This window comes from Gorilla gorilla, chromosome 15 (assembly GCF_029281585.2).
Source record: "Gorilla gorilla gorilla isolate KB3781 chromosome 15, NHGRI_mGorGor1-v2.1_pri, whole genome shotgun sequence".
Taxonomy (NCBI): domain Eukaryota; kingdom Metazoa; phylum Chordata; class Mammalia; order Primates; family Hominidae; genus Gorilla; species Gorilla gorilla.
In genome coordinates, this window is record NC_073239.2 from 85,731,189 (window position 1) to 85,952,051 (window position 220,863).

Genomic DNA, 220,863 nt, shown 5'->3' on the forward strand with positions numbered 1-220,863 from the left:
TAGGAGTGATGTGGCTGCTTCTAACAGTCTAAATCAGATGCAGGAGAAAAGGAATGACTTAAAGTTGGAGCTTATATTTAAAAGGGAAGCAGAGCATGGAAGTTTGGAAAATTTGCAAACTGGCCCTGTGGCAGATAAATAAAAATCATTTTCAGGCAAGAAATATAAGCAGGCTGCAGAGCAACCACTTGCTAAACAGATTGGCACAACTAAAAGGGAGCCAAGTGCTAATATCTAAAACAATGGGGAAAAGGCCTTCAAGGTATTTCAGAAATCTTGGAGAAACCCTCTCCTATTATAGACCCAGAAGCCTAGGAGGAAAGAATGGTTTTAGGGGGCAGGCCCAGAATGCAGCTGCTCTGCTCTGCCTCAGGAGGCTGCTCCCCGCATTCCAGTTACTTCAGCTCCATCCTCAACTCACAGGAGCCCAGGTACAGCTTGGGCTACCACTCCAGAGGGTGCAAGCTATAAACGTTGGTGCTTCCACATGGTGTTAAGCCTGCAGGCTCACAGAGTGCAAAAGTAAAGGAGGCTGCCAGCTTCCTGCTGGATTTCAAAGGATGTTCCAGAAAGACTGAGTGTCCAGGCAAAAGCCTCCTGCAGGGGCAGAGCCCTTATGGAGAACCTCTACTAGGGCAGCACCAAGGGGAAAGGTGGGGTTGGAGCACCACACAGAGTCCCTACCAGGGCACTGGCTAGTGGAGCTGTGAGAAGGGGTCTGCTGCCCTCCAGACCGCAGGATGGTAGAGACATGGGCAGCTTGCATCCTGAGTCTGGAAAAGCCACAGGTGCTCAACCTCAATCTGTGAGAGCAGACACGGAGGCTGCACTCTGTAAAGCCACAGAGGCAAGGATGCTTGAGGCCTTGGGAGCCCTCCCCTTGCACCAATGTGTTCTGGATACAAGACATGGAGTCAAAGATCATTTGGGAACTTTGAGGTTTAATGTCTTCCCTGTTGAGTTTCACACATGCATGGAGCTTTCAGCCTCTTTCTTTTAGCCAATTTCTCCCTTTTGGAATGACAATGTTTACCCAACGCCTGTACTGCCATTTTATCTTGGGAGTAAATAACTTGATTTGATTGTACAGCCAAAGAGATGGAAGGAGATGAGAGTCAGATGAGACAGGACTTTGGACTTGATGCTGTAATGAGTTAAGACTTTTGAAGACTACTGGCAGGGAATGATTGTATTTTGCAATGTGAGAAGAACGTGATATTTAGGGGGCCAGGATGGAATAATATGGTTTGGATGTCTGTTTCCTCCAAATCTCATGTCAAAATGTAATCCTCAGTGTTGGAGGTGGGGCCTGGTGGGAGTCCCTACCACTGTGTGGGGGTGGATCCCTCATAAGTGGCTTAGTGCCGTCTCCTTGGTGATTAGTGAGTTCTCCCTCTGAGTTCCTATGAGATCTGGTTGTTTGAAAGTGTGTGATACCTCCACCCTCTCTCTCTTGCTCCACTTTCACCATGGAATATGCCTGCTCCCCCTTTACATTCCACCATGGTTGAAAGCTTCCTGAGGCCTCACTAGAAGCTGAGCAGATGCCAGTGCCATGCTTCCTGTACAGCCTGCAGAACAGTGAGCCAACTCAACCTCTTTCCTTTATAAATTGCCCAGGCTCAGGTATTTCTTTATAGCAATGCAATAATGGATGAACACACTAATTAGGGACATACAAATCAAAACTATAATGAGATACCACTCACATACATTAGGATGGTCACTATTAAAAAAACAAAACAAAACAAAAAAACAGAAAATAACAAGTGTTGCTGAAAATGTGGAGAAATTGGAACCTTTGTTCAATGTTGTTGGGAATGCAAAATGATGCATTTACTGTTTCTCAAAAAATTAAAAATAGAATTACTATATGATCCAGTAATTTCATTTCTGGGTACATACCCAAAAGAATTGAAAGATGGGTCTCAGATATTTGTACACTGTGTTTATAGCATCATTATTTGCAATAGCTAAAATGTGGAGGTAACCCAAATGTCCATCACTGGATGAATGGATAAGCATAATGTGGTATATACATGTAACAGAATATTATTTAGCCTTGGCCAGGCGCAGCAGCTCACGCCTGTAATTCCAGCACTTCGGGAGGCCAAGGCAGGTGGATCATTTGAGGTCAGGAGTTTGAGACCAGCCTGACCAACATGGAGAAACCCCACTTCTACTAAAAATGCAAAGTTAGCCAGGCGTGGTGGCTCATGCCTGTAATCCCAGATACTCGGGAGCTGAGGCAGGAGAATCTCTTGAACCTGGGAAGTAGAGGTTGCAGTGAGCCAAGATTGTGCCATTGCACTCCAGCCTGAGCAACAAGAGCAAAACTCCATCTCAAAAGAAAAGAAAAGAAAAGAAAAGAAAAGAAACAGAATATTATTTAGCCTTGAAAATTAAAAAAAAAATCCCTCTGACATGCCACAACATGAATGAGCCTTGAGGACATTTTGCTACATGAAATAGGCCAGTCACAGAAGGACAAATAATGTGTGAGTCTGTGAAGTACCTAGAGTAGTCAAAACCATGGAAACAGAAAGTAGAATGTTGGTTTCCAGGGCCAGGACATGGAGGTATGGGGAATTATTGGTTAGTGAGTATAGAGTTTCAGTTTTACAAGATAAAAAGTGTTCTAGAGACAGATGGTGGTGATTGGTTGCACAACATTATGAATGCACTTAATACCACTAAACTGTGCACTTAAAAAATGATGAAGATGAGGCGGGCATGGTGGCCTCATCTTAACCTGTGATCCCAACAGTTTGAGAGGCTGAGGCAAGAGGATCAGTTGAGCTGGGAGTTCAAGACCAGCCTGGGCAACATAGGGAGACCCTGCCTCTACAAAAATAAAAATAAAGATAATTAGCCAGGTGTGGTGGTGCATACCTGTGTCCCAGCTGCTCAGCTACTTGGGAGGCTGGGCAGGAGGACTGCTTGAGCCCTAGAGGTCAAGGCTGCAGTGAGCCATGATCGTACCACTGCACTCCAGCCTGGGCAACAGAGTGTGATCCTGTTTCAAAAAAAAAAAAAAAGAAAAAAAAGAAAATGGTTAAGTTGGTACATTTTATGTTATGTGTATATTACTGCAATTTTTAAAATGGAAAAAATAAGATCATCAGCATCATTAGTCATCAGGGAAATAAAACCACAATGAAATATCCTGTACACCCACAGGAATGGCTAAAATTAAAATACCTGACAAAACTGGAACTTTCACACATTGTTGGTGTTACAGACTGATTGTGTCCCTCCAAAATTCTTATCTTGAAACCTCCCGTGTGACAGTATTTGGTGATAGGACCATTAAAGTTAAGATTAAGGTTAAATAAAGTAATAAAGCCTGGGCCCTGATTCAATAGGATTAATGTCCTTATAAGAAAAGACACTAAAGAGCACTCTCTCTCTCTCTTTCTCTCTCTGTCTCCACTCACACACTTAAAAAAAAGGTCATGTAAGCACACGGCAAGATGGCAGGGGCCTTCTTGGCTAGAAGAAAGCCCTCACTCTGGCACCCTGACCTCGGGCTTCCTGCCTCCAGAACTGTGAGAAAATAAATGTCTGTTGTTTAAGCCATTCTGCCTATGGTATTTTGTTATGGCAGCTTGAGCTGATTAATACAGTTGGTAAAAGCATAAAACAGTACAGCCACTCTGGAATAGGGCTAGTGGTTTCTTATAAAACTAAACATAACCTACCCTATGACCTAGCACTCCCACTTCTAGGTATTTATCCAAGAGAAATATAAATGTATGTTCACAAAAAGACATACAGAAATTTTCCTAGCAGCCTAATTACAATAACCAAAAATCAGAAACAGCATAGTGGATTAAGAAACTGTGACATACCTATACAACGGAATAGCACACAGCAATAAAAAGGGACAGATGACTGATACAGTGACACAGATGTGTCTAAAAACATTATGCTGCATAAATGAAGGGTTACACAGCAGTACCTATCATACAATTCCATGGGTACGGAGTTCTAAAACTGGCAAAGTAATTTATATTGCAGAAAATAAGTCAAAACAACTGCTGCCTCTAGGGACTGGAGCAGGGATCGACTAGGAAGAGGTATGAGGGAACTTTCTGGGTGGCTGGTCAGGTTTTATATCTTGACTAGAGTCCAAGTTTACATTGGTAGATGGGCACTTGTTAAAACTTAGAGGTACAGTTCATGTATATATTTCATTGTATATAGGTTTTACCTCAAAGGGAAAAATTATAACAAATATTGAATCCGGGGCAGTAACTTGCATGTGGAACTATTTCAGGGACATGTACTGATTGGTCCCCATCCCTCTGTAGCCTTCTCTCTGCTGCTCCCACTGTGGCACCAGCATCGTTCACTCCCATGAGTTATGGCTGATAGCTGTGCTTCTCAAACTCCCCCAAGCAAACAAATCACCTGAACAGCTTGAAAAGTTGCAGATTCTGGGTGAGTAGACCTGGGCTGGGGTCCGAGATTCTGCACTTCTAACAAGCACCCAGGAGCAGCTGCTGCTGGTGAGTCTTTGGACCACACTTTGAGTAGTGAGGACTTAGAATCTCACCCTCCTACCTCTTCACCTTTGTTCCCACGAGTTCTTTCTTTTCCAGCTTGAATTGCTTTTCCCATCCCGCGCATTTGTCTTGGCTGTGCCTATCCATATCCCACCTTTTCTTATCCCTCCTTTTCCAGCAGATGACAACTGATATTAATGATCATGATGAATGACAACAACAACAATCACTTGTGAGACCTTACTAGCTGCCAGGGACTATGCTGCATGCTTCAAAAGGATTATTGTGTTTAATCCTCTTAACAGCCCTATGAGGTCAATACTAATATTGCTCCCAGTTTACAGATGAAGAAACTGAGGTATAGGGAGGTTAAGTATTTGCCCAAGGTCATATAGGCTCAGCCATCTGGATGCTTCCCTTGGCTCCAGTTGCTGACAACCTTATGGTAACAGTCTTTATGTGTGTGTGTGTGTGTGTGTGTGTGTGTGCACTTGTACACTGGCACATTTTCACTTTCCACCAAGATTACACTGTCCCTGAGGGTAGAGACAAAATAATTCTCTTTCTCTCTTCCCTTTCTCTTTATCTCCCTGCCTCTTTCTCTCTATCTCTCTCCCTCTCTTCCCAACTACAGCCTTTGCCAAAGCAAGGCCTCTTCTTCAAAATAGGACACACCCCTCCCAGCCTCATCTGTGACCAGGGCACAGGGCGCCACTCTCCCCTCCCACAGGCTCAGGCTGGGCATCCCCCAGCTCGAAGCTCCCTGCTCTTGCCCTGTGACCCCCAGTAGCCACTCTCTTCCCTTGCCCTGGTTCAGCTGATCCCTATTCCCCGATGGCTCCTTCCAGTCTAGTCTCCCCATCCCAGGGAGTCTGGAGTCTGGGCAGTGGCCTGGCCCCCTTGAGAAAGTTGCCCTACTCCCTCCCCAAACACACCTCAACAACCCCCTTAGATCCTGGTCACTGCTATTTCCTGCCCACCCCCCCCCCCCCGCCCCCCGCCCTGCAGGCTCTGTGAGGGCAGGGACCAGGCCTATCCTGTCACGGCTGTGTCACCAGTGCCTGGCATTTAGTCACAGTAGGTGGGTGAAGGAGGGTCTCTCCCAGCCTGGCCTGGGCTGGGCAGAGCATCTTCAGCCCACCCAAGTAATCTTGCACCCATTCGGTCTCTGTTACCCTTCCGCCTAAGCCCAGAAGCCCACAGGCCCGGGACTTGCTGTCCTCAGACCTAGGATACTTCCCACTCCAAGCCCCAAATCCTACCTTGCCGTTCCCAGCCCTTCTCCAGCACCCCTCCCTCTTCCCACAGGCTGCTTGGCGGTTTCTCTCCGCCCTCCCCTAGACTGCTCTTGGGAGGGTATGTTACTTTCCCAGACAAGCTCAGCGATGCAATTTCTCCTCCTAAGAGGTTAGACTAATTGCTCTTCCCAGAAGAAAATCCTCAGAGGTTTTCCTTGTGGTGGACTGGAAGGTTTGAAAATTATATGTTCAGGGCAACATCGGGTTACTATATTAAATCCAGTTTCACGGATCGCGGCCACGGGGAGCACAAGCGCCACCTGCTGGCCCACAGCGAGATTCCAAGAGAGGACGAGACCTGAGCACAACCAGCTCAAGACGCACAGTCCCCGGTCACCGTCAATCAAGTGTCCGGTCCTCCATTTCGCCTTGGTTTTCCTCATTGTTGGAGTTTTTTTTATTGATACATCATAGTTATACATATTTTGGGGGTACATGTGATTTTTTAAATTTAATTTATTTCTTATTCTGTTTCTTCCCCCCACCCCTCTTCTTTTGGGACAGGATCCCCATCTGTGGCCCAAGCTGGTCTCAAACTCCCGGCCTCAAGCTATTCTCCCACCTCAGCCTCCCAAAGTACTGCGGTCACAGGCGTGAGCCCCACGCCCAGCCTCAGGTGATATTTTTATTACATGTATACAACATGTAAAGAGAAAATCAGACACCCATCACCCCAAACATTTATATCTACTTTGTGTCAGGAACATTATAAGTCTTCTAGCTATTTTGAAATATACAATACATTATTGTTAACTATAATTCCCCTGCAGTAGTATCAACTACTAGATCTTATTCCCTCTATCTAGCTGTATGTTTGTACCCATTAGCCAACCTCTCTTCATCTTCCCCAGCCCCCTTCCCAGCCTCTGTTAACTATCATTCAACCCTCTAGCTCCATGAGATCCACTTTTGTTTTTAGCTTCCACATGACTGAAAATATGTGGCATTTGTCTTTCTGTGCCTGGCTTATTTCACATAACATGATAACCTCCATTCCACCCATGTTGCTGCAAATGACAGGATTTTATCATTTTTTATAGCTAAATAATATTCCATTGTGTATATACGTCACATTTTCTTTCTTTATTCATCCATTGATGGACACTTATGTTGATCTGTATCTTGGCCATCAGGAATAGTGCTGCAGTAAACAGGAGGGCAAATATCTCTTCAATATACTTATTTCCTTTCTTTTGGATATACGTGTGTGTGTGTGTGTGTGTGTGTGTATCCAGCAGGTTTTTCTCATTTTAAAAACTCCATAGAAATAGTGATGTCTAATGTACTAACTCTTACATATGTAAATTGTGTGGTTTCCAGGGATACAGAGACTTAACAAATAGCAGACATGGCTGGGCGCAGTGGTTTACACCTGTAATCCCAGAACTTTAGGAAGCCGAGGCAGGTGGATCTACCTGAGATCAGGAGTTCGACACCAGCCTGGCCAACGTGGTGAAACCCTGTCTCTATTAAAAATACAAAAATTAGCTGGGCGTGGTGGCAGGCACCTGTAATCTCAGCAATTCAGGAGGCTGAGGCAGGAGAATCGCTTGAACCCAGGAGGTGGAGGTTGCAGTGAGCTGAGATCACGCCATTGCACTCCAGCCTGTGTGGCAAGGGCGAAACTCCGTCTAAAAGAAAAAAAAAAAAAAACAGACATATACTTTATAAACATTAGGAAAAAAATTTGTGTTTGTATACACACACATACATACATACAAATGCACAAAGATACCTCTACCACTTCTTCTCTTCTTATCATTATTATTCTTTTTTTTTTTTCTTTTAAGACAGTGTCAGGCCGGGTGCCGTGGCTCATGCCTGTAATACCAGCACTTTGGGAGACCAAGGCGGGTGGATCATGAGATCAGGAGATCGAGACCATGGTGAAACTCCGTCTCTACTAAAAATACAAAAAAATTAGCCAGGCGCAGTGGCGGGCGCCTGTAGTCCCAGCTACTCCGGAGGCTGAGGCAGGAGAATGGTGTGAACCCGGGAGGTAGAGCTTGCAGTGAGCCCAGATAGTGCCACTGCACTCCAGCCTGGGTGACAGAGCGAGACTCCATCTCAAAAAAAAAAGACAGTGTCTTATTCTGTCACCCAGGCTGGAATGCAGTGGTACAATCTTGGTTCACTGGTGCCTTCACCTCCTGAGCTCAAGGAATTCTCCTGCCTCAGCCTCTTGAGTAGCTGGAACTACAGGTGTGTGCCATGACATCTGGCTAAGTTTTTAAAAAAATTTTTTTAGGGATGGGGGTCTCACTATGTCACCCAGGCTGGTCTTGAACTCTTGACCTCAAGCAGTCCTCCCACCTTAGCCTCCCAGAGTGGTGGTATTACAGGCATGAGCCACCATGCCTGGCCTCTCTGTCACTTCTTACATCAAATTTGGTTATGCAGTTTTTATCCTATTAGATTGTTTTAAAGTCCTAGTTGAACAAATGGTTTTTTTCAAACACTAATGTAGGAATGTTAATTAGAAGTAATTTTAAGTCTTTTGAATTATAAAAGCACATATTCATTAGTGCAGCAATTCCTTCACTGGTAACGAACCCTACAGATACATTCATGTTCATGGGTGTAAAGATGTATGTACAGGGATTCCTCTGAAGCCCAGTTAATAGTAGCAAAAAAACTGGGACTCACCAGTGGGGCGCTAGTTAGATAAACGATGGTGCATCCATGTGATGGAAAACCAGCAAACCACTGAAAACAATGAGAGAGATCCATACTCACTTATGCGGAACCATCTCCAAGAGGCAGTGTTGAGTGAGAAAGCACCATGGGAGTGTCTGGACTGTGGTGATGGTTGCACAACTGTATAAATTAACCTTGAAAATCACTGAACTGAATTGGGTATGGCGACTCACATCTGTAATCTCAGCACTTTGGGAGGCTGAGGCAGCCAGACTGCTTGAGCCCAGGAGTTCGAGACCAGCCTGGGAAACATAGTGAAACCCCATCTCTACAAAAATTACAAAAGTTAGCCAGGCGTGGTGGTGCATGGCTGTAGTCCCAGGTACTAGGGAGGCTGAGGTGGGAGGATTGCTTGAACCCGGGAGGTCGAGGCTGCAGTGAGCTGAGGTCGTGCCACCACATTTGAGCCTGGGCAACAGAGTGAGACCTCATCTCACACACAAAAAAAGAAAAACAAAAATCACTGAACTATACTCTTTAAATGAGGGGATTTTATAGTATGTGAATTATACATTAATAAAATGTTTTTAAAAGATCATAAAAAAGTATGTAACTTATTCTCTTCTATAAAACTAAATTAAAAATACACATATAGGTTGGTATATGCATGGTAACATTCTGGTGATTATTTCTTGGGGAGGGGAAAGGTTTATTACATACACTGTACAATATATTTTTTTTACCATAGCAGGTACACTTGTTCAATAATTTTTAATAGTTGCATTTATCCTTTCGTAGAATATCCATTACAATAGTTTCCACAGCAGTAATTGACCCAGGGATTTAAGTAGAATAAGAAATGCCTTTAATATTTTAACAACTTGAAGAAACGAGGAATTTTTTCTTCACCAAAAGGCATAGGTTTTACACACAAGGAACTTATGTCTTTATAAATATAATTTAAAGAAAACATTTCTTCCATGATGATAAGACCTGGAATAGACACACAAATGGTGGAGTTTTTTACTGCTGATAAAAATAATAACTGTTTGTTATAGAAATTTTAAAAGAGAAAAATATAAAAAGAAGAAAACAACAATCACCTATACCCCACCCAATTACAGCAACTGCAGACATGTTGGTGTATTTTCAGCCAGTTACCATGTGTACACAATTTTCTGTTTTACACTGTTATGAACCCACTACAAATGATTATGTATTTTCTTTTTTTTCCATCAATTCCCATATCATGCAAATTTTCCCATGTTCTTAAAATATTATTCAAGAACATGATAGTACATCCTATGGTCATTTTACTTATTTATTTATTTATTTATTTATTTATTTATTTATTTATTTATTTTTTGAGACAGAGTCTTACTCTGTCACCCAGGCTAGAGTGCAATGGCGCAATCTTGGCTCACTGCAACCTCTGTCTCCCGGGTTCAAGCTATTCTCCTGCCTCAGCCTCCTGAGTAGCTGGGATTACAGGCACCTGCCACCACACCTGGCTAATTTTTGTATTTTTAGTAAAGATGGAGTTTCGCCACATTGGCCAGGCTAGTCTCGAACTCCTGACCTCAGGTGATCTGCCCACCTCGGCCTCCCAAAGTGCTGGGATTACAGGCGTGAGCCACCGCGCCCGGCCTGTAGTCACGTTTATTGAATGCACTACCTGCTAAGCACAAAGCACTCTACTAGGCACTTTATATATATTATTTCACTTATGTTTCACAATGAGACAGGTATTATCTCCATTTTACCTATAGGAAGCTGAGGCTAGGACCCTTGCTCATCGACTGTCTCCCAGAGAGTTAGTGCCAAAGCAGGAGCTGAAAATCAGGTCTGTCTGATTCCAAAACCCACACTCTTCCATTAACAAGGAGAAAAGAAGGGCTGTGGTACATTTGCCAAAGAAAACCACTTTTCTAGTTGTCCAAGTGCCAAGGGCCACAGTCCACAGTCAGGGTTTCAGAATAAACTGAGAGTCCTTGAATGGATCAATAGGTTTTGAAATGCAAATATAACTTTTTCAATTTTTTATTTTTTAGAGACAGGGCCTCACTCTGTCACTCAGGCTGGAGTGCAGTGGCACAGTTATGGCTCACTGAAGTTTTGACCTCCTAGGTTGAAGGGATACTCTCACCTCAGCCTCCCAAGTAGCTGGGACTGCAGGTGCTGCCACCACACCCAGCTAATTTTTATTTTTAGTAGAGACAAGGTCTCACTATGTTGACCAGGCTGGTCTCAAACTCCTGGCCTCAAACAGTCCTCTCACTCAGCCTCTCAAAGTGCTGAGATTGCAGGCATGAGCCACTGCACCTAATCTGAAATGTAAATATAGCTTCCATACAGAAAAAAAAAAAACCACAACTATCAACCATTTAGCCAGAATATCTCAAAATGACAGCAACAACAAATTTTTGGAAACAGATTTCTGATTCATAGCTATCAGCCTTACTTTAAAAGTGTGGCCAAAAGCAAGCACATACATGTGTTGTATATTGAAGGAAAACACAGCTGGGCATGGTGGCTCATGCCTATAATCCCAGCACTTTGGGAAGCTGAGGTGGGAGGGCCACTTTATGCCAGGAGTTTGAGACCAGCCTGGGAAACATGGCAAGATCCCCATCTCTACAAACTTTTTTTGTAGTGGTGGCCTGCATCTATAGACCCAGCTACTGGAGAGGCTGAGACAGGAGGCTCTCTTGAGCCCAAGAAGTTAAGGCTACAGTGAGCTCTGATCACCACTGCACTCTAGCCTGGGCAACAGAGTGAGACCCTGTCTCAAAACAAAACACAAACAAAATAAAATAAAATAAAGGAAAACACTGGATAGGACAAAACTGATGGGAAAGCCCAAACACAGGCCATAGCTGGGTGGGCAAAAAGCTCAGAGACCCCTACGTGCCTTAACTAGTGCCTAGGGCACACATGGTCAGGACTGCAGCTCAACCATGGTGGAGGGAGCCTGTTTCACTCTATCCTGAACCTCTACAGGCAGTAGCCAGGGAAAGTGAAATAGGCCTGCAGGCCTCTGGAGAGCTTGGAGAGCTGGGAGACCTGGGAGGCCAACAGCCATGGCCCAGAGTTCCCAGAAGCTCTCGGACACCCGAGCCACTGCAGACCCAGACTTTCCCAGAGCCCCACTGTGATAGTGGAAAGCAGCCAACAGGCCATCACTCCGCTATTTAGGGACAGGGAAGTCTCAGAGATTGGGCTGGAGAAAAGCAGGGGATGGGGTGGTGGGGGACACTGTGGGGGCAGAAATATGTATACTGCAAGGCATATATATAATTTGAAATTTTCTAGTAGTAACATCAAACAAGGAAAAAGAAACAGGTGAAATTATTTTTATTTATTTACTTTTTTGAGACAGGGTCTTGCTCTGTCTGGAGTGCAGGTAGAGTGCTGGAGTGCAGAGGTACCATCTCGGCTCACTACAACCTCCACCTCCCAGGTTCAGGTGATTCTCCTGACTCAGCCTCCCGAGTAGCTGGGATTACAGGCATATACCACCATGCCCAGCTAATTTTTGTATTTTTAGTAGAGATGGGGGTTTTGCCATGTTGGCCAGCCTGGTCTCGAACCCCTGACCTCAAGTGATCCACCTGCCTTGGCCTCCCAAAGTGCTGGGATTGCAGACATGAGCCACCACACCCAGCCAGGTGAAATTAAGTTTGAAATATGTTATTTAACCCAATATATAAAATTTTATTTTATTTTTTTCACGAAGTATTTTTAAAATAATTTCCACAAAGTATTTAAATATATACACTAGTGCAGGTCTAGGCTTTCCCAACCTGTCAGCATCCCTAGAACATGCTCAGCACTATGTTCTGGTCCCTGCCTCACCTGCACAGCATCATCGTGTCTTTCTTACACCCAGCGACTGCTCATTAAACAGGAGAAGCAGCCCCTAAGATAGGCCTGGGATCTAGTCAGGCACTTATTAAGCAGACAGTGCTCTCAAATCACTTAGCCTGTCCTAACTCCGTTTCCTCATCTGCAGCACAGGGAGCCCAAGGGTTGCCCTGCTTCCCTCCCAGGTCCTGGGGTGGAGAAAATTCACTGGGAAAGCTGCCAGCATGTAACAGGCCTCGTGGCAAGGTGAGGAATGGGCACATTTGTCCTCATGCATGGCCTGTTCACTTTCACCTCCCACCTTCTAAGAACAGAGGGCTAGTGGCAGACTCTGAGCATCTATTGTAGCTCAGCTCTGCCCCCAGGAATTGCGGAGAGATCAAAAATGGCTTCCCTGGGCCTGGTGCAGTGTCTCAGGCCTGTAATCCCAGCATTTTGGGAGGCCGAGGCAGGCGGATCACTTGAGGTCAGGAGTTCAAGACCAGTCTGGGCAACATGGTGACACCCTGTCACTATTAAAAATACAAAAATTAGCCAGGCATGGTGGTGGGCACCTGTAATCCCAGCTACTCGGGAGGCTGAGGCAGGAGAATTGCTTGAACCTGGGAAGCAGAGGTTGCAGTGAGCCGAGATTGCCACTGCACTCCAGCCTGGGCAACAGAGAGAGACTCTGTCTCAAAAAAAAAAAAAAAAGAAAAAAGAAAAAAAAAAAAGAAAAGAAAATGGCTTCCCTGGCCTCAGAAAGGCTGAGCAGCCTTGTAGACTCAAACGGACCCTGACAGAAGCCAGAAACCACAGGCAAAGCTGAGACCCTCAAGAACAAGCCACCCAGGGGCAGCAGCACAGGCAAAAGGAGCAGGCGGCAGTGCCTGGGCAGAGGCGACTTCTGGAGTGGGGCCGCCTCATCAGTCATTGTACCCTGCTACCTTCCAGAGACAGAAGCCCCAGAAGCACACAAACCACCAATCAGAAGAAAAAGAACTACTGCATTTCATCGATTGTAAGATACACATTTTTTGATATTACATTTTGTTATCTCTGAAATCTGGGTGCATCTTACAACTGATGGCAGGTCAGTTTATTTGGCAGCTGTTTTCCTTTCTTAGAGGAGCTAAAGTAAAGGTGCCTCTTCAAATGAGTGGCATGCCTGATTCAATGAAATATAGGATGACTTATGGAGCCCTAATTATGCTGCAGGCATCATTTTGGCCAGTTAGCACACACCATCATACCCCTCCAAGAGATCTGCATTACAAACCACAAAAGCGGCTCAGAGGGGTTCAGAAAACTTCCCAAAGTCATACAGCCTGTAAACAGCAGAAGCAGCATTCAAACCCAAGTGTGCTGGGGCCCAATGCATCTATCCTTCTCACTGTATTGTCCTCATCTCCTTTCCTTCTAGGTGAAGTGACGGGGGACAAGGCCAAATTCAGTGTGTCATTTTGGTCCTCAGGTCTGTGGGTACTGGATAATTCTCCAGGGTAGGTCACTCCTCTGGCACCTCTATTTGGGCCCTTATTGCAATAGACTGAATATTTGTGTACCCCCAAAACTCATATGTTGAAACCTAACCCCCAGTGTGATGGTATTTGGAGATGGGGCCTTTGGGGGTGATTAAGTGATGGGATTCATGTCCTTTTATTTATTTTTCATTAATTTGCACATATATTTTGGGGGGATAGGATTTCACTCTGTCACCCAGGCTGGAGTGCAGTGGCGTGATCTCGGCTCACTGCAACCTCTGCCTCCCAGGCTCAAGCGATTCTCCCATCTCAGCCTTCTGAGTTGCTGGGGACTACAGGTACATGCCACCACATCCGGCTAATTTTTGTATTTTTTGTAGAGATGGGGTTGGTCTCTGTAGAAAGTAAAAATTTCTCTTCAAAGTTTCCCTTCTTGTTAAAGAATAAATCATAAGTGTTAGAAATAATAGTTTCTTTTAAAAACTAACTTTATGCTAGACATACTAACAGGTATGTAGTACATTCCATATCCTTGTACTTTAACCAGGATATCTGTGCTAGACATGCTCACAGGCATGTCCCTGCTCGCAGCCTATTCCCCTTCCTTATTTGGGAATGTTATTACTTTTCTAAGTCCCTTCATAAGCAACTTCCCCTTTTCCTTTGTCTTTCTATTGCCATTAGCTATTTAGAAAAGTTTTCAACTGTTAGCCAATCAGGTTTTAGTTTAGATTGTGAGGTCTGGCTCCAGCCAATGGAGACAAGACACAGTAGCAGGGACAAACTGCGTAAGGGAGGGATAAACATTGCTTCCCTTCTTTGTTCAGGTGTGCTGTCACCATTGTTCCATCTGCAATGAGCACCCTTTCTGCAGAAAGTAAAAATGGCCTTGCTGAGAGAATTAAATTTATGTTCAAGTGCTATTTCTTTGCAGCACTGGGGAACAAGCATTCTATTTCTTTTTTTTTGAGATAGCCTCTCACTCTGTCACCTAGGCTGGAGTGCAGTGGTGTGATCTCCGCTCACTGCAAGCTCCACCTCCCGGGTTCACGCCATTCTCCTGCCTCAGCCTCCAGAGCAGCTGGGACTACAGGCACCTGACACCACACCTGGCTAATTTTTGTATTTTTAGTAGAGACGGGGTTTCACCATGTTAGCCAGGATGGTCTCAAATCTCCTGACCTCGTGATCCACCCGCCTTGGCCTCCCAAAGTGCTGGGATTACAGGCTTGAGCCACCGCGCCCGGCCCACAGGCATTCTATTTCTAAATAAACATTTTCACATATAACAGTCTTGAACTCCTGGGCTCAAGCCTTCCACCTGTCTTGGCCTCCCCAAATTCTGGGATTACAGGCATGAGCCACTGCGCCCTGCCCAAGTGTCCTTTTAAAAGAGAGCTTAGGCCGGGCACAGTGGCTCACGCCTGTAATCCCAGCACTTTGGGAGGCCGAGGCAGGCGAATCACTTGAGGTCAGGAGTTCGAGACCAGCCTGACCAACATTGAGAAACCCCATCTCTACTAAAAATACAAAAAATTAGCCGGGCATGGTGGTGCATGCCTGTCATCTCAGCTACTTGGGAGGCTGAGGCAGGAGAATCACTTGAACCTGGGAGGCAGAGGTTGCAGTGAGCCGAGATCGCACCATTGCACTCCAGCCTGGGCAACAAGAGCAAAACTCTGTCTTTAAAAAAAAAAAAGAGAGAGAGCTAAGAGAACTCTCTTACCCCTTCTGCCCTGTGAGGGCACAATGAGAAAACAGCCATCTATGTACTAGGAAGTGAGCCTTCATCACACCGCATCTGCCAGTGCCCTGATCTTCAACTTTCCAGCCTCCGGCACTGGGAGAAATAAATTTGTGTTGTTTAAGCCACGTGGTCTACAGTGTTCTGTTGCAGTAGCCTGAACAGTCTAAGGCGCTTATGTTCAGCTCCAAACTGAGAAACTTCCAGGGAGCCCTGGCTCTGTGCTTGCATGTCGCCCGGATCTGGAGCAGCTCTGTAAACCTGGCCTCCCGTGCCTGCCTCCACCCTGCACCCTGCCCAGCTCTAGCTGTGGGTTTCCTGTGACCTTCCCAGGCCCACTGGGCTCCTTACTAGCCAAACCGGCTCCTCCACCCACACCAGGCCCTGGGTAAAGAGGTTGAAATTTCTCCTCCAGGTGGCATCTTTGAGAAGGACACGAATTAATTGCAAGTTCTCCAGTCAGGCTGGAACTGGCAGACTCTGTGGCCAGGCCAGGGCTCCCACTTTCATGTCAGCACTGACGGAAGGGGTCACTGGAAGGTCTGCCTGGGTTCTGGTCTCAGGGGTACCAGGGGACAGCAGGCCAAACCAGGGTCATTTTCCCCCACAGAGGCAGAGGGTCACCTTTCTCTTCCTCTATGCTGCAGCCCTCGCAACCCAGAGTACCCAATATTCTCCAGACACGCCCTCCCTGGCTCCAGCTTTGCCCTTGCAGACCCCTGCATGTTCAGTCTCTCCCTGCCAGGGCTGGAGGACCCCCAAGCTGATGTTTCCAGTCTCAGCTGGGAGGTGGCCTCCATGCAGCCTCTTCACCTCTCCCCTAGCCCAGGACACGCTTCCCTGACAGCAGCTCTCCAACCACCATTGTGGCTTTTACTTATGGCTCCACGAGTATTAGTACCCATGATGAGTGGACACTGCGACAGTGCTAAGGTCTCCTTGTAGAGGGGACACAGAGTACTAGACAGACAATTACATTAGAGGGTGGCAAGGGTTACAGCAGTGACCCAGGCTGCAGCCAGCCCAAACCACTTCGTGAGAGCCAACAGTATGCACTTCTCCTCAACTCTGTGGTCAGTGACGTCAACTTCATAGATGGAAACCAGCCCTGGGGGCAGTATTTACACCACGGAAATCAGCAAACTGCAAACCAGGGCTTTTTTCCCCATTCTGCAAGTTGTTAAATGTTTCCTAGCACCCCACTGCAGAAGCAGCATTACAGGGGACTGTGAGCCCCGAGAAGGCTGCTAGCTTCATTTGTGTTTGCCCTAAAAATGGATCCTGAGACGAGCACTTGAGAGAAAGTATTTTTTTTGGAAGGCGACGTAGGGGAGAAAAAGTCATGTCTTTTGCTCACCCATCACAAGGCCCGTGGGTTGTCAGCCATGAACCCCTACAACAAAAGACAGATTTACAAAAGAAAAGCACACACATTTAATTCATATAAGTTTTACACGACACAGAAGTCTTTAGAAAATGCAGACCCAAAGAAACAGGGAAATTTGTACATTCTTAAGGACAGTCATGAAAAAGTATGTTGGACCAGGGGTGTATAATGTAACGGTAGAAATCTGGGAGAACTTAGCAAACAGAACAACAAACGGAACAAACAAAAGTCCTGTTTGTTCGGATTCTTCTTGGCCTCTCTGTGTCTTCTGAGATAAGAACGTTAATGAAGACGACCTACTTCAGGGTAGACGGGAATGAGGTCAGAAAGTGACCCTCTTGCTTCTGTGGTTTGCTCAGTTGCCTGCATCGTCAAATACTCACTATGTCAAGATGCTTATCCTGGGGTGTCTGAGCCCCATCAGTGATCACAAAGAGCAACAACAGTGAGGCAGGGAAGGGAAGGGGGTTATTTAGACGGGGATTATCAAGCCATTTTGCCAACGTGGCCAGTCAGAACTCCATCCTACCAGGCATGGCAGAGGTAGAGCAGACCTCAGCGGTCACACGGAGCCGTGAGCAAGCCAGTATTTACTCACCAACCCCGTCACCGTTTGGCCCACATTGACTCCCTGGCGCTTCCAGTGGGCTCTGTGCTTGGACCCAGCTTGCTCCCGTTTCCAGGAAAAATGCTGCACCTGAGGCACTCAGTGCAGGCAGCCGCCCTCAAATAGAGGTGACCTGGGCAGGGTACCACCGTGTCTGGTAAGGGAGCCCACCCACGCTGGAGTCTCGGCACCCCCAGACTATACATTTCCTGCCTGCAGAGACTGCTGTTCTGCCCCCAGGCGTCCTTGAGACCTGTCAGGAAAGTCATAAGATTGTTGTGGCTTAGAAATCCTACCCCAAGCCGGCGTGGTGGCTCACACCTGTAATCCCAGCACTTTGGGAGGCCAAAGCAGGTGGATCACCTGCGGTCAGGAGTTCGAGACCAGCCTGGCCAATATGGTGAAACGCCATCTCTACTAAAAATACAAAAATAAAAAAATTAGCCGGGTGTGGTGGTGCGCCATTGTAATCCCAGCTACTTGGGAGGCTGAGGCAGGAGAATCGCTTGAACCCGGGAGGCGGAGGTTGCAATGAGCTGAGATTGCACCATCACACTCCAGCCTGGGCCACAGAACAAGACTCCATCTCGGGAAAAAAAAAAGAAAGAAAGAAAGAAAAAGAAATCCTACCCCAAAATACGGCACTCAGGCATTTGAGAAAACAGCAAAACCTAGAAAGGTCATTCTCTGACCTTCTCCCTCCCTTCTCCCTGAAGACCCTCATGTGAGAGGTGTCCTGCACCATACACAGAGAAAAGAAATGTCACACGGGAATGCCAAGAAGAATCTGAGCAAACAGGCCTTGCTGACTTCCCCCAGTTTTTAAATTTTAGATCCTCCCTCCCTGTGCTCCGATCCTACTCCTGCATGGCTGTCCATAAAAACACAGGTTACCCGAGGTCTGTGAGTCTTCATTTTCCAAAGGCTCCCAAGTCACATAAAACTGATATTGAATACATTTGTTATGCTTTCCTCTTATTAATCTGTCTTTTGTTATAGGGGTGTCAGCCATGAACCTTGCGACAGGTGAGGAAAAGATATTACTTTTTCTCTCCCACAAGATCAAAACTATTTTTATAGCAACACTAAGACATTAGTATTTTGCCCTCTCATTCTCTTGTGTGTACAGAATTTTTCAGAGGCTGCATGACATGTGATATTGCAGTAGATTGAATGCAGAAGCAAATATGAGTGTCCAGCTGGTTTCTATTAAGCCAGACATTAAAAAGATTTGAAAAAAATGTATTAAAAAGACTGATTTGGGGCCAGGTGCTGTGGCTCACGCCTGTAATCCCAGCACTTTGGGAAGCTGAGACGGTGGATCACCTGAGGTCAGGAGTTCGAGACTAGCCTGGCCAACATGGTGAAACCCCGTCTCTATTAAAAATACAAAAATTAGCCAGGTGTGGTCGCACCAAAAAAAAAAAAAAAATACTGATTTGGGATGGTTCCCAGAGGATGGGAAGGGTAGTAAGAGGGTGGGGAGAAGGTGGGGATGGTCAGTGAGTACAAAAAAAAATAGAAAGAATGGGTAAGACCTAGTATTTGACAGCATCACAGGGTGACTATAGTCAATAATAATTTAATTGTATATTTAAAAATAATTAAAAGAGTAGAATTAGATTCTTTGTAAGACAAAGGAAAAATGCTTGAGGGGATGGATGCCCCATTCTATATGATATGATTATTATACATTGCATGTCTTACCAAACAAAACATCTCATGTTCCCCATAAATATATACATGAACTATGTACCCACAAAAATTAAAAATTATTTTTAAAATAATACTGATTTTCTCACTTTTTTGTTTTGGAAGATATAATTTAAAAATTTTTTATTATAAATATCACAATATATACATTCATTATTTTAAATTAATAAATACTACTTTAACTTTTTCTTAATTTTCATTTCTAATGTGGTAAACATTGATAGTGTCGGGGCTCAGAAAACAAAACCCTGAAGTCTGGACCTTGGGCAGGCTGAGTACTTTGAACTAAAGGAGATTAGAAGGCCTCAGAAGCAAAGTCTCTCTCTGACCTTCTCCTGCCCTCATTTCTCCTTTCCCCATTTCTCCCCGAAGCAGGTCATAGAAACTAGAATTTCTCCTCCCCAAGGTGTGTCATAAAAACTAGAACTCCTCTCCCGCAAAGCCAGCCATAAAACCTAGAGACCTCTGACCTACCTTCCCCTCAAGGTGGCCACAGGACCCTCATTGCAAAAGGGTCCCACCCCATATTTGGGGCGAGGACATGCCTCACAGAGAGGCCAGAAAGAATCTGAACAAACAGGCTTTGCCAAGATCCCTCCAGTTCATTACCATTGGGTCATACCCCCGGGTCTTTGTGTCTTCATCATGTAAAACTTACCCTGAATACCCTTGCTATGCCTCTCTCTGGTTAATCTGTCTTTTGCAATAAGGGTATGGGGTAGACCTTGCAACACCTTTTCCTCATTCAGAAGGCTTGCTACAGGTGCCAGGTGCCAGTATTCTACAAAAATGCTTTGCCTTTTTTCCCCCCTCATTCAACCCTCCAAAGAGACTTACAACAGAGGTCATTTTTAACTCCATGAAGAAATCAAGGTTTAGAGAATTAAAGCTGCTTAAGGACACAAAGTTGGCAAGGGATAGAGCTAGGATTTGAGTACAAGCAATCGGACCCTGCGGCCTGAAACTTCAAGCCTACAATTTCCTTTATATCCTACTACTTCAGTTCTCAGCACTCCTCCACACCATCACACAGTCTTATCTGCACCTACCTGGTAATACCTGGGGGCCATGGGGTCGTCTTAGCATCAACTTGACATCCGTATGTGTCGCACGTAAGTGTGTCTCAAATTGGAGCACTTAGACCTGCCCGTGATCAGGAACTAAAATTCTATGAGATTTTTAAGTTTTGTGTTTATTTTAATACATAATCTTAAGGTGTTTTTTTTTTTACAAGTTTTTAAGGATGACATTGTTATATTACTATTTCACAACTGAAAGCCATTTTAACAGAATAAGACCTTAAATTTCCAAGTTAGAATTTTCCAGACTGGGTCCTGAGACGTTTTCTTTGAAATAAAATGATCCCTCTTAACCTTGCCGGGGTTAAGAACACAATACTGCAGGAGTCCAGAACGTGCCGCCCCAAAGTATGAAGGATCCTTGAGCAGATGTGGGAAAGCTCCCTGACCTCCCTCTATTTGCCTAAATGTAGGACATAGACTTACAACAACAAAAGGTGTCCCAACCCCCCTTTTTTTCTGAGACGGAGATTTGCTCTTGTCACCCAGGCTGGAGTGCAGTGGTGCGATCTCAGCTCACTGCCACCTCCGCCTCCCGGGTTCAAGCGATTCTCCTGCGTCCGTCCCCCAAGTAGCTAGGATTACAGGCTCCTGCCACCACGCCCAGCTAATTTTTGTATTTTTAGTAGAGACGGAGTTTCACCATATTGGTCAGGCTGGCCTCGAACTCCTGACCTTAGGTGATCTGCCTGCCTTGGCCTCCCAAAGTGTTGGGATTACAGGCGTGAGCCAATTTGCCCAGCCCCAACCACCTTTCTAACCAGGGAGAACAAAGGTTAACCACTGAAGACAGATTTAGACCCTATCAGCCTGGAGATGGTACCAGAGGAATCTACATTAATAAGCTTTACTAACTAGTCTTTGTCTGCCATTTATTTGCCTTCCCCACAAGCCACTGCCGCCAGAGACTCAACGCCCTTTTCCTTTGTCTTGTCACTGCTCTAAAAATGGACTGTTCTTTGCTCTGTGTTGAAGATACTACACAGCTAGAATTCAAAGCTACCTCTTTGAGAACTATTCATTCTCTGAGTGTCTTCCATGTATACATAAAATATACATGTTAATAAACTTCTGTTTGTTTTTCTCTTGTTAGTCTGTCTTTCATAACAGGGGCGCTTTTCTAACTACAAACCCATGGGGGCTGTTATTTTTCCCCTGCAATACTCCATAGCATGGCGCCTTGGCATCTGAGGTTTTTTCTTTGTTTTGTTTTTGTTTGTTTGTTTGTTTTTGTCTTTTTTGAGACAGAGTTTTGCTCTTGTTGCCCAGGCTGGAGTGCAATGACGTGATCTCTGATCATCGCAACCTCCGCCACCCAGGTTCAAGCAATTCTCCTGCCTCAGCCTCCTGAGTAGCTGGGATTACAGGCATGTGCCACCATGCCTGGCTAATTTTGTATTTTTAGTAGAGATGGGGTTTCTCCACGTTGGCCAGGCTGGTCTCAAACTCCTGACCTCAGGTGATCCTCCCACCTCGGCCTCCCAAAGTGCTGGGATTACAGGCGTGAGCCACCGCACCTGGCCAAAACTGTCCATTGTTCATCAAACCTAAGCATAAAAATACCGTTTTCCCTGGGTCTTTGGGTCTTTATTTCTGAAGGCTCCCATGTGACATAAAACTTTGGTTAAATAAATTTGTTAAGCTTTCCTCTTGTTAATCTGTCTTTTGTTACAGGGCTGTCAGCCATGAACCTCTTGGTGGGTGAAGGAAAGATCTTAGTTTTTCTCCCCTGCACCCTGCTTTCCTGGAGATCATTCCATTTGTAGTTTTCTCCAAATGAAACTTTTTTATATATGATTATAAAAGTGACACTTGATTCATGCAAAAAAAAAAAAAATCAGCTAATACAACATGGTATAAAGAGGAAAGTGTGGCCAGGCACAGTGGCTCACGCCTGTAATCCCAGCACTTTGGGAGGCTGAACCAGGGGGCGGGTCACAAGGTCAAGAGTTCAAAACCGGCCTGGCCAACATGGTGAAATCCCATCTCTACTAAAAACACAAAACACAATTAGCCAGGCGTGGTGGCACATGCCTGTAGTCCCAGCTACTCAGGAGGCTGAGGCAGGAGAATCACTTGAACCCAGGAGGCAGAGGTTGCAGTGAGCCAAGATCGCACCACTCCACTCTAGCCTGGGTAACAGAGCAAGACTCTGTCTCAGAAAAAAAAAAAAAGAAAAAAAAGGGAAAGTGTGAGGGGCAGAATGTAAGGAGAGGAGCATCTTCAGGGGTGGAAGTGAGGGACGCCCTACCGATTCTGGGGAGGAACTGGAAGTGACAGGGCCCAAACTGTGGGATAGCTAGCCTCACCCTGCTCCCAGCCTTCCTCAGAGCTTTCATGCTACCCTGGTTCCTGGGACCCTGTGACAACCCTGGGCTTGCCTTCATGGGATCTTTTTCCTGCGGAGGAAGTGTTCTGATTTGACAGCACTTGGCAGGTTCCCCTGAGAAGCAGCCCCAAGGTGACCAGGACTCGGCTCCCAAATGTCCAGTTATAGCACTTTCTCTCCTCCACAGGACCTTCCCCCAGGGATTAGCGGCTCCAGACACCAGGATTGATGTCACCTTAGTGACACATGGGGCATCTGCTCCATAGGTCCCTCAGTTCCTCATCGCTCAAGCCTGTTCACAGCAGATGGGGCATTTCAGCTCAACAGATACAATCTGTGACCTTCGCCAGACAACACTCAAAGGCCTTCAACAACATCAAGGTGCACAATTTCCATAGGGAGACTCACCATAAGCACATAATGGAATGCCAAATGAAGCAGGTGCAGGGCCCCAAATTAGAAGAAAGGAGGGAGAGATTAATACTCTCTTGAAGGTATCAGAGCCTGGTATCCTCATCTGCAAACTGCAGGCACCTACTCAAAGAGCCACCAAGAGGAGATGAAATTGTGTATATGAAAGCACCGATCCAAATGCTGGCATGCAGCAGTAGTTGGATCAGAATATAGATATGACTATTAGAAAGTTCTCTCTTCTATCCATACAAAATCTCCCTCTTGGTAATAATGAGGTTTTAATCTAGCACTTCTCAAAGGTGGTCCATTAACTTGTTTCCATTACCAGACCCCACCCAGAATGTCCTAGGGACAAATTCCCAGCTGTCTTTACTTCTCTTAGAAATAATCAGAATCTCTGGGGACACAGTCCTACATGCTGCCTCTTTACCAATCTCCCTAAACAATTCTTGGGCATCGCAAAGTTTGAGAACCACTGGTGAAGTGGATAAAATATTGCTCCTGGGGATGAGGGAAACATAGTTTCAAGTCCTAGCTCTGTCACTCACTGGAGATCTCAGGCCGTGGCCTCCTATTTTTGTTTGTTTTTTAAGAAAGGGTCTCTCGGTTGTCTGGGTTTTCAGCGGGCTTCCCAGGGACAAAAATGGTTATGGCTAGCGATTTCTACCTGCGCTACTACGTAGGGCACAAGGGCAAGTTTGGGCATGAGTTTCTGGAGTCCGAATTTCAGCTGGATGGAAAGCTTAGATATGCCAACAATAGCAATTACAAAAATGATGTCATGATCAGAAAAGAGGCTTACATGCACAAGAGTTTAATGGAAGAACTGAAGAGAATTATTGATGACAATGAAATCACAAAAGAAGATGATGGTTTGTGGCCTCCCCCTGACAGGGCTGGCCGACAGGAGCTTGAAATTGTAATTGGAGATGAGCACATATCTTTTTTTTTTTTTTTTTTTTGAGATGGAGTCTTGCCCTGTTGCCCAAGCTGGAGTGCAATGGTGCGATCTCAGCACACCGCATCCTCTGCCTCCCAGGTTCAAGCGATTCTCCTGCCTCAGCCTCCCAAGTAGCTGGGATTACAGGCACACGCCACCACACCTGGCTAATTTTGTATTTTTAGTAGAGACGAGGTTTATCCACGTTGGCCAGGCTGGTCTCAAACTCCTGACCTCATGATCCACCCGCCTTGGCGGTGGTGCTGGGATTACAAAGTGCTGGGATTACAGGTGTGAGCCACCACGCCCGGCCCACATATCTTTTACCACATCAAAAATAGGTTCTCTTATTGATGTAAATCAGTCAAAGGATCCTGAAGGCCTTCGAGTATTTTACTATTTGGTACAAGACTTGAAATGTTTAGTTTTCAGTCTCATTGGATTACACTTCAAGATTAAACCAATTTAAATTGTATGTTTTTCAAGCTGTTTGTATATTTAATTAAGGGATGGGAGGGGTTATTTGTCATTTACAATATTGGTTTTTTTTATTAATGTGAAGCTAACAAAAAAATTGTATGTAAACTGAAAATAAGAAAATACATTAGCAGGCTTAATGGTTACCCTTACTTGAGTCCACATGGGTTGGACAGTCCCCACTGTCCCCACATTAAATTCTGTAAATAAAAGCCACCTTTTGTTAAAAATTTGCTCTAATAAAACATAACAAATCCTGGAAAAAAAAAAAAAAAAAAAAAGACAGGGTCTCTCTCTGTGACCCAGGCAGGAGTACAGTGGTGTGATCATAGCTTACTGCAGCCTCAACCTCCTGGGTTCAAGGGATCTCCCCTCTCAGCCTCCCAAGTAGCAGCTGGGACTACAGACACATGCCACCATGCCTGGCCAATTTTTGTGGTTTTTTGTAGAGACAGGGTCTCACTATGTTCCCTAGGCTGGTCTTGAACTCCTGGCCTCAAGCAATCTGCCCACCTCAGCCTCCCAAAGTGCTAGGATTACAGGCATTAGCCACATAGCTTGGCCTTGTTTTTTTAAGTTGAGATAACAATGGTATGTGTGATGATTAAAGGCATGTCAATCATTTGAGATTTAGGCCAATGCAAAGTAAGTGCTCAGCAAATGTTAGCTATTGTTTTTCTCCTGCTAAATGCACCTTGTTGCTTCTGCTGTCCCTTTGTGGCACAGATCCAAGCCCCTTCAGCACCCCAGGAATACCCCAGCAGTATTCCCATTAGGAGCAGTCTGTGGAGCACTGGGAAGAAGCAGGGGGGAAGGGTTTGATTTTGCTTCCTGGTCCTCTTCTGACATGCTTTAAGGGCACACTTGGCCACTGGAGGGCAGCATCCACTCGCTCGTTTTTAAGGAAGGCCATTCTAAAAAAGCATTTTCCAGCTGCAGAGGTGCAGAAGATGGAAGGAAGCCTTCATGGGGGCTTACTGGACACTGGGTTAGTTCTTTTATCCTAGTAGTTTATTTTATGCATCCTATTCCAGGCAGCCCTTAGTAAACAGATATAACCTATCACAGAATACACAGAATAGGTTCTATAATTTTTTTTTTTTTTTTTTAGACAGAGTGTCGCTCTGTTGCCCAGGCTGGAATGCAACGGCGCAATCTCGGCTCACTACACCCTCCGCCTCCTGGGTTCAAGCAGTTCTCCTTCCTCAGTCTCCTGAGTAGCTGGGACCACAGGCGCATGCAACCACGCCTGGCTAATTTTTGTATTTTTAGTAGAGATGGGGTTTCACCATATTGGTCAGCCTGGTCTCGAACTCCTGACCTCAGGTGACCCACCCACTTCGGCCTCCCACAGTTCTGGGATTACAGGCATGAGCCACCACACCCAGCCTAAGTTCTATAAAATATTAATACAACCTATAAAATATAACCTATATAACCTATAGAGAGATGTTTTCCTTAAAGAACTGTTTTCTCATTGTCTTGAATCATAAAATGAGAATTTTGTTTCTAAACCTGGGGTCCCCTACAGGCACCGAGGTCTCCACAGGTGACCCCTGCTGTGCCACATGCCTGCATGCCTGGACCCCCACTCCTGCAGGCACACAGGAGCTTCCTGTTCTCCCGCCTGGTCCGTGGGGGCTGCCAATGAAGAACAGGGGGGCAGCTGAAGGAGAGGTGGCAGCTCCTTCCCAAGCCCTTGGTGCCCCCTCCTTACCGCAGCAGCAGGAATGGTTTCTTCACCTGTGGGTCTAAGTGTTCCAGTGCTGTTTGAGGACCTGGTGTGGGGCTCCTTCCCAGCCCATCTCAAGGGTCTAGAGCGGGACTTCCAGGTGAAGTCACTGTCCCCAGGTAGGTCCCAGAGAGTGGGCTGTGTCCTAGTTTGGGACACCCCAAAGCACGCACTAGATGAGGGTTCTAGCACCAGTGGTTTACGTGGGAGGTGCAGGGGATGGAAATAAGGAAGAGACTCAGGGAAGGGGGACTTACAGTGAAGTTGTGCTATGAGCTCAGCACCGCATGGGCATCTGCACTGAATCCCATGGGAGAAAGAAGCGCCAAGAAACAGTCTAAAACACGTGCCTCAGAATCATCCTATCCAAGTATGAGGGAGCTGAGGGCCTCAGACACCCACCCTGAGGGCTGAGGGCTGCTCTTGGTGGCTGCTTCTTCAGTAGCCTGCTCCATCCACAGGCAGAGTGGTCTTCTGCAGTTCTGGGAGGAAAGCCCCAGGCACACAGATGCAGGTACACACAGGTGGAAGTTTGCTGGAACAAACTGAAGGGTGGGACAGGCACGGGCGGGGTGGTGACAACTGCTGCTAGAGGCTACCTTCACCTCTGACTCAGGTGCTGGCTGCCTATTGTCCCAACAGCGCTTCTCCTGGATCCGGGCTGGGAGCCCACTCCTCCCCATGCTCATAGATGTCTGTCCTGTCTCTTGACCGGCATCTGCCTCTGGAGAAGCCCACGCCCTATATGAGTTTTGGGGGCAGGCAGAAAGGGTTTCTGTTGCTTGTGATAAGGAGCCCTGACATACTGGCCAGGCCATTCTGAATTCAGGTGGCCTGGGTGGGACTGCACCCTCCACCCTAGGGTGAGCATACAACCCAAGCTAGGCCTCAAACAGTAAGTGTAGAAAGTAAAAATTTCCTCTTCAAAGTTTTCCTTCTTGTTAAAAAATAAATCATGTTAGAAATAATAGTTTATTTTAAAGACTAACTTCCTTCAAGCCTCCTTGCTTTGTGCTATTAACTCTTTGTTAAGCCCTATCCTATGTAGCTGCTAGATATAAAGGAATAAGTGCATTCTATTTCCTTATACTTTAACCAAAATACTTGTGCTAGACATGCTCACAGGCACGTAATACAGTCTATGTCCTTGTACTTTAACCAAGATATTTGTGCCGGACGTGCTCACAGGCATGTCCCAGCTCTTAGCCTATGCCCCTTCCCTATTTGGCATAAGCAACTTCCTCTTTTCCTTTGTTCTCCCTTGCCTTTACCTATTTAGAAAAGTTTTAAATTATTAGCCTGTTGGGTTTTAGTTTAGATTGTGAGATCTGGCTCCAGCCAATGGAGACAGGACACAGTAGCAGGGACAAGCTGCGTAAAGGATAAAAATTGCTTCCCTCCTTTGTTCAGGTGTGCTCCCACCATTGTTCCATCTGCAAGGAGCACCCTTTCTGCAGAAAGTAAAATTGCCTTGCTGAGAAAACTTCTTATCTGAATGCTAATTTTTCCTTGTGGTGCCGAGGAACAAGCATTCTATTTCTGAATAAACATTTTACATATAACAATAAGCAAAACCCACTGTCCTGGCTGGGGCCACTATGTTGCCTGCCTCCAGCTGGGGTCACTCCTTTTTCTCTCTGCCAGACTTGCAATCACAAGGTGGAGAAGCTGGAGCTGCTGGAAGTCATTTTGCTGCCTCAGAGAGAGACACTTTTGAGAATGGGGTCCAGCCAGAGAAGCTAGGCCCTGCTGGCATTTGAGCCTCTGCCTCAGCCACCTGGAAAGTCAGCATTACCTCTGGACACTTCAGTTATTTGAGCCAGTAACTTCTCCTTTTTTTTTTTTTCCAAGACAGAGTCTTACTCTGCTGAGTGCAGTGGTGGGATCTCAGCTCACTGCAACCTCCACCTCCTGGGCTCAAGCAATTCTTATGCCTCAGCCTCCCTGAGTAGCTGGGACTACAGGCATGTGCCAACATGCCCAGCTAATTTTTTGTATTTTAGTAGAGACGAGGTTTCGCCATGTTGCACAGGCTGGTCTCGAACTCCTGAGCTCAGGCAATCCACCCACCTTGGCCTCCCAAAGTGCTGGGATTACAGGCATGAGCCATCACACCCAGCTTATCCTTCTATCTTTACCAGCTTAGATTGAGTTTTAAGTTTCCTGCACCCAGAAGGGTCCTAACCACTACACAATCTAAGGGTTACCGTCACCCACAAATGACAGTGGGTTGGGTACATTGATGACTTATTACATTTATTATCTCATGCCGATTGTACATAAAACCAAATTATTCCCACCTCCACTTCTCTCTCTCCTCCCGACCATCATGGCCCCCAAACTTTGCTGTCCTGTACAGAGCACTGGGCTACAAGTCAGGAGACCTGGGTTCTCACCTTAGCTCTGCCTCAGCCCCTGTGACTTACAGCAAGGCAACCCATGCTCCCAGGCCTTGGTTTTCTCCTACAATGATTGGGAAGGTTGGACTCCATGACTTCAAAGGTGTTTCCAACACTAACATTCTATGGACATTCTTCTCCTTCTTCAACTGCATTTAGCCAGTCACTGAGGACACAGAAGTTCCCTTGGAAATCTCTAACCCATTCCTTCTGCATTCCCCATTTCTATTACCTATATAAGAAGAATGGGTTTCTCTCTTTCTTCTTTAAATGCTGCTTTCACCATGGAGTGCAAATTTGGAACTAAAAAGAATCTTGCAGTGAGTACAGCCCAGGAAGCCCCCTCACTCCCTCACCACCAGAATATTCTGGAAAAGCAAGCAGAGATTTCCATTCATTTTGATCCTCAAAGTCCCAAATGAGCCTCAACCACTTGATCTTACCAAACCACTCAGTGCTAGGGGTCGTGTCCTGCCCATCTCTCACAGTCCTTATAACATTTGCTTTGAGTAGGACTTGGGTTACAAATCCAATCCCAAATCCACCTGCATTAACTCAAATTAGAGAAGGGAAATAAATGCACCTGTAATCCCAGCTATTCAGGAGGTTGAACCAGGAAGATCGCTTGAGCCCAGGAGGTCGAGGCTGCAGTGAGCTATGATTGCACCACTGCACTTCAGCCTGGGTGACAGAGTGAGACCCCATCTCTTAAAAAAAACATTAAGTTTTGCTTAAAAAAAGAAAGAAAGAAAAGGAAAATGCGTCACGAGGTACCACGATACAATTCATGTCACTCACCCACAGGCTCGGGCTGACACGTGGCAGGATCTCTTCTCCACTGTGAGCATTGCTTCATTCTTCTCTTGTCGGAGACCAGCTTTCTGTGCTTCACAGCCACATTGGCAGAAAACCACCAGCTTCTGAGCTCCCAAGCTATCAGTCCAGCCCGAGATTGAAGTAACTCTTTTCAGCTGCTTCACCACACTGCTGACTCACATTTAGAGTCTTCTCGGCCTCTTTTCCATGTGGTCCCACCATATCTTCCCACCTTGGAGACAGGTTTCGGTTTTTTAGACCCAGTTTCAGGGTTTTATGTTTATTACTATGAAATGTAGCCTTGTAAGATTACTCCCATCATGACTGCCTATTAAAGGTCTTTTTGAATCTCAAATCTCCCACTTACTTTATTGGCTTCATAATGGCCATGAGTTTGATGAGTCCACGTCATTAAGAAAAATGACTGGCTGGGAATAATCACTGGTCCTCACAGCATGCAGAAATGTCCCTGCAAGTTGTCAGATGCATAAGCCAGCACATTCTGGCATGTTCGTTTCCACAGCCACTTAGTCCTCTAGTGGGACTCTCCATCCACTCCCCTTTCCCCATCGTTCCCATCAGGATTAGAGGAGACGCTGCTTGTCTGAATTTCAGCAAGGACAGAGACATCTTCATATTGCTCTTCTGTAGAGCCTGTTATCCAACCCCAAAAGAAGAGTTAATCAAGCAGAGCCTCTTCTACCTGGGACTGGGCTGGGCCCAATGATCCCTGTATCTTTTTTTTTTTTTTTTTTGGGTGGGGGGGCGAGGGATGGAATCTCGCTCTGTTGCCCAGGCTGGAGTGCAGTGGCTTGGTCTCGGCTCACTGCAACCTCCGCCTCATGGGTTCAAGTGATTCTCCTGCCTCAGCCTCCTGAGTAGCTAGGGTAACAGCTAGGATTACAGGTGCCTGCCACCACACCTGGCTAATTTTTTGTATTTTTAGTAGAGATGGGGTTTCACCATGTTGGCTAGGCTGGTCTTGAATTCTTGACCTTGTAATCCACCCACCTCAGCCTCCCAAAGCGCTGGGATTACAGGCGTGAGCCACCGCGCCTGGCCCCCCGTATCCTTTTACAAGTGCTCACAAGCCATCTTTTAAATAGCTTGTTTCCAGAAGCCAGCTTCCCCAGCTATTGGAGTTTGCAAAATGTCTCTTGCATTGTTGGTTGGAAAAGTAGGACTTAAGGAGATTTCTAGACAAGAAAGCATGATTAGAAATGGAAGATGCTACAGAGTGCAATTAGAAAGTATATCTTAAGGTAATCTGTGATAAGGGGATTTTTATATTGCCTTTTTTAAGTTGACATTAAAATATATTATTATTTGACCAGGTTTGTCTTTTGAAGACTTCTCTACTGATAGGCACTTCTGCAACAAATTTGCATAATTTGATATAAATATTTTGTAATTATTCTTAAAGGCCAATCAATGGGTATTTATGATGGCTCATAAATATACAATAGTATATATTACATAATATATATTGATGGGTTGCATTTTTTTCTTTGAGCTTATACAATGTTTTAGAAACAGTCTACTTTTTATAAATATCAAATGGATATTCCTGTGTGTTGCATTTGCTAAAGAGTCAACAGTTAAGAATCTGTTTCTTTTATCTATGTCAGATTGTGTCCATTCAGAATACAGAATCCCCTGCATAAAACTAACATGTTTTGCTGAAGTACTTGTTAATTTGGCTCTAAAATATTTATTCTTTTTCTAACTTATAGCATTTATTTTAAAAAGATTAATCCCTTCATTCACTTATCCAAGGCTCTTTTGTAGCTCAAAAAATTACCATAAAGGGAAAGAAAGCCCTCTGGCCTTCTACTACAATTACTTTAGAGCAGGGGTCAGAAAACTTTTTCTGTAATGGATCAAACAGTAAATACTGTAGGCTTTGCAAGCCATACATGCCCTGCTGCATCTACTCAACTCTGCAGCTATAGAGCAAAAACAACCTAGACAATAGTGAATGAATGGGTGTGGCCATATTTGACTCATGGTTGTAGTTTGCCTACCCTTGCTTTAGTGTAACTAAGTAAGATAAATAATAATTTAGTGCTTAAAAGAAAGTTATAGAACCTTTTACTTTTAGAGAGTCCTTTAGGAAAAGCATCATGTATTGCTTGGGAAGTATTCTCTATTTTAAATATTAAATACAGTTTAACACACAAGAATATCCAACTTGATATTTATAAAAAGTAGACTGTTTCTAAAACACTGTATAAGCTCAAAGAAAAAAATGCAACTGTATTTAAATTTTAAATACAGTTTCATTCTTTTATTACCCTGAGATATTTATTAAGAAGGGGTTATCTGGAGTCTAGTACATAAAACATCTTTGGGTATATACACTTTGTAAATAGGAAGTGATATTACTTCTAGCATTCTAAGAACCCCAGCTCCCAAATAATGACTCTCGGGTAATAAGCAAGTACCTGTAGCATGCCTCCAATACATTGACTGTTAAAGGGCAGTAAGTTCTCCCTGGCAGTGACTGCAGGAATTGAAAGTTATATTTTCATATCTAGCCTAGGGATGAAATCATCCAGAATTTTTCTTTGCAGCAAGTAAGGTGGTCGGTGAAAACTCAAAACATGGATTATCAGGTGAGCTCTCTGTATAGGTAGTTGGATCTAAAGTTCATAGAACCGTTTCAGCCATTTTCTCAGCTGGGGTGCTGCAGAATTCAACTGTCGATGGAATTTTTTTTTTGATAGTTAATGCCAACGTTTCCCAGAAGATGAGAATTTGCTGCTTTTGGCAACTTGTGATTTGTTAATGCCAGCTCTGCTGTGCTGTGGGGTTGTACATTAGGGGAGTAAGGTTGCCCTCTTCCCCACTGCAAGGGGACTAACAGCGCCTCCAATAATTTCTGGGTAGCTATCATTTCCTGATGAAACTGTTCCCGTTCACTTAGGAGATCCTGTATGGCCCCACGTGCATCACGTTTTTGACGCTGTACAACTGCTCTTGAGGCTGGGTGCAATGGCTCACGCCTGTCATCCCAGTAATGTGGGAGGCTGAAGCAGAAGGATCACTTGAGGCCAGGAGTTCGAGACCAGCCTGGCCAACATGGCAAAACCCCAACTCTACTAAAAATACAAAAATTAGCCAGACGTGGTGATGGGTGCCTGTAATCCCAGCTACTTGGGAGGCTGAGGCACAAGAATCGCTTGAACCCGGGAGGCAGAGGTTGCAGTGAGCTGAGATTGCACCACTGCACTCCAGCCTGGGCAACAAAGCAAGGCTCCATCTCAAAAAAAAAAAAAAAAGAAAAACAAAACTGCTCTTGATGCTCTTCACTTGGTTAATTCATCTGCCATTACCCTGCTTGCAAGGAATTTACTTTGCCATACATCACACTGTATTGACATACGTTCTAACTGTTTGGAAAATTGAGCTGTATTTCAACCTAGGGCTTCATTTTCTAAAATAAGCTGATTTTTCTCAAGGACTAGACATTCAAAGTGATAACTGAAGATCATCCCCAACAGAAGCCACCAGCAACTTTTTAATCTCATGATTTACCTCCTTCTGTATACGGAGCTGGTTTCAAAGACCTTCTTTGTCCTGTAGTAACCTTCTTTCGTAATTCTTGAGCTTTTTTTTTTTTTTTTTTTGAGACGGAGTCTTGCTCTGTTGCCTAGGCTGGAGTGCAGTGGCACGATCTCGGCTCACTGCAACCTCCGCCTCCCGGGTTCAAGCGGTTCTTCTGCCTCAGCCTCCCAAGTAGCTGGGACTACAGGAGTGCACCACCACACCTGGCTAATTTTTGTATTTTTAGTAGAGACAGGGTTTCATCATATTGGCCAGGCTGGTCTCAAACTCCTGACCTCGTGATCCACCTGCCTCAGCCTCCCAAAGTGCTGGGGTTAAAGGCGTGAGCCAGCCTCCAACACATTCTTTACTCTGAGAGTTCCTTATTAGGTTCTGTAACTCCCTCTAAGGAATTCTCCTTTATGATGTCCCAGAGACATCATAATTTTGTTGGAGCTATCATGTATTATTGTATTTTTATATTTTTGTTGGAGCTATCATAAGTTATAGTAGCTTTGGGACATAATCTTTTTTTTTTTTTCTTTTTTGAGACAGAATTTTGCTCTTGTTGCCCAGGCTGGAGTGTGGTGGCACAATCTCGGCTCACCACAACCTCTGCCTCCCAGGTTCAAGCAATTCTCCTGCCTCAACCTCCCAAGTAGCTGGGATTACAGGCGCCCACCACCACGCCCAGCTAATTTTGTATTTTTAGTAGAGACTAGGTTTCTCCATGTTGGTCAGGCTGGTCTCAAACCCCCAACCTCAGGTGATCTGCCCGCCTCGGCCTCACCAAAGTGCTCGGATTGCAGGCGTGAGCCATCACACCCAGAGGGACCTAATATTCTTACGGCTTCCACTTCTACTGCTTTTCAGTGAGCATTTTCCCTGGCTGAACTCCTGGGCTCTCTGTAATGGAACTGCTTTCTTCCATGGACCCTGAAGGGTATGATGGCTTCTGGATTGGACCCCAGAGGGAACTTCAACAGATTTAGGTGGCTCAGTTTGGGGATGAAGTAAGGGCGACTTTGGTTTCTCAACTTTTAAGAGTAGTCACTTTTTTCCCTTAACCACTGAAAATGCATTCCAAGACTTCTACTGAACAACCTCTAAGATTCTTATTCTCCCCATTTTAGGGGGCTTCACTTGACAGGCTCTTTGAATCGGTATCACCAGGTTAACTTCTCACAGACTTCTTCCATTCCGAAGACCTGCCCAGGCCCTCCAGACATCCCTTACATTGCTTTTGGATTAAGTTTAGGATGTATCTTTCTTTTCCTCTTCCATCAAATAAAGAATCCAGATTTGGGGGATTTGACAGGCAATAGGGCCCAGAGGCCATATTATACTCTTAAGATATGATCAGATTTATAGATGCTCCATTATTTTATGAGCTATAAAGTGTAACCAGTTAAACCATAACACAATGCTTTCTTTAGAATTTTATTATGTTCTTTATGTACTCATATATGTACATTATTATATACTTATTGAAAGAGCTCAGACTTTTTTAGACATGTATCATGGACAATAGGAGGAAACCAAATTTGCTAAAATTCTCTTCTGAATCCCTTGTCAGAGTCTTTTTTTTTTTGAGACAAAGTTTCACACTGTCACCCAAGCTGGAGTGCAGTAGCGTGATCTCGGCTCACCACAACCTCCACCTCCCGGGTTCAAGCAATTCTCCTGCCTCAGCCTCCCGAGTAGCTGAGATTACAGGCACCCACCACCACACCCAGCTAATTTTTTGTATTTTTAGTAGAGACAGGGTTTCACCACGTTGGTCAGGCTAGTCTCGAACTCCTGACCTCATGATTCACCCGCCTCAGCCTCCCAAAGTGCTGGGATTACAGGCATGAGCCACCGTGCCCGGCCCAGAGTCTTTAAGTGCCTGTTTTTCACACACCGTTGCCTGCTGTGCCATCAATAGAACTGAAAATGCAGCATTTCTTTTTCTTTCTCTCTCTCTCGCCTCCCTCCCTCCCTCCCTCCCTTCCTTCCTTCCTTCCTTCCTTCAGCATGATCTCAGCTCACTGCAACCTCCATCTCCCAGGTTCAAGTAATTCGCCTGCCTCAGCCACCCAAGTAGCTGGGATTACAGGCATGTGGCACCACATCCGGCTAATTTTGTATTTTTAGTAGAGACGGAGTTTCATCATGTTGCTCAGGCTGGTCTTGAACTTCTGGGCTCGAGCCATCCGCCCACCTCAGCCTGCCAAAGTGCTGGGATTATAGGCATGAGCCATTGCACCCTGGCTAGCATTTCGTAAGCCAGTACTACACTATGATCATCAGCATTTTCTCTCTGGGTACCCACTATGCAAGTTTTGATATTGGAGCTTGATCTTACCAGGAGGTAAGATTAATGGAAGTTTTTGAGACAAAAGACAGGACTCACATTCCTGTCTCAAACAGGCAGGCAATGACACTAAGTCATGACTGCTATCTGGCCAACAGCAATTGTAAGACACCATTAATCCTAAAGTGAGATCGATTGTATGCTGTATCTCAATATCAGAGATGCTAAAATGTGAAAATTGATGAACTGAGACAGTTCTTATGAGGCCACCTTTTGGGTTATCCTAAAGGTGATACCCAATCTAGCCCATGAGCAATGGCCCCAGCCTCATCCACTGACAGGCATCACTTTATCACACCAGGTCAGACTGGGCCAAGTGTGTCCTGGACATTTGGAATTGGGACTAGTCTCGTGTCAAGAAAATGTCAACACTACGCACTGTGGAATTGACCTCTGCCACCATGGGGAGGTGTGCACCCAAAGCTAGGCTGCAGGGAGAGGAGGGAGGCTGACACACAGAGAGGGGCCAAGATAAGCTATAGAGAAGGCAGGACCGCAGCCTCCCAAAGGCTTTCCAGTTCTGTGGCTGGTGCCTACCTGGAGCTGGGCTGCCCTCTGGCTCCTGCATCTGAGACAACAGGAAGCCTTACATCTCCTGCTGGGCCCAGCTATTCTGGCCTTTTTGGGCTCTCAGAACTTGGAAGCTTCCTTTTCCCCTCTCCATGGATGGCACTTTTAAGGCTTAGGAGATCAAGTCCAGCAGCTAAGGCAGCCTCCCAAAGGCCAATGTTGCACACTCAGGCCATTGAAGCTAGAGCAGTTTCTCCAGCAGGTCATGCCTATGCCACGGGTCACTGACGTCAGGGAGGCAGCCAGCTCCCCAGGGCATGAACGATGGAGCACATATTAGCTTCCTATGGTTGCTGTAACAAATTATCACAAATGAAGTGGCTTAAAACAACACAAACGTATTATCTCACAGTTCTGGAGAACAGAGACCCAAAATGGGTCTGTAGACCTGCATTCTATCTGGAGGCTCTCAGGGAGAATCTGTTTCCCTGGCTTTTCTAGCTTCTAGACCCCGTCCGCATTCATTGGCTTGTGGCCTCACATCACTCCAACCCCTGCTTCTGTTGTCACATTTCCTCTGATGCCAACACGCCTGCTCCCTAAGGACCCACCCAGATAATCCAGAACCAATCTCCCCACCTCAAGATTCTTAATCCCATCTGCAAAGTCTTATTTGTCATATGAATTAACAATCATGGGTTCCAGGGACTCGGAAATGGACATCTTGGGGGACCATTACTCAGAGACTGTAAGAGGGTTCCCCTTAATGGTATTTTTCTGTAATCAGGCCTTTTTCTTTAAGAATATTTTAAACAGCATAACAAAGCACAGCTGACTTTTTTCCCCATTTTACAGACAGGGTCTTGTTATGTTGTTCAGGCTGGACTCAAAACTCCCGGGCTCAAGTGATCCTCACCTCAGCCTCCCAAGCAGCTGCCACTACGGACATGCACCACCACGCCCTGCTAGAGCTGGTTTTTTTATATAACTCTAGGGACAATACCCATTGCCACTTATTAAATGCCTACTGTGTGCCAGGGAGAGAAGGAAAGCAACATTATCGGCCCCATTTAAGGAGGTCACTTGCCCAAGGTAGTCCAAATGGCCGGTGGCAGGCAGACGAGCTCACATCTGCCTCCCTTGACAGGCACTGATGTTGAGGTTGTATTTCTTCCCTTGGCATCCATAACGCAGACCCTAAAGTCTTGTTTGTGTTGGAGAGCTTTGGAGCCTTAAATTTAGAGGCGCTTTACACAGCTCATGCCACCTGCAGAAGTACCAGAGAGCCTGGCATAGGCCAAAGAACTGGCAAAGCCTTCAGTCTCTCCTCACCACCTCGGGAAATTGAATCTGTTCTCCCTCCTAGTAACTCACTTAGCCAAATGACTACACTTGTTGGGCACTAACCCCATGTCCAAGGGACAACTATGAGCTGGTCCAGTGATGGAGGAGGTGGGTGGCAGCTGGGTCACACTCCTGCCACAGATTTGGTACCCAGAACAGTCATTAAGGTTTTGTCAAGGGATGGACAGGCCAGAGAGAGGAGAGATGGGCCTTCATGAGGATATCAACAAAGTCGCTACAAAAAAGTCGGAGGTAGATAAAACTATTAGGCAGGAAAGAGATGTAATGGATTCATCCCACTGACGCATGAACAATTAATTGCCACCTGTCAATTGTCAATGGGGAGAATTCTATCCACCCAATCATTTAAAGCAAGCTGGAACCGGTTACAATGAGAATTAGCCAAGGATGAAATTTAAAGGATGCCCGGGGGCAAGTGATGTAATGGGTTGCAAAACAAACGTCAGATAAAAGGCATGGGCTCAGGGGCCCTGGTGACAGAGCAGACGGCATCCTATAGAGACTATCTTTTACTCTGGAGAAGCTAGAGCAGTACACACAGTATTCGACGTTCATGGATGGGGCCTGAGATTCTCTATTTCCAATGAACTCCCAGGTGATACTGAACAGCTGCCATCTGTGGGTCATCTCGAATAGCAAGGGATGAGATGACTCTTAAGAGATAACTCAAGCTGTTCCCTGCAGCAAAAATAAAACGAGTGGGGGGGAATGCAGATGTCACAGAGCTGTTTGATGCCGTGGAAAAATGAAGGTGGGGCTTATCATCAAGAAGTCCTTTACACATCCATGACTTTCTGTCCAACTCATAGGAGACTGTGAAGAAATTACCTTTTCCTCTTTAAAATGAAGAAACTGAAGTGTAAGAAGATTGAACACAGCAGGGTCAAAAACACTAGGAGTAGATACAGGTGCCCCACACCATCCTTGACCCCACACACACTTCCAGAAAACATCAAGCAAGAAGCAGGCAAAGAGCTGTCATAGGAGTGTGGTTGTTTTAATACCATCTGTGCCAAGCAATATCAAAGTTGTCCATACTCTCCAAGTTTGTCCTATTTTTAATAGACAATATTAAAAATTTTTTAAGTGTGTGCTGATAAAGAGACTAGTCACACCTCTGAGGGGATTTAAAAATGAGAAGCCACATAAATTCTCTTCCTTAAAAAACAGCCATTTCAAAAGATTTTCTTTAATATCATAAAATATTTTCATGGACAAGTAAGTGAGCTAGCAAACACACATGCACCAATGTGCCTTTTGACAAGAGTACCCCCTACCCCGACTCCCACACCAAAGTGGACATGAGATTGGAGAAATGAATACAGCAGATGGAACAGATAGAAGAAAAAAAAATCAGTAAAAAGGATGGAATATAACTTTGTGCTTGGTTATTTTCCTATGTCGCAACAAAACAAGACATTTCGGTGCAAATAGTTAATCTTTCCTCTTTTTTTCCATTTGTCTGGTGGAGAAAAAAATACTTTTTCTATAATAAAATATGTAGTTTTTTGGTTTTTAACGTAACTTTTTTTTCTTTTTTGCAGAAAATAATTTTGTAAACTGTCACTTCGCGGGCAGGGAGGATCGATGCCACGTGGGCCCCAGCTCACCCGGGTGGAGGCTGGGAGCTGAAACCGAACCCAGGCAGGAGATGGGCGACGGCGGAGGTGCAAGGCAGGGCACGGCGCACAAGACGAGGGCGGCCGGGCGGGGTGGATTAGAGGTCACTCTCGCCGTACAGCGCCGTGGAGAAGGACATGTAGTCCAGAGCACCTGGCACGGAGTCGGGGCCGGTGTAGGGGGCCATCCGCGCGATGCAGTACTCAGCCTGGTCGGGCGGCAGCTCGCGGCGCAGCTCGTCCATGGTAATGTAGTTCTGCGAGGAGAGAGTGGTCAGGAAGGCCGCAAAGTCCAGCAGCCGTAAAGCGGCGCGGCCCGACACAGCCGCAAAGCCTGGCGGCGTGAAGGCAGCATGTGCCGTTTGCATTTTGCCTCCCTCCTGTAACTACAGGATGTACGGACATAAATATCCACACATGTACATACCGCATACACAACATGTATTTTTAAAATTCTCTCAGGTTTTCAACTTCAGTACCTACTTTGTAAGCCACTTTCCAATCTAATTCCATGTGCCAATTACACCTATAATCATCTTCTGAATCACACTAGTCTGCAATAATTGCGTGCTGGAGCAGTATCAGCAGATACTCTGGCGGAGCGTATAGGTTCCTGGGGGGACCCCACACGCACTCCACTGAGCTCTCTGGAGGCCTCGGACAGAGAGTCTAATTTTAATGGGCCCTCCAGCAGATTAAGAACACCATCCATGTTTGGGCATCACTGCTTCCCAAATATGGCCAGGCTATGTTAAGCAGCTTTGCAGAAATGTGGGCCTTGCCCCATGCAAGCAGCTCCAGCCTGGGTATCTACCTTCTCCCAGGTTTGCTCATGATAGGTCTACTTGGAAGCTGCTTCTTTTAGGAGCTTCAAGATCCAGGAGAGCTCATTTGGGGGCTCTGATCCACAAGGTAGTCGCCCTGCACCATGCCCTACCTCTGCCAGAGTGCCCTGGGAACCAGTCTGAGGGAGGGTAGAGCTGCCACTGTCAAACCAAAAGTTGGGAGACCAGGCCCCTAGCTGGGCCCCAGTTTTCCTCCTCTACAAAATTAGCCACTGCAACTAAATGGTTTGAGGATCCTTCCAGCTCCAAAGTGCTATGATACAAATAACGTTGTTCTTGTACTTAAATCAGACCTTTAGGGACTTCTTTGTAGGTTCAGCCTTTATTCCCTTATAGACAGACATTCCAGAAATTATATTCCCTCCCTATTGGCTTTTGCTTTCGGTAACTGATTCTTTTCAGTTTTTTTTAAGATGGAGTCTCACTCTGTCACCGAGGCTGGAGTGCAGTGGCGCAATCTTGGCTCACTGCAACCTCCGCCTCCCAGGTTCAAGCGATTCTCAGGCCTCAGCCTCCCAAGTAGCTGGAATGACAGGTGCACGCCACCACACCCGGTTAACTTTTTGTATTTTTAGTAGAGACAAGGTTTTCCCATGTTGGCCAGACTGGTCTTGAACTCCTGACCTGATCCATCCACCTCAGCCTCCCAAAGTACTGGAATTACAGGCGTGAGCCACTGTGCCTGGCCTGAATCTTTTCAGTTTTGAAGGAAGGATGGCATAAGGATTTACTGTGACTTTTACTGAACAGAACACAGACCCTAGGCCCCCACCATTTCTTCTGGCTGCTCTGTGAGTCATTTCTCTAATATTCGAGGGATCTGTGGCTTCTACAGATCCCCTCAGGTCCCTGGGCTGGAGATGGCTGTGGTTCTGGGTAACATCCAGGTCTACCAATGACCATCTCAGAACAGTGGAGACTTGGACTGAGCCTCTGGCATCCATGGAGACAACCCCCTGCATCCATCCACTGCCAGGTGGAGTGTTGCAGGGTACTTGGGAGACTGGGAAACCCAGAGTAGATCACTGCTCAGGGTAGAAAACACGAGAGACATGCTTCCTTCCTGGGTCCCACAGTCCCTCTTCCTGCTCCCATTATAGTCCGTGCCGATGCGCGGGATGAGACCAAGGGTGGAGTCCCAGGGAGTGTCAGATGGACTCCAAGAGTCCAATCACACATCCACACCACTCTATTCCCATCTGCCACCTGTCATTTCATCCCAGCTATGGACTCCCTCACTGGCATGCAGTGATCCTGGAAGGGTCACTTATACTAATCCTGTGTCCTGATACCTTAGCTGAGCTCAAGGCATTACAGAAATGAGTAGAAGTGGCAAACAAAGAGAGGCCAAAGGACCCTGGAAGAAGGGGCGGTTGAGGAGTTCATGTTCCAGCTCTCACCCCTTTAGATCGCAGTCCAGCCAGTGCCTGCCACCCCAGCACAGTGCCCACCCATAGGACACCCACCTTGTCCCCGGCCAGGATCTTGAAGGAAGCCATGACTTGGTCTGCTGTATCTGTGTCGGCTGTCTCGCGGGACATGAAGTCAATGAAGGCCTGGAATGTCACTACCCCCAGGCGGTTGGGGTCCACAATGCTCATGATGCGGGCAAATTCTGCTTCTCCCTGGAGGGAACAGCCAAACCCAGGGCTGTCAGCCCATGGCCTGCTGGGAATATCTCATATGGACTGAAGACCCTGGGGGCTCAGAGCAGCCTGTGGCTGGAAGAGGAGGGCACATCCCCCTGACCTAACCTGGGTTGTCCTAAGGGTATGATGGGGACACAACACCCAAGAGGGGAGACCCAGCTCAGGGTTTCCCACACCCTGCAGATGCCTGAGTTCCTCTTAGAGCAAATAATCATGTTGATAATAACTATAATGACAACAATGATTAACAATGGCTGACACCTATGTAGCATATCAAGTATTAATCTAAAAGCTTTATTTCAATTCATTTAATCCTCACTACAACCATAAAGACAGGTATTTTATTATCTTCTTGTACAGATGAGAAATCTGAAGCCCAGACAGGCTAAGTGACTTGCCCAGGGTCACACAGCCAGGAAGCAGCAGAACTGGGATTTGAACTCAGGCAGTCTGGTTCTAGAATCTGTTCTCTCCCCACCACACTGTATTTTCTACATGCCAGATACATGCACACACTTAAATTCCTTCATTTAATCCTTTTAACAGTCCTGTAGGGTTCCCCCACTTCACCTGAGGTAACACACTAATGACGGCAGGGCTGGGATTTACTCCCAGGTTCACTGCTCCTAGCCCCATGCCCATGCCCGCGCTGGACAGCCTGTGGGCTCTGCATTTGGCACCATGGCTCAGGAGTCACCTGACTGCTCTGCTCAGAATGTCTGTGCAAGGGGGGACAGACTAGGAAGGTTGGGGGGTGGGGGACGGCCTGGGACAATCCAGAGGGGCGGCAGGCCCAACCAGAGTCACCGCCAGGACAGAGGTGGAAGTCTCAGTTTCCATGCTCCATGTGAGGTGATGCATGCCAACCCGAAACCTGGGATGTCCCACACCACCAGTCCTTCCTGCCAGCCTCAGGGTCAGCCCAGCTGTCCACAGTGGGAGTGAGAAGTACCAGAAGATGAAGTGGCACAGAGATTGAGGCGAGGAGGTCAGGCCTCCCGGATACACACACGCCCGTGGCCGGGCCGGCTTTCAGGGAGCCATCTTCCCCAAGGACATGGGCCTTGGGGCTCCTCCAGGGAGGGCAGCCCCTAGCCTGAGGGCCTCCAGCCCGCCACTCCTGGGACTTGGCTGCTCCCGCCAGCTGGCTGCCTTCTCACCAGGGCAGACAGAGGGTGGGGTTTACGTTACCATGTTGTAACCCATGGAGATCAGGCAGGCGCGGAAATCATCCGTGTCCATCATGCCTGTCTTCTTCTGTGGGGGGCAGTGGTACCAAGACACAAGGAGGGTCGGGAAGGCAGGAAGAGGAAGGGCCGGCCCAGGGCCAGGAAGACAGGAACAGATGGCCAGAACGGGGATGAGATTTATGGTTTTGGGGGTCAGGATGGGTAAAGGAACATAGGAGAAGATGCGAACACACGTCGGTGGAAATGTCCAAAGACAGGAGGAAGACAGAGCAGGGAGATGCAAAAATCCACCCATGGGATGAAGAGCAGCGAGGACGGAAGACAGCGGGCACCCAGTAGGTTGCCATGAAAGACAGCAGAGGGCAGAGGGTGGACCAGTGATGGGGCAGACAGAGACAGCAGGAGAGGACGAGCCCCATGGCCCACAGGAGGGGGACAGGAGATCCAGACAGAGAGAAGAGAAAAAGGAAAAACGCGTTATTTCTTGCCCCAGACGCCACCCCTGAGCGTGCTCCATGCAGGAGGCGAGTACCTGGGGGTCGTTGCCAATATCATAACCCAAGCTGATGAGGCAGGCTTTGAACTCCTCGGGACCCAGTGTGCCGGAGTGATCCTGGGGCCGCGGTGCGCCAGGCAGCGAGCCATGCGGTGTCAGGGAGGTGGAGCCGTGAGGGGGGCATGCCCCGGGGGAGGGTGGCGTGTGTGGGGAGACACAGGGACAGGCATGCGGAGGGAGGGTGGGGGGGCGGGGGAGGAGGGGAAATAAAAGTGCACACGGTTAGACACACCAACGAGGCTCCAGGGGGTGCCCTCCCCCCAGCACAAGCGGCCCTGCTCCAGGGAGCAGGACCACAGTGGGGTGTGATGAGCCACAAGGGTGAGAAGCTCCCTCAGAAGTGACCCAGCCCCCCCGCTTCCCCAGGGGCTTCCCCCCAGGTGCCTAGAGAGCCATGAAGCAGGTGGGGTGGTGGGCAGCACCCAAGCCCATGCTCCCACGCCTTGGGACCGCCCGCAAGCCCCAGGGCACTGGGAAGGGGCAGCCCACTAAAACCCAGCCTGACCCAGAGCTGGGATGGGAACCCAGGACCAAGGCCTCTGACATCCCTGGCAGAGTCCCAGAGGCCACTGGAGGTCGGGGTAGGGGTAGGGGCCAGCGAGGGCAGGAGGAGTCTCTTCTGCTCCTCTGTCTCCACAGCCAGGGAGCAGCAAGCCTTCACTGAGGGTGACTCCTCATGGTAGGAGAGCAAGGATCAGGGGTCAAAGGTCCTCTTTCTACCCACAGTCTGAACACTCTCTCCCGGAAAGCAGGGAAGCTTATGGGGCACCAACACAGGTTTTCCAAGGCTGGTTTTGCGGGGTGCATTGAGTCAGGGCAGGCTGACGGCAGTTTCCCCTTTCTCTCCCTCCTCACTTGCATGGCAGCCCACATCCCGGGGAAGTGCCCTCCAGGGCCCTGGGGCAGGGGTTGGGGGCTGCACTAAGAAAGCACAGGATGGGGCTCTCACCCGGTCAAAGTGGTTGAAGGAGGCCCGGAACTCATTCATCTGCTCCTGGCTGATGCCCTTGGCATCCCGGGTCAGGATCTGGTTCTCTACCTCATTGATGGTCCTGGCGATGGTGGTGAGCAGCTGCTCCCAGCCCACACGGATGTGCTGCAGGACGGCAAGGGGCCTGTCAGCAAAGGGGTCCCAGGCCTGGGCTCCTGGCAGCCCCTGCCCACCCTACTCCCCAACCATCAAAATAGCCAAAGCCATCAAACTTGGCCTTCTGTGTGGCTGAGTGTCACCAGAGGAAGGGGAACCAGGACAAGGACAACCTACTAGGACAGGGACCCTAGATGACCAAGGGGCAGGGTGGTAGCCTCTGCCTGGGAGAGCAAAGAAACCAGGACTTGCCAATGGGGGTCAGGTCAGGAAGGAGGGCAGATTTGGGGGTAGGAAAGATTGAGACAAAAAAATGTGTGATTCCCCAAACCTCCAACCCCACAGCCACGCGCGCACACACACACACACACACACACACACACAGACACACTCTCTTGCACAGTTAAAACAAGTAGCCATTTTCAAAGCAGATGCCTGAGCCAGTGTTTGGAGCCCACCAGCACCCAGAACCACCAGAAGTGCTTATTCTGAACTCCACCCCAGAATTAGTGAAGCAAATTCTAGAGATGGGGCCTAGAAATGTGCATTCTCAACACATTCCTTGGGAAAGCAGAAGGTACTAAAAATTGAAGATGTGAGGCTTCAGGGGTGAAGTGAATTTATCCTCCAACTATGACCTGTTCCCTTGGAGACTTCCCCACCCAGGAGAAAGAGCAGAAAGGGCCACGGGCTCCCCAAGAGGAACAAGGCCAGCCCCACCCACCTCCATGGTGTAGTTGGTATGCTTGTTGTCGAAGATGAGCGCCTCCTGGATGAGCTGGTGGTCGCCCTCCAGCTGATCAATCTTTGGCTTGTAGTTGACGATGCTCTTCTCATACTGCCGCAGGTGGCTGAGCTGGTCCTCCAGGGTCCCATGCATCTCAATGGAGATCCTCCCGATCTCCTGCTCACCGGGAAGGAAGCACCTTGTCAGACCACCTCACTCTGCTCCCATAGGGTGGGGACTGGGGCCTCCAAAATCACTTATTAAGTCCTCAAATGATTCTCAGGTCCCATCCCAGCCCTAAGGAGGCCATCACTGGTAATTAGTAAGACACTTTTAGCATGGGTGCTCCTAGGTATGGAAACAGCACCACAGAGGTACGTAACAAGCACTGTTATCATTGGATGAAATACCTACCAACTCTCAGGTACCTGTCAGCCTCAGGAAGGGGATGCAGGGTCAGTTCTAACCTAAATATTCACTCCTCTGCTTGCCATTCAAATGCTCCTTTCCCAAGTCTTGTCCATCTCAGGGACCCACTGAACCAGGATCCTCCTAGCCTCGGCAGACCTCACTCACCTCCTCAGTACCCATGCTCTTGCTCCTGCTGTTCCGCCTCCTGGGATGCCTGCCCTGGCCCACCTGAATCCCATCCATCCCTGCAGGCCAGGCCTAATGCCCATTTCTGTCTGTTATTCATCCATGTAAACAACCCTTGTCTGTGAAAGCACTTTCTGTCCACTCAATTCAATCCAGTAGATATTTCCTGCCTGTCTACTAAGGACAATGTGCTGGCGGGGGTGCGGGGGAGCGACACATACCAATGTGAACTCAACATGGTCTCTGTTCTTAAGGAACTCAGAGGCCATGCTCTAGCCAAGCAGGGCCTCTTTCCTGATCTGCTAAAGCACCCCACTATCTACCCCACACAATTCAGCAAAAAATTCTGTGCTCCACTGGGGTTCAGTTCTCTTTCTGGGAAGATCAATCATTTTCTTTGGCCAGGCTCATTGCTCAGGAGGAGGAGGAGGAGGAAAGGAAGGGGAGGCCTGGTCAACAAGAGACATCAAAGGGATTAAGCTGGATCGGGCGCTCAGGAACTGACCCTCCTATGGGACTTTCATAGGCAGCTTCTTTTTTTTTTTTTTTTTTTTTGAGACAGAGTCTTGCTCTGTTGCCCAAGCTGCAGTGCAATGGCATAATCTCAGCTCACTGCAATCTCCGTCTCCCGGGTTCAAGTGATTCTCCTGCCTCAGGCTCCCAAGTAGCTGGGATTACAGGCACGCATCATCACACCCGGCTGATTTTTGTATTTTTAGTAGAGACGGGGTTTCACCATGTTGGCCAGGCTGGTCTCGAACTCCTGACCTCAGGTGATCCACCTGCCTCGGCCTCCCAAAGTGCTGGGATTACAGGTGTGAGCCCACAGGCAGCTCCTTAGTGGTGTCCTCATATGTCTTTGCTCCCAAATCAGATACTGCCAGCAGGGCTTCCTCACATAGGCCCCCATAGCCTTCCACAGGACAGCAGACCCACGGCAGGCTCTGGGCCTCAGTCCTCCATGGGTCCCACCCAGGGAGACAGGCAGCCTGGCTGGCTAGGATAGTGTTGGGCAGAGGGGTGGGAGCCCCAGCACTGCTTCCCAGCATGGGACCCACCTCCATCTTGGTCTGGATCCAGGGCCCGATGACATTGGCTTGGGCTCCAAACTGCTTGCGTAGCCTCTCATTGTGCTGCTGTCGGGCATGCTCCTCCGTCAGAGCTTGGTCCCTCCGAGGCACCAGCTGCCGCACCTGGGGCAGGAACAACAAGGCGACTTTCAGGATGGGTCAGCCATCTGTCCATGTGCCAGATGAGGAAATGGAGGACCCAGAAGGGGAAGGGCCGGTCAGTAACAGAACAGGAGTAAAGGTGTCAACCTGTTCTGGAAACCCAGTCATTTGACATTTGGACAAACAATGAGTGTTTACTATATGACAATTTTAAATGAAATTGACAAAAATCAATTAAAATGGACAAAAATCCCTGCCTTTATGAAACTTACGATGGCTCGGCCCATGCCCTTCAACTCACGTGGTCCCATTTGCCATTGATCTCCTGAGGCGTGATGGTTGTGTAGGGGTTGGTGCCCGCCATATTGACGTGGTAGGTCTGGACAATCTTGGACACCTCATTGTGGATGCCCAGGATGGCCAGGCGCTCCTTGTCAGCATCAGGGAGGGTGGCCTTGAACTGCTCATGGGCTGTGGTCAGTCCCTGGACAGAGATGGGAATATGTGGGCAAGAGGAACAAAGGGAGGGCTAGAAGTGAGTGGAAGGGCCATGGAGGTTGAGTTCCACACCAGCTGGGAGACCAGGAGGCATCAATTCAAAGATTCTTGTGGCTGAGAACCGGGATGGCAGGTATGGCCACAGGAAGGTGAAGCCACAGCCATCAAAAGCAACAGCTTCATCCTTAGGGCTGGTCAAATTAGCAGCAACCTCTCTGGTGTGTTCACCACCTCACTGGTCAGGGAGAAGGGCTGCTCCAGAGGCTCACTACCCAGATGACCTCCCACAACATGAGCTTCCTTAGCTCCAGGCAAAACCTTTTAAATCCAGTACTCTGCAACTGCATGAAAGATTGAGGAAGCTGCTAATTGATGTGAAATGAGCTCCAAATAAACGTTACATTAAAAATCAACGTTCATGGCTGAGCACAGTGACTCATGCCTGTAATCCCAGCACTTTGGAAGGCTGAAATGGGAGGATCTCTTGAAGCCAGGAGTTCAAAACCAGCCTGAGCAACAAAGAAAAAACCCCACTTCCACAAAAATAAAAATTAAAAAATTAGCCAGGCATGGTGATGTGAGCCTGTAGTCCCAGCTACTAGGGAGGCTGCAGCAGGAGGATTGCTTAAGCCCAGGAGTTGGAGGCTGTAGTGAGCTATGATCCCACCACTGCACTCCAGCCTGGGTGGCAGAGTGAGACCTTGTCTCTAAAAAAATAAAATAAATAAAAATCAAGGTTCAGAATATGGTATATAATAAAAGGTACTTTTTGTTTTATACAAAAAGGGTACAAAGCATGGAAACAAACATATTTGCTTGTGTGCAGAGACCGTAGTCAAATTCTTACCTTTGGGGAGAGAACTAGGGGCTGGAGGATAAGGAGTCAGAGGGAGACCCTATCATAAACCTTTTTAATTTTTTTTAATTTTAGACCATGCACATATATTATCTTGTCAAAATAAGTCAAATGCAAAGGTTCTAGGTCTATAAAATCCTTAGGATGCTCTTCCTCAGGGGCAGTCCCGCAAAAGTGACCCACAGAGCATGGGCCAGGGGCCCCAGGGGAGCCAGCCTCTGGGGAGTGGAGGTGGAGCTCACCTGGATCTCCTCAATGGTGTGCACAATGAAGGTGTCCTGCAGGTCCTCCATGGCCCCCTCCATCCAGTTGTTGAAGGGTGCAGCCCGCTTGGCATACTCCAAGTACAGCTGGTCAATGGTCTCCAGCAGTTTCTCGGTCCGCTGGGAGTGCCAAATAGGGTAAGGGTTAGTACAGTGATGTCCAGAATCATCCCCCACTCCTATCAAGATCCTCCTGGTGAGCCCCAGGTCTAGAAGCACTGACTTAATCAGGTAGAAAGAACAAGCTCTTCCTGCCAGGTGTATGAACCATCTCACATCACAGTCACCTGGCCTGGGTCCCAGAGTCTGGTGTGTAGAATAGGAGGGTTCTCAAATGGCTGGGGTTGGGCTGTAAAGCACACTAAACTGGGAGGATGAGACACGTGAGGGCAAGAGAGGAGGCATCGCCATGAGGGCAAAGTCCAAATCCTGTGCCAAAGTGAATCTTCCACATTTAGGCCAGGGTTGGGGGAGATCTGGGGAACCCATAGAGTCTTTTAGCCCAAAGCAAAGAGAGTCAAGAAGCAGGAAGGGGCACCACAGGGCTGCCAGATATGGGCCTAGATCTCCCTCTGGGACCCCTCACCTCCAGAGCTTCCCTTCGCTTCTGAGTTAGGGCCCCCAGATTGTCCCACTGGTCACAGATCTTTTGGCAACGGGCGTTGACACTGGGTGAGTCATAATAGTCCAGCTCACTGGGGAGGGAAGAGACAAGGGAGTCGGGGGACCCAGGTTAATTTCATGGCCCATCTCCCTCTCCCTGAGGCTGTCAGTGGGGTGGCTGGTGGTGCTGGGAAGAGCCAGGGGCGCTCCCTTCAAGAGACCTTCCAGGTACTCCTTCCACCCCTCCCCTCTTTCAGGAGACTGGCAGAGAGGAGACCAAAGAAGACCCCTTTCCCAGTCATGGCTGGAGGTGACACCAGCCTTCCCCTCAATGGCCAATGGCAGGGAGCCCTCGAGGCCCAACGAGAAAGCTCAGAACCAAGTCTTGGTCACCCTCTGCTCCTGTACTAGCTACAGGAGAGAACTGGTGGCCTTTAACAGGATGGCAGTGGTCCCGGGCTCCTTCCCCACCAGGAGAGATATTTGTCTCCTGCATTGACTCCCTCCCCACCTGGGCACCCACCTGTACCTACCCTCCCCATCTTCCACGGCCACACCCCCACCTCCCCCAGCAGCTGAGAAAGCCCAGCCTCAGCCCCTCACCACAGACTAGGGGTGTCTGGGGCCACCTACTTGAGCTCCTGTGCGATGGCGGCAATCTGCTCCACACGGTCCTGGTGGGCAGCCAGGTCACTCTCGAAGGCCTCATGCTTCTTGAGCAGGGCCTTGATCTCCGAGAGGGTGGCGGTCTCATAGTCCTTCTGTCGCAGCATGGTCTCTTTGCCTGGGTTGAGAGAGGGCCACATGGCTGAGCAGGAGTGAGAAGCATCTCCTTGGTCCCAACCGCCCACCCCTCAGGGCCCCAGGAGCTCCACTTCTGGGGGTGCTTCTCAAGGAGGTGCCCACTGTGCAGGGATCTGCAGGGTGCAAAAGCAGATGTGCAACTAGAACATCCACCAACGGGCGCAACGGGGAAAAGCACTCTCCTCAGAGCACTTCCAAGGCCATGAAAGTGTCTACGTAGGAAGGCTATGCAGGAGTCTGTGGGAATGCATAGGGCATGACGCTATACACACAGCGGGAAACACAGCCATCCACACCCTCTGGTATAACCAGGAAAAAACAACTCAAGCACCTCAGGGGTACCCTGCCTTTAGAATGTCCCCAGTTACCGTCACTGGCTGCCAGCAGCCCTGCAGAGGCCCCTTCCCTCGGTCAGCGTGTCCAGTGCACTCTGCACAGAACCCGACAGTGGCTAGCGCCTTCTCTGACCCTCAGACACGCTGCCCTCTATCTACAGGGCATGAGCAGGTCTTGCGTTTCTTAAATTTGTTTCCACAGGAGGAAAGCAGGAACAAGAAATGACCTCCCAGGGCCATTGTTAGACGACGCTCACCAGCTGCCTTGTGAAGTTGACAGGCACAGGATGGGGGCTGGCCCGGCCTCCCTCACTCACATACCCAACCCTCTGCTGCTGGGATGCTCAGCCCATCTCAATAAATAAGGCTGGGCTGGGAGCCAAGATTGTGGCCCCAGGTGGCATTTCTTTCCTTCCCCCTACTCTTTCTTCTTTAAAACAGAATGGTAATATATAAAGCTTAGGAAAAAAATTACAGGTAAGCCTACTTATCCACTCCTATTCAGTCTTTCCTTATGTGGATATTCTGTGGGCATATATAAATTATGTTTCCTGCTTTTAAAATATTTAGCAGCACATGGGCTGGGCACGGTGGCTCACGCCTGTAATCCCAGCACTTTGGGAGGCCGAGGCGGGCAGACCACGAGGTCATCAGGAGATCGAGACCATCCTGGCCAACATGGTGAAACCCCATGTCTACTAAAAATACAAAAATTAGCTGGGCGTGGTGGCGCATGCCTGTAATCCCAGCTACTTGGGAGGCTGAGGCAGGAGAATCGCTTGAACCAGGGAGTCAGAGGTTGCAGTGAGCCAAGATCATGCCACTGCACTCCAGCCTGGTGACAGAGCGAGACTCCGTTTCAAAAAAAAAAAAAAATTGGCGGCACATTATTGGAATTTCTGCCCTGGCTCCATAGTCTTCTCATGTAGACGTCTGCAGAAAGGCTGCACGTCCACTCCCCTAACCCTTCACTGCCCTACTGTGGGTTGCTGGGCCCTCAGCTTGCCCTAGTGTGGATGTCTCCATGTTCAGGATGGATTTTTTTTTTTTGATATTTTAATAATTGAGATTTTATTGGTTGAAGATCAGTACAGACATTTCAATTTGTACACAATTCTTAACATACGTAATGAAATTCTAAAAAGCCATGTAGTGTAATTCTTTTTTAAAGTTATTCCAGTGACTTTCCAGCTTAAAATCGGGAAGCAAATTTTCCTTAAGAGGCTATCAAGTACCAGTATTTTCACGTTGGTCAGCTGTTACATACAACTGAATAGCACGTACACTACATATTCAAATTTGTAATCTTTCACAGCACAGTGACAAAGTTATTAGGAAAACAGGACTACCACAACCAAAGATGTTACACAGTGCACAATTCTGACAGGGAGAGCCATGATCAAAGAGTGGTTTTCTTTAGGAAACAATTCTACTAAAAAACAACATGGGAACAGAAGTAATTTAAAATGTTCAAGATATTAAATGCAGGACTGACTCCATATTGCCATTTAATATGCTTTGTATTATAGGATATAAAAACTAACCCCCCATCTACGGAATGTTAAGCTGACACCCGAGACAGTCAAAGCCTCCCATAATTCAATATCCCACACTATTTTCTGGTTGTACCAAAAAATAAACAATCAGCAAATGATTTCACCTCTTAAAAAAAAGCATTTACACTTAAAAAATGGGATGAGGTGGGATTCCCTCCTTCTTAAAAATGTTTCTAGAGCTACTAAAAAGCTTGCATTTACAAAATAGTTGATAAAAATATTCCTCTGGATTGTACAAGAAGGGAGACAGGGACCACTGATAAGACATGGTATATGGTATTAATCAGACTTGGCTTCTTTCTCTCCTGCTTCATCAGAGGCTGGACTCTCCTCAGTTTTCATTTCCCCGTTTTCTGCAGGTAAATCTTCTTTAGTTTCTTGGTTAGCCACTTCGGCCTGTTTTCCCTTTGCTCCCTTTTTCCCTTTTGTTTGCACTTTTTTGTCTGAAGATTTATCCTTCACTGCTGCCTTTTTCGGCTTCGCTTCCACTTTTGCAGGAGGTTTAACTGACAACTGCGCCTACCTCCTCTTGGGCTTTTCCTTGGCGGCTCCTTCAGCAGAGCTGACCTTCCCCTTGGGCATCCTGGCGGCAGAGAGGGCACGTGCCGGGTGTCTGTGGGCCGCGGCATGCTGACAGCCTTTGCCAAACTGGGCTGCCTGGCCGCTGCCACTCCTCACGCCCAGGATGGATTCTTTAGACAGTCTCAAGAAATGGAATTCCCAGGTTAGAGTGTAGTAAAATTGGTAGAAGTGAATACATGTGGCCAAACTGCTTTCCCCAGAGGCTGTGCCAGCATGCCAGCACTTCTCATGCCCCTGCTGGTGGCTGGCAAGGCAACGAGGTCAATCTTTGCTCTGTACCTTGGCTGTGAGCTGGACCCGACAGAAGCATGTGATAAATCAGTGCAATCCCCACTATGCCTCCTCCACTCTGCCCGTCACGTCTGGATAAATAACTCCATACACGCACAGTGGATGTGGGGGCAGCAACCTCTTACCATTGTGTGCAAAGCCTAGCATTTGTACTTACAAAGGGGAGCTAGAGCCAATCCCCCTTAGCCAGTCAAGCACACTCCCATCCCCTACACCAGGGGTCCCCACCCCCTGGGCCATAGACTGGTACCGGTCCGTGGCCTGTTAGGAACCGGGCTAAACAGCAGGAGGTGAGCCAGCAGGTGGGTGAGCATTACCACCTGAGCTCCGCCTCCTGTTGTGTCAGGCGCGGCACTGGATTCTCACAGGAGCTCAAATCCTATTGTGAACTGCGCATGCGAGGGATCTAGGTTGTGTGCTCCTTATGAGAATCTAATGCCTGATGATCTGAAGTAGAACAGTCATCCTGAAAGCATCTGCCTCCTCCCCACTCCGTGGAAAAACTGTCTTCCACGAAACTGGTCCCTGGTACCAACAAGGCTGGGGACCGCTGCCCTACACCAAGCCAAGCCACTCCCAAATGGCCTTGGGGTATGGTTCTTCCTTCTCATCTCCAACCTAAGATCTGAGGAGTACAAAACAGGGCTGAATGGGGGAGTCTTAGGGCATTGAGCTCCGCCGGCCAATAAGTCTGTCCCAGACTCCAGCTGAAATGGCCGGAGGGGCCCCAGCAGATAGGCAGCCTGTTCCCCACCTCCAGCCCTGGTCCAGGTTCTGGGGAAAATACTATCCTAGGTATGATCCTCTCTCTTCAGAGTTCACCTTAGCTGCCAATAAGCAGACACCAGACACATCCCCAAGAGCCTCAAGGTTGGAGTAACAGGGACACACATGTGCTAAGACAAAGGCTGGTTCACTGTAATTGGAGGCCAGGAAATAGAGGAAAAAGAACTGAACAGATGAAAACCATAAGCATGCAATGTACTATAATATTTAAGCCTCACAACAACCCATGAGGAGACTGAATTAGGTTGAATGGGGTCCCCCATAAAACTCATGTCAACCCAGAACCTCAAGATAGAACCTTATTTGGAAACAGGCTCTTTGCAGACATAATTCCTTAAGATGACATTATACGGCTGGGCACAGTGGCTCATGCCTGTAATCCCAACACTTCAGGAGGCAGAAGCAGATGGATCACCTGAGATCAGGAGTTCAAAACCAGCCTGACCAACATGGTGAAACTAAAAATACAAAAATTAGCTGGGAATGGTGGCAGGCACCTGTAGTCCCAGCTACTAGGGAGGCTAGGGCAGGAGAATCGCTTGAACCCACGAAGTGGAGGTTGCAGTGAGCTGAGATTTCACCACTGCACTCGATCCTGGCAACAAGAACACAATTCCATCTCAAAAAAACCCCCCATAAAACTAAAACACAAAGTGAACACTCAGGGGGTAGAGGATTTGACTGCAAAGTGAACACTCACACAGCACTGCACTATGCAGGAACTCTCCTCAGAACTTCGTTATGTATTAACTGATTCAATTCTTACAAGCCTGTGAGGTTGGTACTATTATTATTCCCACTTTACAGATGAGGAAGCTGAGGCGACCAGAAGGCTAATGAACTTGCCTAAAGCCATGAAACTAGTAAGAGACCAAATGAAACAAATGAAAAGCAAAGAATAGCATAGTGGCTGCTGGCTGGGCTGAAGAGTAGGAAAGTGAAGCCCTGGGGGGAGGCAGGAGGCTGGGCTGGCCTCACCGTCAGTCCAGGCCTCGTGGATGGAGGCCTTCTGCCGGAACTTCTCTGCCAGGTGGTCCAGTCGCTCCAGCCTCCGGATCTCATTCAGCAACCACTCCTCATAGCCCTTCTCCACCTGCTCCAGGCAGCCCCAGGCATTGTTGATGTCCTGTGGGGATGGGAGGTACAGGGTCAGGGTCTGGCTCGGGCCTAGGCTTCAGGTCCCCTAGCCCCCTAGACCCCTGAAGGTGCCCCATGCCTTCCAGGAAGAGCCTCTTCCCTATCTCTGCCCCATATCCACCCTAGCCAGGCTGCCCCACCATACCTCCCATCTCCCACTGGTATTTTCTGGGCTCCCAGGAGCCAGGCCTCCTGGGCAAGGCATGGGACCTGCATCTACATTGGTCACCCAGCTATGGGACTTTGAGAATAGAGCCCTGTGGGGAAAGGGCCCCAGACTCTCCCTGACTAGGACTGGTTTCCCACAGGACTCTAACCAATCACAGAGGTCACACATGTGCTAAGGCAAAGGGCCCCCCAGGTAAACAGACCAACAATGGGCAATGAGGCAAGCAGGCACTGGAGCTGCCCAGCCTCCCCACTGTCCTGGATCCATGCATGGACTCAGGCCTCTGGGCAATAACCTGGAGCCTACAGAGACCCCGGCCTGGGTGAGCCGGCCAGAATTCTGGGAGGACAGATGCTGAGTGCAAACCCACACGCCCCTTCAGACAGGGCCATGCCTCCAGTTTGTGCAACAGTGCCCAGCTGGACAGTCACTGGGGCTGCACCCTGCAAGCCACCCTCCCCACATGTCCCCAGGCCAAGCTACATCTGTCCCCCAGAAAGGGTACTTTGTCTAATTCTCATAGAGCACCCTTAGGCTAGCAGTGGCTCTGGCCACCTAAAAGCTACTGATTCAGCCTTGGAGCCCCGAAATGACTGCAATTTTCCAAACTGCATACACACTTGCAATGTATTCTCCCTCCACGACCCCCTGGGCTGCTATCTCCCCACAATGCTGTCTGCCTTTCACCCTCCTCTTCTAGACCTGTCATGTGCCCATGACACTCCTGTTACTTTTCACTTAAGGACAAAAAGCTCCGTCATGGCAAATTTCTTACATTTTCTTCTGTGTGTTTCTCTGGCTTATGAAATTTTTCCCTAAGTTGTGGGGACAGGGTCAAGAGGGATGAATAACAAAAATAACCTAAAAGAAGAGTATCTTATGACATGGAAAGCTGGTCAGAATATAATGTAAGATTGGGGGTTTTCTTAAAGCAGCTTATTATATAAAACAGGCTTTAGTTATCTGTCAGTGGACACTTGAGTACAAAAACCGGGAAAAATGTTTAATTTCAAATACATATGCTTTAGGATTCCCTCAAATATTTACATGAAAAAACCAAAAAGATTAAAATCATTTTTTTTAAAGTTGATACTGGGTAGTAAGATTTTCAGTAATTTCCATGTTCTGTATTTTGCTTATTTGTATCTTTGAAATATACTACCCAAAAAAACCCACAAAACTATTACTTCAATAATAATATTTTTTAACTACTTAAGATTCCATGGAAGTAGAAATCAACTTTACTGCGATTCAATTATGCCCTGTTTGGTTCAGGGTGTCAAAAGCATTGTGTTCATAGGGATGATTTTTTGTGAGAGGGAGGTCTGGAGTAGATGCTCAGGGGTCTGGAAGGGCAAGCCTGACCCAGAATGGTCTGGGCAGAGGGGGCTGCCCCACATGGCCGAGTTTGGGATTGAGCCTGGGTGGTAACTGGAAGGGGGAAGTGACTTCTGGAGCAGTGTATGTAGGTAGAAGCAAACACGCCCATCCGCACCCCCATAAAGCTGAATTGGACCACAACTAGGAGCAGCTCAGAGGTGGAGGCAGTCCAGTCTGGGGGCCCAGGCTCACCCCCAGTGCTCACCGAGACCATCCTGCCCTCAGAGGGCATGAAGGCAGGCCGGTTGCTGAGCCGCAGCTTGGTCTGCAGCGTGTTGAAGTTGATCTCCAGCTGGCACTTCTCCTGCACCTTGGGCGGCTTGTGCAGGCGCCGGTAGTCCCGGAAGTCCTCCAGCTTCTGTTGCATGGCATGCATGGTGTTCTCGGGCACCCGGTTCTCCAGCCACGGGATTGTGCGGCGGATCCACTCCAACAGCTGGGGTGGGAAGGCGGTGGGGGCAGGAGGTGAGGAGGCGGGGAGGGAGTGTGCTAGGGCCAGCCTCCCTTTCCTCCCAACAGCCCTCCCACATGGGGAAGGGGTCTCTCCTAATAGCACACTCCTTCCCAACCACCAACATTCCCAGGCCATGAAGTCAGCTTCCAGGGTGTTCCCTCTGAGAACCACAGGCTTCGTGAAGCCTGGCTACTAGGGTACATCGACTCACAGTCACGTCACTCAACCTCCCTGCTTTGCTAAGGGAAGACCCATAGACCTGGTGTGAAGTTAGTGCAACTAAAAGGCAGGAAGGAAACCTGGGTTTTAGTACCAGGTTCTAACTGGCTGGGCCTCAGTTTCCTCATCTATACCATGGAGGGGGTTAACAGCTATTTCCAGAAGTTCTTGCCATCTGACTTCCTAAGAATCTAGAACGTGGGTCTCTGACTTAAAAGGGAAGAGGCTGGCTTCTGGGCAGAGAGCTGGCCTGGAGCACAAGCAGGCACGGCCTGGACTGTTTTCCTTGGGCCAAGGTGATGGTGGTGGAGAAGGTGGAGGGGTGCACATGACAATAGGAATACACTGAACACCTGCAGGGGGCCAGGCACATCACACACATGGACTCATCTGAATCACCACAGGAACACTATGAAGCTAAGGGCTGTGATCACCTGCATGTTACAGAGGAGACAACCGAGGCCCTACCAGGTCCTGTAACTTGCCAAGGTGACCTGGCTGGAATGGCAGAAATTTAAACCCAGGCGCTTGGGCTCCAGAACCTGCGTTCTTACTATGCTGGGCAGCAGATCCACCAAGAGGCTGGGCTGAGCAGCTCAACGGGCTGAATTCTTTCAAGAAGAGGAGGCTTAACCTAAATGTAGCCAATGGCAGAACAGGAAACCCAGCACTGTGCCATCCTGTTCCCTGAATAGTAGGGGACAGCCGCTACTTTTGGTAGCTGTTATGCTAGCCTGAGTCGGCACTAATTTACCAAAAACCCTACCCTCACCCTCTTAGAACCAGATGTGCTCCTTTTCTCACTGAAGCAAAACTCACAGACTAAGAGTACACTAGGCTGGAAAGGCTTTGACATCCCCTGGCTCAACTCTCACTTGACAAGTGAAAAAAACAAGAAGACCCTGAGAGGCAAAGGGATATCCTAGGCTCATGATAACTCAGGGACTGGCCTCTGCCCCCACCTCACTACTTTCTGGGAGAGCCACAACAGAGATCAGGCTGCCCTGGACTAGCAGTATTGGGATCAGAGACTATACAAGCCTGGGACTATGCTCCAAGGAAAGACTTGGAGGTACATGTTCTAGGGGACTGACTCTTGCTAGAGTCAGGCCAGGTGAACCCAGGGGGTACCCACATCACTGGCCAGCTTCTCGTAGTCTTCCATAAGCTGCTCGTTCTCCTGGTTGACGGCCAACACCTTGCAGATGCGATTGGCTGCTGTCTCCGCCTGGCAACAAGACAGAGAGAGTCACGACCAGCCAGCCCCAGCAGCAGGGGCACCTGGTACACGCCTGTGCTGACAAAGCCCCTCCTATCCCTGCAGCTCCCTGTGGTTGGAAGGGAGTTAAGAAGGCTGTGAGGTCACATTCCTCCTCTCTCCTTACCATCCTCCTTGCCAGCCCATGGCCAGGTCCCATGGGTCAAGTGAGCCTGGACAGAGGTCTTGGTGGCTGAACTGGGCCCCTGGAGAACAGCCTGAGTTTAAGGCCCAACCTGCAGGTTGGGAAGAAACTAATCCAATGACTGATATAATCAAAATGCTCAGGTCAGGTGGAGAGGTGAGAAAATTCATGCCCATCCTGGAATTCCAAGTGGAGGCACTGGAACTGCAAGGCTTAGGACCTCTGGCTGGATTTTCCAGGATCTTGGAGATGTGGGAATTCAAATTCGGGAGTCCTGGGATAAAGTGCTGACTGAGAAATCATGGGACCTCTTGGGATCCCTGCAGAATCTCCCAAGGCTCTTGGCCCAAAGCCTGAAGCACTTTAGAGAAAAACTGACGGACATTCTACTGCACCCAAGTCCAGACTTCCGGATCAACCAAGTGTGGGCTCAATGCCCAGCAAACCCAGCACAGGCCTCTTCCAGACAGCTAAGCACACATCATGCGCTGCGTGCTGGGCTAGCAGGGACCCAAGATGGCCTCAGCAGCAAAGGGAAGGAAAGGGGACTGAATGGCAATCCCAGGCAAAGACTAAGAAACCTTAGTGGGAGAGCGCCTTCTGCAGCTGTGGGGGCTACTATACCCCTAACACCAGCAGGGACCCAGCATTCCTGAGTCCACTTCAAATAGGTGGTTTTAAAATTCAGCTGTGTTCTTGCATACATTCCAACCCTACACCAAGGGGGAAGTGAACTCAAAGCCTTTTGGGGGCCAGAGGGTAGAAAGGAAGACAGCCTGGGGGTGGGAGAAGCTGATATCTGTGAGAAGACAGACATGCATCCTGAGACCCTGGAGAAGGGTGCCCTGCAGATGAAAAATGATCCCTGGATTAACAGGTTGAAAGACAGGACCTCACAACTGGTTGATGAACAAGACAAAACAGGTTTCAACTGCAGCAAGATGAACTGAGGCTGGTCGTAAGGAAGAGCTTCCTGAGAATGAACGTGCTTAGAATTGGAAGGAATGACTAAGATGGAAGACGGAAATGTTTTTTCCTTGAAGAACTTCTCGAATCCGCCCACCAAATCATGTGCTTTGTGGATGACTGTGCTGGGGTGTGTGGCACAGGGGGTAAGGGGCAGAATGAGATCATCCTAAAGGCCTTGTCAGAAACACAGTCAAGGAGGTCAAGGGAGGCACGGCCTGCAGAGCAAGGTGTCAGAGTGGGTTGGGGAGAACCAAGAAGGAGAAGGTGGGAATGGCCAGAGGGTGGTCTAAGAGTCCCCTGAGGTGGGGACTTTGAGTCCTGGGCCTCAAGAAACTGAGACAGGGAGTCACATCCTTAGGCCCTCACCTCCTGACCCCAACTCAACCCTGTCCTGGAGATGCCATGACTGCTTCTCACCCACAACTCCTGACTGATCGCCATCTCTCTCGAGAACCAACAAGCACCCACGGGGAATCCCAAGAAGCAACGAAGAGGGAAATGCTTTTCCTGGAGCCTGTCTAGGAGACGTGGAGCCCCAGAAAGCAAGTGGGGCCATGGGAACCAGGCCAGCAGCCTCATGGGGCTGACTGGGGAGCAGCTTGCCGGAAGCCCCAGACTACTTCCCTTCAAGGCTGGGGCAGGGGGCTGCAGAGAGACCCGCGTGTCCTCCTCCAGGCTGATGTTTTTGTGAGGATGTGCCACCCCGGCAGACTATGCCAGAGATGTGCCACTCAAAAAGCTGAAACTCCTTGGCAGCTACTCATAACTGGCACGAAGCAACTGCGGCTGTGATTTTCATGGATAAAGACACCTTCACCTTGTTACTCTCCTGATCTATCGGCTCAATGGTCATAAAATCTGATGTGTGCCAATTTATCAAACTGGTGGACTAAGGTCTGCATTTGTGGGATTTTACATGTGTCCTGTGGGACCTCAAGAGCCTCGCCCATCCCCAAGAGCCTGCTGACTACTCCAGAGTCAGGGTCAAAAGGGCTCCCTTCTGGATGAAGTCTGGGGGAGATTCCGGGTGGGCCTCCTGGGGACTTTCCACAAAGATCCAACCGCGTTCCCAAGCCAGAGTCTCAGCCACCTGCTCCCAGGATGGCCTCTCCAGAAGGAGACTGACTGAGAATACCATTCATTATAACCAGTGAACCAGCCTTCAGAAATAACACTCAAGTACCACGGGAGACACAAGAGCGCTTTCTGTATGGCAGGCCAGCCTGCAGACTCCACCGGGGTTCCCTTGAGAGACAGCCCAGCTCCTACATTACCTTCAGGAAGCAGGTTCCTGAAGTCCAGATTTGATTTTTCTTAAAAAACCACGGCAGAATCCTCAGAACCTCATCCTCTCCCTTTCTCTCGCAGCCTGACTCCCCCTACAGGCAGGATGCACCACAGAGAAGCCCACTGGGTGGTGAGTTGGACCTGCTTCCACAGTGGTCCCTTGATGAAGGCGGCTTCATCACCCACCAGCCTCAGCCTGAGAAGTAAGATGAGGTCAGCTGGGAAAGCCAGGCTTAGGCCCACGGGACATAATCCCGGGAGCAGAAGGAAAGGCCGCTGGGGGTGACAGGCCTTCCCCATCACCGCAAACTCCTGGTTTTCTAGCTTTTTCCTCTCACTGCTATAAGAACCCCATGAACTCTGAGGGATCTAGGAGAGAGGCACCCAGAACCACCAAGTACATAAAGAATCTCAAAGACAACCCTTTAGTACAGAAGTTCAAGGGAGAGATGTGTTCTAGGGAAGGAAAGATTCCTTCCCTGAGAACCTCAGGAACTGAAGCAGCTTCAGAAGCAACTTTAGAAGAGAACCCCGGGAGAGACCTGGCTTCAGGCTATTCCTGAAGAGGAGATGGGCTGCTCTGGCCCCAGCAAGAAGAACCAGGTGCCCTGACATGAGATAATGTAACAGATGCACAGATAATTGATGGCTTCATGAGATAATGTAACAGATGTAACAGATAATTGATGGCTTCAGAAAATATTCTCTGGAAATGAGCAAAATGTTGCTTCCAAGTGCCAAAGGAGAAGACTACTAGAAATCTGTGTTTCCTTTCCCTTAGTTTGTATTTTCATGGTTGTTTTGTTTGTTTTTTTGTTTTCTGAGACAGAATCTTGCTCTGTCACCCAGGCTGGAGTGCAATGGCACAATCTCGGCTCACTGCAACCTCTGCCTCCAAGGTTGAAGCCATCCTCCTGCCTCAGCCTCCCGAGTAGCTGGGATTACAGGTGCACGCGCCACTGTGTCTGGCTAATTTCTGTATTTTCAGTAGAGATGGGGTTTCACGGTGTTGGCCAAGCTGGTCTCAAATTCCTGACCTCAGGTGATCCACCAGCCTCAACTCCCAAAGTGCTGGGATTACAGGTGTGAGCCTCTGCGCCCAACCTGAATTTTCATGTTTTTTTATGACCTACTTTAAGCTGCGCTACTATACAACTTAACATATAATACACTTTGTTGTATATTCAAGAGTTATTTTTTAAAAGATATGAACTGTTATTATCCCTGGAGTACTTAGCTATCCTAAGCCAAACTGCTACCCTAATAATCAGCATCCAATTGCCTGATACAGGCACAGTCTAGAGAGGAACTGTCCTCAAGGTGGCATCAAAACACCCAAACGTGGCCAGATGATGTGCTGTGGCTCCACCACCCACAACCCACAGATTCACATGAATGCCATGAGGATCTCATCTATGTCATCTTTAGCCAAAATGTTCCCAAATCTAGCTGGACCTGTTTTCTTCTTCTTCCCACAGCTGTCCACTGCCCAGTCTTTCCCTCTGTCCTGAGTCAGCCACCAAGCCCAGGGTTCCTGCTAAGAGAGCCCCAGATCAGCAGAGATCTCAGACCAGGCATCCGAGCTTCCTCACGGTGAGTGGGCCAGGGTGGGTGACCAGGCAGAGGGAAACTGGCCCCTTTCCTCAGGCAGCCCACACCTTGCCAGCTTCCTCTCCTACCGCAGGCTCCGCCTGCATACCCCGAAGCTTCTTGCACAAGCTGTGGTCACCTCCCTCCACAACACTGTCTGCCCCTTTCCAAGGCCCTGCTAAGCCTTCCCCCCACAGACCTCATGTTCAAGTTTCTGCTGCTCAAGAAAACCTTGGTGGCCGGCAGTCCTGTGACTGCACCTGCCCTGCTCAGATCTGGGGCAGAGCAGGGCACTGGTCAGACCGCAGCCACTGCCGGCTCCTTTTTTTAGGGTTTTCCCAGATGGCTCATGAATTTCTCTCAGATCGAGTCCAAGCCTTCAAGTGTTCTTTCTCAGAAACAGCAGACCATGAACTCTAAAACACAAGCTACATAAACAAAATCTTAATGCTCTCCATCCATTCTAAGTCCCTGTAAGGGAAGAGGAGGGGAGAGGGAAGCAGAGAAAGAATTAGAACCAAAACCCACCTGTCAAACAGCAGTTGGTCCTCATCTAATGAGGGAAATCAGTACACAGACTTATTACACAGCACGTGCCTGTACAGGCACACGAGCTGTGCACCACACGTGCACACACACATTAGGCGCTGTTGCCTTTTCATTCCACCATACAAGGTTGGGCGACAGAAAGACAGTGGAGAGGATGGAGGGCACTGGGCACGGGTTTTGGAAGATTTTCCTCATCGGTGCCAGCCCAGAGACAGACAAGACAGGAGTGTGTGAGTCAGCAAGAGTCCTTCTCCTCCATCAGCCCCACCACACAAGGCGAGGTAGGGTTCCCCTCCCCTGCCTGCTCAGCTCAAAGCAGTCACCTTAGAAGTGGTGGGGGCAACTCTGGGTCAGACCCCTGACCAGGACATGAGAGGACGACCACCACCACCACCAACCCAGCTGTGACCTTGCCCTCAGGTGTGGACAAAAGCAGCGTGAAATGGTTGCAACAGGGATGAGTGAAAGGGAAGGGGGCATGGGGAGGTGGCATGAGATTTGGGAGGGGGAGCAGGCTGTCACCCACACGCCATCCACATCCCACACACCCCACCCACCCGCCATCCACATCCCACACACCCCACCCACCCCTCACACACGCCACACCCACAGCACTCCCCTTCACTCCACACACACACACCACACACGCCACACCTCACACCACACACACCCTACACCTCACACCCACAGCACACCACACACACCACACACCTCACACACCACACACACACCTCACACCCACAGCACACCATACCCCTCCACACCACACACCACACCCCACACATACCCACAGCACTCCCCTTCACACACACACACCAAACATGCCACACCTCACACCACACACACCTCACACACCACACACACACCTCACACCCACAGCACACCATACCCCTCCACACCACACCACACCCCACACATACCCACAGCACTCCCCTTCACACACACACACCAAACATGCCACACCTCACACCCACAGCACACCACACACACCTCACACCCACAGCACACCACACACACCTCACACCCACAGCACACCACACACACACCACATACCTCATACCACACACACACCACACACATACCTCACACCCTACACCTCACACCCACAGTGCACCACACCCCTCACACCTCCTACACACCACACACACCAGTCCCCACACCCCATACACCCCTCATACACACACACCTCACACACTACACCCTTCCACACCACATTCCCCACACCCCCCCGACACACACCTTCCACACCACACCCCCCATACACACACCACACTCCACACCCCCCATACACACCTCACACCCACCACATCCATACCATACACAGACACCTCACACACACCCCGTATCTCACCCATCACATCCCCCACACCACACATACCTCAAACCACACACTCCTCAGAACCCCCCATACCCATACACACCACACACCCACTTCATACCCACTACACCCACACGCATCTCACACTCCCTTCCAAGCTTTGTCACCAGCCAGGACACAGAGAAGGCTTCAGAGACAGGGAAGGCCAGCACCAATGGGCATGAAGCCCGGGACAGACCCCTGAAGGAGAAGGGGAGAGACTGGAAGAGGAGGAAGGAGCTTTGGGAAGAGGGGAAAAGACCATAGCAGAGAGCTCAGCCTGACCACGGACACGGGCAGGTGCACACCCGTGGCTATTGGGCCAGGAGGCCAACCAAGGCAAGGGAGAGAAGCTGCTCATACCCTGGCCGCGAGGGGCCAGGGGAGGGGCACAGGAACAGCAGCAGGAGATGTGGGAAGGACAAAGAGGAAGCAGAAGGAAGGCCAGAGGAGGGGCTGAGAGGGGCTGGGCAGGCTGGGGGGATACCTATGAGAAACAGCCTCCAGACGGGGCTGGTCTCCTGTCTCTGGCCCGCACCAATGAGCCCTGGAAGGAAGTTCCGGAGGGTCTTGGGTGCCCAACCAGGCAGGGAACAGGGCTGCTGCCAGCCCATATGGTGTCTCTGGATCATTTTTTACCTCTTCCCCAAGGGCACTTCTACTGGGAAAATGTCCAACTGATTTTGTTAGAAGACATTTTCACTGCCATCTGCAGGATCACTTTAGTAATCAATATTCAAATCTCCATTGTCCACTGCACACACATGGCACTTGTGAGTAGTCTGCAACCTGCACAACTGTCCATGGCAGCCTGGTTGAGAAGCCTCAGGCAGGGCTCTGGTCTGGACTCCCTGGAGAAGGCAGGAAGAGTTCTCCCTGCTCTGGCTGCTGGCTACATTTGCGAGGGTGGCCTTGCTCAAGCAGGAAGGAGGGAGAGAGAGAGGGAAGAGGTCCTGGATGTTTAAGGAAATAGAAAGCACTGCCAAGAGCTGTGCTGCCTGGGATAAGGGCTCTTGATGCGGGGTGCAGGGAAGAAGCTGAGACCACAAGCTTCTTTCTCGCTTGTGGTATCCGCTATGCCCAGGGCATAGGGACAGAGACACAGGAGGTCATTCAGAGGCTGCGGTTCTCTGGCATCTTCAAGTGTCCTGGCCAAAGTTCAGAGTCCTGTCCCCCTGCAGGAGGAGGGGCTTCTCTAGTCCCTCCTTCCATCCCAGGGCCTGCTGCTGGAGTGTCCAGGGAGGACGGAAGAGATGGGCAAGAGGGGAGAGTGGAGGAGGCCGAGGGAGAGCTCACCTTCTGCACACCCGAGAAGGCGTGGCCGTGACATGAAACATTAGGTCACACGGCCTTCCCATCCAGCCTTAGCGTGCCTACACATCTGCACAGAGAAGGAGAAGAGGTTGAGAGGAGAAAGTAGGCAGCGGCAGCAGCACAGAATAAACCCAAACAGCCATGGTGGACAGAAAGAGGACACAAGACAGATGGACAGACAGAAAAGGAGGGAATGAGCAGAAAGAGAAAAAATGAAACAGCAAGGGGAGGGAGTGGGTGGGAGGTGAGCAGAGTCTGAGGCAGGGACGGCACAGGAGAGGTGGGAGAGGGCGGGGGCTCCCATCATGCATTTTTTTGTTTTGTGGGGTTTTTTTTGGTTTTTTTTTTTTTTTGAGACAGAGTCTGACTCTGTCACCCAGGCTGGAGTGCAGTGGCACAATCTTGGCTCACTGTAACCTCCACCTCTCGGGTTCAAGTGATTCTCTGGCCTCAGCCTCCTGAATAGCTGGGATTACAGGAGGGCACTATCACACCCGGCTAATTTTTGTATTTTTAGTAGAGACGGGGTTTCACCATGTTGGCCAGGCTGGTCTCGAACTCCTGGCCTCAAGTGATCCGCCTGCCTTGGCCTCCCAAAGTGCTGGGATTACAGGCGTGAGCCACCAGCCCAGCCTCATCATGCATTTTAAAACGGTCACTCAGATGCCATGTGGAGGGCGGGAGATCTGCATGAGACGTGAAGGTTCTGTGGTCATGGTGATGCTGTGCTTCTTCTGGTGTCCTGCCTACCAGGGAGGTCTGGGGGAGGGGTGTATGCTGCCTAAGCCTGGTGATGAAAATGTTCAAATCTTCAATGTCCACAGCATGGACAGTGCCCTTTAGTCGTGGTACCCCTGTGTGGTGCAGAACCTGCACGACTGAACTTTAATCTCAGGCCTCCCGGAGCAAAACTGCGCCAGGACACTTGAAGGGGCTCACAGCTGCCCACCCCCTCTCCCTTCCTCCCAGATGTTCTGCTTATGTCTGAGAACACAGAGTGCAGCACGGCCGCATGGGAGTCCCAGGCAGGATACAGGAGAAGGCACTAGAGCCCAAGGGGGCTGAGGACAGATCTGCTAAGTCATGCCCATGAGCAGGACAAAGGTGGGGCTTGATGATGCCTTTGCCAAGTGGGTAAGTGAAGACTGGAGGTGTCTCTCAGCATTGCCCTTCTAAGGGAGCTCCAGCTGCTCTATCGAGCCAGTGGCTTCAACAGACGTGGGCATGGAAGGGCTGCTCCTGTTCACCTTTCAGTAGCCTTCCAGAACCACCCCGGCTGCCTCATGCACACAGCCCTTCCTGCTTAAGTCAGTCATCTGGGTCCCAGAAAGTGAGCTGCTGCCCGATTTTCTTGTTAACAGTAGAAGATGAGAGAGAGAGGTGTGGGGTGGGACAGGAGCCAGGTAAGAACAACACGCCACTTCAGAACTAGGGGCTGCCTCTGTCCGAGAGACCAGACCATCCAGATACCTGTCACCAGGAGAGGTGGAGGCGGGCAGGAGGACATGGTTTGGGGTCCAGCAGGAGGTGTGCTGGGTATGGAAGGAGCACGGGGCCCCGGGTACCTTCTGGGCTCCAGAGAAGGCGTGGTAGAAGCTAGACACGTAAGTCATGATGGCTTTCTCATCCGGTCGGGCAGTTCCAACGATGTCTGTCAAGAAAAATCTGGAGTTAAAGCCAGCTGGTTCCGAGAACACCATACACCCCCGACGTGAGGCAGAAAGAAGCTCGCAGCACCACCAAGTCTTCTTGCCAAAATGTGGAGCCCGAATCTAACCAGCCTCTGGCGTCAACTTGCGCTTATGGGAATGTAAGTAGAGGAACACGTGAAATGGAGCCCCAAAGGAGGCGGACAAACCCAGGATAAGGAACTTGCTACAGGACAGCGGCCCCATTTCTGCAGCAAGTTCAATGGCAGGAATAAAAGGGGCCAAAGGGAGGAGAGAAGTACTAGAGATGGGAAAAGCTGTCAGAAACACAACCGAATGCCAGTATGGACCTTGTTTGGATTCTGATTAAAACAAACCAACCCTCAAAGAAATGTCATAGGTAGTTAGGGAAATTTCATTATGAACTGGGTATCACATGGAATTATCAGTTTGCTAAATGTGATAACTTCATCATTGACTAAGAAAATAACTCTATTTTTAAGGATGTATTCGGAAGTATGCAGTGGTAAAATGATGTGATATCTCAGAATTGCTTTAAGATACTTCAACAAAGAAAACAAGAAAAACACAAAGTGTGGCAAGACCTCAGTAGCCATTCTATCTGGATGATGGAAATAGGAAAGGTCATCGTGCTATTCTTTCTGCTTTTGCCTGGGTTTTTATGTGTTTGAAAATTTTCCTCATGACATTTTGAAATTTTAAAAGCTACTGGTGGCTTTGGGAGGCCAAGGCAGGTGGATCACTTGAGGCCAGGAGTTCGAGACCAGCCTTGCCAACTTGGTGAAACCCCGTCTCTACTAAAAATATAAAAATCAGCCGATGGTGGGTGCCTGTAATCCCAGCTACTCGGGAGGCTGAGGCAAGAGAATCGCTTGAACCCAGGAGGCAGAGGTTGCAGTGAGCTAAGATCGCACCACAGCACTCCAGCCTGGGTGACACAGGGAGACCCCGTCTCAAAAAAAAAAAGCCACTGGGAGGGCAGAGGGGCAGGGAACAGTCTGGACCCCACCGTGGTCTTTTCCTGTCTCCATAACCCCTTTCTAGCCCTTCAGCACTGAGCAGTCGGGGCCAAGGAGAGCACACAGGTAAGGGGCTGTGGTGAGTCAGGCTCCTCCCAAGGGGCAAGCGCAGAGGTGGGACAAGACCCAGCCTGACCCCAGCCTAGAGCTGCCAGCCCTGGCTTCATAAGCCCACAGACCCCTATGCTCCCAGATGCTTCCCTTCCCCCCACAGCCCCTGCTCACCCCATCCGAGACGCTCTACACAGGGAGAGGGGCAACGGTAAGGTCAGCAGCCAGGAAGAGCTGGGTTTCCAGCCCCAGGCCCAATCTTTGGTAAGGATGTTCTAGTGTCAAACCCTGAACCTGTCCCCATCCAGGCATCCTGGCTAGCAGCATCTGGGACACCGAGGCCTTGGTGAGGAACAGAAAAGTCAACACTCAACTTGGGCCCCCTCCTTCCTTCCCTACCCAACATGGAGCCACTGCCTCTGGCTGGGATCTGCCCAGCCAGGTCAGAACTGGACACTTCCACCACTGAGAAAGTCCAAGCCATAGTTCTCTAGCACCCTCCTCAGAAGATGCTAGAAGGAAGCCAGGGTTACAGATGAGAAAAACACCATGCCCAGCCAGCCCCAGTCAGAGCTGGGGCATAGAGGAGATGCTAAGCTCAGCTGTCCAGAGACCACCCAGGGCTCAGAGGGTGAGGACAGTGCACCTCTCAGCAAGGGAAACTTCCCATCCCAAACTGTGCCGGACAACAAGGGCACATTTCCCCACACCCCAGCACCCGCTATCCTGACTCCAAGGCAAAGACAAGAACCATCCTCAGGCAGTCGATGCAAGAACAGCCCCTAAGACCTTTGCGGAATCAACTAACACCTCTCTCTCCAAAGCTCAAGGAACGATGGAAGAATCCCCAAGAGGGTGTGATCCCCATGCTCCTCAAATGCTGTGCCAGAAGACCAGGCCTCCTCCCGTCCAGCCCGGGACTGCTGGGGTCCACCCCTTCTTAGCCGCTGAGTGGCAGGTGGGGGATGGTCAAGAGACACAGAAGGAAAGCGCCTTTCACCTTCGGCATCCAGCATCTTGGGGATGTCCAGGTACTTCTCTGCCACGTCAAAAGCCGTATTCAGATTTGTGAGTGGATCATCCTAGAGGGAGAAAAGGAGGAAGGGATGATAAAGTGAGAGCCACCACAAGTCACTGGCTACTCCCAATTGGGTGGCCACCCAAACTGGGGAGCAGAGCGACTTTCTCCCAGCCCCAGCTCGATCCTCAGGGGACAGCTCCAGATGTGGAAGGCTGGTCTCACCACTGGGGCTCACTGGTTGGAGGTTTAAAGCATTCTCTTTCCCCCTTCAAGCTTCAGATTGTCAGGAAAATGGGGCGAAGTAGTCTGCAGCCTGAGTCGGGGGTAGGAAGGAGTTCCTAAGAAACGCCTGCCAAGGGTAGGGCACTGGCCTAGTCACCATCCATCCTGGCTTCTGGTTTCAGCTCTGCCCTCAACCAGTGGGACTCGTGGGTAGGTAACCTGACCTCAGCTTCTCCATCCATAACTCAAGAGTTGGGGTAGGGAGCTCTAAACTCTAGACTAGTCAAGATTCGGAGCAGGAGCCCCTCTGGTGCTCACATTTCATGAAATTTGGGGGCTCCTTTAAATAGCCACAGCTTTGGACTATTCTGGCTTCTGCTACCGTCGCAAGAACACTTAGCGGGGCTTGGCAAGGATGTTGAGAAGCTGTAATCCTTGTGCGATGAATGCAACATAAACGTAGGTGGAATGTCAAATGCTGTGAGAATAGGATGGTGGTTCCTCAAAAAATTCAACATGGGATTACATGGTCCTGCAATTCCACTTGCGGGGAGATACTCAAAAGAATTGAAAGCAGGTTCTCAAAGAGATCTTTATACCTCCATTGTTCATAGCAGCATTATTCACAGTAGCCAAGAGGTGGAAGCAACCCAAATACCCATTGATGGATGAACGGATGAGCAAAACGCGGTGATACATACAATGGAATATTATTCAGCCTCAACAAGAGGGAATTTCTGACACAGGCTGCAACATGGATGAACTCTTAGAATGTTATGCTAAGTGAAATAAGCCAGACACAAAAGGACACAGGCCAGGTGCAGTGGCTCACGCGTGTAATCCCAGTACTTTGGGAGGCCGAGGTGGATGGATTGTTTGAGGTCAGGAGTTCATGACTAGCCTGGCCAACATGGTGACACCCCGTGTCTGCTAAAAATACAAAAATTAGCTGGGTGCGGTGGCACGTCCCAGCTACTCGGGAGGCTGGGACAGGAGAATTGCTTGAACCCAGGAGGCAGAGGTTGCAGTGAGCCAAGATCACGCTGCTGCACTCCAGCCTGGGCAACAGAGCAAGACCTCGTCTCCAAAAAAAAAAAAAAAAAAAAAGGCAAACACCATATGGCTTCACTGTTAGGAGGTTCCCAGACAGAAAGCAGAATGGTAGCAGCCAGAGGCCGGTGGGGCAGGAAAGAATGGGGAACTACCGTTTAATGGGTACAGACTTTCAGTTTTGCAAGAAAAGTGTTCTGAAGATGGATGGTAGGAACAGTTGTACAATAATGCGAGTGTACGGAATATCCCTGAACAGTAAGTGTATTTAAAAATGGTTAAAGTGGTAAATTTTGTTTTGTATATTGTACCACAGTTATTTTATAAGTTTTTAATGCAGAGGATAAAAAACCTTAGTGGAAGAGTTTCTGGCTGGGCCCTTCTCTATTCTTGGTTCCCCAGACTAACCTAAAGCAAGCTGGTTGTGTCGGCCCAGGACTCAGTTTCCCTGTTTGCTAAAGGGAGAAGTATAGGGTAACAAAAAGATAAATACATCATCCAGGATGTTTTCAGGAGGAAATTGCTCTAAACAGAGAAGGTGGGGTCCCCTCTGGGAAAGTCTCCAACAGCAGCCAGGAGGATGAACACTGCCGAGTAGTCAAGGTCATTCTCATCCAGGGCCTGGAGCAGCAGCTGCCAGTGCTCAGGTCCAGGTATACACACACCCACCCCACGTGAGTCCCAGGGACCCCAGGGCCCCATGCCCACCCATGGCTGCTGCAGGAAGGAAGAACTTCCCAGTCGGAGCCCCTCAGCCCTCTGTCCCTATTCTTCGGCACCAGTTGGTCTCACAACCTCCTTGTTCTCTGGAAGGGTGTTCCTGGTTCACTGGGCTCAGGTGTGTGCTAGGATTTGGGCTGGATTTTACTGATGATGATACTGAATTAAAAGGAGTGGAAGCCAGGTGTGGTGGCTGTTCCTGTAATCCCAGCTACTTGGGAGGCTGAGGCGGGAGGGTCACACTGAGGCCAGAAGTTCGAGACCAGCCTGGGCAATATAGTGAGACTTCATCTCTACAAAAAAATTACAATTAAAAAACAGAAGGGGGGCTGGGCACGGTGGCTCATGCCTGTAATCCCAGCACTTTGGGAGGCCAAGGTGGGCGAATCACCTGAGGTCAGGAGTTCCAGACCAGCCTGGCCAACATGGTGAAATCCTGTCTCTACTAAAAATACAAAAATTAGCCTGGGTGCCTGTAATCCCAGCTACTCAGGAGGCTGAGGCAGGAGAATCGCTTGAACCTGGGAGGCGGAGGTTGCAGTGAGCCAAGATCACGCCACTGCACTCCAGCCTGGGCGACAAAGCAAGACTCTCTTTAAAAAAAAAAAAAAAAAAAAAGCTGGGCATGGTGGGTCACGCCTGTAATCCCAGCACTTTGGGAGGCCAAGGCGGGTGGATCACCTGAGGTCAGCAGTTCAAGACCAGCCTGACCAACATGGTGAAATCCCGTCTCCACTAAAAATACAAAAATTAGCCAGGCGTGCTGGCGTGCGCCTGTAATCCCAGCTACTGAGGAGGCTGAGGCAGGAGAATTGCCTGAACCCAGGAGGCAGAGGTTGCAGTGAGTGGAGATCACGCCATTGCACTCCAGCCTGGGCAACAATAGTGAAACTCTGTCTCAAAAAACAAACAAAAAAAAAAAACACAGAAGGAAAGGCAGAGACAGCAAAACAGGGAGAAACTGGCAGAGATAAATAAAAAGACAGAGAGGGATAGTGCGTGGGAGCGCGCTAACTGGGTATCAGAAAGAACCCCTGGACTTTCACCTCCCAAATGGCTGGTGCTTCCAAATCCTCCAGAATAAGGGAGGGGGCTCTAGAGCCACAGTCGGCACAGACCCCTTTAGTGGGGATGTCCAACAGCTGTGGATGAACTGGTCACTGACACCCCAGCATACCCAAGCAGGGACAGAGATAGGTGCACACCTGTCACCAAAGCCCATCAGCTGAATAGGAAGTAGTGATGCCTTCAAAAGAAAAAACTGCCACCTGTAGAATATTCCCCCTTGGCCACGTTTGATTTGGCCACACAACTTTCCAGCAGGACAGGAAGGTTCTCTCTTTTTTTTTTTTCCTTGCAAAGCAGCTGACGAGGTGGGCCAAGGATCCTCTTCTCCCAGGAGGTTAGCTGGGGAAGGGCTGGCCCCTGCTGTGGCTCCTCTCCTTCAGCAGATGGGCCCTTCCAGTGGGCAGAGGCCTCAGCCTCAAGCTTCAGGTGACAGGGCAGTGTGTGTGGGGTGGGGGTGGGGTGGGGGTGGGGTGGGGCACGGTGCAGGGAAGCGGGTAGGCATCTGCTCCTTTCCTCCCCCAAGATCCTTTTTGGCAGCTTGCTATCCACCCACCCGAAACAAAGGGCCTGCCACCACCATGAGTTGCACAGCAGCTCCTGCCCCAGCGATATTAAACCTCTCCTGGCCACTGAGAAGCAAGACGCCCTTCCTGGAGGCCCAGGCAAGGCAAGAGCTACACTGAACACTGTGTTCTCCAGCATCAAGGTGAAGTAGAGACACACAAGTCCAGCTGCTCCTTGAAGCCTCCCTTGCCAAGAGATCTGAGCACAGATAGGCGACATTCCAACCCCAACTCCAGGTCACCAACTCGGGGCGTGGGAAGGGTCTTTCCTTGGATGGCCATGCCATGTGGCCTCTTGGCACCAAGATGGACCAAGAGGGAACCTGGAAAGTGTGGTCAGAGGGTCCAGGAGGGAACCTGGAGAGTGTGGTCAGAGGGTCCAGGACAGGCTTCTCCAAGGTCCAGGGCAGTGTCGTCCAACCAGCTCAGACACTGAGAACCACCATGAGGCTAGAAACACAGCTCCCACTCCTGCATCTGTCCCCACTCCACACACCCACTCAAGAAAAATCACTGCAGCTTCATGCTGAAGGCGGGAGTGAAACCAAAAGAATATCCCCCAGCCAAACTTGAGCAATAAATGAAACCAAATCCATGGGTAGGATAAGCTGCCCAGGACCACACAGCAGGTCAAAGGACAAGGCGGGGATGAACTGTCTCTTAGAATATGCAATGTTTTCAATGATGAAAATAGTGTCTCCTCTTTACAAATCCCGGAAAAACAGAAGGGAGAAACACCATGTATCATTCCATCCCTCTGACAAAGCTGCTGTCACAGCTGTGATATTTTCCTGATGGGCTGTGTATGTGTGCAAGTACACACACACCACGCACAAGGGTAATGAAGTTGCCCTAACAGGGAAGGTGTTTTCTCTTCACTTTCAGTTGGGGCTCTGTCTGGCTATTCTAAGAGGCCAACACTGCTCAGACTGGACCATGGACTGTCACAACAAGGGTCCTAGTCCTGCTCTTTTCCCACCCCACCTGCCAGGGACCCAAAGCGGGTGGTCAGGTGGGCACACATACCTTCCGCAGCTTCCCGTAGTCAATCAGCTCGGGCCGGTGTCGGTGGATCAAGGCACAGAAGCCGAGGCCATCCTTCCAGCTGCCCGGGGAGAGAGAAGAAGGGGCAGGCTGGTAAATGAGGCTGAACAAACGGGCAACCAGGGCAAAGCAGTGGCCTCCTGGACACCAGAGAGATGAACACATAGAGCTTTCTGGGGCAGGAGTTAGAAGACAGGATGGGAAGGGACATTTCTTCCTGCCACAAATCCCAGGCACTAGGGTCAAGACTTTGTGGGGGGGTGACAAGTTGAGATAAACCCGCCATATCCAGCCCTACCCCCGACCAAGGCCTATGGCCCTAGTCTGCTGTTCCAGAGCCCTGGGCTGGGACTTCCTGGACAATTTCCTTGGGGGTGCTCCCAGTAGCAGAAGCATCAACCAAAGTTATATCAGGCAGCAGCCCCGTCTAAGACACTGCAGGGAGAGAGACGGGGGGATTCAGAGCGATGGCGACATCCCCTTCCCAAGGAAAGCTACTTCTTCCCCCAGAGGTCTCCACTTTGTTCTAAAGCTGAGACTGACCCAGCCAAGGGGGTCTGGGAGCTCCCGGGGGAGGCAGCCTGGTTCTGTGAGAGCCCCTCAGCCCCCAGCACTCACCTTATGTGGAAGTTCTGGATGTTGACATTTTTGTAAGGGGCTGTCTTTCTCTGACACCACAGGAGCAGCCCTTCCTTGGCTGAAGTCTCTGTGGGGAAGGGGACGGGCAGCGAGGTCAGAGGGCTGACTCGGTGGAGGGAGGGATGCTGGCTCACAGGAGGCCCCACTGTGACCCCTTGATGCCAACCCTGTAGCTACTGAACGAGGAGCCCTGGCCATCAAGTCTATTCCCTTGACAGAGTTTGAGAAGTTATCTGAGAAACAGAAAAAGCAAGCTGGGAAGCTTTTCAGAGCTAGTCGTGTTACACGTGTAAATTTTGAGACAACAGTTTTTCAAACTTCAAGAATTAGCTCCCCCTACTCTCTTTTATTCCAAGAAATGGTAATGATACAAAATAAGTCGGAAACCTCTATCAGGTTGGGGAGGAAGGTTTGATCGGGGAAATCTACACATCTAGGGGTCTCCAGACAGGGGAATCCCACAGCCTGAGGGGTGCACACAGCTGAGTGAGAAGAAAGCATTAGGACTCCTAGACAGATTTTGTTTTTAATCTAAAAAATAAGGTTTCCTTATATTTACTGCACGGATCAATACTGCTGCCCTGTGTGTGTGAAGCAGCCATGTGTCTATGAGGTTAGGCAGGCAACTGAGGGGGCTCACGGAGCTCCCAGCACAGAAGAAAGACTGCAAACCACACTACCCCCCTGCTAGGCTTGTGCTGTGTCCCCGCCCAAATCTCATCTTGAATTGTAGCTCCCATAATTCCCACGTGTTGTGGGAGAGAGCCGGTGGGAGATGATTGAGTCGTGGGCGTGGTTTCCCCCATACTGTTCTCGTGGTAGTGAATAAGTCTCACGAGGTCTGATGGTTTTCTAAGGGGAAACCCCTTTCACTTGGCTCTCATTCTCTGCCTGCTGCCATGTAAGAGGTCCCTTTGCTCTCCCTTGCTCTTCTGCAATGACTGTGAGGCCTCCCCAGCCATGTGGAACTGTGAGTCCATTAAACCTCTTTTTATTTATAAATTACCCAGTCTCAGGTATGTCCTTACCAGCAGTGTGAAAACGGACTAATACACCCTGTGTTTGTGCCTGTGAATTGGAGGTTAAGGTACTCAGTGGACTGTGTTCATGAACGATCTCATTTATTTTCAACACACAAAATGGACTTTAAAATGACATTCAAGGGTTCCTACAAAGACCATAACCACCTAAGCAAAAGCAGACAATTTAAAAATTGGAAAAGCTAATGCTTCTACTTAGCTTAAGCTCTTCGTCAGCTAAATCACAAGAGTAACACAATGATGACTGCAGAGCTGACAAGAAGTCCACCCAAAAGAATCAAAATCATCAAGAAGGCTATTTGAGAAATGGATTTACATCCACGATCATTAACAAGAACCACACCCCAGGTGACTACTATGACCCTATTTCCAACCACTTCAACCCTAAATACCAAGTACCCATAAACCGAACTTGGACCTCTACATTGCTGCATCACAGAGTGTCACACCTAGATCTCCATCACAAAGCAATTGAATTGAATCCATGTTGTTTTCATCAAGAAATTCCTTTGATTAAAAATGTTTATGATGTCTATGCCATTAAAACAAATATTTTAAAAATATTATCTCCATCTCATCTTGTGAAAGTTTGTTTCAGTATGTGTGCTTTATCACAGGCACAACAATACACAAATATTATTATGCAAGATAAATACAGGCATAGCAGACATAAAGCTCAAAAACTGCCCGAGTGTGGAATCAAGCGTAGAGATCACGTCTCCAGACCATGGCGGCCCTTGCAGATCTGTGAAATGGCCACTAGAGGGTGCTAGGGGAGCAAAGTGGAGGACGGGGTTAGCGCCCCTCCTGGTACTTCCTCCCAGCCGCTATTTCCCCACCCTTTCAGATTAACAACCCAAGAGCCAGGTGGGTTTTCCAATATACTTCCCCATGGCAGCCTTGGACTTTCCCAAAGTGGGGAGTTTCCCTGAGGCCAACATGCCTATGAGAATCAGAATGGCAAATAGTTCTTTTTTCTACATTGACTGGAGGAGAGGTCTGATGCCCAATAAATGAGCAAGAAGCCCAGGACATGGCCCCTGATCAACGTCCATTGCCCTGGGTATGGGAGTTCTCCAGGCTAAGCCCAGGGAGGGAGACGAGATGGTGATGGCAGGATGGAACAAAGCGGAAACCCACCTTCCACGGAGATGTCCTGGATGGCAAAGCGCAGGATGATGGTCCAGATCATGCCCAGGGTCATCTTCACATTCCCATCCACGATTTCTACAGAAACAGCAGGAGCACACATCAGAAAGGGCCTCAGTGGGGACAGAATTAACACTCTCTCAGCACCCACAGCACTCCATGCCCCACGCTAGGAATCAAAGACTCCAGAGCTCTACTTCTAGAGGGAAACAGTATTTTTGCTTGTTTTTGAGACAGGGTTTTCCCTCTGTCACCCAAGCTAGTGTGCAGTGGTGCAATCATGGCTCACTGCAGCCTCCAAATCCTGGGCTGAAGCGATCCTCCCATCTCACCTTCCTGGGTAGCTGGGACTACAGATAGGCCACCACACCCGGCTAATTTTTTCATTTTTTGTAGAGACAGGGTCTTACGATATTGCCCAGTCTGGTCTCAAACTCCTGGGTTCAAACGATCCTCCCACCTTAGCCTCCCAAAGTGCTGGAATTACAGGCATGAGCTACCATGCCTGGCCTGGATGTTTCTTAAAGTGAATGCAATAAACTGTGACAAGTGCTGGAAGAGAAGTCTATTTGGGGCACAAAAAAAGGGTGTAATCAATCCTAGTTGGAGACAGTGGGTACATCAGGGAAGGCCACAGAAAAGGGGGCATTTGAAATCCTGATCTGTGTTCCCAGCCTGATGAAGAAGAGGGGAGGATTTCTAAGCAATCACAAATGTTCTGGCAATTCTGTGAGCTGGGGCTCTCTGGGCAATCACAGCTCTCAAAATAGCCACCCACACGTGGAAAAACAGTGGAATCAAGAGAAAGTCACAAACTTAAAGTTTTGTAAATTGCCATCTTGAACTATCCACTGACTCAACCTCACAATGCCATTAGTCTGGGTATTAAAACATGTTTTTTTAAAAAATCAAACAATAGCTTCGAGATCACAGCTAAGAGATAACCCAATATATTTAGTCTAAGCAGCACCTTTTAGAGTTTTAGAATCTACAAGTTCTATGAAGTAGATTTTCTCTTTTTTTCTGTACCAGGCCTAATGGCAGGGAATACAACATAAATAAGCCCTATTTTAAGGAGCCCAATACATGGAGCAATTTATGGTCTTGTGGTTGAACAAGTGATACTCAAATGTAGATTCCACACCCCCTCATCACCTGCTTCCAGACCAGGAGATAGTAATCTGGCCCATGGTAAGACACGCTCAGTTAAGAGTAAGGTACCCAAAGAATATCTTTTTTTTTCCTACCTGCAACATTAATTCTAGGGGAGACCCAACAGAACCACGAGAAGGAACAATTTCTAGGCAGTTCTGACCCTACTAGGATTTGCATCCCACAAACCCCTGAAACAAGAGTGGATTTCCATTAAGGACGGTATACTCTAACATCTTAGCCCCTTTCCCAAAAGTGAGGGCAAAACTGTATGCTGTTCCATGACCAGCCGGGTGTAGTCCATGGAGCGGTGCTTGGCCACAGCCACCTCCCAGGGGAGCGGGTAACCTGCTGAGTCTGCATGGGATGCTGAGCAAAGAAGAAGTGTCCACTTTGGACATGGAATAGGATGTAACCCTTCTTGTAAACAGGGAAGTAAAAATGCCCCTCCCAGAGCCCCAGACACCAGGCGGGGCACAGTCCCACATCCAAATGCTTGGGTTGGAGAGAAACAGAGAACTGAGCAGCATGCAACCCCTTTTGCTACCAAGCAACACAGCCAGCCAGCATTTTGCAGTCCACATTGTGGGGAGGTAGTACTACTCATTAAGAATCAACTCATAGACCTGGCACAGTGGCTCGAGCCTGTACTCCCAACACTTTGGGAGGCCAAGACAGGTGGATTGCTTGAACCCAGGTGTTCAAGACCAGCCTGGGCAACATGACAAAACCCCATCTCTACAAAAATACAAAAATTAAACAGGCATGGTAGTGCCTGTAGTCCCAGCTACTCAGGCTTAAGTGGGAGGATTGCTTGAGCCAAGGCAGAGGCTGCAGTGAGCTGTGACTCCATCCTGGGCAACAAAGCAAGACCCTCTCTAAAAAAATGAATAAATAAAATAAAAAAGTAAAGGAATCGGCTCATAAATCTTTGAAAATTTAAAAAATGCACTTTCATTTGTTATTTCCAATGGTTTAAAGAGTTCATCTAAACTGAAAAGACAAAAATACTAAACTCTCAATAAATAGGCAAAAGATAAAAAAATCATAAAACATGAAATACAAATAACCAATTCACAAGAATGTTCAATCTCACTTGTAATCAAAGAAATAAGACCACCTTCCCAGCTATTAAATTAGCAAAGTTAAAAAACAAAGTTAGTCTGGGTGAAGTAGCTCATGCCTTTAATCCTAGCACTTTGGGAGGCCAAGGTGGGAGGATCCCTCGAGCCCAGGAGTTCAAGACCAGCCTGGGCAACATAGGAGACCTTGTCTCTACAAAAAAATGAAAAAATTAGCCAGGTGCAGTGGTGCAAACTTGTAGTCCTAGCTTCTTGGGAGGCTGAGGCAGGAGGACTGGGGACTGAGCCCAGGAGCTCAAGGTTGCAGTGAGCTGTGTGATATCACCGCTGCACTCCAACCTAAGCGACAAGTTGAGACCCTGTCTCTTAAAAACAAAAAAAAGCAAAACAAACAAAAAAACCCAAAGTTGAAAAACCACACACCTTGATGTCAGCAAGGCCACCACACCAGAAGTGTAAATTGGTTTAAAAAACAATAATAATAATTTCTGGGAAATTAATCAATTAATCTGGGAAATAATTTGGCCACAAGGAGCATGCATTTTAAAGTTGCTCAGCTTTTTGGCAGTATAATTCTATCTCCAGGAATCTATCCCTAGCCAATGAAAGGAAATGCAGAGTAAGGTTCCTGAATGAATGCACTTGCTGCAAGGCTATTTATCACACCCCGTACTAGAAACCTCGCAAATGTACACAGTACACAGAATGACCAAGTAAATCCCCAGACCCCATATCACCCTCTGCTAAAAACCTCCACAGCTTCCCACCTCCCTGAGAGTCAAAGCCAGTGGCCAGAGAGGCCCTCGTGGTCTGGCCGCCTGGGCCTCTGGTTCCCCCTCCTCCCCCTGCTCCTTCTTCCCCTCCTTCTCCTCCTCCTCCTCCCCATCCCCCCTGCTCGGGCCTCCTGCAGCTCCCCTTCCCTAGATACCCACGTGGCCTGTCCCTGCCTCCTGCCAGTTTCACTCACACATCCCCTTCTCATGGACACCTCCCTTGACCACCCAAGTTCCTCCCTGCTTTGGTTTTCTCCATCTGACAGGTGTACATGTGTATTTTCTCTTTCCCCTCTAGAATGTAAGCCCCTTGAGGGTAAGAATACTTCCTGTTTTGCATCACTGCTTAGAGTTCAGTATGAAGCCTGGCACAGGCAAAGCCCCCATCAGCATCTGCTGAGTGAATGAATGAGTGAACAAACACTAACCACAAGTGGGGGAATGGGCAGAGCTAACACAGGCCTGCCATTGGCCCTCTGAGAACACAATGGACCTCAGTCTCTTCCAGGGCAGGGCCCAGGCCTGGGAGGAAGTATGACAAACAGATGATGAGGCCAGACGCAGTGGCTCACACCTGTAATCCCAGCACTTTGGGAGGCCAAGGTGGGACAGATCACTTGAGGTCAGGAGTTCAAGACCAGCCTGGACAACACGGCGAAACCCCGTCTCCACTAAAACAGAAATTAGGCAGATGTGGTGGCACGTACGTGCCTGCAATCCCAGCTACTCGTGGGGCTGAGGCAGGAGAATCGCTTGAATTCGGGAGGCAGAGGTTGCAGTAAGCTGAGATCGTGCCACTGCACTCCAGACTAAGCAAGAGAGCAAGACTCATCTCAAAAAACAAAACAAAAAAGACAGTGAACGCAGACATTAATGCTTACATCATGAGTGCTTAATAACTTGGAAAAATTTTTTAGCATGGGAAGTGGGAAAAGCAGGTAAAAAATTTCATAAATAGTGTTTAAAATATAAGGGAAAAATTTTTTAAGCCTAGAAAAAAGCTCTGAGCGGTAATCCCATGGTTTGGCCTTCCTAGGAGTGGGGCTGCAGTGCTAGCCCTCCCTTGGTCCCCCACATGCTGCCCCACTCTGTGACGGCCAAACTCCAGGGCCTCCCGCTGGCCCTGAGCTCACTGCCTGCAGATCTGCCCTCTTGGAGTCCTCCTGGAGGGACTGGGAGAGGCAGGTGGCTTCTTTTTAGGGTCTTGCCTACTTATTCCTCTTCTTCTTCCCCGGAAACTCCCCAGAGAATTTTGCTTACTGAATTCTCATTCACACCAAAGGCATAGTTTCACTCCAGAAAACAGAGGCGCCAAGCACGAGCAGAGAGAGTAGAGCGTGCTTAATTAGCAGCCCATGCACGCCCAGCCCCAGTTCCCACCTGACTCCCATCCCATCCACTCTCCTTCCCCTTCCCTGGCACGGCAGGCCCTGTATACCGGGCCTCCGGCTTCTCAACGTTTGCAGCAGGGATGCCTCATCTCACAGGCAGCTTTATGTCAGGGATTGCTTAGAAGGCTGGGCCCAAAGGGAGGGTTCCAAGGCCACAACTGGGCTTTGTGGAAAAACCTTGATGACAGATTAACAGCGTCTGTAATGTAGACCTTCCTGGTCTACAGCGAGCTATGAAGCTGCTCACATCCCCTGTTTACTGGGAACATGTTTCTCCCTCCTTCTCTCTCCAGGGACACCGTCATCTGTTCAGTATTCAGATGGCAGAATGAATGCTGCAGAAATTCCATGTGACAGAAACTAGAACCCCAGGGGCCACCACCTCCCAGATCAATGCTGTGGTATGGCACCCACTGCCCCCTCCATCCTAAAGATACATGCTACCTCACTGAGCCCACCTCCATGCTCACAGCACCCAAACCCTCAGGCTCCACCTGCCCAAAGACCTTAAAATACAAAATCCTTTTTGAGTTCTCTCCCCTGGTTAACTACATTCCAACCACTCACCCAGGCCAATTCCATGAAGTCTATGCATTCTAGAACCAAATATCGTAGGGGAGACCTTAAGGATCTGCTCTAACCTCCCCTTCATGTGTGGAAGCTCCTTGTCTCCAGCCTTCATGTGCACACCTTCAGGGACAGGGAACTCATAACCCTCCCAGAGCCCCGGCTCCATTTCCCAAGGCTCCCAGAGTCCACCTACCTACAGGGTACCTATTCTGGGCCTGGTTCTGCCCTTTGGAGTCAGCCAGAGGTCTTAGTCCTTGCACTGCATGATAATCCTTCAAAGACTTTGGTGGGGGGTGAGGGGTGTCCCTGCTGGGCCTGGTCTCCACAGTCACAGCCTTCAGCAGCCCAGGATGGACAACCTGCAACGTTCCCCCGCCCCCCTTCCAGGAGAGCTCATTCCATGCGATCTGCCCATCGCCTTTTATTTTATAATCTACATCAATAAACTCCATTTCACTTTTAAAAGCCCACAAAACGCCATTTGCTGCCTCATCTAGTTTCTTGGCTCAGCAGAGCGGCCATTGTGGCATAATCTTGGTGCTCAGCCTGACGGGAGTGGATGATTTCAGTCTTGGAAGCCACAGCTGAAAACACTGGCTCCTCAGGGCAGGGAGAAGGTAAAGAATGCCTCACTTTAAAGGAACTTTTCGTCGGGGTGTGGTGGCTCACGCCTGTAATCCCAGCACTTTGGGAGGCTGAGGCTGGCGGATCATTTGAAGTCAGTAGTTCAAGACCAGCCTGGCCAACATAGTGAAACCCCATCTGTACTAAAAATACAAAAATTAGCCAGGCGTGGTGGCGCGAACCTGTAATCCCAGCTACTTGGAAGGCTGAAGCAGATTAAGAATCACTTGAGCCTGGGAGGCGGAGGTTGCAGTGAGCCAAGATCGTGCCATTGCACTCTAGTCTGGGTGACAGAGTGAGACCCTGTCTCAAAAAATAAAAAATAAAGGAGCCTTTTCAAAATCTTTAGAGAAGCTAGGCCTGTGTCAAAGGAAACGGGAAAACTGAGGCTGCCAGGTGAATGACCTTCCCAGCATAGCAGCGGCAGTGAGATGAGAGTTCACGCCAGTGTTCCTCTCACTCCTCACCCCTGAGGCCAGCTTGGCAGGGGCAGGCTTGATCTGCCATCTCAGTACTGAAGACAATTTGATGTGAAAGTTCTGGCTGGGCGCGGTGGCTCATGCCTGTAATCCCAGCACTTTGGGAAGCTGAGGCGGGTGGATCACGAGGTCAGGAGATTGAGACCATCCTGGTTAACACAGTGAAACCCCGTCTCTACTAAAAATATAAAAAAAAAAAATTAGCCAGGCGCGGTGGTGGGCGCCTGTAGTCCCAGCTACTCGGGAGGCTGAGGCAGGAGAATGGCGTCAACCTGGGAGGCAGAGCTTGCAGTGAGTCAAGATCGCCCCTCTACACTCCAGCCTGGGCGACAGAGTGAGACTCTGTCTCAAAAAAAAAAAAAAAAAAAAAAAGAAGTTTCAGATCTTAGGCCAGGCGCGGTGGCGCACACCTGTAATCTCAATACTTTGGGAGGCCGAGGCGGGTGGATCACAAGGTCAGGAGATAGAGACCATCCTGGCTAGCACAGTGAAATCCCATCTCTACTTAAAAAAAAAGAAAAAAAAAAAAGAAAAAAGAAAGTTCTGTCCTGGGCTCCGACCGGGGAGGCAGCGCTGCCGACAGTGACAGGAAGAGGAAGGCCTCAGCTCTGGAGCTTAACCCTGGGTTTAACCCTGGATCTGCCACATAGAAGCAGTCTGGCTCAGAGCCTGGGCTCAACTGATGACACTCTTCCACTCTAGCAACTTTTCTGAGCCTCAGTTTCCTTAACTGTAAAACGTGGCTGGTGATACCCATCCTACGAGCCCATCATGAGCGTAGCAGGAGATGGCCCACGTAAAGCACCCTGTCTAGCAACACAGAGCTGGTACTCGGTGAGTGCTATTCTCTTCCGCCTTCCCCTTCCCTGCCCTCCTCCCCTTTGGTAGAGGCTTTAAAGAACAAACAAGTTATTTTTTTAAATTTAGTTGCCAAATTTTTCTTTTCAAAAAATCTGGATTTCTGGCTTCTTTTCAAAAACTGGAAGATCTGGCAGCACTGGATCCACACAGCAGCAACTTCTTACATCCACAAGGTGCCCATCCCGCTTAGGACATGACTCTCTAGCTTGCCACGGTCCCTACCCACCCCTGCCACTGACCCCTGAACCACTTCACAAATTCTGTACACTTCCCTGCCCCGGGGGCATCCGAGCCTGCACCAACCACCTGGGTGACTTTCTTTGGCTTCCCACGCCTGCTTAGTTATAACTTTTTCTGCCAAGTCTTGAATTGCTCCCTAATAAAGCAAACTGTTCTTTTCTTATTATAAGGCAGAGAACATCTTCCTAATCACAAAGCAGATTATACTGCTATATGTAAATCCTTTGAACATGTATTGAGCACCTACTGTGTGCATCATGCTGCTAGGAACTGGGGCCACAGGATGTAGAAACCATGGTTTCTGCCTTTGAGAAGCTCACAGCTGGTGGGGGAGATGCTGGAATCCATAAGGCACCTTGCATGACCACCTTGGGCACTGGCCTGAATTCCAGATAAGGCAGAGGTGAGCAAACTTTTTCTGTAGAGGGCCTGATAAGAAATGTTTCTGGCTCTATGGTCCATATAAGCTCTGTAGCAACTACTCAACTCTGCCATTGCAGCACAAAGCCACTGATGATACATTAACACGGGTGTGCTGTGTTCCAATATTTCCAAAAATCCAAATCAGCCGGACTGGACCCCATGCACTGCAGTTTGCTGAGCCTGTGTTAAAGTTCTCCATTTGATCAATATCCCTCCATTTCTAGAAGAGAGGGGACTGTAAGCTTCAACCAGAGAAGAGATCTGCTCCTATGGACTTCCCAGGAGCAAGACCTCTGCCCCCTCCAAGGGAAGGCCACTCTCAGGGCATTCCTCTGGTGTCACAAAGACCTGCGTTTGAGTTCTGGCTTTGCCACTTACTGATGGCGGAACCTTGAGGAAGTCACGTAATCTCTTTAAGCATCTGTTTTCTTATGGCAAAATCAGGATAATTAATTCTTAGAGCTACCTCATAGGGTTGTTGTGAGGATTAAGTATATGCCACAGAGTGAGCAATCCATTCTCACAGCCACGGTGTGTCTTGAATGAGTGAGATTCGTTCATCTTTAGGTCTCTGACATCATGCAGCAGGTGCCCCATAAATACTTGCTAAATCCATGGTCACAGGACTGAAGGGGCCTGGATAGAACATTTTCTGCCCACTCTAAACAACCCACTCTCAATTTTTCAGAGCCACCACCATGCACACAAGAAATTACACTACCTTCTTTTAATCATTAAAGACATGCTAATAGTTTTTTTGGTAAGTGTTTCTAAGTAAAACTTAAAGAGTTAGGAAGCTACACTGCAGGGAAATGCTATTAAAAATGTTCCTAGAGGCTTCGGGACTTCAGTCTTCCCAGGCCCCGGGGAGTCTCAGGGCAGCCTCCAGCCTCCACCAGCCTGTGTCTGCACACCCTTTCCAGCCCACACACAAATCCTCTGCTCCAGGCAACACCTCTGTCAGGCCTCTGGATGGGGGAGGTGGCATGCCACACACACAGGACTCCACAGAGCAAGGACGTGGCTAAGCAGGTGCAGGCATGGGAACAGGGGTCTAAGTCCTTGGATTTGGGCAGGGCTGAGACTAGAAGAAAAGTGCTGTTGCAATACGAAGCATCCACAGGTGACCAGATGGAGGTGCTGGGGACCCACTGCCCAATGCCCCCAAGTGATGCATGGGCCCAAGAGGCAGCACAAAAAAGGCCAAGAGAACCAGGGGGACAAAGAAAATCAGACTCCTTGGGGCCATCAGAGGTAGGCCTTACCTTCGGCTCCAATGGACACCAGTTTGACGCCTTTGCTGGCTATGAAATCCAGGGCCTTGTTGACGTTGGAGATCTTGTGCACTCTCATCTTGCCTCGCTCTGGCTTGGCCAAGCGTTCACCTGTTTGGATCAAGAGGGAGGAAGAGGAAGGTGAGACGCTATGAGCCAGGGGCCAGAGCTACTACCACTACACCCTCATCCAAAGCACAGCTTAGCTAGGCAGAAGCATGTGCATGTGTGCACCTGTGTGTGTGCTCAAACGCTGCTCAGGGGCTGGAGAATGTCACCCTGGCAGGGAATGAGAGGGAGAATCTACCCTGCCTCTTCTTTCTTCTGCTTCTCAGGTCGAAACCTGCTTGCATCCACTCAACATTTATTTATGGAGCCCCTACTGCATGCCAGGGATTTGGCTGGGTGCTAGGAATAGGGGGGTGAACAAAACAGTTTCTTGCCTTTATGTAATTACAGTCCAGTAGGAGAGACAGACCTTAAATAGAGAAACACAAATAAATATATACAATGAACAAATACAAAGAAAGATCCATGCTCTTCAAAAGAGGAGGAGGAAGAGGAAGGAGGAACTGAGGAGTGGTCAGGAAAGGTCTGAGTCTTTGCAGCCAGGCAAACAAAGCAAGGAATGATGATCAAGGCAGAAGGAACAGTACATGCAAAGGCCCTGAACTCCTTCTAGCCTTCCCTTTGCCCTGGGAGGAGGGTATAGGTCACTCAAGTATTATGGACTTCCCTGGTGTTTAAATGGAGTTGCCTATAGCAGCCCATCCCCATCTGAGAACCACAGTTCTTGTCCTATTATGCTGCCCCTGTGGGCACCCAGGGCTCAGCTCCAGGTCAACCCTCCACCCCCACCTCCAGATTCCACACAGTAGCTTCTGCTGCTCAGGTTTCAAGGTCAGAACCTTTGAGAAAATAAAGGTAGAGGAGCTGGCTCTCCAAATACCCCATTAACAGCACTTTTATTCCAGAACAAAGAGCATCCAGGGGCCTCCTGAAATGATCTGAGAATTTTCTAAGTGCAGCATATAGCCATACCTAGGGAAGGGGTATATAGCTTTCAGGGTCTCTAAGGGGCCAAGGACCCCAAAAGGCTGAGAACCACCATCGCAGAGCCTGGAACTCAGGCCCCTTGTGCCTGCCCTGATATCCTGACCACCCCCACTGTCTCACCAGCAGGTCGACAATCTGGCTGTGAGGGCTCCAGGGACCAGCCACGGGGATTCTGGGCCAGGCCCACCCTGTCAGAGCAGCACCTCTCCAGGTGGCCTCCCAGCAGCCTGCTAGCTTCTGGAAGACAGCAGACTTCCTGCCACAGATGGGATCTGGCTGTCAGCTTCCAGGGAAGCAGAGCTGTTTTTTAAATTAAATCAAGACTTTCCACTTGGGGCCCTCCCAAGGCTCTGGCTGCAGCCCAGCAAGGTACCCCAGTATTTCCTGTCCGGGGGGAGATGGCACAGAGGCTCCCTCCCCACAGGATGGATGCAGGCAGCACCACGTCCCCTCCCTGGAAGGCTGCTCCTGTTACAGCCCCAGCCCTTGGGGCCTGTCCAGCTAAGCGGAGTGCCCCAGCCATTCAGCAGCTGTGCACACTGGCTGGAAGGGGGCTTCTGCAAAGGACAGTGGAGGAGGCAAGGGTTAAACACGGGAGAATGGAAAAAGCTTCCCAGGCCTGGGCCAGTGGTTCTCAAACGTCAGTCAGCACAAAATCACCTGGAGAACTTGCTAATCTGTGGCTGTCCAGCCCCTTTCCCCCTCTCACTAAGTTTGTGATTAGGAGGACTGGGTTAAGGTTTGGAAATCTGCATTTTGACAGGCAATCCTGCCGATTCTGGTGTGGGTAGTCCAAGGACCACACTTTGAGAACCTCTGTAGGCAGCATACCCCTTCTTCTCCTCATCCTGGGGCACCCTACCCATCTCCAACGATGATCAGGAGAAAAAGGTATCCCAGCATTTCCTGTCCAGGGGAGAACAGATCATTTCACAGAACAGATCTTCCCAACCCTGGCAAAGAGACACGTGCTTCACAGAAGTGCACAGGTCCCCTGGGCACAAGTCAGACCTATGCAGCAGGAACACACTGGGTACCATGAGGACAAGCCCGGCTCTGGGCACTCAGTCATTCTAATGTTCCCAGAGCACCACCTACATGTCTGGTGCTGTTCTAAGCACCTGAGACACAGAGAGAAGATGACCTGCCCCAAGGAGCTCAGTGTGGAGCAGAGAAGAAAACAAGCGAACCGAAAATGACTACACTTTGTGATAAAAGACACAGCAGAGAAATTAATGGGGTATTACAGGTGCTGGGGAGCTGGGCAGGTAGGGGGGTGGTGCGGGCAGGGCACAGTCCACTCAGATTAGGAGAGAGAGGAAGGGTGAAGCCTTCTTGAAGGACACCCTCAAGCTGCATTTGGAAGAATGATAAATAGTAAGGCCAGATTTGTTTAAAACTGGGGAAGGGTAGTGGAGGAGGTAGGAAGCAGGGACATTCTAAAAGGCAGTTAGAGGCCAGGCACGGTGGCTCACACCTGCAATCCCAGCACTTTGGGAGGCTGAGGTGGGAGGATCACCTGAGGTCAGGAGTTCAATACCAGCCTGGCCAACATGGTGGAACCCCATCTCAAAGAAAAAAGAAAATAAATAAATAAATAAAGGCAGAGGAAAACAGCATGGTGGCTCCTCAAAAAATTCAACAGAGAATTCCCATGTGACCTAGCAGTTCCACTTTGGGGAATATACAAAAAAAGAACTGAAAGAGGGATTTTAAAAATATTTTGTACAACCATGTCCTAGCATTATTCACAATACCCAAAAGGTAGAAACAACCCAAGTGTCCACCGACAGGTGAATGAACAAAATGTGGGGAGCCATTTTATAGCTGTAGGTCATACATACAATGGAATACGATTCAGCCATAAAAAGGAAAGGGATGGCGGCACATGCTCCAACATGGATGAACCGTTGAAGACACAGTAAGTGAAATAAACCAGTGTCACAAAAGGAGAAATACTGTATGATTCCACTTGTACAAGGTATACCTAGAGTAGTCAAATCAGAGACAAAAAGTAGAATGGTGGTTGCCAGGGGAGGGCCGGGGGGAGCGGGGAGCTAGTGTTTAACAGCTGTAGGGTGTCAGTTTGAGACGATGAAGAGCCCTGAAGGTGGACAGTGGTGATGGCTGCACAACAGTCAGTGCATGCACTTAATACCGCTGAACTGCACCCTTTAAAATGGCTAAAATGATACATTTTCTGTTATATATTATTTTACCACACACACAGGTTTTATCTGAAAGTAGAAAAAACTACTTTTAAAAAAAAGGGCAGTTAGAGCTTGTGCAAAGGCACAGGAAACAGAAAGTGCATGTCATCTGGGGAGAGCTGCACTTTCCCCCTGCCCCCACCCCACAACTGGCAGAGGATCGAAGGTCTGATACCTTTTTGGGAATAGTTAGTTGAAAACAAAGCAGGTGCCAGCTCATGCAGGATTCCATAAGCTATGCTAAGGAATGTGGCCTGCAGGCTCAAAGCCCTGGAGAGGCACCGCAGGCTGAGGGCTGTGAGAGGGAACAGTGTGACCATATTTGGACTGACTGTCGGACAAGCCCTCTGGCTACAGTGACAGGGGTGGACTGCCAGGAGGAGCTGGGGTAAAGGCCTTTGTGGGATCATCTAGGTGAGAGTTGACACAGGCCACACTGACACCACAACAGTAGGGGTTAAAAGAAGGATTGAGAAGAAGGAATCAGAATGAACAGAACATCAGTAACAACTTGCAAAGAAGAGCTGTCTATGATCCCAGCTTGGGTGCAGAAGAACAGGACTCTGGGAGGGAAAAGAGGTTCGCTAGGGCAGGAGGGACAAGCACAGAGTTTTGGACATGGTGAGAGGACTGTGTGGGACATTGGGGTGGAGACGCCCAGCGAGGTTCAGCATTGCAGAGGTGGCTCGAGGGAGAGGGCTGGGCTGGGATTAGGTCTAAGGCTCACCGGCATCAAGGTGAAGAGAGTAGCTAACACGGCCCAGTGTATCAACCAAGGCTAGACTCACGGGACTCCCACCCTTTAAGGGATGGTGGCAGAAAGGCATTCATAAGCAGGATGAGATGTGTGTTCCAGTAGAGCTGTCCCTCCAGACATCTGGACAAACCAGGGGATGGGGAACGGCCTGGGTCACCTGGATACAGGTAGATAAGTAGTAATGGAGCCAAGATTTGGAGACAGTCACCAATGGTTAACATTCTTGGCCACAGAATCCTGGCACTGGGGAGGAGAAGGAACCTCAGTTCCTTCAAACCCTTTTTTTTTTTTTTTTTTTTTAACAAACAAGGATGCTGAAACAAATGTCCAAGGCACCTGGATGGCTGGCAGCAGAACCAGAACTCAGACCCACGCTCCTAGGATGAATTCATACATGTCATCCCCAACTTGTTTCAAGAGACCAAAACCAGCTGCGCTCATGGGCAGAGCAGATGCCAAGGTGTCAGGCAGCACCAACAGGCAGTATCTCGTCCTGGGCCAGGGTCCGCCTCACCTGAGATGACCTCCAGCAGGAGCATGAGCTTCAGGCCATCCCGGAAGTCCTCTTCGATGTTCTCGATCTGTGTCCCCGCCTTCCGGAGGTGGGAGTTACACCATGCCGTGAATGTCTGGGCAGAGAGAAGAAGGGCAAGTGGTCAGGGGGCTGGTGTTGTCACCCTCATTGGACAAGCCATTTAATGGTGCCAGGGGGTGGGAGGTGGACACCTACTCAGCAGAGCCTCTCAACACAGTTGCCCCAGCATGGTCTCATTCACTGCATCAACCAAGCACTGAGCTACCCACAGGGCAGCAGCTGAGGGACCCTACACAGAGCCTGCTACATGGGTGGGAGCAAGCAGGATACATGAAGCAGCAAATTCCCTTAACATCCGCCTCCCAGCCCTCTCTCAAAGACTCATGCCCACCCACATTTGAAAATGCCACAATTCCATTCTTACAAGTTACCTCTTAAGTTATAAGACTTAGCTTCAATCTTCACAGTTTTAAGACAGAGTAACCCCGAAGGAACATATTAAGCCCTGTTGATACCTTAGGGTAAATTAGTATATTAAATCCTTTCTCACTTGGCAGCCAGCTAAGAGAAAGGAGTAGTAAGTTTTGCTGAGAACAGAATTCAGATGCAGGGTGTCAGGATAAGGGAGAAGAGTAAGCACCCCAATGTGTATCTGTGTGTGCTTTGGGTGGGGATATGGGCACCTTAAGCTGCAAAAACATGAGGAGTTCCAGAAAGGGAATGTAAGGAGGTTAAATCAAAGACCATCAGCTTCATAGTTACTTCTCTATTAAGCAGATCATGATCAGGTGAGGCAGCAACGAAGCCATCCTGTGCCAACAGCACCAGCTGGTAGCTCAAACAGGAACAGGGTGTCTCAACAAACACGAGAAACAAAAGCATGCATCGCAGTTTTACATGTCCATCTAAAACAGGTGTCTCTCTCCAGCTGTCTCCACTCTGTGGCAACCAGAGAGAAGAGCTCCCTTGCTTTAGATCTAAACCATTCATTGGCAACTCCAGACTGCACCAAATGGCACTACCAATTACATGGGGCTCACCCAACACCAGAGCCATTCAGCTCTCTTCCCACCTGCCCTGCAAAATTCAAAGGGTGGGCAGTGTATCATTCATGTGACAGTAGGAGCCACACTAGAAATATGCTTCCTCATGGGAAAGGTCACAGCTTCATGCTCCCCACCCCCTTCCTCCTGCCCTGGGGAACTCTAAAGGTGAAGTGGCAATAAGTGGGCAGGAAGAGGGAAGAACATCACACCAGCGAGTATCAGGGGAAAAGAAATAGCTGCTTAGATTTAGGAGCAAAAGTTGAAGAGCCTATGAGCAAGAAAGGGAACAGGGGGACAGACGCTATCACTCCACACAGGCGGGGAGAAAGGGACAGCATTATGATACCCTGTGACTTTGGGCTTAATTTTTCAATCATGTCTCACTAGTAACTTACCAATACGGAATACCTCTCTCTCCCTGCAAACATATCTCCACTCTGCAGGCCAGCCTACTCCCATGATGAAGAGAAACGGCATATTGTGCTATCCCAGAGCTCTGGGAAGACTGGCACACAGATCAGGGGTGGATAGGGAACATACACTGATTTCCAATGTCCTCTCTATCTTGCTTAACTAACTCACTCATCTTTCAAGACTGGGTAGAGATATCACCTCCTCCAGGAAGCCTTCCTGATAGCCACCTGCTCTGTCTGGGCTGGACACACACCTATAGCACCCTGCATTCACCCATTATGCCTAGTCACTTGTCAGCTCCACACCCCCAGCCTGGGAGCTCCTGGAGGTAGAAACTCAATGTTCACCTTTATATCCCAGAGACCCAGGGCACAGAGTCAGGGACACAGCAGTGAACTAAACAGCAAAAGTCCCTGCCTCTGTGCAGCAGACATTCTAGTGGATGTAAGAATTGGGCAGCCAGGTGAAGGAACAAGTGGGGAACCGGATGCAAAGCTGAAAGGGTCCTGGGAGATCCAACTGCACCTTGTGGGTGAGGCTGAATGCTCTCAGGGCAGGGGGTGATGGGACAAACAGTGCTCTTAGGGACCCCCTGGACACAGAAGACAGCTCGGAGGAAAGAGGACGCAGCAGGACAGGGAAGCGTATGTACCAAAGCATCCTTCCTCCGGTGCTGGCACTGCAGGAGATGAGAGGGCCTTTAGCCTTTATCCTTATTTTAACTTCTTTTTATTGGTAGGAAAATATTAAAGGATTTTTAACTCTTTAAAACAAATATAATTTATTTTGGTTTTGCACAGTCTCTCCCAGCTGACACTGGTCTGCCCAGTGTCTTCAAGCTGTGCATTCACACTTGAGTGTGCGTTGACACTGGGGTGGGTGGTCTTTTCTCATTTATCACCATCTTGGCCATCCCCAGCACCCACTCCCAGGCCCCCAGCACTGAACCTTCAGCCTAAGGTTTTCTATTTCCTTGAGGGGAACTGTGTCAGCCCCAGCAACTCGAAGGGATGCTTTCAGGTCCAATGTGGCCTGAAACACCCGGGGTCCTAGCAGGCACTGCCCTGAGCCCACCCGCCCAGCTGGGGGCTGTAAATTCTCACTGTTTACTGCCCAGTCGTGGAGGGGGCTGGGATGAGATAAAGGAGGAAGAGGCTGCTGTCGTAAAAAGACACTGCTTTTGAAAGAGGAAAAGTGCTGTTGAAAGCAGCCAGCCCCCTTTCCTGGAAAAGCCAGGCTCAGCCCTGGGAAACAAAACACACCTGTGTTTGCTCAGGTCTCCTGGACAAAGCCCTGGAACATGGCTTTACTAAAACCCCCAATCCTCAGAGGCCCCATAGATTACTGCCTTGAAGGGGGCTCTGGGCACCTCTCAAACTGGAAAGTTTCCCCAACAAGCAGCAGCCACCGCAAAGTTTAGGCTAGAGGAGGAAATGGTGGCGGTGACCCGGTGATCAACAACATGCACTTCGGGACGCATCAGAGCTGGGTTCAGTTCTCAGATCCACTATTTACTGGCTGTGTGAACTTCAGATTAACCTTCCTAAACTTCAGTTCCCTTTGCAGTAAAACAGGGATAGTAACAGCGCTCCTTAAAAGTTAAAAAGATTAACTCAAAAACATCCGTAAAAAACTTGCCATTTAGTAAGTGCTCAGTGAACAGTGGGGAGGAGGAAGAGGACAGGACTAGCTCCCCCAAAATGTTCCCGGGACCAGGTCTCAGAGGACTTGCTCTTGCTCCTCTGCACTCCCACACCACATCCTCTCCCTGCCCCCAGCCACCAAACTCTCCTGTCGTAGGTCCCACTCCACCACACGCTGTACTGTTTCCAAGATGACAACATGCGAGCTCTTTTTTGAACCGGTGCTGGTGTGTTCGTGGGAGAGGGCTGGAACTGTGGCGCGTTCGTGGGAGAGGGCTGGAACTGTGGTGCGTTCGTGGGAGAGGGCTGGAACTGTGGCGCGTTCGTGGGCGAGGGCTGGAACTGTGGCGCGTTCGTGGAAGAGGGCTGGAACTGTGGCGCATTCGTAGGAGAGGGCTGAAACAGTGGCGTGGGTGCAGAAAACCAGGGATTTTGACAGTGGCCTTGTGCACCTCCGCAGAGGAGGTCTGACAGCTGAACGCACACCATACAACTATATCCTCCCCTCCAGCCTGGGGCAGCCTTGGTCTTGAGGCTCAAGCTCCAGCATGAGGGGGTGGCACCTGCTCCTTAGCAGTGCTCCAGGGGTCCAGCAAGGAGGGGAAAGTCAAAGCCACAGGAGAGACCCATGCTAGAGACCCACAGCCCCAAGACCTCCAGCCTGGACGCCCGGCGTGGTGGGGAGTGCTACCCCGGCAGGTTTGTGGCCCAGCCGCATTCAAACAAAGGGTACAAGGCCATGTTACTGCCTCAGCCCGATGAAGCCCTGCCCTATCTGGCCTCCCCTCACCCCAAGAGCCATCTTCAAGTCACCTCCTTGGGCCATACTCAGGCTCACAGCCTGACAAAGGAGACCCGGGATGGCAGGTCTTCAGTGGATGCACTCCGTTCCAGAAATGGCTTCAGGGAAGCCGAGAGGTCCCAGGAAAAGTCCTTGGGACCAAGGACCACACTGGGATGTTCCCGCAGAGCAGCGGCAACGGCCTGTTCCCCTCTCAGCGGCCCTGTCTGCACTCCACCTGCCCCAGCCCTGCACAGTCTCTGAGGACCCGAGACAGAGGGAGGGGCCGCAAAACAGCCTGGACCCCTGCTCAGCCTCTCAATGACCTCGAAGCCACTGCCCATGTCTAATCCAGTTTGAAGGTGGTTTGAGGAGGTGAAGAGTGCAACTGTCCAGCCCTGTAGTTCAGGGTTGCAAAGAGGGACCTGGCCAGGCGCCAACAGAGGGGCCCCAGCCCAGGCTAGGAGCCATGGAGCTGGCCATGGAGACAGAATCACATTGTCCACCTTCTGTACAGGTCTCATAGCCTTGCTCTCACAGATTCCGCTAACATGTTTTCGTCATATCTTTCACAATTATCATGTGATATACTTCCTTTAAAATGTGTTGGAAAGGAATATGGCTTTTGAGAACGTGCCTTCCCTGCCCCCAAGCTCAGACAGACACACTGCAACATTTCTTTAGCCATAACAGGCCTCTTTGAGCCTCAGTTTTCACATCTGTAAAATGGGGGACAATAGCATCTCCCAGGCATGACTGAGAGGAAGTACCCTTATTCAGTAAATAATATTAGCATAGTAATGTTGTTAATTTATGTGAATAATGACAATATAGTATCAATGTGTCTGAAATATAGTAAGTGTGCAGAAAGTGGTAGTTCCTACCATCATCATCACTGCCTGAATTTTAGATTCTAAAAGGATGTCTGAATAATCACACTCTGCAAGGAGCTGGGGTACAGAAGATTACCCCAGAAGCATGAGTTAGGGGATGAGCTTTTACAATCAAGCATCCTTCATACCCTTGGTCATGGGGAGAGGGAGAGGTAAATCACAAGACCCTAAAGCAGGAGGGCCACGGGATTCGCTCGGATCACTCTGCAGAAAAGTATCCACGGGAATGCAAGGATTTAGTCACTCTAAAGAAGACTGCAAATCCAGGCCTATCAGCTTCTAGCAGGTGGTAAACCCTGGACAAGTGACTTGACATGGCTCTGCCTTAAGGCACCATCTGTAAAATGGGGGTAGTAATAGCACCTACCCAGAGGATTACTGGAGGAGTCAATGAGACAGTCCACTTAAAACACTGAAAATTATAGCAACTGCAATAATTATCCATTGTTACTATTGCCACCACAATTGGGGGTATAATTATTATAAGTTTATGCTGTTAACACACTTTATAAAAGAATGTTAGAGCTAGAAGAGGTGTTAGGCACCATCCAAGTCAAACCTTGACTTTACGACTAAGGACACAAAAAAGAGAGGGTGAGAGGCTTTCCCCAGTCCACACGGCTGGATTATATTCACAACCCAACCTCCCGACTCCTCCAGCCCCTCACACTTTCTGCTCCACCCGAATGATGTGGATTTCAGGTGCAGGCATGGGTGGGTGCTGGAAGGGAACAGCAGAACCAAGGCTGAGATTCTCAATGGTCAAACAGGTAAGCTGAATCTCATAGGGTATCATTGAAAATGGGTCACTGTGAAGTGAAAACACCAACCAGATGAAATCCAGGGGACCGCAGCCAGCATTGGCACAGAGAGTCTGAGTTGATGGAACATCAGCAGAGTTGGCAGATGGGCAGCCCCTCTGGGGCAGCCTGGCAGACAGAAGCAGAGCCCAGGGACAGACAGGTGTTGTCAAGAGGCAAGAGAGATCATTCCAGATGGTAAGCAGACCAGACAGCCCTTTGAGGGGAACTTTGGGAACTGGGGCTCTATGACCAGGAGGAGAGATGAGATGGCTGAGGGATTCACTGCAAATATCTAAAGATCCTTCCATGAATGAGTGAGTAAACTTGCTGGGTACAGACCAGGCAGAATAGGCCAGTGGTGAGGAATGGTGAGGAATGTGGATTCTATGGCAAGATGGACCTGGATCCACTGAGTGACCTTGTGCATGTGACTTGACTTCTCCAAGCCTCCATCTCCACATCTGTAAAATTGGGATGGTAACAGAACCACCTCACAGGGTGGGGAAGATCGTTGCAGTAGCACGTGGAAAATGCTAAGCAGAATCACCCACACACAAGGCTCCAAAAATGGGAGCTACTATTCTTAGAATGAAGGACAGAAAGTTTCAGGGAAGATTAGAGTTCAGAATAATAAAGAACAGACCACAAGCTGGCTGTACAGTGTGCTACCTGCGGCTGAAGGCAGGGCTCGGCAAGGGCACTGGGGAAGGGATTCAAGCAGCCCCTCCAGTTGAGCTAAGTAAGGTCCTTTATCACTCTGACTCTATGAGAGCCTAAGGCAGCCCTTGAAAATGTTGGTTTAGAGGATTTTTTTTTTCAGCCTGCCAAGTAGCTGGGACTCAAGGTGCACACGACCATGCCCAGTGTGATGTTTAATATTGATTGTCAACTTGATTGAATTAAAGGATGCAAAGTATTATTCCTGGGTGTGTCTGTGAGGGTGTTGCCAAAGGAGATTAACATCTGAATCAGTGGACTGGGAAAGGCAGACCCACCCTCAATCTGGGTGGGCACCATCTAATCAGCTGCCAGCACAGCCAGAATAAAAGCAAGCAGAAGAACGTGAAAAGACTAGACTGGCTGAGTCTCCCAGCCTCCATCTCTCTCCCGTGCTGGATGCCTCCTGCTCTCAAACATCAGACTCCAAGTTCTTCAGCTTTGGGACTCGGACTGGCTTCCTTGCTCCTCAGCTTGCAGATGGCCTACTGTGGGAGCTCGCCTTGTGAGGGTGTGAGTCAGTGCTCCTTAACAAACTCCCCTTTATATATACATCTATCCCATTAGTTCTGTCCCTCTAGAGAACCCTGACTAATACACCCAGCTTTTTTTTTTTTTTTTAATTTTTCACAGAGACTGGGTCTCTCTATGTTACCCAGGCTGGTCTCAAACTTTGGGCCTCAAGTGATCCTCCCACCTCATCCTCCCAAAGTGCTGGTTACAGGCGTGAGCCACTGCACCTGGCCTAGACCTGTTAGAAGAGTTCAGTCAGACCAAGGGTCACACACGCCAAGGTCTAAGCAAGGTTTCTCAACCTCAGTACTACTGATATTTGGGGTCTGAAAAATTTTTTGGTGGGGGCAGGGAAGCTGCTGTATGCATCATCGGATGTTCAGCAGCACCCCTGGACCACACCCTAGTTGCTGGTAACATCGCCCAACCCCAAGCTATGACAACCAAAATTCACCCCTCAGTTCCTAATCTGGAGGAGACAAACACATATGCCACAGATCGTAATAACAGCAGCAGCTAATACGTATTGACCATTTGCTACACGCCAGATCCTCTCCTGAGTGCTTTACCTCCTTTAACTCATTGAATCATCACAATGACACTGTGGGACAAGTATTATTCTCCCCACTTTAGAGATGAGGAAACTAAGGCACAAGGAGGGGTCAAGTGTAGGACAAGTTAGTCCTCACCTCCTTGTATTTTTTTTATTATTATTATTATTTGCAATGTATCTCGCTCTGTCGCCCTGGCTGGAGTGCAGTGGTGCGATCTCGGCTCACTGCAACATCTGCCTCAGGGGTTCAAGCAATTCTCCTGCCTCAGCCTCCTGAGTAGCTGGGATTACAGGGGAGCACCACCACACCTGGGTAATTTTTTTGTATTTTTAGTAGAGACGGGGTTTCACCGTGTTGGCCAGGCTGGTCTCAAACTCCTGACCTCAAGTGATCCGCCCGCCTCAGCCTCCCAAAGTGCTGGGATTACAGGCATGAGCCACCACGCCCGGCCACCTCCCTGTATTCTTATGCATTGTTCTTGAAACAGTGGCCCTCTTGGGCTATCCTTTGTTTTTCTACCCAGAAGAAAACATGGCTATCCCGAAATACAAGTATACCAGGGTGCATGAGAGTTACTCCACGGCAACTAGAATACGGCCTCTGTATCACGGCAGGAGGTGGCCCGGGGCAGAAGCAGCTCCTCTGTACCTCATATGGGAACACAGGCCCTTGGCTGCCACACCTCCAATGAAGAAGAGACAGAAATCTGAACTTATGCTGGGTGTAGTGGCTTATGCCTGTAATCCCAGCACTTTGGGAGGCCAAAGTGGAAGGATCACTTGTGTCCAGGAGTTCAAGACCAGCCTGGGCAACTTCATCTCTACAGAAAAAATCAAACAAAATTTAGCCAAGCGTGGTGGTGCACACCTGTAGTCCCAGCTCCTCGGTAGGCTAAGGCAGGAAGATTGCTTGAGCCTGGGAGATGATGGCTACAGAGAGCCATGATTGTGTCACTACAGTCCAACCTGGGGTGACAGAGTGAGACTCTGTCTCAAGAAAAAAAAAAAATCTAGATTTTTATGTAGACTTCCTCAGTTTTGAAATGCTGCCACAATATAAAAATAAGACATCCCACAGGCCCCCCAAAAATGTCAGCAGGCTAAATGTGAATTAAGACCCAATGGGTCTTTAGTTTCACAATGGGAAAACATGAAAGCTTTCTAAGCCTCCTAACAAAGTTACACATGTAATAATGTATGACATGCTAAAACAAGCACGCAGCAGACAGCTGTGCCTACCACAGTTAACACTCCTGACAGGTCTTGGGGACATCAGCCATCTGGGAGTCGGCAAAAGCTGGCAAGACTTCCCGTGAGGGGCAGCGGGCGCGCCTCTCCTGGGGCTGGATCAATGAGGAACCCACGTCAATACCCGTCACAAGGGCCTGCAGTTAGACATGTCACGCACATGCTGCCATGCTTGTGAATTTTCAAAAGGTGTATTTGTCACTTATTACATGTGCGAAGTAGTTTTCTGATCATTCCCACTGTTGGTGGGTTCAATGACAAAGGCACATCACTGTGGGCAGGCGATTGGTACAACTCTGATGGACAGCAACTCACCAGGGTGAACTAAGATGGGCACCAGCCCTTAGCCCAATTCTGGGCCACCATCCTGAATAAAGACTAATAATTCTAAATATAAAGCAAAGGCTGTAAGCATACAAATGTTCTTGCCAGTATTCCTTGAGAGAGAAAAATTAGAAAGAGACAGAAATTATATTAATAAGGTATTAGGTTAAGTATATTAGGCTTCATCATCCACTTAATGAAATATTACATGGCCAAAACGATGGGTTCTGAAACTATGTTACTATGGAAAAAAACTGCTTATATATAATTAACCAAAAAAAGCAGGATTCAAGACTGTATGTACTGCAAGTTTAAAACTATGTGGGCAATCACACAAACATGAAAAAAATGACTAAAAACAAAACACATCAAAATGCTAACAGGGCTTGCACTCCAGTAACTGAACTGATTAGGATTTTTTGCTGTTTTACAGTTGTCTGTAAATGTGGTTGGTTGTGGGCTTTGTTTTTTTTTTTTTTTTTTTAAGATGGAGTTTTGCTCTTGTTGCCCAGGCTGGAGTGCAATGGCACAATCTCCGCTCACCGCAACCTCCATCTCTCAGGTTCAAGCTATTCTCCTGCCTTACCCTCCCCCGACAAGCTGGGATTACAGGCATGCGCCACCACACCCGACTAATTTTGTATTTTTAGTAGAGATGGGGTTTCTCCATATTGGTCAGGCTGGTCTCGAACTCCTGAGCTCAGGTGATCCACCTGCCTTTGCCTCCCAAAATGCTGGGATTACAGGCGTGAGCTACTGTGCCTGGCAATGTGGTTGGTTTTTATGATGATCTGCTCCCTCTCCCTTCTCCTGTCAGAGAGCTCTCTGTTCTTTTTTTTTTTTTTTTTTTTTTTTTTTTGAGAGGAGTCTGCCCAGGCTGGAGTGCAGTGGTGCAATCTCAGCTCACTGCAACCTCCACCTCTCAGGTTCAAGCAATTCTCCTGCCTCAGCCTCCTGAGTTGCTGGGACTACAGGCGCGTGCCACCACACCCGGCTAATTTTTGTATTTTTAGTAGAGATGGGGTTTTGCTATGTTGGCCTGGCTGGTCTCAAACTCCTGACCTCAAGCGATCTGTCCACCCTGGCTTCCCAAAGTGCTGGGATTACAGGCATGAGCCACCACACCCGGCTAGAGTGCTCTATTCTGATGTTTAAGCCTCAACACACAATCCAGGCCATCCACTCTGGCTGACCTCCCCAGAGAAGCCTCCATTGACAAAGGTGCTTTTTCCATTTGTTGCACAGTGGAATAAACAAGATAACCCACCTGCAGCCAAACAAGACTAGCTGGGCAGTGGTGGGACAGCCCAGGCTCCAACCTCACGTGCTGGCCACACCTCTTCCAAGCACATCCTCCCACTCTCCCGGAATCAAAAATACCAGCCACCATTCAGGCCAGGGGAGTTAAGTGTTCAGAGGATGGGATCAGGAAACCTGGGCCCTGCCCTGGCTCGGCCAGGCGTGTGACCTCAGATAAGTCACTTCAATCCCTTCCAGCTCTGCTAGCGCAAACAAGTCCCTCCTACCTTGCAGGCTGGAGCCCAGAAACTTTTCCCATCAGAACATGCCTAATGAGAAGACACAACCAAACAGCACCCGGCAACAATCTTTTGTTCCTGTATAGGGTTTATTCTGATTGGTGGGCTCTCAAAGAAAGCCAAAAAATTTCCCAGGGACAATTTCATCTCCATGAACTCAAAACATACTCAGTGTTTCTGTCTCAAGACAGCCAGCTCCTAACCCTCCTCACCAAGCAGACTCCTGACGTTAGTGTCCCGGACAGCATCTAAAAGCTTTATGCTAGAACATTCCTAGCAGGACATAGAAGGACCAGGATCATCGGCTGCCTCCAGGCAGAGAAATGGGAAGGCAGGGGGTGGGGAATACTTGCTTTTCACAGAATATGCTTTTGTTTGAGTTTTGTACCAAAATGTGCTGTCATTACCTTTTTTTTTTTTAAGTATGCAAATAAAAGAACAGTCTGTCTAGGGGGTGGCGGGAGGAACTGTTACGGGAATTGAAGCTGCCGATTAGGCCTAATCAAGATGACAACCTTCCAAAAGCACCGAGAGTTCGTGGCAGAGCCCATGGGGGAAGAGCCAGTGGGGAGCCTGGCCGGGTGAAGTCCTGGGCAAGAAGCTGGAGGAAAGGGGCTTTGACAAGGCCTATGTTGTCCTTGGCCAGTTTCTGGTGCTGAAGAAAACTGAAGACCTCTTCCAGGAATGGCTGAAGGACACTTGTGGTGCCAACGCCAAGCAATCCCAGGACTGCTTCTGATGCCTTTAAGAGTGATAGGACGACTTCTTGTGATGCTCTCTGGGAAGCCCTCAATCCCCAGCCCTCATCCAGAGTTTGCAGCCATGTAGGGACTCCTCCCCTGTCCTCTACAGAGGAGAAGATTGCTATTGTACTCACCTCTGACATACTCCAGGGTCTTTTGGGAGTTTTCTCCCCTAACCATTTCAACTTTTTTGGATTCTTGCTCTTGTATGCCTCCTCCTTCCTTTTTCCCTTGCCAATTCCCTGGTGACAGTTATCAGCTTTCCTGCATGGATTCCTGGCCCCGTCTCTCACCCCCACTCTCACTTTCAGTCCATTTGATACCATTTGGCTCCTTTTTTGGCAGAACAGTCACTGTCCTTGTAAAGTTTTTTAGATCAATAAAGTTAGTGGTTTTCAAAAAAAAAAAGAAAAAAGAGAAGTCTGTCTGGGAATATATACATTTAATTGTTATGTCAGACCTCTAGGATAGGATAGAGAGGACTTCCCATTTCTCTGGGATTATTTGGCAAGGGTGGGACAAGGCTCAGGTATTATGGAGGAGGAAAAAGGATGTTTCCAAAATAAAGATAAAAAATGAAAAAATTATCCCACCTATTTAAAAGAATGAGTTTGAGAATAAAATAAGATATAATATAGGGAAAAGGCTCTGAAGAACTTTAAAGTGCCTTATCAGTGTGAAATCTTAAAGAAAGTCATAATTAGGGAGCAGGACATGAGGATACACCAGCAATCACACACATCTCCCCAATAATTAAGACAGCAAACTGCTAACTGGGTAAGATGAAGGGCTGTGCTCTGGCCAAGTGACCCCAGGAAATCACCCAAATGAGCTTCTACACTTCCTAAAAATGGTACACAGCTTCCTATACAAGCCAGCTTCTCATCTGATGGTCGTTCTTCTCCCTGAGTAGAGCACCCAGGACTCTGGTCTAGGCTCATCGAGTCAAAAACAAACTTGCCAGCCTCCCCAGGCAAGCACCCTGCCAGCCCAAGCCAGCCCCCTGCTGTGTGGGCGGGGTGTGTGAACCGGCGGGGTGTGTGAACCAGCAGGGTCCTTGGAGAAGGCGAGGCCAGCACCTGTGCTCAGGGTTGAGTCCCCCTGCAGCATCCACTGATGTTGAAGACGTTACTGAGGTGCAGCCAGGGGGCGTGCTGGAATCCCTCTGACCCCCATACAAGTATGGCCAGTCTGGCCAGGGCGTGGGCCCTGGGTGGTTTGTCTAAGCAAAGACCTACCCAGAAGTGATCTCAGATGCCCAGTGTTCTGGCACGGTAAATAGGAGTATCTGGCTAACTTATCAGGGGCTGACTGCCAGCCCTTCAAAGCCAGCCGTCAGCTGGTTCATGCGCTGATGAAAAGCAGAGTCTTCGGGAACATCTCCACCCAGATCTGCCTACTTCCCACCCACCTGGGAGTGGCTGCTGAAAAAGCTGACAACCGCCAGGCCTCTGCTGAGACCTGGCACTGCTCTAACAGCCTGTCCCCAGGATATGTGAGTGCTGGGGTCCTGGAGATTCAGAGTGCGGGGGACTGGGGGTGCACCTTGGACTTTGGAACAAGACAGACCTAGGCTCCAGTGCCAGCCCACACCTCACATTAGATCTGTCTGCTTGGACAGGAGATTTAATCCTAGCCTCAGGATCCCTATCTGTAAAATGGGGATAACAAGGCCTACAATGGCACAGAATGAAAGAGGACCAAATTAGACCCTATGTCCTGAAAGACTTAGCCTGGTGCTGTGTCCACAACAGACACTTAAACAATGTTAACCCAGCAGGTCCTCACCACTCACTGGCTGTGTGGCTTTAGTTAAACTGTCTAGGTGTCAATTGCCTCACTTTACAATGGGGATAAAGAACATCACCACTTTGTGAAGATTAAGACAATGGAAGCAAAACAGCCAGCAAGATACCCCAGACACATCAGGAGCCCAGTCAATGTCAGCGGTCAGCATGCTCTCACTTCCCATCCACTGTCTATTTAATCAAAGTTAATCATTCACAGAGCAAGAAAGAAGTCCTGTTGTTTTTTTTTCCCCATTGATGAGAGAACTCTGAGACGGGCCTCTGGCCAAGAGGAGGAGATGGGGAGGGGGGAGGGGGGAGTGGAGCCTGCATTTCCTGGTTTACACCCATCTACAGCCCATTTCAAAAGACATAGCACCAGACACCCAGAGGGTCACCAGGGCCAAGAAGCAGGGGGCCTGCAGCTTTTTCTGGGAGGCCTAACAAAGGCACCGTGCTTGAGAGGGCTCCTGGGCCACCACGAGACTCCGATCTGGCCTTCTTGCCATCCAAGGCCCCCCAGAAGGCAGACTGCCCAGCTCCTTCTTGCCTGGTACAGGTGGAACCTATGGGCTCCCAGGAGAAATCAGAGCCACTTTAAAACAGGTGGACACACGATCCTAGTGAAGAAACAGGTCTGTCCTCTTAGCTCCTCGCCAATGAGAGTCAACTGCCTCAGCCAATCTGTCACCATCCACAGCCTCACCCCTCCCAGGGACCCAAGAGCCCACCCCAACTGCCAGCCACCAGCTAGCTCTGTCCAGTACTTGCGACTGGGCCTCCTGGAGCCTTGGTTCTCACATCAGTAAAGACTTCTGTAGGCCAGAATGATGATGGTGAAAATAGTAATAATAAAATAAAGATAAAATGAGCCTGCAGCCCATAAGGTAGTCACGAGGGAGGGCTATGTGAGCTAGTGCAAAGGGCTCAGTCTGCTACCAGACGCAGAGCAAGCACTCACTAGATGTTAAAACACAAAAGCACCTATGAAGACAGAAAGCGGCTTGATTAGTGGTTTCTTAGGGCTGGGAACGGAGGAGTTGGGGGAGGTGATAGCTAAGGGGTACAGAATATCTTTCTAAGGTGATAAAAATGTTCAAAACTGATGGCAAAAATAGCTGCCCATTTATGTGACTATCCTAAAAACCATGAAGTTGTATAAATGGGTGAATTGCATGGGTATGTGAATGACATCTCAATAAAGCTGTTATTTCTCTTTTAAACTAAAATGTTCCAGGACCCCGCTAAGCCTTTTATATCAAGATGTGGTTTTGTTTTTAACCCATTTGGCCCATTGGAAAGAAACCAGGCTCAAAGACAGGCCCTGGACCAGAGCCCTCTCGGGGGACTGATGTAATTGAGCTAGTTCAGCTACTGAACAGTGGCTGGTAAGCCTGCTGAGATGAGGATTACTAAATGGGAGGAGCTGGGCTTCGAAGCAGAGTGGCACCCGCTCCGGGAGGCCAGTGTGAGAACAGCCTCCTCCCCGGTCCTCCAGGGTTACAGTTTGGTCCTGCTGTAACCGCTCCCCCATGTCTGGAGTCTGATTCTGGCCCTTGCAGGTCTGAGAGCACACAGGCCTCAGCAGGCTGTAGCTCCCAGCAGTGGCCAGCACATTCCTTCCCCAAAGAAGGAAAAGCCACCAAAAGTGAGGTCATTTGGTTTTTTTGGCACAGATGCTGAGAGCTCTGGGTCACTCAGTTCCATAGAGAACTCCCCCAGCTGACAGGGATTTGGCCCAGCCTGCTACTCATACAATATGGGAACCCGGGGTCTGGCAGACTCTGGCCCCTAACTTGACCCCTCCATGTAGTTGAGGTATGACCCTCAGTCTTCCAGCTTGAAACCTCCATGGTCTTATCTGTGGAATGGGATGATGAAATCCACCCCTCCTGGGGTTGGGCTAAGAATCAAATAGCACAAAACTAGACTTACGGTGGGGGCTCAAAAATTAAATAAGGCTGGCTCTGGTATCTCACACCGGCAATCCCAGCACTTTGGGAGGCTGAGGCAGGAGGATTGCCTGAGGCCAGGAGATCAAGGCCAGCCTGGGCAACATAGCAAGACCCTGTCTCTACTTAAAAAAAGAAAAAAATTAGCTTCTGTCCTCTCCCCAGGATCATTTCTCCTGAATGTGCCTTGTTGACCAGAAACAAGGACCTGCCTAGATTCCAAACCCCTGCGTGGAAGCTCCTCTGCAAAGGTCAAACCACTTACCATTACAAATTTGCAAGAAAGAAAGAGATCCTGCTTGGACAAGGAAGTTTTCCAAGTCTCCTTTCTGTGCCCCTAAAATAATCTCCCAGCAGGAGCTTCTGTCCTGGTCTGTCCCACAGTCCACCCCTGGGTCACCCAGACCCCTCAAAGCACCTCCTTGGGCATAGTGACTGGGAACTCTGACCCCCATGGTGGTTCCGGTCACCAGGCTGTCAGCTGGAGCATCAGTTCTGTCAACTGCTTTTGGGGACTTGGGAGGGGTTCCTGGAGGCCCCAGAGGACGGATTACTGCACCTCTTTAAAAGGGGCATGAAGCCCCTGAAGAGCAGCCAGGGTTCAAAGTCTGGGCTCACAGTGACTGGCCCAATGACAAAAGGGGAGAAGCCAGGCAGAAAAAATAGAAAAAAGAACAGCAGAATAATTCAGTGCGGTGGTTCTCAAACTTGAATATGTAAACTTGAACATTTACCAGAATCACCTGGAGGGCTTGTTAAAATACAGATTGCTGGGCCCCACCACCAGTTTCTGATTCCAAAGTTCTAGGCCGGCAGAGAAACTGCATTTCTAACAAGTATCCAGGTGATGCTGATGCTGCCGGTCCTGAGACCACACTCTGAGGACCAAGGCTTAGTGGCTAAGAACGGATTTGGGCACAGAAGAGCTGGGTTCAATATGGGTCTGCCACTTACTAACCTTGGAACCTAAGCAAGTTCTTGACCTTTCTGAGCCTCAGTTTCCTCACCTGTAAAACAGGGATAATACCTTTCTCAACTGGTTTGGTAAGGAGTTTCAATGAGATAATCTATGCAAAAAGCCCAGCACACCCTAAGTAGTTAATAGTCTCTAGAGTTCATTACTAAAGTACAAGAAAGACAAGAGAAAGGGTGCTTATGGAAAGGCATGAGACAAAAAGAATGACTCCAGGACCCACGGAATTGCCCTTGTCTACTAAACGGTCCCAGGTAGCATCAAGGGATCATGGGGGACACCTTGGCGCCCAGTGTGTTCCTTCATCTGGGCTAGCAGGATCCAGCAGGCACTGCACCCCAACCTCTCTGACTCAGTCAAAACGTGATCAATAGGACCTCAGCACTGATCCAGCCCAAACTCCAAGCCAATGCCACAGTGCCACCCACCTCCTCCCTGAGGGACAACCACCCAAGCAGCAGCCACATGACTTTGCAAAGGAATTCTCAAAGCTCCAGGGAACCCAAGCCCGCAGGATGCCAGAGATACAAGGGGATGAGGCAACAAGTTCAGCAACTGTGGAAGCATCACAAGCCACCACAAGTCACAGCAGTGATTTGCACCCCGGGGCTGGGACTGGAGCAGACACTCCCAGGGAGCAGAACTTCCTGCAGGAACCTACGCAACAGGCAAAAAACTCTGTCTCTACAAAAAATTTAAAAATGTTAGCCAGGCATGATGATGCACCCCTATAGTTCCAGCTACCCAGGAGGCTGAGGTGGGAGGATCACCCCAGCCCAGGGAGGTCGAGGCTGCAGTGAGCCATAATCACACCACTGCATTCCAACCTGGGAGACAGTGAGACCCCAGCTCAAAAAAAAAGAACTTCCTGCAGGGACTGAGGCATTAACGGGCTGTATCTATAAACTGCCACTCCTTACAGAGGAGAGGTTTTCTGCAGAGCATCACCATGATTCTCAACACCACCCAGGAGGAAGTTTCTGGTTCCAAGAGAGCTGACTGGAGGAGGGGAGCAGTCTTGGCCCTTGGAGGAGAGTTCCTCTTCAGCTGCAGCTCAAAACTAAAATGCATCTCTTTACACCTAATAGGCAAACAATTAGAAAGTTGATTACGCCAAATGTTGGTGGGGTTGAGGGATCTGGAAGCCCTCGTGCCCGGCTGGTGGAGAGTAGACTGTACAGCCATTTTAGGGAGTAACTCAGCACCGTATCAGGAAATTCCCTGCAACCCAGCAATTCCCTGCTCAATGCAATCCTCACACAGCTGTACTGGGATGTATGGGAGAATGTTCATCGTTGCCTCATTTGTGTCAGCAGGAGAGCAGCTGGGGACAATCTGCATATCCATCACAGGAGATTGTAGGATAAAATGTGACGGACACACAGAGGCCTTGCATGGCCCCGAGATGACACTGGGCCATGATGGAGGAGACTAACGACCTCAATTCTCTTCACCTGAGGTTCCGCAACACAAAGTTTCTTCTCCCAAAACACAAACACACAGATCAGCACATTAAAAAGCAGCACAGAAACCCTCACCCAGGCCCAGGACAATGTGACCCAGTGCCATCACTGCCTTCCTGGCCTGTCCACTAGGCCGGTGGTGGTCTGGGGTGTCAACAGCCCAGCAGGCTGAGCAGCTTGCCAACACCTTGGTATGCCCAGCCCGGCTTGAGGGACAGGGCGGCAAGGTATCAGCAAGCAGGGAGCAGCAAGCTGAGGAACAGGAATGTGTCTGTGGGAACTTCCATTTCCAGAAGCGTGGGAAGAAGGGCAGCTGCAAGCAGATCTGTCCACCTCTGCTGAGAAGCCCAGGGACCTCTGGGTAGTGCAGGGCAGGATGGGACAAGGGGCTTCCGCCTATGGTCAGTGTATTCACAGTCCTCTTCAAAGATCAGAGAGATCCACGCCTGCTGCTGCCCACCAGCACCGGGGCTCCTAGGCTTCACTTCAGACACTGCAGCAAGGGCAGCCCTGGGGTGCTTTCCGCTCCCCAGCCCCCTCCCCGCAACCTTGAAAGGAAAGATCAGCGTTCCATCCTCAGTTTCAAGATGGGGACACTGATGGCAACGTGGACTTCAGGGAGCCCCAAGGGGAGGTGAGGGAAGGAGAGGGAATCATATCCTAGGGTTGCTCAAAGATGTTGGCTACCATTATAACCCTCAGTGAGTGCTCACTCACTGTTATCATCACCCACGAGGCATGCGCCATCTCAGCAAATCCACTCAACAATTCTAGGTTAAAGGAACAAAGGAACAGGACACCAAGGGCCAGTTCCCCACAGTCACACAGCTGGCAAGAGGCAGAACTGAGGTGTGAACTAGGTTGGTCAAAGCCTGAGCCTGCTCCACTCTGCTGGGAGGCTAAACTCTTCCAGGCCAGCCTTCAGACTCCGTCCAGGCTGGGGAATGATGGGGACTCATCTAGCTCTGCCCACCAGCCTGCACCAGTCACTGCTCAGTCTCAAGCCACACGGACACCCACTCAGCTGTGCCCAGGCAGTCCTTGAGCCCAGTGGACTGGGGAGGAGAACCACAGGGCAGCCCAGGACACTTCAACGCTTAAAGCCAGCCACAAGAGGAGGCTGTGGACCTGCTGGCCCCCTGGGGATGCAGAATGGGCCAGCAGGTTTTTCTTCCAGGTCTCAGTTTTAGGGAGATGGAAAGAGGGTTTGAATTCTGTCTTGGGTTTCTGAACACAAAGGCCATTGAGAAAGACCGATGAATAATTAAAGGGGCCACCAAGCCGATGATGTGTGCCAGAGTGTGGGCAACTGGCTTGCTAGGGCTTGGACTGGCCCGATGTTGGCAGCCTCCCTCACGCAGGCCACTGCAGATTCTACAGACTCGCCCAGGCTCCAGGCCTCCCCTGCCAGACAGCTGCAGCCAGATTCATTCCTTCCTTCCTTCCATAAATTCTTACTGAGCACTCATTCTGTATCAGGGACTAGGGTTACATCATGGGCAAATACAGGCACTGTCCTAAGTCATGGAGCCTGCAGTCTAATGGAGAAGACAAACAGTAAGCAAAGATTTTATCAATGAGTGTATTTTTGTACACTAAGATCCAGTGCCTATAGGAAAGGTCCTGGAAGGCATGAGGCTAAAACAGGACCCTGAACTGATCCTGGGGGGCTGTAGGGGGGCAGTGTGTCTGATCACTGCCCCAAGGGAGTCAGTGAATCTATAAGGCTGGGGAGTATTAGATGAAAAGTTCGTAAATGTGAAGGGGGCCCACATAACCTGTCATCCAAACCAAGGCACCAGGGGGCTACTAATAATTACACCAGCATAACAGGTATAGGCAGAGCTGTAGGTCACCCTACGCGTGTGTGGGGCGGGTAGCTGTAGGTCACCCTACTCGTGTGTGGGGCTGGGCAACATGGTGAAACCCTGTCTCTACTAAAAATACAAAATTAGCTGGGTGTGGTGGCACGTACCCATAATCCCAGCTACTCAAAAGGCTAAGGTAGGAGAATCGCTTGAACCCAGGAGGCGGAGGTTGCAGTGAGCCTATTGCGCCACTACACTCCAGCCTGGGCAACAGAGTAAGACTCCGGTTCAAAAAAAAGAAAAAAAGAAAGAAAGAAAAGAAGAAGAAGAAGAAAACAAACAAACAGCAAAGGCCCCAGAGAAAAGAGAGTAAGGTCTGTTCAAAAAAACTGAAAAAAAAAAAGTCACAGTGCAGGAGGGAAGAAGAGGGTGCCAGAGACTGGAGATCAACTAGCCACATGGGTGTTCGGGTGCCTGCAGCTGTTGTTTCTCCTGAGAGCAGTGGAAGTCACCGAAGACATTTTATTTTAGCTAAAAGATACAAATGGGGCTGTGGCGGGCTGAGTTGGGCTGGGAGTGCCAATCAGATGCTGGTTACATAATTCCACCTGCATCTTAGAAAGAGACCTCTAAATGCCATGGGAAGGGCAGATCAGAGATGGAAAAGAGTGGCTGAAAAGAGACCAAGCACAAGATCACGAAAAGGTCCCAGCCAGAGACAAAGGGAGCCAGTCCAGGGTGGCAGTGTAGGAGAGGGAGAAGCAGGTGGATACAAGAGATACTCAGGAGAGACGGGGAGGAGGGGCAGAGGCCACACCCAGATTTTCAGACCTGAGCCAACAGAAGGAGGAACAGGCAGAGAGGCCACAGCTTTGCACCCATACTCCCTGCCTGCCCAGACACCTGGGGCAGCTCGCTGTTCACAGCAGTCCCCAAAGGTCCAAAGTCCTGAGGCTGCAGATCTAATTGAAAGGTCTGAGTGGAAGAGCTTCAGAGATCAGGATGTCACTCCCAACCCACTGCCCCAAGTGCTCTACCAGTGTCAACCCCATCAATCTTAACCACCCCAGAAGGCATCTCATTTTACAGATGAGAAAACCGAGGCCAAGAGCTCACAGCCACTCAAGGTCACAGCGAACAGTAGACGCAGGAGCCAGAATTCCACCCGCGGTGGCAGTCGCACACTTTCAACCACAGGCTCAGGCAGCGTGACTCTCCCCAGGGCCTGGCAGCAGGTCACCGTGCCCCGGCCACACTCTCACAACTGTCCGTAACAGGGCCCCTCCGCTCACAGCCCACCAGCCCACCAGCCCACCTCACCACCACCAATCAAGTCACCCTCTGGGGGTGGGGCCCAGCAGAGGTTGAAATCCTCCTTAAGGGCCTCTTAAGGGTAAACTGGAAAGGATGACATAGTAAGGACCTAAAAGGGGTTTTCTCTAATGGACCAGGCCAACTTTGAGAAGGAGGAAGCAGACAAGGCAGTGGGACCCCAGTTCCTGGCATCATCAGCTGACCCTGGAAATACCTATTCCTCAACTTCCCTATCTGAACAAGGGAGCCAGCCCTGCCTGTGCTTCTAGAAAACTTCCCAGCCCAATAAAAAAGGCAGAGGAAGAGGGGAGAAGTGGCAGAAGTCCTACCCACAGGACTTCCGGGACTCCACCAGCAGCCCTGAGGAGGAGTCCCAGGCCCTCCCACTGGGTCCATGCTGCCTAAGACCGCACCTACGCTCTGACACCTATGGATTCCCAGTGGCTCTAAGAAGCCCAAGGCCCCACATGCTCATTGGGGCCCTGGTTTTCAGAAGGCACACCTGGGGAAGCATCCCAGTGGGGCTCAGGGCTCTCTCCCACCATCCATCCCCAACTTAGTCTCTGCAGGTTCCCAAGGCCATCATGGAGGCCCTCAGCCCTCACCTCCTTCCTGTCACTCCATCTCTCTCCATCCCCACCTTCACCTTTTCCATGCTTTAGTGGAATGTTTGCAGGCACAATGGACACACATCACTGGGAGATCTCAGTTCTAAATCTGCTTCCACCACAAGGAGCTCAGGGCCTCAGGCCAGCCCCTTCAAGCTTCAGTCTCACCTGCAAAGTCTCCCACTTTCCAAGGGGCCATACCTGTCTCATTCCAATGGGCCCCCGTGAAGATGGAATGACACAGCAACTGGCAGAGCAATCTGAGGGAAACGGCATTTCCCAGACTGGCCCGATTAGAAAAAAGGTTAAAAGTAGAGACCCCTCACCCCAACAACCACCATTCTGGTTCAGGAGTTCTGGGATGGGACTCACAGATTGGTATTTTAACAAGTAACAAGTACTCCAGGTGAATCCTATAATCAGGCAAGTTTGGGCAACTCTGGGCTACAGAAATGTATATAGGAAGTCTGTCTCACCACACCTCTGCGTGGAGAAGAATGGTTCGCTAAAAGCACCCCTTGGCCCATCCACACACAAAATAACAACACACTTAGGGAGCCTACCAGGTATGGGATGCCAGCTTGGGTGGTTTACATCCATCATCTCATTTAGTCTCGGCAACAACTCTGCAAGACAGATTGTCTTTTTACAGAGGAAGAAACTGAGGCTCAGAATAAGGACCAGCTCAAGGACACAGCAAGTCAGACAGCAGAGCTTGCCTCCACACCAGTGCTGCTGGCTCCAAAGCTGGGTTCTCCCTAACACTCTGCAGTCTCTGCAAGGTGAAGTCTTCTGCAGGGAGGGGCCGAACACAGAATGCAGCTCCAAGCAGGGTTCCCGTTCCTATTCCCTCCCGCAAGCCTGGACAGGGCGGTCCCAATCATCCCACAGGAGAAAGGGGCATCCTACTGCATGGAAAGAGAAGCTCTTATTTTCTGTCCCCAAATATGAGGAATATGGAGGTCCTGGAGCCTATCATCTAAAAAGGGAAGTAGGACCCACCTATGAAACAGTCAAATAGCAATCCAGAGCAGTGGGAGTTCTGAGCCACAATGCCTGGTGCTGGAGTGAGGGGCTCCAAGGAAGGGAGTGCGAGGTCAGAGAACACGGTGTATCTGGAATGAAGCCCAAGGCACCGCCCTCATCACACACGCACATAATCCCTGCTTAGAGCACACAGCCGGCCCAAGCCAGAGTTTAGCAACTCCCATCTCCCTGGGGAGGAAGCAGTTTCCTTCTGCAGGGGAAGCTGCTGCCACCCAACCAGACAACCTCACACACAGCCTCTCCCAGGGGAGTAGGGCTTGGATGGACAGAAAGCACAAAGAGGTCTTAGGAAGTTGGCCTTCTGCAGGGAGTCCCCCCCAGGCCCTTCCACTTAGCAGAGGCACAACGGTGACAAAAGCTGACATTCACTGACACTTACCTACGCACTTCATAACAATGACCCCATTTACTCTTCACAACAAGCTTATTAAGAAGCAGGGATTTCTGGCTGGGCGCGGTGGGCTCACGCCTATAATCCCAGCACTTTGGGAGGCCAAGGTGGGTGGATCACCTGAGGTCAGGAGTCCAAGACCAGCCTGGCCAACATGGTGGAACCCCCGTCTCTACTAAAAATACAAAAATTAGCCGGGCATGGTGGCGAGCGCCTGAAATCCCAGCTACTTGGGAGGCTGAGGCAGGAGAATGGCTTGAACCCGGGAGGCAGAGGTTGCAGTGAGCCGAGATTGCACCGCTGCACTCCAGCCTGGGCAAAACAGCAAGACTCCATCTTAAAAAAAAAAAAAAAAGAAGAAGTAGGGTTTTCTGATCCCTATTTTAGAGATGGAAAAACAGGCTCAAGAGGGTTAAGTAAGCCGGCTAGCAAAGAGCAGGCCCCAAACCAAAAGCCAGGAGTTCTCCAATGCCAAATCCCAAATTATTTTCATGGCCTCTCTTTCTCTGTAACTGGGCATCCAGGAAGTACAGGCTACCAGACCAGCCACTACCAGGCCACAAAGAAAAACAACCAGCAGCTCTGCTCTCAGAGAGCTGTGATCTAGCTGACAGAACAGACACACTGCCTCCTGAGGCGCATGGGGCACCCAAAAGACAGCCACGTGCAGATCTCTGCCAGGGGGTCAAAGCAGCTCATAATGAAGCTCGAACCAGTGAGCCCACAGAGACCAGTCGGCTGTGCACAGGGCTCTAGTGAGGAGCTGCTCTGGGGCCCAACTTGATGAAAGCAGGCATCAGGACAGGAGCTCCTGCTCTGTTAGCAAGACATAGAATTTTCCTCCAAAGGAAGCTAGGAAGTTTTGCATTAGTCTCTGTAATTCACGGGCCAAAAATCTTTCTCACACTAACCCTCTGGGAGAGCCTCGGAGAGAAAAACAGCCCAGGACAGGAAGAACTGGGGGCAGGGGGAGGGGGAGGTCATAAGAAGAATGGGGCTCTAGGTCCCAAAGTAAGCTCAGGGTCCCCGTGCCTCCCCAGGGCTCCCAGAAGCTGCATCCCCCCCTTCCCCGAGTCCAAAACACAAGGAGGTCAGGAGGAAGGAAGGGTGGGGACCTGGCCCAAAAAGGCCCTTCTGCACCACAAGATTCCAAAACTTTTCATTAGCTCTGCAGCTCCACAGTGTGCCGTTGGGGACCCAAATGGCCAGGCCAGCCCTAGCCTCTGCAGACAGCTACTGTGGCAGGCCTGGCGCTGGCAGGGGGAAGGGGTGGTATCCAAAGCCCTCTGCTGACCTGTCAACACTGCCCAGGGGACCCAAGGTGCCTGAGAAGCACAACCTGTAACAGCATAAAATATAGCAATACTACTTCTGAGCATATACACAAAAAAATTAAATGCAGGGACTCAAACAGGTATTTGTACACCCACATTCACAGCAGCACTGTTCACAACGGCCAAAAGCAGGGAACAACCCAAATGTCCATCAAGAGATGAACGGAGAAACCAAACATGGTCATACATACAATGGACTATGATTCAGCCTTAAAAAGGGAGGAAATTCTGACACATGCTGCAACATGGACCAACCTTCAAGACATTCTGCTAAGTGAAAATAACCCAGACACAAAAGAATAAATGCTATATGATTCCGCTTACATGGGGCCCCTAGAGTAGTCAAATTCATAGAGGCAGAAAGTAGAATGGAATTGTCAGGGCTGGGGGTCAGGAATTGTTCATGGGTACAGAGTTTCAGTTTTACAAGATGAAAAGAGTTCAGAAGATGGGGCTGGGTGCTGCGGCTCACACCTGTAATCCCAGCACTTTGGGAGGCTGAGGTGGGCGGATCACAAGGTCAGGAGTTCGAGACCAGCCTAGCCAACATAATGAAACCCCATTTCTACTAAAAATACAAAAATTAGCCAGGCATAGTGGCAGGTGCCTGTAATCCCAGCTACTGGGGAGGCTGAGGCAGAAGAATCACTTGAACCCGGGAGGAGGAGGTTGCAGTAAGCCGAGATTGCGCCACTGTACTCCCAGTCTGGGCGACAGAGTGAGTCGTTGTCTCAAAAAAAAAAAAAAAAAAAAAAAAAAAAGAGTTCAGGAGATGGATGCTGGTGATGGTTACGCAACAACATACATGTACTTAATGCTGCTGAACTGTACGTACACTTCAAAATGGCTAAAATGGTAAATATCATATTATGTATCTTTTACCATAATATATATGCATGTGTGTATATATATATATATATATATAAATCAAACATATAAAATCTGTGGTATAGAAAAATAACAGTGTTACCTGTGGGGAGTTGTTTTTTATTTTACCACAAGAATGTCAAACTTTTTTTTTTTTTTTGAGACGGAGTCTCACTCTGTCGCCCAGTCTGGAATGCAGTGGTATGATCTCGGCTCACTGCAAGCTCCGCCTCCCTGGTTCACGCCATTCTCCTGCCTCAGCCTCCCAAGTAGCTGGGACTACAAGCACCCGCCACCGCGCCTGGCTAATTTTTTGTATTTTTAGTAGAGACATGGTTTCACCGTGTTAGCCAGGATGGTCTGGATCTACCGACCTTGTGATCCGGCTGCCTTGGCCTCCCAAAGTGCTGGGATTACAGGCGTGAGCCACCATGCCCGGCCCTAAGCATGTCAAACTTTTATCATAAAACAAAACAGATATTGAAGACTTGTAAATCAAAAACATTTCAAATTGTGATTCAGGAGGGTGTTTAAGACCTCCAGTTAGAGGGGGGCAATGTTATCACCTGCCTGCTCTCCTTGCCACCAGCACCAGCCTGCCTGCAGAAGGCCAAGAAACTCTCCCAAGAAGCGACGAAGGCAGACGAACGGCAGGGCAGCTGGATAGCACAGGCCTTCCCTGGCCCCCCGCCCTTTGAGAAACAGTGGCAGGGAAGCGCCACCCATGGCCAGAGGCAACGGGGTGACGGGCAGGCTCCTCCCTGGGCCCTGACTCCAGGGTGACTCAGGCGCTGGTTTCCCCGGAAGGAAGTGAGCCAGCCAACTCTCTTTTTCCCTTTCTAGGAAGACACAAGGGAATGACTTGGCCCAATCCCAGGGGCCCAGCCTTTTTACTCAGACTGTTATGGAGAAACCACCCCACCGTCCTCCACTACAGGAGAGGAAGCCAGAGTGAGGAGGGAGAGAAAGAGGAAACAGCTCATCCCACAGAGGAAGATACAGAAAAGGGGAGGCACAATGGACAAGACAGGGCCTTCTCTTTCTAACCTCAACTCCCAACATAAACGCCCAAGGAGGGATGCATGGAAGCTCTGCAACCCCACAGACTTGGGCTCTGGTCCTGACGTTCCCGCTGACTAGCTGTGTGCCCTTGACTCCGTTTCCCCAACTCTAACGTGAAGGTGATGCGACATTTGATATCCAAGGCCCCTTTCAGCTCTGAAACTCCAGGCTCCTGTAAGAGCCGGGTGACGGGCTGGGACTGAGGAAGGCCTGGAGAAGACTGGACATGGTCTTGGAACAGGGAGAGCTTTGGGTGTGGAGACTCGTGCCTGGTACCCCTCCCAGAAGTAATGGCTCTAAGTGCAGCACCAGCGTCCCCACCCTCAGGCCAAGTAACCCCATCATTCATTCACTCATTCATTCGTTCGTTCATTCATTCCAGATTTTCTAAACTCTTACCCTGTGCCAGGTACTATACTAATGCTGGCAAACAGCAGTGAACAAGCGCAGCCTTGTGAACTTCCCATTGGGTCTGAAGATCTTTCACCCTACTCCCTGTCCCCAGGGCCGGCCCTTTAAGGGAGTAGAGCATGGAAGAGCAAAACAAACAGTAGCCAAAAGAGAAGCCACATGAAGCCGGCAAAAGAGCAGTGAGCCAAGCTGAGAGCTGAGGGAGGTCTGGTTCAGTCTCCAGCTTTCTGGGCCTCAGTTTCTTTATCTGACAGAGGGGGCTGGCTCTGGTTTCTGTGGGACCTTCCAGCGCTGGTAGTCTAGACATCCTAGGGATTGACTCAACTTCTCAATCCTGGGATCGCCGGAGGGAGGCCTACTGGAGGCCAGCCCCGGGCAGCTTCTGACAGGCCCCAGCTTGGACTCCACAGCAGCAATGACCCACCCGGGACCCTGCGGGCTGCAGACAGGTCGAGGTGACAGGCGGCCAACGGCAGGGAGTTCTGGGGCACAAAGAATACAGCTTCAGCCTGGCAAAGTCCAGCTGCTGGAGGCTGCTTGAAAGCAAACATCTGGCTTTAACTGCAGAGATAAAATGGAAGTCACATGCAGTTTTCTCCAAGTTTTAACTGTCGGGCTTGGGATGGGGTCAAAGAATGAGAAGGAAGGTAGATGTGTGCCCTGTCCCTGTGCCGCAATGCCTAGTAGGGGAAAGCGGCATCCCGCCCACCCCCCATCCCTGCTGGATTTTAACCATAAACACAGCCCTTTTCTGAAGGCACAGGCTTAACACAAACCAGATGCGGTAGGGACTTTCCCCCACCCCCTACCTTGGCCCTAAAATTAAACGTTCGGTATCTTCTCTGCCAAACCTCACTTGAAGGCCGAGCCTTAAAGAGCCAGAGCCTCCGGTTCTCACCCTCACACACTCTCAATCACATCTCCACTTAAACAAAATGTCAAAGTCCCCCAAATGGAAAGTGTGGATGGAGCAGCCCCCAGGAGGGCCTGACACCCAAGCAGGGCACGGGCAGATTTGAAAGGAGAAGGAACGCTGATCCTCCACCACCAGTGACGCCACCAACCCAGAAGGGATGGAAAGGGTTTCCTGAGAGGGTCGGGGGGATGATTTCCCATCCCTAGGGGGATCTGCCACTGGAACGCAGCTAACCCACAGGGAGTCAGCCTGCGCACCCACCCCTGTCCCCAGGGGACTCTGGAGATTCCTGGAAGAGCTTATTTCCTGGACTTCAGTTTCCAATCTCTAGAAAACAGGGTGAATAACAGACATCTTATTTAACTCTGAGCTCACTCACAGCTGTGATGATCTGAAAATCCCTCTTAGGCAAACTCAACTCTGCTGGTCTTCCTAGGTTTCCCCAGTGCCGGGCTGGTTGCTTCCCTGTCCTGAAAGCTCTCCTGGTCCTCCTTCCAGCCCCAGCTAAAGGCCCAAACCACTCCACCCACTCCCTGCCCTCAGCCTCCATGTCCCCCACTCCATGCCTGAGCCATGCCTCAGCCTCAGCACTAATCAGCGTGCCCAGCACAGGGACATCTTATCTCCCCAGCAAAGACACATATCCTCTGCCCTTAAGCTCAGAGGGCCACATCTTACACTGTGCATACTCCGCAGAGCCTGGCGGTGAACAACACACACTAAAGATGCTCCAAGTGGGTCATTCAATCTCACCCAGTTGCCATGACTCATGGCTCACGCCTGTAATCCCAGCACTTTGGGAGGCCGAGGCAGGCAGATCACGAGGTCAGGAGTTCTAGACCAGCCTGGCCAATATGGTGAAACTCCATCTCTACTAAAAATACAAAAAAAAAAAAAAAAAAAAAATTAGCTAGGCGTGGTGGCGGGCGCCTGTACTCCCAGTTACTCGGGAGGCTGAGGCAGAAGAATCACTTGAACCCAGGAGGCGGGGTTGCAGTGAGCCAAGATTGCGCCACTGCACTCCAGCCTGGGCGACACAGCAACACTCTGTCTCAAAAAAAAAAAAAAAGAAAAGGGACAAGCGATAGTAGAAAAATATTTGAAGAGGAATGATGCTTCAGATAGAAATTCCCTGACTTGCCATAAAATTTAAATACTAATTTTTTAAAATAATGAATCCTCTAGCCTTAACATAGCCATTTGTATTTTTACATATTATCTTCCTTATTTACACTACTTACTACACTATCTTCCTTATTTACCGTACGATCAATTATAATGTATTACTCTTTAGTGTTCTCCGACTTTCAACAGTCTGTTGAATATTTTGTTCCTGTATAATCTTCCTAATTATCATTTTTAAAAGCTGCAAAAATACTACACCACCATGATGTATCAGGATGGATAGTTTGTTAAATTCCTTCCCCAGGGTTAGTTAGATATGGAAGCACTTTTTTCCCCCAGTTTTGCTGTTACACACAGAGAATTTATTTATTTATTTATTTATTTATTTATTTATTCTGAAATGGAGTTTCACTCTTTTCACCCAAGCTGGAGTGCAGTGGTGCAATCTTGGCTCACTGCAACCTCCGCCTTCCGGTTTCAAGAGGTTCTGCTGCCTCAGCCTCCCGAGTAGCTGGGATTACAGGCGCCCGCCACCAAGCCAAGCTAATTTTTGTATTTTTAGTAGAGACGGGGTTTCACCATGTTAGCCAGACTGGTCTCGAACTCCTGACCTCATGATCCGCCCACCTTGGCCTCCCAAAGTGCTCGGATTACAGGCATGAGCCACCACACCCAGCCCACACAGAGAATATTTTTAAGCATGTCTTTCTTTCAGCTGGACAGTTTCCTTAGGACACACTCCTGGGGGGTGAAATTACAGGGCTAAAGGGTCTGAGCATTTTCATAGCTTTTGCTGCATCAACAGCCATGATGCTAACCTGAAGGCTGTGCCAACGTGCAACACCTTAAGAAATGAACACATCACTCGCTCTATTAGAACCTTGCCCTGGTCAGACTTTTTTTCTTTTTAAAAATTGTTCCTCAGCTAAGTTGCTTTGACTGGAAGATTTTGCCTTCTCTGGGCCTCCAGATGAAGTGTCCTGGAGATCCTTTTTCTTAAGTCTTAGCTTCAAGTCCCAGCTCCTCTTTACTAATCCTTCTCGTCAACCTAGTCCACTCTGATGCAAGCAGACCTGTAACAGCTCCCCTGGCAGCCTCCATGCCACACTCAATTCTGCTCCCCCATCATCAGCCTCCCTCTATTTCTGAGCTTCCTGGTCCCCATATGCACTGTGGCCTCCACATCTACCCTATGAAGCTCCCACAGGGAAAAAGAGGGAAGCAGCCAGAGGGTTTCTTGACCTAGAGCCTCCAAAATGAACCCCAGGTGTGGAGTCAGTAGGAGATTGCACGTAAACTGAGTCCTGCAGGCCTCCTAGGCTTCCCATTGCCTGGGAATGTCTCAAGGGAGCTGTCTGAGTCTATCCCAGCAAAACACACAACTGCTGGCAGACCCCCAGGCTGAAATGATCTAGTCTCATGACAATGACTAGGCGCTCACCGTTGTCTAGAGCCAACACAAACCCCTACTGTCACGTGGTTTGGAAGAAAGCTAGAACCCAGACAACAGTCCACAGTCAGAATTTGGCTCAACTGAGACTAGAGGATCAGAGGTCACTCCGGTGGGCCAACCAGGGAAGCAGGGCGAGGCAGGAAGCAGAAAGTTAAAAAGCCCTCTCTCCGCAGGAAACCGAACAGAGCTGGGCAGGTCATTGAAGGACACAGATGTTTGCGCTCGGTGGCAGGGGAGGACCTGCTGAGCAGGGTGAGAGGGATCAGTGGGCAGGGTGGGCCACCTGCCTGATATGGATGGCCCCTCAGAATCCCTGGGATGAATCACTGATCAGCAGGGCCTCCACTGCTAGCACTGCAGTGTTGCTTTAAAGCAGCCTTGCAGAGAGCCAACCAGACCACGTGCTCCAAATCCAAAAGCAGTTTACAACCAGGAAAGCAATAACAGATTGCCTTTCCTTTCTTCACTTTTGCTCTAAGTCATGGGGGTTTGGCGTCCAGAAGAAATACTTGATTCACATTTGGGGGTGGCTAGTGAATTTACGGTCTAAGTCACAAGGAGACAAAGCTTCATTAAGAAGTCCTGGAGGAAGAGTAAATAAGCGTGAAGCAGTTGGAGCCAGGCACAGTGGCGCACACACTATAGTCCCAGCTACTGAAGAGTCTGAAGCAGGAAGACTGCTTGAGACCAGGGGTCCAAGGCTGTCGTGAGCTATGATCATGCCACTGTACTCCAGCCTGGGTTACAGAACGATGAAGACCCTGTCTCAAAAACAAAAAAAAAGAGGCTGCACAGTGGGTTACTTCTGTATTCCTAGCACTCTGGGAAGCAGAGGGAGGGGGATCGCTTAAGTCCAGGAGTTTGAGACCCACCTGGGCAACATGGTGAGACCCTGTCTCCATTTTCATAAAAAGTGAAAAACATTAACTGGGGAAAAAATGTAAAGGAATTGAGTTCATTTAGCTAAACTCTTTCCATTCAGACTGAAGCAATAATATTCCTCCAGATAATCCTTCATAGGGTTATCTAGCTTTATCTAAAAATTAAGTAGGGCGCTTGCTGGAAATGCAGATTTCTGGGCTCTAACCAGAGCATTTGGTTCAGAAGGTCTGGAAAAGGCCCAGGAAGCCACAGTTTTACACAAACCTAGGTGGTCCACAGGCCATCCTATAAGGAATATAGCCTTGGAGTGAACCTCTCCACTTGGGTAGCAGAGGGTGGACATACCCAGGGGAGCTAGAATATCTACAAGCAAGTTGTGGTTACCTGCAGTGAGTGATCACTGAATATAGCTTAGGCAGGAGGCCCCTCATTGCATGACCCACCTCCAATCCTCATCGCAAAGGAACCTCTCCTTCACAGACCAAAGCACAAGTCACTCTTGTCTCCTCAAGTCCCTCTCTCTCTCTCTCTCCCAGTTACCATGAATCTTAGTTGGACCAGCCTGTAGAGTTCATTGTGGTTTTCTGGGTGGGGAGAGACAAAGCGGGTAGAGTGTCTAACAAACCAGACAGAACAAATCAATCCCAGCCCATCCACATGGCCACAAGCTGGAGGCATCAGGAGATCCCAACAGGGAGCTCTTCACCCAAACAACACAAACAGCAGCTGAGACATTCCAGTGGCTTCCCCCTTCTCTGCCCCAAGGAAACGTCCCCAAACCAAAATTCTCTCTGGTGAATCCCGTGGTTCCAAAGTTCTAACCATCCACAGCCCCTGGAAATTGGAAAACTGAAAGCTGTTTGCAACTGTGTGTCAGATGGGCTGGCCGGAGGATACACAGCTCTAAGAACATCGAGCATCTATCTTGAAGGCACATCTCTAACAGAGTCTGTCTGAGAGTTCCATGCATGGTAAGAGGGGTTTGGATAAGATGCCATCATTTAGGCATTCATCCCCTCTTCCCCCAAGAGACACCTGTGACCTCCAGCTGTGGTCCCTGCCCAGATCCCACCCAACTCAATGAAACTGCTAGAGTGGCAGGAGAGGGGGCCTTCTGTGCATCAGCTCCTATATGCTGAACAATGACTCGGCCATCAGGTGTGCCACTGCTGTGTGCACAGTGCCCAGCACACCTGCCATGCCCATTCTGGCATTTAAAGCCACCCGGGAACTCTTTGATCAGTCATTACAGTTCCTAAGGACTGAAGCCTCACTCTCTATTTGAGGTCAAGTAATTCCATGAATGGACCATCTTCTTCCTGCCCCATATTCTGGGAAATTCAGTCTGACATGTAACTGCTTAGGTGATGGTGGAGCTACCCAGTAACAGAAGCAACTCTGTGGGTTGCAGGGGGTCAGCAACCCTCAGCCCACAACCAGTACCCTGGTCAAGAGTTCAGCAAGGCATCTGGCCAGCATGGGAAGGGGTCTCCCTGCCCTGGAAGCTTCCTCCTAATGACAGGGGAGTAGAGGGGCGTGTCTACCTGGCCCAGAGAATATCTGGTTCAGCGAAGTGAAGACAGGGAAGTGAGAGACGGCAGGTTTAGGTTCTCATTTATGATCGCTCGCACTTCCCTTCCATTTTACCAAACACCCTGGCTCTCCAGACAAGCCTCAGAGCCAGACAGGAACTTGAGGAACGTGGTCAGGAGTCAGATCTGGGCAACACTTTCCCAGGCGATTCCACCACTTCTCACACCGAAGCACACCAGCCCGGGGTCCCGACCTCTTGGGTTTCACGCCTGGCAGGTGGTAGCTGTTGAGGAATCTACTAAGAAGCCAATCAGTGATAATTTAACATTTCCTCCCAAACATTTAGACATTTAAAAGTTTTCTAAACCGCTTTCTATGATTAACAGATTAATAGGTTAACAGGGCCTTCAAAACCTTGCTCAGAGGCAGACAAATTAGTGGCTGAGAAGACCGTTTGAGGCAGAGGAAAATCAGGTGCCCCATGCACCTAGACAGACTACTAGCAGGGGACTGTCCGAGGCTCAAACCCCTGCCTGACAAGAGACGAGTTCACTGCAGCAGTGAACCAGGTGTGTGCACCAGGCCACACACCTCTGTGCTCTCAGGGTGGTAGAATTTCTGCTAATTCTTATTTTCTTCTTTGTAGTTTGCTGTAGTTTCCAAATTTTCCACAATAAATATTACTTTCCTTTTCAATTAAAAAAAAAAAAACATGTGGCACATTAAGCTGGTCAGTCTTTTGAAAGCAATTGATTCACATGGAAAAGGACTCAGAAATGATCCTCTCCGAGTGTGATAAAAAAACCCAGCTCCTGGATATTATCCAAAAATGCAGGAAAACATCCACATGAAAGGAATATTTATAGAGGCATTATCTATGATAGGCCAAAACTGGAAACCACGGAAGTGTCCAATAATGGAAGAATTATTAGCAGAGGACATGCCAGCAGCGAGGGCGTGAGGCAGCTGGTAAGGGGGACTTGCCCAGGCCCAGCCCCGACTGACCACACTGTTTCCTTCCTGAAGGGCCCCATCCCAGTTCTGTGGGCAGATCCCAAACTGCTTCTAGAAGACAACTCTGGCCTCGACAGCCATCCTTCTGGAAAGGGAGAGTAGGCCAGGCTCTCATTTTCATAGTAAAATAGCAGCTTTGCCCTTCACATGCTTAGCACCCAAAACAAATATTCAGGTTGGTGCAAAATTCCCATTACATTTAATGGCAAAACCCGCGATTGCTTTTGCACCAACCTATTAGCTCTCTTTTCTGTGAAGACCTCAGAAAACCTCTGAACTCAGAGCCAGGAGTCCACACAGCCTGCTCTCCAGCTCCTGTCAAACAACTGCCACGACAGAGTCTCCAAGAAGTGCTCAAGAGTATCTCAAAGGACTTGTGCCTCTCTGAGGTTAAACCTCTGGAAACAGTGGAGCTCGAGTTCATTGCCTCAGCTCCCCACAGAAATGCCTTCCTACAAGTGTGATTTAACCCCATACCTGTGGCTTTCAATGGGAGCTGATTTAAGAAACAAGTATACAAAAAGTTTCTGTGTGTTCCATGAAACTAATACTGACAGCACTGTTTACTGCACCACTCTCCTAAAATGGTAAAACTCAGCTTTTAGTGCTTACAAAAAGTGCCCCTTTCTCGTGAACTGGTATACTTTCTTTTACTAGGAAATAAACACTTGATACTTCCAAGTTCTCTTTTTGCTTCGGCTGCCAGGAAGCTCAGAACCAGGGTCAGGGTTGACTTACAAAAACTAACCTCTTTTAATATTAGGCTAGGCGAAATAAGCAAGACATAGCAAATACTGCATAATCTAACTTGTACATGGAATCTAAAAAAATCAAACTCATAGAAGCAGAGAGTAGAATGGTGGTTACTAGAGCCGAGGGGTTGAAAGAAATGGGGAAATGTTGGTCAAAGGGTACAAACCTTCCATCAGGATAGTTACTATTTCTAATAATCCTACAGTTGAGCCCCCAGAACATGTGGGTAAGAGGCAACGACCCTCACACTCCCACTATGCAGTAGAAAATCCACATATAACTGACTTCCCAAAAACTTAACTGTTGTAGCCTAGTGTTGACTATAAGCCTTACCTATAACATAAACATTTGATTAAAAACACATCGACATCCATGTTGTATGTTACATACTGCATTCTTAAAATAAGGTAAGCTATAGAAAAAAATGTTATTAAGAAAATCATAAGGAAGAGAAACTATATTTGCTATTCAGTAAGTGGAAGTGGATCATCATGAAAGTTTTCATCCTGGTTGTCTCCACATTGAGTAGGCTGAGGAGGAGGAGGAGGAGGAGGACAGCTACTGCTGTCTCAGGGGTGGCAGAGGCAGAAGGGCTGGAGGAGGAGGAGGGGGACGCAGGAGAGGCAGGCACAGTTGGTATAACTTTTATGAAAAAAAATCTGCTTGTAAGTGAACCTGCACAGTTCAAACCTGTGATGTTCAAGGGTCGGTTGTATATTGTTTATTTGAAATTTGCTAAGACAGCAGATCTTAGTATCCTCATCACATACACATACATACAAACAATGACAACTATGTGAGGTGATGGATGTGTTAATTAACTTGATTGTGGTAATCATGTCACAGTGTACACGTCTATCAAATCATCACATTGCATAACTGAAATATATATAATTTAAAATTTTCAATTTTACCTCAATAAAGCCGGGGGAATTACATTAAAATTTCTTAAAAACTAACCTCTTTGAACATTGTTTTCTTAACAATTGTCTCACCCCCACTATGACATAGCTCTGGATCTTCTAACTTTAATTTAAAACTCTGGCCCAGGCACAGTGGCTCCTACCTGTAAACCCAGCATTTTGGGAAGCCAAGCGGGGAGGATCACTTAAGGCCAGGAGTTTGAGAGCAGTCCTGGCGACTTGACAAGAACCTCTCTCTATTTAAAAAAAAAAAAAAAAAAAAAAAAATTAAACAACAAAAAACTTCTGAAGGAAGGGGGTGTGGTGGCTCACACTGGTAATCCTGGCACTTTGGAAGGCCGAGGTCAGATGACTTCTTGAGACCAGGAGTTTGAAACCAGCCTGATCAACATAGCAAGACCCTACAAAACAATGTAAAAATTAGCCAGGCGTGGTGGCATGCACCTGTAGTCCCAGCTACTCAGAGGAGGCTTAGGTGGGAGGATCCCTTGAGCCCAAAAGTTTGAGGCTGCAGTGAGCTATGACAGCACCACTGCACGCCAGCCTGGGTGACAGAGTGAGACCCTGTCTCTAAAACGAAATAACAAAAAACCCTGTTATACACGAGACTTTTAATATATCCACCTCAAATGCTTTTTGGAAAGAGGCAGGAAAGTACAAATAAACATGTATTTATGAAACAATCTCTATACTTGGATCTCACTTTCTCCAGGCAAGGAACATAAAGGCTGTGTAACTATATAAGAAAAAGTGTTTTTGATAAAATGCCAAGTGGGGAAATAAAAAAGCAGAGCTAATTTTTATGTACACTATGATTACCGCTATCAGAATAATGCAGGCATGAAGATTAAAAATAAAAATAGGTTTCTGAAAATATAAACGGTTATGTTTAGGAGAAAGGGTCTAAGATGATCATTTTTCTCCCCTAACTTATTTATCTTCTCAAATGGAAACAGAGGCCCATGTGGGTGAAGCAAGTAAGGCAAGCAGAGGCTAGAAATGCAGTGTTCCCCTTGGTGTTCTGATGCATCTTACAGGCCGCCACACGGGGCACAGGGCGCGGGGGTACGGGGGTGGGCTATAGGCCCTATGTGGATCCTGAGGGACCAGCCCCCAGTGGGTGGTGCCATGGATTTCACAGGGTCTTGGATAAAAATGGCTTGTACACTCAAGTCACAGCTGTTTGAGATTCTTGCAATACCCCCGACATGTTCTGATCACTCCCTCACAACTGGGCATCTGGGGAGGGGCACAGAAGGAGGAGGCAGGAGCCATGACCCTGGCTGGCCTCAGATGCCTAGGACTTGGTGGGCAAACTAGTTGCTCCTCATCCCTCCAGCACCAGATCAGAAGCCACTCCCCACAGGAAGCATTCCTCATCCACCTCCAGAAACTACCCCCACGCCCGACCGACAGGCATTCACACCCACCCAGCCTGTACTTCTCCTTCACAAGGCACCCTGAAAGCTTGCCCTCGGCACCCATCTACCCCCTGGACCACAAGCCCTGGCCCAGTACAGCTGTGGCTGGTGTGCAGCCCACATCAGCTGAGTGGCCGGCAGAGAGAATGGCTCACCCTCTGCAACACAGCCAAGGTTTAGCCAACTAGGCTAGCAGCTTCCCCGAGTCAGGATCCCCACTGATGCCAGAATGGCTGGCAGCTGCCTTTATCGCCCTGCATCTTTTACGACAAGAGCCCACATCCAGGGCACGGGCGCCTGGGTGGTCTGAGGAGGGGGTAGAGGCAGGGTCCACTGCTCAAATTCCCGCCTAGCCTTGGCGAGCAAGCAGGAGAGGCAGGGCTGACTCACCAGCTCGCAGGTGGAGTGAGCTCATTCCCTTCCAGGGCATCCTTGGAACTGGAAACCCACGGCAGTGATGGTTCCCATGGCAACGGGCCAGCACCTCCTCCACAGCCGCCTTCCCAGGAGCACCATTTGCCTGTGCCCACGGGTCACTTACCCACCCTCCCCAGCCTAAATCTCAGAACTCAGAGTAAGGAGAGGCCTTGAAGGCCAGGCAATGCAGAGCCCTCCTCCCTCCACACCCCAGCCCTGTCTGCTTCCAACCTGAGACTACTTCAACACATTTAAGACCATGAAACTCTCGCCCAACCATGCATCCCTTCTTTGGAAGGCTGTTAGAAATTCTATTCTGAGCCCGATTCCATCTCCACACAACTCTCACCAAGTCCTACTTCTCCCCATTGGGTCAACCCAACACATCCCCTCTTTCAAATGACAGCCTGGAGCCTGCTCTAAGCAGCCCAGGTCAAATAGTCCTGATACAGTTTCCGCCCTTCCGCACCCGCTGTGTGGGTTTCTTTGCATGGGATTATATTGGTCTATAATCCTCTCAATGTGTGGAGTCTAATTCAGGCAGCCACGCACTGAGCAGGTCTCAGGACAAGCCTGGTGCCTGCTACTGCCCCAAAGATGCCCAGAGCTTGTCCCTCACTGATTCACCAGTCCTCACTGTTGCCCACTCCCAAATATCTTTCACTCCAGCTGCACCCAGCCCACTCCTCACTCACCTCCTGCCCCTCCCTCCCCAGAACTTTGCACTCCCTTTTTCTTACCTTTGGTTACACCCTTTGCAGGCCCACCTCCCCTTGACCCTGCCCCCGCACCCGCTTGGCCTGACTCACATATTCCAGATTTGATTTTTAGCTCACATGATCACCTCCTCCAGGAAGTCCTACCTGTCTCCTCCAGGATGGGCTGGAGCCTTCCTTGGAACTCCATTCTCTATACCAGATTTGATATCTTTGTATATGACAAGGAAATTGCCCGTCCTTGGGTCTCTCACTCACAGGCCTCCTTAGAGACAGAGACCATGCATCTGTCCCTCATCTGGAAAGAATGTCTGCTTTATGTTTGTTAAGTCTGGGTGGCAAGCAGGTAGATATTCATTTTATGATTCTCAATGCTTTTTCTTATGTTTGAAATATCAACTTTAAAAAAAGATGATCTACAGTAAACATGAGTTGAGTAGATGAACTAGGGCTGGCTGCAGTGCCTTCTGCCCCAGTGTGTGTTTGAGAATCTCACGTATCCAGCTGAACTCACCCTTCAGAAACTTTCCTCCCACCTGGGGCTGGAACCCAACACCACCCGGCCAGTTATCCAGAGCAGCTAGTTCAAACCCTCCGGTGAGCACCTGCAACTTGCCTAGCATGGCAGCACCACAAAGATGAGTTTTTATTCATACTATGATATCATTTCTTCTCTGCTTGTCCTTTCTCACTTGAGAAGTTCCTAGCAGTTCACACTAGCACACTAATCTCAGTGCCAATAAAATAGCCCAGATGATTAAATATTACAGGCAATTCTGTTGCTAATTGCTGAAGCTGAGTAATGGGTATACGGGAAATCACTATACTATTCTCTCTACTCCTGTGTGTGAATTTTCCATAAGTTTTAAAAAAATTCATTCATTTATTCATGCAACTAGCATGCATCATGGATAAAGAGAGAAATCAGAATCATCTCCCCAAGAATTTGTAATTTTATTAAATTCTAAATTGCTTGCTACCTTATGCCACCCCAGGAATTAAATATCTATTGGCATTTGTAGCATAAAGGTTATGCTGACCTATCAAAGGATGAACAGCAAATAAGGGGCTCCAGCACTGCCTCTCCTGGACTGTGGGGAGCAAAGAGCCTTTCCAACCCTGCCTATTCCACCTACACTTGAAGGCCCCCATGCACAGGGGCGTCATCAAAAGGCAGCAAGCAGCTGCAGGAAGCCAACAGCATCCCTCCACAACTTAAAGGCAACTTTCCCTCAAAAAACAGGAGTCAAGTACCCTCCATTCTACCTGAGCCACCCCCACCTCCACTGCTCAACACAGCACGGGGACTTCAGTCTCCACGACCAGAGAGGGGCCACTTCCCTGGTGCACAGGAATGTACGGGTCAGGAGAGAAGTGTATGGGGCCCGGGAGGGTGGAGACTCAGCTCCATCTCTCATGAGGGGCCTCCCTTCTCCAGTCAGGGCTGACAGCTGGTGCTCGCTACCAGAAGGAATGAGCTAGCAGAGAGGAAGCAACTAGGACAGTGGTTAGCAGTGTGGGCTCTGGCCAGGCAGCCCTGAAATCAAAGCCCAACTGCCCCACTAAAAGCTGTGAGTTGGGAGAAAATATTTAATCTCTCTAAGCCTCAGTTCCTCCTGTAAAGTGGGACTAAAAATGTCACAGTACCTTTTCCTCATAGGGCGGCTATGATGATTCCTTCGTATAATGCACGTAATGGACTTAGCACAGTGCTGGACATGCGGTAATAAGTGCTGGCTGTTAACACCAAGATCACCACCGCCACCAGGCTGCCTCTCTTCTGCAGGCTCATTTCTCCATTCCCTCCTCAACTGCAAATGCAAGAGCCAGTCCCAGAACATCAGAGTGTAAGGGCCCGCATGTGGATCACTACCTCCAACTTGGCAGGGCGCAGCTGCCTGCATGTGTGAAATTCATCTGAAATTGACCACCCACACACTAGCCAGAACCCCAGCAGCTTCATCTGCATTCAGAATACGAGGCCCGCCCCATGTGCATCTATCTGCAGGTGTTCTGGAGCCCACCTGCAAGGATGACTTCAGAAGATGGCTTACGTGTACCCAGAATAAAGAATCCTTACCAAATCTAGCCCCACAAGGAATGAACTCATGGCAGACTGTCCTTGGACAAATCAGATCACCACTATGGACCTCATCCCTTTATCTGAGGGAGAAGAGAGGTAGGTGACAGTGCAGGTCCCTTCTGGCTTGGGCATTCTATTGATTTCTTCAAACTGCTGCAAAGGAGAGAAGGGCCAGAGCTGGGCTCTGGAAATAAACAAGTGAAAGACAAGGCCACCTATTGACACCAGTCCCTTGGGCAGATTCCAGGCTGAAAGCCTTGCTCCCTGGCTCCAGCCAGTGTTTCAGACCCACTGAGCCCACAGGCAAGCAGCCTCCTCACACCAGGCCTGTGGGTCAGCCAAGTCTACACAAAGGACCAATTATGATCAGTCCACCTTGCAATTCTCCTGAGCCACCTCCAGCATCCCCACCCCCAGACACACCTGGAGCACCCAGACTAGAAGGCAGAGCTAAGTTACCCTTCACGAACACCAAACAAGGGAGAGTGCCTCCCTGATTCTCCCCTCCCCAAGCACCTGGCCTCCCACTCAGGACCACACCCTAAGCAGGTATTTCCAGAGCCAGAGTGAATGCAGAGCCCAGGACACACAGAGCACTGGCTTCTGGGTCTGTCTATAAAGGAAGCGCATTCACCTGGCCCCACTTGCATCCTCCCTAGAGGGTGAGAACAAACTCCTTAAAGCTGAAGACACAGAGGGCTCCTAAAGAAGCTGTGTTCACAGAATAGTTAACTTCAGGGCCAGGCTACAAAGCCCAGGAGTCAACTGCAAGGTCACCTTTAGAAGTGTCTGACTCGGATGAGTATGGTGGTTCATGCCTGTAATCCCAGCACTTTGGGAGGCCGAGGCAGGAGATCGTTTAAGCCCAGGAGTTTGAGACCAGCCTGGGTAACACAGCAAGACCCTGTCCCTACAAAAAAATAAAATTATCTGGGCATGACGACACACTCCTGTGGGCCCAGCTACTTGGGAGACTGAGGTGGGAGACTCAATTGAGCCCAGGAGGTAGAAGCTGCATTAAGCTGAGATCATGCCACTGCACTCCAGCCCGGGTGACAGAGCGAGACCCTGTCTCAAAAAATAAAAACATAACTAATTTTGTTTTTAAAAAAAGAAGTGCTTGACTCTGCTGAGTGTCCAAGAGGGCAGAAACACAGAATGTTGGCATCACCCCAGACCCCAGAGATCATCTGCATGTGATAATCCAAGTACAGCCTTTAGAACAGAGCCCCGCCACCATCCTACCATCCAATTTCTCAAGTTTATAGGTGGTTTCGGGTGTGACTTATCCAGCATCACAAAGTGGCCACAGGCAGCACTAGGACAAGACCTCGGGTCTCCTGAGGCCCCGGTACCTAACACACAACCATTCTTCCTATTCCTGGGGGACAAGATACGTTTCTGCCAAACAACTCTCTGGCCTAATAAATCAAAGAAGACAGTCTTTTCACACCTATCCCCACTCCCAAATGCCACTCCCAAAGTCCCAACAGAAAGGGAGCAGGAGGCAGGTGAAAGCTTTGCTGAGGCCCCACAGTTATCTAGATCCACACCCCTTGGGATACTGTGGCTAAAGACAGCGGGCTGCTGATGTCCAACACTCCAGAGAGAACCCTCAGCAGAGGGACTAGAAGGAGAAGGAAAACCAAGACCCAGGTTTTACTTCCTTTAAGGTCCACAAATCCACACAAAAGGACCAGAAATTCCCTGTGATTTTCTGAAGCAGGGCTCAGCCAAATGCAATAACCTCACCCTCCAGAGAGGAAGGGGCAGGATGAAGAGGGACATGTCAGTATGGCCAGCACCTTGGAATCTGATGGGCAGCTAGCCAAAGAAAAAACGCAGCTAGGCTGCCTGGTAGGGAGCTGGGAGGTCTGTGCCAGTTCCAACCAGCCTACCATTGGACGCACCAGCTCAGAGAGGGGCGCTGAGCAGCATGGCAGGGGCTGAGGTCATCCTAGGCTATGACCCCATCCCAATGACAAGGCCAGCTTCCCTGGCCCCTGTCCTCCTTCTGATTCCAGGACACACCTCTTAGTCCTGAGGAGCCAACTGGGCCTCTGCCCTGGTCCCAGGAATCAACCTCATCTCTGGGGTGGTCCTTGGTGACTCAGACCACCACCGCCCAGGCCCTCAGCATCTGTCAGTTGTCTCCTGCAGGACTACAGCTGCCACACTCCTGTCCAAAGGCCCTCACCACCACTGTTCATCAACAATGGATACTCGGTGAATATCTAGTATGTGCAAGCTTGATTCGTGCTTACCTGCTCTTTGGGGTGCTGGGATGAGCTCATCAGGGAGCTCCTGAGAGTCCGTTACTACGGGGACCCCAGGAGACTCCACAAATCCACCTCTGATCATCCAAGGAGCCTCAGATCAGTTACAGATCAGTGACATCCCCTGAGAATCCTCTAAATGTCTTTAGAGAGGAGTTTCACAACAGTGCCCCAAGAAAGTGTAATGAAGGCAGGCAGGCTGCCACACATCTGTCCTTTCTGACTCTCCTAGCCCAGGTACTAACTGGGCAAGGCAATGGCCGAGTGGCTGAGAGCCAGAAGATAAGAAGGCAAGAGCAGGGAAATCAGACAGGGACAAGGGCCACTCAACTGGGACCCCACTTGTTGTCCTTGAAGCCTAGGAATGGTCCTGGCGGAGTGGGGCTCATCGTGGCTCCCCACATCTGGCCTCTTCCAAAACTCTACATGCAGCCCAAGCCTCATATCCAGAGCAGTCTCTTGTCTTGCAGAGCACAACCAGCTTCCAAATGGCACAAGAGGCTGCTGAGCCATAAAATATAAACTCATTTAGAAGCATTCCCAAATTCACGCACCTTTTCGTCATGACATATTTGCTTCATCAAGAAGTAATAAAAGCACAACTACTACCCTGGGAGGCGAAAAAAATGGCAACGTGGCATAGGTCCCTAGGAACCTGAATCTCAAGCCCAGGAAAAGAGGGCAGCAGGCAAGGGACCAGGGACCCATAGGTACGGACACCAGATGCCACACACATGTGTGGGTGGAAAGAGAGTAAGATACTGAGACTGACGTCTCCTGCCCTCCCTCATCAAACATCAGCAAGTCTTTGAACTCTGGCGGGGTGCAGGGCGGCAGGTGTAACATACGAACGCCACCGCAGAGGCAGGAAGCCGGGTTCAGTCCCACCTGCCACCTACAAGGAGCTGTGTGACCTGGGCAAGTGCTTTGGAACTCAGCAGTCTCAGCCACAAAACAGTGATGGCAGAGCTCCCGCAGGTCTACCTTTACAGCTCCAGGGCAAAGGAGACGTGGGAGCAAAAGGAGCAATGAACAGAGTGATGCATTGGGTATGACCCCATCTACACAAAGTTTTAACACAGGCACAAAGATACAGACAGCTATATAGGCAAGAAATGTATAGGAACAAAAACACCAAACTTGGAACAGCGGTTAACTCCGGTGAGGGAAGGTTACGGGATCAGGGAGAATGCTGGGGTCGCAACTCTACAAGGTACTCTTTCCTGAAAATAAAAATCTGAAGCCAACATGGTCTTTGTGAACTAGCTTCAAGGTCAGAAAATCTAGAAATACTTGCTGTAACCACCTGAACCTTTCAGGTCTTTCCAAATACCCTCAAATGGCCTTTACCTCCCACTAAGCCATCTATATGGGTATTGTGAGGATTACATTAATATCTATAAAGCACTTAGAAATGTGCCTGGCCCAAAGCACAGTACCAGGGCTGGCTGCTGCTGGGGGCAGGGCAGGGGGACGCAGGGATGCTCAGCTCCATATTCCCAGAACAGTCCCAGGGCCAGCAATGTGGGCCTATGCTGAGCTTGCTTCCGAACCAGTGGCTTCTGGGGAAAAGGCATCAGGTACAGGCCCCCCAGCCAGGCACCTTTGGGTGCTACTGTGGCCTCCTTGCCCGTGCCAAGCAGCCTCAATGAGGGGGTGGCACATGGGCCCACTATATAACTGAGACCCCAATGTGGCATTCCTTAAAGAAACTATATACAATGAACCTCTAAATATAAGAAAAGAAAGAGGAAAAAGAAGAAGAGAAAAAGAAAGCTACAAAGCAAAACTTCATTTGGAGCTAAAGTTGGGAAAATATGCAGATTTCTAATAAGAGGCCTCAGGGCTTCATGCATGCAAAAACACCTCCATGCAGCCCCAGCCACCAGTATCCGAGATGAAGCACAGGAAACCAGGGGTCTGGCCCCATTTCCCTGCCTCCAGGAAAACACAATTCATAAGCCACCTCCTGCATCTCCCAGCTCCCAGGGCCAAGTCTGGAAAAGCACTTTGGGTTCCTGGAAAGAAAGGCCCTTACAAAATATCGGGAATTCGACTGGAAAGCGCCATTATCTATTATCTGGAGGATGTCTGCAGAGTTTAAAAGGGAGCCACTCCTCTGCCAAGGTCAAGGAGGTGGCCAAAAACAACAGAGGGGCTTCTTGGAGCCAGAGAGACACATGCAGCCAAACGCTGACAGACAGGCACCCCTGCTCACAGACCCGACAGACACAAGTGTTAAGACAGAGGACCTCGGTGGAGGCTGCCCTCCTTTTCCTGGACCAAGACCCCATATTGGGGGTGTCGAGACTTGACTCAGAAGAATTAAAAGCTCCACTTCTCTATCCCCAAACTACAGGCTGTTATGCGTTGGACATCTCCACATCAGACATAAGGAGAAAAGATAGAGTCTGATTTTAAGAACCCCTCCCACCCACATGCAAGGCTTGGTGCCTCTTCCAGCCTGGAAAGCCAAGTTCCATTAGGGGACCGGCCTGAAGGAGCCCACCCACCTTGAAGTTGCCTCCCCTCCCGTCATTTCACCTACAGATGATTTGAAAATAGAGCTCAGATGCTGTCTCACTCCCATCAATTATAATCAGCTTTGCAGATGGCTTTTAAAAAATAAATCTTCAGGCCCATAAAAATGCTCCTCTACAAGCCCTGGCCTGGCCTCAAATCACAGGCCTTGTGACCATGCTCTCAACAGCCCCACGATCACCCACCACCAAGAAACAGGAAAAACAAGGTAACAGAGAGGAGGCTCCCTTCCCCCAGCCGACTGCTCTTCTGCCTGGAGCTGAACATTTGGGGCCTCTGATTTAGGCCTGGAAGGTTCAAAGCTGGGGGGTCAGGAAATGGCACTGCCCCCCACTTGGTGCTGATCTCTGACCTGGCACAAAAACTCCCCAGCCCTGTAACACCAAAAGCCAACCTAAGTCCCCCACTCCCTCATCAACTTTCTAAATCGTCTCAAGGCTTAAACAAGAACCTCAAACGTTACAGGTTTCACGTGCACAGGCTTTTAAAATCAAAATAAACCTGAGCCTCGGCTGCCTGGTTCAAAGCCTGTTTGGTTCCCGTGGTGACCACAAAGGAAGAGACTCTCTAAACAAAGGGAAGGACAGACAGAACAGGTGAAACTGAAGGAACCAAAACAAGAGAGAAGGGGAGGGTGCAGCTGAATCTTAAAGCAGGGGAAGCTAGCTCCCAAAAGCTGGGGTCAGCACCAGAAGAGGCCACCAGGAACGTGGGACTGGGGAGGCCTCCAGGTTCAGGGGATTTGAGTCTATTCCTGACAGTTACTGCTTCAACTGAAAAACACAGAGAAATACAACTTGCATCCTTCACTACCTTTAAAACCAAGAAAAGTACCTTCACTGAGGCCTATGTCCATCCCCTTAAACCTCACAGACCCTCCTGTCAAAGACCTGGATTGAAAACCAACTCTACTTCCAGGCTACGGAAAGCCTGGTAAAGTCGCTTAACCTTTCTGAGCCTTACTTTCTCTGCATGTAAAATGGGGATAAGACCTCACAAGTTTGCTCACCATGATTACTGGAGAGAAAGCCACACATGGAAGCACAAATGTTAAAAATGTGCCACAATGAGTTGTTCTCTTATTTCAATTCCATATAAGCCTTGCCTCCCAATTCAAACATAAACTCCCTAATAGCAAAGAGTGTGTCTGTACTTCTGGTTAAAAGCCGAGTTCTGAGGTCAATCTGCCTAATCTTGGTCAAGTTTCTTAACCTCTCCGGGCTTCCATTTCCCTGTCTGTACCAAGAAAACTAACAGTCCCTTCCCCAAAGAGTTGTTTGACATGTGGAGGTACTCCAAACCATTCAGCATTTAATCAGTGTGAACTATTAGTCTTTGTACTTACTTGGAAAACCAAGACATAGTTAATAAATACTGGTTGGTTGGTTGGTTGGATGGTTGATATAAAACGGGTAACACACCTTTCCAGCCTTCCCTCTCTCCTCTTCTGTTCCCTTCCCAGGAGGTGGACAGTGTTTACATTTACCTCCGAGTACCTTGGGCTTGTGAAATGCTTTGAACCAAAATGAACGGCTCCCTTTAAGAGTCAAGGGTGCCAGCACCTTCATTTCCAGGCCTCTCTCGCTGTGCGGCTGTGAACATGTTGTTCTCTATCTCTAAACTCAGGATCTTCATCTATGAAGTGTCATCATCCCACATATCTTACAAGGCTGATGTCAACGTTAAATGAAGCCACTGACAAACGCGTCTGACATACACTCCATGTGCAAGAAGGGTTTCCCTAGGTCCCCCAGCCCTGACCTGTGGGTGACAGGCCTAGGGAAGACCCCACTCCCTCTTAATGGAGAACAGATCCCCACCCCAGAAGTAGCCTGCTGTAGCCAAGGACCAAGGAGGCAGTTTCCAGGGGAACAGCCTCCTCTGCAATGTACGCCCGATTTCCATCTTTGGCTGCCTTTTATTCTCCTCCCGCTTCTGTAGTGGGCTAGGTCACCTTTCCCCACGATTGCTAGGCAACCTCCAAGAGTGGTACAGCTGCCTCCTTTGGGGGGCACCCTGGCCCTGCCCTCCCCTTCCCCTGCCTACAACCCTAAGGAAAGCTGCCTCACTTGGACTCCCACCCTGCCAACCCTGGGGAGAGCACACGGACAGAAGCAATCCCAGGCCAAGAGGGTTTATAGACAGAGGTTAGGGAGAAATTTTCCCCAAGGACTGAGACTTAGAAAATGAAGGCCACCCTCTCCCCAACCCACCCAGTCTTCTGTTTGCCTGTGCATATCTATGATCTATTCCTGGTCAGTTTCCAAGGAAAGAGCCACATTCTTCATTCCGCTTTCTACAAAAGCTCCCGCCCTTATCTTCCTCTTCTAAACTCCTCTCACTCATCATAAACCTGGACCCCAGCTCTAAAAAGTCGGCATGACAGAGAAGGGGGACACACAAACAGGGGAAGAGGGACAAGGATGGCAGAAGCCATCAGAAATCCTGTGAATGCTTGCTTACCTCTGGGAGGTGGGATGACAGAAAATTGTCATTTTCTTCTTTATATTAGTTAATAATTTCTTAGGTTTTTAAAAATTGAGATAAAATTCCATGCCATAAAGTCACCATTTTAAAATGTACAATCTAGTGGTTTCACGTATATTTGTGAGGTTGTGAAACCACCACTACTATCCAATTCCAGAACATTTCCATCACCGGGGTTTTGTTTGTATATGTTTGTCTTGGGTTAAATGTTCTACCCACGCAAGCATTTGTTGTATAAGCGGCAGAGCAAAGTTGAGAAGGAGTGCAAATGCTGGAGCCCGACTGCCTGGCTTCAGATCCCAGCTCCACCTTTGCTGGCTGCGTGGGCCTGGAGGAGTTCCGCAGCTGCTCCGAGCCAGCTCTCTCATCTGCAAAATGGGATAACAGGAGGACCCATCTCACAGGGTTAGATGTGCTCATGCATGTAGAGTCCTTAGGACAATTGCTGATAATTACCATGTGCTCAAAAAGGGCGAGCCACTATAATTATTATGAGAAAAGGAATCTTGTTAACTTTATGGCAGAATGGTGCATGCGGAAGGGGCCAGTTGGGGTCATGAACGTTGCCACACACAGCTTTGGGGCCTGCCCATCACTAGACCAGACTCACCATGCCCAGATAACCAGACTCGCCCGCCAGAAAGCCCCCTGGGATGACATGAAAGGAGGGAAAGCAGGAGAGGCAGAGAAGGGGGAGCCTGGGCAACCCTCTCCATGCATTTCCCCCCATCTGCTGAGAAGAGAAGGATTCCTGGGAGCTTGGACTTGATGCCCAGCCTGGGGATAGGTGGGAAACTGATATGGTTTGGCTGTGTCCCCACCCAAACCTCATCTTGAATTGTAGTTCCCATAATCCCCACATGTCGTGGGAGGGACCCGGTGGGAGGTAATTGAATCATGGGGGTGGTTACCCACATGCTGTTCTCGTGAGAGCGAGTTCTCACAAGATACAATGGTTTTATATGGGGCTTTTTCCCACCTTCGCTCTGCACTTCTCCATCCTGCAGCCATGTGAAGAAGGACATGTTTGCTTCCCCTTCCGCCATGATTTTAAGTTTCCTGAGGCCTCCATGCTGAACTGTGAGTCAATTAAACTTCTTTGCTTTATAAATTACCCAGTCTTGGGTATGTCTTTATTAGAAGTGTGAGAATGGACAAATACAGAAACCTTGGTCATGCATGAAGAGGGAGGAAGAAGGGGTTCCAGGGTGGCTCTGAGCCCTGGTTTGCTGCGTCTCCTGTCCCTACTACTCCTAAGGCTCCGTGCCTCAGTCAGAGCCAGGTTTGGCCAAACAGTACTTAGGAGGCCACTGGCACCGGCACTGTGGGAGATGGAGCCAGAACCCCGGGCTAAATTGAATCCTGAGTCCTGTGGGGGCTGACCCATCTGCCAGAACTAAGGAAGCAGGCTCAGCGGGTTTCCTCTGCGCCTGGCCTCTCTGCCATGAGCTCTCTGGGGAGGTGCAGACTAGAACTGCCCAAACCATCTCAGCTGGTGGGTTCCAGGACCCCACCAGTGTCCATGGCGAGTAACTCAGCCCAACCCACAGGCCCCTCTTGCAGAGACATGGGCCTACCAACATCTCTCTATGCACTCTAAAGAGGGCATAAAAGCAGGGCCAATGGGGAAGGTGCCCTTTGGCTCCATACCAAGTCCAGGAAAACCACAGGTGGGTTACACATGGAGGCAGCTCAGGTGGGGTTAACTGGCTGGGATGATCCCAACAATATCTGTAGAGAGGTGTGGACTTGAGAATCTGGTCTGTGACCTGTCCAGATGGCCTGGCCGCCTCTCGCAGAAAGGTGAGAGGTCAGCTCTGGGAAGGGCAAAACAAATGGAAAAGAACAATGAAGCTAGGCATAGTGGCTCATGCCTGTAATCCCAGCACTTTGGGAGGCTGGGGCAGGAGGATCACTTGAGGCCAAGAGCCTGGGCAACATAGCAAAACCCCCATCTCTATAAAACATAAATTTAAAAATTTTAAACTATAATAGAAGAATGATAAGGGAGAATGGGAGGGGGTGCTCCCCAGCATGGATAGTCACTGTTGCTCTGCTCTGCCCTTTCAGGCATCTCCCCTCTCCCCACCTCTGTCCTACAACATCACACACACACACACACACGTGGCTGAAATGCCAGGGAAAGGTAAGGCTCCCAGCAGAACCGCCTTCCTTTGAGATGCACCTCCAATTCCACCAGCTCCTGCCAATGGCCATTATTGGCAGAGCCTGTTGCAACTCTGCATCTTTCTGGTTCCCTCTCTACCTAAACCATCATTTCCACACTCTACACAGCAAGCAGAGCATCTGATACCTAACAGGGGTTTAATGAACATCTACTGACTGCCTTCATGAGAAGGAACTGTCTACATTCTCACTCTGTTAAGGGCTGGGCTCTTTCCTAGAGACCCGACGTAGCACATCTGTGACTAGGCCACATCTCAGGCTCCAGCTGCCCCACCCTGGCTCCAGGCCCCCAGGTCTTGTGTGACAAGTCTTTGAGCCAGACTGATGGTTTATGGCCCCCAGCCAGGTGCCCAGCCCCATGCCTTCCTCGAGAAGATGAAAAGGTGTGTCCAAGTCCGACACAGCCTGCAGATTCTCCTCTCTGTAGTCCTCCACCTTGACTGGTGGCCTTGGCTATAGCTCCTGCAATGGCCTTGCTGTCCAGAAGGAAGTGCAAACAACGTGTCCCCTCTCCCTGTGACCTAGCCTCACCTGTCTGCAGAATCGGGATGTGGGCCTTATTCACAACCACCTCTATGCACTTGCCAACGCTGCCTCTCTGTTTCAACATCCATTCACTCAACAAGTATTGATTAAGTTCCTACACGTAAAAGGCCACAGGCTGGCACCTGTGGAAACACACATTAAACCAGAATCTCTAGGACTTCAGAAGGAAGAGAGAAAATAAAATTTAACAGCAGAAGCTGCCATTTTACATATCTGCTCGCATCAAGCCAGCAAGGTGGGTATTAGCTCTTTTTTATAAGTAGGGAATTGGAGACTCAGAGAGGAACTTGCCCAAGGTCACAAGCCTGAAAATAATAGAGCCAGGATCCTACACCAAGCTGATGCTCTTTCCAGCTTGACCTACCTCCAGCTTGACTGGGTACACACATACACCTAAGAATGTGAGCGAAATTACATAAGGGAGAAAACTGGGGGCTGCAGTCACCCTGAAAATAACAGCAACTCCTAGGAAAAGTGACTTCAGAGCCCAGCCTCAAAGATCAGGAAGATTATGAAACCTGGAAAAGTAGAGGAAATGCCTCTAATCCACGTGCTCTGTCTGGAAGATAACTGCATTTTGTGTCTGGAGGCATGGCGACCAGCCCATGAACTCCGTACCGAAGCATTCTTTGAAAGAGGGACAAGCCTCGGCCAAGCCAGTGCAGCTTCTTGAGTCATGCCTCCTGCCTGCACAGACTTCTCCCTGCCTCCACATCAGGCCATACTTTCACCAAGGAAGCATTTCTCAATGCGTCATTTAACCTGATTCCCCGGAAGAGTCCTGAGGGCTCCACGGGCAGAAATGTGTCCCATTTACAGAGGAGGAAACCTAATGGAAATGCCACAAGAACGGGAACTTGGTCTGTCTTGCTCAGTGCCCCATCCCTAATACCTGGAACTGTGTCTGGCTCAGAAAGAGTGCTCACAAAGTATTTGCTGAATGATCTAATAAAAGCTGGATGAAATGGACTCACCCAAAGTCTCACAAATAGCTATGGCTACACCAAAGCTAAAAAGAGGGTCTTCTGCCTTCTACCGAGTGACCTTTGTATCCCTCTACACTGTGTCTTCCTCTTCCCCTCCTCACACTCACTCCCCTGCCTCCCTCTGGAACCATCAGCCTCTGTCCACTTGTGGACTCTGGTCCCACACAAACCCCGCCTCCCAGTCAGTAGAAAGAGTGTCAAAAGCAACACGTTTACCTTAAGTCTTATCCCTCACCTGTAATACCACCTCCTTAATATCACCCTACTGAGAACTAGGCAGGCCAGAAATTCTGCAGACTGAGGCCCACGAAAGATAATCTAGAGAATTAACAGGAAACAAACAAACAAAAAAATGTGGATCTGAATCTTCAGAGTCAGGCCCAGAGCTCCTTCTGCCATGGCCCCTCCATCAACCCCGCCCAAAGCACGTGTCAGCTCTCCTGGTTCCGAGATGCTCTGGCTCTGGCTGCCAGGCCCAGCTTTCCTGCCTCCCTTGCCAAGGAGGGACAAGTGAGGGGAAGCTGCCAGTCCCAAACATGGCTGCATCCCAGACCCACCAAACACAGTCTGGACTTGGAGCTGGTTACTTCCCCTCTCTGGCCCTGGTTTCCTCGTCCTTGTTCGTGCCTGGCACATATCAGCAAATGCCAATTCTTGGCACTGTTGAGTTTGCGTCCAGGATAACCCAGTTTCCCAGACCACCTCTTCCTATCTGGCTGCCCAAAGGCCTGGGGCACACCCACTGCCACCCAGGTCAGAGCCCTGGGAATCTATATTCTTCTCCCCACTGCGTTTAATATATTCATTCATTCAGAAATATTAAATACTATGTTCAGGCCGGTGCTCAGTGTCTGTCCCCAAGGAACTTGGTCTCACAGTCCTTTCAGGGGCCTAGTTCCTAGGCAGCTCTGTTACTCCTGCCCCTCCCAGGCACAAAGCAGGTGCTCCCTAAGCAGGGATTTCTCCTTCGATTCTAACCCCCAGGGAAGACCCCAATCCACCACCCTAATCTCACTTCTAATTTAAAATCCATTCTCAAGAAGGCTTCACCCTGAAATTATTAAAGAGTCTTCTGCCTGGTGCCCCATAGGGATCTCCAAATTACTCACTTTTCAGTTCCACCCACAGCACCCATGGTCCCAGGAAATAAGCCAAGTGAGTGGGGGACTGTCTGCAGCCCCCAGTCCTCAGCTCTTACTAGGAAGATGACAGGAAGAGGGGGAGTTTAAGCAACTGGCACATTACAAAGAAGTCAGTTCGAAGTCAGGGGACCTTCCCATGTCCGATGTAGATGACCGATGTCGCTGTATAGGGCCCAGCCCTACATAGGCCTTGGGCACCGCGGCCCAGGTCGTCCTGCTTTGAGGAAGCCCATTGTGTGTGTTTTAGATTACCTCTGCCTGTCTGATGAAGTGAGTAAAAGGGCTCCGTTTCAGGGCCTAGGATTCCTGAGTGAGCTAATACAGGATGCCTTTGGCTGAAAAAAAAAAAAACTTCAGTCGGCTCTATAAACTACCCCCCTTTTAAGTTTAAAAAAGGGAATGAATGTTACCATTTTTGGACATGAGCGTTCTCCCTCAAGCCCAGCCCTAACCGCACTATCCAAAGGGACGCGCCATCCTGTCCCCCCCCCCCCCACCCAAAACCCCATTCCCAGATCAGCCGGGGGGTGGGGAGGGTATGAAACGGGGAGGGACCGGATGGAAGCGGGCAGCCGGGAGGAGGGGGAGGGAAAGGGGTATTCAGGGTACGTGGCCGCCTGGGGGCACAGGCTCACCGCGCTGGCAGGAAGCAGCGGTAGGGTTGAGGCGTCCTCCCCCCACCACCACGAGTGGTTTCTGACCTCTTCCTGCCACTGGCCACTGTGCCCGGGTCCCATCGCCAGCTCCGAGCCCAGCTCCCGTGGCGGGGAGCGCACCCGGCACACCGCGCCTGCCTGGGATGCAGCTCCGTGGCTAAGTAGGGATCCCCAGTGACTGGCCCCAAATATCCCCTAAGACTGACCCTCGTTCTGGAGCCCCTCAACTCGAACCGAGCTGCCCACCTTTCCCGGGGGTCGGAGGGGCAGGACGTAGACGCAAGCCCATGTGGGGCTTACAGCTTCCAACCCACTGAGTTAAGCAATAAAACGGTCTGCTGTCCTGACCCCGCCCCCACAGGGCCCGCGGGGGAGCCCGCGTACGCCCCCCAGTTTTCTCGTCCCCAGCCGCACTCCAGCTGGTCCTTCTCTAGGCAGATCCGGAGGCGGCCGCCGATCTCTCCGGCGCTCTCCCCTCCGCCTAAGGGGCAGCAGGGTCCCGGGAGGCCCGCCGCTCAGGTTGAACCCAGGGCGGCCCAGGAAGCGGCGCTGCCACCGCACGCCATATGGAGAGGTGGCCGGGGGCGGAAGAAAAGGGAAAATCGATCCGGAGCAAGCAGCCCCGAGCCGGGGTCTCAGCCCCAGCCTGAAGACCACCGCCCCCGAGCACAGCCCACGCGGGGATGGTTGCAACAGCCGCAGGGTGGCCTGGACCACGGACCCCCAAGGAGACCTGCCCGCCAGCGGCGCCACCTCCCCGCGCTCCGGCCCGGCGTTCCCGGGCTCCGGGGCAGGGGCGCTCCCGCTTCCGCCAGGCGCCTGTAACCCAACACCCCACCTCGCAACGGCCGCACCGCCCCCGCCCCCTCCCGTGCGCGCCCGGAACCGGTTCAGAGCCCGGAGCCGAGAGCCCGGCGGGCAGAGCGGGTCGTGGCTGGGGGCTGGGGGCTGGGGGCTGCGGCGGGCGGGGGCGGCTGCTAACCTTTCTCTGCTGCTTCTCCCAGGCCGGGTCCAGGAGCAGGTCCCGGTCCCAGTCCTCTTCTGGCTGCATGTAATCGTTGGTTTGCTGAGAATCATAATGGTCCATGATGGTGCGCGCGTGCTAGGGTCTGGATTTCTTCCTCCACCTTCTCTCTGAGCAACGGCTGCTGCCCTGGCGTGGGGAGGGAGTAGGGCTGGGCTGGGCTGGCGGGGCCGGGCTCGCTCCCCTGCGCCCGGTTCCGCCGCGGCGCTGCTGGCGAAGGCTGCTACTGGCGGCGACAGCGGCGGCTGGGCTCGCGGACTGCCTGCCTCTGGGCGGGCGCTTGGACCTAATCTCCACGCACACTGAGCTAGGCGGACACACTAGCGCTGCGGGAGCCGAGGCGGGCGGGGGCGGGGGGAAGGGGCAGAGCCCTCCCGAGGCTCTCCATTGGCCAGGCCGAGTTGCCCAAACTTCCCCCCATCGCCTCTCATTGGGAATTCCTGGTATCCGTCAGCCGGGCTGCGGCGCATATAGGTGGACTGGGCGGCCCCCTCCCGGCGCGCACACCCCCGCCTACTCCCGCGGTGCCCGTTCCCCCGCCGCTCATGTGACGCCAGCTTAAGCTGAACGGGACCGAAGCCGGGAGACGCCTCCCCGAGCTCGGGGACTGAGTGGCAGCGCGCTTGGGAGCGCCAGGAGCCGCCGGGATTGGACCCGTTCCCCGCCACCGTTATTGCGCTCCCACGCGCGCTCCAAACCCCGGGGTGGGAGGGGGCTGGAGAAAGGACGCGAGGAAACCCGAAGAACATTCGTTTTCTCTTTCCCAGGGACCCTGGGTCTGGGCAGGTCGGCACCCTAGGAAAGGGGGCGGAGTGGGGCAATGGAAAGGAATTTCTTGGGAATTTCACGACTCCACCGCCGCGCCCCCCCGGCCCCGCCCCACCCCACCCCACCCCACCCTACAAGGCGCGACCCGGCTGATCCCTGCCCTGCAGGAACCCGGTTTCTCGCCAGCGAACTGCTCTCAGAGGCTACCGAGCGTTCCCGCCTCGCCGCAGGAACTCTTCCAGCTCGCCCTCGGGCTCTGGGGACCGCTCCACAGCGGGGCCTCCCGGAATTCCCTGCCGGTCTCCGCGGGCACACTTGGCTGGCTGCTGCGGCCAAAACTACCTTCGCGTGGCAGGGTCCTCCCTCCTCCTCACAGACACCCCGACATCACCCTCAAAACTGGAAGGGACAGCCCCGAGTGATCTAGGTAAATCTACTCCGTACCCCCCTCCCACATACACACGCCTGACAGATGGGGAAACCGAGGCTCAAAGAGCCGAGCGCGGAAAGAGCTTCTGGACTTCACAGGCCAATCCTGTAACCTTATGCCTGACAAACAAAACCTTATTGTCATTGGAGGAGGATGGAGGGCGGGAGTGACTAAATAGCTCTAACTTCTGCTTGCCACCTGCCAGGACTCCTTTCCCTGGGCTTAGTAAGAGGAGAGTCTAAACGCGCTAATGCCCGGGAAGGAGCAGGCCTCGCGTTCTGGCAGGCTCCTCTATGGGATCCCGGTTCCGAAGAACAGTAGCAAATAAACCTCTCCTAGGTTATGCACTGTATTGTGAACAACAGATGTGCCAGTCTTCCACCCCAGCACCCAGCACATAGTAGAGCTTAATTTATGGATTTGAGGCTGGCCACGGTGGCGGTGGCTCACACCTGTAATCCCAGCACTTTGAGAGGCTGAGGCGGGCGGATCGCTTGAGCCCAGGAGTTGGAGACCAGCCTGGCCAACGTGGCAAAACCCCGTCCTTACTAAAAATACAAAAATTAGCCGGGCATGGTGGTACACGCCTGTAGTCCCAGCTACTTGGGAAGCTGAGGCGGGAGACTCGCTTGAGCCTGGGAGGTCGAGGTTGCAGTGAGGTGCATTTTCACCATTGCACTCCAGCCTGGGTGACAAAACAAGACTGTCTCAAAATATATACATACATATATGCATTTGGCCCTTTATATCCACGGGCTTCAGAACCCGCAGATACCCAGGCTGACTGTGAGGGACTTGAGCATCCTCAGATTTTGGTATCCATGGGGATGCTGAAACCAATACCCTGCCAATACTAAGGGAGGACTGTATTTGTAGGATGAATGGCTGCATCAACTGCAAAAATTAAAATTAAAATTAAAATTTAAAATGCAAATATGTCAATTCAGAAGTGAGTGAAGGAGTTAGAAGAAGAAGTTCACTGACAGGAAGGGCCCTGAATTATGGGCTGGATTTTGTCCTCTACCTTCTCTCCAGGCGATGGTGGATACCTGAAAGCCATCCATGGAAAAGGTGAAGAAAGTGCCCCCTGGTTCTCAGAAGAGCCACTGCTGCTGCTGTGAGCAGATATCGGGTGGTGTCTCTGGCTGCATCATTCGTCAATCACACATATTCATATGAGTGTTACCCTCCAGCACTGTGCCTTCCAAAAGCCCCTGGCTGAGGAAGCACTGCTTCTGAGCCACAGAGACAGCTGATTTATGGACTATTTTATCACCGCTTCTAAACTGTGGCTCTAAACCTAACACAGAGGGTAGTGGTAGTGCTGTATCCGTTCATTCACTCAATAAATATTTGCTGAGCACCATCTGCATATCAGGGAATGTACTAGATGTATACAGAGACGAAAAAGCCATAGTCCCTGTCGCACACAGCCCAGCAGACAGACACAGAAACAAAAATATGATGTTATCAGTTAGACGCAAGGAGAGAGATCTAACAAGGGTACTGTTGGAACAGATGAGGGGCACTGAACCCCGTGAGAAAGGAGGCTCCAGGCTTAACTTTTTGGAGGAGGTGAAAGTTAAGTGAACGTTAAAGAATGAGAGTCAGCCAGATAAAGAGTGTGGGAAGTTACTCCAGAAGGAAGGACCAGCACAAGCTAATGCACAAGGACAGGAAACTGCATGGTATACAAAGGAATGTCTAGCATCTCAACGGGGCTGGACTAGAAATCCAAGGCTGGGAGGGGCAAGAGACGGGGCTAGAGAGGTGCAAAGCAGCCAGACCATGAAGGCCTCATGTGCCAGGTGGAGTGTGGATCTAAGGGGAGCAAGGCTGGCTGGAAGCTTTGACACCAGTTGCAAAGCTGTTGCACTAATCCAGGTTGAAATGGAAAAGTGTGGATAGACCAGAAATACTTAGGGGATAAAACTGAAAGACCTAGGAGTCTGGAGAAAAGATAAGTGTTTTTGTTGAGAGATCCCATGCACTTTACCTATATTAAGTTCCTCCTATGAGGTGTTTCTCTGTCTTACAGGGAAAACAAACTGAGGCTCAGAGAGGTAGTAACTAGTCCAAAATGGCACCAGTACATGTGACTCCCAGACCTGTGCCTTTAACCCCAGTGGTTCTCAACTCTAGGATATTTTAACAGCTCCCCCTCACAAGGGATATTTGTTGATGTCTGGAGTCATTTTGGGTTATCACAGCTGGTGGGTTCCTACTGGCATCCAGTGGATGCAGGTTGGGAATGCTGCTAAACATTCTACAATGGATAGGACAGCATCCCCACAACAAAGAATTATCCAGCCAGGCATGATGGCTCATGCCTGTAATCCCAACACTTTGGGAAGCTGAGGCAGGTGGATCGCTTGAGGTCAGGGGTTCGAGACCAGTCTGGGCAATGTGGCAAAAACCCGTCCTTACCAAAAATACAAAAATTAGCTGGCCATGGTGGTGTGAATCTGTATTCTCAGCTACTTGGGGGGCTGAGGCAGGAGGATTGCTTGAGCCCAGGAGGTCAGGGCTGCAGTGAGCCATGATTGCACCATTGCATTCCAGCCTGGGTGACAGAGCAACACTCTGTCCAGAAAAAAAAAAAGAAAGAAAGAAAGAAAGAAAGAATTAACCAGCCAAATATGAAACAAAGAAAGAATTAACCAGCCCAAAATATCAAGAGTGCTGAGGTTGAGCAATCCTGCTTTAATCATGAGTTTATAGTTTAGATGATCTAGGGAATGGTGGCACTATGACCAATTAAGATAGAACAGAAAAGGAAAATATTTAGGAACAGAATCATGGATTGAGTTTGAACACATTGAATTTGGAGTGCTCTTAGAATGTCCAGATTCCATAGTCCAGCAAGCAGTTTGACTGCATAGCCCTGACCTCAGGCAAAACAGAGTTGAGAGTCATCTGCATGTGGACGATATTAACACCAGGAGACCACCCATGAAGAATGCCCAGGTGGACATGAGAAGAGGGCAGAACCCTGGAGAACAACACTTAGAAAGGGACAGCAAAGAACAAGAACCCCTGAAGGAGACAAAGAAAATGGTCATCCAGGAACGAGGAGGGCCTGGAGTATATGACGTTGAGGAGGTCAAAGGAGTAAGGTTTCAAAGTAAGAGGAATTGGCAATATCAGATATATTCAAAAAGTCTGGAAAATAAGGCCTAAACAGTGTTCTTGGATATGACAGTTGAAAATTCACTGGTGACCTTGGCCAATGGAATTTTGGCAGAGTGGCGAAAGCTGTAAGTTTAAAGAGATATTAGGAGTGAATAAATGGAGACTGAATATAGAGGGGAAAAAGAAGTAGCTAAAGGGGCAATAGCTAGACGCAAGTACTGAGATCAAACGAAGATTTCTTTTAAAACTGGAAAATGTGAGCTGTTTGAAAAGAAGAATTCAGTTAAGAGGAAAAAGTTGAAAATGTAAGCAAAAGGAAGTTAAGGGAGCCAGGTGGAGTGGCTCACACCTGTAATCCCAGAACTTTGGACGGCCAAGGCAGGTGGATCGCTTGAACTCAGGAGTTCGAAACCAGCCTGGGTGACATGGTAAAAACCTATCTCCACCAAAAATACTAAAAATTAGCCGGGCGTGGTGGAGTGCACCTGTGGTCCCAGCTACTTGGAAGGCTGAGGTGGGAAGATTGCTAGAGCCTGGGAAGTCGAGGCTGCAATGAGCCATGATTGGGCCACTGCACTCCAGCCTGGGTGACAGAGCCAGACACTGTCTAGAAAAAAAAAAAGGAAAGTTGAGGGATAGCACAAAGTTCTTGAGGAGATAGGACCATATGGGTTCAAGGACACAGGCTAAGGGATGGGCCACTGAACAAGAAGAAAGACCCTCATCTGGCTGGGTGATGTGGCTCACGCCTGTAATCCCAGCACTTTGGACGGCCAAGGCAAGCGGATCACTTGAGCCCAGGAGTTCAAAACCAGCCTGGCCAACATGGTGAAACCCCATCTCTACTAAAAATACAAAAATTAGCCAGATATGGTGGTTTACACCTGTTGTCTCAGCTATTTGGGAGGTTGAGGTGGCAGATCACTTGAGCCCAGGAGGCAGAGGTTGCAGTGAGCTGAGATCGTACCACTGCACCCCAGCCTGGGTGACAGAGCGAGACTCGGTCTCAAAAAAAAAGAAAAGAAAAGAAAAAAGAAAGAAAAGAAAGACCCTCATCTGAGCCTGAGGAAAGAAAAGGGGGAGTTATGATGCGTGAGGATGCCCACAGTGTGTGGGAAGATGGTAAGGAAGTAAGTTGAAACAATAACTGATGAACTTATCTTCTCAATAAGGGAGGTCCTGAGATGGACCAAGGTAACAGACTGACCCATCTTCTCACTCATGGCCACCACCCTGTGAAATGATACTGGGGACTTTAGTCTCAGTATAAGACAACCTTTACTAAATACAAAAAATTAGCCAAGCGTGGTGGCACATGCCTGTAATCCCAGCTACTCGGGAGGCTGAAGCAGGAAAATCACTTGAACCCAGGAGGTGGGGGTTGTGGTGAGCTGAGATCACACCATTGCACTCCAGCCTGGGCAACAAGAGTGAAACTCCATCTCAAAAAAAAAAAAAAAAGAAAAAAAAGAACTGGATTGACACATGAGGTGACATAAAGAAGGGAGAGTGCCAGCCCCATGCCTGGCATGCAGCAGGCCACCTCAATGCTCATGAATTTCTTTTCCACCCTGCTATGGGTGACTGACCATGTGAGGCCCTGTGGGGAGACATAGACACATAGGATCTGCAAGATTCTGGAAACTAAAAGCACTATGGACCTCCCACCTAGATATCTGGCCATTGCCTTCCTTGTATCCTGAGTTCTTCTCTAACCTTACAGCCTAATGGTGATAGGCTCCTATGAGCTCTTCCTAAGAGCCCAGGGCATGGTAGTCATTAGAGTGTTTGTAGAATGCTAGAAGGAGGTAGGAAATAAATCACTATAGTTTTTTGGGTTTTGGGCTTGGGAAATCAGAAACCTCAGTTTTGTCCCCAGTCCCAGTAGCAATATAGTTAATAGACTCCTCTTCCCCAAACACCCATAGCATACCATTTGTAACTAAGAGAGTATACTTTGCTTTATTTTAGTCCTTTGTCCATTTTTTCTCTCACACTGCCTTTATGAAGCTTCAACCCTGTTCTTTCCCCCACTCAGTGTAACACAGGGCCTAGGACACAATAGGTGTTCCAGTTCAATATTCATGAAATGAAAAATGGCATTAGCCAAATTCCATCTCACTGCCTGTTTTTCCATCAATCCGTGGGAGGCTTGGGGAGGCCAGTCCTTTGCCATAGTCCACACAAGCATTTCCCAAATTCTTGGGCCTCCTGAGAAGCTCATGAAGCCCATGGTGGTGAAATTGAGTTGGCTGTCCCTACTCCGATGCCCCAGCCAGCAGCACTCAGCCATCACCCACCAGGATGAATTCCTCCACACCAGCTTCTGCTTCACTGGAACAGTTTGCCCTGGGGCCAATTCCTCTCCCTCCCACCAGAGACCAGTGAGGCAGGGCAGGAGACACTCAGCAGTTTCCCTCGTGCGGGATCTCTAATAAGAGGCTGGTAGAAAAGTTCCTGTGCTTCCCATGCTCTGCCCAGTTCTAGGGTCTCAGGTGAGAGAATATCTGGCCTGTCTGGTTCACTCTTTTTTTTTTTTTTTTTTGGATAGAGTTTCACTCTTGTTGCCCATGCTGGAGTGCAATGGCATGATCTCAGCTCACTGCAACCTCTGCCTCAAGCAATTCTCCTGTCTCAGCCTCCCAAATAGCTGGGATTACAGGCATGTGCCACCACACCAGCTAATTTCTTTTTTTTTTTTTTTTAAGTAGAGATGGGGTTTCACCATATTGGTCAGGCTGGTCTCGAACTCCTGACTTCAGGTGATACACCCTCCTCGGCCTCCCAAAGTGCTGGGATTACAAGCACGCACCACCGCGCCAGGCCAGGTACACTCTTTTCCCTAGTGATCGGCATATTTATCTCCCCCAGACACCCAGGGTAAACCAACCTGGACCATCAGAAATCTCTACCTTAGATGGCTACCTTGAGGTCAGCTCTGGGAGCAGAGCTAGTCAGGCTTGAGAGCTGCCCAGCCTGGGCCCTCCAAGGAGGGCTGGGAGCTCTTCCCCAGCTGTCTCTTGTTCCCAGTAAAAAATCAGAGCAACACACCCAAATTACAGCTGAGAATGTGAAGACCTAAATAAACGGAAAGATGATTTATTATGTTCACAGATTGGAAGAATCAGTAACCCCCAATTTGATGCCTAACCATCCACCTCCCCCACAACACAGCATTGGCCTTAACAATTACAGCAGCCACTAGCTGAAAAGCCACTCTGTCCAGATCATTTCCATGGAAATGATGGGATAGCTTTCAGGGGCAGATATCCTTATGTGAGAAGCAGGACAAGGCAAGGAGACCTGAGCTCGCTGGGCTTCAGTTTACTTATCTGCAAAATGACAGGGCTGGATTCACCAGACAGTCTTTAAGCTCCTGGTAATAAAGTTCTGAGCACTGTTCTAAGAGTGTCTTTCTGCAACTCCTCCTTTTTATCTCCAGCGAGAGGATGATTTGAATCTTCTGAAACAATGTTTCTCTATCTTGAATACTAAGCAAGTTCCTTTTGAAAGGATACAAATCCTCACAAAGTTACTTAATTTTTATTTTAATGTTCCTTAAATGTGTATGAACATAAAACTAGGCACAACACTTCTTAAGGTTTGGGGTTTACAATCAACTATAAAATGAAAACAAGCTTACAAATTCTATTTAAAAGAAACTATAAAACCAGTAAGATTCAAATTAGCCACACTAATTTAAATGTAACTGTTGCTATTTGCTGAAACAAAATTGCTACTCCCAGCATGATTTAATTCTGACTGTGATCAAGCAGGTGGTTCTTTCTGCGTTGGGGATGCCTGTATCACCACGTGCCAGGCAATGACTCAATTCTCCTACCACTTTCTCTATTTGAACTACTGCATCAGGGCATCATTTAACCTTCACTTGATTGGAACACACTGTAATGAATCAAGTTCCCTCTGCTGTTTTCTCATTAGCACTGAACAATTAAAGTTAAAAAAAATTTTTTTTGATCTTTGTACCAACAGGATCCTTTGCTCAAATTTCAATGTCCTTATCTGTAACACAGACAGAATCACCTCCATCCCACCTACCTCACAGGATGGCTGTGCACATTCATTCATTAACTATTTTTTATTGAGTATCTACTATGTACCAGACACTGTTTTGCCACAGATGATGTAGCAGTGACCAGAATGGACACAAGTCCCTACCTCATGGAACTTACATTTCAACTGGGAGAGCCTGGTAAGAAAATAAAGAAGTAAAATAATATGATAGCGTTAAGCTCTAAGGAAAGAATGTATATATAAAGCAGAGAAGGGGAATTGAGAATTTGGGGAGAGGTAGAGGGAGGTTACATATTTTAAATGGGGTGTTCAGGGAAGGTTTGTTGAGTAGGTAACACTGAAGACCTAAAGGGGTGAGAAAACATGAGCATTCCAGGAACAGCCAAGAGGTCACAGTAGCTAGCAAGAAATAATGCACATGAGACACACACTGAAAAGTACAATGCAAATGTGGGTCTAATAGATAACTGCTGTTTTGCTGCCCAGCAACCATTTCCCCCTCCTGGCAACCATACCTTGATATTCCTCTGGGAGGGCACTTCCCCTGCTCCAATCCCTGGGCTTCAGGGAGAGTTGACCCCACCCCTAGTCAACAGGGCTGGGCAAATGACAGGCCTAGCCAATCAGAGCACACGATTGGCTTAGGGCATGGGACCCAGTCAGAATGAAGGACACACAATGAAACTTTTTTTTTTCCTTTGAGGCAGGGTCTCTGTCTTGTCTTTGAGGGTCTGTCACCCAAGCTGGAGTGCAGTGGTGCTATTACGGCTCACTGCAGCCTTGACTCCCTGGGCTCAAACAATCCTACCACCTCAGCCTCCCGAGTAGCTGGGGTTACAGGCATGCACCACCATGCCCAGCTTATTTATTTATTTGTTTGTTTATTTAGAGACAGTCTCACTCCGACACCCAGGTTAGAGTGCAGTTGTGCCATCTCAGCTCACTGCAACCTCCACCTCCCGAATTCAAGCGATTCTCCTGCCTCAGCCTCTGAGTAGCTGGGATTACAGACATGTACCAACATGCCCAGCTAATTTTTTGTGTGTTTTTAGTAGAGACAGGGTTTCACCATGTTGGCCAGACTGGTCTCAAACTCTTTATTATTATTAATTTTTTTTTTTTTTTGAGACTTTTCTCCTCCAAGATCCTCCCTCTCTTCATGTAAGGTGAAGGGGTGGAATTGCTACAGTCCTACCAAGCAATGCTCAGTGAGATCTGAGATGACTCTAGACAGGAAAGGGCAGTCCAAACTCCTGTGGGGCCTAGTAACTGTTCAGGAGCCCAGAGCCCAGGGCCCCACTCCACCTGGCATGCTGCATGCTTGGTGACCAAGGCAGGCCTCTGCCCTGAACTGAGTGAGTGCCTACTCTCTGTGGCTGGTCCAGCCTCTCAGGGTAGAGAGTCCTGCACTCAAAAAGATGCTGAGATGAGCTTTTACACCATGGGACTTACCCTGCACATATTCAAGTTAAATTTCAGCTGCCATCCTTGCCTGAGTCCCAGAGGAGATCAGTTTCATCTGGAGTTTCTCATAGGCACCCCCCCACACACACACCTTGGCCTTGGCCAGCTGAAAAGTGTTTAGATCAACAGCAAGCCTCATCAGCTCTTTTCCACCCCCAACCCTTACTAAGTGCATCAGACAACAGAAGCCCCAGGGCTGACCTTTGCAGCATCCATTGTCATAGCAGTTATTACAGACACAAATAATAGGTAGTATAATAATCTGTGGTTAAATGTCCTTTAACCAGAGGGCTCAGAGCACTCTGGGAACATTACCTCATGCCCCTCCTGACACTCCTGCCCACATGCCTTTTCTTCAAGACCCTCAAGTCCCTCTTCCAGGCTCCTGCCTTCTGGAAAGCCCTCCTCCACATTCCCTCTAACTCCATCTCAGCACAGCTTAACAGCATGGTTCCCAGGTCTTACCCAGGAGCTGCCCTGAGTGACAGCCTCATGGAGGAAGTTGTTCAGGTCTCAAAGATCTTCTTATCTCCCACCATGGCCTATAATCCTGAGCATGTCCCATCACTGACCTATTTTCTATAATCTCAGAAGCAAGAATTATTAACAGTGGATGTGTTGAAGTGTTTTCAACTACTAAAAATGGAGGAAATAAGATAAATATAATTTTGAAGCTGGTAAGGGGCTTGCTGCAGTTGTCGGTCCTCCCCATTTCTGGTTGGCCACAGGTGCAATTTGCAGACATCATCTGCAAATAAAAGCTTTCTTACAAAATTCTTTCCCTTAAGGTACATGTAAACTTTGTTTGTTGGATGCTGCTATTCGTTTCTTTCTTCTGCTTCTTTCTTCCTTTCTTTCCTTCCTCCCTTTTTTCCATCATCTAAAAATCAGAATTCCTTTGAGCTGGAGCTGAAAAAAAAGAATGAATGAATAAATAAATAAGAAAAAAGAAAGAAAAATCAGATTACATTTGCTGTCATACCAGAACTACCCAGTCTATGGCCAAGAAAAAGTTAACCTATCCCCCGACTGAGAAACTCTAAAACATTTTAGGAGCCACAGAAGATCACAATGTGTGGACCCATCAAACAGCTTTTCTTGAATTGCTTTGGAAATAAACCTGCAGGGAGGAGGCAATTATCTGGAATGAGAAAGGAATGTACAAGGAGGTGGGGAGAGAAATGGAGATTAAAAAGACCTAGTCTTTTTCATATCTAGAGGCACCTGACTTAGAAAAATAAATAAATCAAAATAAAAAATAAAAAAAAGACCTAGTCTTTTTCATATACAGCCTTCTCTCTGAAACAATGGTTGTGGCTTGACAGCAAAATGGAAATAATGTGGGTTCTGAAATATTTTCAACTCTTTAAAAAGGAAAGGACTGGCCAGGTGCAGTGGCTCACGCCTGTAATCCCAGCACTTTGGGAGGCCGAGGTGGCCAGATCACCTGAGGTCAGGAATTTGAGACAAGCCTGGCCAACATGGCGAAACCCTGTCTCTACTGAAAATACAAAAATTAGCTGGGTTTGGTGGCACGCATCTGTAACCCCAGCTACTCAGGAGCCTGAGGCAGGAGAATCGCTTGAACCGGGGAGGCGGAAATTGCAGTAAGCTGAGATCGTGCCACTGCACTCCAGCCTGGGAGACAGAGTGAGACTCCATCTCAAAAAAATAATAATAAAAATAAATAAATAAGGAAAGGACTGTAGAACAGGGAAGGCCAGTGCCTGTGTTTAACTCATCTGTGAATATCCATTTGCATAGCTCCCTGTGAAAGAATCAGAGATTGTAGATCCAGGCATATACTGGACAAGGTGGGGAGGGGGCTGAAGTGGGAGCTCTACCTGGACAAGATGAGCTGCAGAATGCACGAAACATGGGGAGAATGGAGCGGGCAAGGAGGGCAGAGCGAGAATGAGCAAAATCCAGGTGCTGCTGTTAGAGAGGTAAAGGCAGTGCACACCTGAGTCATGTCAATGGCCCATCATCAGGAGAGCACGCTTTAATCCAAAGCTAAATTGGGAAGAACCTAGAGCCCAGAAGAGAAACACTGTGTTTTTTCAGGCTTCTCAGGGGCTGGAAACAGCTAATCCTGAGTCTAGGAGTAGCCCCTTGAGGGTTGGGTTCTCAAGGAGGGTCCTGTGCTTGAGAAAGGGAGTTCCCAGAAAAGGCTATATAATTTAATAAATTAAACTCACTTTCAAGTCTTGCTCTACCAAGGACACTGACACTGACCTTGAACAAGCTATAGAACTTTTTTCAGGGCTGGCCACATATGCAGTGGCTTTGACGCGAACATTTTCTTATCTGTAAAATGGGAAGATTAGCAATATCTGTGAGACAAGGTGTATTAGGGTGCTCCTGAGAAACAGAACCAATGGGATGTGTGAGGGAGAGATTTGTTTTCTTTTCTTTTCTTTTTTGAGACAGAGTCTCGCTCTGTCTCCCAGGCTGGAGTGCAGTGGTAAGATCTCAGCTCACTGCAACCTCTGCCTCCCAGGTTCCAGCGATTCTCCTGCCTCAACCTCCCAAGTAGCTGGGATTACAGGTTCGTGCCACCACACCTGGCTAATTTTTGTATTTTTAGTAGAGACGGGGTTTCGCCACGTTGCCCAGGCTGGTCTCGAACTCCTGACCTCAGGTGATCCACCTGCCTCGGCCTCCCAAAATGCTGGGATAACAGGCATGAGCCACCGCATCTGGCCACATCTCTGTGTTTTCTAATTTGCTGCTTCTAGTCTGCCCAGTTTGGTAACCAGATAACCAGGCTTGTTAGGAAGGCGTGGAAGAAAGGGAGAGGTATTAAATCGACCAATTCAATGTACCTCCAAATTCAAATTGGAGCCCCGGAGGCAAATTACGAGGAGGCAGATTTTGGCTCAGGCTAAGAACCGAGGCCATGTCTTCATGACCAGCCTATGTACCACACACGATGAGCAGTTTGTGTAAATTTTTATTGAGTATGCCTAATTTTGCCCACCTCGAGGACTTACCTAGTTTAGTTGACTTTGCTACAAATAGTTTTTGGCTGTTTCCAGAAGTCAAATCCATTCCCAAGAGTTATCTCAGTGCCACTTCCTATAATAGCAAGTTCCCTAACCTCTCTGAGTTACCCAGCTTCCTGCCTATGAAGGTCGTGGTGATCATTCACTTGCCACACTGTGGAGAGATTTCAATGAAATAATGAAAGAGTGTGACAGCACTGGATTGCACTGGCTGAAACTGATCAAAGCTATACCCTTACACCGGCAGTGAGTTCTTAAAGGACTGCGTTCATTCCCGGCTCTGAAAGTCATTCTAACCCTGATTTTGAAGTCAGATGACCTGAGTTCAGCCTTATCACCCAGTAGCGATGTGACTCTCTGAACCTCAGTTTCCTCATCTGTTATTGAGGCTGTGAAGGTCAAATGGGCTAATACCCATAGGCCCCTTACAACAGAGCCTAACATTTGGCAGGTGCTCCATAAATGTTGATACCTTTGTTAATTACCCTTGAAGTAAAGCTATAGCCTACGTAGGTGATGATTTTGAAGGGAATGCTTATTTGGATATGTAAGTCTGGAGCATTTGTTATGAAACCAGCCCACCAGTCTGTGGTCATGGCTCACCCATAGGTTCTTTGGCTTCCATTCAAGTCCAGATCCCGGGCTCTGGGAGTTCTGCTCCTGCAGAGCTTGTCTGGATGTGAGAACAGAAGCCAAGGGAAGTATTTGCTTTGGAACAAAATAAAAAAGGGGACAAGGATGCATTTCTGGAGGCGCTCACCATTTTACAGAAAGGAGTCATCTGTTTCTCATAAGGTGGGGTGTGGGAAGTGGAATCTATTTTCCTTGCCTGTCTGGAGTAGCTCCTTACTAGTCTGGCCACAGCTCCTGCAGGTCAGGACCAGGCCCCACCACAGGCAGGGCTACACTTTGAAAACGGACTTGAATTTCTTTTGGGTCTTCAAAGGTTAGCCTGGAAGCCTCTCCAGTTGCTCCCATCCTCTCCTCCATAACTGAATGGATATGTGTGCGCCTGGATGTGTGAAAGCACGGAAGAGTGGGAGGACATTGTGGGGGAAGGTGTCCAGGTGAGGCCTCAGTTCCTGGCTCTGGAAAAGACTACAATCACCCTGAATTAACTTTCTAAAGGCTTTTTAAGCTCTCCAGTTCCTCTCTGTGGGACTCAAGAAATCACTTTCCTGATTCAGCTGAAAGGACCAGCCTGGTTGCAGAAGCACCCACACAGAAACACATCTTGGACCATTATTAAAAAGGAAAAGGTGGCTGGGCATGGTGGCTCACAGCTGTAATCTCAGCACTTTGAGGGCCTGAGGCAGGCATATTGCTTGAGCCCAGGAGTTTGTGACCAGTCTGGGCAACATAGCAAAACCCCATTTCTAAAAAAATTAGCTGGGCATGGTGGTGTGCACCCGTAGTCCCAGCTACTCAGGAGGCTGAGATAGGAGGATCGCTTGAGCCCAGGAAACAGAGGTTGTAGTGAGCCGAGATCACAACATTGCACCCCAGCCTGGGTGACAGAACAAGCCCTGCCTCAAAAAAGAAAAAGGTGGGAGGTGGGGAAAGGTGCTTTTCTATAGAAGTTTTGTTTCTACCTTTTGAGGCTTCAAGTTTATGGTTTGTTCCTAGCATATCACCATTTCATTCAATTTCACTTCAAAAAAACAAAAAAGGCACCCACAGTTTAGAGTTTTTATTTTCTTTCTTTATTTATTATTTTGCATTTATTTTGTTTTTTACTGAGTCAAGGCATGGACTAAGCGAGGTTCAGAAGCCCTACTGAATGCTGATGTTCCCAAATGCTTCCCTTAGGCTTCTTGACGCTGAGGGGGACAGATCATGGTAAGTGAGGCAGGAAAGCCCCCTCCCCACCCACCACCCACTCCCCAGCCATTCAGTCCCCACCCCTACCCCCAGTAGAAGGGAAGCCAGCTGGTGGAGTTGGGGTGGGGAAAGTGGAGTTGCCACAGCTTGTTGCAAATGGAAGATGGATGTCAGCGGCTGTCAGTGCCACATCTCTCAGCAGCCTCAAATTACTGCCCCAGGATTTATATGAAAAGAGATGGGAAGTGTGGAGAGACAGAACTCATAATACTTGCAGGTTAATAAGGATTGTGTGTCTGCTTCCCTGAGGAACTCCTGACCTCATTGTTATGCCTCGGAGGGCCAAGGGAAGGTCTGGTCAGGTGGGCTTATCTGCCTTTGCCAAGAATGCACTACTCTCCCAGAAGAGGACAGGAATCTAACATTTCATGAGCTCGTCCCATGAGCCAACATTGAGCTAAGAGCATCACACATTCTCTCATTAAATCTTCACCACAAACATGTGCAATACGTGTTATTATCCCAGAGGAGGGGCACCTGAGACTCAAGCTGTACATTGGACAGAATAGGTTAGGTTGTGCTGCAGTAACAAACAGTTCTAAGAATCTCAGTGGTTTTACACAACTGGTGGTATTTCCCCTTCACACAGCCACCTTCCAAGTAGGGACTCAGTGATCCTGGCTGCTGTGATCTTTGGGTCTCCCAGTGTCAACACAAGGCCTCCTCTACAATTGCCATGAGAGGGGAAGAGAGAGAATGGAGAATCATGCATGAGCGTTTCACTAGCCTGGAAGTGAATTTCCTCTATCATTTCATTGGTCAGAACTAGTCCGCATGGCTCTACTCAACAGCAAGGGAGCTGAGAGGTACAGTCTCCCATGTGCTGGGAAGGGGAGGAGGTCTATTGGTGAACCAAGTTCTGCCTAAAGCCAAAGCCCGAGGTCTGTCCATGACACTCAGGGCCAATGAGAGGAATCCCTTCCCTCCAGCCTCAGCCAGCAAGCATTGTGTGAGAGTGTCCCTTGAGTGACTTTGCTGGGCACACTTGAAGTCATCACATTACAGCTGTAGGCCCTTGTTGTTCCACAAAACCTCACCATCGTCAAAGCTTTTTAATTGTACATTGGTTCACCAAGTCCCCAAAACACCACAAGGAAGTGGGCAGGGCAGTTATTCATAGGCCCCCTTTTCTAGCTCAAGAAACTGAAATCAGGAAGGTTACAAGACTTGACATGCTCAGGGCTAGCAATTGAAGCACCCAGACTATAACCTACGTCTTTGAAAGCTTCCCAATACATCCAACTTTCTGTAATTTTAGAATCTGAAAAGACCACTCTTTCCCTCAAAAAATATCTTTGACCTGCTCGCTAATGCCTAAAATTCCACCATTGAAATGCCATGCCTTCTGTGGACCCTCCTCTATAGGAAATGAAAGTAAGAGGGAAGTCATCATTAATGTACATTAAACAATTAAACTATAAAATCAAATAACCTTAAGTTCAAAAACATTTGAGATAGAATTTAGAGAATGTGCTGTTTTATGATAACCTCAAAAAGAAAAAAAAGAATTTAGAGGCCGGGCACCGTGGCTCACACCTGTAATCCCAGCACTTTGGGAGCCTGAGGCAGGTGGATCACAAAGTCAAGAGATCGAGACCATCTTGGCTAACATGGTGAAACCCCGTCTCTATTAAAAATACAAAAATTAGCTTGGCGTGGTGGCAGGCACCTGTAATCCCAGCTACTCGGGAGGCTGAGGCAGGAGAATCGCTTCAACCCGGGAGGTGGAGGTTGCAGTGAGCCGAGATTGCACCACTGCACTCCGGCCCGATGACAGAGTAAGACTCCATCTCAAAAAAAAAGAAAAGAAAAGAAAGGAAAGAAAGAATTTAGAGAACAGAGAGATCAGAGTGAAAGGTCCAGTCAAGGCAGGCTCTATTGAGAAGCTGCTGGCCCTGGTGAGATGTGGATGGAAGATGGAAATTCTAAAGTCCCTTTTCTCATCCTTTTGACCCCTGCATCCCACTCCTCAGGGATAATGACTGCTAACAGTTGGTCACATGATATATATTCATTTTGGAAAGGGAAACTCCATTCCAGATGACAATTCCCTCCCAATTCTCTTTCCTCTATTCTATCCTATTGCATTCAAAAATCTGCAGAGTGCCTTTCTGTTTACTATTTTGTTTAATTCTGTGAGCAATTCTACTAGGAAATTGAGAGGTTGGGTGGATCTCTCTTCCTGTATGACAAAAAACTGAAACCTACCGAGGCTAAAGTAACTTATCTAATATCAGAGCAAACCAGTGACTGAACTTGAATAAAGAAGCACAAATGTCAAAGAGTAATAATCATCAATCTTCATGAGCATGTGGTGAAGCTGCCACATTTATAGCTACCTGATGATGTAAAAATTAGTAAATTTTGCCAGGCGCGGTGGCTCACGCCTGTAATCCTAGCACTTTGGGAGGCCAAGGCGGGCGGATCACAAGGTCAGGAGATCGAGACCATCCTGGCTAACACAGTGAAACCCATCTCTACTAAAAATACAAAAAAAATTAGCCGGGTGTGGTGGCGGACGCCTGTAGTCCCAGCTACTCAGGAGGCTGAGGCAGGAGAATGGCGTGAACCTGGGAGGCGGAGCTTGCAGTGAGCCGAGATTGCGCCACTGTGCTCCAGCCTGGGTGACAGAGCAAGACTCCATCTCAAAAAAAAAAAAAAAGAAAAATTAGTAAATTGTGTAAAACCCACAGCTGGCCAAGTGTGGTGGCTCATGCCTGTAATCCTAGCATTTTGGGAGGCTGAATCCAGAGAATCACTTGAGCCCAGGAGTTCTCTACAAAAAATACAAAAATTAGTCTAGTGAGGTTGCGCGTGTCTGTGGTCCCAGCTACTTAGGGGGCCAAGGTGGGAGAATCACCTGAACCTGGGAGGTCAAGGCTGCAGGGATCTGTGATCACGCCACTGCACTCCAGCCTGGACAACAGAGTGAGTCACACACACACACAAACACACACAATAAAAATAAAAAATCCAAGGCTTTATTATAAAATATTTAGTATATATAACATAATTTGTGTAATGCATATATAGTATTTAGAATAATAAAACAACATTATTTACCACCCTGCTTATTACCAATGTCCTAAAATGCTACGTCTCTTTTAAGTTATAAAAATAATATGTGGCCAGGCACAGTGGCTCACGCCTGTAATCCCAGCACTTTGGGAGGCTGGGGGGAGGCAGGGAGTGCGGATCACTTGAGATCAGGAGTTTAAGACCAGCTTAGCCAACATGGCAAAACCCCATCTCTACTAAAAAAACAAAAATTAGCTGGGCATGGAGGTGCACTTCTATAATCCCAGCTACTCGGGAGGCTGAGGTGGGAGAATCACTTGAACCCAGGAGGCAGAGGTTGCAGAGAGCCAAGTTTGAGCCACTGTACTCCAGCCTGGGCAACAGAGCAAGACTCCATCTAAGAAGAAAAAAAAAAAGTTATGCCCTTGGTAAAAAAAAAAAAAAAAAAATTCAAGTCATACAAAAGACGGAAACTTTTTAAAATTTATTTATTTATTTATTTATTTTAGAAACCGGGTCTCACTCTGTCACCCAGGCTGGCGTGTTGTGGCGCAATCATAGCTCACTGCAGCCTCGACCTCCTGGGCTCAAGCAATGTTCCCTCCTACCTCAGCCTCCCAAGTAGCTGGGATTGCAGGTGTGAGCCACCCTACCTGGCTCAGAAGATGGAAACTTTAAAATCCCTTTACTCATGCTGTTGACCCCTGCATCCCACTCCCTAAGGATAATGACTGCTAACAATTAGCTACATGATATATATTCATTTTGGAAAGCAATCCACCAATATATATTGAAAGTTATAAATATGTTTGTAACTTCTGGTCCTATTACCCACTCTGGGAATTCATTCCAAGAAAAGACCTCCCAGTCTTCCCTCCTTTTCTATAAAAATGGTCAAGTTCATTCCCACACAAGTCTTTCTCTTTGCTGTTTTCTGTCTGGAAACCTGTTCCCCTGGATTTGCTCATGATCTGATGTCCAGTGAGGTACAGGTCAAATGCCACCACCTCTGAGAGGCCACCCACGGTCACCTGTCTATACTTGTTCCCTCCCCCCTACATCATTGCCTTTTACTTTACCCTGCACTAATTTTTCCTTGCATCTACCATTCTCTGAGGTCACCTTGTTTAATTGCCAGTTCACTAATTTGTTCTATCTCCTCTCCTACCCCATCATAAGTCCCTTGAGAGAGGGCCTTTGTTGCCTGCCTTGCTGTCTGCTGCGCCCCCAGTACCTGGCACACAGTAAGAATGCAGGTCTTAGTTGAAAGGATATGTCTGTTCATGAAGCTACTCAAGTAAGGGATGTTATTTGACTCACCTCGAAACCCAGGCAGCTACTTCTGCAGAGAAATAGTTCTTGCAGGCTTCCAAGACCCTAAGGAACAACTGTGTGGGATGTCAGACAGGCCTAATGGCCATGCCGTCATTTCTCCCAGCAGAATGGGTGCCTTTCAGATGTAGACACAGCAAAGCCAACAGTCTGTCCTCTCTCTAAACCCTCTTTATTCTTGGCTTCTAAAACAAAGAAGAGGTAAAGAAAATCCACGGGGCCAGGGCTCTGTCAAAGAACACCCAGGCTACACTTAATTAAGATGAATAATTTAAAGACTCTCAAGTCAGACAATGGAAACATTAAGAGTTTCCACCAAAACATAAACTTGGCCAAGTGGGCCAGGTCTCCAGAAGCCTCCAAGGACATTCTCAGAAATGGAGGGATGGTGTCTTGCTTAGCCCGGGGGTGGGGAGTGGAGTTTTGGGTGGAGAGAAGGTATGAGAAAGGAAAATCTGAATTCTCATCTGGGCTCCACAAACACATGCTAGGTTGTTTAGGCTGTGTGACTCTCCCTAACTTGTTTCCTTATAATGAAATAAAACATGTTGGCGGGGCGCGGTGGCTCACGCCTGTAATCCCAGCACTTTGGGAGGCCGAGGCGGGTGGATCACAAGGTCAGAAGTTCGAGACCATTTTGCCTAACATGGTGAAACCCCGTCCCTACTAAAAATATGAAAAAATTAGCCGGGCGTGGTGGCGGGTGCCTGTAGTCCCAGTTACTCAGGAGGCTGAAGCAGGAGAATTGCCTGAACTCAGGAGGCAGAGCTTGCAGTGAGCCGAGATCGTGCCGCTGCACTCCAGCCTGAGTGACAGAGCGGGACTCCGTCTCAAAACAAAACAAAACAAAACAAAACAAAAAAACATGTTATGTAGATTAATCAAAAGAAAAAGCAAAACCTTACATAACCCTACCATCCAGAAAGGCAGTATTTTTGTCGTGTCTCCTTGTAGTGGTTTTTTTCCTAGCATAAATATACTTTATCACAATAAAAATGTGATTTACTATATATTGCCTTACATATTGCTTTTTTCATCTAATAATATGTTGTGAACATTTTCTTATGCCATTAAATACTATTCGACATGTTTTTCTTTTTTTGAGACGAGGTCTCGCCGTGGCCTAGGCTGGAGTGCATCAGTGCGATTTCAGCTCCCTGCAACCTCCACCTCCCAGGTTCAAGCAATTCTCATGCCTCAGCCTCCCAAGTAGCTGAGACTATGGGCACGTGCCACTATGCCCTAATTTTGTATTTTCAGTAGAGACGGGGTTTCACCATGTTGACCAGGCTGGTCTTGAACTCCTGACCTCAAGTGATCCACCCACCTTGGCCTCCCAAAGTGCTGGGATTACAGGCATGAGCCACTGCCCCCAGCTTCAACATTGTTGTTTTTATGGTTGTGTAGTATTCCATTGTATGTATGTGGCTGGATCATCCAACCAATCCCCTGTCATGGGACATTTAGGTAGTTTCCAATTTTTATAAGTAGCACGGCAATGACCATTTGTTGTTGTTTTTGTTGTTGTTGTTTTTAGACAGGGTCTCACTCTGTCACCCAGGCTAGACTGCAGTGGCACAATCTTGGCTCACTACAATCTCCATTTCCCCAGCCCCAGCAATCCTCTCACTCAGCCTCCTGCGTAGCTTGGACTACAGGCATGTGCCACCACGCCCAGCTATTTTTTTGTGTGTTTTTTGTGTAGACACAGGGTGTCACCATGTTGCCCAGGGTGGTCTAGAACTCCTGAACTCAAAGCGATCTGCCCACCTCGGCCTCCCAGAGAGCTGGGATTACAGGTGTGAGCCACCAATGCCTGGCCAGCAATGACTATTTCTGAAATGGATACATGATTATTTCCTTTGAACTAATTCCCAGAAGTTGAATTTCTGTGTTAAACAGATACAAAATCCTAAGGGTTTTTATATGCAGCTTTTTTAGACAGCACATTTATTAGTTTGTAGAGCATGAATGAATATGGTCTGCTATCTTATTTTTTTGGTCTCTTCACCTCTATTTTTACTGAGCGTTGTGATGTTGAGTTAGGAACAATATACAACCTTTACATTCAAATGGGAACACCTGCCTTCAAAGGAGCTTAAAGGAGCTTTTTTGTTTTGTTTTGTTTGGTTTGGTTTGGTTTTTTTAAAGGGCGTCTCACTGTCACCCAGGCTGGAGTGCAGTGGTGCCATCTTGGCTCACTGCAACCTCCGCCTCCCAGGTTCAAGCGATTCTCCTGCCTTAGCCTCCCAAGTAGCTGGACTACAGGTGCCCCCAGCATGCCCAGCTAATTTTTGTATTTTTAGTAGAGACAGGGTTTCCCCATGTTGGCCACGCTGGTCTCCAACCCCTGACCTCTGGCGATCCGCCCACCTTGGCCTCCCAAAGTGCTGGGATTACAGGCATGAGCCACCACACCTGGCCCTTGTATTTTAAAGAAAACTTTTTGACTTTTTGATCTGAACAAACATAAAACAAATCAATTAAACAGAAAAAAGATCAATTGATCAAATCAGCTAACAAGAGAAAATTAATAGAAGACCCCATCTTTCCTGTTTCTTCCGTTGAAAACCTAGCCAGCTAATTACTTAATAATTTAATTTATCAAGTTTGCCACATAAGCATTTATATCTCATGTGCATTTTATGGCACATACTGATGACTGGCTATCTAACAGTCATTTCTAACCCCGTTCTCTATTTTCTGCTTCCTACTATAGAAAGTGAAAAAGCCAAAAATGCACTTTCTCAGACTCCCTTGCAGCTAAGGGTGACCTGTCTTTGCTCAATGAAAACAAAGGGGATATCTGTTGCAGGAATTCTGGGAAAGTTTTTTCTTTTTCTGTTGATTGGTTGATTGACAGGGTCTCCCTCTGTTGCCCAGGCTGGAGTGCAGGCTGGTGCAAACTCATCTCACTGCAACATTGACCCCACTGGACTCAGGTGATCCTCCCACCACAGCATCTCAAGTAGCTGGGACTGCAGGCCCAGCTAACTTCTGTATTTGTTGTAGAGATGGGTTTTTGCCATTTTGCCCAGGCTGGTCTGGAACTCCTGGGGTCAAGCAATCCTCCCACCTCAGCCTCCCAATGTGCTAGGATTACAGATGTGAGCCATCACACCTGGCCTTGTTTGTTTGTCTTGTAGAGACAGGAGTCTTGCTGTGTTGCCCAGGCTGGTCTTAAACTCCTTGCCTCAAGTGATCCTCTCGCCTTGGCCTTCCAAAGTGCTGGGATTTGGGGAAAGTTTTTTCCCTGCCTGACAAAATGAGAGAAGTCACAAAACAAGCTCTCCTACCACCTCCCACCTGTGCTGTCTTCCCAACCTTTGAATCTCCTGTAAGTGCAGTATTCTAGGAGGCATGGCAACCATCTTTAATCATGAGGCAACAAGCCTAAGGATACAAAACAAATCCTGACAGTGGTGAGTCCTCCGCTATATCCTGGGGCTGCTGAGTCCACCTAGAGCTACCCTGGAATCTAGCTCCCAGATAAACATCTTTATGGCTTCAGGTAGTCGTTCTCAAAGTTAGTGGTTAAGTCAGCACATTATGATCCCGTGAAAAGCCTTTAAATTCCTGGTACCCAGGCCATACCCCATAGTAGTAAAATCAGTATTTCTGGGAGTGTTGGGGAGCTGCAGGGTGGTACCCAAGCATCAGCATCTTTTAAAATTCCCTAGGTAATTCCAAAGTGCAGCAAGTCTGAGGACCAGTGGCTTAAGCCAGTGCTTCTCAAACTCTAATGTGCATAGAAGTCACCTAGGAATTTTGGTAAAATACACACTGCTTCAGTAGGTCTAGGGTGGGGCCTGAGTTTCTGTATTTTTAGCAAGATCCCAGTTGATGGCAATGCTGCCAGTCCAAGGACCACACTTTGAGTAGCAAGGGTCACTGTTACTCTAAATGGACACAACCCAGCTGGTACATCCTTTTTCTGGATGCAAAAGTCACCCTCATATTTCCCAGGTGGGGCAGGAGTATCCTTCTGAGAATGCTGGGACAGCAGGAAGGGCTCCTCCCTGCCAGAGGTCCATGAGCCCTTCAGCATCACCAGTCCTCCACTGTAGCCAGTAGGTTCCTAAGTCAATGCACCACCCAGTGGTAAGGAAAGTCCCAGGTCATGAGCCTGTGGACTGCTGACAACCTGTCCGTCCTGTCCTGTGCTTGCTGCGTCAGCCAGGCCAGCTTTTCTGACCAGACCTACCCAGCCAGATTCAGCCTTCGGCTTTACCTAGAGCTCATTCTTTCTTTTGGATCCTTCTACCACCAGCCTCTATCTCAGCTACACTCTTAGCTAGTAATCAGGAAATAGCATTTCAGCTAGCATCTTTTTCTTTAGTTGCTATTTTCCATGATTCTAAAAAACAGCTTCCCAGCCAGGCACAGTGGCTCATGCCTGTAATCCCAGCACTTTGGGAGGCTGAGGTGGGTGGATCGCCTGAGGTCAGGAGTTCGAGACCAGACTGGCCAACATAGTGAAACCCCCGTCTCTACTAAAAATACAAAAATTAGCAGGGTGTGGTGGCACATACCTGTAATCCCAGATACTTGGGAGGCTGGGACAGGAGAATCATTTGAACCCGGGAGGCGGAGGTTGCAGTGAGCTGCGACTGAGCTATTGCATTCCAGCCTGGGCAACAAGAGCGAGACTTCATCTCAAAAAAATAAATAAATAAAATTAAAAACAGCTTCCAAAACACAAAGATGGCAATGTCTCAGGCTAGGGGGAAAAACACAGGCAGAGCTCTCTATCTCCTAGAACACCTTCCCCTGCTCAACCTCTTTCCTTCCACCCTCAGGGAGGTCAAGCCCACTTAGTGACTGACACAGTCCCTGACCACCTGATCTGCAGCTCTAAAACCTCCTCCTGAGGCCATCGGGGCCACACCCTGTGTCTTCTCCTCCCTCCTCCTTCATGGCCAACCAGCTTGATGGTTCTGTTTCTTTGATCCTTGCTAGCAAATCCCCCAACTAATTTGCCTGTCTTGCATCTCCATCTCCTTCCATCCCATTCTCTCCTGCACTCTCATCAGGCCTAAGTCCCCAGCCCTGCTCTGCAGCTGCTGCGGTCAAAGCTGCCATGACCTTCAACTTGCCCATCTGGATGGTCTGGGGTGGTCCTCGTCTTTTGGGCAAGTCTGCAGCTTTTGGCACAGGTCAGCATCCCCTCTTTTTTGCTTCTGCACGAACTGTCATCAGGACACCGTTTGCCTGGTCCCACTCCTACCTCGCTGGCTCCTTTTCAGTCTCCTGAGCTGGTTCAACCTCCTCTTCCTGACCTCCACAAGTCGGAGGCCAAGGCTCATTCCTCACTCCTCCTGCTCTCCCATCTGTTTCTCCAGGGGACCCCGCCTCTCCCCAGTGGTCAGTTCCATCTGGAAGTGAATGAAAGGTAGGTTTCTAACCCCTAGGTGTCACCTCCTCTCCCTGACCTGCAGTGGCTTCCTGTTGGGTCTCTCAGCTCCCCCACCTGACCTCCCATCATCTGTTCTCCACATAGCATCCAGCCACCCTCCTAAACCTAAGTCATGCCACTCCTTTGCCCAAAACCTCCATGGCCTCCCATCAGACAGAGAGAAACAGGTGGACCCCACTCGTCCCAGTGACTCGGCCCTGCCTGCCCCTCACTCTGTTCACCACGGCACTCTGTTGTCCCTCCACTCAACCCCTTTGGCCTCCTTGCCACACCTCGTGTGTGCCAAGGTCCTTCTGGCCTCAGAACCTCTGTACTTGCTGTTCCTTCTGCCTGAAACACCCTTCCCCACAGATCCGCAGGTTTCCCCATCTTACACCATTCAGGCTTCTCTCTACTCGTTGCTGTCTTCTCAGGGGACTGCGCGAAACCTTCCACCCTAGTCACTCCCTCTCCGAAACTTGCTTCATGCTTCTTCCTCACACTCATGGCCCAACTTGATTACATCAGATATTGGATTGTTTCTTTTCCTGCCTGCTGCCTGTTTCATATGTAAGCTCCATGAGAGCAGGGCCTTCTCTGCTTCATGCAGAGCTGAGCTGCAGAGCCCAGCACAGTGCCTGCTACATAGCAAGTGTTGAATGAATAAATGAATGAACGAGTAAACAGATACATGTTGCTTGTGACACTCCGGACACATGCTGTGAGGAAGGCACCTGGGCTCAGGCTGATCTGTCTAAGGGGCTGCAGTGCCCCTCGGAGCTGCTTCTAGGGAAGCTCCTAGTCACCTGGGCCATGGCTGCTGTCCTTGTGTCTGGCTCTCAGAGATCCCCAGGCCAGCCCTGTGTGCTATTTGGATCCCGATCTCCTTCATTCCTATACCTGGGTCTCCAGAGGCCTAGGCACAGGCAAGGCTTCTTCCACCCCCAACCCCCAGGTCAGTCTATGAACTGCGAGCACGAGGGGGACTCAACAGTCACCCACACCCTTTCCCACTTTGGTCCAGTCTCCCTGGAGGATGCTGTGAGTTCCAGCATGGTCCTTTGAGCAAGCTGAGACATTAGAGAAGCCACTGCCACAGACTGAATTATGTCCTCCATAGTTCCTACCTCGAAGCCTTAACGCTCCATGTGGCTGTATTTGGAGACAGGTCCTTCAAGGAGGTAATTACGGCTAAATGAAGTTATAAGGGTGGGGCTTCGAGCCAGTAGGATTAGTAAGAGGCACAAGAGAGAGTGAGCATGCTGTGTCTCTGTCTCCCTCCCTCCCCTTCCCTTCCCTCCTCCCTCTTCCCCCAGCTCTCCCTGCCCTCTCCCCATCTTCTCCTCCCTCACCACCCTCTCCCTCACAGAAGAGCTCATGTGAGCATACAGCAAGACGACAGCCACTACGAGCCAAGAGGAGAGTCCTCAGAGTGAAAGCTGCCTTGCTGGCATCCTAAACTTCCAGCCTCCAGAACGATGAGAAATCGATTTCTGGTGTTCAAGTCATCCAGTCTCTGGTGTCTTGTTATGGAAACCCAAGCAGTCTAACACACCAACCTCCAACACACCCAGCTCTAGAGGCTCCTGCTGCCACAGGGTGAGCTGGTTAACACTGGGAGGGGATTGGGGGAAGATGATAGACAGATAGATAATAGATTGATAGATACAGATAGATACTGCTCCTATCCTTTCCATTTGCCCCCTTGAAATTCTACCCTCAGAAATTCACCTTTAAGGAATGACAGGAATGTAGCTGCCTCTTCCAAGAGGCCTCCCAGCCTCACCTTCCCTAGCCCAGATTGGTCTCTCCCTCAGCTGAGATTCATCTTCATCCTCCCGGCCCTCAGCCCTTGCCTCCTCCAGCTCCTGGCCATCCTCTCATCCCAAGGTTACATCCTTGGGCAGCTGGGCTCATTTATTCCTCACGCTGGTTTCTTCTAAGTAGGGAAGTTTCTAAACCTTTCTGTGAAAAAGAAAGAAATCCTGCAGGGAAAGGGGTTCAAACAGGTTGTACAACCCATCCCCAGAGTCTGATTCACCTGGTGTGGGCGTGTGCCTGAACTCTGTATTTTAAGCAAACACCCTGGTCTTACACCGAAGACCCTCTGCTGACCTTATGAAAGAGACTGTGTAAGAAATGCGGATGCCTGGGCCTCACCCCAGAGATCCTGATTCCGCTGCCTCTTCCTTACCTTGTGGCTTCACCCACTTCCAAACCCCCTGATTCTGGTGTGCTGCCAGGGATGAGAGCCACGGACTTACCGGGTGCTCAGGGAACAAGCGTTGACCTGAATGAAGCTGCTGGGTTGACATAGGCATCCTTCCGGGAGGGGTGAGTCATTCAGCCATGCTGCCAGCTGTGAACAATTCAGTCTGGGGAAATACAAAGAGACGTGGTCCCTCTCAGAGTTTCTATTCCCACATGGAAAGCTGGTGCTGGGAAGTGGCTGGGCAGCCAGGCTGGGCGCTGGGAGGAGTGCAGGGTGAGGATGAGAGAAGGGCTGTACCCACACTATGCTAGGCCGACTCCAGGCACTGGCTGTGCCCGGCTGGTTCAATCTTTCCAGCAAACCTGCGAGGAGGGATGTCATAAGTGAGGAAGCCAGGTCTGCAGAGTTGAGGTGTCTGGTCTTGAACCCACGTGTGTCCTAACCATGACATGGTCCTCCTCCAGGAACTGTGCGGGGGCAGAAGGGGGCTCAGGGATCCAGCCTCAGGCATTGGCCTCAAGGGATACGGTGGCGGAGGTGTCTTAGAAGCCTACTGACCAAGGGTTAGGATCTCTCCATCAATCGGTGGCTGAGGGTGAATCCCACCACCTCCACCCTCCACCCATCCTCTGTGTCTCATTCCACCTGCTCTGGCCTTATCACCCCTGCCAGACTGTGAGATCCAGTGGAGGGGACAGGCCAGGCCCCTTATCCACATTTATTGCTCACCCCCACCTCCCCAGTTTGGGGCAGGCCCTCAGCAGATCAAGTGCTAGGGCTGTGAGTAGCGGGAGAGTTCTGAGGGGACGCAGGGACTGCAAAGTTGGCGGCAGCCCGGGGTTGGAGAGGCAGCATAGAAAAGCCAGTGGTCCAGAACACAACCTGCCCAGCCTCGCTGAGTGGCCCTGGGCTGGGCACTTCACCTGCCTGTGCCTCAGTGTTCTCATCTGTAAAGTGGAGAGATTCATTGCACCTCACTCATAGCATTGCTGTGAGAAACAAATGAGGTAAAGCACGCAAGGCGCCTGCTACATCACAACAAGTACATTATTGAAATACTGTTTGAACCCTTGTTATCATTATTGTCACCATTATGTTGTTACTATTATTGGTGCCTATTTCCCAGTTTGGCTCTGGGCAAGCAGTTACAGGCACCAGTTATGGACCTTGGACTTTGAGGTGGGCTCCTGTCCTGGACTTTTCTGGTCTTCTTTCCAGTCGTGGGGATGGTCAGGCCAGGTGACATTTACAGTCAAGGACCTTGGTGGATGTGGGATTTGGAACCCACTAAGCCAGTGGCGCTCAGCCTTGGATGCCTGTTAAAATCACCTAGGGAACTTCAGAAAATCCTGATTTCCCATTAAATAAAAATCTCTGGGGGTAGGACTCAAGCATCAGGATTTTGTAAAGCTTCCCAGGAGAGTCCAACAAGCAGTCAAAGTTGGGAACCAGGGCTCCAAGCGAATTTCTCATTCACAGGAAAGAAAATCCTTTGGCAGCAGGAGACTGGGCTTGGGAGTCAGAGGAGTTTAGCCCTTGACCTATCAGCTACAGGACCTTGGGTAAGTTACTTACGATCACTCAGACTCAATTTCCTCATTTATAAAGTGGGGGATGGTACCCACCTAGCAGTTAATGAATAGCATTAAACTAAAGAGGGTGTCCAACACAATAGGCATTTAATATATGTTATTATTATAGTCCTTAATGGGTTATCCTTCTAATATGTCCAAGGAGATATTACAACACACACACACACACAAATCAATGTTCAAATTCTGTTTCCAGGCCAGGCGCGGTGCCTCATACCTATAATTCCAGCACTTTGGGAGGCGGCCAAAGCGGGCGGATCACCTGAAGTCAGGAGTTCGAGACCAGCCTGGCCAACATAGTGAAACCCTGTCTCTACTAAAAATACAAAAATTAGCCAGGTGTGGTTACAGGTGCCTGTAATCCCAGCTACTCTAGAGGCTAAGGCAGGAGAATCACTCGAACCTAGGAGGCAGAGGTTGCAGTGAGCCGAGATTGAGCCACTGCACTCCAGCCTGGGTATCAGAGCAAGACTTCATCTCAAAAAAATAAGAATAAAACCACAGTGCTGTGGCTGTTCTGGTGGAAGGGCTGACCTGGTACTTTGGGAAGTGGCAAGAGGCCACACCCGCAGAACCTGCCTGCCATCCTGGGCCAGGGCTACTGTCTGAGGTGAGGGTGGGAGCTGAATTGCAGGGAAACTATCATTCAAGCTTTTGCCTTAACAGACAAATTACGGTGATGGCTACCTTTCCTGAGTTGCCACCATATAGCAAGCATATTACATATCCTCTTGTTAAATTTTCCAAACATCCCTAAGATTTTGGTATTAATGCCCCTAGAGAGAGTATCTTTGTTCATTCATTCAAAAATATTTATTGAGGGGCCAGGTGCAGTGGCTCACATCTGTAATCCCAGCACTTTGGAAGGCCAAGGCAAGAGGATCAGTTGAGCCCAGCAGTTCGAGACCAGCTTGGGCCACATAGTGAGACACTGTCTATATATATATATATCCCTTGCCATGTGCTTGGTCCTTTTTAGAAGCTGGGAATTCAGAAAAGTCAACATAGCCCCTGCCTCATGGGGTTTATGGTCTAGTGGAGAGGACTATATTCCTTGAATAATCACAGGTCAATGCAGCATAAGGCTTTTGGCAACATGCCAGATTGCACTGTTTCAGACAGCCCCTCTTTCATTACTATAAAAATGCTGCATAAAATACAAGAAAAACACTTGAACATACAAAGCTGAGCTCAAGAGAAAGGAAAACACCAGATTCCAGAAATAGTTCCAAGAACTCAAAGCCAGAAAATGGAGTGAGAGCTAAGCCTCCGGTTTGTGAGGTTTTGACTAGATATAGGCCCTAAGGCCTAGAGCCCAGAGTTCTAAAGCCCCTTCAAAAACAGGAGGCAGCCAAAGGCTGTTTGAGGCAGGAGAGTTGGAAGTGATCCAGCTGAATACAGCTTGGAGCCTTGAGGAGTATCCCAGTCACAGAAAAGAAAGGCTGGAAAAACTACCAACTGGGCCTGCAGAAGGAGCAACAGTTTTCTCACTGTAGAAGTCTTGGGTGGGAGAAAAGTTCATGTGAAAGATGGAAAGGCCAGGCCTCCCTCACTTGGAGGAGAGAGATGGACTGCTCCCGCCTCATCCCCTGCTTTGGCATGCCACTGGTCCCAGGATTCCTATGCCGAAAAGTTAATCTAAAAGTTAGTCCAGAGGCCGGGTGCGGTGGCTTACGCCTGTAATCCCAGCACTTCGGGTAGCTGAGGCAGGCGGACCATTTAAGGCCAGAAGTTCGAGATCAGTCTGGCCAACATGGTGAAACCCCTTTTCTACTAAAAGTACAAAAGTTAGCCGAAGGTAGTGGTGTGCGCCTGTAATCCCAGTTACTCGGGAGGCTGAGGCAAGGAGAATCAACCTCACCCAGGAGGTGGAGGTTGCAGTGAGCCAAGACCATGCCACTGCACTCTGGCCTGGATGACTGGAGACTCTGTCTCAAAAAAAAAAAAAAAAAGTTAGTCCAGAACCTAGGGCCCTGACAGAAGCAAAACCCAAGGTACTCTGTACATTTTCACAACCCAGCCTCACAGGCATTCCACAGCAAAAACAACCTTCCACTGGAAATGAGTTTCCCAATCGAAAATTACAAATCACACAGGGAAACAAACCACCATAAGAGATAATCAGTAAATACAAAACCAAAGCCAAACCAAACCAAACCAATCAGAATTCATTCCCTAAGAATGAGAAGTAGTAGAGAAACCTGAAGTTATAAAATAAATAGGTTAAATAATTCTAGAGAATTTTTAAATAGAAAAGAAATAATAATAAGAAACAAGATAATATTAAAAAATGTTGGGAAACAAATCAAACAAAGTTCTAGAAATGAAAAATACAGCTTTAAAAATTATTTAGGGCTGGGTGCAGTAGCTCATGACTGTAATTTTACCCAGCACTTTGGGAGGCCAAGGTGGGCAGAGCACTTGAGGTCAGGAATTTGAAACCAGCCTGGCCAACATAGTGAAACCCCTCTCTACTAAAAAAATACAAAAAAATTAGCCAGGCATGGTAATCCCAGCTACTCTGGAGGCTGAGGCAGGAGAATTGCTTGAACCCGGGAGGCGGAGGTTGCGGTGAGCCAAGATTGCCCCATTGTACTCCAGCCCAGGTGACAAGAGCAAGACTCCATCTCAAAAAAAAAAAAAAGGATTATTTATTAAAATTAATGGACTAAACAGCAGAACAAGATGGAGCTAAAGAGACACTTAGCAAACTGGGTGATGCCTCTGAAAAAAATCACCCTCTCAGCAGCACAGCAAGAACACTATGGAAGCAGTTGTGGCTAAGAGACATAGAGGGAAAAATGAGATCAAAGAAGAAATGAGGAAGGAGCAATATTTAAAGAGAAAATGGCTGAGAATTGATCAAAACTAAAGAAACACCTAAATCTTCAGATTAAATAAGCATCTGAAGACTTAAGAATACGTAACACAAATTCACACCTTAGGAATGTTAAAAGGTAAACTGAAGCACATTAAAATGTTAAAGAGTTTATTTCAGCAAATAGCAACTCATGAATTGGGCATCTCTAAAACAGAGGGTTTTATAGGGTGATTTTAAAATAGACTTTTTTTGTTTGTTTCTTTGTTTGAGATGAAGTCTCCCTCTGTTGCCCAGGCTGCAGTGCAGTGGAGCGATCTCAGCTCACTGCAACCTCCACCTCCCAAGTTCAAGTGATTCTCATGCCTCAGCCTCCCAAGTAGCTGGGATTGCAGGCGCCAGCCACCACACCTGGCTAATTTTTGTATTTTTGGTAGAGATGGGGTTTCAGCATGTTAACCAAGCTGGTTTCAAACTCCTGACCTCAGGTGATCCGCCTGCCTCAGCCTCCCAAAGTGCTGGGATTGCAGGCGTGAGTCACTGCACCCAGCCCTAAAACAGAGACTTCAAAGCAGGCTTGGGGCTCTGCCAATGGGGTACAAGGGGAAGGCTTTTATAGGGTGAATGCAGAAGAGAGCAAAAAAATTATTTGACTGGTTAATGTTTGAGCAATTGCCTTATTCAGACTATCCTATGGGAATTTCGAGATGGTATAATATACACCCAGTTGGCCACCTGTGATTGGCTGAACTTAAGTTTCATTTTCTTGTTCTTTTCTTTTTTTTTTGTTTTGTTTTGTTTGGTTTTTGAGACAGGATCTCACTCTGTTACCCAGGCTAGAGTGCAGTGGCACGATCACAGCTCACTGTAACCTTCGCCTCTTGGGCTCAAGTGATCCTCCCATCTCAGCCTTCTGAGTAGCTGGGACTACAGGTGCACACCACCATGCCTGGGTAATTTTTTTTATTTTTTGTAGAGCCAGGGTTTTGCCATGTTACCCAGGCTGATCTTGAACTCCTGGGCTCAACCATCTGCCTGCCTCAGACTCCCAAAGTGCTGGAATTATAGGTGTGAGCCACCACACCTGGACGGTTTTATTTTATTTTTAATTTTTTTTATCTTTTTAAGCATTTTCATTATTTTATTTTTTGAGTAAGGGTCTCACTCTGTTACCCAGGCTGGAGTGCAGCGGTGAGATCGTGGCTTACTGTAGCCTTGACTTCCTGGGCTCCAGCGACCCTCCTGCCTCAGCCCCCCAAATGGCTGGAACCACAGGCATGTGCCACCATGCCCAGCTAATTTTTGTATCTTTGGTAGAGGTGGGGTTCTACCATGTTGCCCAGGCTGGTCTCAAACTCCTGAGCTCAAGTGATCCACTCACCTCAGCCTCCCAAGTGTAGGTGTGAGCCACTGCACCGGGCCAATTTTCTCTTTAATTTTGAATTAGGATTCAGTTTACTTACATAAGAACCTAGGACTTTAAAACCACCTCAGTCTAATGACCTTCTACTTAATTATTTTAATGGAAGCTCAGTGGAAAATCGGGAGAACAACAAAGATAAACAGATAAATAGTACAAAGTGCCATAGTTCTATGAAGAAGGGAACACAGCCCCCAGAATAGCATGCAAGTAAGGACGGGGGAGCAGATGAGGTGCCCATCTTCCCCAGAAGCCAGGGAAGGTGTGATGGTTAGTTCTACCTGTCACCTTGGCTAGACTGTGGTACCTAGTGGTTTGGTCAAATACTAGCCTAGTGGTTTGGTCAAATACTAGCCTAGATGGTGCTATGAAGGTATTGTTTATATGCGGTTAAGTTTTTTTTTTCTTTTTTCTTTTTTTTTTTTTTTTGAGGAGTCTAGCTCTGTCACCCAGGCTGGAGTGCTGTGGTAGAATCTCTTCTCACTATAACCTCCGCCTCCCAGGTTCAGGTGATCCTCCTGCCTCAGCCTCCCGAGTAGCTGGGACTACAGGCATGTGCCACCATGCCCAGCTAATTTTTGTATTTTCAGTAGAGACAGGGTTTCACCATGTTGGCCAGGCTGGTCTTGAACTCCTGACCTCAAGTGATCTGCCTGCCTCAGCCTCCCAAAGTGCTGGGATTACAGGTGTGAGCCACTGTGCCTGGCCTATATATGGTTAACTTTTACAGTCAGTAGGCTTTCAGTAAAGCAGATTACCCTCCATGATGTGGGTGGGCCTCATTCAATCAGTTGAAGGGCTTAAGAACAAAGGCTGAGGTTTCAGAAGAAATTCTGCCTCAAGATTGCAAGATCAAACCCTTGCCTGGGTTTCCAGCCTGCTGCCCTGGTGGATTTTGAGCTCAAGATTGCAACTTCACTCTTAGCTGAATTTCCAGTCTGCCGACCTGCCCAATAGATTTGGGACTTGCCAGCCCCCACAATCACATGAGCCAATTCCTTAAAATCAAAACCTCAATCTCTCTCTCTTCATATATATATTTAGGCAACCAGGCCGATGAGGCTGTGAGTGAGGCCTGAAGGCTGAGGAGGTGTTAAGTATACACAGAGGAAGGGAAGAGGGAAAGCTCTGTAGAGAGAAGTAATGGCTCATGTCCAGGCAATGAGTCTGGAGGCAGAGCATGCAGAGCCTTGAAAGAATTGGAGGCTTTTCCCCAGGAGCAAGTGGAAGCCTGGTGGGGTTTTAAGTGGGGGATGTCCACAGTGCCAGCCGTGCCAGGGCTCGGGTTCTAACCCATGTCTCCTTGGCCCCAAGTCCATGCCCTGTCCCAGCACCACCCACCTCCCTCCTAAACCAGTGGAATATTTGCTGTTATTTGTTGGTCCAGCTTATATTCTGCCCTTCCTTTGAAAGCAGGGCCCAGCTTTGATTTTTAGGGGGAATCCTTCTCTCCTTGTGCACAGTCTTGCTGGGGCTCTCATTCCAGCTTCCTCCCCTAGGACTCTGAGTTCTGAGCAGAAAGACCCAAAGATGGAATAAGCAAGTGTGGGGGGCAGCAGCTGCTATGAGAGTGGTGTGAAGCTCCTAGTTGACAGGTTTGTCTCCATTACATGCATACATACACACACACACACACACACACACACACACACACACACACACACATATATATGTTTTTTTTTTTTTTTTTTTTGAGATGGAGTCTCACTCACTCTGTTGCCCAGGCTGGAGTGCAGTGGCACGATCTTAGCTCACCGTATCCTCCACCTCCTGGGTTCAAGCGATTCTCCTGCCTTAGCCTCCCAAGTAGCTGGAATCACAGGCACCTGCCACCATGCCCAGCTAATTTTAGTATTTTTAACAGAGACGGTGTTCCATCATGTTGGCCAGGCTGGTCTTGAACTCCTGACCTCAAGTCATCCACCTGCCTCACCCTCCCAAACTGCTGGGGTTACAGGCATGAGCCACCGTGCTCGGCCTCCATTATATATTAAAATAAACCTCTAACCATGACCCCCACTAGAGTGATTTCGTGTTCAGTAACGTTTAGAATGGCTAAGTGAGATGAAGGCAGGTCCTTATGCAGGAGTCTGGGGCTCCCAAATAACACTCCGGTCGGAGCTGGCGATGGTCCCGCATGCTGCAGGATGTATCCCGCTCTCTTTAATGTGAAGTCTCTTTAGCCTTATTAGTTCCTATGTATATTTTCCACTATGAGGCCCAAAACAAGACTGTGGGGGGCCTGCATGCAGGACTAGGTCTGGGTTCTCTGTGTGCCCCTTGACCAGCACTAACCAACCTGGCCCCTTGACAGCCTAGCACTGGGGCCAGATTATCGAGAGGACATCTCCTGGGAAAACAGGCCCGAGCTCCTTGGGGGCAGGCAGGGCTCTGGATTTTATTATCTTCTTATCTTCAGTATTGTGCCTGGCACTAAGGGGCCCAGTTCACATAATGCAAAAGAGAGAGGGACAGAGAAAGGAGCTTCCTCATCTTCTGCCTCTGAGAAGAGTGAATACACAGGAGCCCTCTTGAGCAAGGCTGGCATGCAGCCACAGTGTGCGGGTATGCCAATATGGATTGTTTACATATGCAAATGCTTCCTTCCTGGTTGGTCAGTAGCCACCGTCCTGAGGCCCCACAAGTGTCCCCAGTGCACTGGCTGCTGGGATGCCTCCTCAGGAACCACCCTCCGCCCCGCCTCCAGGACCCTGCCCCCATTCCTCAAGCTGAAGTTAGTTCTGTTCAGTCAGTGCCCTTGCAGGCCAGGTGCTCTGTGGAATATCACCCCTGCTCATGGGTCTCCTGTGCCTGGGAGGCCAGCCGTTTCTGGCTGAGCAGTTTGTCATGGAGATGGGCGCAAGAACCACTCAGCTGAGACCACTGAGGCAGACCTGTACAAGAAGAACCAATGAAATTGGGTGGCACTTGGCACGCCTTCCTGGGTTCTCACACCTGGGCAGCAGGTGGCACAGTGCTTTTGGGAGGTGCCGTACTACCTTGCTATATTGGAAAAGCCTTTGACCTTAGAATTAGAAGGCCTGGGTCCTCCTCTCACTCCGAATGTCGTAGCTGTGGGACCTTGAGGAACTTTCCTGGCTTCTCTGAGCTCCTATAAAAATACCCCTTGCACAAGGTTGCCGGGCGAAGAACATATTGAAAACTTTGGATCTCAGTCCCTCGCCTCAAGGTCCTGTGCTAAACCCAGACCTGTAAATATAGCAGTGAAGGATCTGCCCCCGCCTGCTGCTCCCAGAAGCACTCCTAGTCCCTGGTGATGGTTCCCAGGCTGCCGGGCCGTAACCAGGTACTCCCTTGGCCACTGACAGAGCCTTCTCTCCTCTGAGGGCCTGTGGGCAATGAGCAGAAAAGGGGGTGGGGGCCTCTGCCCCACACGCCTTTCCTCTGCCCTGCCTGGTTCCTGGTGAATGTGGCTCATTGCCGGGAATTGTGGGTCACCCAGACGAGGACTCATCATTATGTAGTCAGCCTAGACTTCCTCCAGCCCCATCCCACACTACACTCACACACCACACACTCAGGCACACACACTTGCACATTCCCAGACACTCACATACATGCTCACCACTCACACCTGCACACCCATACTCACCCCCACACCCACACTCACCCCCACACCCACACTCACCCCCATACCCACACTCACCCCCACACCCACACTCACCCCCACACCCACACTCACCCCCACACCCACACTCACCCCCACACCCACACTCACCCCCACACCCACACTCACCCCCACACCCACACTCACCCCCATACCCACACTCACCCCCACACCCACACTCACCCCCACACAGACATGCTCACACACATTCCTACACAAGAACATGGAAAAACCCTAAGTGCAGTACATGAAAGCATTTTAGGTTGTTCACACATTTTAAACATTTACAGTTACAATTTATTCTAATACGCAGTGGAGAAAAATGACAAACCTATCAAACTAGGAATTTCACAGCAGTGATTATTTAGGACAGGGCTAAAATAGATAGGACAAGATGTAAGTGAAAAGGATATGCTTTACACTTTGGGAGGCCGAGGCAGGTGGATCACCTGAGGTCAGGAGTTCGAGACCAGCCTGACCAACATGGTGAAACCCCATCTCTACTGAAAATACAAAAACTAGCTGGGTGTGGTGGCGTGTGCCTGTAATCTCAGCTACTTGGGAGGCTGAGGCAGGAGAATTGCTTGAACCCAGGAGGCAGAGGTTACAGTGAGCCGAGATCATACCATTGCACTCCAGCCTGGGCAACAAAAGTGAAACTCTGTCTCAAAAATAAATAAATAGGCTGGGCACAGTGGCTCATGCCTGTAATCCCAGCACTTTGGGAGGCTGAGGCAGGTGGATCATGAGGTCAAGAGATCGAGACCATCCTGGTCAGTATGGTGAAACCCCCTCTCTACTAAAAATACAAAAATTAGCTGGGTGTGGTTGCGTGTGCCTGTAGTCCCAGATGCTTGGGAGGCTGAGGCAGGAGAATCACTTGAACCTGGGAGGTGGAGGTTGCAGTGAGCCAAGATTGTGCCACTGCACTCCAGCCTGGGTGACACAGCGAGACTCCATCTCAAAAAAAAAATAATAAATAATAAATATATATAAAAAAAGGAGATGCTTTAAAGGGAAATGTTGAATAAATCATGGCAAAAGTTGTGAAAATGCTACCCAACGACCCTCAGCTTTCAGAAGCCCATGGTGATGGGAGTGCAGGGCTCGGGGCTCTGCATGGAGCATCAGGGGCAAGTATTAGCACCCGGAGGTGCAGGAGGGGCTGCCAGCCCAGAGGGAGATTCTGGGAACAGAGGGAAATTTTCTTTTGTGCTTATTTAGCTTTCTGTCCCTACCTTAACAATCTTTGCTTACTCCAAGTTTGTGAAGATAGTCTCTAATGTTTTCTTTTAGAGGCTTTAGAGTTTTAGCTTTCATGTGTAGGTGTATAAAAAAATTGAATTAATTGTTGTGTATGGTATGAGACGAAAGTCAAGATTCATTTCTTCTATATGAATAACTACTTGTTCCAGCACAATTTATTGATGTAATGGCCCTTTACCCATTGAATTGCCTTGATATCTTCATCAAAACCAGTGGATTGTATTTTGTGTGCTGTTTTTGAACTCTCCTGTCCCATTGATGTCATTGTTTATCCTTTCCCAATACCACACTGTCTTCATTATCATAGTTTTATTGTCTTCAAATCAGGTAGTGTAAGTCCTAACATTTTTTCTTCTTTTCCAAGATTATTTTGGCTACCCTAGATCCTTTTTTTTTTGTTTTTTTTTGTTTTTGAGACAGGGTCTAACTCTGTTGCCTAGGCTGGAGTGGAGTGGAGTGCGATCACGGCTCACTGCAGCCTCAACCTCCCAGCCTCAAACTATCTTCCCTTCTCAGCCTACCAAGTAGCTAAGTAAGTAGCTCAGACCACAGGCACAGGCCATCATGCTTGGCTTTTTTTTTTTTTTTTTTTTTTTTTTTTGTATTTTTTATAGAGACAGGGTTTTGCCATGTTGCCCAGGCTGGGCTTGAACTCCTGGGCTTAAGTGATCCACTCACTTTGGCCTCACAAAGTGTTGGGATTACAAACGTGAGCCACCATACCTGGCCCCTTTGCATTCCTTTATGCATTTTAGAATTAGCTTGTTTTGGCCGGGCACGGTGGCTCACACCTGTAATCCCAGCACTTTGGGAGGCTGAGATGGGCAGATCACCTGAGGTTGGGCGTTTGAGACCAGCCTGACCAACATGGAGAAATCCCGTCTCTACTAAAAATACAAAATTAGCTGGACGTGGTGGCTCATGCCTGTAATCCCAGCTACTAGGGACGCTGAGGCAGGAGAATCGCTTGAACCTGGGAGGCGGAGGTTTCGGTGAGCTGAGATCACACCATTGCACTGCAGCCTGGGCAACAAGAGTGAAACTCCGTCTCAAATTTAAAAAATGATAATAATAAATAAATAAAAATAATAAATAAATAAATAGAATTAGCTTGTTTTGATGGGATTTTGATTAGGGATTGCATTGAATTTAAGGAACATTGATATATTTATAATATTGATTCTTTCAATCTATTGAAAATCACATAAAGTGCCTAGAAATGATTTAAATGAAAGACGAGCAAGACCTGTATACACATTGCCGAGAGAAATTAAAGACCTAAGTAAATGGAAGGATGATACAGCATGTTCATAGAATGCAAGAATCAATAATGCCCACTTTGGTGCCTAATCCTCCCCTGCCTCTCCACCCCACCCCCTAACCCTCCCCTGCCTCTCTACCCCACCCCCGCAAACCTCCCCTGCCTCTCCACCCCACCCCCAACCCTCCCCTGCCTCTCCACCCCACCCCCAACCCTCCCCTGCCTCTCCACCCCACCCCCAACCCTCCCCTGCCTCTCCACCCCACCCCCCCAACCCTCCCCTGCCTCTCCACCCCACCCCCGCTAACCCTCCCCTGCCTCTCCACCCCACCCCCCCAACCCTCCCCTGCCTCTCCACCCCACCCCCGCTAACCCTCCCCTGCCTCTCCACCCCACCGCCCCAACCCTCCCCTGCCTCTCCACCCCACCCCCCCAACCCTCCCCTGCCTCTCCACCCCACCCCCAACCCTCCCCTGCCTCTCCACCCCACCCCCCCAACCCTCCCCTGCCTCTCCACCCCACCCCCCCAACCCTCCCCTGCCTCTCCACCCCACCCCCCCAACCCTCCCCTGCCTCTCCACCCCACCCCACCCACCGCCCACAGCATTGACCTTACAACTGAAAAGTCAGGCAGTCTCAGACATACAGCATTTTTTATCTGTAAAATGGAATTTGGCACATTTGCCTTGACTAGTTCATATATTCATTTAAATAAGTTGGTTACTAGGCAGGCCTCTGTTATGAATACATGCCCTTCTTTTGAGAAGCTCAGAGAAAAGTATAAAGTTCATTCTACAAAGGCAGTTTGGGCTAGAGGTGGTGAGGACATAGAAGTCACCGGGAAATGAAATATGTGAAATCATTTTGAAGAATAAATGGAGTTGCTAGAACTTATTAAGCACTTAGAATATTCTAGGTACCATGCCAACTGCTTTGCATACATTATTTTATCTAATTCTCACAGTAACTGTATAGGCAGTGATTTCTTGAAATATAGATTGCTGACCCCGATGGTCCCCAAGATCCTTCCAGGGGATCCACAAGGCCAAAACTAGTTTCATTATAATACTGCGATTTATTTACCTTTTTCACTGTACTGACATTTGCACTGATGGTGCAAGAGCAATGGTAGGTGTTATGGTTTGAACATGTCCTCCAAAACTCATGTTGAAATTTAATTGCAATTGTAACAGTATTAAGAGTTGGGATCCTTAAGAGGTTATGGCGAGGGTGGGTTAGTTATGGTGGGAGCGGGCTCCTCATAAAGGCATGAGTCCAGCACCCTTCCTCTCTCTGTCTCATGTGCTTTCTTGCCCTTCCACCTTCTGCCATGGGATGACACAGCAAGAAGGTCCTCAGCAGATTCAGGACTCTCAATCTTGACTTCCCAGCCTCCCTTTTAAGAAATGAATTTCTTTTCTTTATACGTTACTCGGTCTCAAGTATTGTTTGATAGCAACAAAAAATGGACTAAGCCAGTGGGTAGGACTGCTGGTGACTGAGCAGAAATCAAGGCAGTGGCACCAAACTGTACTAATGGTCGCTGCATTCTTCACCACACTTGCAGGAAAAATATTCATTTCACTAAAAATGTCATTAGGAAAGCAATAAAAATTATTAATCTTATTAAATCTCCACCTGAGTCCATGTCTTTTCACCATTCTGTGCAAAAAAGTGAGAAATACACAGAAAGCACTTCTAGCAAATTCTAAAGTACAATAGTTGTCTCAAGAGAAAGTACTTGTGAGCTGGGTGCGGTGGCTCATGCCTGAAACCCCAGCACTTTGGGAGGCTGAGTTGGGCAGATCGCTTGAGTCCAGGAGTTGGAGACTGGCCTGGGCAACATATAAAAAGATACAAAAAGTAGCCAAGCATGTTGGTGCATGACCATTGTCCCAGCTACTCCAGAGGCTGAGGTGGGAGGATTGCTCGAGCCTGGGAAGCAGAGGTTGCAATGATCCAAAACCCCATCACTGTACCCCAGCTTGGGTGACGGAGTGAGACCCAGTCTCAAAAAAAAGAAAGAAAGAAAGAAAAAGAAAGAGTATGTGTACTTTTGTATGATGTATGATTGTTTGAGTTGCAAGCTAAATTAGTCACTTTTCTCATGGAACATCATTTTTACTTGAAAGAATGCCTGCAGACAAACTATGGTTAATCAATCAGATTTGAATACTGGATAGACATTTTCTCAAAAATAAACAAATGAGACTGCCACTTCAAGAAAAACAACTGACAGTATTTATTGCCAATAATAAAATATGAGTTTTATTTTTTTCTGTTTTTGTATCCAGCTGAAAAATTTGAGTTTTCGAGTGAAAATTAGAATTTGGGAAAACTTGTGTCTACCATGTTGAGCCTGACAGCTTCCTGGTACTGACAGACTTTTCTGATGAGATTGGTGGTAATATTAGCCATATGATTATTCTGTGTTGAGAATAAAATGTATCAACTTTTAGAAAACTGGCATATTCAGTAAATCAATACTTCCCAAATGCCTAATGTAAAAAGTTACAAAATCATGCATAGGTAAAAGATCCACTTAAAGTGGATTTTATTTTTATTTTTTATCTTTGTTTTTTTTTTTGAGACCAAGTCTTGTTCGGTCGCCCAGGCTGGAGTGCAGTGGTGCAATCTAGGCTCACCGCAAGCTCTGCCTCCCGGGTTCACACCATTTTCCTGCCTCAGCCTCCCAAGTAGCTGGGACTACAGGCGCCCGCCACCACGCTGGCTAATTTTTTTTTTTTTTAATTTTGTTTAGTAGAAATGGGGTTTCACTGTGTTAGCCAGGATGGTCTCGATCTCCTGACTTCGTGATCCACCCACCTCAGCCTCCCAAAGTGCTAGGATTACAGGCATGAGCCACCAAGCCAGGCCTATTTTTTATCTGTTTTTTGAGACAGAGTTTTGCTTTTGTTGCCCAGGCTGGAGTGCAATGGTGTGGTCTCATCTCACTGCAACCTCTGCCTCCCGGGTTCAAGCAATTCTCCTGCCTCAGCCTCCCAAGCAGCTGGGATTACAGGCGCGTACCACCACGCTTGGCTAATTTTTTTATTTTTATTTTTAGTAGAGACAGGGTTTCACCATGTTGGTCGGGCTGGTCTCAAACCCCTGACCTCAAGGGATCCACCCACCCCGGCCTCCCAAAGTGGTGGGATTACTACAAGTGTGAGCCACTGTGCCTGGCCAGACCCATGGAATTTAATGTAACGGAGTATGGAAAATTTATTGACATAGGTGCAGATTTCGCATGGCAACTGACTCTAAAAAACTGCCACTTACTGACTTTTGGTGTAGGGCCAAAGAGTATCTATAATAATTTGAGAAAACTACTAAAATACTCTTCCCAACTACACATTTGCATGGGGTTGTATTTTCTTCATATACTTCAATTAAAAGTACATATCTCAACAGATTGAATGTAGAACAAATGTGAGAATGTAGAACAAATGTGAGAAGCTATCTCCTATTAAAGAAATTTGCAAAAATGTAAAGGAATATTCTTCTTGGTAAATATTTTTGTTTGGGAAAATAGAAATAACACTTTATTTATTTATTTGTGGAGACAGAGTCTCGCTCTGTTGCCCAGGCTGGAGTGCAGTGGCGCAATTTCATCTCACTGCAACGTCTGCCTCCTGGGTTCAAGCAATACTCCTGCCTCAGCCTCCTGAGTAGCTAGGACTACAGGCGCCCGCCACCACGCCCAGCCAATTTTTCGTATTTTTTTTTTTTTGTTAGTAGAGACGGGGTTTCACCATGTTGCCCAGGCTGATCTCAAACTCCTGAGCTCAGGCAATCCGCCTGCCTCGGCCTCCCAAAGTGCTAGGATTACAGGTGTGAGCCACCACGCCTGGCTAAATAACACCTTAAAAATTAAAAATAGGCCAGGTGTGGTGGCTCATGCCTGTAATCCTAGCACTTTGGGAGGCTGATGTGGGAGGATTGCTTGAGGCCAGGAGTTTAAAACCAGCCTGGACAGCATAGTGAAACCCCATCTCTAAAAAAAGAAAAGAAACAAATTAAAAATAACTATGTTGTTGGGCGTGGTGGCTCACACCTGTAATCCTAGCACTTTGGGAGGCTGAGGCGGGTGGATCACTTGAGCTCAGGAGTTCAATACCTGCCTTGGCAACATGGTGAAATCCTGTCTCTATGAAAAATACAAAAATTAGCCAGGTGTGATGGTGTGTGCCTGTAGTCCCAGCTACTTGGGAGGCTGAGGTGGGAGGATCACATGAGCCCGGGAAGCAGAGGTTACAGTGAGCCGAGATCATGTCTCTGCACTCCAACCTGATCCTACAGAGTAGACCCTGTCTCAAACAAACAAACAAACAAAGAGCTATGTCAACATGTAATGGGTTTCCTATTGTGATTTTTAAACAAATAAATAAATATGTTTTCATTTCTCAGTTATGTTTCTAATATAGTAAATATATGGATAATACATGGATATAACTGGCATAAACAAAAACTCTTTTTGGTCCTTAATTCTTCAGAGAATAAAGGGGTCCTAAGAGGTGGAAGTTTAAGAACTGTTTCCTGGGGGGTAAACGTTATTAACCAAAATCTGTGGATTAGAAAACTGAGGTTTAGAGAGGTTTAATGACTTGCGCAGGTCACATAGCCAGTGGGTAGGGAAGTCACAATCCAAGCCTTGCTCACTCTACCACAGGAGGCCACCTTGCAACAGGTCAGCAAGCAAGGGAAAGCCCTCCTGAAGCACAGAGAGATCTAAGTAGGAGATGATGGAGGCCCTGAAGAGGCAAAGAACACATCTGGGGTGGGGTGGGGGATCTGCACAGGGAAAGGAACCAGGGAAAGCCTCTCAGAACAGGTGACACCCACGCTGGGATTGGAAAGACAGGTAGGATTTTGACGGTTCAGAAATCATGAGAGACTCCACAAATCAGTATGCTTTATCTCAACCACATCCAGACCTGGGACCAATGAGGACACTCTGATTGACTCTGTTTTGTTTTGTTTTGAGACAGAGTTTCGCTCTTGTCACCCAGGATGGAGTGCAGTGGTGTGATCTCGGCTCACCGCAATCTCCGCTTTCTGCATTCAAGTGATTCTCCTGCCTCAGTCTCCCAAGTAGCTGGAATTACAGGCATGCACCACCATGCCCGGCTACTTTTTTGTATTTTTACAAAAAACCCTTCAAAAAACAAAAATTGATCATTTCAGTTAATTCTGGTGTGGGGGACTGATGACTTATGATACAGGGATGGGGAGATAATTATCTTTACTGTGTATCCTTTTGTACCTTTTGGATTTTATATGTGCACACGGATTAACTATTTACACAAGCATATTAAAGGATGTTTGTAAATGAGGTCAAAACCCTGTCTCAAGTAGAGACAGGGTTTCGCCATGTTGGCCAGGCTGGTCTCAAACTCCTGACCTCATGTCATCTGCCCGCCTCGGCCTCCCAAAGTGCTGGAATTACAGGTGCGAGCCACTGCGCCCGGCCCACCCTGATTGACTCTAGTTACATAAAGGTGTGACGCGCTCCAGCCAGTCTGAAAGTTCCAGTCTCCTGTCCCTGGCTTGCATAGGCTATCCTTCCATTAGTATGGGCTCTACAATTCACTAATTTAATTTGAACTTTATAAAAGCCTTGGATGGGAGGCTGAGCGAGTGTCATTGTTCTTATTCTACAGAAGAGAAATTTTGGAGGGAAAGTTTTTGTTTGTTTGTTTTTTGTTTTTGTTTTTTTAATATACAAAGAGCTAGCATGGTTTCTTTCACTGGGTGGATGTCTTGGATAATCTATGCAAGCCAGATCACATAGCCTGGCTTAATGAAACCTATATCCTTTGCGGACTGACAGAAACACTGGCAGCACACATTGAGGCTGTATTTCCAAATCAGGCCAGTCCAGTTTGAGCCAACACAAGAGTGAGAACTCTGACCCAATTTTCGAGGCTGGCCCCAGTAGAGCTGCTGGCGCCCCATCTTGAGGTGCACTTTCAGGAGTGCAACGAGGCAAAAGGAAAGAGCTCTGGAAGATAAAATGGAGACTCCAAAAGGTTAAGTAAGAAACTGATCATTGCAGGCTGGGTGCAGCAGCTCACGCCTGTAATCCCAGCACTTTGGGAGGCCGAGGTGGGTGGATCACGAGGTCAGGAGTTGGAGCCCAGCCTGGCCAACATGGTGAAACCCCATCTCTACTAAAAATACAAAAACTAGCCGGGCATGGTAGTGGGTGCCTGTAATCCCAGCTACCTGGGAGGCTGAGGCAGGAGTATCGCTTGAACCCAGGAGGAGGAGGTTGGGGTGAGCGGAGATCGCACCATTGCACTCCAGCCTGGGCGACGAGAGCAAAACTCTGTCTCAAAAAAAAAAGAAAAAGAAACTGATCTTTTCGGTTAATTCTGGTGTGGGGACTGATGACTTATGAGACAGGGATGGGAAGATAATTATTTTTACTGTGTATCCTTTTGTACCTTTTGGATTTTATATGTGCGCAGGGATTAACTGTTTACACAAACATATTAAACGATGTTTGTAAATGAGGTCAAGGTATTTTCCCATGTGGTAGAACTGGGGTTCCAGCTCCAATTCTTGGGTTCCAGAACCACATCCTAACCGTAATGCTTTCCAGCCTCCTAGAATATGCCATTTTCCAGTTTTAAAAGCTGTGAAGCCTAGATGTCAATGTAAGCCATTTTTATGATTATTAATAATGCCACTAGATAGAGGGCCTTTCAAGAGGCCATGATTTGGGCCTGTTAGGAGCTGCTTTTATCTAATTAATGGTGGTACATCAGGCCAGATCAAAGCAGAGGGGACAGCATCACAGGACACTGGACAGGACAGCTCATTTCTACCCCAGCTCCTTTTCAGCCTGGGGTGAGGTGAGGGATCTGCACAGGGAAAGGAACCAGGGAGAGCCTCTCAGAACAGGTGACACCCACGCTGGGATTGGAGAGACAGGTACGATTTTGACTTTTCAGAAATCATGAGAGACTCCACAAATCAGTATGCTTTATCTCAACCACATCCAGACCTCGGACAAATGAGGACACCCTGATTGACTCTGGTTACTTAAAGGTGTGACGTGCTTGATTCAGGCAAATATAGCCAGCCCACAGAGACAGCAGGTGAGAAATGATTGACAGCTGAAACCTATGGATGGGGAGTTTTACCAGCTGAATTGCCAGGTCCTAAATCCAAATTCCCTTCTGTCTTATTAACTACTACCTAGACCCGACTGTTTTTTGTTTTTTTTTTTTTTGAGACAGAGTCTTGATCTGTCACCCAGGCTGGAGTGCAGTGGCACGATCTCAGGGCTCACTGCAACCTCTGCCTCCTGGGTTCAAGAGATTCTCCTGTCTCAGCCTCCCGAGTAGCTGGGATTACAGGCGCATGGCACCACACCCAGCTAATTTTTGTATTTTTAGTAGAGACGGAGTTTTGCCATGTTGGCCAGGCTGGTCTCGAACTCCTGACCTCAGGTGATCCACCTGCCTCGGCCTCCCAAAGTGCTGGGATTACAGGCGTGAGCCAATGCGCCTGGCTAGGTTCATGCTTTCTGCTCCTGGAAATGCAGCCAACCCTGACAGAGTCCATGCATTAGGCATCTTCTGGGCAGTGCCTTGCTCTTGCACTGGATGTGCATCTATGGCTGGGATGATTGCAACAGCCCCCCAGCTGGTCTCCCTATGCCAGACCTTTGCGCACCCCCCTTCTTTACTCTCCACATAACAGCCAGGGGATTCCGCTAAAATGTCAGACAGAGCCTGTCATTCCTTTATACAAAGTGCTCCAGTGGCCCCAGCTCACTCAGAGCAAAACCCCAAGTCCTTCCCACAGCCTGTAAGACCCTGAACAATCCAGGTCTTGACTCCTCTTATCTCATCTCCCACCACTCTTTTTTCCTTCAACTACAGCCCGGTGGGCCTCTTTCTTCCTTGAATAACATCAGTTGCACCCTTGCTTCAAGATCTTTGCATTTGCTGTTCTCTCCAGCTGGAACCCTCTTATCCAGAGACCTGTGTGCCTCGCTCCCTCACCTCCCTCCATCTTGACTAAAGGATCGCCTTCTCACTGAGGCCTTCTATTCATATACTATTTGAAAATTGAACCCTGTTTTAGTCTGTTCAGGCTGCTACAACAAAATACCATAGACTGCTTGGCTTATTCACAACAGACACCTGTTTCTCACCATTCTAGGGACTGGGAAGCCCAGGATTAAGGTGCTGGCAGATTTGGTGTCCAGGGAGGGTCCACTTCCTGGTTCCTAGGTGGCCATCTCCTTACTATGACTATGTCCTCACATGGTAGGAGGGGCAAGAAAGCTCTCTGGGACCTCTTTTTTGAGGATGCTAATCCTGTTCATGATGCTCTGTTCTCATGACCTAATCACCTCTTGAAGTCTCCACCTCCTAATATTATCACCTTGGGGGGTAGGATTTCAACAGAGGAATTTTAGGGGAATGCAGGCATTCAGTATACAGCATCCCTCAACATTCTCAGTCTCCTTATTTGCTTTATTTTTAATTTAATTTTATTTTTAAACAGGGTCTCATCTCGCTCTGTTGCCCAGGCTGGAACGTAGTGGTGTGATCTTGGCTCACTGCAACCTCCGCCTCCTGGGCTTAAGTGATGCCCCCACCTCAGCCTCCCAAGTAGCTGGGACTACAGGCATGCACCACCATGCCTGGCTAATTTTTGTATTTTTTGTAGAGACAGGGTTGTGCCATCTTGCTGGTCTCAAACTCATGGGCTGAAACTCCTGGGCTTAAATTCTGGGGCTCAAATGATCTACCTGCCTTGGCCTCCCAAAGTGCTGGGATACAGGTGTGAGCCACTGTGCCTGGCCTGCTTTATTTTTTTTTTTAACGTAGCACATAACACCATGTAATATACCATACATTTCACTTATGTCTCATGTACTCTTTGCCTTCCTCTACTAGCATATAAACTCTATGAAGTTGGAAACTTTTGTCTGTTTAGTTCTTTGTTGTGCCCTAGCTATCTAGAACAGTGGCTAGTACATAGTGTATGATCAATAAGTATGTGTTGAATTAATGCACCAACTCATTCATCTTTATGACAACCTGGAGAGATAGGTCCCATCACTTCCAACAACCCATGGTTAAGTTTGTGTCGTTGTTGAATTTGACCAAACAATTTGATTTACCAATTTCACCCCTTCCTTACTGATCACCTCAAGAAGGGGTGAAAATATGTTTCAAATGCAAATATGTTACTTGGACATGTCATCATCAACATATCATCAGTCATCTGTACCTTGGCAAGTATTCACTTATGAAATGTAATCCTCCTATTGGAACTTTTTTATACTTCTCCCATATGAATGAGCTGTGGGAAGCCACAAAAAATGAGCAAGATGTGGGCCCTGCCTGCGAGCATCTTACAGTCTTTGCAAATTAGACAAGTCCAGCTTGCCCCCAGCTGGGATACATACCTAGTCTCTCTGAGCCCAAAGCCTATGCACTTTACTAGTACCCTGCTGTCTCCATGATAGTGTGGAGAATGGGATATTGCCAAAGATCAAGGATGGTAGCACAGCTCCTGAAGTATTTTGATCTTGAGTCTCAGAAGATAAGAAGACCCACCTTGAATTTTCTTCTTCCCTGGGTTTGGGCTGGTTAGTCCCTCCAGATATGTTCATTTTTTCCCCCAAAAAACATTCCCAGAGTTTCGTTTCTATTAATTTTTAGAGTTAATGAAGGTGTGTTTTATTGTATTATATCTCTTATGTTGTATGAAGTTAACATATATGGAAAAATAGAATAAATGCACATCTACCTGGCAAAAATAGTAAGTGAGGTAGGTATAGAACATTCTTAAATACAATAATGTTGGGTATTCTCCCTGTGGTAAAATTAATAGGAAGTTTTGCTTCTGTCTTTGAAGGATCAACAGTTATGGGAATTGCCCTTCAACCATAAATTGGACAAAATATATGAAATGCCTATTTCCAGACATTGGATAACAGGCAGCCTGTGATCCCTGGGAGCGGGGGAGCAGAGGAGGTGAGCTGTGTGATTGCCTCTGCCTGCTTCCTAGAGGCAGTTTCCAGACTGCCTCACCGATGGGGGAGTCTGGGGAAAGCTTAGTCTTACTGAGTTAAGGAGAGCTTCAGGCAGCTAAAATTGCAGGGCAGTGTTCAAGAGACAGGGAGCTACACAGAGGAAGAGTCCCATAGACCCACACAGGGTCCCCTAGAGCCTTTGAGTGAACAACAATCTGCACACACTTAGGACAAAACCCATGAGGTGGAGCAAAAGCAATTTCTGGGGGGGAAAAAAAAAGTATTACTGGGTAGCTGTAAACAGAACAATTCCTAGAGCCTATACAAAGCCTGGAATGGGTAAACATCCCTCTAACCAGAGTGGAGAAGCTGTGTCAAACACACAGGCATTCAATGGGGACTCCAGAAGAGCTGTGTCTTTGAAGTGGAGCTAAATTAGCCCTGGGATAAAGGTTACTCTAGTCCATCTGTAAACGAGCTCTATTTATTTATTATTTATTTATTTGAGGCAGGGTCTTGTTCTGTTACCCAGGCTAGAGTGTAGTGGTGTAAACTTAGCTCACTGCAGCCTTGAACTCCTGGGCTCGAGAGATCCTCCCATCTCAGCCTCTGGAGTAGCTGGGACTATAGGCATGAGCCATCACACCTAGCTAATTAAAAAAAATATTTTTGACTGGGCACAGTGGCTCACGCCTGTAATCCCAGCACTTTGGGAGGCCAAGGTGGGTGGATTATGAGGTCAGGAGATCGAGACCATCCTGGCTAACATGGTGAAACCTCGTCTCTACTAAAAATACAAAAAAAATTAGCCGGGTGTGGTGGTGGGTGCCTGTGGTCCCAGCTACTCGGGAGGCTAAGGCAGGAGAATGGCGTGAACCTGGGAGGCAGAGCTTGCAGTGAGCCAAGATTGCGCCACTGCACTCCAGCCTGGGCGACAGAGCAAGATTCCGTCTCAAAAAAAAAAAAAAAGAAAAAAGAAAAAGAAAATATAGTATATATACACAATGGAATACTATTCAGCCATAAAAAGAATGAGATCCTGTCATTTGCAGCAACATGAATGAAACTGAAGGTCATTATGTTCAGTGAAATAAGCCAAGCACATAAAGACAAATATCACTTGTTCCCACTCACATGTGGGAGCTAAAAAAGTAGACCTCATAAAGATAGAAAATAGACTGATAGTTACCAGAAGCTGGGAAGCGTAGGCGGAGAGAGGGATGAAGAGAAGTTGATTAATGGGTATAAATATATGGTTTGATGGAAGAAATAAAACATAGTGTTTAATAGATCAGTAGGGTGACTATAGTTTACATAATCTATTATACATTTCAAAATAGCTAGAAGACAATAATTTGAATGTTTCTTGCATAAAGAAAAGACAAATATTTAAGGTGATGGATATCCTAAGTACGCTGATTTAATCTTTTTCTCTTTTAAAGACAAGATCTTGCTCTGTCACTCAAGCTGGTGTGCAATGGCTCAATCATAACTGACTACAACCTCGAACTCCTGGGCTCAAGTGATCTTCCCACCTCAGCCTCCTGAGTAACTAGGACTACAGGCATGTACCACCACATCCAGCTAATCATTTTATTTTTTGTGGAGATAGGGTCCCGCTATGCTGCTCAGGCTGGTCTCAAGCAGTCTGCCTTCCCTGGCCTCCTGAAGTGCTGGGATTACAAACATGAGCCACCGTGTCTGGCTTTACAAATTATATGAATGTATTAAATTATCACATGTACTCCAAAAGTATGTACATCTATTATGCATCAATTTAACAATTTTGGTGGTTTTTTTTTTTTTTTTTTTTGTGATGGAGTCTTGCTCTGTCATCCAGACTGGAGTACAGTGGCGCAATCTCGGCTCACTGCAAACTCCACCACCAGGGTTCAAGTGATTCTCCTGCCTCAGCCTCCCAAGTAGCTGGGATTACTGGCACCCACCACCATGCCCAGCTAATTTTTGTATTTTTAGTAGGATTTCACCCTTTTGCCAGGCTGGTCTCGAACTCCTGACCTCAAGTGATATGCCCACGTCAGCCTCCCAAAGTGCTGGGATTACAGGTGTGAGCCACCAAGCCTGGCTTGAATCAAGCCTTGAAAAGATTGAACTAATCTGCATATAACTCAACTGTTTGCCAGAAATAATCCATCACTCTTTAGAGGAATAAAATGAAATCCAGTACCAGTAATATAAAATTCACAATATGTGGATTCTAATTTAAATATTGACATATAGGGGTCAGGCATGGTGGCTCACACCTGTAATCCCAACCCTTCGGGAGGCCAAGGTGGAAGGATCGCTTGAGGCTAGAAGTTCAAGACCAGCCTGAGCAATACAGTGAAACCCCATCTCCACAAAAAATTTAAAACTCAGCTGAGCATGGTGGTGTGCACCTGTAGTACCAGCTACTCCAGAGGCTGAGGTATGAGGATCATGTGAGTTCATGAGTTCAAGGTTACAGCAAGCTGAGATCACACCACTGCACTCCAGCCTGGGTGATAGAGCGAGATTCTGTCTCAAAATAATTAATTAATTAATTAATTAATTAACATATATACCTAGAAGCAAGCAAGAGTGACCCATAATGAGGAGAAGCCATAAAAACATATCCAGAAATGACAGAAATGATGGAATTGGCAGGCAAAGATATTCAAATAGCTTTTATAAATATGCTCAATATGCTCAAGAACATAAAGGAAAACGTGAACTCCATGAAGTGAGGAATGAAAAGTGCATATTTCAAAAGACACAAATCAGGCTTCAAGAGATAAAAATACAATATTAAAAAAATACATTGGATGGGATTAACAGCCATTTAGACTCTGTAGAAAAGATTGCAACAATAAACTATCCAAAATGAAGTACAGCAAGAAAAAAAAAGACTAAAAATTGATGGAAGCTCAGTGACCTATGGGGTCATATCCAGAGGTCTAGCACACATATAATTGGAGCCCCAGACAGAGGAGAGGGAGACAGAAAAATATCCGAAAAACCAAAAACTAGTGACAATAAAACAATCTTTTTTATTTTTATTTTTTAGTGACAGGGTCTCACTCCATTACCCAGGCTGGAGTGCAGTGGTGCAATCATAGCTTATGGTAGCCTTGAACTCCTGGGCTCAACTGATCCTCCCACCTCAGTCTCCTGAGTAGCTAAAACTACAGGTGCACACCACCATGTCTAGCTAATTAAAATTTTTATTTTGTAGACACAGGGTTTCACTCTGTTGCCCAGGCTGTTCTCAAACTACTGGCTTCAAATTATCCTCCCACTGTGGCCCCCAAAGCACTGGGATTACAGACATGAGCCACCACTCCTGGTTAAAAAGAAAATCTTAAAAGTCACTGTGAGGGCCGGGTGCGGTAGCACACACCTGTAATCCCAGCACTTTGGGAGGCTGAGGCGGGTGGATCACCTGAGGTCAGGAGTTCAAGACCAGCCTGACTAACATGGTGAAACCCCGCCTCTACTAAATGCAAAAAATTAGCCAGGCTTGGTGGCAAATGCCTGTAATCCCAGCAGCAGGAGTATCACTTGAACTCGGGAGGTGGAGGTTAAAGTGAGCCGAGATCATGCCACTGCACTCCAGCCTGTGCAACAAGAGCAAAACTCCATCTCAAAAAAAAAAAAAAAAAGTCACTGTTAGTAGGTAGCCAGAGATTTTTTTTTTTTTAAAGAAAAAATATATGAATTAGAGCAGTGTATTAGTCTGTTCTCATGCTGCTATGAAGAAACACCTGAGACTGGGTAATTTATAAAGAAAAGGAGTTTAGTTGACTCACAAGTTTCATATGGCTGGGGAGGCCTCAGGAAACTTACAATCATGGCGGAAGTCATCTCTTCACAGAGCAGCAGGAGAGAGAATGAGTGCAAGCAGGGGAAAGACCAGACGCTTATGAAGCCATCAGATCTTGTGAGAACTCACTCACTATCACGAGAGCAGTATGGGGGAAACCACCCCCATGATTCAATCACTTCCCACCAGGTCCCTCCCATGACATGTGGGGATAATGGGAACTACAATTCAAGATGAGATTTGGGTGGGGACACAGCCAAACCATATCAAGCAGATTTCTTATGCAAATTAGGCAAGCCAGAAGACAATGGAATGATATTTTTCAGATTGCTGAAGGAAAAACAATGACAACTCAAAAGTCTATGCTCATTGAAAACACCTTTTAAAATTGAAGGTGAAATAAAGACTTTTTGGACAAACAAAAACTGAAGGAATTCGTTGCCAGCAAACCAGCACGGTAAAAACTGTTAAAGGAAATTCTTCAGGCAGAAGGAAAATGATACTAGATGGATATTTGGATTTACACAAAGGAATAAAAAGCATGTAAAATGTTTAGTATACGGGTAAATACAACCTACATTTTTCTTTTTTTCTATCTATTTAAAAGAAAATTGATCATTAAAAGAAAAAATAATAGCAGTATATCATGGGGTTTATGTCCTTTGTAGACTGGGAGTCAGGAGAAAATGGAAGTATACTATCTTATAGTTCGTATATTATATATGAGAATTACTTGAAGGTAGATGGTGGTAAATCAAAGATGTATACTCTAAAATCTAGAGCAACTACTTAAAAATTATACATGCCAGAAGACAATGAAATAATATTTTTCAGAGTGCTGAGGGAAAAACAATGACAGTCTAAAGAGTCTATGCTCAGTGAAAATACCTTTCAAAAATGAAACTGAAGGCTGGGCACGGTGGCTAACGCCTGTAATCCCAGCACTTTGGTAGGTCGAGACGGGCAGATCACGAGGTCAGGAGATCGAGACCATCCTGGCTAACATGGTGAAACCCCATCTCTACTAAAAATACAAAAAATTAGCAAGGTGTGGTGGCAGGCGCCTGTAGTCCCAGCTACTTGGGAGGCTGAGGCAGGAGAATGGCATGAACCCAGGAGGTGGAGCTTGCAGTGAGCCGAGATCACGCCACTGCACTCCAGCCTGGGTGACAGCGAGACTCTGTCTCAAAAAAAATAAAAAATAAATAAATAAAATAAAAAATGTAAAAAAATAAAAAAATAAAAATGCAACTGAAGGCCAGGTGCAGTGACTCACACCTGTAACCCCAGCACTTTGGGAGGCGGCGGGGGGGGGGGGGGCAGATCAATTGAGTTCAGGAGTTTGAGACCAGCCTGGCCAACATGGTGAAACCCCGTCTCCACCAAAAAATACAAAAATTATCTGGGCATGGTGGGTGCACACCTGTAGTCCCAGCTACTCTGGAGGCTGAGGTGGGAGAATCGCTTGAACCTGGGAAGCAGAGGTTGCAGTGAGCCGAGATCGCACCACTGTACTCCAGCCTGGGTGACAGAGTGAGACCCTGTCTCAAAAATAAATAAAATAAAGAAAATCGAAAATATAAATGTTGGCAAGGATGTGGAGAAATTGGAACCTTCATTCATTGCTAATGGGAATGTAAAATAGTCCAGCCACGTCGGAAAACAGTTTGGCAGTTTCTCAAATCTTAAACAGAATTACCATATGACCTAGCTATTCCACTCCTAGGTATGTACCCAAGAGACTTGAAAACATATATTTACATGGAAACTTGTACATGAATGTTCATAGCAATATTATTTATAATAGCCAAAAAATAGAAACAACCTGCAACTGATGACCAAATAAACAACGTGTGGTATATCCACGCAAGGAAAGGTTAGTCAGCAATAAAGGGAATGAAGTACTGACACATGGCACACATGGATGAACCTTGAAAATATTATACCAAGTGAAAGAAACAGACACAAAAGGCCACATCTTGTGTTATTTCATTTATTTGAAAATGTCCAGAATAGGCTAATCTATACAGACAGAGGTACATCAGTGGTTAACAGGCGAGGGGAGAAAAGGGAAATTGAGGGTTATGAAATTCCTTTTTTGGTTGATAAAAATGTTCTGGGGCCAGGCACAGTGGCTCATGTCTATAATCACAACACTTTGGGAGGCCGAGGCGGGTGGATCACCTGAGGTCAGGAGTTCAAGGCCAACCTGACCAACATGGTGAAACCCCATCTCTACTAAAAATACAAAAATTAAGGCCGGGTGCAGTGGCTCACACCTGTAATCCCAGCACTTTGGGAGGCTGAGGCAGGTGCATCACGAGGTCAGGAGTTCGAGACCAGCCTGACCAAAATGGTGAAACCCTGTCTCTACTAAAAATACAAAAATTAGCTGGGCATGGTTGTGCGGGCCTGTAATCCCAGCTACTCAGGATGCTGGGGCAGGAGAATTGCTTGAACCCGGGAGGTGGAGGTTGCAGTGAGCCAAGATCACACCATTGCACTCCAGCCTGGGTGACAGAGCGAGACTCCGTCTCAAAAACCAAAAAACAAAAAACAAAACAAAACAAAAATTAGCCAGGCGTGGTGGTGTGTGCCTGTAGTCCCAGCTACTCGGGAGGCTGAGGCAGGAGAATCACATGAACCCGGGAGGTGGAGATCACACCACTGCACTCCAGCCTGGGTGACAGAGCAAGACTCCATCTCAAAAAAAAAAAAAAAAAAAAAAATGTTCTGGAATAAGTGATGATGATTGCACAATATTGTGAGTATAGGGGAAAAAAAAAAAAACCACTGACTTGTAAATGTTAAAACGGTTAAAATGGTGACTTTTGTTTTACGTTGAATTTATCTCAATAAAAATAAGATTTTTAAGTTAATCAGATTTTTAAAAATCTTCCCATAGAGAAAACACCAGGTCCTGATGGCTTCAATGGTAAATTCTACCTAACATTTAAGAAGAAATAAGATCTATTCTACACAAACTTCTTTAGAAGATGAGAGAAAAAGGGACACTTTTCAGCATTTTTTTTTAGGCTAGCACTACCCTGACACCCAAATCAGAAAAAGGATTTGATTATAAGATTACAAGAAAAGAAATGAATCCTTAATGAGCATAGACACATAGATGCTTAACAACATTTTTGCAAATCAAATCTAGCAATAGCTAGAAAGGGAAATGAGGCATGACCAAATCAGGTTTATCCTAGGAATAAAAGGTTTGTTTACCATTAGAAAATCAGTCAATGTAATTCACCATACTAACACAATTTTTTAAAAATTATGAATATCTCATTAGAGATATAAAAAAATTTTTGGCAAAATTTAAAAGCCTTTCAGCAAACTAGAAATAGAAGGAACCTTTCTTAACTTGGTGAAGGATGCCTATGAAAAATCTGCAGTTAACATAATACCTAGTGGCGAGAGACTGAATACTTTACCCCAAAGATAGGGAAAAGGGCAGAAATATCTGTCACTTTTTTCCAACATTTTACTGAAGGCCCTAGACAGTGCAGTAAGACAAGTAGTACTAATAAAAGGCATCCAGATTGGAAAGAAAACCATCCTTATTAAAGACAACATGGGCTGGGCACGGTGGCTCATGCCTGTAATCCCAGAACTTTGGGAGGCCGAGGCTGGCAGATCATTTGAGGTCAGGAGTTCGAGACCAGCCTGGCCAACATGGTGAAACCCTGTCTCTACTAAACATACAAAAATTAGCCAGGCGTGGTGGTGGGCTCCTGTAATCCCAGCTACTTGGGGAGGCTGTGGTGGGAGAATCGCTTGAACCTGGGAGGGGGAGGTTGCAGTGAGCAGAGATCATGCCACTGCACTCTAGCCTGGGCAACAGAGTGAGACTCCATCTCAATTAAAAAAAAAATTGCTATGAAATTTTCAGGCCGGGCATGGTGGCTCACACCTGTAATCCCAGCACTCTGAGAGGCCAAAGCAGGTGGATCCCTTGAGCCCAGGAGTTCAAGATCAGCCTGGATAACATGTGAAACCTCATCTCTACAAAAAATACAAGGATTTATAGGCAGAATATATAAAGAACTTTTACATCACAAAAACATGAAGGCAACCTACTTATTTTAAATAGGTAAAGGCTTCAGGCATCACCAAGCAGATGGACAGCAAAGAAGCATATGACAAGATGTTCAGCATCATTGGTCATTAGGGAGGCAGAAGTTATAGCCACAACGAGATACCACTGTCCACCCACTAGAATGGCTAAAATTAAAAATACTGACAATTACAGAGACTATCATGGGTTTGGAAAGAAAAAATAATAATATAATAAAAATACTGACATTACTTAAGTGTTGTCGAGGATATAAAGCTGGTAGGCATGGTAAGTGGTACAACCCCTTTGGAAAACCATCTGGCGGTTTCTTTTTTTTTTTTTTTTTTGACTGAGTCTCGCTCTGTCACCCAGGCTGGAGAGCAGTGGCGAGATCTCGGCTCACTGCAAGCTCCACAAGGTTCACGCCTTTCTCCTGCCTCAGCTTCCCGAGTAGCTGGGACTACAGGCACCCACCACCACGCCTGGCTAATTTTTGTATTTTCAGTAGAGATGGGGTTTCACCGTGTTAGCCAGGATGGTGTCGATCTCCTGACCTCGTGAGCCACCTGTCTCGGCCTCCCAAAGTGCTGGGATTACAGGTGTGAGCCACCGCGCCCGGCCAGTGGTTTCTTACAAAGTTAAACAAACACTTATATGATTCAGTAATTCCACTCAGGTATCTGCCTAAGAGAAATGAAAACTTATATCCACACAAAAACGTGTACACAAATTTTTAGCTTTATTCATAATAGCCCATCAGCTCAACTGCCCATCAACAGATGAACTGATAAATACATCTGGTATATCCATACAAGAGAGTACTATTCAGCAATGAAAGGGAATGAACACAACAGCATGGATGAATCTGAAAAATATGCTGAGAGAAAGAACACAGGTACAAAAGCATGCATACTACATGATTCCAATGATTTGAAACCATAAAAAAAACAAGTCTGATCTAGAAGGAAGGAAAGTGATCAGTGGTTGCTTGGACAGAAGGAGATTAACTGAGATGGGGCACAAGGGAACATTTTTGGGGTATGGAAATGTTCTATATTTAGATTGCATTGGTGATTACACAGGTGTATAAATGTATAAAAACTCATTATACATTTAAAATTGGTATAATCAATTTGATTAAAATTCTATTGAATCCCCCCAAATGTAGTACCTTATTATTATACAGAATGTGACAATGTAGAAAGGTAGAAGAAAGAAAAAAAGAAGCATCTTATGGTACATCCCAAATGCATTGGGTATTATAAATTATTCTGTAGAAATTTAAATTACAACCACTATGCTTTCATGTACTTCTCTTGGCATTATTATTATTATTATTTGTGACAGAGTCTTGCTCCATCACCCAGGCTGGAGTGCAGTGGCGGGAACATGGCTCACTGCAGCCTCGACCTCCTGGGCTCAAGCAATCCTCCTGCCACAGCCTTCCAAGTAGCTGAGACTATAGGTGCACACCACCACACTCAGCTAATTTTTTTTATTATTTATTTATTTATTTGTTTGTTTTTGTAGAAACAGGGGTCTCACTTTGTTGCCCAGGCTGGTCTTGAACTCCTGGGCTCAAGTGAGCCTTCTGCCTCAGCCTCCCAAAGCGATGAGATTACAGGTGTGAACCACCATGCGAACCCTGGCAAATCTTTGATAATGCTATATGGTTCATTATCATCAGCAGTACATGAAAGACATTGTAGATATTAGTAAATATCTACCCCTGCGAATGTATACAATGCGCACATGATGTGAAAGGAAAGTAACATTTACTGATTATGTACCACAGTGTATGCCAAACCCTTCTCATGTATTATTTCTCTTTCATGATAAGAAATTTAAGTATTGGCCAGGCGCGGTGGCTCACGCCTGTAATCCCAGCACTTTGGGAGACTAAGGGGGGGGGGGGGGCAGATCACGAGGTCAGGAGTTCGAGACCAGCCTGGTCAATATGGTGAAACCCTGACTCTACTAAAAAAAATACAAAAATTAGCTGGGTGTCGTCGTGCATGCCTGTAGTCCCAGCTACTCAGGAGGCTGAGGCAGAAGAATCTCTTGAACCCCGGAGGCAGAGGTTGCAGTGAGCCGAGATTGTGCCACTGCACTCCAGCCTGGGCGACAGAGTAAGATGTCATCCCAAAAAAAAAAAAAAGAAAGAAAGAAAGAAAGAAAGAAAGAAATTTAAGTATTGCAGAGGTTAAGGCACTGTGAGAAAGGCAGGTAAGAGAGCAGTTTCTAGAATCATAATTCCTGTTTCAAATTCCAGCTCTCTCATTGGCTGCATGACTTTGGGCATGTCACTTAAACCCCTGGAGCCTCAGTTTCTTCATCTGTGTAATTGAACAAAGCCAGTATCTACACAAAGATTTGCTGAGAGAAATTAATGAGTGCACATTCATAAAATTCGTAGCGCTGAACTAAGTGCACAATAAACAACAACAACAAAATAGTTGTAATTAAACTGCTGGAGAGGATAGGCCAAAGCCTTCCAGAGGTTCCCATCTGACTTCAAGTTCCTGTCTTGAAAAGGGACCTAGGATGCCATAGGGTCTGTGCCCAGAAAGGACATCCATAACCTGCATAGGTTAGCAGTGCCTTTGGGATTGAGGATCTGCCATCATAACAGCAAGGTTTCCTTATTTTTATTTATTTATTTATTTATTTATTTATTTATTTATTTATTTATTTATTTATTTTTTGAGATGGAGTCTCGCTCTGTCACCCAGGCTGGAGTGCAGTGGCATGCGATCTCGGCTCACTGCAACCTCCGCCTCCTGGTTCAAGCGATTCTCCTGCCTCAGCCTCCGAAGTAGCTAGGACTACAGCACACACCAGAATGCTCAGCTAATTTTTTGTATTTTTAGTAGACATGGGATTTCACCATGTTGGCCAGAATGATCTTGATCGCTTGACCTCGTGATCTGCCCACCTCAACCTCCCAAAGTGCTGGGGTTACAGGTGTGAGCCACCACGCCCGGCCTGGCACTTGATAGTTTATATCCATTATCTTGTGAAGAAGGTATCATTAGAACATCCATTTTACAGACAAATAAACTGGGGAGGTTACACAGCTAGAGAAGAAGGACGAAATCCCAGGGCGTTGGATTCCAGTTCCACATGACTTTGAGCCTTCCTGACAGAGGTAAGCTTGTCCTGCCCCACCACACTTGCTCTTCTCCTGAGGGCCTGGTGGTCAGCAACCACCTGACCGAGAGCAGGAGGGGTGGGGACAGGCCCTGGTCTCACTGGGTTGTGTCTTCATCAAGCCAGCTGTCTGCACAACTGGTCTGCCTGGGGTCAACCGGTGTAGAGACCAGGGAAAGTCAGAGCCAAGTCCCCCAGCAGATTACATCCATATTGAAAAGTTAAAGAGTAGCCAAAAGAAATTTGTGATGATAGGAGTCAGAAGAGTGGTTTCCTGGCAGGCTGGGGGTGAAGGGCATGGTGGTTAGGACAGGAAAGGGTACAGAGAGTGGGGTGGTAGGAGTGCCCCCACATCTTGATTTGGGGTATGGTATGGTTACAGGGGTGTATGAATATGTAAAAATTCATTGACATTTTCACTGGAATGCATCACTGAAGATTAGTGCATTTTGTATATAAGTCATGACTCAATTTTTTTCATTAAGCAATGTCCATGTAATATAACTCCATTTTTAAAGTTTTCAAAATGCAAAAATATTTTTTAACATTGTTACCAAAAAAAGAAAAAAAGACCAGCCCTTCCAAAAAAAGCATTGCCTTATCCCTTAACCCTGAAACAAGAAATTTACCTAATACTGAAGTTGAGAATTTAAATTTGAAAGGAGGGTAACAGCCCCGTGGGTCTGGAAGCCTCCAGGACCTGTGAGTCTGTAGCCCTCTCTCCTGGCCCATGGGCTGCAAAGCCTCAAGAACCATGCCTTTTGAGGGAGCTCTGGATCCTGAAAGCTGTGGGGAACCTTTCCTGGTAACGTTAGCTTCCTCTGACATAGTTTAATTGTTGTCAGTCCATGGAATCCGGATGGAGGGTTTTGGCATTTCATTCTTTTCAGTTAGGGCTGAAATATCATCTTCATTCTCCACTCTCATTTTCAAGGTCTGGTAATTTTCTGAGACCATCACCATTTGGGCTGAGATGTTCTCATTCTAGATGCAAATAGGATGAGGAACTTTTCATCAGCAGACCTGAGAGCAGAATGGGTCTCTCTCTAGACCCATTTTTAACCTAAATGCTCAATAAATACCAGCCTGTGAATAGCTATAAACCTGTGTGCACCAAACAAATAGCTGCTAGTTATAGATGGCAAAAACTATTAGAAATGCAAGGAGAAGTTTGTAAAAATTAAAGTGAGATGTTTTAGTATATCTCTTTCGTAATTAGCATGAACTAGTCATTAAAAAGAATTAGGCCGGGTGCAGTGGCTCACACTTATAATCCTAGCACTTTGGCAGGCCCCGAAGTGGGAGAGGGTGTGGGCTGTCTGTCTGGGTGAGTAGGGCATGGGAGTCATTCATCACTTTCCTGACCTTAGCTGGGGGTCCAGCAGCCTCCCTCACAGCTACTGGGACACAGCATGTGTCACTGTGGGGCACTTTACACATTTACTCCTTTCTTTATTTGTTGCCTGTTTGAATCTGTGCCATGAGTGCATGGGAGCTCCATGTTCTATAGGGTAGATTATAGGATCCCCACTTGAGGAGCATCACTTGAGGCCAGGAGTTTGAGACTACCCTGAGCTACATGGTGAGATCCAGTCTTTTCAAAAATAAATTTGAATTACCTGGGAGTGGTGGTATGCACCTGTATTCCCAGCTTCTCAGGAGGCTGAGGTGGGAGGATCACTTGAGCCCAGGAGTTTGAAGCTACAGTGAGCTATGATCATGCCACTGCACTCCAGCCTGGGTGACAGAGTGAGACCTTATCTGTTAAAAAAAATTATAACAGGTTAAATAATACAATTAAAAGACTCAATTGAACACATACACATATATCATTCTTTATCTATTCAATAGAATGCATTTTTCCCGTCTGATCATGAGGCATTTTTAACAAAATCAATCCTGTCAGATATTTGTTTCAAAATAATAGAAAGGGTATTCATGAAAAAAGGTTGACCATGAGCTGACAATCATGGAAGCTAGGTGATAAGGACATTAAACTTCATCTAATATTCTCTACAGTTTTTTTTTTCTTAGAGCTCAATTTCTAGAGAATTCTCTCTACTTTTGTGCATATTTGAATGTTTTCAATATAAAATGCTTTAAAGTGATCAATCATATACTTAGGTACAAATAAAACTTTTGTAAAAACTTAAAAATAGAAGTTTTTTTAATTTTTATTTTTCTTCCTTCCTTTCTTTCTTTTTCTTAAGAGATGGGGTCTTGCCATGTTGCCTGGGCTGGTCTCAAATTCCTGGGCTCAAGTAATACTCCCACCTTAACCTCCCAAAGTCCTGGGGTTACAGGTGAGAACCACCACACCTGGCCTCAAAAATAGAGATTTAAGTGGGCCATATTCTCTGACCCTAATTCAATAAAATCAGGCACAAAAATGATTCCCCAAATTTTAATTGTATAAAAATTAAGAGACATATTTAAATAACCCCTGGAGAGAAAATCAAAATTAAAATTATCTATAAAACATTAACAAATAATCTTTTCATTTATTCATTTATTCATTTATATACCGAGTGCCCACTGTGTGCCTGGGACTGCTCTAGGCACAGGGACAGAACAGTGAACAAGAGATCCAAGGCCCTGCCCCCTGGAGCTCACATTCTTATGACACAGATAGACAAATGAATGAGCGAACATACCACGCAGTGGTACGTGCTCCACAGACAAAGCAGTGGGGAGGGGAAAGTGGAGTGGGGGCTGTGTGTGGGGCTGGCTAACCTAGATCAGGTAGTCTGGGAAGCCCTGCTGGGAAAGGTGACATTTGGGCAGATTTGAATGAGGTGGGGCAGCGAGCCCAGGAAAGAATGGCCTGGCGTGCTCTCGGAGGGGGAGATAGTACCTTGTTTCCAAACCAGTCCCCAAGCCTGGCCAGCTCCTGTGCTCACAAGAATGCTGGCAGCAGGAGCCAGGGGCTACAAAAAACGGCCTGAGAGAAGGGGCTTCCCAGGGCAGAGGGCCATGCAGGCTGTAGCTGTGGGTACCCAGACTGATTCTGGCAGTAGGCTGGCCAGCCGCCTAAGAGAGGGTGTAGGCTGTCTATCTGGGTGAGTAGGGCGTGGGAGTCACTCATCACTTTCCTGACCTTAACTGTGGGTCCAGCAGCCTCCCTCACAGCTACTGGGGCAGAGCATGTGTCACTATGGGGCACTTTACACATTTACTCCTTTGTTTGTTGCCTGTTTGAATCTGCGTCATCAGATCATGGGAGCTCCATGTTCTATAGGGTAGATTATACGATCCCCACTTTCCGATGAGGAAGCTCCAGCTCAGAGTTTAGGTAACTCGTCCAAGGTCCTAGAGCCAATGGGGGCAGAGCTTTCTTCCTGCCCTGGTGCATGCCCTCCAGGATGCCTGGCAGGCTGGGCTTTAGAATGGGGTCTACAGAGGCCAGTTGTCATGGCAATGGGGCGGGATGGTGGAGGTGAGCTCCAGTGGTTGGAGTGGCTATTGGCCCCTGTTAGACACCAGGAATCCTTGGGTGGGAGAGGAGATTTGGGTCAGATCCTACTTCACACTCACACTTCATACTTCACACAGGGCAGTAATCTTCCCCTGGAAACAAGGCTGCTCTTGAGGATCACACAAGAACTAGTGAAAGTCCTCCTGCACAAGGGCAAGTCCATTCCAATAGAGGGAGAATTGCATGACAAAAGGGAGGTAGCCAAGGGTTGACAGTCCCAGGCCTCGCTGGCAGCACCTCTGGGCTTCCAAGGGTGACATCATACCTAATGAGTCATCAGATCCACAGCACCCAGCCCTGTCTGACACATAGTAGGTGCTTAATCCCTGGTTGCTGTTATGATAACGAAGCCTTAACGTCCTTATGCAGAAATTGAATTGGAAGCTGAATTTCCTTTTGGGCTGAGACCAGGAGAGCTCTCCAGGGCCAGGGCTTGGTAACCAGATGAAATTGGTTCCTAATGGGGGCTCTGTGGAAGCTCAGCAAGTGGCTCTATCAAATTAGCAGGCTCGATGGACACGAGGGAGCAGAACTCTTCCTGAGCCTGGACCCTGCCATCCCTCGTCCCTCTGAAATCAGATTATGGAGATGGCAGGGCCAGGGAGGAAACTGAGCTAACACAATTACCAGCCCCAGCCGGTCCATCTCAGCCTGGGAATAGGGCAGGGAAGAGGAGAGGGCAGAGGGGAAGCCAGAGCTTCCCTCAGGAAATTACAAATCCAAGAAACTGAACAGGATAAGCCTTTCCCTGCCTTGCTGTGGGGCCCCATCCTGGGATTAGTGAGCTAATCTCCCTGCTGTTCTTACAAAGCATCAATTCCTCCTCTCTTGGAGATCAGGGTGGTCATTCCTTTTATAGCTATGATGTCATCAGCCCTGGCTTGAGCCTCCCTAGTGAGGGGTGTTTGTTAACCACCGAGACCTTCTATACCATGACTGATTCAAAAGCAACTGACTGGACTGTAGCCAAGACTGCCACTATCTGGTCTTGGATCTGCCATCATCTGGATGTTGAACCTTGGGAGGTCTTCAGCCCGTTTCCCCATCTGTAAATGAGATTTATGACCCCATGGTAGGCATGTGCTTGTGTTCTCAGCGTCCATCCACCCCTTTCCCACTGGGAGGCAAGCTGCAATCTTCCAGGTGGGTTCTGATTTTAAAGCCCATCAGCCCCACACCACGCCTCTTGCCCTCTTGGCCTCAGGAGTTTGGGCATTGCCCTGGCTGTGGTGGCCCAGGCAGAGCCACCCTTCAGACTTTCCTTTCTGCAGGAAGATTTGCTTGCCCTGTCCTCAGATGAGAATGAGGCAGTGTGTTGCCCTGGCTGATGATGTTGGCTGCCTTAACTCCTCGGAGGAAGCCAGCCTGAGACAAGGCAGATACACATGGAGGGCAGAGCCAAGAGAACTGCAGAGAAAGAGACAGAACTCTGATACATTTTAAGGCCACTCTATCATGGAATGTTTCAGTTATGTTTACAGCAAAAAATCATCATTCTTCCGTGTACTTTGAGCTGCACTTTCTGACACTTGCCATCACCCATCTTCTAATAGGCAGAGACTTCTTTTAGGGTTAAAAGTGCTGGGATTCCTGATCAGAGATTGATGTCTTTGTCATTTCTGCTCAGTGACTACAGTCTTACCCTGTGTGACTCACCACTGGAGGCACCCACTGTGTTTCCACAGGAAGGGAGACTAGGAATGTGTTTGAAGAGTCCCCTCATTTCCCACCAATGTCTGTAAGCTAAGAGGAGTAGGAATAGGCTATACAGCAGAAGCCTATCCACAGAAAATGGTGCAAAAGAAGAGAAGAGCAAGTTCCAACAACTCAGTTCAGGGAGCCATACACTCCCTTTCCAGCTGCTGCCGGTTTACGCTGGGTTTCTGTCTCTTGTACCCAAGACAGCTGGCTCAGAAAATCATTTTATTCATCTTCGTTTCCCCAGCACCCAACACTGACTGGCACATAGTAGAATTCCAGTTAAGATGAAGACTTTACTTCCCATTATCTGGACCCTTCTACCAATTTCCCCAAACTCAATATTACATTGGTATTTTTAGTTGTCTGTTTGGAGGAGCAGATTAGGTTTTGGAAAGGTAGCTTCAGCAAATACCTACCAGGTGCCATCTATGAGTTAGGTACACTGCTAGGTGAGTTCATGTATATTACTTCATTTACTATCCCGAACTGCTCTAGTTAATTTTATGCCCACTTTCCAGAGAGAGGAACTGAGGCTCAGAGAAGTTAGGTGGAATTTTAAAGTCACTCAGCTAGCCAGGTTCAGTGGTATATGCCTATAGTCCCAAAAACTTGGGAGGCTGGGGTAGGAGGATCACTTTAGTCCAGGAGTTCAAAGCTATAGTAAGCCATGATCACATCGGTTAATAGCCACTGCACTCCAGCCTGGGCAACACAGCAAGACTCTGTCTCAAAAATAAAGTCACAGCTGGTACTGGCAAAATCAGAAAGGAAACAAATACCTTCTTATACTCACACTGCTGATAACAAACTTATGTTCAGTTAACAGAATACCGAAGGCCCTGAATGTCCCTTCCAACTTCCATTGTGAGAAAAGCCTCCAACACAGTCTGACCATGAGTGTCTTTAGGGAGAGGAGGAAGTGGTCTGGTAGCTGGTAGCTATGGAGTTAGCCAGTCAGTCCGCCCCTGGAGTCAGCTTTGACTCCATTTCAGGGAGCCTTTGGCCAGTGCTGGTGTTCAAGCCTGAAGGACCAGAGGCAAGTGTGCATCATTTGAGGGCAATGGCCATGGGCAGGGTTAAGGTAGGTGAAACCCAGTTCCCATATGAAACCAGAAGCACAAAGAGGAATTACCCAAGGGCAACTCACGTGAGCATCCTATCTCATTCTTCTCGGTTTTTCTTTTTAGACATCTTAATTTATTTTTTTAAATAGAGAAGGGATCTCACTATGTTGCTCAGGTTGGTCTCAAACTCAAGCCCAAGAGGCACGATTCTCCTGCCTTAGCCTCCTGAGTGACGGGGGTAACAGGCACACACCACTGCAGCCAACTTTAAGTATCTACTGAAATATAATTTATAATTTATATACCATAAAATTTACTCATCTAAAGTGTACAATTCAATGGTTTTTAATTTATTTACTAAGTAGTTGTTACAATGATGCTGCAATCTAAATTGAGAACATTTTCATCACCCCAAAAGAGAACCCCCTATATTAGTAGTCACTCCCAAGTTCCCCCTGAACTCCTCCTCTTACCCTTGGCAAAGCTAATCTACTTTCTGTCTCTATAGATTTGCCTATTCTGGACATTTCATATGAATGGAATCATATGTGTCCTTTTGTGACTGGCTTCTTTGCCTTGGCATAATGTTTTCTTTTTCTTTTCTTTTTTTTTGAGACAGAGTCTTGCTCTGTTGCCAGGCTAGAGTGCGGTGGCGTGATCTCTGCTCACTGCAACCTCCGCCTCCTGGGTTCAAGCGATTCTCCTGTCTCAGCCTTCCGAGTAGCTGGGATTACAGGTGCCCACCACCATGCCTGGCTAACTTTTTTGTATTTTTAGTAGAGACAGGGTTTCACCATGTTGACCAGGTTGTTTCGAACTCCTGACCTCAAGTGATCCTTGTGCCTCAGCCTCCCAAAGTGCTAGGATTACAGACATGAGCCACCGTGGCTGGCCAGCATAATGTTTTCAAATGCTCGTGTGAGCATTCATCCATATTGTAGCATCAATCAGTACTTCATTCCTTTTTATGGCAAAAAATAACATCCCCTTGTATAGATAGACCACCTTTTGCTTATCCCTTCATCAGCTGATGGACACAGTTGGGTTGTTTCCACTTTCTGGGTATTACGAATAATTATGCTCCGAACAGAGTGTACAAGGTTGTGGGTGGTCACCTCTTCTCTTGATTTATTTATGTATAGTAAATAACCCCCCACTCCGCACCCTCATTTTCCTCCCCACATAGGTCACAACTCTAGTGTGTGTAGTGTAATAGCCTTCATTTTACGGCATTTTATGAAAAATGTGTATTCCTCTTTTGCCTGCGTGCATTTGTACATTTCACATACATGCTGTTGTGTTTTACCTATTCTTCTGTCTTAATCTCTTCACTCAACACCGTGTTTTTAGGATCCACGCATGTTGCCAGGAGTACTCCTGATCCATTACTTCCAGCTGCCGTGTGGCCCCCCGGGGGGTGGGCTGCGAGCACGTGTGCACGTCCACTCCCACAGGGATGAATGCCTCATTTCCCCCGGCTCCCTGTCACCACACACAAACCCGCAATGGCCATCTTGGCATGTGCCCCTTCAGGACCTGGGGGAGAATGTCTAGAATTTATGTTCAGGAGTGGTTTGCTGGGTCATAGAAACATGCATACTTACTTTGAGTTGTGCTGGATCATGAATAATCTTTCCCCTACCAGCAGGCAACAAGATTAGGGACACATGGATTCATGCATTTTACCAAGCAGAAATAATAGCTGAAATGCACTCACTATCCAGGTTGGCAAAGCTTCAGTACATCAGTGCCGACGTACACCGTGCCTACTGAAAGCTAGAGGTAGACTCCTCTTTTTATTTGTCTCATGTCACTTTGCTGTTTCTAGAGCACTGATTCCCTTTAAACATTCTGGTCTCATTAAGGGAGGTTGTTCTTTATCCCTTATGGATAAAGATTATGAAGGGAAACTACTTCCCAAGAACTTTCCTTTGTCTTGGGGTGCAAAGCCCTTTGACCTGTAATGCACATTTCTGTGTTTTATGACTGGGGAGGAGATGCTGGGAAATAATTTGTTCCTAAAACACTTCCCAGCACCCAGAATCACCAAGGAGAGGAAAGGAAAGGGAGAATTCAAATGATTAGCTAGGAACTTTTACCTCTGACTTCTGGTTGTTTCCTAGAGAAAATAAAATCCTCACGAGCAGAAGAGCCTGAGACATTTCTTTCTTGTGGAAACTTCCTATATTTGGGGACAATCAATCATTCCAGCAAACCTTCGGGTTATCACATCACTGTGAGTCTACTGACGAGAAGTCGTTTCTTTTTAAAGGACTCACTCAGAGTTTACCCTAGATCCCTACACCCAAGGGTGCCTCTTTTTACACAACAGATGGGCATCACCAGAAGTCTTTTGCAAAGAACCCATTTGTATGTCATGTGAATCCCTTTGTCCTCGTTATGGTTTCCTAAGTTTGGATTTCTCATAATTGGCTTTTCTTAAAGTGAAAGCCATACTCCTGCTCAACAGGCTAGAGGTGAGAGTGAATCGGGCAGTGTTGGGACAGACTGGGCAGGTCACTGTGAGCGCCTGGCTGGCGGCTGGGAGGGGAAGCAGGGCTGGGAGCGCCTCGGGCTCCCTCCAGCTGCTGCCACTCCGTTCCCCTCACCAGCTTCTGGTTTTCGAATCCCAGCTCTGTGGAGCAGCTCCTGTGGCTGGCTTTATTCGGAAGTATTTAGGGCAAAAAAGGAACCCTGAATTTCACAACACTGAGCTTCATTTCTATTTATGTTCTCATAAACGCAAAGAGGGAGGAAGAGTGACATTTTTGGAGAAGTCACCGGTACTTTCTACCTCTATTTGTCCCCAACATTTTGCTTAAGGACAGTATCATGGCAGTGGAGCCAAAGTCGACAGGTCATTGGACCTGAAAAAAGACAGGATTATGATGACAATAACAGCTGCTCTTTCTACCCAGTTCCTACTGGGCATTGTGCTAGGTGCTTTGTGTATGTTTTCACTAATCCACAGGACAGCATTGCAAGGTAAGCCTCGTCGCAACTTTGTGGATGAAGAAATTCAAGGTCAGAAGAAGAAAGTGACTTGGCCCATGCCTCAAAGCATCACATTGTGATTAAAAATCACACTCTTCCTACTACCTCATGCTATATGGGACCCCCACTTTCCACCCCACCGAGGCCCTCGTCTTTCTCTGACTTCCTACTTCTGCTCTTCTAAGACAACTAAGCTGTGACTCAGAGCATGAGGGGAAGAGGTTTCTTGGCACCAGGAAGGGACTCAGGGCTCAGGGAGACAGTTTAGAGCCAGAATAAGCTCATTAGGTCACAAGAAAGCAGGAATGACGGGAAGACACTTCTTATTCTTGCCCTCTGATCCCATTGTCCCTGGCAGAGAGTGGCACCCTCACCCCCGCAATGCTTCCTCAGGGGAGTAAGTTTGAAGCAGTCTGGGAAACTGGGCAGCTGAACCCCTCCTGACCCCTAAAGTCACAGTGGGGGCTGAGAAGAAGAAGAAAGACCTTGCAACTGTGGGCTTGGCAAGGGTCCAGGGATGTGTGCTGGGCTCAGGTTTTCCCTCCACCCCAACTTTGCAACAACCTGGGCTCCTGAGCCTGCTGTTTGGGGCTAGTTGGCCTGAGGGGAGGAGGGGAAAGAGGGCTTTTGGGCAGGGGAGGATGCAAGCCTGCCAGGAGAGCCCGGAGTGTCCTCAGCATGGGCAGCAGGGAGTGAATGAAGGGAAGGAGAACTGCAGGGCTCAAGAACCTCCCTTTCCTGGACTGGCTGCTCCAATGGATGGAGCTTGCAGGATAGTGGCACACAGGTGAGGAGGCACCGTTCCTGTGGGCCACAGTGTGGCCTCTATGGACTGCAGACACACACAGAGCAGTTTTGCCCTTAGTTACCCATAGATCATCTTAGAGTTTCCTGTTATTCTAAACATTGAAGGTGGGAACCCTGGAGCTTGAGGAAAGTGGAGACCTGGCACCAGGAATTCCAGGAATCCAAAAGGCTGTCACCTGCCGTGAGGTCAGGTGCTCGTGGTAAGGGCCTGGCCAAGAGATCTTCCTTCTGCCTGTCAAGGACTTGTCCCTGACCCTGTAGGCACCCATGGCTGAAGTGCAGAGTCCTTGATCCATTACTAGATTAGCAATCACAAGAGTCAATTCCAATTAGAACAGAGAGTCTAAGTTATCTGGTTGGACACAAATGAGTTAATCCTCTTGAATGAAGACCTAGCTTGGCCTCTTAGACCTGCTGTCCTGGCAATTCCAGTTTATCCAGTAAGTTTGACTTCTTTTCCAAGGAGACCCTAGAGGCACGTTCACCACTGGTCCTCCACCTTTTCAGGGTCCCCAGCCTTCCTCCTGGCTCCCCTTCTCCCTAGTGCACCAGCATTAGAATCAGTCCAGCCAACTCTTTCCTTCCTTCCAAGTGAAATCCAAGAACTCACCTTTTCCTGAATTCTTTAAGCCACCCATATTGACCCAAGGGATGAAGCAGCAGAAACAGTGTAGTGTGTAGCAGACAGAGGGTCCACACTCCTACCCCTCAGTGATCCCTCAAGCATGTTTGCTGGTCTTAGCAGGGAGTGAGGTTGCCTACTGGACCCCAAGTCAGGAGAGGAGAGGGAGGGTCAGTAGATCAAATGTAACTGCTGACTCAGCCAGCCTCATGAGAAACATGCCACACACCCTGGTTCAGCGGGGCCCCAATCCTGGGACATCTCCACGGGTCTCTCCAAAGAAGGACAAGCTGGGGGAGTTGCAGGATTTGGACACCGGCCTGAGCAGAAGGACAAATTCATCTTTGTGCCAACTCTCGCCCCCACAGTCAGCCAGACCTGGAATGAGACAGTCTGGGCCAGCTGTTCCACCTATTGGCGCTGACCAGCCTTCCCCACTGAGGCTAAACTTGGCAGCTTCGGCCCATAGAATTCCAACCTAGGCAGCTGCTTGAGAAACAAAGTGCTTGAGTTTGCTTTGAGCAGGGATGTTTAAAACTAGGATACAGATAACAGGATATGAGCTATAAGCTGCTTATCACAGCTAGTTTAGGAAAAAGACCTTACCAGGACCCAACAGGCAAGAAGGGAACAGCAGCAAATTTGAGCCAGGCTTCTTGGGTCTGCAACTGGGCGTATTCCATTTAAAACTTGTCCTTTCCTCTTCTGGCCCTTGGGTGCTTACAACTTGAAAGGTCTTCTCCCATTCTAAAGCCTCTGCGTACCTAAAACCTAATGATTCAGCTCCCACCCTCTGGTCCCTTTTGTCTTTTCTTCCAGTACCCCAACATGTTTATTGCTTTTCTCTAAAAGTCATCCAAAGGATTCATTTACATCTCCAGGGGGCTGAAACACCAGGACAGCATTCAGCAACCTGGGAGTGGTTAGAGTTGCTAAGCGAGGTGCAGAGACAAGTCAAGTTAGTCTGAGTGATGATTTTCTAGGGGTGAGGGTGATCCAAGCACAGCTGACCCGGTTTTTTCCTTTGCCAAAGGCTCCACCCTCACCCTGCCTCCTCACAGACCATATTCAGTTCCTTGCTACTGCTGCATGTTGTCGTAAGAGTCCCCGCTGGAGTCATGCTGGGTGAGGGTGGGGAGGTCAAGGTAAGCACTTCCCCAACCAAGAATCACATCTTAGGGAAGGAAGCAGCAAGATGTGCGGAGAGCATAGCCTCAAAGGCCAAGCCCAGCCTCTCACTGGCCTTGCCTCTCAACCTCTAAAATGAGGGAGCTGAACTGGGTGATGCAGCTAACCACTCCCTCTCCTTCAGGATAAGCTCAGAAATGCTTATTTCGGCCTGGACTCTTCTCTGCCCTCCCCGTGTCCCCACCCTTGCTCTGGCTTCTCTTCTGGCAGATGTGTCTTATTTGAAAAGCTTTTTTCCCTAAGTATAATTCCATTGCCTCTTTTCCACCAGCAATTCAAAACCTTCCTCTCATTCTGCTGCCTCTCCAAGTGCCACGCATGTGCTCCTGGGATCCAGGTTCCATCTAGATCTGTCCTGAGGGCTTAGTGGGCCAGGACTGCACTCTGACCCTCCTTCCCCTTGGCCTAGTCAGACTTCTGTTTTTGTTTTACGGTTTGGCTTCTTCTTGAATCAGATGTTACCGAATGCATACGTGTGCATGCACACCCACACACCAATCCTGCATGGAAAACTCTGGTCAAAACTTTTCTTTGGCAGAGACGCAGAGCATTTCCATGGCTCGCCACTTTCCTGATTCTCTTAGCGCTGGCCCAATGCCAGATAGGAAACTTTTAGCTCTGAAGGCCGGAGAGAAGTTTGCCGTCCCAGCCCCTGAGGCCTGTCATCTTCAGCACCACCATATTAAGACTATAGTTTAATAAAATCTGCCACTACTCACTCCAACCCCTTCAGACTTGCAGAAAGTGGAGAGTTGGCACCAAATTCCAGGAATCAATGAGGCTGTCAGGAGGTCAGGCACTCAAGGTAAGGGTCGTCATAAGCAAGGAGCTGAGAGGCCTCTGTCAGCCAGGCCTGGCTTCAGGTGGAGCCTCTAGACAGTTGGCTCCCCAAGTCGGAGGTCGTGTACAAGGCCCCAAACTCTGCTTTAGTCAGGTCCACCATAATGGGAATAATTTACTCTTTTTTTGCTTTCAGGTTAAGACTTACTAGGTTACAGCACATTCTTTCTCGGAAGGAGAGGTTACTTTCTCAGCAGACCCCATCCAAAAAAGTCTTCTACATGGTGTGCACACTGGTATCAACAAGCAATGAAAGCAAAAAAGAGAGAATGTACTAATGATAGCAAACATTTCAGTGCTTTCTAAATAACAGGCATTGTCCCAAGCTATGTATAGCTCATATATATTATATAATCATTGTATATCATAGTTTGTATACAACATATATATAGCATATATATACATATCTGCTCATTTGATCTCTTGACAATGTGCTGAACCCATTTTACAGAGGTAAAGCTTGAGGCTCTGAGCAGCTGTACACTCGCCAAAGATCTTGGCTCACTGGTTCTGGTGGGCACTACAGAGATGTTTTAAGAATGACAGCTCATCAGAGTGGGAGCTAGAAAGCCCTCTGATCCCCAGGAGGGACACATAGAGGAGCTGGAACAGAAGGAATTGGATTTGAGTTGAGAGGGATTTGTTTCACAGTTCCCAAGAGTCTGAGTGACTTGCCCAAGTCTCATGCAGCAACTCCATGGGAGAACATGTACAGGATCCGCTTCTCTTGCTAGTTCAATGCTATTTCCACCTAATTCACAGTTCTCTTGGGAGGAAGAGAAAGGAACAGAAGTTAGCCTTAACTATTTAAGGCGAGGTCTTGGAGAGATAAGAGAAAGAATTGACTCTGAGAAATGAAGAGAAAATAAGGTAAGAAAGTTACAAAAAAAGAAAAAAAGAAAAAGAAAGAGATAGGGGTAGGACCCAAATATTGTCACTAACCAGTCTAGGAATAGGCAAGCATGTAGATGTATGTTACCCTATGAAAGCCTATGCCAGTCACCAACAACCACACACTCACCTGTTTTAGGAGCATGTTTAAGTACATATGCTGGTGTTAGGGTTATAATACAATCCTTTTTTTAATGGCATTTATGCATTCTAGCAAAGAGGTCTGAAAAGATAATTTCTCCCAAACTAATCTGCATTTTTTTCTTCTTCTTTTTGAGATGGAGTCTCATTCTTTCACCTAGGCTGAGATCTTGGCTCACTGCAACTTCCGCCTCCCAGGTTCAAGTGATTCTTGTGCTTTAGCCTCCTAAGTAGCTGGGATTACAGGCATGCACCACCACGTCCAGCTAATTTTTATATTTTTAGTAGAGACAGGGTTTCACCTTGTTGCCCAGGCTTGTCTCAAACTCCTGACCTTAAGTGATCCGCCCACCTCGGCCTCCTGAAGTGCTCCGAGTACAGGTGTGAGCCACCACACCTGGCCTCAATCCTGCATTTTTTGACCTCTATTATTATTATACAGTCCCTGACTCACGACACAATTTTTTGACTTTATGATGGTGTGAAAGTGATATGCATTCAGTAGAAACAGTATTTCAAATTTTGAATTTTGATCTTTTCCCAGGCTAGCCACATGTGCATTAAGATACTTGCTCATAATGCTGGGCTGTGGCAGCAAGTTTCGGCTCCCAGCCAGCCACCGATCACAAGGGTAAACCACCAATACTCTGCAGTGTACTGTGTTGCCAGGTGATTTTGGCCAACTGCAGGCTAAGTGTTCTCAGCACGTTTCAGGTAGGCTAGGCTATGACGTTCAGTAGGTTAGATGATGGCTTTTTCGTGTTTGTTGTTGTTGTTGTTTTTGAGACAGTCTCACTCTGTTGCCCAGGCTGGAGTGCAGTGGTACTATCTAGGCTCACTGCTACCTCTGCCTCCCAGGTTCAAGTGATTCTTGTGCCTTAGCCTCCCGAGTCGCTGGGATTACAGGCACGCATCAACACACCCAGCTAATATTTGTGTTTTTAGCAGAGACAGGGTTTTCCTATGTTGGCCAGTCTGGTTTTGAACTCCTCACCTCAAGGGATCTGCCTGCTTTGGCCTCCCAAAATGCTGGCATTATAGGCGTGAGCCAACAGTGGTTTGTTTTAAATGCATTAAAAAAAAATTTTTTTTAGACAGGGTCTTACTCTCTTGCCCAGGCTGGAGTGCAGTGGTGCGATCACGGCTCAATGCCGCCTCTACTTTCCCAGGCTCAGGTGATCCTCCCACCTCAGCCCCTCGAACAGCTGGGACTATTGCTGTGCACCACCACTTCTGGCTATTTTTTTTTCTATTTTTTGAAGAGATGGGATTTTGCCATATTGCCCAGGCTGGTCTCGAAATCCTGAGCTCAAGCAATCCACCTGCCTTGGCCTTCCAAAGTGCTAGGATTACAGGCGTGAACTACCACGCCTGGCCTAAATGCATTTTTGACTTACAACTTTTTTTTTTTTTTTTTTTCTGAGATGGTGTCTCTGTCTGTCGCCCAGGCTACAGTGTAGTGACACGATCTCAGCTCACTGCAACTTCTGCCTCTCAGGCTCAAGCGATTCTCCTGCCTCAGCCTCCTGAGTAGCTGGGATTACAGGCATGCACCACCACGCCCGGCTAATTTTGTATTTTTAGTAGAGATGGGGTTCATCATGTTGGCCAGGCTGGTCTTGAACTCCTGACCTCGTGATCTGCCTGCCTCGGCCTCCCAAAGTGCTGGGATTACAGGCGTGAGCCACCGCGCCTGGCCGACTTACAACATTTTCAATTTATGATGGGTTTATCAGACATAAAACCCCATCCTAAGTTGAGGAGCATATGTACTGGGGGATTTTGGTTGGAGAATCTTGATGACCAAGTGTTTCAGAGGCCAGTCCCATGGCACATTGAATGCTAGTTCTGTGGATCCAGGAAGTTAATGGACCCACCTAGCACTTTATTTCTTCCCTTGCAGTCTTCCTAATCCCCTTTCCCCCACGTCTTCCCTCCCAGCTTCCCTAGATAACAAAAACTTCCATTATGCCTAAGGAGTCTGGGTGAGTCCCTGGATATCTTAGGGGCTTTATTGTCTTTCCCAGCTTTAGTAGGGGAACTAACAAAGGCAAACAGACTTCTAAGCTAGCATTCTGTACTTTGGCTGGAATATTCCACAAGCTCATGGCTTTGGGCCATAAGCCCAAAGGAGTCATTTCCCAACTTCAGTATTTTGAAACATTAGATATCCTGTTTCCTTACAACGTGACCATCTTGCAGATAAGCACTGCTAGATCCTCTGCACATTCGAGTAAATCCTGTTGTGAATTGAACAGAGTAAATCCTCTTGCTTATCCAGGCAATGTTAAGTGCAGGGCACAGGGAAGTTTAAGCTTTGCCTCTAAGCCTCCATTCTGAGAAGCATCTTACCACCACTGTTCTAACAATGAAATGCAGTTAGGATTCAGACAGGTTTTCGATCCACGTGCACTATTGCATGTGAGAAGCATCACTGAGAAATTCAAAATTACTTTTAACTATTTGAATTCATGTAATTTAATTCCAATGAGTGCTCAAGGACAAATGAGCACTCAGATCGGAATATCCCACCTGAGAACCACAGTTTGTTCAAAACCACTACCCTGCTGCTGCAAGGCTGGGACTCACTGAGCCTTACTTCACCTTGGTGTTTCAATCATGGCATGTTGTCTTGCTTAGGTCATGGGGGAAGGACAGTCTTCCTTTGGAAGCATCTGTTTTCCTGACAAGCCTTGGTTGGCAAGAATTTTTCAGTTAACTGTAGCAGGCAGCTTTACAGGCAGGAGATATGAGTTTTGCTTTTTTTTTTTTTTTTTTTTAGAAAAAAGTTTGCAGTGCATGCCTGAGGCAAGGCAGGAAATGCAATTTGGTATTTGGAAACATCAGAAAATATTTCTTTGGGAGCCGTTTGTAATGTCACTTCACTGCATTGTTCCCTCTGTTCCAACTAATAAAATTATCAGTTCCAGAGTCTCACTATCTTAAGTCCCTTTAAACCTGTTGAGACCAAATAAATACCTCCTCCTACCCTGCATTTTGTTGTCCAGATGTGACCTTTGTCCCAATACCTAAAAGTGACAATGACCATTGTCATGGATGTGGAACACTGCAGTTTTTCTTCTAGTTTTCAGCATAGCTTTCAATCAAGTTTCCAACTAGGCAAGAATTAAAACAGAAAAGAAATAAAGGAGAGGTGTCTAAGCAACCAAGTCTTCCCTGGAAGAGAAGAGGAAGACGTGAGAAGTGAATAATAGGTTTATTTGCATATACACAAGAGAAGAGTTAACCGTTGCTGGGTGAGAAGGAGGTAAGGCTTCAGCAGAGGAAGGCACCTTGACAGACAAACAAGAGACTCTCAGCTTATTAAATCAAGCATAGTCACAAACTTCACTTGCCCCAAGCCAACAACTTAACTCATTTACCTGCTGTCCTAGAGAATCATTAACAAAACCAGCTGGAAAATAGAGAGAAATGATTTTACATATCTGGACCTGCCACTTAAAACTTTATGTACAGGATGCAGGAAAAAAACATAAGAGGCACTTCCAAATAGTTCTTGATCTAATCAGTGCCATCTGTCCTGCTATTAAAAATATCTGTTATGGAAGAAATTGGGTATCAAATGTGCCATCAAAGTTGGGGCCTCAATTCTAAAAGAGTTTAGGCAAAGGTACTTTAGAAGTGGTTCCTGCCAGGTTTCCAGACCCACAACCATAGACACAAAATCACTGGAGATGAGGGTGGAGCAGCTATAAAGCAAGCATTTCTCACCCTGCTCATGTGTGTGTCTTATGGGGCCTATCACCCGGTAAGCTGAGCCTAGGATGCTGGGAAGCCTCTGCCAAGGATGGAAGGCATACTTGCTAAAAATGATCTTTCTTGGCTTCTCAAGTTAACCAGAATAAACTCTGACTTCTCTTTTGAGTACCCAAATGAGATTAAGGCTTTTAACATGAAAAGACCAAGTTCTGCATTTGGGAATTGTAACTACCAAGTAGCTAGTTCCCAAGGGAACTTTAACTACTTCTTTTCAGGAAGATACGTATACGATTGTCCTTTGAGAAGTCAGAAGAGGCTAAGTACTTATTAAAATAAAATAAATAGAATAGAATAAAATAAAGGACTGGGTGTGCTGACTAAGAAGGGGAAGAGAAACACACACTGAGTGATCGTATTTTTTTTTTTTGTATATAAAGGATTAAAAAATTCCAATTTAATACATTTTGGAAAAGCAAATGTAAAATGACTTGGGCTTATAAAACCAGCATTTACAATTATCTGTGAATAGTCAAAGACAAATCATAGAACCAATCTGATTACAAATCCAAAGTAATTCTAATGTTGGTTACAGAATCACTTTCCCACTCCCCCAGTAAAAGTCCAGGTGTTAAGTTGTACACACCCCCATGCTACACACACTCCTTCATCTCCTTCTCAGTGTTTTCATACCCCAGCCGCATCACACACACCAGGCAC

The 220,863-nt window shown here is 48.2% G+C and overlaps 2 protein-coding genes, 1 long non-coding RNA gene and 3 pseudogenes across 8 annotated transcripts; 3 read left to right on the forward strand and 3 right to left on the reverse strand.

The window, feature by feature from the left end:
- Positions 1-23,686: 23,686 nt before the first annotated feature.
- LOC101140244 (protein mago nashi homolog) lies at positions 23,687-24,518 on the forward strand. Its single transcript, XM_004055348.4, has 2 exons — positions 23,687-23,980; positions 24,300-24,518. The coding sequence occupies exons 1-2, from the start codon at positions 23,687-23,689 to the stop codon at positions 24,450-24,452; spliced, it is 447 nt and encodes a 148-aa protein (XP_004055396.3). The 3' UTR covers positions 24,453-24,518.
- A 7,144-nt stretch (positions 24,519-31,662) lies between these two features.
- Positions 31,663-32,447, reverse strand: LOC109023146 (golgin-45-like; annotated as a pseudogene).
- Positions 32,448-38,160: 5,713 nt separating this feature from the next.
- ACTN1 (actinin alpha 1) lies at positions 38,161-143,585 on the reverse strand. Of its 6 annotated transcripts, XM_004055345.5 has the most exons (22): positions 142,984-143,403; positions 89,691-89,805; positions 85,145-85,264; positions 76,276-76,362; positions 74,075-74,162; positions 73,439-73,517; positions 68,769-68,850; positions 66,594-66,679; positions 57,695-57,787; positions 56,092-56,322; positions 54,179-54,326; positions 49,480-49,630; positions 48,830-48,938; positions 48,223-48,363; positions 46,928-47,110; positions 46,513-46,647; positions 44,855-45,034; positions 43,993-44,139; positions 43,020-43,100; positions 42,489-42,554; positions 41,115-41,273; positions 38,161-39,060 (listed from the first exon to the last, which is right to left on the reverse strand). In XM_004055345.5, the coding sequence occupies exons 1-22, from the start codon at positions 143,086-143,088 to the stop codon at positions 38,902-38,904; spliced, it is 2,745 nt and encodes a 914-aa protein (XP_004055393.1). In that variant the 5' UTR covers positions 143,089-143,403; the 3' UTR covers positions 38,161-38,901. The 6 variants fall into 6 exon arrangements, with proteins under 6 accessions (XP_004055393.1, XP_004055391.1, XP_004055392.1 ...); XM_004055343.5 differs by lacking the exon at positions 42,489-42,554 and having other exon boundaries at positions 142,984-143,585; XM_004055344.5 differs by lacking the exon at positions 43,020-43,100.
- LOC109023241 (non-histone chromosomal protein HMG-14-like) lies at positions 49,637-53,992 on the reverse strand (annotated as a pseudogene).
- On the forward strand, positions 100,692-100,932 carry LOC101140605 (barrier-to-autointegration factor-like; annotated as a pseudogene).
- On the forward strand, positions 143,542-151,503 carry LOC129526793 (uncharacterized). Its single transcript, XR_008671539.2, has 4 exons — positions 143,542-143,811; positions 143,961-144,220; positions 149,734-149,850; positions 151,390-151,503. It is a non-coding gene; the product is annotated as an uncharacterized lncRNA (long non-coding RNA).
- Positions 151,504-220,863: the final 69,360 nt, after the last annotated feature.

What these genes read in the sequence shown, in the direction of transcription:
- LOC101140244 (XM_004055348.4), top strand. Translation starts at nt 23,687, where the DNA reads ATGGTTATGGCTAGCGATTTCTACCTGCGCTACTACGTAGGGCACAAG. An exon ending in TTGTAATTGGAGATGAGCAC is followed by an intron (nt 23,981 to 24,299) that starts ATATCTTTTTTT and finishes CGCCCGGCCCAC; the next exon opens with ATATCTTTTACCACATCAAA.
- ACTN1 (XM_063697923.1), bottom strand. Translation starts at nt 143,088, where the DNA reads ATGGACCATTATGATTCTCAGCAAACCAACGATTACATGCAGCCAGAA. An exon ending in CCTTCTCTGGAGCCCAGAAG is followed by an intron (nt 57,788 to 66,593) that starts GTACCCGGGGCC and finishes TCTTGTTGCCAG; the next exon opens with GCGGAGACAGCAGCCAATCG. An exon ending in GCCATCGCACAGGAGCTCAA is followed by an intron (nt 48,939 to 49,479) that starts GTAGGTGGCCCC and finishes TTCCCTCCCCAG; the next exon opens with TGAGCTGGACTATTATGACT.